We start from the raw sequence: 249,774 nt of genomic DNA, 5'->3' as shown, positions 1-249,774 counted from the left end.
AATTTTTCCCTTCTTCTCAATGATTTTTGTATTTTTTCCATTGTAAAACTCTTTTACACTTGTTAAACAGTTAGTCAGCTGGTGTTCAAAATGGAAAAAAATATAGAAAAAATTGCTGAACAGTCTAAGGTCGACAATAGTGTGCAGCTTTGCTAGGAGAAAAAAGCTCAGCAGTAAACACAGCATAAGGCCTCCAACATAAAGATAATGAGGAAGACAATTACAGCTAGAACAATTCCAGGATTTTATTTATATATTTATTTTTTTCAGGACAGACCGGAAGCAAAATGAAAAGCATTTGCAGTGTTGTCTGGATAAATGCATGGTGCTGGTGGTGGGGGTCACATGTATGAGCCACTAAAATGGTGAAATAGAGCTGAATGGGCAGGTGAGGGACTGTCTAGGTGACCAAGATTGGTAAACTGGCAGTCATTAGTTTTTAATTTATTGTAGTCATGACTTTAAATGAAATATTTAAAGTCATAAATAGAGTCACTGCATTTTGTAGTTGTTAAAAGTCATAACTATCTTTTTTAATCTTTTTTTATTTGATTTTTTTTAGACATTTTAATTTAACGTTTTTTACCAAAACATGCATAATGTCTGTAAACATAAAGCACAGCATCTCCTGGAACACTGTTGGTTTTTACACTATGTTTCATAACTATGATTTTTATTGCTACTTATATAATAAAATTGGATCAGGATAGATTCACCGTTTATAGGATTGGCTGAAAAAGACAGAATTTTAGTTTTTGAAAACATTGTTTAATAATATTTCCATCACATTTAAATGGTTGAAGGTTTTGTCTGTTTATTCATTTCTCAATAAAACAGCCAACAGTATGGAGAACTATATTTGTTCACACAAAAAAATAAATAAACAAATACATTTTTATGTTTGTCAAAGATTTAGCATAAATCTAGTATACCTGGTACCCATTGTTCTGCTCCCATATATATTCTGTGTTCTAAAAGATGCAACTGAGACCAGCTATTGTGTTAAAAAAACAGGTTTGTTGCTTCTTCAGTGATTTGACTTATGTATATGTGGGTGAGAATGCTTGAAGACTTCTATTGTGGGTTTAAAATATTTTTATTACTTGAAGGTTTTGAACAGACTAAAAGCAGGCAGGAGTGATACAGTGTGGGAGAGTGTGACTTGAAAAAGAAGATGAAGAAAGAGTATAGCTAGGCAGTGATCGTGTAATACCATCAAGCAAACCCATCACTCACTATCTGACCAACCTCGGTTTAAAGCACCAGAGCTCCAGGGGGGGGGGGGGCCGAAATAGCACCAATGGCACATTATTCCACCTTGGAAAAATCACCCTCATGTTTTTATTCATGCCTGCAACACAAACAGCAACAGAATTTGATTTTCACAGCAAATATTAACGACCAGTGCAGAGGCCGAATAAATTATTTGTGAATATGTCCTGGTGAGGCTCGATAGAAAGACAAGTTTACAAACTCTAGGAATTTGCCACAGGAAGATAATTTCTGGTTCTTGTGTACCAAAATCGGAAAAAAATAACCATGATGTGTAAATGACTCCTAATGAGAACCCCTGATCCTACAGCATTTCTATAACCCAGACTTGCTCTAATCACTACCTATTCCTGCTGGGTCTGTGTCACATCCTGCTGAGCTCAGCCACAGTAACAAGGAGGAGGCACATGTACACTATATTGCCAAAAGTATTTGCTCACCTGCCTTGACTCACATATGAGCTTAAGTGACATCCCGTTCCTAATCCATAGGGTTCAATATGACGTCGGTCCACCCTTTGCAGCTAGAACAGCTTCAACTCTTCTGGGAAGGCTGTCCACAAGGTTTAGGAGTGTGTTTATGGGAATTTTTGACCATTCTTCCACAAGCGCATTTGTGAGGTCGCACACTGATGTTGGACGAGAAGGCCTGGCTCTCAGTCTCCGCTCTAATTCATCCCAAAGGTGTTCTATCGGGTTGAGGTCAGGACTCTGTGCAGGCCAGTCAAGTTCATCCACACCAGACTCTGTCATCCATGTCTTTATGGACCTTGCTTTGTGCACTGGTGCACAGTCATGTTGGAAGAGGAAGGGGCCAGCTCCAAACTGTTCCCACAAAGTTGGGAGCATGGAATTGTCCAAAATGTCTTGGTATGCTGAAGCATTCAGAGTTCCTTTCACTGGAACTAAGGGGCCAAGCCCAGCTCCTGAAAAACAACCTCACACCATAATCCCCCCTCCACCAAACTTTACACTTGGCACAATGCAGTCAGACAAGTACCGTTCTCCTGGCAACCGCCAAACCCAGACCCGTCCATCAGATTGCCAGATGGAGAAGCGCGATTCGTCACTCCAGAGAACGCGTCTCCACTGCTCTAGAGTCCAGTGGCGGCGTGCTTTACACCACCGCATCCGACGCTTTGCATTGCACTTGGTGATGTATGGCTTGGATGCAGCTGCTCGACCATGGAAACCCATTCCATGAAGCTCTCTGCGCACTGTTCTTGAGCTAATCTGAAGGCCACATGAAGTTTGGAGGTCTGTAGTGATTGACTCTGCAGAAAGTTGGCGACCTCTTCGCACTATGCGCGTCAGCATCCGCTGACCCCGCTCCGTCAGTTTACGTGGCCTACCACTTCGTGGCTGAGTTGCTGTCGTTCCCAAACACTTCCATTTTCTTATAATACAGCTGACAGTTGACTGTGGAATATTTAGGAGCGAGGAAATTTCACGACTGGATTTGTTGCACAGGTGGCATCCTATCACAGTTCCACGCTGGAATTCACTGAGCTCCTGAGAGCGACCCATTCTTTCACAAATGTTTGTAAAAACAGTCTGCATGCCTAGGTGCTTGAATTTATACACCTGTGGCCATGGAAGTGATTGGAACACCTGATTCCAATAATTTGGATGGGTGAGCAAATACTTTTGGCAATATAGTGTATCTCCCACCGGTTACATGGTTAAGGTCTCCCTAGTCTCAGAGGCCCTCACAGTGACAGTGACCTGATAGGGACATATTATGGTTAGACAGGCCTCTAAAGATTAGCAGCTGACAACTCTGGAAACAAAAAAAACAATAAAAAATAAATAAATAAATAAATAAGTAAACAGAAAATGTTAGGCTAGGGATTTATCAACAGAAAACAAGTTAAACAAAAACATCTAATAATATATTGACAAAACAGTCTATACCAGCTTCACAATTTATCCTTAAAATATATTGGCTAAAAGATTGCTTATCTAAAGCTGCCACACAAAAAATAGTTGAAACTGAATGCATTTATTCATCACTTAGCCATTAGTAAGTTAAGCTCTAATAGCTGTTACTGATTTTTCAATTCAGTTTATTTATATAGCGCCATTTAACAACATGTAATTTCAAGGCACTTTATAGAGACAATTCAACCTGATTATACAGTCAGATTAATTCAGATTAGTTTTCGATCTAAGGAAAAGCAGTTGAAAGCATCGACTAATTGACTCAAAAGCAATCCCTCACAACAAGCATGCTTATAGCGACAGTGGAGAGGAAAAACTCCCTTTAACAAGAAGAAACCTCCAGCAGAACCAGGCTCAGTGTGAGCTGCCATCTGCCGAGGCTGACTGGGGTTCAAGGAGACACATAAATGATAGATCCCCCCCCGAAGTTGTATGAAAGCAGTTTTAATCCAAAATGTCCTGGTGTTGACTAGAAAGCTGAAGATACTGTAAAGAGAGTTTGTAAGCTAGATTGGATAAAGATTATCAGGTGTTTTGGTAACAAACTCCAATCCACGAAGAATAAAAGCAGAAATTATATCAAAACAAAATGTAACAATCTACAAGTAATATAAAGCAATGCTATTTCAAAAACGTAGGTTTCCGCAAACTGGTAAATAGTTGTTTTTTTCTCACAAAAACTGCACACCAGTGGAGAGGTTTAGAATTGAAATACTTACAGTACAAATAATCAATAATTCTCATATTCAGCAAAAGACTGAACAAATGAAAGAAAATTCTTTTGAGATTTCAGTCATTCAGTTATGCTTTTTTGTACAGTCTTCAGACTTCAATTAATAACACACACAAAAGGGCAAAACCCCTTTGCAATCAGGTGCCCCTTACATGGAACCAGCTCTAAGGTCTTATCAGATTTTAAAGGTAACCTTGAGATTTGTGCCCTACAGGCCAAAGTGTTTAAATATTGCATTTAGAATAACTGAATACCTGTATTGAGAGTTATATTTACCACAGTTGTGATTCCTATAGCGTTTGAAACCTATAATCAGAATGTAAGCTGAATCCCTGAGAGTGTGGGCTGCTTTCAAGAAATCATTTTCCACATAACCGAAAAGGCGATTGCCTTTTTCTATCAGTCTACTATGGTTATTTGTTGCCTTTAGGTTGACAGAAGGGATGAAAAGGTCTACTCATACTATAACACAATGCAAAGAATGCAGGAAGAAACAGAATATTGAAGTTTGATTCAAAAAAGATCTGGCATACAACTCAAAGGCTTTTTAGGGACCTTACTTCATCCTTGAAGTAAACATATCTGTAAAGCTGCTGCATTCAAATAAGCACATTTTAACTAAAGGCTGTCATTTTCGTCCTGACGTTCTTGCAAAATGACTCAACCAGAATGAGTATTTCATCTATGTCTCAAAGGGAAAAAAGCGAAGTAAACTTATGCAATACTTATCGGCTTTATGATACTGCAAAAGAAAATATTGAATTCATAAACACAAGTTAAAGAAAACCTGTTCCAGCCAACGTTATGCTTAGCTCCGAGCATCTCCGCTTTAAAAAAAAGTAAGGTTGAGTGTAAAAAAAAAAAATGGGAAAGTCACTGTGAAAAAAAAAGTATTCCCAGCATGTTTCAGAATACCAATATCCTTAAGCAGGCGGAGTTTTTGATGTATAGACTCCTGCCAGTGTATTGTACAGATGAGACACTTAAGGCAAGACAATAGTGTTATAGATTGTGGCAAGAGTTAAATCAATAGACCTTCTGAGGAGTAACAAGACACCCAGTAGCAAGTGCTACTGCTACACAAAGAGGAGGGGCTGGGAAACAAATAAGGACTAGCAGACAGGGGCTAAGGCCTGCGTGTCACTGACTGGCCATTAGGTGTGCATGCAGTTTGGGTTTATGTTTGTGTATGAGTGTGTATCTCTGTGTGCTTCTCCAGCCTTCCTTGAACATGTGTTATGGATGCATAGAGGCATATGTGTGAATGTGTTTGTAAGGAATAAGCAAGAGCAGATACCTGTGTTTTGGTTGTACTTTTATCTCTGCTTCTTGGCCGTGTAATCTCCCACCGGGCATCAAAGCAGAGCCCCATCACTAGCTCTACCACACCCCTATATCCCCCAGATCCTTGTATATCAGTCCGTGTGTGTGTGTGTGTTTGAAGGAGAGAAAGAGAGAGAATTGAGGGAAAAAAAAGGGAGTCCATAAGAGAAGGAGATGAAAGCACTGGGAGATAGGATAATAGAATTAAAAACAGGAGATGCGAAACCAAAAGTTTTGTGTGTGTCAGTGAGTGAATAAAAATGAGGATGGCTTTGCATGGAGCTTTGGACCGTCAAACAGCCATGGTTGTCACCCAAGCACAGCCTGTCAGCAACTCTCCAGGGCAGCTTCCGCTAACCCCCTCCCCCTCGGGTCTTACTCCTTCTTACTTCCCCTCTGCTGTATCTTCCACCTCTGATCCTGGATCAGTTGCACCAAATTCCTTGATAGGTGTCAAGGTCCATTAACCTGGAGCAGGTCTTATCATATTCATCAGGAAGATCAGAGATCAGATTTATCTCTGTTTTTATCAGATTTGAGGCTTCAGAAGGATGCCTGAAATGTCGCGGCTCTATGATAATGTGATAGATCCTTGTGACAGACAGCACAAAGTTGCAAGCCCTCTGCCGCAGGTACAGACCTAAATCCATACACAGCATGCGAGTTAGAGTCGATGTTAAAAAAAACACACACAAACCACACACCCACAAAAACGGACCACGGTCTAATTTTTTTAGAAGCTGTCAGCAGTCACTTGGACCTTTTTGATGGGGCTGTCAGCTTTGATTAGCTTATAAAATTGCAGTATCTTAGCCACTGACCTTTTGTGGCTTTCTATCTAAAACTAAATCTAATCTAATCTAAAAACAGTTGTAGCCCATGGGCCAACTTTATGAAGCACGATAAGCTTCCATGAAGACAAGAAAAACGTAGAAGTTAAGACAGTGCCATGTGTGAGAGCTGTTCCTTTGCTTTTTTGTACAAAATATCTGCATGTAGAGCCAATACTGATACTTTATAAATCAAGTGTGCAAATTAAACTATTTTTAAAATTAGAAATCAATATTCAAATTTTCTAAAATTATAATTTGATGAAAATGTTTTTAAGACCTCAAAAAGTTTGGATGATATTTCTAATTTAATAGTCTTTACTTTTATTACTACCTATCAGAACTCATTAGAGCTGTTGGAATAACATTACAGAGGACTATCCCATGAAGCTCATCAAGCAGGTGCCAGAAATCCATAGCAGTGATCAAACTTATTTATTTTTAAAAGATCATAAAATATAAAGGACATTTTGAGTAATTTCACCTTTTTTCCTGCATAACTCTGAATACTGTTGTTTCATAGTTTTTATACCTTTACTTTTTATTTACAATATAAAAAGAAAACTAACCCATCCCTATTTCTAAGTCACTCACATCAATGTTGTTGATATTTTGGAAATGTATAATTTATTTATATATTTGTAGATATGTGGTTTCCTTTCTTCCAAATGCTTTGATTGCAAACAATTGCAGGCTAGACACTCATATTAATTCTGTGTAAAATCTTCCACCTGACCTTTTGCCCTAACTCTGATCCCTACACCTTCTCCACACCCCAACTAGCCCCCCCATCCCAACTCTAGGCCAGCTAATGAATTATTGCTCACTCATCATGATCACTGTTGAGTAATCAGCTTGACAGGTTGGGCTCATGACACATAAAGCCTAGGTATTAAAATGTGCATTTAACCCCCCTACACTATCCTGTACAAGTAGGACATATATGTTCATCCAAATTTGAAAAAATAAATAAATAAATAAATAAATAAATAAAAGAACACAACTATGACTTTGTGATTTTTTGTTAAGCAGAATAAGCAGAATAAGCAGAATTTGTGGTGGTCACCTTACCTGCTTTTTTGAACATATCAGTAAGATATAAAGGAAGCTAATTAAACAGGGAGTTGCTTCCACACTGGAACAAACAAGGACAACAATTATTTACAATGAATAAATGCACCAAACATGAGACTTATCAAGTGGCACTGAGAAAAACACTATCTGGCATGAAAGATAAAAATTATTAACTGAGGTTTTTTTTTGGCTATAACTGAGTTGAGAGAAAAGTTTTGAATGTGAAGGAAACATCTGTAAAGAAAATTTTATGTTGTCCACAAAGCTGTTAGTGATTTCTTTAGCCTACCACTTGAACAAAGGCAGACATCTGCAAATAGCAGAAAGCTAAATGTGTCAAAGAGAAGTGAAATATTTTACTCTAGAGTCCAACTTTTTTCAGAGTAGTTGGCTTTCTGTTGGAAATGTTACAGTTCTGGTAAAGGTTTGCTAACTCAACAGAAATTACACAACAAGACTGCTGGCCATCAAGTGGCTCAGTGTAATCTTCTAAAGAAAGTCTTAAAGGTATAGTGGAGGATTTTCGTGAAATTTTGAAAAGACCTGCCCTCTCCACTTAAAAAAATAGAAGAAAAAAATGCACAACCCTGTACCTGCTCCAGGGAAGACCTATTAAACCTGTGCAAGAGCATGCATGCATTTCTCATTATGCATGCTCTGTTTAAAAGTTTCTCTTTGCATCACTCATACAAGCTTACTTTCCAAAAGATTTGCAGTTTTACCACTATATCAGACTCACCACCAGTAAGTGAAAATGGGGATTAGCATGTAGGATGGTCTTATGTAAATATTTCACCAGAGTGATTGACAATTAGGAGGACCACTTATTTTGATGATCCACCCGGAAAAAGAACATCCTCCACTATACATTAAAGGTAAAGCCAGTGGTGGACGAAGTACTCAGTAGTACTTGAGTAAAAGTTACTCAGTCAAACATCTACTTAGGTTTAAGTATTGAAGTACTCACTTTTGAAAATACACAAGTATTCAAAAGTAAAATTTCAATTTTATATCAGTACATTTCTGTATAAAAATTATAACATGAAAAAACCTGGTAACTTTCAGAAAACACCTAATGTATCGATGAGTAGAACCACCTGCTACAGATTCTGCACCACCTATAAAAAACTTCAGCATAAAAAGGCCAAGGAAAGATATTTTGATTAATATTTGTCCTTTTAAAACAAACCAAAAATACAAAGGGGATGTGTTGATTCTCCTCACACTTTCATTACAGAATGAGGTTTAAGGTTGGATATATTACAACAAAGACATTACAACTGTGCTTTGAACAACTTGGCCATATGGTAAAAACTGAGGCCTTAATACAATTTATAAACTACAAATATAATCTGTCCCGAGTTTGTCACATTTGTGGAACGCCACTCTAAAACAGTGCTGCCCAAAATCTGTCCTAAGGGCTGCTATCTTGCATATTTAAATTACATTTTAGGAAAGAAAAACAACAACAGTGGATTACAAAGATAAGCAGAGCCAAAGGTAACAAGTAACTAGCAGCTTCCTGGAAATTTAGTGGAGTAGAAAGTACAGTATTAGACTTTGAAATGTAATGGAATGAAAGTACCCCCCAAAATATTATTCAAGTATAGTAAAGAAATTCCAAAAATTACTTAAGTACGGTAATCAAGTAGATGTACTCTGTCATTTTCCATCATTGGGTAAACCTTACTGATCACTTCTTTTCAGGCACAATTATGGGATAGTCAAAATATCATTAAATCTGTCAGGGCATTGACTAACTTCAGGCTTATAATCCTTAAAAATAAATTAGAATCAGCTAAAAAGCAGTTTTGCTGGTAAGACCTTTATGTTAGTTTTGATCAGAAATTGGCAACAAAAGCTCTGATTGAACTGGGGCCACACGTCTAGAACAAATAAGCTGAAACCCAGATATAAGAAGCTCAATTAAACAAGCCGAAACATGAGATATGATTTTAAAAATAAAAAAAAAAATCAGCAAGCATCTCTGTGTGCTATACCTTTACATCTTTTTATATCAACCTATCCATGTTGTTTATACAGATGGTAAAGTCATCGGTTAGTTTTAGTTTTTTTTGGTTATTCCCTTAATAGAAATGCCTAAAGGGTTAAATGAACCAAGATGTAAAATTAATGTTACATTTTTTGTGAGCACTGGGGACCATTTTCTGTCTGTATATGTTACAAAAAACAGCACATATGACAGATTTTTTTGGTTAGCAAAGAGATTATGAAGTTAAAGAGATTGCAGATTTACAAATACGATTTGAAGATGAAAAGACCAGGATTTTTTTTTTCCTATATTTATGAAGAGACAAAACAGATCTGAATCCCAGAGACACACTCACACACACACTCACAAACACACACACATAAACATCTCTTGCTATTCGGCCCTCATCAACATCCTTCTTGGAAAATCACTGCGGCTCGGAAAAGTCATTTCAGCCACAGTAGCAGCAGGCCCTTAAAGATTCATATTCCTATTTACTGTCTGCCTCTGCTCTTGTGTATGCACACACACACCCATATCCACGCCACGCCAGCAGGGTTAGGTTCATGAATAAAGGAGGGAATTAGAGCAGACCTGGAGAAGTCAGATAGACAGATAGAGAGAACAGGAGGAGAAAGAGGAAAAGCAGAAAGCCATTAAACTGTATGGAAAACATCATAAGCTAAGGAAAAATCTACAAAGGGGAAGGCATAATCAGAAAAGATCAACAGAGGAGCAGGATTCTAGAATAGGGGTAGACCGAAAGATAATACAGGAGTGACAAAGGAAGAAAAGAGAGGTGGAACAGATCACAGGAATACAAATAGAAAGAAGACAAGATATTTAGATGGAAGGAAGAGCACAGCTGATTTGGTCCTAATTGAAATTGCTTGTGTCAGTCCAGTGCTGCATCCAAAAATAACATTAAATGACTATTTTTCAGTGTGTATGTGAGGTTTTAAAAGAGCTATACCACTGAGATAGTGAACCGGTTTAATCCATAGATAAAGCAACAACAGAGATTCACCCAAACAATGACTTTGTTACAAAGGAAATAACATGTTTTAAACAAAAAAGCCATAAGTGAATAATGCTCACTGATATGAGGCGGATGGCCATATCCCTGACTGCAATTGGAAATATCATTGCACCATAAAATGACATTATGGCTGAGAGAAAAGGGAAACAGAGGAACAGAGGGGAGCTTGATGTTAATTTTCAGTAAATGAAAGAAGAGTGAAATCATGGCCAAAACAGTGATATTATGAAAACAGAAAAACCATCAACAACAAGGATGGTAAACATCCCTTGATCGCAAGAAAAGCTACAATCATCACAGTATGCCAGACTAGATTTTCTAATATGTGTGCAGGCAATGTGTGTGTGTGTGTCTGTATGAGAGTGTGTACGTGTGATTTTCTGGGGGGAGACACAGGCGAGAGGCCGTTACCCTGCACCCAGATAATAACCTGGTTTTATAATGTTGCATATCTATATTCAGGCCAATTCCCCCTGGGGGGAGACGGAATAATAACGCTGGCCATTTTACCCCTCCTGGCGGGCGGCCATTTTCTGCCCTGATTCTCAGCATGGACCTCTTCTCATTCCCAAGGTAGCACGTAATGGATGCCGCAATGAGATGGAGTGACATTGTGGCGTCTGAAATGTGAAAAGCCTATTTGCCAACCTGCCTCCCTCAATGGCGTGGCTGCTGGAGATAGGGGAGATGTTTACACCTAATCCTCTTTGCAGTTTCATATGTTGCCATTTCTGATGATTGTCAGTACTTATGATAAATTGGCGAATTTAGAAAATAGGTGCAATAATGGTGGCAAAAATTTCTGATCTTTTTGTCCAAAGCAAACATCGTTCCATAGATGTATTTTTGTACATATGGCCATAATGTGTTATATTTCAGAGTTCAGTGGGAACTCCATATGCCGTTATTAACACAGAAAAATAAGTGTTTTCTTAAAGTAAAGACCGAATAACTCTTTTAGCTGCATAGATTTGATAGTTAGAGAAACACCTATCAAAAGAGAGAATTCCTATGAGCCATAAAAAGTAAACAAAGAAGCTGGAGGAGTTTGGCATGTAACCTGGGACCAGTATTTCACAGATTACAAGGTTTCATCATCCATAAACCACACAAACACAGTTTTTGAGTTGAAGAGGTCTTGTATCAGAAGTGACTTTGTTCCCTCCATCATCTCCTTGTGACATACTGTCCCCCTGACCAGTCAATTTCAATAAAACCACAGAAAAAGAAAGGTTAGTCTATATAGATTTACCATCGTAGTCATCCACAGAACCTGCAGTGAGAGCTTGGACGTCTTTCTCGGCTCTGAACTGTAAATGCTACTCACACTCTCCATCGTATCCCTTACCTCTTCAATAATTCACAGACAGTAGCTTTCTCTGGCCTTTCAAACCTTTGAAATGTAACCTACATCCCACAAACGCACCGTTCTTGTTATCCCAATGATGACATGTGTTTATTGCTGCCTTTTGCTTGTTGAGCAGTGGGAGAAAAGGAAACAGAAAAGCTGCGTTCTTTAGATGTTATTGATTGTTATAGATATGCTGGTCGCAGTTAAAACAGCCTTTTCTACTCTGATATGTCCAAACATGTCACCTATGTTTGGTTTCCTTTTCATCTGGGTTGTGACAAGAAAACCAGGAGAAAAGGGAGTCAAATCTCCCAAAAATAAACAATAACAAATGATATTACAATAGGGGTATACATTGAAAGAAATTATGTCATTAAAAATATTGAGCATTTGAGACAAGAACTCTTTATTTGAACCTGACTTAAGAAAACTTAGAAATATTTCTTTAAAGGAAAAAGCAATAATATTGAGCCATCTTTACAAAGAATTGCTCAAAACTCAGGTACATTTAAAAAACTTAACGGGTACCAGAAACCAAGTCTAGTCTGTTGCAGTTTTGTTGAGTGCAATAAATCAGTCCAACAGGGCTAGTGAAATGGAGGACAGTTGGAGAAAGCAGTAAAGGCAGTCAGAGAGAACAGCTCTGTCCAAGACAATCATATGATGTATCATTCATACTGTCAGTATGGTGTCTCTCCTCCTCCCTCCCTCTCCTCCTCAGTCTCTATGTCTCTGTCTGTCTCCCACACTCTGGACTCATCTAGTCTCCTGTGGAGGCTATGATGAAGCTGGGCTCTCTCCATCACACAAGGCTTCCCAGCTGCCCGGGGATTACACATTTCAATCATACATCCACACACGGTGCCATTCAAATATCTCCCTTGTGCTTTACATCCTTAAGTACCACAAATGGATACTATTGAAAAAGTGCGACTGAACTCAGCTGCTAATTAAAAATAAAAGGTAGTTTTCTGTTTTAAAGTTCTAAATAGACTTAAGAGACATAAAAAGGCATAATAGAACTCTTGTCCTTGTCATTTTTAGGACTAGATGTCTTGGGGTACGGTAGGTCCATTTATTTGTAGTCTCATTTTATTCATCTTGGACTGTGCAAGGTGGTTTCAAAAGACTGAGTGCTGCCGCTGAATCGTTTGACCTCTGTGATTTGCTAATGAATGCCGGGAGCAATCAGGGTTTCACAGAAAATGGACAAAAATGATCCCTCATCTGTGAAGCTAATCACTTACCGTCATTACGGTGTGTATGTGGGAGTGTGTCAGTGTGTGACAGTCTGATTACCATCCCTGAATGAAAGAGTTGTTTGGAATGATCCTTTTGGTGGGAGGGTGGGGTGATCTTCAAGGTGAAGGAGCAGAGATATTTGCCAGCTGAGCTGGGAAACACAGAGAGGGAAGCAGCAGAAAGTAGGGATAAGGGAGACAACACAACAATTATTTCAAACCAGAATCTTTAAAACATGTTTAAACACGCTGGATTAATTAATGCTTGTGGGAACTTAATGTGGAATATAGAAACAGACCCTACAATGGGATCATTGTTCAGTTACCACCTTTGGCCTTAATACAGAGCCTTTATTCGGACACTGAACAAGTTTGCTTGCAAATTAAGAGCCTAAATCTGAAGGTAAAATTGCTTGAAAATGTCTAGTGCCTATTGAAGAGTTTTAATAACAAGTACCAAAAGTAGCAACAGATCATACAGGCTTTTAGAGCTTTTTATTTTTGCTAGATTGGTGCAATACTTGAGCAGTGCAACTTGTATGATGTTGTTAGGCCTAATCAAAAAATCTCTATATGAAAGCAAATCGTGTAAACTGAAGGTGTGATTTCTCCTACTTTAACTGTTCCCTGGACTGGTCCTGCTGTATAAATACACCCTCAAACAGAAACATAAAGGAAAAAGAACAAACAGTAGAAATAAGTGGATTTATTTTAAACTGTGCTAAAGTTTTCATACCCCTGTCCGTTCCACGCTTCAACATAATAAAGATCCAAACTTAAACACATTTCTTCAAGATCTTAGGTGCTGGTGCAACAAAATAAATGTGCATAAAAGTGAAAAAGGAGAGGGAACTGATAATAATCAGTCATGCATTCAACAAACCTCTACTTTGAAGATAAAAAAAGGTTGAATAAGAGTCATAAGACCTTCTGTATGCAGTTTTCCACAAATGCGTGGGATAATTTATCATATGATAGAAGATTAAAATAGTAATTTACAGTTTGCATGCTAAATTCTGTGTGATGTGTATCTAATACTCCACACTACTGTGAAACATAGTGATGCAAACATTATGATATAAGGAAAGAAGGGAAATGAATGCTTGTTAAATATATATTTAGTTGAATAAAGGGCAAAACTGAAAAACAAACTTGTTAGAGAATAAAAATTACTTGAGAAGAGAGCTTGTTTACCTTCCAGTAGGACAATAACATCTACCTAAAGGTATTGTGGAGGATTTTCTCTAACTTTTGTAAAAGACCTCTTCACTTAGAAAAAACATTGCGTGTGGGAGAAGCTCTGTTTTAAAAGTTGCTGTTCTCATAGCTCATACAAGCTTACTGTGTCTGAAACCCTAAATCCCTCTTCCACTATATACTGTAGGGCGGGGACTTCATAGTGAACTCACTCAACTTACCATTCGGATAGATGATCACTTCCCCATTGGCCACTGCAAAATGCCTGCGCCATCTTTGTTATTAGTCACCTCTGTCGGGTAGTGGCAGGTGACAGCGGGCCGCTGTGACAGCAAATCCCATAATGCTTTGCGGGGAGAACTCTGCACGCAAATCATTCCGGGATATATCTGCCTCTTCTGAGGGCTTTCTTTTCTTCTCATACACTTCGTAGACACTTTCTCTCTTACAACCCTCGGCCATTTTCAAAGAACCGCGGTGAGAAAGGTGAGCTCCAATGTCTGTCTGAAACCGCAGCTCATCACACGTATATGTCTGAAAATGCGCATGCACAGAAAAACATAGTTGAGAGGGACGAGCGTGTAGGACAAACTGATGTAAACATATCACCAGAATGATTGACAATTAGGAGGAGCACTTATTTAGATGATCCACCTGGAAATAAAAGATCATCCTCTATACCAGTGGTCTCCAACCCTGGTCCTCAAGATCTACTGTCCTACAGATTTTAGATGCATCCCCGCTTCAACAGAGCTTAATTAAATGAATGGCTTGAAAAGGTAATCAATCATTTGATGCAGCTGTGTTGAAGCAGGGATGCATCTAAAATCTGTAGGACAGTAGATCTTGAGGACCAGGGTTGGAGACCACTGCTCTACTGTATACCTTTAACCATAGGGATGATTTTGTGGTTTAAACAAAACAGTGTTGATGTTAGCCTAACCAGTCAAAGCTCTCTCTTTTTTTTTTTTAAATGATTTATATATATATAATTCCATAACAGGAGCTTGTGCATGCTGTTTTGCTCTGTCCTAACACTGGCACTCCCCCCTTAAAGACTGAGCCAAGGCCCAAATCCTCAAAACCAAACAGCCATTTTACACCATTGCCTGTTTTATCAAAGTCCCTGCCTTCTCTGCAGCTTTTGTTCTTCTGTTCCCATATTGATTCCTGTCTTAATAAAATGTGTTGAGTTTTTGTGTCAAATATGCTTCAAAAGCAATGCGACCTGCTGGTGTATGCCTCTGAGTCCGCACTGAAACAAAGAAGGGGTCATGTTCAACATTGCAAGATGAGCTGAGTTCCTTGAAATCTCATTTTAAAAACCCAAATCTGATCAGTGCCTCAGACGTGAACAGTGAACTGGAATAATATCATAAAAAAGAAGAAAGAAAAAGAGTGAACTGCTTTCACATGTATGAGAATAAAAAACAGCAACAAAGGCAGAGGAGAATTCACTCATTCTTTGTTTATACTGTTTTATTTGCTGTTCTCTTCCTCATTTGCTTTTCACTGACAGTGCAAATAAAGAATCCGGGTTTAGAGCAGCTCATAACTCAAAGTTCTCAGTAATAGTCAAGTTATTTTACCTTTTGATGGATCTCTTTGGCATTCATGGTATGTTATTAACTTGCCTTTTCTAGAAGTCTGAGCCTATAGCATAAATACAGAAAATAAAAAAAACTAGAAGACCCTATTGAAGGTGTGATTCTACCTAGTGACAATGCTGTTAGTGCTGTCGCCGTGACAGTGAGGAGTAAGTTTTGGCAGAGCATTTTATTTCTTTCTTTCACTCTCAACATCAGCACTATATAATCCCTGTTTGTGGATCATACACACCTGTATGTCTGTGTATGTGAGAGCCTTTGTGACTAAGAGGATGAGATGATTGCCTGCTTACTCTGGATTCTTTCCTCCTATGTGTCATGCCTTTGTGAGTACAGGTTAATATGCATTTGTGCAGGTGTGTGGACCTCTGCCAATGCATGATGATAGCCTGTTTTTTTTAAGTGTCTTCCTGTGAGGGGTTGTCTGTGTGAGGGTGTGTTTGTGTGCGTGTATGTCCAGACAAGGTCACCTTGTATCTATCGCTTACCGTTTAGAGACCCCCTATAAGGATAAAAAAATCATCCTCTGAACTTAATCCAGGCTTATATCCTCTTCATCTCCCTACTCGAGAAAAAAAAAGCTCACAGAAAACTCAACTGGACCAACACACACAGATGTCTCTCACAGGCCAAAGCTGAGAGAAAAACTACATGTTACTATTCGATCAGCTGACTTTTTTTTAATTAACTTTTTCTAAAAACTAAAATTATTTGCAATTCTATCATACCAAAAGTGTATATAATAAACCTATTAAGACTGTTAATCCTTAGCTGCATTCAGCTCCTACCCCTATAGTTAGTTGTTTTCAAGTTGTTTGGAGGGTCTTTGTGATAAAAAAACACAAATAAACACATTATTTTAAGACCCTTTCTATCCATGCAGAAAACCCTTAATTCTCTTTAGAAATTAGCTTTTTAAAGTACTATGGCATCCACAAAAAGCTTGGTTTGGTTTTGTCCAACCAAAGGACTTTTTACATTATTTGTCCATTTAGGTGATTTGTGAAAAACTATTCCCTGTCTTCTTTTTAAATAGTAGCTGACTGTATTTTTTTGGAAATCCAAAAACCAAGGTCAATTTATACTTCTGAAGCATAGCTTCTGCAAACGTAAAATCTGTCGCTGTCCACGACCACGCCCCCGCTCAGAGGTTCTGCAACAGTTGTTGCGCAACTCAAAAAAAATCCTGACTACGTGTCAGATGGTCACAAACCCGCGCAGACCTCAAGGGGAAATGCGCAGACAATAAGCAGCTGTGATTGGTCCTTGGTATGCCTTTCTGGCTGTCTGTGTGGTCATCCTTCTCGATTCGGTGCCGGGGCGCGCCAATTTTAAAAACCAAGGAACAACTAATATGGACAACTATGACGAAAGGTTAATCGGTCTTTTTGCCAACTCCATTAACAGAACCTGTTCCTCTTCAATGTGTAGCAACTTAAGATCCATATCTGTGAGATTGATATCTTGTAGACTCGCCATTGTTGTTTTGGAAGATAAACACTCCTGCCGGAACTGCAGAAGTTCTCGTGACCATCCGCCGAAGTTCTCGCGAGTTCTCAAATAGGCTTCCCCTTGCGCTTTGGCGGGAAACTGCTGTACATCCCTAGAAATTCCAGATCGACTGTGCAGAAGCATACCAGCAAAACTGGTTCGCAACCAGATGCAAGAGACATTTAATGTGTGCCATTGCAGAAGTATAATCTGCCCTTTAGTCTCGAACATGCACGTTCATTAATATATTCTTTTAAAAAATCCCTAAAGCCTTTAAATTGTATTCATGAACCAACAATTTATTTAAATGAATCTTATCTTGTTAGCTTATTTTTTTTTTACTTTCTTTTTCACTACTTTATCCTCTTTACTTATATTTGATAATATTCCTTATTATTTGACATTTCTAAGATGTTTTACATTTCAGAGGTACACTTAAACAGAGTAACTGTTAAAAAAGTAGACTGATTCAGAAATTACACCCAGGTGGTCTCTTAATTCTGACTTTGATTGCAAAAAGGTTGTATACATATAATTATTATAAAATATTTGTAAACTGTTTATCACCTAACCTAATTTAACAATGAAGTCCTACATTGTGAAGACCTGTTACATAATATTGAAGTGAAATGTATTGATAATTATGGCTGCAACTTAATATCATGTGAAAAGCTTCCAGTGGTAGTGCTTCATTCTTTTGGATAATGTGAGCAATACCAAAATAAAGTAAAATAAAAGCCAAGCACTTTTCTTCTGCAAACTTTTGTATGGACTTTTTCAGTCACTGCAAGTGTTGCGGTGTAGGTTGCGCTATGTCTGACTTTGAGCCAGATGACCTGATTCAACCCACCTCCAGCCACTCCTCCACCATCGTAGCTAAAGCTTCATCAGACATTCTTCCTGGACTCTTACTGTGTTCCCTATCCAACTGGTCTAGCAGAAAACTGCCATGTTGAGCCTGGTTCTGCCAGAGGTTTCTTCCCAATGGGGAGTTTTTCCTCTCTACTGTCGCTGCATGCTTGCTCATCATAGACAGGTTCTCGCAACCTGTGTTATCCAAGCTGGACATCTATCTTCTAGGTCCCTGAGTGAAGCACTAGCATCAGCTAGTGGATCAGCTAGCATCAGTCCATTGGATCTCTTCATACAGCTCAGGCATACCATCACGCCAACCAGCAATCTATGGACTGACCTTCATCTACTATATCTCCACTCCACCAAGAGTTTCAGGCCTGGGGGGAAACATCCCTGTTCTTTACTCCTGTTCATGCATATCAAACAAAATTCAGCGCTAAAGTTTCCTGCCGAGGCCTGAGCACCAAAGACTAACGTAATTGTATCAATAAAATGTTTCTAATTGTCTTTTTCTTTCCGTGTGAGATTTTCAGATTGATATGTTTTCCCAGCTGCAGGAACTCAGAACTTACAGACCACTTTGGGGTCTCTTTCACCTTTTCAAAACTACACTCTAACTTTGTAGAAATATAGAAATTCTGAATACAGAAATTTTTGAACAGTAATAAAACTGCAGAATATGAAACGGATAATGCTTAGAAAAAGAGAATGGAGACATGATGAGGGTACAATGTAAATTTTAAAGTACATTTACAATAAATAGTATATTAAAAGTTGCTTTCGACATTTCGATTTACTAAAAATACATTGAAACAGACTAAATCAAGTTACAGTATCAGTCATATGATTTCTAGGTCACAGATAATAATGTCAACTTTTAACCTTTTTTATAATGGAGTCTGAAAAGATGTGTCTTAATTGCATTAAAAACCAATGAAATGGGTAACAGGAACCGATTTTAAAGTCATCTTTCTGTTTATCTGAATCTAAAATTGGTATTTGCAGTATTTTCAAAATCACCCTAATGGGAGTTTCCTCTCCTCAGACAGCAACTTGTTTAAATAATAGTTTGCCTCAAGCAAAATTCACTGTATTTCAGATTAACAATGGGAAGACAAATGAATGGGGTATCCGGTGGAATTCAGGAAAGTTGAGGTTTTAATATTTGCTGCAGATATTTTAAATTTCGCGATTATGTTTAGATTCTCACTGTCAAGGTATCAGTAGTGTAAGTGGTGCATTACGTCATTATACTATATACAGGAAGTAACGCGAGAGTTCGCGAGACAGACGAGAGCTATAACATGTAAGTTCATGGTTATGTGTGTGTGAATAAAACCCTGACGACGAGTCGAGTTCAGTAAGCTGTGTCGGCCAACAGTTTATTTGACATGGTGTCAGAAGTGCTCTAGGAGAGAACACAAGCAATGGCAAAGTTCAAGCCTCCGCATAATTTCAACTTTGAGAAACCAGGAGAGTGGCCGTCGTGGAGACAGAGGTTCACGCGATTCAGGTCGGCTTCCAAGCTAAGCCTGGAGGATGCGGACGTCCAGGTTAGCACGCTAATATATGCAATGGGCAATGAAGCCGAAAATATTTTCAAGACGTTTACTTTTACGGATGAAGAGGATGAAAATGATTATGAAACGGTGTTGGACAAGTTTGACGAGTATTTTATTCCAAAACGGAAGACAATACACGAAAGGGCATGCTTTTACCAAAGGCAACAGAAACCAGGGGAAATGGCGGAGACGTTTATCCGAGCCCTGCATGAACTGAGTGAGAACTGCGAGTTTGGCGATAAGAAAAACGAACACATAAGAGACAAACTGGTCGTGGGAATACGGGATAAAGACTTGTCCAGAAAATTGCAGTTAACTCCGGATTTAACCCTCGAAAAGGCAGTGCTTATGGTGAGGCAAGCTGAAGAGGTGGCACAACAGATAACGCAGCAAGAGCAGCAGGCTCCACTAGCGGTGCAAGCAGTGAAACAAAGGAGGTTCGTGAAGAAAGGAGGGAAACCGCAGGGAGAGAGGAGAGAAGGACAGCAGCACGGCTACCAAGGGGAGAGCAAGTGCAGTCGGTGCGGTAAAGAAAAACACAAAAATGCAGCCAAATGCCCAGCGTCGGATTCTGAATGCAAGAAGTGCGGGAAGAAGGGGCATTGGGAAAGAAAATGCTTCACAAAGACTGTGAGGGAAGTAAACCAAGGGAACGAAGAGGATGAAAGTTTCTACTTAGGTGCAGTGAGTAAACAAAAACAAAGCAGTGCAGAGCAATGGACAGAGCAGATCCACATAGGGTACACGCCAGTGCGATTTAGAATAGATACAGGCGCTGACGTCACTGTAATGAACATGGAAACATTCAAGGCACTTAAACCAGAAAGAAAGCTGGAGCCACACCATGGCCCATTAGAGAGTCCAGGAGGAACATTGGACATTATGGGACAATTTACAGCTAGCACATTACACAAACAGAGAAAACATATTTTCAATATTTATGTAGCTAGAGGGCCTACAGTTAATAACTTACTGGGCAGGGACACAGCAGTAGAGATGGGGCTGGTGAAGCGAGTACAGCAGGTGAAGGCAGCAGCCGTCCACATGGGCACGATGAAGACGGAGCCAGTGAAGATTCACCTTCGTGATGACGCTGTGCCACACGCTGTACACACAGCCAGGAGAGTCCCACTGCCACTCCTACCCAAAGTCCAAGCTGAGCTACAACGCATGGAGGAACACGGCGTGATCGTCAAAGTGACACAACCCACAGAATGGTGCGCACCAATGGTGCCAGTCCTGAAGCCGTCAGGTGCCGTCCGAATCTGCGTAGGGCTCCAGAAGCTGAATGAAAATCTGAAGAGAGAAACTTACCAGCTACCTACCACAGATGAGACTCTGGCCAAGCTGGCGGGCTCAACCGTGTTCACATCCCTCGACGCTGCCTCAGGCTTTTGGCAGATACCGCTGCATGAAGAAAGCAGAATCCTAACCACATTCATCACACCTTTTGGGAGGTACTGCTTTACCCGCCTTCCGTTTGGGATAAACATAGCCCCGGAGATATTCCAGCGCAAGATGCACGAGCTGCTCGAGGGCCTGGAAGGAGTCGCCGGGTACATGGATGACGTGATTGTGCATGGAAAAGACAAGGCCACACATGACAGACACTTGCAAAGCACACTTGAAAGGATGAAGCAAGTAGGCCTTAAGCTGAATGAAGAAAAGTGTGTCTACGCACAACCACAGTTACGCTTCCTGGGCCACATCGTGGACGCCAACGGGGTTCAGGCAGACCCAGAGAAGGTGAGCGCCATCAGGGAGTTAGATGCGCCCACCAATGTACATGAACTGAAACGTGCATTAGGCATGATTAATTACATGAGCAAAACATTCCAGACATGGCAACCGTCGCAGGTCCACTGTACGATCTCCTAAAGGGGAAGATGGCCTGGACATGGGATCAGCCACAGCAGCGAGCGTTTCAGCACTTGAAAGAAGCCCTCGTCACATCGCCTGTACTGGCCCACTACGACCCACAGAGACCGACCACAGTGTCAGCGGATGCGAGTAGCTACGGGATGGGAGGAGTCCTGCTCCAGCTGCACGGAGAGAGCTGGAAACCGATAGCGTACTGCTCCAGGAGACTATCAGACGCGGAAACCAGGTACGCGCAAATAGAAAAGGAGTGTTTGGCGGGAGTATGGGCCTGTGAAAGGTTCCAGAAGTACTTGGTAGGCATGGAAAAATTCAGACTCATAACAGATCACAAGCCACTGGTGCCGCTAATAAACAGCAAAGACTTAGACACGGTGCCTGTTAGGTGTCAAAGACTCTTAATGCGGCTTATGCGCTTTAATGCAAAGGCAGAGTATGCACCGGGCAAAACGTTGGTCATAGCCGACGCACTGTCACGCAGCCCGCTGAAAGAGAGACACAGCCCCACAGAAGCGGTCATTGCGTGTCCCGTGAATGCAGTGACCCACAGCTGGCCTGTCTCGCAAAGCAAGCTGGACAGGATCAGGACAGCCACGCAGGAAGACCCACAGCTCCAGCGTGTGAGAAAGCTGATCAGGGATGGATGGCCGAAACGAGTGAGTAGCACTTCACACAGTGTTAGAGACTTCTATGAGATGAGAGACTCACTATCTGAGTGTGAGGGCCTGATCACGCTGGGCTGTCGCATTGTAATTCCTCAGGCCTTGAGAAAGGAGATGATAGACCGTATACACGAGGGACATCAGAGCCTGTCTAAGTGTAGAGAACGTGCTCAAGAGACTGTGTGGTGGCCAAAGATGTCAGGGGACATTAAAAGAAAAATTGACACATGCCACTTTTGTCAGACAAACAGACGCACTCAGCGCAGGGAACAGTTACTGTCAACACCCCTGCCTGAGAGACCTTGGCAAAAGATAGCCACAGACATTTGTGAATACAAAGGAAAACAATACTTGGTGATATCAGACTATTACTCATGGTATCTGGAGATACTACACTTACCTACCACAACTACAGAACAGGTAATGAGGTCAATGAAGGCTACGTTCGCCAGGTTTGGCATCCCTGAGCTGATAGTTAGCGATAACGGACCCCAGTACACCAGTGATGCCTGGAAAGAGTTTTGCAGGCTGTACGACATTGAACATTCCACATCCAGCCCGCACAACCCTCAAGGTAACGGGCATGCAGAGCGCGCTGTGCAAACTGCAAAGCGCATACTCAAGCAGGACGACCCCCTACTGGCTTTGATGAGCTACCGCGCCACCCCAACCACATCCACGGGAGTGAGCCCGGCAGAAATGCTCATGGGGCGTAAGATTCGCACCACACTGCCGTCCCTAAAGAAAAACCTCATTCCAAAGCAGCCGAACCGAGACCTCATCCGTCGCCGAGATGAAGAAGCCAAACAACAACAAGCATTCTACTACAACCGGAGACAAGGCGCGAGGGCCTTACCACCCTTGCACACAGGTGACCACGTCCTGTCCAAGCTGGATGGGGAGAAGGTGTGGAAAGGTCGAGCATCGGTGCAGCAGGAGTGTGGCACGCCACGCTCATACCAGGTGAAGTCACCAGGAGGAGGAGAGGTTAGGAGAAACAGGCGACATCTTCAGAGAGTGCCGCCGCTGATGGAAGAAGAGAAAGCAGACTCTGGGCAGCCAGCCACAGAGCCAGAGAAAGAAACACCACAACATGGCTCTGACCAGGGACTGTGTGAGAGTAAGGTTGATAGTCCTAAAGTAACACCACAAGGACTGACAGTGACCAGGTTTGGTAGAGTTAGTAGACCTGTGAAAAGGATGGACATTTAGTTAAGTAACTCAGAGAACAGAGAATCTAAGTTTATTAAGAATTTAAGTTAAGTTTGAGTTATGATTTACATTCTGGAGTAGTCTGAGAAATACAGCGTTTGAAAGTTAAATATGTAAAAGGCAGGAAAGGAAAGAAGTAATTCTTTAAGTTGTTTAGACCAACAGGAAATATGGTTTAATAACAATAAGTTTAATGTTGTGACCCCATGTTATAGAAGTATAATAATTTGAGGGGGAGATGTCAAGGTATCAGTAGTGTAAGTGGTGCATTACGTCATTATACTATATACAGGAAGTAACGCGAGAGTTCGCGAGACAGACGAGAGCTATAACATGTAAGTTCATGGTTATGTGTGTGTGAATAAAACCCTGACGACGAGTCGAGTTCAGTAAGCTGTGTCGGCCAACAGTTTATTTGACACTCACTAACAGAAACTTTAACAGAGATGTTTGCTGACAAAGGTGTTACTATGTTTTGCAGCTGTACAAGCTCTCATACTGCATACAAGGTAGGTAAAAATAGCTTAAAGCCTGTGTGGAGGTAAAATATGTGGGTTTGGAAACTATTGTTCTTCAGCACTTGCTAAGAACCCCTGTGTCTGAGTATTCTTTTTTATGGTGACTTCTTTGATAGGAGCTGGGGGTAAGGCGCTCCTTAATATTTTCACCAGTGTGTTTCTACCCCAAGAGATTTCTGCTGGCTATAGTGGGTAGCTGGCCTAAAGGAGCACTTGACTCCCAGCAGCCCCAGTGACACTCGATCACCAACAGAACAGGCCTGTGGTTGTACAGGGCAGCTCCCTTGTGAAAATATGTGGTGACTGGGAGGCACAGCATAGAAAAACGTCCCAGTTCAGTAATCCCAACCTGTGTTCAGTGCTATTTCAAGAATGAAATAACTATTAGGAGAAATACTTTTACAGTTTTAGATCTAGTAAAACAGAGAGAAATGATGTTCCACCTTCATCGAATATGAAAAAGAAATTAATCTGGTTGCTGTAAGAAAGAAAATTGTAATCAGACAATGAGCTGGATGCCAGACAAAACATCGATTTCAAAGCATCTCTCTAAGCAGCCTCAGAGGCGCAAAGCATATCCACCTTTTGATATTGACCCTGCCTCTAACAAATATGGCTATATTTATATCGTTGTTTTTACCGAGACAATGTACAGCTTTTCTTTGGATGGATATTGGATCATACACACATGCTTACCTCCAAACTCAATACTCATTCTCCTGCAACTAGTGCTTTATCTTCGAAGTAAATATTTATGTGCTGTTTGGGACCAAGTAAATAAAAAAAGGGAGAAAAAAAATCACTCAAAACTAAATCGCCTTGCATCAAAAATCAATGATAAAATGGGGGCACTGGCGCTGTTTTCTAGGTCAAATTTGAATATATATTTTTTGAGATATTGATTGGTGTAATGTGACTCATTCTTTGTAATTAAAGGAAACAAATATTGGGAACGAGGAGTAGGGGCTATCTGTATCATGATGCAATTTCAGTCTTTGTAGCTGTGTGTATTTATTAGGACCTCTACTGCAAATAAATAAGAAGTTGTGTTAAAGAGGAGGAGGTGGACCTAAACCTTAAGTGAGATTTATACTATTTAATATTGGGTGTTTGTTTGGTAGCCATTGGATTAGAACTAGTATTTATTTGTTTAGGGTGAGGCAAAAAAAAAATTCGAAGGATAAATTTAACTCAGAGCCTGCCGAGCTGTTCCATCCAAACTGTAAGCCATCAGCTCAGATATACTCTTTAATCTCTTTCAAGTGATTTACAATTAAAGCAGAAAAATGTATCTCAACAGCTTTGTTTATTTGGTTTCTAATACCAGACTTTGTTATCAAATTTATCTGGGTACAGGGACTGGATTGTACACTGTAAAATCCAATTAGTTATTGTTACTTTGAAAAAAATTTGCAAACCAGTTGCATAAAAGAATAGGTTCAGAGAACTAGGTAGTTTAAGTTGTGCAACCCAGTTCTTTCTTTGTATAATAAACTTATTTATTAAAGCAGTTAAAATAATCAGATACTCTGTAAAGTTTAAATAGTTTTCAACACCTGAAAAAAAGGAATTGCAATTAAAATAAAAACAGAGACCCGGGCATTTCCAGTTGTGCAAACTAGAGCTTTATTTATTGAATATATTTATACATAAGTTTAAGCAAACAAGATAATGAAATAGTATTTACTTACAGTAATTGCTTACTTTAGATGTACATAATAAATGAAGGTAACAACACAGTTTGATTAAGTTATATTTCTTTGATTCATTACCTTTAAATATCATATTTTATGAAATCAAGTAACAGCATACACTTACATCAATGATACAGTAAACAGATTAAAACTATTTTGCTCTCATCAATATTTCTTAATTTAAGCAATAAAGAAGTATGTATCAAAAAAAAATATGCAGAAATCTGTTTTCCAGGACTTCACAAAAGTACAAATGAAATGTCAAGCATATTACAGTCCAAACAAGAGACAGGTTATGGGAATCATTCAGCACTATACATCGCTCAACAATGAGGCCAGGAGACACAACATGGACAACAGACAGAGAGTTGTGCTAATAACTCATCAGTGTTAACAACCCTGTGCGGAAATCGCATAAAAACATGGACATGTTTTAAACTAACAATTCAAAATTGTCCCTTGTCCCTTTTATCTTCCCATGAGTCACTTTTTTTTCATCTCACCGAGAAAGTGGTAAATAAAGATCAAATGTTCCCAGGTGGTCTTCTGAGCATTCTCGCAGCAGATTATCAGTCACTGGAGTAGACCAGGTCGTCCAGATAGTATGTTGTGCATATCCCCATCTCATTTGGTTTCTAGAAGTAGAAAATTAAGAAATTAAACTACATTCAAATGTTGAATCTACACTATATTGCCAAAAGTATTTGCTCACCCATCCAAATTATTGGAATCAGGTGTTCCAATCACTTCCATGGCCACAGGTGTATAAATTCAAGCACCTAGGCATGCAGACTGTTTTTACAAACATTTGTGAAAGAATGGGTCGCTCTCAGGAGCTCAGTGAATTCCAGCGTGGAACTGTGATAGGATGCCACCTGTGCAACAAATCCAGTCGTGAAATTTCCTCGCTCCTAAATATTCCACAGTCAACTGTCAGCTGTATTATAAGAAAATGGAAGTGTTTGGGAACGACAGCAACTCAGCCACGAAGTGGTAGGCCACGTAAACTGACGGAGCGGGGTCAGCGGATGCTGACGCGCATAGTGCGAAGAGGTCGCCAACTTTCTGCAGAGTCAATCACTACAGACCTCCAAACTTCATGTGGCCTTCAGATTAGCTCAAGAACAGTGCGCAGAGAGCTTCATGGAATGGGTTTCCATGGTCGAGCAGCTGCATCCAAGCCATACATCACCAAGTGCAATGCAAAGCGTCGGATGCGGTGGTGTAAAGCACGCCGCCACTGGACTCTAGAGCAGTGGAGACGCGTTCTCTGGAGTGACGAATCGCGCTTCTCCATCTGGCAATCGGATGGACGGGTCTGGGTTTGGCGGTTGCCAGGAGAACGGTACTTGTCTGACTGCATTGTGCCAAGTGTAAAGTTTGGTGGAGGGGGGATTATGGTGTGAGGTTGTTTTTCAGGAGCTGGGCTTGGCCCCTTAGTTCCAGTGAAAGGAACTCTGAATGCTTCAGCATACCAAGACATTTTGGACAATTCCATGCTCCCAACTTTGTGGGAACAGTTTGGAGCTGGCCCCTTCCTCTTCCAACATGACTGTGCACCAGTGCACAAAGCAAGGTCCATAAAGACATGGATGACAGAGTCTGGTGTGGATGAACTTGACTGGCCTGCACAGAGTCCTGACCTCAACCCGATAGAACACCTTTGGGATGAATTAGAGCGGAGACTGAGAGCCAGGCCTTCTCGTCCAACATCAGTGTGCGACCTCACAAATGCGCTTCTGGAAGAATGGTCAAAAATTCCCATAAACACACTCCTAAACCTTGTGGACAGCCTTCCCAGAAGAGTTGAAGCTGTTCTAGCTGCAAAGGGTGGACCGACGTCATATTGAACCCTATGGATTAGGAACGGGATGTCACTTAAGCTCATATGTGAGTCAAGGCAGGTGAGCAAATACTTTTGGCAATATAGTGTATATCTAAATGTTATGTCTGAATGTACATGTAAAATTCATTACTTAATCCTAGATCTATTTATAAAATGTTATTTTTCTATGTGAATCTATATTTCATATCTGTGAAATAAAGGGGAGTGGGTGATAAACATATCTTTATAAGATTTAGATCTGAGATTTAAGATTTAGGATATTTAGATGTAAGATTTAGAAAGTAGACATGAATTGAGCTCTAGATATAAGATATAAACTAATATAAAAATATATGATATATAGGATATTTGAGGTATGAATATAGCTTTTGAAATATATTTCACTAAATCTACTTACAAGAAGCACTAAATGTAAATGAAATGTATTCTAATATGACATTAATAATTATTTATAGTTACTTTTCGTATTTCAAAAGATTGAAAACTTTAAAAAAGAAAAAAAAACTTTAAGGAAAGTATGATGTGACATGTCTGATTTATTTTCATCTTAAAGTGCCTTTATTTAGATTTTTTTTCCAACCCACTTTTTTTTTTTTTTTCATATTCTAATGTGTATTTTTTTAATCCTCATCAATTGAGATATAGTATGTCTCGTACACATTTGACATTCTTTTTTAAATTTTACTCATTTGTTGAATAAATTAGGGAAATTTAAAACAAAGGCAGTTCCTGCGCCTGTGTTAAAAAAACATGTTTTCATGCTTAATTACCAAAATAGTTTATATTTTACTGTAAATGTTATTACAAAAGGTTTTGTTGTTGCAGATACAAAAATATTTTTTAGCATTAGCAATGCAAAAGCAAGAATGGTCCCTATCCATGTCTGCCTTACCATGTAGGGTGCAAGTCCCAATCGTTACAATTTAGCATACTTTGTAAACTGTGCATCCAAAACCCTTCATTGCACCTACTGTACTCCAGGCGCACACTTCATTGCAGTGAATAGGATTTAGCGCTAGTATTGAGACAAGGCCGCTAAGCTGCGCATAAACAGTTGCCTACTTCCTCTTCCTCTAATGGTCAGAGGGAGTGACTTGTTCATTGGATTTATTGACCGTTGACAAACAACTTTTATTTGTGCATTACTGCCACTTCTGAACTGCAGTGTGTTTGGAGTGACTTATTGTTGCTTTAATTTTAGTGTGTGAATAAGATCCTCTCATCAATTTCTTGTGCAGCTGAGGTGCCAATAAAACTACATTTTTGCTTTTCATCTAGTAAGACTGAACACTGAATTTTTTTGACATTTTATCACATTACAACCATTATTGATGGTGTAATATTTTTCGGAATATATCAAAATCAAGTAGCAAAAAATTGTGAGCTGTAATACAATAAAAAAAAGAGTAGAACAGAAATACTTTCATTGCCTCCCAGTGAGAAAATTCTGGTGTGACAGGGACAAAAACTAGTAGAGAGAAGAAAGCTTACAGGTACACACAAGACTAAATAGTTTAAAGAAAGTAATTTTAAAAGTTAAGCTTTTGAAGTTAAGCAGTTGAAAAATAACAGGAAGAAAAAAATAGTGAGTGGTAATAAGAAAGGCATATTCTGGTAAAAATTAGATATGTTCAAGTTAAAAAGAAAAGAAAAAGAAATTTGGGAAGAGCGATAAAGCATGGGTTTAGTAAAACCTTGCATGAAATATGACTGTTGAAACAAAACCTCCCACCTAGGCATTCATGTACAAAAAAATCATACTGAATAGATTAGGAACTGCAATATGGAAAGCATCAATTAAATGTTTTTCCTGACCAGTTTGAAAACCTATACACACTTGTGAGTGATGTTATTAGTTGACTACAAACCAGTTCAAGTGCTAGGTAGAAGCAATTACTGCATAGATATGCCATTAACTCCCTCAGCTGAATCAAGACAAAACTGAAGTGACAAATTTTGGTCCAAAAACAGAGTGTTCCAAACTGAGCATACAGCCTCAATTAATGGAGCTAGAAAACAGCAATCAGTTTCAACTTTTAGATATGCCTTTGGTTCAACACACCTGAATCAAGTAATCAGATAATTGGGAGGACTCTGCAGGAACCGACTGCATACTGAGGAGGTAACTCAGCCATTTGATTCAGGTGTGTTGGACCAAGGATGGATCTAAAAGTTGCAGGATACCGGCCCCCAGGAACTGGAATTGCCCACCCCTGATCTAGAGGCACATAATGACAGTAACAAAGTTCTCTTACTATCACCTAAAGTCCATCTACAGGATTAAAGGACTAATGTCTCAGCACCACACTCAAAAACTAATTCTGCTCTCATCTTCAGTAGAATCAATTACTGCTACTGTGTCTGCACAGGTCTGCCTAAAAACTTGCAGCTTATCCTGAATGATGCTACCCGGCCATCCTCTGTTTTTTTCTGCATCTATCCTGTAACTTTCTCATTGAAGGAGCTCTGCATTGCTTCCATAAATAGATTGTTAGACATACTTTTTTTTTAACTGCCCTTTGTCTTTTACCCCTTGCCCTGGGTCCAAGTGACATAAAGGGGTGGACTGCCCTTTTTAGTTATGTTATCCAGCGGCTTCCCCCCAGCTACAGATAAGCTGCTGCCTAAACTGCCACACCATAAAAGATGGCTAATGCGACCACATAATCAGAAAGGTTGTGTATGAGCATCCCCTGCAATCCAAAATTTCCCAGTCAGATAAGGTGTGATCTGACCCTTTCCACAAAGAGGGTTATTACTCCAGTCCAGTTTATAGTTAAGGTGTACACCAAGATACTTAAAACTCACCTATCTCAACAATAGCTCCCTAGATGTCCACCAGTATCAGTGCGGTGGCTCTGCGCCAGCTTATTAAATAAATACTTTTAAGTCACATGGTCCATCAGTTTCCCCGTCTGCTTCTTTACGTGCAATCTGTGAACTACATTACTGCCCAGTTAAGTTCTCGATATTATTCCACAGTGTTGATACTGTGAAATGAAGTTCATCTTGTGTTTATGCGACCTCACTTACTGTTGGTGTCGGGTCTTTCTGTCCTTTAGCCCTTGTGTCATCTTCCTCCCCTGTCTCAGAGCCATCCCAGCCTGTTTGAAGTGGCTATTAGCCAGAAATCAAAGCCTCCCATCAAGCCCATCTCAGCCCTGTGCCCTTTTAGAATATTCACCAACGGTCTCCTGGCCTTTTGTGAGCCCCGTGGAATAAAAATAATCAAAATCAGAATGGACCTTCATGTGCAATAATACTCTGTCTACTCTTATGGCCTCCACTGTCAACGCCATTTATTATTCATGCACCCATACTGATGGGTCCAGGGCACGTTCAAGAGGTCTGCTTCTCACTGTTCCAGCACTGTTCATCAATAGCTGCCAGCCAGGTAGGGGACTTTATTATTGAACAGTGGCCATGCTAGTTTGATGCAGACACTGTTCTATGATTATTAGAACTTCAAAAACTTTTCACTCTCTCCATCCCTTCCTCCATTTGAAAAGGCCTCCCTCTTCCTCTTTTCTCTGTTGTTAATTTAAACACTGTCTGTTTCATCCTTCCCAATAGGTGTCTGTTTTACAATAAAAGGTCATCCTCATTTGTCCGCTGACACAAAAGAGACCACCGTTGGAGCTGAGGTCAAACAATCCGACAGAAAAATAGACAGAGAGGTGGACAGCGTGGTAGCTGGTGCTTCATGCAGGTGCTCCAAATTCAGGGAAGAGGAGAAGGGAAAGGGAGAGAAGAAGTTAAGATAGATGTTGTGACTGCATAAGAGAGATACAAGAAGTGAGAGCTTTGAAAGGTGGAGGGAGTGGTGGTCACTGGGAATAGGGAGGGTGGGCAAAAGAGGACAGATAACTAATCATGCCATCACCTTCCGCTCTTCTTCCTCCTCCTCTCTACTCCTTCTTCACCTTCTCTCTGTTCCTCTGTAGGGATGATTGACGAGGGCACGGTGGACTGAGGTTGTCCTAGTGCCCAGATTAGAAAGCCCTCAAACAAATGAAGCCTGGAAATGATGCCCTAGGGAGCTGGGAGCAATGGGGGAGACACATAGGAAACACGGCCTAGCCCAAAGAGACATAAAGAGAAGGGATCCAAAACAAGTAAGGAATATGAAAGTAGAGGATAGATATGGTATGTTTCTCTAGGTTTGCAGGTGTTGCTATAGGAGGTGAAACAGGAGCTGGAAAGAAACCCACAAGATAAGTGTGATATCATTACAAAAAAAAAAATGACAGGTGGAAAACTAGAGCGTAGAGACAATTAAATGTGTAAGGTGATTCAGAAGAAGGAATGAAGTTACTTTAATTACAAAACCCAAAGGGAGAAATAAAGGCTCAATCAAGAAGGACAGGGAGTGATGGAAAAAAGGGAAGGTGAAAGGACAGTGACAGAAAAAGGGGACTGTCAACCACATCTCTGTGCAGCTGTTCTTGTCTTTCTAAGAGTGCACCGTAACAGATCGTTTCCCTATGCTCCTCTGCAGATTGATACGGAACATTAATCAAAAACTAAATATTACCCAGCTCTCTTATGGAAAAGCACAAATGGACAACCTGCAGCACCCCCCACCCCCTCCCTATCCATTTCACCTCTTGGAAAAACTGTCATTCTCACCCAATACCTATTTTTTTAGGATTTGAATATTAGTTGAAGAAAGATGAAAAAAAAAACATTAAAAAACACGAGGAAGAGGTGATATATGGCCAGATATTAGGGAAAAGTTTGATTTTATAGGTGTCACATGACCCTAGCATGAGTGACCTCCATTTTCCCCAAATGGCGCAGGTCCAGCGTTTTAATGGAGTCTCCTTCAGCCATATATCAGCACAGCTTGTCTCGTAAAATTCTGCTGGGGCCGACCTCACAAACCAACTCCACCTTTATCGTGACACATACAGAGCTTTTCATGAGCAGAAAATATATATATTAACAGGGAATGGTTTTAATATAGTCAGTGGGTGGAAACAGAAAGGACGAGGAAGGTGCTCGAGATTTCACCTGTTTCTGTTTGTTTTACAATGTATCCATTGTGCCAGAAGGGCGACAGTGGCGTTGGATGTAGGAGTTTGCCCTGTAATCGGAGGGTTGACGGTTCAAGCCCCGACTCCGACTTTCATTGTCGTTGTGTCCTTGGGCAAGACACTTCACCTGCATTGTCTACTGATGGTGGTCAGAGGGCCCGGTGGCGCCAGTGTACGGCAGCCTCGCTTCTGTCAGTGTGCCCCAGGGCAGCTGTGGCTACAATGTAGCTTGCCACCATCAGTGTGTGAGTGTGTGTGTGAATGGGTGAATGAATGTAGTGTAAAGCGCTTTGGTCAAGTCTCCTAACTTGAATAAGGGCGCTATATAAGTACATGCCATTTACCATTTGTGTTTCCTTTGTCAACAGTTGTCTCTCCCAACCTTCTTGTTTCATTTCTCTTTTTCGGTCTCAATCTCCGCTTATTCCCTCTCCTCCGTCCTCTCAAATCTTCTGCGTATGTCTGTTGAGTGTCACAGTGTTACAGCCAGCCGACATGACACTTTTTAAAGTTTTGTGAGGAGGCTGACAAAGCACAGATAAGATTAACCTAGCAGGCTGCCATAGCACCTGTCCCTCTAGTCTTTCTTTGCTTTAAAAATAAGGCCACAGAAAATATAAAGTATGATGGTCGTACAAATAACAGGGATATTGAAGCATTTTAACCTTGCTTATTGAGCAGAAATAATAAGGAAAAACACAAATATGCAGATAATCACACAGAACATCAGAGCATTGTATACATTTTTTTTGAGAAAGCTTCTTAAAAAATGTAAGTTATGAATAAGAGGAGCCTTTATCTTTTAAATGATCTTTCTTCAAACATCTCAAGGTTTTTTCAATCATATATATACAATGCTTTCTGTTTAAGAAAAACATTACAGGAATTTCCTTTACTTTTTATCAACTTACATTTGAGGATAAATAAGCCTTAAAAAATTATCTGTGTTCATCATGTATTTTCTGTAGAATCAAAAATATTTAATAGGATGCTTCTGCACTCCTTAATATTAGTCTTCGACTGAAATTACACTTTTCCTATTGAAAATAGACTTAACTAAATACACCAAAATAAAAAATAAAAATTGTGAAATGGAAAATTTGCTGCATATTTAATTCAGTTTTCAATTAGGTTTATTTATATAGCACCACACATGCAATCTAAAGGCACCTTAACCCTTTAAAGCCCGATCCAAGAAAAAAACAATAGATAGACAATAGTAAATTACTTTTTTTCGGTTTGAATTCCTTATTTGCCCTTCTAACGAAATTTGTAAAAATAAATTATGCAAAAGGTGTCAGATGCAAAACATTTCAGAAACGATACATTTGGCATTATAGGGTTAAAGAGACAATTCAACCACATTATACAGTCAAACTTATTCAAAGTTTTCTGTCTAAGGAAATCAGTTGGTTACATCAATCCATTGACTCGAAGGCAATCCAAGCATGCATGTAGCAACAGTGGAGAGTAAAAACTCCCTATTAACAGGGAGAAACCTCCAGCAGAACCACTGTCAGTGTGAGCGGCCATCTGCCATGGTCAACTGGGGTTGACCATGGCAGATGTTTTTTTTTTTTTTTTTTATTACGAAAACCAACAAAAACATGTTTCAGATTTAGACAAGAGAACCAACCTTTTCTCCCCATGGATCAACAACTGAAAAAAAAATCTCTTAGAGCTGCATCTTAGAGTATGACATACTTATGAAATCATTGCTTCAATGTACTACAAAACATCCACATTGTAGTACTGTATGTATACAGGCCCTTTGGCGGTGCTATGCACTACACATGAGAACGGTGGCAAAAAAAATCAGGCATGCCCAGACAACGTATGTGAATTAGACATTGAAACAAAATGATAGAGGCGCATGTAGGTTAGAGAGAAAGACAGACATTAGACACCATCCTTCAAAAATTGACCTGGCTCACATACATATGGAAAGCACTGCTTTTAAATTTCTTCATTTTGTCACCCTATTTCAAATACTTCTTTTTGCAGTCTCCCAAAATGCTACATCCGTGTGGGTGCAGTGCAACACTAAAATACCTTTTTCAAAGATAAAATATTACACATTTGATCATATCTGTCTGTTTTCCTCTGTAGCTGAGAACCAACCTTGGCATCCACTTTGCCGTAGTATGAACTATCATAGGTGAAAGAGAGGGATTTCCAACAGAAAATAACCACCTAGGTGACATACAGAGCACTGAATAGTTAAACAGAATTTGAGAATGAAAAGTACACTAAGACTGATAATTTAGACTCAGATTTATTGTCATTTTGTATACACAGAGTGTATACAAAACGTAATTTTGTGTGGTACAGCTCTCATGATATTTCTATTTCTTTAAGTGCAGCAGTGATAAAATGTAAAGTTATTTAGTTATATTATAATTGATGTATTCAAATCATTTTAGGAATCTGTTACACCTAGTGTTGGTAAGATAAGCCAAACTTATCTTTTTTTATAATATATAGATGTACAAATGGTACAATGGTTAACTGCTTTGAAAAATGACTATTTAAAACTTCGGTACATCCTGATAAGAATGATAAACCTATAAACAAATGTCGTGTAAGGTCTTGTTTCACGCAGATGCCTGTTTCTTTTATTTTAATTTTATTACCTAATAAGACTGTTAATGTCCTTATCCATTTTCATATTCTACAAATGACAGTACATTTTCATAATGTCTGTATATTCTCATCATAGCCATGGAGTGGTGTAGAATTGCCAAGCTGAAAGAACATTGCATATGATAGATGTAATTGTATTGTTTTGAAGAATCACATAATTAGACAATAGAGTTCTCCTGGGTAAAATTAATAACGGTATACAGCAAATCCAGTTGTTCTGTGAAGAACTAAAATATGTGTTTGAGAATATTGATAAAAAAACAACATGATGAAAAACAAGAATAGAAACAGACATGTCAGGTAGAAAGTTGTGGAGAAGGTGAAAGCAAGAATAGGCTATAAAACAATACCTCCATCTTTGGGAACTATCATCCATCTGGAGGTTTTAAAGAATATGGAACAGTTGCAAATCTGTAAAGAGAGAAAACCGAAAATGAATTAGGGAAACATATTACGAGGGATCCATGGTAGCTAAGTGACCTGCAGATATTTGTAGTTTAGGTGAGATTATTTATAAAAATAATAAGTTTTTCACTCCACAAATGTGGCTTTCTTGGAAAGGGAAAACATAGTTGTATTACTAAATAAAAAAATAAATTTTGCTACAAAACACAGAAAATCTCTGAAGAGATGAGACCAAAATTAACCTACACATACGATGCTATTTGTTGCAGAAAATATGCTAAAGTTATGTTGCCAATAAGGAATCGTACTGGTGGCAGCATAATGCTAAGGTTAGGCAGAGAGGGGAGTTGATAAGAAGCTACTGTAGATACTCAATAATCAGAAACCTATTGGATGCAGAAAGTACAATTTAAAGTTTTGTACTTTCTTCTGCCCAAGACAACTATCACAGTGACACAGACACAGGGAGGAAAGCAATCCTAGCAATGATAGCTTTGTGACGGAGCGGTTGTATGAGGATTTCTCTCAGCTCTCTTCACCAGAGACAGAGAGAGTGAGGGAAGGAGAGGAAGGTTCTATGGAGGAGACTGGCAGCCCTGAGATATACCAATTTGAGCTGCTGACTCAGAGATTCTGTTTGGCTCCTACCTTCTACCACGTATGCTGGTTATCATGGGAAATGTCAATAAATATCCAAAACAAACTCTCTTGATAAACAGAAATCAATGACTTTCATGTCTTATGACCCACTCTCACAAAATTAATGCAAAATCATTATTTTAGACTAGAAAGATGAGGCACAATCCATTTTGTCCAGTTCTAATGCAGTTTAGATATTTTAATAATTTTTCTCTTCAACATGTATGTTGTTAAAGTAAATTTTAGGTTATGTGACATACTGATAAAAAAAACTAATATCAAATCATTATACTAGACTGGACAGACAAAAGAGACATGTTTTTAATAAAAAAAATGATGCATTTACTATTTTTATTAACTTTTATGACAGAAATCCTAATTTATATTAATTTTCAATTGTAAGAAATCATTTTATTGTAGTTCTCCAAGTAAACCACATGTAGGAGAAGAGAGTCAGCAAAGACAAGCTGCCCAGGCTAGAGCAACTGAAGTCAGTTTTTCCAAGTAACATCACATCTCTGAGAAAAAAATGGCTAAGCCAACAGAAAAAAAATCCAATATGGTAGCCCCTTTTAAAGGAAAAGTCCTGTCATATTCAGAAGTCAAACTTCTGAAAGTACTTTAAATATAGATTATTACATACTGTTCAATAAGTGTTAAGTGTTTTTAATTAAGAGTAATTTCATTTGAATGTACTTTAATGAAGACATCCATGTTTGTCAAAGAGCACTACTGCCACATACTAGTTTGTGACGTCACGGTGCGGTATCGGTTGTTGTTCAAGTTCCAGCGCTGTATCTGGTGTTTGTCACAATGCGCTATCATCCAAGCCATCTTGAAAACATTCTTCTTCGATATGTTTTTTTCTCTGGCCAGAAGTTCAACGGAAAGTTCTTCCTCTTCAAGTTGGCAATCCAACAACGACCCCGTCCGTGGAGGATCATGAATCGGCAAGGTGAAATAAAATGTTTTTTTTTCACTTTGACCTGATGTATTTATTACAACATCAAACTGTCATGCACGTGGGCATTGTCAGTTTAATTATAGCTCTCATGAAGTTCAATGGTGAAGTCCTCTCGAAATCTTAAATAATTGTTGTTTATTGCAGGGGTGTCTAGTAGTTCCTATTGAGTTTGTTTTTAAAGCGGGGAGAATGACGCTAGGCTTACCACATCGTGACGTCACTGCCGGAAGATGTCAGGAGTGAAGCATTACCATAGTTGGGCAAAAATGGCTGCTCCCAGACTATGTGATCGCAATTTTTTATTTTTTTTTACTGATTAATACTCAGTTCATGAAATCACTGTGAACATATTAGTTTAAGGTATAGATAATGATCCATTGATCATCTCTTGCTGACAGAACTTTTCCTTTAAACCTGAGGGGGGTGCCAAACAGATGGCATGTACACCGTTTATCAACAAAAAATTGTTGATCATTGGTTAATAATCTTTTATAAGTGCGGCCAAAGTTCACCTTCAAGCATAACAATTACCCTAAAAATTCAGGCAGGGGTACCATTTAAAGGAATAGTACACCCAAAACATGATTAGCCTTCATTTTCTACTCACCTCCATGCTGAACAACACTCTGGAGTACTTTTTTGATATCTCAAATGCATCTGGAGATCTGGGAGGCTTCTTGCTGTCTGCTGACATTCAAATAATGGAGGTCCATGGCGCCCGAGACAGAAAGGTCCATAAAAGTCCACAAAAACGTGTCAATATTCCTCCATACTGCTCGTCCAATGTAATCCAAGTGTCCTGAGTGGGTAGCATCCAGAATTTACTCGAAACGAAGTCATTTAGAATGTTTTTAGAGCATAAACAGTAGTGTATAGGATTTCCTAATAGCGCCCCCATGCGCGCTCACGATTCTACGGAAGCCGGCAGACCAAACCGGAAGGAAGTGCGCATTCAGCGTCTGGTCTGCCGATAATGCAAGCGTAGAAGAAGAAATGTGCTGTTTACCTGTGCAAAGAAAGAAACAACGAAAGAAAAATGTCTGAGGACTTCAGTGTTGAGGAAGAGCATGAGTTCTTTGCCGAGCTGAATGCGCTGGTTTGGTCTGCCGGCTTCCGTAGAATCGTGAGCGCGCATGGGGGCGCTATTAGGAAATCCTATACACTACTGTTTAGGCTCTAAAACGTTCTAAATGACTTCGTTTCGAGTAAATTCTGGATGCTACCCACTCAGGACACTTGGATTACATTGGACGAGCAGTATGGAGGAATATTGACAAGTTTTTGTGGACTTTTGTGGACCTTTCTGTCTCGGGCGCCATAGACCTCCATTATTTGAATGTCAGCAGACAGCAAGAAGTCTCCCAGATCTCCAGATGCATTTGAGATATCAAAAAAGTACTCCAGAGTGTTGTTCAGCATGGAGGTGAGTAGAAAATGAAGGCTAATCATGTTTTGGGTGTACTATTCCTTTAATGATTATTTTCAGAGCCGCCTAGTCAAATGTCAGCAGAAACTTGACAGTCTTTGGAAAGCCTTTAAAACTGACGTTCACAGACTCTCTTTAGATGATCTGACTGCTCTTTCTTTTGTGAAAAAAGAAATGGCAAAGTTTCAGTTTTAAGCTGCAATTGCAGTGGAGACCGGTTCTACAATACGTTGGCTTAGGGGGGTTGAATGCAAAATGCAAATCTCACTTTTCAGTTATATACTTTTGAAGGTTTTTATTTTTTTTTATTTAGTTTTTCAACAGCTTTGCAATTATACACTACTTGATTTTGGGTCTACCCCCTAAAATCCCAATAATGCTCTAAATGTTGTGATTCTTTTTTACAGATATGAAAAGTTTTACAGAAACCTTTGAAGGGCGTTGTATTAATACGTGTTGCCTATATTGAAAATCAAAGAAATAGGACATTCAACATAATTGTATTTGCAATGCAAAAAAACTATCCTTATCAAAGGGAAATGATGGATAAGGGAACACTGAAATACCTGCAAATCAAGAAAAGTTTAGAGGTCCAATACTGCCAAGCAGGAGCTGCAGCAGCAGCAGATTGTATCTGAAGTAAATACAGAATGACTAGTGAGGCAGTGTTTAAAACACACATCGCCCCCAGTCAGAGCCTGCTCTTCATCAGTCAAAGAGGTAGAAATGAGAAAATGCATCTGAGCGACGCTTTTAAAGGCAAAGTTCAGTAATTGGGAATGACAGACACACACAAAGCATCCATCACTCATGACCTTTCTTATTTCTCCTGCTCTTTCGGTCTTTTCTGTCGCAAGTCACTCTGTTCAGCACCAAGGACAATGAAGTCAAAGAATAATAGAACAACATCTTTTCATAGAAAGTATTTAATAAGTCTGTCAAAGATGCATTGTGATGCTATTAACCTGCCATCAACTTGAAGTCAAGTGTTTTGTGCTTATGATATGGAAACTATAACATACTGCATCGTCATCTCCTATCTAGTTTGGTGTGAAAGTGAAGTTTTTACAATATAATAAACAAAAACCTCTGCATGAGTTTGAATTTTTGGCATAATCTTTCTAAGCAGTTTAGTACATTTGCAGCAAAATTTTCTGTTGATCACCACATTCTTTATTACCCTTTTTCGCATTTTCTGGTTTATTCTATTCCTTTACACACACATTTCTCACAAACTGTGATAAAATGAAAAGGTTATAGACAAAAGGGAAGCTTTGCCCTCTGTCTTAGACATAGACACAGCTGCACGCTTACAGACACACACTGTTCACATCTGGACTTGTGTTTAATTTTATGTCAAAGTCCGGACAGGAAGCACCTGTCTAGATGAAATCCTGCAAGCAAGTGAAACAGAGCCAGAGAGCAAAAGGGGGGCTGGAAAAAAAAAAAATTAGGAGAAAAGTACACAGAGAAAAGAAAAACATAAATCCATCTGTTGTGGAAATGCATGTCACAGTATGTGTCACATTAAAAACAACATCAACGAATAGAGCACAACCCAAATTGGTATGGAAAGGGCAAGTCATGTGAAATTAACAGAGATTTCATCCCTTTAAGTGAGTGTGTCTGCATGTGGGGCTGAATGCAGGTCATTCTTCTTCCCCAAAATGTTTTTTTTTTTTTTTTTAGTGGGGGGAGTTCTGTTAAGCACAGATCTGCAATTATTGAGTAGTAGAACTTCCAGATGTGAGATTATGCTTCCTCTCACATTAGGAGATTAAAAGATCACTGTCTGGACATAGTCACACACCCATCACAAAGGAGGCTCAGTGACATTCCTAATTTACCTGTCAGTTATAGGCAGGATGTATTCAGTTTTAACCAGGTGTAATAGCTTCATTATCAGCTTAAGCAAAAATATATAAAAGTAAAAATACAATTAGCCTGTTTGCATTTTATATTTGACTCCCTAATAGTAATGCAACAGCAAATACAACAACATACATTAATCAGGATGTGAGAAAGAGACCAATATGCTGCCAATGGTGCCACTTTAAAGGGATAGTTCGGTATTTTTGACATGAATCTGTATGGCATCCCCATCACCAGTGTCATGCAATCACACTGACTTACCCCTGGCAGCATCCTGTGAGCAGAGTTCTCGTCCAGTTTTGGTCAAGCCGAAAGTAGTCCGGCAGGTTTGCTAGACCCAGCGAAATAAAACGTTTCTCTTCCCAAAACATTATGTGTTCAAAAGAGCGATATTTTTGCATCCCAAAAACGTTGTAGTGGAAAAAGTCACACGTCGTTATCACTTGGTCCTATTTTCTCTCTGTTCGTATCAGTGTGCGCCGTCATTCAGACAGCTAGGGCCTACTAACCTGACAACAGCCAGATGCATGTCTCCCTCCGCCCAGCTAGGAGCTAGGCGGAGGGAGACATGCATCTGGCTGTTGTTGAGCTCGCTGTCTGAATGACGGCGCGCACTGATACGAACAGAGAGAAAATAGGACCAAGTGATAACGACATGTGACTTTTTCCACTACAATGTTTTTGGGATGCAAAAATATCACTCTTTTGAACACATAATGTTTTGGGAAGAGAAACGTTTTATTTCGCTGGGTCTAGCAAACCTGCCGGACTACTTTCGGCTTGACCAAAACTGGACGAGAACTCTGCTCACAGGACGCTGCCAGGGGTAAGTCAGTGTGATTGCATGACACTAGTGATGGGGATGCCATACAGATTCATGTCAAAAATACCGAACTATCCCTTTAATGTATAGAACATATATATATATATATATATATATATATATATATATATATATATATATATATATATATATATATATATATATATATATATATATATATATATATATATATATATATATATATATATATGCAATCTTCCTGATTCCCTTATGCTAAAAGGTTTTTTTCAACCAAGTAATAAGCTAAACTTGGCTGCATTTTTTGGTAAACTAATCGATTAGAATGTATGTACAGTACATGACTTAGACTCTACCTGTTTGATTCATTTGAGAGGAATTTGTGTAGTAGTGTAGTGTAGAGAATTACTGCTATACAAATAAAAACAACTGATTTGAAATTAATTCAGTCGGAGCTGGTTGATGAATAAAACAGAACAAACCAGTTCAGCAAAGTAATAAACATGTAAACACACAAAAAGTTCTCTTTACATACTGTATGTCTCTTACTTTATTTTTCCAGAACAACCAAATGATTTTGAAAGAATGTCAGAGCATGTCTATTAATTTTCTTTTTCAGGGACCATGTCAGTGCTTCAGGTGATGTTTTATCACAAGTGAAGTTGCCAGTTGTGGCCCATATATAAACAACCTTTCTTCTTCAATGTGCACTCCTCCAATTTGAACTGTGGTGTGCCAAAGTGTGTTTAGATCAACACGTCCTCTCCAGGTAACATCAGGCAGCTGCTTCCTTAGTTTTGAAAGGATGACATGATTGACAGTCCTTTCAATCATCAGTGTGAAATATTTTAGTATTTTTTTTATATAAGAGGACGTTTTCCTTGTTTAACCATGGATAAACAAACAAAAGAATGTGAGAATGTATATTTACTGCTTTATATACAATCTTTCTTGAATGGCTCATCTAAAGTATTAATGGCGTGGACATTAACCATTAAACCCATAACCACCTATAACAAAAATTGCTCACATCTCTCTTCAGCAAATGTAATAAACACCTAGTTGTAAAAAGCTGACATCCCTATTTTTTTTTACATTTATTTAACCATGAAAGTTCCATTGGGATTAGCAAACTCTTTTCAAGGAGCCCTTGCCAAGACACAGCAACAAGTAAAATACGTTACATAATAAAACACAAAGTTACATTGTTAAAAGAACAACAAACACCAAAAAAAAAATCATGCTCAAGAACGTTTAGTTTGGAAGTAAAGGCACTTAGTAAGATAAACTCAGGTAATCTAAAGGTTTTCTGATGGAATTGGGAAGTTCTCTTGATCCCAAATGGTATGATGAAATAAATAAATGAGGTGTTGAAGGTGCAATGGTCACCCCTTTGGAAAGGACCTGACAAAGCTAACTCAAGTGCCTTCATTAGCCTTGTGTCCACCCAACTGACATGCAAATTTTCAACCAACTTAAGCAATTGTGAATTTATGATCTTTCCGCTTGGTTTAAAGAGAATTAACCAAGCACCACAAATTGTAATGTTTTCATTTGTTGTCGTCCACATTATCTCGTCACACATGGCTGTAATAAATAAGAAGTAGAAGATGCAATCTAGTACTGACTACAGAAAAGTGATGATGGGAAGCTATAATGAATGTGTTCCTATGTTGACGTCATGCAGTAATGGCAATGCTTTCTCCAGCCATGTCTACGAGCATTAAAGAAACATCCAGGAAGATGAACGCAGAAATAGCTAATCAGTTATGTTAGGTAAAAGTTTGCTATGTCAGAACTGATTTGATAGAAGTGTTTCCAGCTTGCATCTTGCAGATTATTTGCCATGATCTGGCCTGTTTGCTCTCCCTAAATTGGTAATTTCTTTCACCTGTCGTTTTTACCTCCCTTCCTCAATTATCATTTATTCCTCTCACCTGTTTCCTTTGGTTTATATTCTGTTCAGCCTGTGAATTTGGGGCCAGATCATTGTTTGTTTTTCTGCTAGTCTGTCGGTTCTCTTTATTTCATGGTTAGTGTTTTGGATCCTGGCGGCCAGTGGAAGAAGGTTTTTGTGTCTGTCTCGTCTCCTAATCGTCCACTGTTCCTCCGCTGCTGAGTCCTCAGGGTTTTTGGCTCTATACACTGGGAGGTTCAGTTTTTATCCCAGTAAGCCTGGCTACAAGGAGGAGACCAGTTTAAAGGTCCTGCATCAAGTTCTGGTTCCAAGTCCTGTCTCTGCTACCCTCTGCCACTGAGCCTGCTCCTCTGCACCTGATCCTGTCTGCTCCTGTGCGTGACCACCTGGTCACGCTTCCGGACCCTTTCAGACTCTGAACCTGCCTGGAAGCTCTAGATGGATCCTGGATCCTGCCTGTTCTGTCTGTTCCTGTCTGTTCTGAATCCCTGATCAGGGTCGGCTTCCTGGAAGACCTCTGGAACTGCAGCACTGGGGACATTCTTGGACTGGACTGTTAAACCAGGTAAGTGACCAATTTAGATAATCATCTTCTGTCAGATAATCGTGGTCACTTACCTGTGTTTCTCCCACTAACAGAGTGTCAGTGATTGGGTGGTGCCCCGCCCCCAAACAGATCCTAGCAGCTCTCCTTTAGTTTTGTTCTTCATTTAATCAACATTTTGAACTTGCCTACTGACTGTCTCTCCTTGAATACTGGGTCCATCTGTCCTCATTTCATGACATTAATGATACTTGGCAAAACCCAAAAACACCTAAAGTGAACGTAAAAGCTGTTTTGCAACCTTGAGGGAGTTTTTTTATTTTTATTTTGCCATTGCTATCAAGCTTTTTTGATGCAATATTTCAAAATGGAAACACACCAAAGCTGGATTTCCCAGCTTTACAAGCAGGGGAACTGGCGCAAGTGAAATTAGACACTGCCATCGGACAACATGCAGTAATTTATAAATGTTTTCAATCAGGTGGGTCCGGATTAGCCAGCAGGTGGGTCCGGATCCGGAAACGGTACACTAATCCTTGACCTCTGGTCTATGTAAACAATTGGTTCTCTTAGCTAGATATTTTTCTGGATATACTTGGCTACATGTTTAGTTGGTGAATATGTAATTTTAAATATATAATAAAATTGTCTACATCTCCATTCAAATCTACAAATGTGATTACTCTTATCATTTGGCAGATATTCAGCCCAGCTAAGTTGATGACTGCCAGATCACAGCTCATCCTTGAGCTTTACCGAGGGTTTTCCTCTTGTTAAAAGCTATTCTTCTCAACTGTCACCAAATGCTTTACATGTATAGAGTACTAGATCCAATTACAGACTGCTGTTTTGTTTTGCAGGTTTTCGAAGATGTGTTGTGGGTGAAAAACACACTGAATGGAACTCTAAGTTTTATGACTGTCAATGAAAAGGACTGGATTGTGTATGACTTGATTTCAATTGAATCTAATTGTTTCTGTGTTAAATTTTCAAAAGAAAGACAGTGGTTGAACTTGTTATTATATTAAAAGCTGAAATGAATAAGGTAACTACAAATAGAAATTGAATTGCAACCCTTACCGTTATTGTATAGGTGTTTATTTTTGGCATTACGGAGTCCTTTTTTAATTTAATTTTAAGTAAAGTTAAGTGATCAAATACATAATGAGTTCTTGTGGGTAGAATATAGAAGTGACATATCGTTGTCTTATAAGCAACATATGTAGAATAAGCAGTTTTTAGTTAATTCATATATACCGGTAGGTCCACAGTAAACAGATGGGCTTTAACCACTCTTCTTATGTCCCTCTTTTTAGATTTCCTTCAATTTTTCTTCTTTCCCTTCAACGGCTTCAAGGTCAATCGTCAGAAGGAAGCAGCATGTCACCGCTGCTTTGTCTATTCAGATAAAATTGCAGCATTCATTGTACGTCAGATAAACCTCAAAAATAGGAGGAGAGCAGAAAGAGAGGGAGCAGCGTTTCAGTGAACGACTGATGGATGAGAGAAAAAGAGGGAGAGGAAAAAAAACAACACCCCTATCGTAGCATCCTCCTGCCTGGTCTGTTTTTATCTGTCCATGACAAATTCAAGCGTTCAGTGTCTCCTTTTCTCTTTTCTTCACATTTTCTCCTTTTCACCTTATCTACTGTCTCAGCACTGCATCACTTGCCATTTTAGAATAATGTCCTCCCATGTCTATAATGACATTGCCTTTGTGCCTCAGATTACCTTGGGGTTTTCACCCCCACCACCCCCCCAAAACCCAACACACATTGATGAAGGAATAAAGATGCAATTGCATGCAGACCCACAAACATGCAAGTGTCAAAAACGATTCATCCATAAACCTTGAAAAAGATTAGGTGAATCAAAGTGCATTAATAGCCGCAACATTCTAAAGGGAGTAAAACAGCAGTATATAAAAAGGTTTTTTTTTTTTTTTTTAAACTACACTGCATCAAGGTAGAATTTAGTTTCGTCTGTTTCAGAAATACGGCATGGTGTCTGCTTACAACTGCTTTAATTGGTAGTGTCTTGATTTAGACTTATGAACCATTTATCTGGATCAAACTGACTAGCTATGAGTCTGAGCTTATCCAGTCTATTTTTACAACAAAAAAAGTTTTTCAATAACTGCATTTAATATTTCCCAGTCAGTGTACTTCCTGGCCATTTTCTCCTATAAAGAAATAAATCTCTTTCAGGTATCATTAGACATGAAGCAAGTTTCCAGTTTGTATTTTTTCTGAGCTCTGATGAGCTCCTTAAACTGTGACAGGTCCTTCTCTCCCCCGCCTGGCCATGCCTCTTAATGAGATGGTAATCAGCCAGTCATCAGCAGAAGGGCCATGCAGGAAACATAATGAGAACATTAGGCTGCATACTGAAAGGACCCCCTGCCAGGTGGAGGATCAATGGTCTTGCCTGATGAAAGGTGGACGGTGCAGCTGATGGTTAGAGAGGAAAAAGGAAGGACAGAGAGACACAATGTTGTCATGTTGACTGAACAATAATCTCCAGTATCCAGTTCTCTGAAATTCAGAAGTTTTACAAAATAAAAAAAAAAGTGAGTAAGTGATCCTTTATAATCCTTCCTTTAGCTTTTTAATGTAGGTTGTTATTTTAAAGTAATTCATGCCAACTCTTTTCAAATGATTACAACTATATAATTTTGGTGCTTAAGATCTTAACATCACATTGATCCCTTCTGTGGCTGCTGGACCACCTTTGTTTGAATTAAAGCTCTGACAATACAATCAGCTTAAAGACAAAAATGTACCAATTTTTGTGGAAAAACTAAGAATCTCAACTTTTAACTTTTATTAATAAAGTAAGGATCTTTTAATAACAAATGTTACGGTAAATAATCTTAGTTTACTATTTGAATGGCTGCATGATTCTAAGGGGATCTAGATGCCAAAACGTTAAAACGCTGACTTTTGTGCTTTTAGAAATCAACTGAAGTAACAGGTTTAGTGAAACTTTATTAAGCTTAGTTGATTGGTCAAAGTATTTTAAAGTAGAGATAAAGTAGAGATTACCAGTTCAGAGTTATTTAAAATTAGTGTAACATTAAGCTTTAAAGCAGATTCACACTTTCAACACTGTTAATTGATTGCTTAACCAAATAGGAAGCAATCTTTCTTAGTTGACTGCCGTCCAATTAGCAGCAATAAAGAATTGCCAAATATTTATATGAGCTATCCCAATGAAAATTAAGATATAATTATAAATGAAAGTAAGAAGTACAAGGAATGCAAAAATTAAAAAAAGAAATTGAAAATGACAGGAAACATTCATACTTAAGTAGTTAAGATTATGTTTCAAATTTCTTCAGTTAAAATGATTTTGTAAAAGGTTAAAAGAATCAAAGCTCACTTGATATTAGTCAATACAGCTAGAACTCAGCCAAAAGCTATTTTGTAGTTCTACCTTCCAGAGCTTATAGTTGCATTCAAAGCATCAGGACTGAATGTCATGTTTTTATGCAAATTGCCAAGGAGTACTGTATATTGTCTTTCCAACATTAGATTAGGTGGCTTAGCCAGACAATTTTCATTGGGATGGCCTGGCAGGGACCGATGATTGGGTGGCCAAAAGTTTAAGGCACCAGAGCTGGTTCAGGATCAGCTTCAACTTATCACATAGTACCAGCAGGTAAGTAAATGAGTACATCATCAGTATTTTGAAAAGAAAATTACACAATAGTGGCTAGGTTTTTCTAAAACCCTTACAATAAACATGCACATATTTACACAGATGTGTTGTCTTATTTAAAGGTATAGAGAATGATCTTCTTTGGGCTTCAAGTTACAGGGGATCATCTTATTCATTGGTTCTCACGCATGCTAGTATTACTGCTGCGAACCTCTAGTTTACATTGGAACAGCTTTTCCTGGAGGTGGTGATTCACGCCAACATGGGAACCCACTGATAGGGGTTACCATATATATGGATAGGGGTTACCTACTATATATATATATATATATATATATATATATATATATATATATATATATATATATATATATATATATATATATATATATATATATATATATATATATATATATATATACATATATAGTAGATTAGGTGACGAGAAACATTGCTTTAGTTTATGTTATTTTTAACACAGAAAGGATGTTGCTGCTTCAAATAATAGCATTGACTTTTCCATGAATCTTTTTACAGTCAGCAAACATATACAGCATGTCAGCTTAATGATTAATACTAACAAGACTGTAACTACAAGGTTAAGTGTGCTTGTCTTACTTTCAGTTTGCCATTTTAACATTTTCAATGCACACAGCCACTCCAGATCCTCTGAATAGACTCTGTCAAACAGCGATCCTTCATAAAATAACAACTTTGAAATGTGAATCGAGGTATATGAGCAGATTTAAAGGCGATAGAGACGCTAGTCATGAAAAGCATACATAACATCTTTGGAAGTTTTGTGTAACCAAGTTTAAAGAGAAATTTAGTAAGTTTTACTTGAAAATATCTGTACAACAGCTTTTTTATTTGACCCTTTATGACCAAGACATCGTTTGAGGAGACTGACATCTCACTAGTTCAGTGCCTGTGCATATGTGACGTCAAGTGAATTCATGTTAAATGGGTCCAGCCTAGCCAACAATTGATGAGTTATATTCAAGATGGATTTTCTGTATAATCAGAAGCGACCGGCAGTCAGCTCAACTCAGACACAATGGCAACACTAGGTAAGGCAAACAAAGTACAAAAAAATAAATAAAAAAACTTATCAAGTACCAGTGCACGCTTGGAAAACAAGCAGAAGAGCGCTGCAGTTCGATGTTTTGGTCGCAGATGGCAGTATCATTAGAAATCTCTGTTTTGCCTCTTTAAGCAAAACATTATTATTTGCTTTTGGTATGCATATTGTTAAACTGAAAATTAGACAGACACGTTATTGCTAAATGTCTTTAGTAATAGATAAATTTTAATATTTAAGCTATCAAAACACAAAAAAACTAATTTCCGTTTTTTTTTTCCACATTACTTTGAGGTTAATTTGGATGAAATGTTACTCACACTCAGAGACGTTCCTTCCATTTTTACCCTTTTGTTGCTTACTTATATTGGTAGTAATGTATGAAAAAGATTATTAAGAAACCACCAGATTTATTCATACTTATATCTATTAGAAACATTCTACTGAAAAGGGATAAATTAAAACGTAGTATTTTTGTGTATAGGTAAAGAGGCTTATACAGTACAGACAACAATCCAAATTATAGTCTTTGAATGATTACATTTTTAACAATTATCCCTTTGTGCATTGCATTTCAAAATGCATTTTCTTGAAATGGAAATGTATTTTACAGAGGAAAAAATAAGATTATTATCAATCATTTGATTCCTTTTCGGATGACAGACTCCAGACACATGTAAAGCACCACAATATACAAACCCCCACAGCTGTCCTACAACTGCTGTGGCAATTCAGATGTGGAAGATGAACTCTTCCACCCAAACTTCCCTTCTCCATATAAACCATTCGGTGAACCTTTATGGATTTCACATATGTATATTCTTATTTATGCTCGCTCTGTCTTCTATCATCACTATGAAAGGCAGACCCCGTATGAATCCGGCCATAAAACAGACTGAAGTCACATTAATTGTCAGACACAGACACGGTTCTGATCATAAATGCTGTGCTACGTACTGCTGCTTTAAATCACAGATAAATCTGCCCCACGCCCCCCGCTCTCTGGTGCCTTCCACAGTGATTTGGCCTCAATTTGTAATAAAAAGACCAATAAGGAAAGCATTGCCAGAGCTTTACTTTTGAGTTTGCCCTTTTTTTTCTCCACCTTTTGTCTCGCTGCACTGACTGACTTTTAATCCAATAAATGTTGCATAAGGCCACAGACCAGAACAAAGGGAGGAGAAAACCTTCTCACTGGAAATCTATTATATCACTGTAGTTAAAATAAGAAGAGGAGGAAGGGAGTGAGGTTAATATATAGAGTTTCATGCAGAGATCGTAAAATTACTGAAGAATAAAAGCCATTCATTTCACATGACATCATCAAAGGATGTGGGCTTTCGCCAGCTTCGAGTACAGTAACAAAATGCTTCCTTAACCAACTTTAATTGCTGTCGTTTTTAAAAACAGTCTGATTAGCCAGTGATTATTACAAAAATCTTTGCAAACATGCATTAAATGTGAAATACATGTAAAATTCCGACTCGCCTTGGTTTATAAAAAGTGTAAAAAGCAAGCATATCCTATTTCAACTCTACTTTATTGTCAGGATGTCAGACATATAGAACATTTTCTTTATCAGGTATGATAATGAGGTAAATACAGCTTGAGATAAAAAAGTACATCAAACACGTTAGGCTCTCACTGGTTATAGGCTCAAATCAGCTTTATGTTTTTCCTTATAAATCTTTCACATCACTGTTGGGGACACCAGGATGCTCTTATTAGAATGCTGTAGTTTGTTTCGATTTACATTTATTAGTATGCATAAAAAAAATAAAATGTATTTCAGTTTTCCTTTACAAACATTGTTTTGTTATTTTATCTATTTAGGATTATTTTCATTTTAAATTATTTAATATATCCAAGCATCTGTCATCATACTGCCTTGTGTTTACATGTTACCTGGAGGATTTAATGAACACACTGACTGCAAGATCATCAAGTAATTGCTTCCTCAAAAAAAAAAAAAAAACTCAAATCACTAGAACTGTGGTCCTGTATAGCTGACTTGGAAGGAGTATGTGTTGATAACATTTGCATGGTTATTACCAAACACTTTCAAATTAAGGATAGGGATAATGCATATGCCTGATTTGATACAGGAGAAGAAATCTAGAACAAGTAGTTCTGGGCAATAATTTTTTTCTAAGCCATTTATGATTTTAACAAACTTGATTTAGGGAGGTGGTTCTTCTTGCAGGATGCTTCTATCTACAAACTAACACTGCTATTCTTATCATTTATGCTGCATCAAGTAAATGTGAATCTCTGTAATTCTCTTACTAGAATCTTACCAATGTTTCTGCTTTGATAACCACCAAAGAATAAATGTTTAAGTTTAATTACTGATGTAGTTTTAACTGTTTATTGAATGATCTGTTTGTGGTGTATTTGTCTTTTCGCCTGTACTGGCGGATAAAACCTGTATACTCAAAATAAGGTTTTTTTGTTTACTCAGGACTCTCGTTGTCTTATAAAATAGCCAATACCTCTTGAACCTTTTCATGACTAAATGGTTTATGAAACCATCTCTTGCTGCCCTTACAGTTGCAAGGATTTAGGTTTATGTCTCCACTAGTCTTGCTTATTTACAGACTGGGATATTTTTGTCAAATCCTCTTTCCAAAATACCTCAAACATACTTATGGAGAGCAACTTTTAATATTAAGTTTAAAGTTTGATCACATACTCTTAATAGAATTTTGGGCGTTTCCTTGATTAGACTTTTCATTCATAAAAGCAAGAATCGTGTTCCACGTGACAAATAGCATTCCTGTCATTTAATCCCGCCTTAGCTGTGGCTCTCTAAAAGTCTTTCAAAGTAAACTTGCATCTCGGCTCCTTCTTTGATTAATGTCCAACCATTTAGTTCAGTTGGACCTTGTTAATGTTTTTAAGTTGTCCCATATGCTTCCATTAGACAGAAAAGTAAACTATGACATGTTCAGCCTTAAAATATGAGTTTATACCTTAATCCTGCTTTAAACTTCTTCACAACTTTTTCCTTAATCTGTTTGTTGTTTCCAAGACTCCCCAAAGCCACTTGTACAACAGTTGTACTTATTGTAAATTGCACGTCTTTGGGCTAAAATGTATTTTTTGGAGCATCAGAACAAAGGAGACTGATGTAGGCTATTGTCTTTAAAACCCCGGCCACCTAACAGGTATGTACTACTTTATGATAATCTATTTTAATAAGATTCAACATTTTTATTTGAACTGTGAAACAGAAATATGAATATTTCTAAGCCTATGTACAGGTTTAACATTACAAAGACTTAACTTTCACCCTTTGACACCTACATTTATACACAGCCACACGGACAAATACACCCGTTTTCAGAGAGGTACTAGTCCGCACCTCTTCTAGTTTGATGCACTTTAGAGTCCAAATGTGCTTTCATACCAACCCAAACAGGAACAAAGTTGCACGCATAAAAAAACAAAACAAACAAAAACCCTAATTTAAGTTGTAACCTAAGTTTGTCTAATAGTGTTATTGTTAGTTTTTAAGTATATTAAGAGAGTGGCCAGTGTTACTTTAATTCCTCTAAAATTCTGGAAGTTGGTCTGAATTAACCTTTTTAGGTCTGTGTTATTTAAATTCCCATTGAACACTATGGCTAAATATTCTATATTATAAATGTATTATTAGACATTACCTTGCTGCGTTACTTTGCAGAATAACAGTTTTAGACATGCAATCACACTTAAATACTGTATGAAGCTTCTGCAATTGATTGAGATTTGAAAAATTTGTTGTTTGAAAGCCCTAATAATATATATATATATATATATATATATATATATATATATATATATATATATATATATATATATATATATATATATATATATATATATATATATATATATATATATGTAAGTAACCATTAACAGCCCAGTTGGAGAAAGTCACTCTATCATCCTGATGAGGAGGAGGAGTTAAGGATTTGACAAGGATTTTCCTAGGGGGAGAAGTAAAATATACAGGTAGAGTTTGCAATACCATGTTTTTTTAAATAATTTTTATTTTTAAAAGGAATCCAGCTTTTTTTTTACTTTTACAACTACCAACACTTAAAAACACTCAATTTTAAAGTCTACTATTAGTAGCATTTAAATGTCCAAGAATTAGAAGTGTGTTATGGTTTCAAGACAGTGAACAGCAGGCCTACATGGATGTTAGACATGGATATTCCAGTCTGTATATATGGACATTTCAGTAAGCTTCCCCTTCTGGATGAAAGGGACACCAGCCAGGCAGGTGTACAAATGGCCATACCCAGTACTGGTTATTTTGTAGATAGATAATCACAGTAGATCTTTGGCAGGGAGGAAAAGCTTTATACCCTTCATCAAAACCAATTTAAAAAGATCATGGCTATGCGTGTAGCCATATTATCTGCTTGTTTTTGTAAGCTACAGTACCTGCCGCATTTCGGTGCTAGCCTACCTGATGCTAAATTAAACCATTTGCACAAATAAGACACAGAAGTATATAATTTTTTAATCCAATGTAAATTAGATTCCTCCTCATCCTTGCTTTTTATTTTCGTTTTTGGCTCCCCGCTGGATAATTTTGTCATGTTTTTTCGTGCATTGTTAAGGACCGTTCCCCGTTAAGAACTGCCCCTTCCCGCTCTGCCAGAACAGAAGAGAACAGGTATTCTGATGGTGTCTGTCCTTAACCCTACACCACTGGCTGATTAGATAGTTGCAAATGGAGGGGGGGGCCCTTGAGGAATATCCGGATGACACAACGATGTCACTGTACTGTTCTGCATCTACAATCATTGAATTAAAGTGGCCGTTCACACTGTTTGTCGTTAGATTCAGTTCATAACCAGGCCAGCCAATGTCTCGGGGCCCTAGGCTAGCTCGGGCCCAAGACAATTGCTTGGTTTTTTTGCCTTGTTGCAACGAGCCTGTGAAAAACAACAGATTATTAACCTATTAACTGCTATAATAGTGGCTTCCATGTTGAATAATAGCATTTAAAACATTCACCTCATTCCTTCTATTAATGTAGCTCAATAGTTTTCCTGAGGTACATCAAAGGGATCACGACCATTATAATTACATGACTCAATTTGAGTCTGAGTCATATGACCTGTATGCTTGACAAAACTGATACCGCAAAAGGAGCCTGTTTAAGCGGGTTCCAACTAGTTTAATCAAGTACTTCATAGCCTCCATACTACATGAAACACATAAATTCCAACTTGGACCACTAAAAACTCACGGCATACTCCAAGAAAAATGTGCCAATGTCCAGAACATTGGCTCACAGAGATGGACAGAGTGTGCCTGTGATGTATAATGTATGGTGCATGTCTAATCAACAACAGTTTTCCTCATGTGGGAGAGGAGAGAGATGTGTCTTTACTTCCTGTTACATATAAATCATTTGTGTACTAGCCAATGTATGCACCAGATTAACCGAAAGCAATTATTCCTTCCAGCATGTATCTTACTGTCATTTAAGGTGCTTTAAAGGACAGAAATCCATCAATAATAAGCAAAGCTATTGAGAGGCCCTCCCTTTTACATTAAAATATTTACATAAAACAAACAAGGTTATGTATTCAAAATAATGGAAGACATTGTTAACCAAGTAAAAAAGAATAATTTCATTTTTCTCCTTTTGTCTGAGAAGTGTGACACATCATCTAAAGCTGTATTGCGTTGCCCGGGGTGAAGGCCCTGCACAGTAGATGGACTGCTGTAATTTCTCATCTATCAAATTATGGTTTATTGTTCAGCACAGTAACCCCAGGCTACACACAACCCTGTGCACTGACAGTTATGAAACATTATATTTCCACTGTCAGTGTCCAGACCCAAGACAAAGCTTAAGAAGCAAACAGAAAGAAAGGAGAAAGAAATAAAAACTCCAAAGTTATAGTAATACACATCTTGTCAGCATCCATCTTAAACTTAACTTTGATCATAGTCTTTCAAGTCACTGTTGTTTTGGGGTCTTTCTAACCACATTAGGTTAGTCAAATTGCCATTAGCCACTACTATAGAAGCTTGTTTATTATTGCCATGGTAATGATTTTTCTGCCAAATGAAATTTGTCGACAGGAAATTGTGTTTAATGCTGGTCTAATGAGTCTGCTGTAAATTAGCTTGCATACCGGCGAGGATGACTAAAAGGCCTTTGAGTAACCTTTGGTCTCTGCTGAGGGTAATTCGATAGTGCCACAGATGATTCACTTAGCAAAGCTAAAAGCTATAGGCTTGCATCTGAAGTAGGACATGTGAAACTACTATTGCTCTTGAACTAAAACAGAATGTGAAATTAATCAAATTGTCTTGCCACTGGATGACTTTTAAGAAACAAACTTGAACTCCTCATAGAAGTCAAACCTATTTTACAGTGTTGTCACCAAGACAAGATTTAATCAATAATGAGCCTGGACATTTGAAAGACGTAATCTGCTGCAGATAGTAACCAATTTACTTGTTTGTTCCTCCTTTGTTCTGAACATTAATTTGTATTCGTCTGTCAATGTGATGATGTGGATAATTAAAAGAGACAATTTAAGGTTACAGTTAACACTAAACTGTATTGCATGTAAATTTGATGCTTGGATTTCAAAGTGCTGCCTAACAAAGAGCATCAAGCTAAAGGAGTTATCCATCTCTTTATGTCCTTTATGTCATATCAGTTTGGATACTAAGAAGAAAAAAAGGCACGGCTACAGCACGAGCAGGAAAAGACTGTAGCTCACTAACCATCTTTAAGCAATAATAAAAATTATGATTTGTAAAATGGATTATTCAAATTCGGTAGAGAATATTCTATACTGATTACAGTTTAATCAATCACATTTCTTTGTATGACCTCTGCCATATTTGTGAAAATAACAAAATGGAGATTTTTGTTCCCAAAATATTCCTAAAATATAATTCCTGCCTTGCCTGTGTAATTTCCCTGATCGTGCGTTGTGAGTCGTGTAGTGTACAGGGGGTTACGAGGGGCGATCAGCCTCTCACGATCACCTCCCGATCAGGAATCGTGAGGGAGAAAATCAAACATGCTTGATTTTCTCCCGACCGTCGTGGCCAAATGGCTCAGTGCGCATGCGCAAAAAAAGATTCTTGTGTAAACACAGCAGCATGGCAGGGATGCGATGAGTGAAATGCAGTTCTGTCTGTAAAATTCACAGACCGTAGTAGCCCTGTTTGCTCAGCCAAGTCTTTTTTCCAAATACGTCGTTGCCTTTTATTTTTAGTGCTTTCAGCACAAAAGTGCAGAAATTGCTAAGGCAACACGTTTCACTCTAGTGAGCTTCATGTTCCTCTTCTATTTGTTTGGCTTTTGGATAGACGAGTCAGGCAGCTCCATCTCACTGCGGAGCTGAGTCCTCATGGTGTTTAGTCGTACAGTGTGAGCAGCTAGATCGCATGAGAGCATCGGACCAAACATAAATCGTGAGATGTGACTTTAGTCGGCTTTAGTCGTACAGTGTGAGCAGTACCTGAGTGCAAAAATTGAAAAAATCGCACAGTGTACGCCCGGCTTAAGAAAAATAGATAACAATTAATGATTCAAAGTTAGAAAAAACACGTTAAATAAGTAGATATGCCCAAAAAGAACAGAAAAACACTTGATGAAAGTCAAATTACAAAATGTAGCTTTATACTTGTAATAGGATAGTGGCTCCATTTTAAGACTTGTTCTCAGTGGTTGTTGGCCTGCACTTTTGCGATATGTCTCTGCTTCAGCACAGCTAAATCAGACCATTAGGTCGCTGGTAGGTAGCTTTAAAACTGGATTCTTACCATACAAGGATAAACGTGTCTTGAAACTTATGAGATAGAACATTAACACTTGTATAATTTGCAGGAACTTGCTTTCAAGAAGCAGGAGTAATGAGAACTGTTACTCCTATAAGTTTTTAATACAGTAAAGTTATGTACACACACAAGGTTAGGCTGACATATACAGTACATTTTTCAGTTATCGTCATTAGATATTTTTGTTTTACAGTTGAAAAGTATGTGATACAATGACAAGCACATATACAGTTGTTTGACATTTATACACATTTCAAATAACCAGTTTTTGACAATATTGAATCAAAATTATATGCATGTCAAAACACTAACAATGAAAGAGAAATAAAAAATAACACATTCGGGCATTGATCAGTTTTAAGTTTTCTAACCAATAAATGTTAGTATTAAAATCTGATTCTTCTTCTTTGAAGTGACAAACCTTTTTATTTTCAGCCACAGCATGTACATATTTCTTGCACATAGACCATGCCTGCAGTTACGATTGTTTGTACTAAAACATATGCAAACATGGCTGCAGACATAGAGATGGAGCCACTTTAGTTCAAGTGATACAAAAGTTACATGGCAGGCAAACCACTCTGGCATATTATTCTTGTATCTGTTAAGAGATTAATATTTCTATCATATTAAAGGTATAAAATTCGTCTTTAATGCAGGTGCCCCTGAATCTGCAAACCCTTTATCTTAGACCATGTTTAGTACCCATTCCCTGGTGCGTCCCCATCTAACCTCTCCCTGCACTTCCCACAGCACATCGCCCACCCATGTTGCTCCTCCTTCTCTAGCAACACGTGCCCCCTCTTAGTGCCAACATGCCGTCATCCTTCTCCCTTTTCTCCCTCCCTTCCTCTGTTTTTCCCACGCCTGCCTCTTTCTGTCATCACACAGTAGGAGTGGTATCAGCACACGTGCCCCTTTTTAGTGCCAACAAGCTCCCCTGTGGCCCAATCCCCCCACCTCACAATGTCTTCTTGTCATCTAGAGCCCCTGTTGTGTTCTACCTACCTCCTTCATAACTCCCACAACACTCCCCCCCCCCACACACTTTCTCACACTGTGCGTCTCATCGCTATGTAAGTGGGGATACCAGACTGTTTTGCATAACACTGTTTAGTCCTTTGTGGCAGGCGGGGCGGCATGCAAATATGCAAAACGGTTATAGGGAAGCATTCTGTAGTGTGATGAGGAAAGGGAGAAGGCGGCTTTGCGGAAGATGCCGCCACATTTGCAGATGCTTGTTTCCCAACATGTTCTTTGGCTCATCAGGGTGATGGTTGGTGCAGAAGTGGGTACCATAAAGGCAAAAACCAAGCTGAAGCAACGTGCCAATGGAATACTCCTCCAAGAAGCCATTGATCTTTGCGGGATGGATATTCTCATCTTTTATGGCCTTTGTTTCTTTTAAGGAGCACTGCAAGAAAAGGTTGAGCTTTTTCCAACTTGCTTCATATCTGCTATTCTTCGTATCACCACTGTAAATCAACAACGTGCTGAATCGGGAATATTAATGGGAAATGTAGAAGAAAGCAATGGGAAGTTCTTTTCGCCTACCCCTCCTCTTCAGCCATTTTCCCTTTTCTCCTGCTTATCTTTGCGAGAGAGAGCGAATCGTTCTTTATAATTGCCCGTTGTCATCATGCAGATGACACACACTCAGCGCTCTGAATATCATTAGCGGCTTTTGCATACCTCCGCTCCTTCTCTTTTCTGTCCTTTCTTCTTGTTCCTTCGTTCAACTCATTTAGCGATTCGGTATTCCAAAAGGTAATTATTATCCGCAGAGCATCCCATCAATATGCACAGATGGTTGTAACAGCGAATCAAGGTGCATGTCTGATTGTCGTTTTCTTGTTCACCGTTTGTTGTTGTGATCTCCCAGAGTATGAGCAAAAGTATAAATCTGTGATTTTATTCATTATCCATTGTAGGGAACTCCAATGCAAATCTCAGTAGGTGAAAAGTCTTCTTTCCTCTCTTCTTCTTCTGTCTCATTTTCATATACCAGCCGCTCCTTTGGTAGAATAATAGCTCTTAATTCGTCTGTGCAGCTCTTGGCTTCTGATCCATGACAAAGAGAAAAGAGGCAGACGGCTAATTTGCATACTCCCCATAAATGATGAGGTGTGTGTAGCAGACTCCCTAATTACCATGTCCTCCTGCCACTATATCTCCTCCTGCAGCTTTTGCTTTTAACCCTTATTTGCCCACTCTCCATCTCCTCATCTCCACTGAAAGCCATCATTGTACTCGTCTGTAGTGGAAATAAAAACAATGTAAAAAACAAGTAAACGAATGACACATATTGCAATGACGAGCTGTTCGTTCATTTATGCTCCTCGGTTTGTTTCGCTATATTTATCGGCTAATTTGCGGTTCCTCTTGCCTCTTACAGACTCTCGTTAAGCTACCCTCTTTGTCTTTGCCTCTGAAATTTACAAAATCGTACAAAAAATCAATACTCAATTGATTATTCAGTTCCCTCAAGCCTCAAACAACTGCAAAGTGCATGTGTAAATTAAATCCAGCGTATAAGTGTAAGGAAGTCCCTGCTAGATCCCATTGTATTCCCAGTTCCTCCGAGGCAGCGGACAGACGAGATGGCAGGGAGCTCTGCTAGGAGAAAACTCTGCAGCGTCCATGTGCATTTCTGTTTGTATATGTGTGTGAGACAGTATGGGTTAAAGAAACATACCAGGGTCCTGTGTTTTAACCCACAAGCCAAGGAAGTTCCAAGGTAGGAAGAGGGTTTACGTCTTAGCCTTTGATCTCATAGCTATCCAGGGGAAAGAGAGAGATGGAACAACAACAACAACATCTAGCCTGTGGATGCAGGAAGTACAGGAAGCTCCCCGCAGGATATGAGATGTGCATCTTCATTTTAAAGGCTTTTTTGTTGCATTTGGCGATTTTCTTTGTCTCTTGTCCTGATTCCAAAAGAAAATTGGGCAACATGCCACCTGGACCCTTTCCGGAACTCTGTGGCAAAGTAGGCGCGGAATCTGGGGCTTGATGAGAGGGGTGTGAGAAGTAGGAGGAGAGAGAGGGGTAAAGGGTGCCGGGTGCCTGTCTGTGATATGCCATGTAAATGGCAGCCACCCAATAATGGCAAATGTGGAGCAGATTAGCCTTGAGGAGAAGAAGAAAGATAGAAAAAATAGGGGTGGGTGTGGGGAGGGAAAGATTGAAAGACTGGCCTAGTGCCAACGATACTATGACAATGCAGAGAAACATCCTGCTTTATTCCGGTCTGGCACTTGTTGATGTCCACTTATGTGCTTGTATGAGATCTGAGGACTCTTGCTCAATTAAATCAAAATACGTTTTTTTGCTGTTTTAGGTGTATTAGCTCAGTAAGCCAACGAACTGCTGTTTTACTTGCAAGATAATGATTTTAGATTGTCTCTATGTGTCTTATTTGAAATACCTTTGTGTCGATGACAGCCTACATGAAAAGTAGGCTGGAAGATAAAATTTCTTTCAACAACGATTTATGTAAGATGTCCAAGGCATTTAATATCTTTATATGTAATAACCCATCTCAAAATTGTTTCCCAAAACTTCAGTTAAATTTGAGTAATTTTCTTCATGTTGGCCCTAACTGAAACACTCTGACTAAGGATACTTCATGACAGTGAAATGAATGGCTGCAAGATAAAAAAAGACAATGTTGTTGTTGAAATATGCTGAGCAACCACCTTCTCCCACCAGCAGAGCTAATCACTGAATATAAGTTAGGAAATGAATCTCCCAAAACACACTTTGGATTGTACACTTTTTATTCTATGTCAATGTACATATATGTATTCCCTCTAACAATCTAATAGATGTCTAAGACAAAAACCCAAGCATGCATCACATGAAGTCAGCTGTGGTAATGAAAAGAAGCTTGGGAAAAAGGTTTGGAATTGTACAGAGGTTGCAGGTGCTTTAAAAACTGACACAAAATTCTATGTATAATTCATTTTCATTTTTAGAATTATTTTTTATTTGAAAAGGAAGAGCTGACACCATGAGTATACTGCAAATCTCTGACATCATCAGATAAGATTTTTTTTTTTTCTGTTTTCCTACTTGTATGTATTTGGGTTTGACTGGACTGAGAGTGGATATCTGTGCTTGTCTACCAGATCAAACAAAATGAATAAGAACAATCCCAGCCTTCAAATGGAGCAGAGAGCCAGAGAGGGAAAAAAATGGCAAGGCGATTTGACTTGCGAATCAGGCGATGCATATCTGCATGCTAATTACATTGCAAGAAGGGGGAAAAGAGAGGAAAGCACACCCCAAGCGCCAGACAGAGAGAGGGCGAGAGAGGAACGACACAGCAGACGCAAGAGAGAAACAAGGGAAAACGAGCGAGCGACAAACGGACAAACAAACGAAGGAATCAAATGGACAATTAATTCCCCTATTGGTTTCATTTGGAAACATATCACCAGACGGAGAAAGAAGCAAAAAGGAGCATAAGCGTAGGACTATTATAGAAACCGCTGTAGGTTTAGGTGGCATCCGAAAATTAAAATTATTGATTGTTCTTAGGATGCTGGGGGCTGCGAAGGAGAATGCGTTTTGAGGATGTAATTAAAGCGGACTGGGACCAAGGCTGGAATGATAAAAGATGACATTGGAATTCACAATGGAAATCTACCATTAATCTCCATTTACGTCAAGCGAAGTATTAAAAATTCTAATTGATGGGATGAAAATTATAAGGATGGTGTGCAGATGCAGGGTAATATGATGATTTTCTACATGTTTCGTTATCGTCAAGTTGTGGGAAGTGCATCCGCAGGTATAGTATTTGTACTTGAAATGGCTGATTACCATTATAAACTCTTGACTATGCTGATTGTTATTTGTCATGGACTGCCTGAAGTAACTGTAAAGAGGAACTTGTTTACTGTAGTATATGAAGCTGTATTGGTTTTGCCCTGTTTTTTTTTTTTGTTTTTTTTTTCAAACATAAACCAGATCATAAAGCTCTTCATGTTTTGACTTTGATCATTTTTCATCAATGTTTAATAATTTCATAATTTTTGATGAATGTTTAACTCAGGAAACATTTAAGAACATAATATTTAGATGATGTCATCAAAGTGTATTTTCTGTTTTTGAAATAAAAAAGAAATACTCCTTCAACAGTCTTATGTGTCTATTTTTTGTTCAAATGTAACACACAATAGAGCTACTCATGACACTTCAACACCCCACAGCCAGCTAAAGTTTCATGAAGTCATCAGTATGGGCCTTGGACCTGCTGTTTGCTCCAAGTTATATAGGTCAAATTTAAGAAAAGGCAGAGTACCAAATATTTTGGACCTGCAACATCTAGCATGGCTCTGCTGTGATATTGTTAATATGTTTGGAAATTTCCCTGTGTCAGCTATTCAATATTACAAATTGCTTGTGTACAGACAGTCTGAGTGCATCTGTTCCTGCTGGTGTGTGTCACTATGACGTAAATATTCAAAAGGTTAATGCATATGTTCCTGTAATGCCTGGGTATATACACTCTGCATGATTAGGGCCTGTCCTTGAATTAATAAGATGAAATTGGAACCCACCCCAGTCCACCCCCCCTTACTTGTAGTAACTCACATTTATATCACCAAAAAAAACCCACACATACATAAACAGACTCAAATCACTGATAGAAATCTGAACAATATATATTATATTTCAATATTATAAAAGAAGAAATTAAAAACGCTGAGGTGGTATGCTTCTGTGTTTTTTGATGTCCACAGGACACATTTACCTTAATGGAATTATCTTTTTATCAAAGCTAGTCATTAAGTAAGGATATTATGGGATGAGGTTGTCATATGCAGGTTAAGGTGAGTTAATTGGGTTACTAGAAGTCATTCTCCATAAATACATGTAAAATATGAGAAACAAACAAAAACTACAAAGTCAGATAAATATTTATGTAATGTGTATTTTTTTGTGTGATGCTTATAAACTAACCAAAGGTACAGCTTTGCACAAAATGAAAGGCATTCTTTATTCATAAATAGTGATAATCAGTACTAGTGACCCTAGGCCTAATATTTATGAGCTGTACTTGACATGCAAATTATTGCGATTATCATTGTTATTATTTTGCATTTTAGAAAGACAAAATAACTTTAGAATTGACAGGAGCAGGGAGTGTTACTGGTTCAATTATAAGATTGGTGTGATTTATGAGATGAATGACCTGCCTAAGGTAACGCCCCGGGTGGTGCTGCATTATAAAATTTGTTTCAGTCGACTAATTAATCAAGAGCAGTCATATGTGTAAATAACTCATATGTAAATAAGTACACAGTGCACAGGCAAATTTGAGTTTGTTGTGTTATTTCTAATCAGTGCAGATTTACTGGTGTCTGGTTGTAGGCAATACAGAGGGTGTTATTTACACCCAAAAAAACAAAACAAAATATGATTTCTGATGAGCCTTGTTTGTCAGATCGAGGGTATCTTAAAGCTACAGTGTGTAATAATTACAGGGATATACAGTCAGAAATGTAATATATTATACATAACTATGTTATTTATCATCATCCACGAGCTCAGCCTCTTAACCTTAATATTTGCGTTGCCTTAAAATTCGTTATTTATAATTACATAGGAGCGGGTCTCGCAGCCATGGAGGCAGACATCTTTGCGTTACGGCAGCGCAGAGCCAACAAATTAGCGATTGCGAGATCGCCCATTACGGGTATATTTATTATCTTAAGTCTACATGAAATCTATATCCTACACAGACTAATGAAATACTATCTGTAAAATTATCTATGTAAACAAACCTCATCACTTGAGAAGGTAGGTGATGTGGACGTCGTGGAAGACATTTTGTCCCGTAACGCTCGCCGTACTGTTGGGGGGGAGAAGCGGTGGGGGGGAGATGTTCATGTTGCTGCGGTCTGCAGTCTGGACGTGAGATGTCGCTGAAAATTACACACTGTAGCTTTAAGTAAGTAGTACGCATACAGTACATTACCCACTTTTCTGATCTAATATTCTAATTCCATGTTTTGTGATTTCTAACTTATGTTGAAAAGTAATTACAATTAACCACATTCAAGGTTAAAGCAAACATAAGTAGAATATTGGAGCAACATGAAATACTGTGAAATAACAAGAACATCTTGTATCATATAGATTGTTTGAAATATTCCCCCTTTGTTGTTACTACACAGGTATTTCCTTGGCAAAGTTAATGAGAAAGTCAGTACACTGAAATGGTTTTTGACAGCCTTTAGTTCATGCAGGGACTGATTAAAAAAGGAAAAGCTAATTAATATATAGCATTCTTTTATTATATATATATATATATATTTTTTTTTTTTTTCTCACTGTAAAAAAGGTTCTATACCAAGGAATGAGGAAGACGAGCTATTATAGAAATCCATCCTCTGTTTAACCCATTAGGATGGTTTGTTGTCAAATATACCCCCCTTAGTTCCATTGGCTACAGCACTGTTCCAGTTAAAGTCTGCGTCACGTTCAATAATTATTTCAGTGATGGTAGAAGGGAAAAATTCCAATAGCAAATTTCAAAATCCTTTGATCATAAAACTCTAAATATGAAAGATGCTGTGTCTCCTTTAGCCCATGACTGACAGATAAAGTGCAATTCTAACTTAAACTTACTGGCCACTTTATTAGGTACAACTGTCCAACTGCTCGTTAACGCATATTTCTAATCAGCCAGTCACATGGCTGAAACCAAATGCATTTAAGCATGTAGACAGGATCAAGACGATCCGTTTAAATTGAAAATAGCATCAGAATAGGAAAGAAAGCTGATTTTAGTGACATGGTTGTTGGTACACAACAATCTACAGGTTTTACAGAGAATGGTCAGACAAGGTGAAAATATCAAGTGAGGGCAGTTGTGAGGGTGCAAATGCCTTGTTGTTGCCAGAGTTTAGAAGGGCCATGATGATAGAAAGATAACAGTAAATAAAATAATCACTCACCCAGAGGTATGCAGAAGAGCAGCTCTGAATACACATGCAAACCTTGAGGTGGGTGGGTTACAGCAGCAGTACCGTTTGCTTTGAGTATTGTTGACCATGTCGATCCCTTTATGACCCCATTGCCCAACTTCTGATGGCTGCTTCCAGCAGGATAAGACACCTTATCATAAAAGGTGAATGATCTCAGAAAAAAAGAAAGAAGAAAAAGAGGATTTTGCCTCACATCCGTTGTTGATTGGTTCTAAATTGTTTCCGCTGACTCCTTTAGTCATGCCCTGGTCTTGCTCCTATATACTGTATGTCATTTTGCGGTGTATATGGCGAAAGGGAGTCTGGTTGGCAAGGCTACCCAAAAACTACCTATTAAATTACATATTAGACATCTCACCGATTGTGACAGAGCAAAGATAAATCTAATCAAACTGAGAAATTTTTTTAGGAAAAGTAATGAAAATGATTTAGAAACAAAAGTAAAATCACTGGTGTTAACTAAGGGTTACCAAAAAAGCGCTTAACAAAAAAGAAAAAAAATCAGCTCCTTCAAACAATTTTGGAATATTTGTTTTATTACCTGCAATGGACTGGCGACCTGTCCAGGGTGTACCCTGCCTCTCACACGTAGACAGCTGGAGATAGGCACCAGCAAATCCTCGCAACCCCGCTTGGGATAAGCATGTAAAAAAAATGGATGGATGGATGGATGTTTTATTACTACAAAATAAAGATACTTAAAAAAAAATGTATGTGGTTTGGAATTTTGACTTTGAATTCATATTTAGCAGGCCTTAAAATGCATTAAAATATTCTTCAACTTCAAACAGAATAACATTTATGGTAATAGAAAAGAATATGTTGTATAAGAACGTGCCAATTTAGCATATCCTTACAGTGAAATAACAGATTATTCAGATGAAATACATTTTGTACCAAAAACTTTACATAAAGAGGCCCCTCTCAACCTAACAAGACAAATATAAAATAAAAGATGAAGTGTTCCATGAAAATAAAGCTCTTGACTTGTTACTAAAATAGTTTTCACTTAATTTCATAATTTAAAAGTAATAACTGCAGTTCCCTGGTGAAGCTGCTTCCCAAACTGTCTTTTTTCACAGGAGCAAAACCACCATGGTTCAGAGTAAGCATATGATGGCAACCACACTATAGCACTACAAAGAAACAGGTCCTGCAAGGTCCAAAATATCAGTAAAAATCTAAAATAACCTAATTTTTATACAAAAGAAATATTATTGGAAAAAAATACACATAGAGGCTCTAACATGGTTTTAGTTTCTTGCATTATTACAATTCATACATCTTTAGTTTGGACACTTAAATAAAACCAAAATAGGTCCAAGATGAGCAAATGGTGATTCAATGTTTTATTAAGGCAACAAGCACTTCTTTGAGTTTGGCTAACGATTCTGGGTTTCTTATTGTCACATACTCGTCAGGAGGCAGAGCAGACCCAAACCGGTTGAAAGGAACAGGTTCAGAGGAGTTTTTTTCAGAGGACACTTCTTTAATTCTTTCTGCTGCAGCACATAAACCAAACCACCGCAACAGCAGAACAATGGCAAACATGTTTCTTAAATATAGGTGGAACTAAACTGGAAGAAGCCAGTATAAAAATACAGCTGCAAAATAAAAAGAATGATGTGTTTCCCTTTGAGGAAGATTTAAGCAAAGAAAAAATATATATTCTAAAGTGAAATCAATTCAACTATTCTACAAAAAAACACAAAACAAGATGGGGCCTACCAAAGAAACCACACCCCAAACAAATCCACTGCACCCAAAGCTACCAAAACAAACCATAAAAACAGATGCTGTGTTTTACTGTTATCTTCCTCCAATATACTTGTAATAACGGCTTATTGTTACACTTATCTAGAAAATTATAGCCAATTTTTTTAACATCACAGCATCAGAAATACATGTTTTTTTTACAAGTCTACACTATTCCTTTGAAAAGTCAACATCTTCAAAACCAAAACCCACCATGTGGTAGAACACTGATTTGGGGACGAAATGGAGTATAACTGAAGCAGATACATAGGCCTCTAACTGGCCATGGCTAGATTGAACTAGAAGTAGATTATAAATTCTGAAAGCAACACTGGACTCTGAGACAGAGATTATTATAAATTTGGTCACTGGCAATGAGGACACTACAGGGGGAGGGAAAACAAATATTAGCCCCCCCTTCAAGCCTGTGTCAGTGTGAACTGTTTTTCATTTTAATGCATTATGTGTGTATAGGAGAAAAGGGGGAGATGAGGCTTTTTTCCTTCTCTGCGTGTACATTTGTGTGTATGTGAGCAAGATTCCACAAACTTAGATTTACATTTCCCTTCACTGCCGGTGAAATGTTTTCAGACTGGTCAGCGTGACTAAAATAATACATCAGGCTCCTTTTCTCCCTGACTCTCTTTGTCTTGTACATACTTACATTTGAGTTCACTGTGGGTAAAGACAGCTTGAAGGGATGAGGCCAGAGGGGAGTAGCTGTAATTACTGCCCATGAGAGGGAAATGAAAATTCACATTTAGCCTGATTCTTTAGTTAGCTTTCAAGCCACTCCTTCATTTGAGGAGATATTGATATATTGATCAAAAGTGAAGGTCCTCTGATGTCATTCTAACACATAATTTAGAAATTCTTGGATTCCAAAAGGTTATTATTAGATCAGCAAAATATGAGAAAAACCACGAGGAAAAATGTGTTCAGTGTGAATAATTTGAAATTGAGGAAGGAGTCTCAAGATAGTTAAGATCTTTTGTAGATACTGATAGCATTGCAATTTATTCTCATTAATACTGATAATTAAGTGTTATCAAGGTTACTTGATAAGTGCAAGTATACAATCAAACGCTTGCACACTGAACCTGTTAGTTTTATATTTTGTAAGTATCACAGTGACAATTGCATCACCTATGTAATAGTTAGCTTTTCTAAAATAAATGTGCTCTGATCATTTATTAAAAGTAAAACTATACAATGTGCTTTGCCTGTTGTGTTTTCATCAGAGCACTTACACTGGCCTTTTCTGTTTGGCTGTAATATTTTTAAAGAGGATAACATAATTAAAATTTGAACTGTAACATCAGCAGGAAGAGAAAGATTGATCACATCATTGGGATTTTATTGCATCTCACATGCATTGAGATGCCCTTTGTCTAAAGGCAATGAATTATTTAAAAGTAGTTTTTGTAATCACCTCACTGTTTCAATTTCTACCTTATCAGATAATTCACCGGTGGAAATGTCAATACCCATGGGCTTCAGGTTTCCCCTTCTCTAACCATCTGCATAACTGAAATCACAACATAAACGATCTAAACATCAATCTATACACTGAAAGCTAACCCCGAGGCAATGTGCCTGCATGGGCACCTTCTAAGCACTTTGTCATTTAAAGTGTAACACAGTTATTGATTCTATAGGTTTGATTCTAAATGCAATGATGTCTTCCTCAGAGAGTTGCTTAAATCCTTTAGGTATTGATGCACAAGGTCTGCAAGTGCATAAAAGGTGATTTAAGAAAGTATTCATACACTTTGAATTTGGTCACATCTTTATATCTTACCGTAGCAACCTAATGTGTAACTAGGCTCTAATTTGGTAGACCAATAGAGAGTGCATAAAGGGAATAGAAATTAACTTCATACAACTTTTGTTTTTTATAAATAAAAACCTTAAAGCTCAATTGCCAAGATATTCAGCCCCTTTACTCAGATACCCCAAATTAAATTAAGGGCAGAAAACTGCTGTTAGAAGTTACACGGTTGGAGAAGACTTACTAGGTATTTTAGTTCTGCTAAGGTCTTGAAATGACAGAAACAAGGAACATGCAAGAAAAATCAATGATAAATTGTTGGACAAATTTTAAAGAGTTTGTGTGACAGACAATATTTCAGACCATGGACATCTTATAGAACACTGTTCATTTTATAATTTTGAAAAATGGAGAGGAGCAGCTGCACAACTTCCAAGTATTTCTGAACTGTTTTGAGGATGAAGCCTTTTTCGAAAAAATAGTATTATAACCAGAAACATCCAAAGAGGAGGTGAAGCTGCAACTTCATTTAATGACCATCAAGCTTCTCCAAAGGGCCAGAAAAAAACCCTTATTTAAATGGGGTGGTCTAAACCGGTTTTTCATCTCAAGATAGATGGATAGATAGATATATTCATTTACGGCATAGAAAACATACCAACACAAAAATGTTATCTATTGTACAGACAGCCATAAAGCAGCTTATTTTGGCATGCCTTTGAATAGCGCAGCCCGCACAGATTATTGGTAAGTGCAAAGTCACTAAAAACAAATCTGTCAAAAACTATGCCATTCATAGGTCATCTTGACCAGCCTATATAGCTAAAGGAATTGGTTTGTTGCACAAGGAAATGTAAATATACTTCCTAGGTGTGATGTTATTCACTTCTGGTGCACTTCTGAGGCGGCTAAAATAATGCCGTACTTTTACACCCGCTGTTTTCAGGACCTGCTCAAAGTGTCTACTAACGACTTTCTTTGCTTGATTTGGGCTTTATTATCCCACCACACAAAATGTGCAAGATCGTAAACTTTGATTTTAATTAATCCCACACCCACAAAGAACCTAGCATCTCAGCTGTGAGCGCATTACGCAAAAATTTTTATGAAAAATAATATGCCGGTTTCAGCATTGTTTGGGTTGAAATGCTGTACTAACTTTGATTACTACATGCATGTTTGCACATTTTATTATGGCTTAATACAGATAAGAAGATACAAACTGACCTGGTATAGTGGCAAATCTGGTCATCTGAGCTGGCAAAGTGCTCGACACAAAAACCCGTCCTGAGATGCAGCCGCTTGCAGCCGATTTTCTTTTTGTAACTTCTTGGCCATCACCCCAGTTGTCGCTGAAACATAATAATTGTGGTCTGGTTTGACATGCATCAAGGTATCATAAAAAAATTCCTGCAGCGATCTAAAGCAGCAGGAGCAGTGCATCCTTGATAAATCTGAGCAGCTGAAGCAGCACCTCATGGGTTTCCTAGCATCTGAGGTGCGTGACGTGCTTCACAAGAAGCAAATGCTGGAGTTGGAAAAATGTAATTTTTGCTGTCTGACGCTGCATCAACAAATCGGAGAAGCTGAGCTGGGAGCTGGCAGGGAGACAGACACAGCGCTACTGACGCAAATTACTATGATCACTATTCTGAAACAGTTTAATAATGCATAAATTAACAAAAAAATTTAAAAACTGCCATAAAAATATGTTTCACTTTTTTTATTCTGGTGCTTGCAGTTAGTACCACATACCTGGAAAATGCTAACATCTACTTCCATCCACCAGGAGCAGTAGGGGGAAAAAAAACCATGAGGTAGCTGCTTCTGCGAATTCCTAGTGATAGTGCACTGAGCGGCTCAAACAGAAAATAATATTTTAAGGCAGGATCATAATCTTGATGTACTGACTGCACAGATTATGTTTTCAGGTGGACTTTCTCACATAAAAATATATATAAAAATAGAGAAAAAAAATATAGAAGCATCAAAGATGAGGTGTGTCAGACCTAATGTGGACAAAGATAAAAAATGAAGCAGCAGAAGCTATTTTGCTGATGACATCGCATTAGATGTGAACGTAGAATAAGACACATGAATTGTACCGCAAACACGTACATTTAGTACATAACAGTGTAGTGATGAACCTCAAACCCATTGATAGGCTAATCATTTTTTTTGGACACCAAACAGACTCGCCGCTCGCAAGCTTTCTCTAACAACATTCAACGTTTATGAGCAGGACCGAGAAGCAACAGGAAATCCCAGGCACTGTGACCGGAAGTTAGTGGCTGCCATTTTGTGCACCTAGCCAATAGAGTTACTGCAATGTAAAGGTGTACCCAATGCAGTGGCCGATGAGTTAAAGCAGCCTCCCTACATTTTCTAAAATAATTTACTATGCTTCTTAGCAGGAAACCTAGACAAGAACTAATCCAAATCTGAAGATAATGTGTTGTGCATGCATATTTGTGCATAGTGCTTAATTTCGTTAGTTTATTCCTACAAAGTGCTTTTACATACTGTACTCTAGTTGTTTGTTTTGGCTTTTGATTAATTTAGCTATGGAAATAAATGTAAGTTGTGCACATAAACCTGGCCTATAAAATGACCCTAATGACTAAACTTTCCACAAAATCTCACATTTCTTGTCTTTTTTATAGGTGTGTCCTAGCCAAAAACATTTTTTTTGAAAGATGCTTATGTCAAAGACTTGGAAGTATTACCCCAATTCCAAAATGTTACAACCTCCACCCTGGCTCGCAACTCACTCCATTTATTGGTCTCAACAGTGTTGTTTCAACATCATATAAATGATGCGTACCTGAACTAAACTTTTGGTCTGATTTTTGTAGTCAGAAGCTCCGGAGGGCTCAGATGAAGGCCTCAGTAATCACCTTGATCAACAATTATCTGTAAAGACACCACAGTTAGTGAAGCAGAATTTGTGTGTCTTACCAGCTAATCAGTAGCACCACAGGTTACTGTACTCCAATCTTTTCTTATTACAGTGTAAACAATGGATGACCCGTACAAAAAAGATTCCTATTTACTGCAAAAAAATTCTGATGACTAATGTTTTTGGAGGTATTAGAGGTGGACAAGAAACTGGGTGTATAAAGCTGGTGGACCAATTTGTGGAATGTGGAATAAATTTCATCTAAAATATAAATAAAGCTAGGGAGATTTATATATCAGGAGAAACAGAAAGAAGTAATTTGGAGGTCAATACTCAGGTGTTCACCTTGATAGCAAACTGGTGTGGAGATACAACTGTGAAGCTGTCTATAAGAAGGGACAGAGCAGACTGTATACTGTGAGGAAGCTTTGGTGTACTTTCAGCAAGATGCTGGATGTCTTCTATGAGTCTGTTGTGCAGAAGGTGATCTCTTGGGCCATCATTTGATTGGGTAACAATATCAGACTAATTGACTGACTTCTTGATAATTCAAGAAGCACAACAAGCAAATAAAGAAGGCTGGATAAGATCTAATGATTGCCCTTGAACATCAGGAGATGATTTTAAAAAAGGAGAACCCTTTATAGAATGAAAAATATTTTGGACAATCTTCAGCATCCTCTTCATTAGACTATTGTGGAACAACAGTGTCTTCCTTTGGAGGCTTTTCTAGACCCATTGTAAAACAGACCCTGACAGGAGATCCTTTCTACACCATTTAGCACCTTCAACAGCTTAATCTTCATCTTCAGCCAGTCGAAGAAACCCCTAAAGGCTGATTTATACTCAGAAACCAGGTTGTTTGCGTGTGCGTCGCAGTGAACGGAAATGTGCCCCCGCCCATTCCATAGACACTCTGTTGCACCTCTCCGAAATTGTAGATGACCGCAGACAGTGCTGCAGACAGGAGGCTTCTGCTTGGTCAAATCTGCATCCGCTCTACACTATGCATATTTCCTGTTTGGTACCTTACCTGTTAGTTTTGTTTCTATGAGTGCCATTGTGGAATACGACTCATGAAGTTGGACGACCTACAAGAGCGGGTTGCGCAAGAACCCTGGGACCCTTTTTCCACCTCGATCCCCGCTTTTTTTATCGCCCTCATGTCCCTCCGTTGTCCCACTAACTTGCCCCCACTTCCTCACCGCCTCGGCCAGATCTAGACCAACAGCTAGTTTGTGATTGTCCCTCTTGCGGTGTGGCGTGAAATAATATAATGCAGATCATCCTTATAATCCTTATAAAAATATCTGTGACAGGCTCACTTCGACACACTGCTGCGGGAGTATATCCAGCCCTTTAGAGTCAAAATGCTTATTTTCCCTTTATAAGTGATTAAAAAATTTATAGAAATTATAGAAAGGTTTCATCTTCCATCAGATCTGTAGCTTAGAACTTCAGATAAAACACTTGTAAGACAGTCATACTATAACTTAAACCAGCTTTATTTAGTCTGATAATACTGACTGATAGGTGCCAATACATAACATATTTTCCTTCTGTAAACATAGAATATAAATACATTGCAACACAAAGGACAGTTTGTCTGTGAACGTATTAAAATAGAAAGCAGATATACAAATTACAAGCAAAACATATCAGGTGAAAAGAAAAAAAAACATATGACACAAAAAGATGTCTAAATAAAAACAGACATGATTAAGATAACAGAATTTTGTTAAAACATGGCTGAATAAGGGAACATGTTTATTTCAACATTATGGGCTTAAAAGCTTTCAAATTAAAGGAAAATTCTGGTTTTTAACACTTTTAGCCCCTTTTCTGTAGTGTCCAGGATGAAATCGAATGATCGACACCAAAATTTTGACGATTGGTCCTGTCTCGGCTATTTGGCTCATGTAGAATCCCCCCTGGCTGCTTCAGAATGGCTTGCATAGTGCATGTCAGATAATGTCCTTAAAACAACCTTAAACGTTCTTTTTTTAAAATATGCTACTCACCGGGTCGTCAGCGCTGTTCAATGATGTCCAAAAAAAGTTTCGTGAAGAAAAACCGTTCCTGTCTTGTTTTATTTAGCATTTTGTAAATCCCAGAACTATTTTTTCCGATACATCACAACCGCTTATAAACTTCCGCTTCCCGTTCGAAACTGAAGCGTTGCACACTCCAGACCACTAGTTGGCGACAATGTCTCTATACTTTGGGAATGTATATGAATATGTCCTCCTCAAGAATCCACCTTTCGTATTCCATTTTCAGAGTTTTTTAAAGTGTTTAACAGAGACGTTAGCACCTCGACGTCGGAGTACACAGAGTGAAGCAGAAACACTTGGGCCTTGCGAAAAGACTACAACTAAGCGTAAACAGGCCCCCTTTCCGTTTCCGGTGGCGGAGGGATATTAACTATTCCAACAGAACTCAATGGGATTTACAAAATGCTAAATAAAACACTACAGGAACGTTTTTTCTTTACGAAACTTGTTTTTGAACGTCATTGAACAGCGTTGACGACTCTGTGAGTAGCATATTTAAAAAAAAGAACGTTTAAGGTTGTTTTAAGGACATTATCTGACATGCACTATGGAAGCCATTCTGAAGCAGCCAGGGGGGGATTCTGCATGAGCCAAATAGCCGAGACAGGACCAATCATCAAAATTTTGGTGTCGATCATTCGATTTCATCCTGGACACTACAGAAAAGGGGCTAAAAGTGTTAAAAACCGGAATTTTCCTTTAAGAGCTCTATATTTCATGTGTATAATTTCATACAGGCTGTTGCAAATCTATGAACAAGTCTACTAAGGGTCTTTTGGAGTTATTTTCAGATCCCAAATGAGTGGAGTCTAAGCTTTCCAATTATGTCAAATCTGTTTAAATAGAAAAGGAATTGAATAAAATGTAACCCTTTGAATGCTGGGATTCTGCTAAATATATTGTGGAGAAAATTAGGGTTAAAGATTCTTTATAACCCAGGAAGCCAGCCACGCAGTAACAAGAGCTGTTAACTTGTATACTTATGCATACCTTGCTCCAATACCTCCCCCAGCAGGGCTTGTCTAAAGAGCACTGCATTATAGTGCATTATAAAAATGTGACATTTACGTAAATGGTAAATATTTACTTTATAGGTATTTTTTACATTAATTTACTTAATTTACTAAATTTTACAAATGTATTTTAAAAGTAGTTTTTAATGTGTGCATGTTTCTGGAATCTTCAAGTTGCATTATGACTGCAACTGACATGTTGGTTAAATTATTAACTGTTTCTCAGCTCAGTATAAGAAGTAAATGCTGAAAGACAGTTTGGGATTTTTTGATCAATGTGTGTAACTGATCAAAATGCAGGTATTAATAGAAATATGGAGAAATCATGTTTACACCTTTTTATAGGTGTTTACTTACGAGAGACTGGTGATGCAGCCACCTTATCCATACCTATCAACTGTTACGTTTGGAAGGATTTTATACAAACGGCTTTATTCTGACAGCACTTACGATTCCTGCCTTTGTATTACACTCAACAATGTTGCATTTTATTCATTATACTTTACTTGTCTTCTAATTTTGTCTTTGTTCATTTCCCTCCATGATAGGTTAAACCCAGTTATCTTGTGCAGTTATATACACCATTATTACTTCATTCATATTAGTATTATCATTTTAATTAAATTCTGTTTATTTATATAGCGCCAATTCACAGCAAATGTCATCTCAAGGTACTTTACAGAATTAAATTCAACCAGATCATACAGTCAGATTGGTTCAAAGTCGTTTTGTTTTTTTGTCAAACCCATCAGTTTCTTTTAATGTAACTTTCTATCAACAAATAGGCTACGTGCTGTAAACTGTAGAGAGGTTGGTCAGGCAGGTGGGTATGTGGCTAGAAGTCTTGGTATGTGCTGAACGGTACAAAAAGTGCTGGTATGCCGAGAGGTAAATTATATGTTTATTTGACCAGTATAATATGATCCACTAAAGCAACAAATACGTGCAGACACTGGTGCACTAAAACAAGGAAGATGTGCAATCATTGCTTGTCTGCTAGTATTTTGCACATCCTAAGACAGCTGCAGTTTGCCAAAGTATTGCACACATGACACATATGATCCCTATATTGAGAAGATGCAGGCAAAAAAGAAAAAGAAGTTTATACATTTTGTCATCATTATCCACAGCAGTTTGTAATCCGAACCTCTGTCCTGTCCAGAGATTATTGAGATTAGTATTTAAGTGGAAACACAAAATTGACTGTTTTAAACTCCTGAAACTCCTATTTAGAGCACTGAGTGTAGACTTCTATCCTCAACCTTTTACAATAAAGGAAAATCACTCTTTTCTCTTTCCCCCATTTAGGCCATGCTGACTTGTTCCTACATTGCTCATGGCTTGTCTTTATTTTTTATTGCATCCAATAAGTGGGCATATTGCAGGTGATCTTCAAAGATTGCTCACTCAAATAATAAGATGTGCAAATTTTGTGTGTTATTCAGCTGACACAAAAAAAGGAAGAAAAAGAATGCAAGAGGAGAAAATGAGAAAAAGCAAATGAAAACAACAATTTCATTCACACTTTACAGAATACCAGAATAAATGTAAGAATTTGTAAACAATAGGATGAACTAAAATGTACCAAGAGGATTTAAAAGAGAATTAGAAGGGAAAAAAAGAAAATTAAACACAAAACTGACTGCTGAAAATAATCAGTTTCCTATATCAAGGTTTTAGAAAGAATATTTGTTTTATATTAGAGATAAGGTTATATTATATACACAATATTGCCAGAAGTAGTTACCAATCCAAATTACTGGAATCAGGTGTCCTGTTGTCTGTTGTGACTGTTGTACAAACATTTGTGAAAAACATATAATGGATAAATCTGGGTTTTGTGGTTGCCAGGAGTGATTGTCTGACTGCATTTTGCCAAAATTTTTTGGTAAAGGAGGGATTATGGTGTGGGGTTGATTTTCAGGAGCTGATTTTGGAAGAAACTATGATTGCTTCAGCATACAAAGACCTTATGGATAATTCCATTGTCCCAACTTTGTGCCCCCTTCCTGTTCCAACATGGCTGTGAACTAGTGCACAAAACCAGTTCCATAAAGACATGGATGGGAGTCTCGTGTAGAATAACTTAACAGTCCTGCACATCGTCCTGACCTCAAAAGACAGAAAACCTTTGGGATGAATTAAGGAGGACACTGAGGACCATGCATTCTCATCGAAAATCAGGGTGCCATCTTACGTATACACTTCTGGAAGAATAGTAAAAAATTCCCTCTAACACACTCTAAACACTGTCTACAGCCTAGCCAGAAGAGTTGAATACTTTTGGGAATATAGTGTATTTTGGGGTAAGAAAATTGTGCAACTACAGTGACAGTAATTATATAATGTTGTCATACCACCACTAAAACAAATCTCGTGATGCTTTGCGAGGAGAGCTCTTGCAATGCCTTCTGGGATATATTGACATGTGTAGTGACCATCCATGTACACTACTTTTCAAGGTCCATTGTGGAAGAATTTGAGTCGACTACTTTTTCCATCTAGACATTTGAACTCTCACATAAAATGGAGTAACCCCATCCAATATGGTATACAAGGGCTAGGATTCACATTCGGACACAGCCAATGTTTCTATGCTTCAGCACAGCTGATTCTGATGACTGCAAAATCCTGTTAATCAGCTATCAATGGAAATCACCTGTGGTGATTCAGGAAAACCTCTAAAACTCCAGGACAGCAGCCCTCAAGCTGACTTTAGACTTGGCTGCTTTATAGTTACATAAAAGAATTTGTGCAATATCATTTCATTTTTTTCTGTTCTTAAACAGTTTAGATATGTTACATAAGTCACATAATAGGTAAAAGCTTTGAAACCCTTTGAGACCACTACTTGCTCCAAGAAATGTAATAAGACTTTTTTGGAATAAAAACCTATGTTTTTCACCTTAGCAAAAAGAATTGTGAAACCACTTACATGGAAAATTAATATTTCACCTTTCATTTTCCGGGAACATTGCATTCAAGAATGTGAAAATGTTAAAACAGCACTAAACTTGAAAAACAATAAATAAAGAGAACCCTTACTACAAGAACTACACAAGTAACACATTTTGTAAAGAACATATTAACAATTAAGTCAACAACATATATAAATAATAACGTTCAATGCCAACATTGTTTTGACTCTTTATCATTACATATAGAATGCTACTTCAAATGTTTCATTTTTAACAAAAAAAGAAAGTAAATCATTATTTAAATTACTTAGTAAAATATGAAAAGGAAATCTGTTTCCATACCCCTTCACAAAACAAACTGATTGCTTAGATGCATTACAGTGATAAAGGTAATCGCTGAATCACAGTGTACTCTAATAGGGTATATTTTACAGGTCAATAGATTTTTGTAAGAGAAAACATTGTGTGATAGTAAAGCAACATGGGATTTTAATTTTGTTACAAACAAATATGTTGCCAGAGAAAGCAGATGAAAATAAGATGCTCTGGATGTCAAGAAGATATGAAGCCAGTTATACAAACAAAACATGCGCACACACCTTGCCCAGGTCCCAAAAGCTAATTAAAGGGAGGGTAGGCGAGCAGAGATGTGATAACTCTGTGAATCATGTAGAATAGTTGTAATGGGTGACCTTTTTTCTCTTCCCTTAAAGCAAGCAGAAATCTCATTTGAGAGTGAGCCATTCCAATTTGCTGAGGCGAGGCAGGTGTCAAAGTCTCAAGCAGGCAGAAAAACATCCCTTGGTGCCTTCTCTTTTGTTTGAGATCATGTGATGCCCTGTGTGAAAATGCAAAGAGCTGTAAAGTCTACTGAAATACAGGTTTGGATTTCTTATAAAAGTGATTCTCTCATTCTTTGTTTCCTCTTGTGTACTTTGACTTAATCTGCAGAAACAAAGAGTGTTTTCTATCCCCTTGTTTTGTGTATAGAAAGGATTATGTTAGTGATCAGAGCAAACATAAGAATTATAAACACAGTCGATCTTCATTAGGCTGTGGGCCAGATATTAGTGGGCTCGACAGACTGGAATGTTTGGTCGTTCATTTAGCCAAGGGCAGAAGCAGAAAGGCTGCTGTATGGGGCTCCAACTCCCTTTGATCCTTTTGGAAAAGTGTGTGTGTGTGCGTGCACGTGTGTGAGTGCAATGCAATTTCACAACCCAAGTACACCAGCTGGTCCACGTTAAAGTTCCAAGGTAACCATGGCGCCCTGCGGGTGGTGGGGTGTGGGTGGATGTGAGTTTGTGTGTGTGTGCGTGATAACATGTGGTATACGTTTGGATGCGCTCCTCCAACCCCCCTACCCCTTTGGCTTTGACTTTTAAGGAGTTTCGACACTGAGCTTTTGCCTCTATCAGGTAAACAGGATATGGGTCACTGATAAAACAGTATATACACTTATGGAGCACAGCAATACGGGAGAATATATGTGTATCCTCCTAACCTCCAAGGACCTGATGTTGGGTTCCCTAAAATAGTTTTCTAGGTATTATTTTCCTTTTGATTTTCACTATCACATGGTGTAAACACTTTAAAAGAAGTTCTGCCAAGACAAATCTCGGTCTAAAATGTTAATACACAAGATAAAATAAATGTTAACTAATGTTTATTATTCAGATAATCTTCCGTAAATATTGGATAACTGAAAACATTTCATGTGTCAGTCAGTATGACTCAAACAAAGCAATTTATAGTTGCATACAGGGCTGGCCCAAGCCTCATTGAGTTCATATGCAACATTTTATTTCAAGGCCCTTTTTTTTTTTGCCAATAATATAGGTAGCGGAAATCAACATTTCAATGAGGAGATAATTTATACTACTAAAAAGTCATGCAGCTTTGGCAGTGCTGTTTAAGGTCTCTTGTTGGTATGTGTCATAGAGATTTACTACAATAAACTATTACTAGTACTGTATGTACTCATAGTTAAACGGTAATATAGCTTATAGTTATAGCTATATAGTTTTTAAACTGAAGTTAAATAATTACCTTTTACAACTATATGTACATACCTTTATGCCAAAAGTTGTATTTGAAAATCTAAACTACATAAAATACAGTCATATATTTGTGACTTAAAACTCAAAACTCACTTAAAATCTTTGTTTTTAGTTATAATTACTGCAAGTTCTTATTGAGACTGTTAGGTGAGTTAATGAGGTCATCTTTGATTTAGGATGTCTAAATGGTTCTCTATCTATAAAACCATTGCATTTTGGAAGAGTATAAATGTTGAAACTGGTTTCTAGAGTGGAAAAATGTAGCTATATCTACCTTTGTAACAAGCATGCACCTCTTCAACGCTTCTTTGCAAGGTTTACCTCGCATGAGCTGTCTGCGCATGTGTGGTGTATTTGTGATTAAATAGCAATGTCACATTTCTACCAAACAGGCTGCACACTACTACAGCGTATTCATTGGCATTGTGTACATTTGAGTGGATGCAACTTTCTCAAAGCTCCTTATGAAATGATATTGTCTTTGTCTTTGTATAGACTAGAGCAGACGGGAGAAGTTTAATCTAAAGAACATCATTCGGGTCCTTACTCATTTGTATGTCAAATTGCCAGAACACGTCGAAAGGCTGTCCAGAATTCCTTGTTTTTCAGCCATTTTTGTTGAAATTTGCATTTTCCCATTCTCTAAAATTTTCTCGGCCTCAAGCCTCTTTTATGAACATACGGCTTTGCGATCAACCGTTAGCAATTCCGCTCAAATATATCACAATATAATATGTCCGAGAAAATTATTTTTATAATTTTTTTTTTTTTTAAAGAAAGCTTTTTAAATGCCACCATAATCACATTTAATGAATTTTAATGCCAATTAAGGCTTAAATAAAAAAAAATATATATATAATTTAATGACTTTTAATGATTTTTAATGACCCGTGGTCAATGGTGGTGGAATGCCTCACACCTACATTACCAACATAAATAATGGTTGGTTTCACATGTAAATAACCTCCCTATGCAAATGTGACAACAGTTTAAAGGTTACACAAGACAGTAATATTATGTTACTATAAGTATCCACTCATCTGCCCTCACATGCATAGAAATTAATAGAGGTAGTAATAACTACCTCTGAAGCAATGCATTGCACCTGGTGATTTAAGGCTTATAAGAAGTTACTCTCAAGTGGAAGCCCATTTAACAAAGCAGTCTGAATATTGTTTTTGAGCTATTCTAATGTTGCATGAAAGCAGGTCTGTAGCTATTGACTGCAACCTCTGCACACAACTCTTCACAGATCTCGCTTCCTTATTTTATGGACCTTACCACTTTGAGGATGAGTTGCTGTCATTTAGCTTCACTTTTGCTTTGTTTTATACAACTCTGGATCATTTGGTGCAAATGGAAGAAAAAAATATTCAGGCACTATAGTGTAAATGGTGCAAGTAAGACAACTCTTTATAACATCTCAAAAATACCTCCTTTTTTAAAATTTATGTCCTATCTTTATGATAAAATAACTAAAAAGTTTTTTTTTTTTTTTGGTTCAATATGGTTATTCTGATGAGTGAAAGCTCCAGTCATATTTAAGAAATGTGCCTTTTTCGAGCATACATTTCTTGTGCATGTCAACCAACACCATACCACTGGTTTAAACCTCAAAGAAGTTATTCTGTCTAATTACCTTTGAAAATACAGTGCATTTCAATTTTCACAAAATTGCTCAACTTTTCGTTTTCAGGTTATTTCCTAAGGTGTATCACCTCAGCTTACAAAATGGTGTTTGCCGCGTACCCAAAGGATACTATTTTCAAAGCTTAGTGTGCACCAAAAGGGAAATACCCATCAATACTCTGCATTTGTTGTAAGTTCCTGCTTCTTTCAGTAAACAGCCAAAAGCCTTTATGTCTTCAGTGAGTTTTTTTTTTTTTTTGTATGATGAAATAGTTTATTGAATGTATCCTTGTTTATTTTAATTAGACAGTTCTCAGTTTTTGAATTGTTTTAATAATACTGTTGAGAAGTTGCACAACCCTGTTAATCAGAGGTTGTGCATCATTAGAAATGAACATAAAAAAATACCCATCAACAGCTGAAACACATACCGGTAATTATAAAGAAAAAAAAAACATTTTATCAAACTGGCATGCATGAAGATCTTTCATCTTATCCTGGAGAAAAAAATCCTGTTATCAAGCTGTCGACTGTAGACAAAAAAAGCTAATGAAAATATAGTGCTACATATTGATAATGATATTCTGTATCTTTCTTTCTATTCTCACCTAATCAGAGGTAGAATACAGTGCAGAGTCTCCTCTCTCCCCTGCCATGACAGCCACAATTCATCACAACTTTAATTTAGTCTGTTACTGGGGTGTCGATAGGACGAACACTGCCAAGCAACCCTCGCAGACGCACACAATAAAAGAGTCCATACACACATACACAAATGCATGCAAAGAGATGCTAGTTTGGATACATTCATGCAAGATGATGCACTCTTATGATCCTTATTGACAGGTTTTTCTTTCGTCCATCTCATCTTTGTTAAAAGCACCAATGGGGAAAAAGTATCATACATATTCACATATATACTGTATTAGAGCTCCTCCCATCTACTGGGAGTGCTATCTATTGTGTGTTTGGCTGTGGCCCCTACCTCAAGGCCTTTCTCCCTAAATGTATCATCAGTCATTTAAAGCAATTAAGCACTTCTCAATGAGAATAGCTCGTTCTTCCTTGAGCAAGACGAAGAGGAGCAATTCACAAAGCCATTTTCTACCAAATCCTATTAAAGGTGTGGAAGGGAGGGAGAAAAAAAACGAGGTTGAAGACTTAAAATGGAGGGCTTTCATTTAAGGACTAGGAGGTATTACAGGCCAGATTACTCTTGGCTTATGTTCCTAGTCTGGGAAATTACATTCCCACTTTTTTGGGGAGTGCCAAGGCTTTGGAGTGGAAGATGAGAATCACCTTAAATCTCTCTTGTTTTTCACTTCTCCACTTCAATGGGTTGTACTTGTATTTGTTGTCGTGTTTTGCTAGAAAGATTTCTGTATCCCACTTTTATTGGCACCTTTTGAGCTTTTGGATATCTCCTGGGCTATGTTTTTAGGGAAAGGGTTTATTTCAATTTTATCCGGTTCTTTTAAGGGAAATTACTTTTTCCTCTCTCAGATCCGGTCTTAATTATTAATGGCAAGAAACAGACATAAGTAAGAAATTTGTGGGGAAATTGTTTGGATTCACTGTAATGGATTTAAAATCCCTCTCTATATAAAATATTCTATTTGATTTGATTCTTTATAGTTTGTAATAGTTTTTATTCTTTAGGGAAGTTTTGTTCTTTTGTGCTTGCATGTTGACAGTTATATTCAAACATCATTATTTGTATTTAAGTACCTACAGTAAGTTAAGTGTTTAAGCTTAAACTTAAATTAACCACAAAGGATTCAAATATGCACTAGACTTATTTGAACAGACTCATTTAAGTCAAACACTGCTTATTTGAAATGTATATGATATGTAAATTACCATCATGCATTGGACGTTTTTAAAAACCTGGAATCTGTAGGAATGTCTGAAATAACATGGATTGTAAATAACCTGCAATGATTTTGGGTAAATCTGGTAAATGAAGTGCAAATATTGACCATTTTTAGATTTAGAAAAAGGATAAAAGGATTTATTTAAGGAAATATTATAGATTTGAATAGACTTTAACTAATGTTTTCTTCAGATTATCAATAGATTATCTCACCGTAAATTTCAGACAGACCATCATCTTTTTTGCCTGGGTTTTTTTTTTCTTTTTTCATTTAATATTTGAGAAAGTTCTAACACTAGCTAGTCTTAGTGTTACACAAAATAATTAGGATATAAAAAAAAAAATACTACTAAACTTTTCCAAGATGATTCAACTCTAAATGGCATTATGAGTTTTTTTGCCCCACACATTTTTTCCCCACCTTTAGCACCAGTTGCATGTTGGACCCTAATGTACCCTTGCAATGTTGCACACTTTATTAATTCCCTATCATTTGACATAATATACCTGGTTTTAGTCACGCATTAGATGACTGTTCAAACTGGAATATACAGAAATTCATGTTGTAAGTAGAAAAATGGATTTGATCTTTTTTATCAGTGAATGCATCTTGTTAAGTACTCCTAGGTCAAGCACTCTCCTGTACATACTGCTACTGTCGAGAAAAGATTCAACATTCACTATTTTTGTTATCGGTAAAGTTTTTAAACTAAACTAAGAGGCTGTGATAGATCGAACAAGCTATTTAAAAGGTTACTGTACTTTAAATGAAACATTGAAACATGTCTCTAGTTCATACAGGTTATGAGGGATTGAAAAAAAGCCAGACTTAAGCAGAAAAAATGAAAGGCTTAACAAAGGACAAAGCATAGGCGATATGCTGGGCCATATTTGCAACCTCTGAAAATCTTTCAGATAAAGCAAAGTTTCACCTTGTTAAGGGAAATAAAACTATATATATTATATATATATATATATATATATATATATATATGCTTTTACCCTTTTATATACAATGCTAAATATATACTGAAATTCACTTTCTTCAATTTCAGCTCTCTTCAACAGAAACTACTCTTTATTTTCAGAACTATTTGATGTATTTTTCAGCACTTTGAGAAATTGGAATGTTTTCTAAAAACTAAGAGCTAAGTATACCAAATCAAGTCATTACTTTCTGCTGATCAGAATTATATAAAAGGTACTTAACTCTTTGCTCCTTTAACTATAGCCAGAATATTTTGCTTGTAGCCAAGACGGCCTGTCTACACCTTGACAAAAGCGAAGAAAATCTTCAAAACAGGGAAAAAGTATGCATGAAGGAATGCAAGTCACAGTATGTATGAAACCACTGATGTGTATGAATACAGGCATATGTATGTGCAAACTCTATGTACTGTATATGGGTCCTTCCCCTGCCAAACTGTAAAACAGGTTCAGGGTCTATTTTGGTTGTGTGAAGGCAAGGCCCAAGACTGCTGAAACAGACATCTGCAAAGAATAGACCTGCTCATTTGGCGTTAATCAAAACAGCCTGACTTTCTTCATGTAGCTGCAGAGATGTGCAAGCCTCTGGCAAGAGCAGAGCAAAAGAAAACACAGATGTGTGCGTGTTTCACAGAGACACATACACATACAGACATTTGTATAAAAGGTCAAATAGCTTTATCAATAACTGTGGAAAATGTGTTTTGTGAGGAGAAGGAGCAACTGATCTGACAGTGGCCACCGCCCTGATGAATAACCACCAGGAGAATCAATAGGAAAGAGGAGTTGAGGTGGAGTGCGGGAACATTTTGTCATCCAACGGCACACTCCAATATCTCAGCTCATCCATCAAAGGCTGCAATGGCACTTCATCCTCCGCTTTAATTGAAAGCACACTGAAACAAGTTATTTACATGACGGGACGGATTTGAATGGGTTCACGTCAACTGGCAGGTTTGTTGTTGTATGATTGCTAAATGTTTGTTCAATGAGCTGACATGTCACTGTCTGTGAGTATGGTTGGCTGTCACCTGATAATGTAAATGCCAAAAAATTGTCTGAAACAAAGACAAGTTTTGTTTTTGTTATTTTGCTTTGTTTGTTTTCACAAGTGATTTCTTCTGTGTCTGCAAACATCTAGTAACTTCCTTAATAAGGAAATAATTTTTTCCTTAAAGAAACCCCACACATTTACAATGTTCTTCACATAGTTCAAAAACAAAAAAGTTTAGTAGTTCAGAGCAACTAGATTGTTTCATCTTTTTTTTTATCATCTTTTTACTTTTTTTTTTATCCCATTCAAGTATTGATTTGCTTTTACCATGTTTTTTATTTCATTTGCTGTAGGATTTCACTTTAAGTTATGCTTTATGGTCTAAAGGTCAAAATATGTATGTTGTTACTTTTTAAGGAGACTTTTGCTGCATTTAACTTTAGATGTATAAACTTCTATTACTATGTTGTGGGAATGTGACAACATAACAGAATCCTCTTTCTAATAACTACTTATAAGATCTTGTTTTTGCACTATTAATTTTATGGTTTCCCCTCTGATACAAAAAAAAAAAGCTGTAAAAAATAGTAAAGATCTGAAATACTTTCTCCAGACAGTTTCCTCAGAGTAGTTGTACAATCAATAACACACAGATGATTTCCTCTCCTTTGGGTCTATTCTATAAAGTGAGTACCAGATATTTTTGTTGGTAGCCTCAAGTGAAAAATAAAAACCTCACCTTACAATTACTGTTAACACATCTCAGTCTTAACAGCTCCAACTTCCTTTTATCTGCACCAAATGCCAACTAGATTGAATGACCAAAATATGGCTGCTCTTGCATTTAGTTTCACCCTTGGCTTTGCTTGACTAACCCACTTTTTGATTTATATTTAAAGCAAAATGCAGCAGTCCTTATAAGCAAGGCCGGATAATGAAAGTTCCTAAAAGTTGAATTTGAATTAATTCAGATATGCAGAGCATATTTTCAGATGACAGCCTAAGATAATAACCGTTCTTTTAGGACAACACATTTAAAAAATAACTTATGCAATTCAGCCACTGCTTTAACTTATCCATCCTTATATTATTGCAAGACATAATACTATGTCACAGCTTGGGTAAAGAAAAAGAAAAAAAAAAAAAAAACAGAATTGAAATATTTCACACTGGAACAAACCAGATGTGATACTCAAGTACAACAATGAACTTATGTTACCATCAATTTTTTAAACTAGTGTAGTTTGTCAAAATAATTTAGGGTGTTAAGGTCCTGTGTCACAAAAGTTAATGTATGTTCAAACTTTGTTTTACATTTTCTTAGATAGTTACGTTTAAGAAAATACCAGACGTATTCAGGAGAATTACTTTGTATTTGCATTTTTAATTACATTGCACCTCATAAAAATAAAATCTCAACAAAAACATGACACTTCCAACACTGTGTTGCAAAAGGGAAATTCTTTTTAGGATGACATACAGCTTATTATTGTTAATATTTTTTTTCTCAGCACAAAATGCATTTGCATATTTCTTTTAACGTTTAGTTTTGGGTTCATTTGACCAAAACATCTAATATTCCTGTAAGGTCAGATTCTTATAACATGCAATTGTCCTTTCAACATATTATTTAACCTAATTTGTGGATCTATGACACTCCTACAGTGTTACACTTTATAATTATCATTGTAAAAAAAAAAAAAATAAGAAAATAAGAATAATTTGGGAGGCATTCAAAAAAGAAGACTTTTTCTTTAGACTGCAAGTTTTTCTTTGGACTGCATTCATTTAGAAAGTGACCTCTAAAGAGGACCAATTCTTATGCATTTAGTGAGTGAAAACATCACAAACCTGCGTCCAGTGGCTACTCCTCTCATATATGAATAACCTTGTTAAATGAAAAAAATGTTATGCTTGCAAAGTTATTGTTGGTAGCTTTAGGGTTGTATGGTAATATTTATCCTAGTGTTTCTTTAGGTCTAGGATAAGGGATGGGTTAGTGTTACTTTTTTACTTTGCCGTTCATGGAAAATTTCCTAAAACAACCTGTCATGCACCCAGCACATCAAAAAATGATGAGAGGGATTCCCCATCACATCAGGCTGACCAAGTGTCAACATTTGATGAGTTGGGAGTAAGACTGCATCGGTATGATATGGAATCCCAGTAAAATACTTTGGAGTTTGTAGTTGTAACATCACAAAATCTTCATGGCCGCAGGAAGTGTGGGTGCTGGGGTTGCTGCATTAACCCCGTAGTGGCGAGAAGGAGATAAAAAAATGTTTTTATAAATAATTGTTTTGCACAATTTATAAATTTCTTATGAATATTTTAGGAAATGATTTGGAATTTTTTTACTTTACTATTACATGTATTTGGATTTGATTTTAATAATTTTGAGGCCTAATTAATACAAGTTTGCAGCAGCAGACTAATAAATTTACATACATCTAATGATGTATGTAAATGAGGAGGAAATATGGCAGAGAAACGCATTTTGGATTCATCCACTCAGGAGAGACTTTACCTCCATGACATCCAAGCGCTCTTTAACATTTGGACACCTGTAACCATGTAGAGCACCCTCCCTGCAGCTCAAAGTAAGAGCATGGTTCATATCTGTGCAGTTTCATGTAACCATAGTATTTTAGAGTGTTATTTTGATCTTGTGTTGTTTGTGTAATGGAGAACTGTTCAATAATTTTTAAATAGTATAATAATATAGTTATTTCCTTGTGTTTTCTGTAAAAACATTTTGGAGCTAATGGAGTTATGCGTGACATAAACACATTGACTCGGATTCCTGCCAGGTGACCAAATCTACGTTGTTATAGTGTTATTATGAAGTTTAATTAATAGCGCATACATTCACCTGAGAACTGATTATGTCTGTGTGTTACACACCCTGGTTGTGTGCAGTGAAGTTTATATGAAAATAAAGTAGTGAATCTCAATCTATTTACAAGTAGAATTATACAAGTAGCAACACTTACCAATTACCTTCAGGCGAGTCCTTGACTGTTTAAATCTCCACCTTTGGTGGAATAGAGACAGGTGTGGTGAAAACAAGGTTGGCTAATATTAGCACTCTTCCAGGTATGACATCAATATTGGAGGAGCAACAGAATTGAACTTGTGGAGAGCACATTCTTGTGGGCTTTACTGCTTTGATATCTCAAACTTTGCTGGGGTTATTAAAGTCCTAAACATATTGTGTATAAATATATATATATATATATATATATATATATATATATATATATATATATATATATATATATATATATATATATATATATATATATATATATATCTATATATATATATATATATATATATATATCTACACATGTTGTCATAAGCACCCTTTTTCAAATTGTTGGAGGTCTTTAAATCAGTGAGCGATGTAGTATTCAGTATCATGTTTGCCCTAGATGACCCAGTGTGAACTCCAGAAGCTACTGTGTGTCACTATGTCACAATCAGAGCCAACAAGACCAGGGGGAGGAGAGCCTGTCTGCCTGGAAGCCAGCAAACATCTGTCGAGCATATTCACATGTGTAGCAGACATACCGAGAGAGTCCTTCGACCACACTGACTCTACACTACAGAGGATCCAGCGGCATAGAGACCCAACATCTTGGAAACAAAACAAAGACTGTTTTTAGAGTTTTTGCAGACACGGTCGAGGCCAGTCAGTTGTTGGCCTGGGCTCTTTTACTCCCTGAGAAAGACCCTCCCATCAAACCTCATACACTACATCTTAGTCAAAACCATTATATAAGAATGTTTCTTATAGATATGGTTTTTCACTTATTTCCTAAATTATTTTCCTTTGATTGTGTCTTCAATTTTGTGTCTTCTTAATAAAATTAGCAAAAATGTGCCATTTAAAGTGGCTCTTCCCAGATAAAGATAAATAATTGTTTGGAATAATTTGACTGTTTAAAACCTTACAGTTATGGATAAAGAAAATGTTAGTGGTGTAATTTACACCAACAGAGAGGTGATTAGGAATATGTCTGGAAACATACGTAACATTTGGACCAGCCAAGTTTAACTCTGAGGCAATAAGGTAAGGCAAATACTTAGTCCTGCTTTTATGCAAGAATTCAGCAAGATTTTAATAAGTGGGAGAGTTAAGTCTATATGATGTATATCATTTCTAGTCCCTTTGTTTTCCCCACAAACTACGAAAGGTTGAATTTTTCCACCCTGTTTAAACTTTGAATAGCTTATCAGCAAAGTTTGGCTGTTGGCCACTGTCTTCCTACAGCTGCTACTCTCTGAGGCCTTTGGAGACTACATGAGGAAACCCTGGCCAACCATTCTAAATATACCTTTGCTAAACTGTCCAGATTTATTTTCTCTACAGTTGGAACTCAAAAAACGCATTGGCTTTCTGTACCTCTGTACATGTGTTAATGCTAAAAAGGCTTAGTTATTTCAGCAGCACATTTGATATTATGTTGACATATGTCCTATACTGGCTCTGCTCTACATCATGTCAGCCAGTTTGCATTGTTCTGGTTTTAGATGCCCCAAGGGCTCTTGGTATTTTTGAACAATGTGTTCAACCAACAACTAAAAGCATGACAACCGTTGCCGACATTCAGCCGTATTTAAAGCAAAAGTTAGGAAATGGATCAGATGTTATAATACTTGAGATAAGGATTGTTATTGTAAATGAAATAAAAAGGAACAAAACTGAACTAGTGAACTTGAGGTAAGATAGGAATTCAGTGTTGAAAAATCCAAACTGATGCTTTGAAGGTTATCTGCCCATATTATTGAGTTTGTGGGGTAAATGAGCCATAGCAATTATTTTCATAAAAGCAATAAAGACCTGTAATTATAAAAATGCCAATATGAATTCATCTCTCAAAAATCTATAATGCTATTAAGTTTGTAATTAAAAGGATCTGCAGCTAAGTCTAAGAAAATTGCATTTTCCTGTTCAAGCAGCTATGAAATCGTATCTTGTGTTTGTTTTGCAAATTCCTCAAGAAAAACATTAACTTTGAAATATTAATCCTATCTGTGTATTGATAGAAATATCCTATTAAAAGGCAAGGACCTCTACTTCAAACACATATGGTTCATTAGCTTCACATTGGCTGCAGATCCAAAGGGTCATTAAGCCTCCATCTTGATAATTACATACACAAACACAGATGCATCTACCCATATGTAATATAGAACTGCTATATGCATAGTGTCAGGTCCTAAAACTATGCTTTAAGATAATAAGAAAAAATACTTAAAAACTGGGTTTTTTTTGCCAGCTTGAGACACAAAATACAGACATACAAACCCATTAAAATCCTATACAGCAGATGCATTGCAACTAATAGCTTTTATATCTTTTAAATTACTGGTTTCAGGTTTCATTAAATATTGCAGTGTTATTTTGTTCTAAAGTTTAGTATTGGTCATATTTAAACAGTTCCTTTAAAACCCACATGCCTTCCCCTTAACTGTTAAAGATTTTTTTCCAATGACAGACCACAAATTGTTTATTGGAATTTTATATGACAGACTAACAAAACATAGTACCATAAAGTGGAAAGAAAAGGACACCTGGTTTTCAGAATCATTTAAAAATAAAAAGTTAAGCATCCATACGTCCATTTCCATCAAAACCTTACTTTAAATCAATCCTGTTCAGTTAAAGCAAGATGCACTTAACCAGTTTCGCACAGCTAGAGAAATGTTGGCCCAGGCATGTTTGAATGGCCAGTTCCAACTTTTGCCAAAACATCTGATTTAGATTTAATCTTGTACTCTGACTGGGGTATTCTATATACTTATTCCTTTTGCTTTGATTGAAAAATTACATTGTGACTTTGCATGTAGTCTAAGCCTTGTTATACTAAATGTTCAACTGCCACCCTGGAAAATGAGAAATGCTAACACAAAATCTAGCCTTAATAAGTTGGACTAACAAAAACAAACACCAAAACAGATGTAAAGAAATGCTTCATCACAGACATACAGACAATAGTGATTGTACGTACTTGCAGGGTGTTTATACCCCTCATCCACTGTAATTTTTCAATGTGATCAGATCTGACCAGTTCTCCCATCCCTGCCATAGAAAAATTCCATTCATGAAAATCTCGGACATGTTTACAAAGTTTGTACGCACGTTCTTGTAGAAAAAAACCCAAAACGAACTGCTTAAAATTTGTAATCAGATGGAATGAAAAATTCAAACAGTCTGTAAATGACTGGTGATATGAATATCATATCTGAAATAGTGACCTCTTTGCATGTGAATCTAGGGAATACATTTAAAGAGTATTTCATGATTAATTGGTTTTACTGGACTTAGAAGAAATCCTACAAGGCAGGCTCTAAATTATAAATGCTTCTCTCTTGATTCCCCAAGATTTTGAAAAATATATTTGACTCATCTTAGACTGCTTCCCGGCGTCTTGTTTTCAGAATTGTGTGTTTTGTGTATACACATCTTCCTCCCATCCTAATGTTTTTTTATCTTCTGTGTGTTCACAGTGGACATTAGGCAATCTCTCAAAGCAGTAATGGGCTTTAATTCCCTTAGGTTGCAGAGAGATGGCCACTTCTTACATTAGCCAGTCAGGTATGACAGCCCCACGACTTGCCTTCCCCTCGGCCAGTCTGGATAAATAATAAATGAAAGTGGTATTTCAGTCCTCCAAATCATCCGCAGGGTCAAGACTCCCTTCTCACAGTGAACTTTGTAAGATGTGCCGAAGCGCAGCGAGTTGCTAAAGGTTAGCGTCTTGGACAAGACAATCGTGCATTCGGCCTGCAAGCACAAGTAGTTTATAAACATCAACCACAATATCCACCCCACACATCCCTTTAGTTGTTTGTGAACAGCTTTTTTTATCGAAGTCCCCTCCTACTATCTCTGTGGGAGAATGGGGAGACAGAGAAAGGAAAAGTTAGCATTCTTGCAGAGCATACATCTGCAGCTAAGATGGCATTTTGTATTGATTTTTCGTGAGGCCTGTAATTTTGAAATCTTGTAACAGAAGATGAAGTAAATATCGTTTTATTTGCTCAAATGGTTTCAGATTGGATTGAGATGAAAATAGTGGAGACAGACAAATCTAGATGAGAAAGCAGCAATTTCACATAATTGTCTTCAGAAATGGTGCCAGAATATATTAGTACCATGCTAAAACTGACAGCCCAAAGACCTAGAAATGGACTAGAGTATGTGGAGGCACTTATTCATCACATCACTGACATGTTTTGCGCACTGCTGACAGCTTTTAAAGTAACATGTTTGCATTTAACCTTTTGTTTAAAGCTCACCTACTGAGGTTTAAAGTACCAGTTTCTATAACTGAAACCTTTTTATTCTAAGAGACTATGTCAACCTGCATTCATAATATAAATTGCGCTCATCTACAATATAGTCTCAACCCATTTCAACATCATTTTCTGGTATAAGAGCATTGATTTTCCTGTTGGATTAAAGCAACAGGTCCTTATTTTTGTTTTACTGTTTTTATCATCTCATTCTTTTGAAAGAAAACTGATATCTAAGCAGCTTGCAAAGAGGATTCCTCTTTGGGCCAGCAAGTTATGTGGCTGAGCTAATGATAAATGTTTATACCCCATCTTGAACAGCCATTTTTGTTGATTTTTTTTTTTTTTTCCCTGCAGGATCATTTTTACCTTCAACTTGCTGTTATACAAAATGAAAATAGCAGAGATTAATGTATTACTTATAGTGAAGTGACTGCACTTGAAGTACGTGATTAAGCCAAATTATTTGGACTTTGTGATAATTACTGTTGAGACAACCAGAGGTTATGAATTTATCAGTTTCTGAGTGTTTGGCATCAATACAGTATATAGAAAGGGTTAGTAATGCATTTTGTAAACTAATCAGTCTAGTATTAGGCTTGTAGATGCACAAAACATTTTTTTTTCTAAACAGACAAAAGAAAATGAACTTACAAAGTTCAGGGACATATGTTTTTTTTATATAAATATGGATAATATAGTAAATTCCTATTGCTATCATGCTTTTAAAACATTTATATAAAAATAAATAAATAACAAAAGCTATTATACTATTTTTTCCAAATTTGGTGGCCAAATGTCAAAATAAAAACTGAACATTTGTAATGGCCAGTTATACCCTGATAGGTGTTTCCTTAGTAAACACATTTGCCCAATAAGACAAGTGGATGATTGTTTTTATTCCACCAGTGGGTATATTTTCTAACAGTGGCACTCACATGTTCAAGAGTTTTTATTTTCTGACCATTCTCCTCTATCCATCCTTGCGTTCATCAATCCATCAATCAAGTAGACCACTCAAGCCAGAAACTCATCAGAACAAAGCAATCAGCTTTGTGCATCAGTCCTGTTTTCATTAGAGGCACATAAAAAACCACAGTGCTCAATGGGTATGTGTGTGTGAGTGTCGAGGACTCATTAGCTGGGGTCAGCTAATTATTTGTACCAGACTAATGAAGGTCACAGTGCTTGTCTTGTCTCTGAGCTGACAGTTTGTACTTGATTGAGATTAATACTCCTCTTCAACCTCATTGTCATTTTGATTATGGAGCATTCTGAGATTTACTGTTTGATTTAGGTGTGATAGATTTAGATGTACATGTTATTTTACATTTGTTCTATTGCATTCTTCACTAGAAAAGTCGTAAAATAAGACTAGATGTGCTAGGCAGACACATGGAGAAGAAGAGTTTTAACATTTGTGTTATATTAATCGGAGAGTTCTTCCCATTATTTAAACACTCATGCATGAATCAAATTCTTTTGGGGGTTTTCAGTGTTGTATACTGGTAGGCACATTTTCTTGTCACTCATGAAATGAAGTACATTGTCATCATCATTCAGTGGACAGATCTAAATTGCGTAGACAGTAATTATCTATAATGAAAAGGAACTCTGATGCCAAAGGTATTGCCCATATATGCATGACTATATCACAGTTGAAAATGTATTCAAAGAATGGTGCAATTATCATGATGGATGGGCCAAACTAAATTAGGCAGAATTAATAATTACTATTAAAGAGCATATCCACTTACCTGGATGCTTAATGAAGCAAAAGCAACATTGTCTATTGTACTCCGCATGATTAGCAAAGTGTTTGAATACGTCAGTGCTGTCTTAACTGTCGCTCACTCTAAAAGAGAACACTTGATTACTGAATGTGTCAGACTTCTAAGGTCACTATAACCGAAACAGAAGATCTTGAATATTTTTCTTTAGACAAAGTTTGATACAGTAAATGAAACTTGCATTAATACTGTATATTCTTTTTCTGGAATTGTATTTGATAAAGAATGTGTTTGTATGTATGTAAATTTAGTATTTGTAATAAAAGTCCAGAGGATGACTTTCACCAACCCCACGCATGTTACGATCTTAACTCCCAGGGGTAAAAAATGATTAGGGAAGGACAGAGCACATACCTGAGAAGTGAGGAAAATTATAATAGGAATCCTTCATAAAGAACCTCTGTTTTGCATATTTGTGCAATTATTACAGCTGTAAAATGCGTGTTAGTTTAAATAGTATATGACTCAGTTTAGATTTCTAGATATTTTATTTCTAATTTTGGAACAGTGTCAAGGAATGTGTCATGCAAGCCAAAATATATTAACAGCATGCTGGCAACAGTTTTGCTAAGCAGAGGACAGCAGAACAGATATTTTTAATTATACGTTCCCTACTGTCATGATCTTGGCATTGATGACTGGTCTGATTACTTATTTCATTCACCTGTTTAGCTCCGCCCAGTTTCTCATTACTACTCATCTGATCCACCTGTTTCAGCCTCTATTTAACCTGCTTTAGTCGGAAAATGTAGTTTCTCTTATTTCATATATTGATTTATCCTATTTACTCACTGTAAATTGTTTCACTCAGTGCAAGGCCACACAATTCCCCTGTGTGAGGTGTCTTCAGAGAGGAAAAACCTTCTTCCCAAACAAGCCAGAGGTTTCTTGAGGTTTATTCATAACATGTTAGTGTTCAACCAAAGTGTCTGTAATTTGTTTTGACTTTAACAACTTTCCATTATTGTAAGTAAGGGGGAATGAATGCTGCCCAGGACAGGGCTGATTACCAAGCAATAAGGGCTGTATGATGAACTGTTCTCTCTTTGCAAATATGAAAATAAAGTACCAACTGAGTGCAATCCATCGATCTCCGTTTATTTAACTGGGGTGAAAAGTTGAATACTTTTTTCCCTCCACACCTGCCTTCAACCAGTCATCAGTGCCAGATTATTTGAGCCCTTGGTGAGAGTGTTCCGGCGCTACCTTTTTGTTTCCTGATTACCTGATCCTGACCGGTTCTGCCTCCTAACTACTGAGCCTGCCTGTCCCTGTTCTGAGTTGTTTGTCTGATCTGTCGTCGGACTTCCACTGGATTCTGCCTGTTTACTGAGCCTGGATCTGTTTCCTGACACCGACCTGGATTTCCCTCTGGTACCTCTTTGTATCTCTGATCTACGCACTCCTGAGCATGTCCTCGACACCAGTTTTGGCTATGCCCTCTGGATTATCCTTCCTTCCTTCCTGTGCTTGGTTCTGATCTCCTGCATGTTCTCCAGCATCGGGACTTCAAAGTCTGGGACTCTCTGGTCAGTGTCCGCCATGTCTTGACGGCAGCCAACCGACTGGTAACACCCTCGTCCTCTAGGCATGGAATGAACTTTAAAACCAGGTTAATGACTCACACATTAATTATCATCCTTCGACAGATAGACGAGGCTACTAACCATGTTCCCTCCCTGTTCACTGTAGTTCCGTTTAAATAATGAAAGTTTTAGGAAAATCTTTCTGTCTGCTTCAAAAACTGGATCATCGGATCTGAGCCCTGACCCCTACGATGGCACCTTGCTAAATCAAGAGAAGTTTTCTTTCTGTACTTGGTTCAGAAAAGGGTAGTTTGTATTCAGATCACATGCAAACTACACTAGAGTATAAAAAAGTTATTTTTGGCTTGATTGTTACACCCAAATAAGGGTTGTCTTCAGTCTATTTACACTTGCACAAAAGCTGCAGACCAGGTGAGGAAACAAACAAGTCTGTTTAAAGCACACCAAATTTGGCAGGTGTGAATACTGTCATAATATGGGGAAAGATGGACCTAGTATTCAAGGTGAGACAGTCAGTGGGAAAGTTCAAAATGTTTATTAATATAAAAACATAAACAAACTGAAACTAAATTGGAGCTGCTAGGATCTGCGACTCTTGGATGCTGCAGGAGGGTAACGGGGCACTGCCTAATCTCAGACACTCTGGTGGGAGAAACACAGGTAAGTGACCACGATCATCTGACAGAAGATGATGATCTCACTGAGTCACTTACCTGGTTCAACAGTCCAGTCCATCTCCCTGGAAAAGTAGCGCAATCTAGCCGCCAAATAAAAAATATAAACATACAACATTTAAGACGAACAATTTGCCTCATACAATATCTTTATGCTTTAAAATGATTTTATTTAATTTTAATCATTATTAATATTTATTTTGTTGGTGTATCTAAATGTTTATAACATTTATAGCAAATGTGGTATTTAGATTATTTTAGCCTTTTTATCATTGTTGATCTACATTTTAACAATCTTAACAGGATTCAAATTTTTACTTCCGTTTTCTATTTATCATTAAAATACTGGGAATTCACCAGTCCTTAAAACTGTTAACACATCTGTTACTGTGCATTTATTTCCAAAATCTAACTCTGTTTGGCAAAATTGGTTGTAACGAGTGAATTTAGGAAATTGGAAAAAACCAAACAAAGCTCTATTACAGATAAGTGCATATATGCATTTGAAAAAATAGAAACATTTTTATTTATGAAGCTACAGTATTATATTACTGTATTAGTGATAAAAAAGAATATTTTCTTGTGTATAACATAAATGCAAGCAGTAAGTGAACATTTCTAATTTATTGCAGCAATTTGACAATGATTGAATAAAACTATAACAGAAAATTTGCTGCCCCAGGAAAAGGGAAAAAAAAATCTCCTCTTCATCTGTCCTGGTCCTTCTCTGGCTACCTCTGCAAGCCCCAGTTTCTAGACCCCAGCATCTCTAACAAGCAGCGGATACAGCGCTGGATTACTGTAGGCGTTAAATCAATAGCTGCTGGTCTCCCAGGCACAGCTATAGATTATGAATCAGTGTTGGTGAGCAGAACACCGTGGTGGCAAAAGGAAGTAAGGAGACAGAGAGGTATGGAGTTGAATAACACATAGGTGAGGAAGAAATTATATTTACAGAATTCTTATTTTGAATTGCTTATCAATTTATTGACATATTTTAGAGAGTTTAAGATACATAATGGTAGATAAATAAATAAAAAAAAAAGGTTTCCAATGCATTTTGTTTCATATATTTCTATAGGACTTGGAAATTATAATTAGTCAGATAAAATTTTTTGAAAAGTCAATTTAATATATAAGCATTCTCAAACACTCAAATAGCAACAAAGATTTGTAAGATGTGAGTCTTTACACACAGCCTTTTCACTATCTATGTAACTGATCTATAGCAACAGAGCCCATTAACCTGGATGAACCTCTGGTAATCTCTGCAGTGAGCTCCAATGTTTTCAGCTTTCGGTTTAATTCCAGGCCCTCTGAGTCCTGTTTACAGATGGTATCTAAGTGGCTTGATTCAACTGCCAATGAATATTGGCATGTGTCTGCACCCCATAGACCCTGCTATTAGGGGTGGAGACCATTGGTTTAGCCAAACACAAACTGAACATGACATCTCCCCCGCCCCTGTATGTCCAACACACACAGAAACACACGTGCATGTTGGGATTTGAACACAAAAAGGAAATTATAGTAAAGATTGGAAGATAAATTCAAGAAGAAAGTTAGAAAACCAACACAAAAATAAAAGCAAAAATGCCTTGTACACATGTAAAAGCATAAACTAAGTAAACATCCAAGATTCAACCTTGCTATGAGGAAGGTTGTTGGACCCATACTGCCCCCTGGCTTACCTCAAATCTCTCTGTGTTTGTCGAGAAGCAAAGACGCCTGAGGAATAACACGTTTCCCACCACAGATTAAGGGTCAGATAACCCAGGACCATTTCCCCAACGTTAACCATAAAATGGAAAGGAAAATATCTGTGCGAAGATCAGTGGCTCGAGGGATGAGATGATACTGAAGAGCTATTAGAAGTAACTAAGTTCTGGGTCAGACTCCCTGTAGCCAAGGGGTGATATAATGTGAACCAGGACTCCTGTAGGGCAAAACCTACAGCAGAGCTCTTTTACTAGTTGCCTTTGTACCAACTGTGAAGTCCGGGGTTTTAGACTTAAATGAGAAATCCTTGCTATAATACTTAAAAGATGAATTTTTTAACATGTTGTTAGGTTATAACCAGAATATGCATTAAAGCGACAGACGATGCAGCATTATTTAATAGAAGAGTAAGCATATAAAGTCCCGTCCTCAGTTTCAAAAAACACATCACAGCTTAGACAACACCATTCTAATGGTACAAAATAAGGCTGGCAGCCCTATGCTGGGGATTGAGCTGTTTATAGAAAAATGATTAAAAATGTAAGGCTCAATTTTTAGAGAGCTGGTGAAGACAAATACCACAACATTTACAGCAATGGTTGTTCTATTCGTTTCAATTCAGTTTATTTATATAGCGGCAATTCACAACACATGTCATCTCAAGGCACTTTACAATTTAACCAGATCATACAGTCAGATTGATTCAAAGTTTTCTATCTAAAGAAAACCAGATGATTGCATTGACTCATCGACTCAAAGGCAAACCCTCACACCAAGCATGCTTGTAGCGACAGTGGAGAGGAAAAACTCCCTGAAATAATTAATCTCTTTAGGCCTGAACACAAATGCACACTTCACAATTTGTAAAGATTTTATGCAAACATATACTTTCAATCCTCTTTTTACTGTTCTTTTGAAAAAGAGGCTTAAGTTTAAGCTTGAAAAAGAACCAATATGTTACAAATTTTAGGGATTATAAATAACTTTGGATAGTTTTGAGTCCAGTTTTGAACAGGACTCATAAAAAGACAGCATTTTTAATTAAATTAATCTGATTTCCTAGTTTTCAGCCTGCTTTTTAACTATTTAATTAAAGAGGAAGCAAAAGCAATGCATTATAATAGTGTATAGTAAAATCCTATAGCACAGACTGGTTGTTAAGTAGTCTCTCCATTGTTATCTCTATAGTGGACATTGTGTTAACTGTCAGCTGCAGATTCTGGTAGCCACAAGCTACCATCTGTGCCTGAATGACTGAGTTTTAAAGGTGGCTGCAGGATCTGTCAAGGTCAGAAGAGACACACAGAACTATACTAGCTCCCAGATATCTAGAAACATGTGAACACACATGCATACACCAAACACTGGAATGATTAATCTGTCAATCACTGCTCTGATTTCCTACAGTGAGCCGTCCTCTTTTCCCTGTGAGAATTGTGTGAAAAGAACTGAAGGTTTGTAGGATTTGTGTTTTTCTGTGTCCCTTTTTTTCCTCTGTATTTGATTTGGGCAATCAGAGCCTATTCAAAACATTTTTCAAATCACCCCACTGAAATGCAGAACATCGCTCTGAGATATCCCCTGTTCATATACATTTCAGCCTTTAACAGCAGCACCAGACTACTTCCTTTTATGTCCCTTTAACTATATATTGACTGGTGTTAGCATGACCGAACTGTGCATCAACAGGGCTTCTACCTTGTGACACCTTTAAGCAGAACTTTAATCAAAAAACAGTTGGGATGTTGTATATGAGTAGTAAATAGCCTGTAGCTTGGGCTATTCAAATGTTTAATTGCAAATCTGCTTTTTTAGTTGTGATGTTAGATAAACTGGCAGTTATCAGAGATTATCTTCCAAAAAATATATACATATATACATTCAACAACGTTCAATGTTTGAGGACAAAAAAAATAATGGAAGTTTGTTTTTACTGTATTTACTTATTTGAAAAATGGGTCAAAACATTTCTCATATGATCATTTTTATCCTTTAATACAGAAAGTAAAAAAAAATGAAAATAAGGTAGTGGATCCACTTTTTTATAACCTTTAACTGAGCTTTGTTAATATTCTTAAAGCATCCTCGTGTTTACCACAGAAATATAATTTCATGAATATACACACGAAAAAAATTAACAAGCAAGCCTCCCTTTGATTTGATTTACCTTATGTTATTAACTGAGAATATTAATATTCTAAAGTAAAATAACTGATATCTCCATTCCAATTTTAGAACCCTAATAAAAGCATGTGCATCAAATTAACTTGTGTATTTAGATGTTTTTCTTTCCTTTCTGTGTCATTAACTGTGCTATGCAAAAAATAATTGCACTTGATGAGAGTCATTTCATACTAGTAATGAGTGTTGCTGTTCCTTTAATTAGTGGTCTTCAAATTATTGCTACTGCACATATATTCAGATTTGTCCTTAGTAAACCAGAAGCATACCCAACTGTGCTACTTATGTAGTAATTATAAAAATTACTTTTAGAGTGCATTCAGTTTTCAGTCTTATATTTCCTCAGCATTGATTGGCCAGTAATTTTACTAACCCTGTGCTTTAAAAAGATTTTGCCTAAATAGGTTTTATAGCGCTAACTAAAAGAAGTGTAACAAGCTCCAACAATAAAGATATGACACAATATTTCTCTTCAAAGGAAAATGCAGCTCTAGGTTATCAGTCCTAGTGATAGTTCAGTTTAATTATAGCTCAGCTTAATTATAAAGCACAGATTTATAAACAGATTTATTCAAAAACTGATAACTCTCAAGGTAATTTTTAAGAAAAAATCAATGTACAGCAATGCAGTCAAGTTGATCTGATCATAGAGATTAAAATGATTCATTTTTACATATTTTCCTCTTTTAATAGAGTACAATCAAATTCAACTTTTAATGCCAACGTTATCTATCCAAGGAAGTCCTGCTGATTGTATTAATTCAAACATTGCTTAAACATTTTAAAAGCTTTACATCTTTTATGAAAACACAAAAGGAAGCATATGAGGTTGTGCAAATATGAACTAAATTATTTTATGTAGAATACAAATCCGATATTCAGTTTATGATTGAAAGAGACCTTTATTATAATTGTGAAAATATAAAAAAGGATAGCAGTTTTCAAAGAAATGGTGCCACAATCTTTTGTCTATTTTTTGTGCACCCAATATCACGCATCATCAAGTCTTCCAAGCCGGATGAACTGTCACCCCTTTTAGCTAAATTAACATCTGCTATTTCTCTTTCATTGTTCCAAATTACTTTTTCCCACAATCACTACAATCTTCATCACTTCATTCTCCCAACTCCCCACACCCTTTCTTGGGTAAATTGTAGATGACCAGTGTAGCTGAGAAGTAAAAAAAAAAAAAGGAAAATGGGAAACAAAGCTTTTAGTAATTTGTCTGGTGTGCTAAAACATTTGGTTTCATTCTATAGGCTCCAAACCAAGTCAGTCACATTGGGAAAATTGGATTCCCGAATAAGGAAATCCCATGAGGGAGGTTAGGCTGTCTGTCTGGATCAACTGAAGACATTTCTTCTCCCTTTCCTTTACGCTGTCTTTCATTCGCTGCACCGAGGCATTGTGCGTGGAGAGATTCTGTTCACACTTTAGTGAACCAATAGGGCCATAATACGTATTGATTAAGCTATTAGCCAACATTACCCTGGCACTGGCAGAGACTGTGTTTAGAATCAGCACCTCCGGAGTCTGTCACAATGCGTCACATACACACGTATTCAAGGACGTACACTTAGACACACACAGAGTTTGCGAAAAGCTGATTGGGTATCCTGTGAAGTCGGTTAGTTACTGAGGTGACTAAAATACTATTCTCTTATCTATTCCCCTCTGTCCCTGTGCACATCTTCTACCACTCTATCTCTGTAACTGAACTCCAATCAAGTAAGGCCACAGACCCAAATATCCACTGTTTCAATGAGATGGGTTAGGGTACAAAATACAAGCACACACACACTCCGACAAACCTGATTAATCAGATAAAGAAAGCTTGATTACAAAGGACAAGGTTATAGTGAGGAGTGACAGAGGTTGGGCCAGGCTTTCCAAGTCAAACAGCACCCACAAACACACCAACTTGAACACACTTACCTACTCTAACTGATATATATTTACCTTTATACACACTGAACACATACACAATGAAAAGCTGGTTTAAGATTATTTGAATCAAGACAACCAAATTTCTGTCAAAATGCAAATAGGTATATGTTTGTGTGATGTAAAGAGAACCTGGTCAAAAAAAAAGTTTGTGTACTAATTTCACTGTCTTACAGTTCGATAACTGAGTGAAAAAGAAGTACACCTGGAAAGACATTATCTTGCCAAAACATACGATTTTTGCTGTTTTACAAGAAGCAGATAAGAAGCACTATTTAATATTTCTTGTTTTAATGGGTTCCCAAAATAACCTTATCTGTCCAAAAAATGATTCCGCTTGGTCAGCTGCAGCTTTTTTTAAGTTATATAAAATATATTTTCAAAACAATCAGGTTATTTGACCAGAACTTTTTTTTACGGGTGTCCCAAAACAATTTGTAACAGACACACTGCAGCCAATCAAAATTGAATAACCACTTTGAACACGATGTGAGAGTCTTCGGCAGTAGACCATTATCCAGTCAAAATACTACAAGGCATATTTTTGTGTGATGGACAGAGTCCCCTATTAAATACACTTATTTTTGTTTTAATGGTTGCACTGCTTACAGTTGACTCTATAATAGAAAATAAAACAAACAGAGAGTAAGACAAGCATTAAAATTTGCTGCCACCAAAACTCAACAGCACCATGTTTTGAATATATTTTGCCAGAATTTTCTGACCGAGTGATTTCCAATACATTGTCAAGACAAATTACCTCTACTTAATAAGATCCCATGGTGAAAGTAGAGGATGGTCATTCAGAGAGGAGGGGAGAGGAAGCGACAAGTATTAATTTGGGATTTTTCACAAACTGACACTCTAGTCTCCATCCTCAGGCCCTGGGGCTGTGTCACTTCTCACCCATCCTCACACAAGCCTCTCAGTCTCTCGTTGTTGCTCGTCATCCCCCGGTTTCTCCCTCCTCCTTTGCCCTGATCATGGAAGAAATTCAGTGGCGTAGCAATTACCTAAGTCTTTTATCAGTCATTTCAAAGGAGGAAAATTAGAGCAATTGTGTCAGGATGGTCATATGGGCAGAAATTGCACACTTATTGGGTGCACTTACGCCTGTGACTCTACTCGCTCACTGATGGGGCCCATTGTTAGGCCTTTGGAGCAGTTGATTGGGCCCGAGAGCAGATGCATGCCCCCCAACCCATACCCTCTACACCCATCTTACCCCAAGAAAATTCTTCCCCTTGCTTTATAATCCCCCCAACATACATACACACTCCCAAATCCCTGCCAGGGCACCAAACCATTGTCATTCAGACTCCACTCCATTTCCTATTTGCCTCTACCTAGCTAAATATAAATTAAAGCAATACTTTAAACTATGAAGATATTTATCTTTGACAGACCAGTACCACTGTCTTATTTGACATATGTTTGGGCCCCTAACCAGTCATAGAATGTATCTTTCACTCAGACCAGGTCTGAATCCCAGCAAAGTCTATAATCCCATCAATAATCAGGCATTCTTTTCTGTATGGATTCGATGGGAGGCCTAATTAAGATAAGATGCTAAAACACCTCAGGATAACTGAAAGTGAAATGAGATGACCTGACCTTTGGGAATGCAATTCCATAGCAAATTGTTATATGAATGTTGGTCCTCAACAGCATATGATGGTTAAAAAAAACAAAAGCACAAAAGACACCGCTGAAACCATGAACAGTTTTTATAATGAAACCTTTGTCTTTTAGGGGAACCCAGAGATAATAGGTCATTCAGCTAAGGAGTAAAGCCCAAATATAATAGAAACACTGTCTGCTCAAAGGGATCTTTCCCTAAATGCTAACTAGATTCAGACAGTGAATCCTAGCAGTAAATGCTAAGTCTATGGCTTAATCGTCGACTCTAGCTCCTTCACACTGCAGGGAGCTGCCAGGTCTCTCTATTCCCACTCCACTGGCCACACATCTCCACTCAATCTGTCTTAGCATATTGATTTCCCAGCTGTCTCATTGGTTCCTAACATAATTATAGCTGGCTAGGCTAGGGGCAGAGGCGCAGGCTAATACATTTACACCAGGCCCCATCAGCACGGGGCTTACATTCATGTCACTGGGAGAAGCCAAAGATTGGATGCCTCTAAGAGGAAGATCTACTAAGAGAATTTGGGGGGCTTTGCTCTAATGAAAAAGGGAATTAGCTGGATCGACCTCCATCACATTTTGAGATCAATAGTGACGTCCATGAAAACATCTAGGGGAAATAAAAGCAAGGCAAAAAAGACATTTTAATACATAGTATTTCATTAATCTGAGCTTATAATATATGAATTGTTGAGCTCAACCAAATATTGATGCTTGTCATAAACTTCAGTTGAAATATTAAGGAGGGCATAACAATAATGTAATTCTTTGAGAAATTTCCATCCTAAACAAACAGTTTTTAATTATACTGTATGACTATAAAACATTTCTTCTGACCTGAAACGTTCTTGAATCCTCTGTGTCTCACTGTGTCTCTCTATTCATAAGTTCTGTATTATATTAGATTTTAACTCCTCTACATATAATAATGTATTGAAAAAAAAAAGAAGAGGGGGGGTTGGGATGTGCAGTGGAGGGGTGGGGGAGAAAGGGGAGGGGGTCATAGACTATCTATTTTGCTCTGCCTAATTGTTGTCAGAAGCTGACCTAAAACGCAGAGACAGTATTTTTCAAAGTCAAGGATGAGGAAGAGGAGGGGTGAGCAATTCATCATGATATCTCCCTTCCCCCTACACCTGCTGTCCAGAACCAGCGAAGGTCTGCTAGTTATTTAATTCCACAGATCAGGCCCTTAATGGCAAACTCCAACCCCATAAATTAGACATGCTCTCGATTAGGATGTCTGCAGTAAGAGGCAGTCTAAGGTATGACACTGATGTGTAAGGTCATGGGGGCTTTCTCACATCAATTGCGATTAATGATCATTAAAGAAAAGTCAGAGTGAATATAGTTTAAATCTGTTAGCACTTCGCTGGTTGCAGTAACTGGAACATAGATAGATGCAAGGAGGCATGCTTTTGTTTGAGATATTTCAGGGTTAACCATAAAATGAAAAATGCAATTTTTTAAACTGCACTAGAGAATCAAATTTTAACACTCATCAATCAAAATCATGGTTTGATAATAAGTGCTTGAGTTATTATTTAAAACTACACAGAGGAATATTTAGGAATAAAGAGGCATCTTCAATATTAATGCAACTTGGTTTGACAATCAAACCAGCCGCAATTATACTCTATGTGCTTCATGCAGGAAAAAAGACATGATGGAAAGTGTGCTTACAAAAACCATACGGTGTTGTCATCTTAGGCAAAATTAAATATCAGGCATCACATTGTGATAAGATTATAGTAGTCTAAAAAAAAACCGGATAAATAATTTTGTAGAAGTATATTGGTCATGTAGAGACTTTTTTGGTTTATTTCAAATGAAAAATTAACACTGCAATTATAGGTTTATACATTCAGAGAGACTTAGTGTCCCTCTGAAAGATCAGAGTGATACTCAGAAACAGCAAAGTCTGCTTTCACTAAATGAGAGGCACCAATACTGAAGATGAAATATCCCACATCAGAACTTCCATTTTATACGCAGAGTTCAACAATCCCAATTCTTTTGTTTATTTTATGCACAAGCTCTACATAACTGCATGACTAGAGCTGTTAAGTCTATAGAAATGTATTGTCCTTCAGTAGATTTTTGCAGAAAATATCACAAATGTACTATAAGACTAGGGTTTACATTTTTTTTTGCTACTTTATGTATTTATTTGTCTTTCTTTCTTTGTCTCAGTGGCATTTTGGACAGTCACAAGCAGTTGCTGACACTTATTTTGGCTCCTGGCAGGGCAGACATTGACTGTCAACAGGACGTCTCCTTTCTTTTACTCATTTCTTCTTTCCAGAAGATGCTGGTGTATGCAAGTCAGCCTTTTCCCCCTGTAGGGTGGGTGGTAGGGTGAGCCGTGGAGAGGACATCAGTGGAGGTGTGTACTTGCTAAGACTGGAGAGATGGTGAGAAAGAGCTGCAGGGATGGCGGGATGATAAGGCATGTCAGGAAGGTGTGGCGTGTCGGTCTCATTCTCTCACTGCTGTGTGTGAGCTGAAAAAAAAAATGTGTGTTGATTGTTGAGGGTTATTCAGAAGGACACACTCCTGACCATCAGATCAGCTTCCATTCTGACATTCCTGGACTGCTTCAGTCTCAGAAGACAAACACAGACTTGATGAATGCCTTTGTGTAGTCATCTGTTTTGTTTAGTTGTTTTTTTTTTAAACAAGGCAAAAATGGTGATAATACTCTATACCTTTAAAAAAAAAAGAAAACATCAGGTAGTATGAGTGCATACAAAACGTGTCAGGGATTGAAACAAAATTGTAAGTGCCTATGTAGCTGTAGGTGTGTATTTGTGTTCTATGACCTGTAGAAGTGTATATCCTCATCTGTGTGGGCATAATTGGGATGATGCGTGTCAGGGGAACACCAGCAGTGTTTTTTGTTCTCTGAGTAAGCCAAGCCAGTCAGAGACCATAATGGGTGTTTTTGCTTGATGAAAGCCTCAAAGCAGAGGTCCAGTGTCTGTTTTGATAAAGGGAATGAACATGCCAGTGAGTGAACCCAGCATTGATGCTCGGATAAAACACATGATCAATAAAATAAACAGTACATCACCTCTATTAGTGACACAACACCAGGATCAAGGTATGTGGAAATGGAAACCAGGGTTGGGAGCACTGCAGAGGTTTTTAGATTTTTAGGCAGAATGTGATGCTGTGGTGTGTATTGAAATGGTATGATTACTGAACACAAAGTAATGGGGAGTCAGGGACTGCTAGAAATGTACACCAGCAAATAACAAGGTTGCCATGCAGCTGCTGCTGTTAATGTTTCTGAAAACAGATTTATTACCCACATATTGTTATTATTTTGTTTTAGCTTCTATTTAGATAGACAATATGGAAAGAGTATGCCATACTGATAGGAAGCATAAATAAACTGACTGACAACTACAAGGTCAAATACAAAAAAGGAAAAATGTAACCTCAACAATTTGTGCTTAATACAGACACTAAAAGCCCTGAGAGCGGAATTCTTCATTCATCCAAATTGATTTCTGTTTGCTCCCTTTTTGTTTACTAGGTGTCCAGATTAATTTGCAACATGCCCAAACATATCCACTGCCTAAACTCCTTCCCCCTCTAAATTACAACAGCTTTTTCTAAGAGAAGCAAGGATGAAATAATGACACGATTAGATTACTATTCTTAAGAATCCATTAGTCAAAAATGACACCCAGGAAATCACACAGTGCATTCTGCCCTAATGCAATAAGGTGCCAATTATAACACTCATGTGGAATAAGTGGGCTCCACTAAGTTGGCGGAGGAGAACACAAATCATCATTACTGTGTATTTCTTAATGCTATCTGCACTGAGAGGCATTAAGAACAGACTAATAAGTTTAGCTCTTGCAAACAGAGTGCAGCCTGCATGCTCCATTTTCTCACTTATTGTCCTTCCTCTCCTCATCAGCTTTTTAAACCTGCCTGCCTGTCAGGTTGCTGTATCAGTGTTATAAATTCCAGCCTGTCTTTCTCTCTAATTGTCCTTCCATATGTTGTGCTCTAGTATCACACTTCTCAAGACTTGAATAGCTGTCACTAGATATCAAGAGCTTCCATCTTCAGAGCCAGGCCTTGCAGCATCTGTCTGTCAAAAACTTTACTTTGGATGCAGGCCAAAATCTACCATTCAACTTTTTTATATTAGAAACTGTCCCTTAATGCAAGACATAATATGTTGGGTTAATTAGTTCATTTATCTTAAGAAAGCTTTTGAAAAAATACTGGATGCACAAACAAAACAAGCAATATTGTCAAGCTTTTGGCAGCTTTAAGTCTACTCTAATTTCAAGCCATAAGCTATGACTTCCAAAGAGCTGCAAAGCTAATAACATTGTCCGACTTTGCCACTGGTTGCCTGGTGGTGGGCTGTTAGAAGCCTGCCAGCTGGGAAGGGCATTAACCGCTGAAAAGGATCCTGTTGGGCAGGAGCAACTTTTCCAAACTTCATCTCATTTGATAAAAAGACAAAAAGAAAGCAAGACAGTTTGATGGCAGGAAGGGAAAGCCATGGGGAATCTTAGACAATGATGAAAGCAAACTCTCGAAGAGCCACAAAGCACCGCACACACCCCTCACTTACATCAAGGGGCTAGCAAAAAAAATTATAATAACACTGCCTTTTCTTTTTTAATTAATGAAGACTGTTATTTGGCAGGAGGCAGGGCAAAGCTGTAAGGGATCTTGAATGACTGGCAAACATCAAACGGAAATAGTGTGTATGCCTGTGTGTGAGTGAGTATCTCAGCCAATGTGTGCACATGAAAAGAGGATGTGGCTGTATGAAAGTGATTTAGGTTTGGTGTGTGTGTTTGGTTTCTACTAGACCAGCTCGTTGCCTTTAGTAAATAACACATGCCCATCAGTGGCAAGTGGATTTTGGCATTTGTCTTTTTGTGTGAGTGAAGTCCATGCTTTTCTGCATTAACGATTGAAAAGGGGGGAATGAGGAGAAGAAAACATTATTCATACAACACATTATACAAGTTATGGAGACTTTGAGAACTTCCCCCGATTCCACTGAAGGTGGTTTTAATAAGGTTCCATGGGAGTTGGTGCTTCAGGGTGTTGACTAACGGTGTGTGCTTTTGTGTGTGTGTTGGTGAGCATGTGTGCATATGGAAACATGTGTGTATGTCTCTTGTCTGAATGAACGTGTTCGGTGGTGGGACGGCACGTGGTATGTATTACACATCAAAGAAAGGTCAGACTCAAACACAGAGATGGGCTAAAGGTTAGGGCACAGCTCTATATAGAACAGAGAGAGGAATGAGGCTTATCAAAGCTATCACTTGGAGAGAGACTGCTAGAGGTCACAAAACCCTTGACATGACGTTCAGTTCTAATGTCTTAGCCAAGGATCAATAAGACTACACAAAGACAAGCCAGATAGGCTTAACATCAGTGTTGCCCCACAAACCACTGAAACCCAATTCTCCTTCACTCTAGAAAAAACAAAAACGGAAAAAGGAAATAAAATTTAATTGCAAAAGAAGCAAAATAATCAATTAAACAAAAGCTGAGGAATGAATAAAAGAAATGGTTCATTTGATGAAAACAAGCACTGGGGAAAAATGTTTCTTCACAAGTATGAAAATTTTATAGCAATTTCTCTTTTCAGAATGCAGAATAAATATATATTCAGAGTATCAGACAGAATATTCTATTGAGTAATGCAAATCAGAGGTTCTGCCCTGGATTACTAAACTCATATAGGTAGATTTATGGACAGGTTTACAGATTCCGATTTCATTGATCGACCTGAACTTAGACACAACACTTTAAATTGCACATATTCCACTGGAATTGTTTCAGGACTCCACTAAAAAAATGAATTACCCAAGCTGACAGTTGAAATGGGTAGAAGCAGAAAAAAAGAAGAGGTGGAATCATTCTTTTTCCTTGCAACTTCCATTCGGCTCCACGTTCCCGAAAGTGACAGGACGCACTGTGTTTTTGCTTACGCATCAATATTTCAGAGCACTACACATGGAATGCTCCAGTGACTTTGAATATAGGGTCCTTGCTTACACCTCTTCTCTCCTCCTCTGTGATATGACATCAAGTAATGTGCAATGAAGGTTGTGCATCAACAGACCCCCCCGCCACCCCCCCACCCCTCCACCATATGAAATAAGCAAAAGAATTGCTGAAAAGATGCTGGACACTTTATGAAATCAAAAGGAAGAAACAGAGCCCACATGTGAGATACTGGATCTGTGGAGAGGATTTGTATAGAATGTAATATTACTGCAGAGAATTAAGCTGTTTCAAGCTTCTTGCCATTGAAATAGGTAGACCTACTTGAGAAACTATTGCAAACAAGCCCTTTCAAACACAACAGAGATCATATTAAAATTGCATATATGATTAAAAAGATGCATGTTTGTGTATCATTAAGCTTTTGCGTCTGTGAGCTACTTTGTCATTTTGAAGTAGAGAGTCCGTTTATCAAGGCCAAAAAGACCACAAAGTGTCAGAGACTAATGGATGTCACCCTATCCCTCCCATTGTGATCATCCTAAGAAATTAATTAGAAATAACGAACTGATTTTTTTTTTACACCACTATCATTTATTACAATGATAATTGCTTTTCCCTGATTGTAGGTTAAGTCTTTAAACACTGTCTTACATCCAGACACACTCATCCCCAACATCTATAATTCATGATATACTTTGCACCAAGCAAAGCTGTTAAATATTTAGTGAATCATTGCCCTAAACTTAATCACCCTTTGATAAATGCATGTTTTTCTCCCCTTTGCTCGACCCCCCTTGCGTTGTGCTCCCCAGTCAAAAGGAAACACATTCAAACTTGTTTTATAATCAATTTTTAATTTTTCTGCAGAAAAAATTTACATAACACAACTTAGCATAATGTATTAATTACAGTACATTGTTAAGTGCTACATTTTGTTTCTGTGAAACAAGCTATTATCATTGTACTTCATGAAGTATTAAATCTAATCAATTTTTAAAGAATGCTTAAACATTAATTTGTTAGACTAGCTGCTAATGTATTTCCTCATGAAAATTAATTCCCCCACCTTAGTTAACCAGCTCTAACTTTTTACATTGTCTTGTCTACCCTGACTTTTTTTTCTCTAACTCTTCCCAAAGATTTGTTTTACTTTAATAAGTCAATTATAAAAGGTCTTAATACAAAAAAAAAACAACAATTTCATAGCAAGTGTAATATGTAATATGTAACATACACAAAAAGGGAACATTTCGGGGCAGGGCAGGGTACGATGTAGCAGTTGAGTCGATCCCTTCCCACTATCATTGCAACCCCTGTACAGGAGAGCTGAAGACCTCGACTATTCAGCCAGGCCAAAAATTCCCTTTAATGACACCCCTTTCAGAGATTTAGATGGGTATGGGGCATTGCAGGCTAACAAAAGAAGACAAACGACCCAAATCCAAAGGGTTGGACCCATTTTTCCATTTTCAATTAGCATGTTCTCAAAACAAAAACAAGGTTTTGATGGGCTATGGTATAAAACCCCGAACTCAACGCTATTCCTGATGTTTTCAATTGAAAAAGCTTCCTAGATGGGAAGTGAAATGTCTTTAAACTGAAACAAAGTCCAGTGGATTGTTGTTGTTCTTTTTACTTTTTTTGGTAGGGCAGGGTGTCTAAAACTGAACTTTTAAAATGCAACCTATTACTAGAACTGCAAGAACTGTCAAACCATGTTGATATCGGCTGAAGTCTCTTTTTGAGGAGCCCAATAGATTCTATTATGGAACATGATGGAACATTTATACGGTATCAGTAACTCAATTTAATCCGTAAAACATTTATAATAATTAGAAAAAAATCTGTGTTTTTTATATCCATTGAATGAGATTTTTTTTTCCACTTAAAGCTACAGTGTGTAATAATTACAAGGATATACAGTCAGAAATTTAATATATTATACATAACTATGTTATTTATCATAATCTACGAGCTCAGCCTCTTAACCTTAATATATGCGTTGCCTTAGAATTCGTTATTTATAATTACATAGGAGCGGGTCTCGCAGCCATGGAGGCAGACATCTTTGTGCTACAGCTGCGCAGAGCCAACAAACTAGCTATTGCGAGATCGCCTATTACGCTCTAAAGTAACTACAGCAAGTTGAGAGAGATGAACTGAGACGGTACTGAACACACAAACTAATGAAATACTATCTGTAAAATTATCTATGTAAACAAACCTCATCACTTGAGAAGGTAGGTGATGCGGACGTCATGGAAGACATTTTGTCCCGTAACGCTCGCCGTACTGTTGGGGGGGAGAAGCGGTGGGGGGGAGATGTTCATGTTGCTGCGGTCTGCAGTCTGGACGTTAGATGTCGCTGAAAATTACACACTGTAGCTTTAAAGCCAATTAAAAACACGTAATATCTAAGAAGAATAGAATGTAAGCTAAGATCATTACAAAAATTACTTGATAAAGACGTGTGAGCTTACTGAAAGTATGGTAAAAGTATGCTTAACGGTTGATAAACAAACCTCACAAGAATGCACATCCCAATTGACTGAATCTGACTTTTTGGGAATACATTCAGTCTTTGTGCCATAAAATTCCTGTCAACTGCAGAGCTGTGCAACCCTTTCGCTCTCACATATACCTGTACTGTGACCTTGTATATGTTAAATGAATGTTGAGCCACAACAGAAATACTTCTGAATGCCTCTACATATAACTACCATAAATAGATTTTCTTTTTCTTCTGAAATATCAAGTTCGATGCCACTTGTATTTTTAAAATGATATTAAGATTAAAGGTTATTGAGCTATAGATAGATTGTTTTTGTTCCTGTAATTCTTTCTTATAATCACTGTTGAATGCTCCATTTTATTTACACAGTTGATTAAAATATGTACTTATCTGTGTAATTTCTGGCCAATCTATCCATTGTGAGTAACTTCAACTAGTAAAAACAAGCTTGTTTGTAACAAATATACACCAGTAAGAAAAACACTTTATTATTTTTTAGTACTCAAGGCTTATTGGTTAAATGTTATGTTCCATCTTCTGAGTATGCCTTGTCATTTGGAGGTAGGCTACAGTGATAATACAGTAAACAGTATACTTTCATTTAACCCTGTAATGCCAAATGTATCGTATTTGATACATATGGTTTCTGAAATGTTTTGCGTCTGACACCTTTTGCATAATTTAATGGTAGAAACTTTGCTCAAAATCCTAGTGTACACAATCAGATATACCTGATAACAGAGGGCAGAAGATTACACAAAAAATAAACTTGACTTATCGCATAGTAATAAATTATTAATATCAAAAATGTATTTCTGTTTTTTCTTTTTACATATTTTGTTAAAAGGCCAAATAAGGACTTCAAACCAAAAAAAAGTAATTTTCTGTTTTGTTTTATTCTCGGATCGGGCTTTAAAGTGTTAACCGATATTCTAGATAAACTAGAATTAACATATATTCAAGATACTGCTACTACTAATTTTGTTAGTTATATAATTCAGAAAGATATCAAGTCTGTTTTTGTGATCATGTGAAGTACTGCAAGTAGATCAGTTACTCAGGACATACCAGATTTGTGGGTACTATATCCACCTCTGCTTATTACATTTTTAAATGACCCCCTAAACATCCTTTGTTCTTAAAATGACCAAAGACATAGCTTTCTTCTAAATATCTAGTGAGCAAATAAGGTCAACTTTCCAATTTACTTTTGTATGATCTGTTGTATTTTCTCTATCAGCTCTCAAGGAATCGGAATTGAATTTCTGAGCATCTTCACTGGACAGTTTTAGGGATCTGTGTAGTTGCATTTTACACTTCCTGCTGCGGCTTCCTGATTTACATCCTGACTGTCTGTCATTGGTGGCAGGAATAATATCCGAGTAGTACAAACAGTCTCTCACATTATCATAAAATCACAGATGTAAATACTGACACATTCTTTCAACTCCACCTCCTTTCTCTCACAAGACAAGAGTACATCTTTAGATTCTAAACATCCCATTTGAATGCATCTACCTCTCTTCTTGTCTCTTCACTCTCTCTGTTAGCTTCTCCTTCTCTGAGGCACTCCATTCTCCTGATGTTTAATTCATTATGCTTTTCCATCATCCTTCCACCTCTCTCTACAGCTCTGTCAGGTAACAAACAATGAGTTTTTGATGTGAATAATTTAATGCGTGTTCTGCAAATGCCGGCACTCGGCATTACCCATGCAGCACACTCGACTGTCATTAAGACACCTGATTTCCCCCAAGATTCCTCCTCCAGCCTTGCAGATGAAAAGGTAACATGCATGTCGAAAATTCTCCCTCCTTTACATCTGGGGAGGAAGACTATATTTTTAGATGGGCTAAATGAGACAGACAGAAGTAAGCAGTGAAAAAGAGAGAGCAAGGAAGGAATCTAAAGGGGAGAGGGAAATGAAGAGGAACGTTGGAGAGTGAATGACTTTTACCTCACACATATCTTTTTCTTTTCTTTAACACTCATGCAATGTGCAGCATCAAACCAGAGCAGTAATTTGAAGAGTCAGCAAAAGCATTGATTCAGTGTGTTCTAACCCATGTTGCTGTGATCCTAAAACATCTTTCTGGTTGCGTCTAGACACACGCACTTGGACAAATGACAATGGCGAGATCACAAGCGAGCATGTTGTGTATAATAATTGGAAAGCCTGCACTACCTTTCCCTCCAATTTCTGCTTTATTCCCAACATTCCACTTCCCTCCACATATCTGGAAAGATTCAATGAATCTGAGGCGGGTAATTCAAATACTGAACAATTAATGGCTCAGATTACCCTAAATTTGGTAATAGAGCTTTAATCATTGTGACAATCATATCTCTGAGCTTAATCCTTCTTCATTAAGAAAAAAGGTAGCCACTGAGAGCTATGATAGAATTGGTATAGAAAAGCAGCGTTATGTGAATTACAGCAGCATGCCCAATGCAGGCTCATCTATCCTATTCATCCCTCTCCTGAGCCATTCTGCAGACAGACAATCAGTGCACACTGGGACTGTCGAATGAGGATCACCTCCAACAGCAGCAGGGTCCGTCGTTTCATTAAAAAGGATTAAAAAAAAAGGTGGAGAGATTGGGGGTGGGAAGGTTCAGAGAAAGGGAGTAAAGTGAAGGTGAACAGAAGAAAGGGAGTGGGGGTGACAATGACGAAGATCTGGGCAGATATAAAAGCAAAGGGTTTTAAGAAATATGCAGGACAAGGATGAAGACCAGGATGGATTCCAGTGGAAGTGAGGGGAACGAGAAAGCAATGAGGGAGATCTGGTCCGATATGGAGAGATAAAAGCACAGGGTAATATTAATATAACACTGTGTGGCTCTGACATGTAAAAAGCTGAGAAAGAAAGGAAATAAAGAGGGGGAAATGCAGTGAAGGTGGGTATATTAATAAGCCATTGTGGGAATAATTGAGGAATGGGGGGGGACTTTGAAAGCCTGTTTAAATCCAACTCTCCCCTCCATCTTTGATTCACTTTCATCACCTCCAGTGTGGCCATGTTGATTGTGTGAAATCCACAGGAGGGCCTTCAATTATTGTCTCTCGTCTGTGAGCTCCATGCACAAGACACACACAGAGAAACTACCACACACAAAGGGAAAAATGCAAAAAAAAAAAAAAAAAACCCAAAAACAAAACACATGGATTGCTGGGCATTCACATTTGAAAAAAATGCATACACTTCTTTTCATCACATAGGGACCCACACGCATACATTCAGGAGATGCCTTAATTTTGTCCAAATAAATTGGGAAAAGGTCAGAGGAGAGTGTAGCTGCACAAAAGACTAAAGGAAGGAAGCAGCCGAGATGACGAAAAGTGTTGATTATTCTCTTTGTCTATTTTAACATTGGCAGATGGCACCCTAATGTACTTAGTAAATAATGGTAGTTAGTTATTGGATAGAAAATAAAGGAAAACCTTAAACATAATGACACTGGACAGGCTGTACAATTTATACGTATGCGTGTAATAAACTCTATGCGTGCTCTGTGGGAAAATTGTGTTAATGTACTGAGAGAAAAACAAGATCAATCTTTATTTTGTTTTTTAAATGTGACTGACCACTATGTTGATTACATTTTTTAAATAGATGCATTAGTAATAAAGACCTAAATAATTTGCTTGTATACAGCACCTTGCAAAACTGTTTATAACCTTTTAACTTTTTAGAATGTTGTCAAGTTAAAACTATAATCTTCAATGTATGTAATTTAGCTTTTATATCAAATTCACATAGCTTCACTCTTGGCGCAATATAGTGATTCTACACAGTTTTTTTGTAAATACATTATACCCTTTTCACTAATTTACCTCTACATAAAATTCTATCATCTGTTTAGACTTCATGAGTCATGTGTTTGGAAACATTGTTTTCTTGTGGGTATATTAATCTTAATGAACAATCTATCTATTTTAAAAATACCAGAAGTGCAAAAGTATTGTCATGATCCTCCCCTTTGTGGGCTTTTTGGTTGTTTGAGTTTCTCTTTGAGTTTTCATTTGCATTTTTATTTATGTCATTCTGTGTTTTCTTGGTAATTATTTCTTTTCCATTTTGTGTAATTGTAGTTGTTTTCTAGTTGCATTTAAGCAATGTTATGGTTTTTTGTGTTGCTCTCTGTTACCCTCTTGTATAAATCTCCTTTCCTCTAGCTTAGTTTGCTTCCATCCACACCTGCTCCCTATCAGCTAATTACCCCAGTCTTTGTTCTGTCTCCCATATATATTCTTCCTGTGCAGTTCCTCAGTGCTGGTTTGTCTTCATTGCTTTGCTCCCTGTGTGTGTTTCTTTATTTGTCCCTGGATTTGTGCTTCTTTTCCCATTAGAATTTATATTTAATCTGTAAGAACCCATCTCTGCATTTGGGTCCTCAACTAACATCCACCAAATCTAACAAGTATTGTGTCAAGAAATTATTGCTCATATACAGTAAGCTAAAAGACTGGACAAGGAGAACATTGATCAGACAAGCAGTCAAGACTCTCAACCTTTGAGGAAATACAGATATCTAAAACTCAGATGAAAGTATATTCTCATAATATAGTTAGTAGTTGTAGACTATGGAAATGTGGAGGCAGGCCTAACAGAGTCAGCGGAAACAGTTTAGAATCAGTTGCATACCTACAGATTTGACATATAAATGTCTTTTGAAAAAAAGAAAAACTCATTTAGCAGCAAGGTGTTAAAATGTGAAAAGTATAAACAGTTATTTTCAGACATACTAAAGGACACTTTTAAAGCATTGTTCTTTTGCAGTTATAATCTTGACTTCTATGGTTACAAAAACACTTTGATTGATCCGATCTGTTTTAGATTGGAGATAATATAGCCCTACCAGACTGACTTAAGCCATATGTAAGTCAGTCTTGTTGGCTAGGCTTTGGGAAATGTTGATTTTATTGAAAACTTAAAACAATTAAGCAAAGGTTACAAAAAAGCTATAATAAACAGAGGGGGATTAATTAACCAAAAATAATAAATTAATAATAAAGAGTAGTCATCCAAACAATTGCTCATGTACTGTCGAGTAAAAAGGTATTTGGTAAAGCAGCTCAAGTACAGCACTGACTCACTGATCAAAACATTGGATTTTAGTTTAAACAAAATAATGGAATCAGACAGAGAAAAAAATATGTTATTTTAAATTCTGGTGTTTTAAAGTCTAAATATTTTAATAGGATAAAATACTTTCAAAGACAATATCTATTGCAAACTAAATAACATGGACTGAAATCTGACTTTTATATAACCTTTTTATCTGAGTCAAATGTACTGGTTGAAGCAATCCTCTTTATTCACTCAATTTACTGGTGACGGGTAGAGTACCAAGAGATTTTACTAAAATGGGAGTAGTGAGACTGTAAAAGGCCCATTGCAAAAACCTGGTCCAGCTATTATAAAAGTATGGGTTATCATGTCCAGGCCATATTGTGAAGACGGGTGTCAGTTTAACAACCTTGCATAGCTTAAATAAAACTTTTGGAAAACCTTGCTTATGTAAATTAGAAAACTCCATCCATAATTACATCAAGAATTTTATAATCTTTTGATTAAAATATAGCTCCAGATTACCAAGGTTTGAAAGATGATTGTGGGAGACAATTGTTTTCACACAATGCCACAAAGTGAGCAACCCTGTATCTATACTCTGCCTCTTAAGCATCACTGAAACACCCAACAGTTGCAGTTATCTCTGTTTATGAGAGAACTCTGACTTTTACTGTAAGAAAAGTAATGGTGAAAGTACGTACAGTCGACTGTGATGTTCCCGGTCTGTTTACTACCTTGTAATACACATTATTCTATTTCACATAGCTGTTCACCAGCTAGTCCTTAATCCAGGCCTCTCCTTAACTTTAATTCCTTGGCAATTGGTAAACTTATGATGTGGAATGCCAGGACAAATTATATATTATGAGCTTATTTTGGAGCCAAAAATGACAGGATGTCTTCAGTAGCACTAAAAACCTTTCCTTGAGTTAAGCAAAGTTGAAGAGGTGTTGCACAATCTCGTGGAGCTGCCCAAAATAGGCTTTCAAGACTCTGAAGCTGGCAACATCTGAACCTGCAGCCTTGTTCCGGCTTATACTCCTTTCCCACTGGCCGAAAAACCATTGTAAACCCGGGAACAATCGGCTTTTAGTGGTAATGTGAACAGCTCACTGAAGCGTTTCAACTTGGGTCAAACGAGTCAGCAAGAGGCCCACGTTAATATTGCCTTGGCTCTGATCAGCATGCTATGGGAACACCTGACCCGGGTTGACACACTAAATTACGTGATACGATTGAGTGCAACATATGGACGTCAATACACAGCATCAGTTGCTTCTGATCTAATAAGTTGAAACAACTCTGTTTACATTCGATAAACATGGCGCTGTGCTGGTGAGAGTGATTCAGGGGGGGAGGGGAAAGGAGCAAAAAAATAAAGAACACTTATTCCCTGGCTTCGTTCCATGTTGCTCTTCACTATTTATTTTCCTGATTTCTGTTGCACTGGTGACATCATCAAAGCTCACCCAGCGTGATGATGTCACCAGACACCTAGCTGTGGAGACACAGTCTCAAACAGCTGATGTGCAAACAGGCAGAAACATGCGCTAAAGAACTTGCAGTTTTAGCTAATGTGAATAATGCTTTGGGCTGGCTACATTGGTATTCCACTATGTTCAAATAATTTTTAAAACATTGAACCAATTACACACTACATTATATTGTTATATTCAATAAAACATTAATGAAATACACTGAAGTTTATCTGCAATATAAGAATATGTGAAAAGGTTAAAGTGGTTTCAATATTTCTGCAAGGCCCTCTAATATATTACACAGCCCCTCTCAGCTTGTACTAAATAAAGACTTAGTCTAGGTGTTGAGCAGTTTTAAATCTCTTTAAACTCACATTTTATTTCCCTTGTTGCTTACTGAGAGTGGAACAGCTATGTTGCCATTAGTGTGAGTTTCAATTTGTGGGTATGACTGTCTGTTTATACGACACAACGTGAGTGTGCAGCTAGATGTTTGTATGTGCTTGCATGAGGGCTGTGTGCAATTTGGTTGTCTTAATTAAAAGCAAAGTTTCGCTCAGTTCCAGTCCCATAGTAGCCGTTGGGAATATTTTTAATTATTTCCTACCTTTCAATCCTTTTCACTCTTATATATGTGATTACTGACAGAAACCAGAGATTAACTAGCAGAAGGGTATGTTTGCACATGATGCTCTTTGTCCAAGTTAACAGAAGAGAAAATGTGCCTTAAAAAAAGAAGTGTGATGGATAATATCGCTCTCCTTCTGTACATCAAAAATATTAGTTAATGCTATTTTATCATAATCTTATCATAATAACACACCCTAATTTTCCTAAAAAAATTTTGATAATTAGAGTTTTTATTGTAATACATTTAATACTTATGCAGTCAAATGAAGGATACCATTTATGTGGTAAACACACCACATAAAAGGTATGCGCATACACCTCCAGCTGACCTGTTGGCACAGAGAGGGGCAAGGTTACTATACAAATCACCTGATATATTTTTAAAATACACCTGAGGAATGCAATGAACAAACAGTCTGTTGTCCTGCCATGCTTGATTTAGTGAGTAGCATATTAAAAACTGAGCTATTCATTAATATGTAAACTAGTATGCTGTCATTATATGGGCGTGGGATTGAGGGACCAAGATAGTGAGGGCAAAAGGTGGAGGTGAGGAAGTCAAGGATACCAAGTTCAGGTTTGATTAAGCTTAGCATTGGCACTTTATATGCATATGAGACCTCCCATTATGTCATAGATGACAGTGTGTGTGCTGTTGGTAAGAATTTTTTTTTTTTTTTAAGAATCTGTGTATGTGTGTAAGCAGATTTGCATTCATCAATGTGCATATTCCTTCATGAGGTCTCTAGGTCCCTGGAGTGATTAAAGAGAATAAATATGCTTAATTACAAATGTCGTACCTCCACTACAAGCCTCCTAATGTATGCAGTTTAATTGAGCTTTACCATTAAAGTGAGAGTTATGCAATCAACAGACAGACCAATAACTCAGACAGTAAGGGCGAAAGGAAAGAAAAAGAGAGAGGTAGCAAATGAGACACAATAATATCCTTCATTTGCAAATGTGACACAATCTCTTACAACTAAATTAAACTGTAAATTAAATGTTGCTAGAGGAGTCATTCACATAAACATCAGGATAAATAAATTTATAAGCAAGACTTTGAAGAATAATAAGAATATTCACAAAATATGTTTTCTTATTATAAGTGATTGGAGAAAGAGATGCAATGTGTTGTGTGTAAGTGATGTCCTCTCTGACCACTTTCTAATAACCTTCAGGATTACTTTAAAGAGTTCTCCTCCCCCAGAATAAGGTTTTACTTTAGCATTATCAGATTGTGCAATTATAAATCTTAGAGAATCATATTCACTTTCTCTTTCCTGTGTGTTGCTGAGCATTGCGGTAGAGGGCAAATGTTTAGCTTATTCCCCTTCACAGGTTGATGATGTTGTTGATGATCTTTGGGTTGCTACTTCTATGCGTACTGCCTTAGACAATGCAGCCCCTTTAAAACAGAAAAACTTTAAAAATAGAAAACTGGCTCCCTGGTTTGATGTAGAGCTGCGCACTCCAAAGCAAAATGCTGGGAATCTGGACAGAATATTGCGCACTACATGCCTATGGGAATCCTTCCTAGTCTGGATGAATAGTTTACTAATGTATAAGAGGACCCATTGTCAAGCTAGAGCAGCATATTTCTCCTCATTAATAGAGGAGAATAAGAATAATCTAAGATGTCTTTTTAATACAGTTGCCAAACTCACCCAGAGCCATAGCTTAGTTGAACCGTCCATTCCTCCTGCTCTTAGCAGTAATGATTTTATGGGATCATTTATAAATAAGATTGATTTTATTGAAAATAAGATAATTAGCACTCCTCAAACTATGATTGGTAATGTCTGGAAGGTGAGACAGCAAGCATCTGAGAGCATAAAGAAACAAACTAACTGAAGATTCTTTAAAATCACCCTGAAACCCAGCTTGGTGCTAGCAAATGCAATATACCTTTGTATACCCTACCTTCCCAAACAATACTTGTCAACAGATACTTCATGTATACAAACTGCAGGATTTTGCTATGATGTCAAAAAAGTCTTACATGAAAATAGCTGATTTAAAGAGGGCATGGAACTATAGTGCAGAATTCTTTCTTTAGGACAGAATAAAACAGAAATAGCATTCACTATGTTGAAATACTGAATGCACTGTGCTGACTACTCTAGCAGAAACATACATGTTCCAAATAAGAAGTTGTGGGCAGAATATTCACACAGAAAACCCTACTGTGAGCTAAAAATATAAAGTCAATGCAAATGTTAAAATCTAAGAGAGGTCAGTGTTTAGCCTTAACTTGTTTGTTAAGTGAGGCAGATGAGTTCACAGCAATAGATTAGAACAGATCAGAAATATGCATAAATCCCAGTGGTTTAACAGGAAATAATATGGACTTCACTAACATTCAGCAGTTACAATCAACCAACAGATACATTATTAAGGCAACAAGGAAGTCATTATCTTTGTAACCAAGCAGTCTCTGTGCGGCATGTATTCAATAGCTCCCTACACACTGAGGCTAAAGCTTTACTATCCCCCTACTTTGGGGGTCTTAGCTGTTTAAAGAAGTGTCTGACTAAAATAAATTACATGGTGCAAAAACGCACTGATTTGGAAGTTCAGAAGGTTCAGCAGGGGGCTCAGGACTCAGCCCTGAGGGGAGCCTGTGCTTAAGGTGATGACATCAGAGGTGTGTGTCCGACCCGGACTGACTGAGGTCTGTTGGTGAGGAAGTCTAGCAGCCAATTGCAGAGGAGTGTATTGAAGCCTAGCTGTTCCAGTTTGCCTTTCAGATGCTGTGGAATGATGGTGTTGAAAGCTGAACTGCAGTCCTGGAACAGCATCTGCATGTGAGTGTTCTTCTCCTCCAGGTGTGCTAGTCTCAGGTGAGGAGCAAAGGAGATGGTGTCCTCAGTGGAGCGGTTCCATTGGTAGGCAAACTGGAACGGATTGAATGTTGGGGGGAGACCGGAGATTACATGTTCTTTCACCAGCCTTTTGAAGCCCTTCATCATGATGGGAGTCAGTGTGCAAGGCTGGTGATCATTAAATTAGGTGACCTGAAGCATGCTAGAACTATGGATTGGTCCAGCGAGGTGTTAAAAATGTCTCTGAGGACACCAGCAAGCTGACCTGCACACTCCTTGAACACCGGCCCAGTTATGTTATCGGTTCCTGGGGCCTTCCTGGGGTTGGCTCTCCTCAGAGTATTTCGCACACAAGATGTGACAAGGAAGACTGCCTCCTCTCCCTGGTGTGGAACACCTTTCACTGCTGGAGGGCTGTTTAGTGCCTCAAACTTTCCAAAGAAGTTGATAGTCCATTTAGGAAGTCAGCATCAGCTCCACCCACCGGGGGAGGTTGTATTGTAGTCTGTGATCTCCTGTATTCCTTACCGCATTGTCCTGGTGTTGCTGTGTTGTGGAAGAGATCCTGGATCTTCCGGCTGGCTGTGGTTATGAGGAAACATATCTTAACTTAAATATTTTCTTAACTTTAGCTTAAATTAAATGAGGAACCTTAAATCTTTAGGGATTTATGATGTAGAATGCTATTGACCTTGAACAAGACTGTAAGCATGAATCCTTCATGGAAAGACTAAATGCCAATAAAAAATTGCTAAGATTTTTTGACAGGTTGACTTAAGCAGGCCCCTCAAAAATGGGGTGCTGCTGGAGGGTTGAACTAGTGATGCATTGCTTGGCAAGAAGTTCTTGTAGCTGTGGCCCCATTACCACAAATGTCCGTTTAAATGATCAGAATTTTGGTCTTGTTCAGAAAGAATCTCCGTAGGGTTTCCCCTATGGGCAATCTAACTTCTAGATGTTAGGAGTAAGACATCCGCATAAAGGCTGGTCAGCAGGTCCAGGTGAAAGCAACAAGTTGTGAGACATTTAAATATGTCCCCTCCAACATTTCCCAGTGCACCATCCAGACTTCATAGCATATGCTCGGAAGCAGTCCCCTACTGTTTAGTAAAATGGTCATTTGAGAAGTAGCAGACGTTCAGGAGGTAAGTCTATCATTAGTGGTACAACTGGCTTCACCCTCCACATAAAGATCCTTTGATGATGCTTGATGGGCCATCTGCCATTAAGAATCCAGTTCTGGCACCTAAGCTTGGCAAAGACCTCATTGGATTCAAGAGGGAGTATGCATTACTCAACATCCTTGATAATATGCTTAGTGACTCCATAGAAGGGTACATGACTATAGGGTGGATGCGGCATAAAAGTGAACTTCAAAGCAATGAGAGCTTTCACCAATACCCATCTCTCGGCTGACTGGTTTGTCTACCATGAGGCACTTAATATTGTCTTGGGAACAGTTAGCTTAGCTGTCCTTCAGCAAGAAGAATTCCATGTCACAAAGGTGTTGACAAAGGAGAGAGTCAGTCCCCCCCTTGAATTGTTTTTTGAAAACTCAAATGTCAACTAGTTTAAGACTGTGGTACAGTCAGTACAGAGGAAGGTCAGGGTGATTTGTAGGGCAATCTCATCATTCCAGTTCCTTTTCTTACCAAGCCATAGCTCCATGCTCTCTGATTTGGCAGTGGAAGGAAGGTAAGAACAGATGGGATTTTGCTCACCAACTGCAAGATTTCAAATTCTCCTGAAGCTAGACACTGCTGCTTTTTATCTACAATAAGTATGTCAGATTCTGGTGTCAAGAGACTTTGGAGACAATTGTCAACATAGACTGCCAGACTGGACACAAACATCTTCATTTCCCTCTGAGTTGCACAGCAGTGGCTGCAGGTTGAGACAAATGGCAAGGCCTGCCATTGGTAGACGTCTGAAGGCTCCCCCGTTTACTAGCCGTTCCCTCACAGGATTGGGCACAGGGTTGTGCATGTGCATTTTTCTTCTAAAGTGAGAAGGCGGGTCTTTTCAAAGATTCCTCCACTATAGCTTTAATAACTGTAGCCACAAATAGATATACTTTCTTTAAACTTAATCCATCAGTTATTTCAGGCAAAATTCATGTAATGAATTTTGGAAATCAATCAGAGTAATGAACATTTTTTTATACTAAAAAATAGATTTTTTAGTAATAGATAGAAGAAGACCTATACCTTTTGGCTCAGCTCTAGCTCGGCACGGAGACCAGTGGAATGTCCACATTATGAAAGCAGCTGCATCACTCAGTGTATTGATCTACTCTTCCATTCAATCCTTACTCATGAAAAGGACACCAAGACACCTACACCTCTCCAATGTAGGCAGTTTCTTTCGCCCTGAACCTGACCCGAAGAGGGCAAGCCATCTTTTACTAATCAAGAACCATGGAGTCAGACTTAGAGGAATTTATCTTTATTCAAGCTGCTTTTTTCTAGACTGCAAACCACTCCAGTGCACACTGTAGATCTTGGCAGAAGGAAGCCAGCAGAACAACATAATCTACAACACACAGGGATGAAATGCTCTGGTTCCCAAACAAGACCCCCTCCAAAAATTGGCTCCATTCTCTCTAAGAAAGAGAAACCCTGCTGGAGTCTAACATGCACTGGGAATAGGTCTAACTTAATGCTGGTAATGTTGCCCACAATTCTGCTGCACTTGTATATCTACTGATAGCCCCTAAAAAAAGAGCTCCGGACTTTACACTCCAGGAGCACCCCCCACAAGGCAACATGAACGACACACTTGAGTGCCTACTCCATGTTCACAAAACACACTTAGCACAGTTGGGCAAACTCCCAAGAACCCACAAGCATCCTGCAGAGGTTGTACAACTGGTCTGCTGCTCTACGGCCAGTACAAAAACCACATGGTTCATCCTGAAGCTGAGGTTTGACTTTAATTCAATTCAATTCAATTAGGCCGTCCCAATCTGCCAGTCGAGGGGGAAAGTCCCTGACCGTGACCAGTGTTGGGCACGTTACTTTGAAAAAGTAATTAGTTATAGTTACTAGTTACTTCTCCCAAAAAGTTACTAACTGAGTTCCTCCACAATAAAAGTAACTAGTTACTAGTAAAAGTAACTATTGCGTTACTTTTGCGTTTCTCGCCCAGTAACCCTCACCACCCTGCCCCCACCTTCTCGCGGTGTGTTTCCAAAGCCAGCTGAATAGAGCGGACGACAAAGACAAGAACCTGCAGAGAGTTTTGCATTTATTGCAACTCAATGTAAATGACATCAGGGGGGAACGCGATGTGAAGTTTTTTAACAGGGCATTCGGATCTGGTGAAATTAATGACTGGGGATGTCTCATTCTGAAATCCTCTGTGTTTGGGTTGTTATAGATACTGCAACATCTATCTATCTATCCATCTATCTATCTAGATGTATACTCTGTGTGTGACATAAAATATGGATCTCCATCCCTGCCACAAAGGCCATCAAATAATGTTTAAAATAAAAAATACAGTAGGTTGAGAAGGCAGAGCCTCCATCCATCCATCCATCCATCCATCCATCCATCCATCCATCCATCCATCCATCCATCCATCCATCCATCCATCCATCCATCCATCCATCCATCCATCCATCCATCCATCCATCCATCCATCCATCCATCCATCCATCCAGATTTCTCCCTTTCTCCATATAGGCTATCATTTCTGGCTGTTGTCAGGTTAATCATTTGATCGTTCCCGCTCTCCATAGTTCTCCTGTGGCGCGAGCACAGGGCGACTGTTGCGCGCTTTTAGCGAGCATGCGCGTTTCCTGTCGCTTGCGCGGTGACTCGTGCCGCCTGCGCTGTGCGGAGATGCAGAGGAAACCGTATCTGATGGGGAAACGCAGCTCGACATAACACCGGTATTTCCATCAGGAAAACGCTGTTTTGCTGCTGGAGTCATCCTCACTCTCCATCTCTCTGTGTGTGCTGTACGTTAACACCCGCCAGCAGAAACACCCACCTACACAACTGACAGACGGAATCTCACTATACAACAGCCATTGTCATCCTCCCCTCTCTCATGACAAGCCGCGCACCTCTGGATGACCTAAAAGAAATAATCTTTAATATCTCTTAAACAAAAGTAGCACAAACAATATTTTTTTCTACACAAATCTGCCCTAACGTTGCACTAACCATTCAGTCTATTTGCAGAGTTTTTTGACGTGGGTGGGGTGTCAGCTTCACGCAGCTGCGCACGAGTCCTATCATGAAAAAAGGTTAATTGTGCGACCTGAGTAACGCGCAGTAACGGGGTGTGTGCAATGGTAACTGCGTTATAGTTACAGTCAAAGTAATTAGTTAGATTACTCGTTACTAAAACAAGGTAACAGCGTTAGTAACGCCGTTACTTTCAACGCCGTTAGTCCCATCACTGACCGTGACTCAATGTTAAAAGTGAATATCTACCACAACAACCCATCAACATTCAGAGACCTATGAGGTACTCGGGGGGGCAAGGGCATCTTTTTTGACTGCTGCTCAGTCCTATTTGTAATGTTTAATCACTTCTTCAGACTTGGCCCAGCCAGGTCTCACATGAAGGAACCCATCTACCAGTTACTAGCCTACAAACCCGAACAAAAGTCCTGGCTCCAACTTGCGATTACTTATCTCAGTTTTTTAGTCATCATAAGGGTTTTTTTGAACAGCTATTTGTCTGACCTGTCACACAGGGCGTGTTTTCTTTGGGAGACCCTACCAGGGGCAATTAAGGCCCCAACAACATAGCTAACATATCTAATGAAGACACTTTAGAATTATGTCTCATTTACATGTTTTTTTTCTGAGGAGTCAAATAAAAAACAAAGATTATTTTCATAATTTTATTTTCTTTAATCGCTGTGATAGTGTCTTCAAAGTAAAATGATATTTCAGTGTTACTTAAAATCCCTAACACGATTTATAATCAATGTACAATATATGTACATGGAATAAATGTTGATACTTTTCTTTATCTCCCTCACCTATAAATCACAGTTTTGTGCACCCAAACACACTCACACAGGGCCTTGGCCCTTAGCTGGGTTTGGTCTAATTGGCTTATTGTCTTGAGAAGCCAATGACAGTACTGTGGGTAGAAGGCAGACTTTCATCGGAGGTTATTGAGAGAGATAGCTAATTTCCACATGTTTCCCTGACCGGGCCTCAGTAAAGCACACACACACAGCAAGCTCTCTCTGGAGGGATCATTAAGAGTCTGGTATTCGCTCTCTTTCTCATTCCTGCTCTCTGTTACACACAAGTACCAGCACAACACACAAATCCTGTCTTGCTGGTCAACATACAAACACTCAGAGCTAACCTTTAGATAAAAGTAAGACAAGGTTGAGAAAGCCAACACAAACATGACTATTTTAAGAAATGTTTTTAGTTTAACAACTTAATGTGATTCACAAATGCATGCAAAAAACAAACATACCGTATGTACATAAACACTTACCAGCAACCATGCCGATGAACAAAAAAAAAATGCTATAGAAAATAATTTCCATACTAAAACAACTTAATACAGTATAACCTTACTAAAACATATCCAGCTTCCTCCTACTTCTCAACATACTGGGGATTCAGAATGACTATGGATATTGGAAAGCACAAGGATTTTCTGTCTTCCTTAGAAGCATGATGCACTGGAAACCATCTGAAACTTCAGCCCCTTTCAAATTTTAACAGCAGAGATGTGCTCCATCACCTCACAAATCTGAACAAGATATATTGCCGTGATGGGTTGTGGACTTCACACCTAAGTCTTTGTAGTGCTGAGCCTGATTCAATTCTCAACTCCATAACTTTTTATGGTGATGAAAAACAGCTTATCATGCAGAAATGCAATACAAAAGTCACTGCATTGCATATAGATAACTTCTGTAGACAGAACAAGTACCTTTACTAAACAAACAAACTTGGTATACGTAGCTGTAGTCTAGGTCTCCTTCTAAAGCAGCCTCACCAGTGAAACACACAAGTACCTATTTATGCACAATAACCTTGTAAAAGTGTTCTAATTGAAGCTGTATTATACCCATAAATCCTAATATATTCTACACTAAATTCATCCCTCTTCCCTCATACTGTAGAAGAGAATTACCCTATTAAACAAAATGTCCATGCATTTTGGTAAATTTTGAAATCCTTTCTACCACCAACTAAGCAAATGAAAGGTGTGTCTGCTAGTATAATTTCTGAAATATTTACTGAATTGTGCAACAGTTCTGCACATACAGCAACCAAGGTAAAAAATGTTGACTACAAAGTAAAACATGCCGCCACAGAGATTTGCTTGCTGGTACAGGTAGTTAACCATATAAGTTAAGTCTTATGGTTAATAGTTTAAATCCTTTAAGACTTAAGCCAAGAAAGAATGGTGCATAGAGTATAATATGGACTAAAATTGTAAGTTTGTTAAACAAATGCATGGTTTTTACTAAATATTGTGAAACTGTCCCACATTACAATAGAAATGATGTGCTGCTTTCATACGTGACTGCAATATCATCCATTACATCTGTCAAAACTCGATTTGACTACAACTTGTCAGAAGCTCCTGAAGTAGATCTAGACATTGCTTTAAAGGGCAGTAATACTGATAACTTTACATGAATATCAGTTTTAATAATAAATCATGCAGTCACACTGTTTTTAGATATTTATCCTATGTGAACGGTACAGTAAAATGCTGTTTTACAAATAAGCTGTATCAGGTAAAAAAAAAGGAAGTTGTAATTTTCTGCCAAAACACATGGACATTTGTTTTTTTTCTTTTCACATAATTCTAAGAAGAAACTTTGAGATTTTTTTAAAGCTCAAAAGTCATATATGTTGTTTTTTTACCTTTGTGAATACCACCAGTAGCCTATGTTGCATACAACATATACAAGGGCAATCTTTTACCTATTATCATTTTTGTCTATTACCATATACGGTCCTAGATATAACAGGCAATCCATGGTTACAACAAAGGAGCTTTAAATCAACAACTTTCCAGCAGTTTAAGTTTTCCAAATCATAGCTCTTTCCATTGCTTCTCCAATTTTAAAATGCTGCTTGGTAGCCAAACAATTACCTACTCATAACGCACTGATGTAGAATTCAAGATGTAAAATTTGCTTATTGTTATTTCACTTTAAGACCAAAAATGTCTACCTAAGAGAAGAGAGACACATTCTGCCACTTTGATTAGTGCAGTACCAATCATGGCAAGTGTCTGGCAGGCCAATTAAACAAGTAACTAATTATAGTTAATAGCTACATCACCCAAAAAGTAACTGAGTTAGGGGCTTGATAACTTATCTATAGGTCTGTGGCAAGGCAAGTTTATTTATAAAGCGTAGATTAGAAGCACAAAAATTCAGTATGTTGTAGATGAAAAACATAAAAGGTAAAGACACAGGGAAAAGAAAATGACAGTGGCATAGAGTTAATTAAGTAATTAATGAAATGTTTGACAACAAACTTAAATCTTACCTGATATTCATTTTTTCAGGGAAAAAGTTAGATTTTTTTTCTTTGTCCTTGTAGAGCAGATCCTACAGTCACATGGGGGGTTGTTAACTTGATAACCAAGGTAAATAAGGCATAATGAATGAAAACAAAAAACTGAAATATACCTCAGAAGATAATGGCAAATGCACAAATGGAAGAAAATGTGAATGTCCTTGACTAGTAGCTAAACATGCTAAAGGGGAGATGACAAATATCTGTGAACATCTGACCAAGCTTGCGGATCTAATTAATAAAGTGAAACTGTTGTGACACGTGTACAAAACCATTAGTGAACTAGAGAACAGGATTGTCAGTTTGTAACAGTACACAACAAAGGAAGATTTGATTATCACAGGTTTCTATGTAAAACCCGGCTCATATGCCAGAGCTATGGTGGATGGCAAGAAGGACTTGAAAATGAAAGATCTGCTGACTCTGGAGAGGTAAGTTTGGAACTTCATCTCTAGAAAATACAATCATCTGGAGGAAAGTAACATTGTAGAATGCCATGCTTTGTACATCCAGTGACAGGTGCCTTTGTCTGCTGTGGCACTAAAAGTTCTCAAGTTGTGAGATGGGGTACTTGACTGACCATGTCTCATTCCTGGTGGCTGTAGGGCCCATCCTGAGCCTCCTGGCCCTGTGGGGTCTCCACTGGGGTGGGTGCGCCTCTGGACCTCTGACGCAGGGTTTTTCATCCAGATCCACCTTCTGCATGACCATTCGCGGGCAGACCACATGGGCTTGCAGTCCCTTGGGACCTCAGCACTATGGCTTCCAGGGTCAGGCCCCTCAGGGACGGGGCCCCCTTTGGGTTTAGCCCCTCTTGGATGAAGCTCCAGGTGCTTTCATCTACCTTTCTCTGGTGGCTGCCATCCCATTGATCTGGGGTGCCTCTGGATATCTGGGTCTCATGTTGCCTCTTTTTCAGTCCTGAGGCACTGTAGGTTGACACTGGGGCCACCCTCACCTACTATTAAGAATATTTATTTTCTGAAGAATCTTTGTGTAAATCCTTTATATACTATACCTGTATGTGTACGTAGGTGGGTGTGTGTGCATGCTCCTGTCCAGTTATTAGAGTGAGGACCATTTTCCCAATCAAATTGAGAACGAGTTGCTGTAAAGTGAGGACATATTTCTGGTCTTATTGGCTCATTTTCTCAACGGTTGGGTGTTAATTGGATTTACTTAAGGGTTGTGGAGGTTTGCACTGGTAATTGTTAGGTTTAGGGTTCTTATTAGGGTTAAGGCATAAAAAGGGTTTAAAATGACTACAAGTCAATAATGTATGCATGTGCGTTGGATGTAAAAGTGAGATTTTTATGAAGACCTTAATAAATAGATGGTTGTTAATGAACATGTTACATTTGTGGCATATATTGAGTGGAAAATAAGGCAATGAAATAAATTATATTGTTAAAAATAACATATATTACATAATATACATATTTAAATTTATTCTTAATGATTTAAAGAAACCACATTTATTTCAAAAAATATTTTGGAATTTTTTGGAACACCTATAAATTCCACATATCTACTTACTCCAAAAAATACCATCGGAGTAGCCAATAAAGTAAAGTATACTGCATCATAAAGCCCTTTTTTTATCAAGCAAAAAATCAGTCAATTTTATTGATCTTGGAAAATGGAACTCAGCCATGATGTGCCAGGCATATAATCATATGGTTATTTTAATAGCCATTGGTAGGATTTGGTCATATCAGTCACTGCAGCCGTCTGTCTGTGGTACTGATGAGGTGGCCAATGGTCTCCTTAGGGATCTCTTCCCAGACATGGACTAAAGCATCTACCAACTCCTGACAGTCTGTGGTGCAACGTGACATTGGTGGATGGATCGCAACATGATGTCCCAGATGTGCTCAATTGGATTCAGGTATGTCTCTCAGTCTAGCTATCTAGCTATATATGTATAGTGAGAGGTTATGATTAGATGTGCCAGGTATAGATGAATAGTTCTGTGTTTAATAGTGAATAAGTTGAATTCTTGCCACATGCATTGTTTTAAGTCGCAATCCACAATATTTTGTGTTAAATGTTTGATGTCAAAAGCTTGCTTTTGGTCTGTTTCTAGTTGGTTTTTTCTATTCATATTCAGTTTTAAAGCCTGTTTGGTCTCCAATTCCTGCTGGAAGACTGATTTCAGTGAAACAATAAACACATTTTCATGAAAGCATTGAAAAGCAACCTGTGGAAGAAATCTATGCCTGAAGCAATACTTAAAGTATGCTGGAAAAAAAAGAAAAAACATTGTGGTAAAGGTACAAGTTGTTATGGGACGATTGACCAAATATTATTACATTTTTATAAAAAGTGAATGAATTTTGTATTTGTTTTAAATAAATTTCAGATATGTTTAATTGTCAAGGCATTACACAATCAAAGTTCTATGGTTTGTTAAAATGGTATGAAGACTTAAAAGCATACTGCTGAGGATCCAAGGCTTGAACTCTATCTTAAGAGCAAGTAAGTGTTTTTCTTTTTTTTCTTTTTTCTTCAAGCTGCAAAATAACAAAAAAATAATAATAATAATAATAATTATAAAAAAAAAACATTTGGGTGATAAATAATTAATAGAAGCAGCTATTATTTAAGATTAGAGGTATGAGGAGGTATTGCATATTCATGGTTTGTTTCCTATTGTAGCCACACAAGAGCTGGCATGATGCGGTAAAGATTATGCCTGAGGCAGTGCTACTGTACGTGTCCCTTGAGTGCAGAGCAAGAAAAGCTCAGAGGTAGATGTCGAGTACTGGAAAATAAACAGTCCACCACTTGTCTGGGTCCAGCATCAATACTGATAGCATTGTATATTTGTCCATTCTTCTGTGTCTATCTTCATACATATGTGGTAAAATGTGTATTGATTCTCTCAATACTTTAAAAAGTAAATATGGAATATATATATATGTGGCCACCGTAATTTAATATGTCCTTTCCAAGCAGCCACAGTGATCACACAGACCAAGAATGAAATATTGAATCACAGATTTTCCACCACAATGGTACAGTTCAAACAGGTCTGATGCTAGTCAGAGAATTGATCTTGTGTTTTTTTTCTGAAATCCAGCCACATACTGTCACATTCCACAGAATTACCGAAAACCTTTTAACGACAGAAATTCTAATAGCGCTCAATATGAGGAGAAGACTGGTATTTTTAGGCATTTGATCCATCCCTAGGTTCATGGATTTAAAAGCTTTTGTGTTATGGCTGTGAAATGATACATTTGCAGGCCTGCTTAAAACTCAATTTAACTGTAGCTGCAGCATTGCCATAATGGCAACCCTGTATTTCCAGAGCTCTCCCAATCAATAACAAATTGCTGAAAGCACAAATGATTCCATTTTCTGCTAGGGGGAAACGAGAATGATGAGAAAATAGGTGAAATTGATATGTGAGGGAATATTATCAATGCTCTAAATGTCAGCAGGATAAGGTACTATGACCTTTTGGGATGTGGATGAAAAACCACAAATAAACCCCAAAATGCAGAACAGCATTCATTATATTGCAACACAGAAAGCACATTATATTTCACGTTTTTTATTTTATGATCTGTAATGCCTGACAATGAAACCTGACAGATAAAGAGAACTACAAGCACGATTTTTGCTTTTCCAATGTGATTGTTTGTATCTATGCCTATCTAAACCAACAACATACAGCTGTTTTGTAAAGCAGTCAAGGTTAGTGGTGAGGATCTTCCCAAAATATAGCCCAGGACTAATAATTTGCTACACACTAAAGGTCAAATCATTGAATAGCTGTTTAAATGTTTTACTACTTTTTGTAGTTTACATTTTATTGTGATATGCTCATATCTGGTATTCTCTTCCTAACATACTTTGGGGACTTCCCAGAGGTAGTAATAAAAATAAAGATAAATTATTGAACCAGACGGTGTTTGCATTCCCTTGACTGGAAGACCTTGATCTTTCATTGTAACCCGGGTTGTATGTTTAGGGTCATTGACCTCAGTCTCATGTCTTTTTTTTTTTTTTTTTTTTTCTTTTGCGAGATTGCCTTGTGTTTAGCCCATTCCAGTTTTTTTTATTAATGTTCTTCCAGTTTCCATATTGCTGCCAAAGAAAAGCACCCTTATAACATAATGTTGCCACCTCTAACTGTTTAGCGGTAGAGGTCGTTCTTGTCACTACCCGATCCATACCATCAGCTCATTTGTGCATGCGGAAACAGATATTCATTTGGGACACCCTCAATTTTAATTTGCTAAAAATTACATAAATTAATTTTTTTTCCCTCCTTAAAAATAGTTAGGGTACTAAACTATAATGTGTTAAATTCTCAGATTGTTTAGCTTTTGAAGTTGGGTATACTGTATAAGATTTTATTTTTAAACATGGTTTGAATCCACCCAGTAACTGTTTGCTTTAGTAGATATTTTTATTTGTGTATATGTAGACTTCAGTGTATGTCCATTCTTTATCTCTTTGTTGGGCTTTTATTTTGATTTATGGAAATTGTGAAATTTGAAAAGAAGGCTCATGTTTATAGCTAATGAGATTTGATGTTGATATTTGTAAGGACAAGCTCATAGGACATAATCGACTAAATAATGAGCATATTTTTTTGGAGTTGTACTGTACAGGCTTGTCGGACCACACAAAGAACAAGACATGAATGAAGTATGAGGAAGTAAACATATAGAAGTAGTGGCTCATTGTTTATTAGTTGCTAAAAGTTATAATGTGACTGAATTACACTGCTAGATATGTGCATGACATATATATATATATATATATATATATATATATATATATATATATATATATATATATATATATATATATAGTCAGGAGACTTGATCAAAGCACTTTACACTACAATCGGTCATTCACCCATTCACTCACATACTGATGGTTGCATGCAAACACTGTAGCCACAGCTGCCCTGGGGGTTACTGTCCAAAGGCTGTCATTCACAGGCTCTCCGAGGCACTCTGACCACCATCAGTAGGACATGCACGTGAAGTGTCTCACCCAACAACACAACAACATTGAAAGCTGGAGTTTGAAACGAAGACCCTTCGGTTGCAGGGCAAACTCTAAACGCCCCTGACAGACCTTTACCCCACAATGATGATACCCACATAAACTGTGTACAATCATCCCTAATTTGTCATCACTTCTCAAATTCAAAACAATCTTCAATATTTATGCTCCAAATATTTAGTTTTTTTCTTGTCTAAAAGCTTTATATCATTCTTAAACCCTTAACAGTCTCTCTATAGCAGAAAGATCAGCTAAAGATTCCTCTTATATGCCCAGTCTGCCCTTATATATTATTTAGAATCACAACAAAGGATAAACAAGCACATTTGTACATTAATATTGCATGGCTTTACCTATATTATGAAGCTAAAGTATAACTTTTATACAACATATTTTGTACTACAGCAGGTCTACTGTTGATATGCCATGGTTAAGGTGCTGGAAACCAAAAAGAGTCCAAAGGCAAACAAAAGATTTTTGCACACTTGTGTCTAGGTAAAATTTCCCTTTGGGTAATGTATAACAAAAAAAAAAAAACAGGAAAAAAAAGAGAGACAGAAAGCATCAAACGCAGCAGTTCAAACAGAGAAGTCAGTTTATAGTCTTAAAATATTTCATTTGTCACCCAGTCATTTGCATTAGACTTTGCTGAATCCCAAGTTATTTTGGTGATTTCAGTCACAGTTTTGCATTCTAAGTTTGTTCTGACATTCAGATGGAGTATAGAAGGAATACAACTTGATAGAGGAATATATGATAAGGAAAGACAAAATGTTTGGTGTGTGAATGCTATTGAAATAACTAATTAAACACAGCAAATTCTCCAATACAAAGTAAAAAGTTATCAAATCCCTAGTAGTGAGAGCCAGTGATCTTATCCACAGATGTATAAGAATTGCTGTATGTCAGATTATAGTGTGAATGTGGCCGCTAATGCAAGATTTTACAACTTATTTCTATGAGTGGGATAATTTCTTAGAGTGAAAAAAAATCTAAAATATAAAAAGAGGCCTCTAAGCCACTCAGATTTGGCTCCAGATCTTAAGCCAAGCCTGAAAACATGAGAACGGCAGAACACTGGACAATTAAAGCAAAGAAAGATCAATCAAAAATTGAATCTGCATCATAATATTTGACTTTATTAATATCCTTGTCAGTATCATCAACCACTATTCCAAAAGGGTCAGTTTAATTATTTCTGTCTGTACACAACTGCTTAACTGCAAAGAACAAGGTTGTGGTGCACTAATTTCCTGTAAACTGCAAACAGAGCAGAGTGTGTTGTCCTCGTTGTAGTAAATGTTCAGTGAAATCAATAATGACAGGGCACATATAACTCAAGTAGGGCCCTCTGAAACCTCGTTAGTCTAAATACCTCCAGGAGATATGTGCTAATAAATGAAAATAAAATTAACAGTGGGCTTTCTGTCTCCATTGGACTGTACTTTGACCATTGCAAGGACGTACCCTGCAGTGTTCTAAAGCCATCCTGAATAATTATATCTTATAATGTGGGGGCCAGAACAAAATTAGAAGCATGCTAAACTTAAAAAAGCTTAACCTAATTGTGTATTTGTCTTCTGTCTCCTGCTTTGGGTTAAATAATATCAATAATAATACATTCATCCAACGTTTGAACCTCTTTATAAGTTCCTTGAGGCTAATGAAGGGGTAAGAGGCGTGCAGCTGGGGTTTTGGGAGGTGTTCATATATTGCATGAATGTCCTCTCATGAGTAAGGCAAATTTATTTGATTAGATTGGAAAACAATGCCGTACAGAACAATTTTTGTCGGCTAAAATGATTTTTAAAATATTGATGTGGTTAGGGGTAGTATAGTGGGTAGCACTGCTTCCTTCAAAAAAGATGGTTCTGGGTTTGATTCCTGGCCCAGGGTCTTTCTGAATGGAGTTTGAATATTCTCCCTGTGCATGTGACGGTTCTCTCCGGGTACTGTAGCTTCCTCCCCCAGTTCAAAAACATGACTGTTAGGTCAATTGGCCTCTCTAAATTGTCCTTAGACATTCTCCTGTGTGTGTGGGCGACCTGTCCAGTTTGTTTCCCGCCTCTCTCCCATAGACTGCTGGAGATAGGCACCGGACCTACCACAACCCTGACAAGGAGTAGCAGGAGACGATTGATGGCTGGAGTGGGTCATCCTTGAGACATTGAAGTCTACAGAGAATTGAAAAAAAATGTCTTTTTACAGTACATACCAAAGGCATAATAAAAAAGATTTTGAAAGATTATAACAGAATGTTGTGAATTTGCTTCAGTCATTATGTATTTTAAACAATCTTTGTGAAAAAATACTTAAATGCCGAAGGATGTCATTTTTTGTCAAAGCCATACATATTTTTTCAATTTATATCTAGCTAATTCAACACTCCAAAAAAAACTTTGAATATTTAGCTTTTCAACTCAGAATAGCTAACTGAGGATATCTATTCATTTAACAAGACAATTATTATTTATTCATTCAAAATCTTAACTAATACCTGATGATTTTTGAAATTACAGTGCTTTATTGGTCTTTGGCTAAAAAATAAAATAAAAAAATAATAAAACCAAGTAAAGCGATGTTGAGCAGGGAATTAAACCAAACAATTTAACCAATATAGACTATACAGGTTCATTTACAATGTATGATCAAAGACATTGAGACACCCTATAACAATGATGCACTTTCATAATGATAGTCCATGAATTATTTCATTACAAATTTCTAACAAAAAAAAAAAAAAAGGACAAACAAAGTTAATAAAGAGACTAGGCTAACAAAGAAATACCTTAAAACAAACCAGTCAGCTAAAAATTTTATTTGACTTTGAATCTACAATTTTAAACATTTAGCTATCCCTAAATTACCATCAGAATCATTTTCTTCACATATCAAGAATAAAACCCCAACCACCTGCATAAACACACATCTCATGCTCTCATTCGACTCGCAGTTTTGCAGTAATTGTTAACGCTTAATATGCCTTAAAGGTATAAAGGGACAATGAGATATGAGAACAGCATCTTTTAAACAGAGCATGCGCACGGAGAAACAGGCTCATACATGCTCTTGCATGCAATTAAAAGGCGTTCTCTCTCGGGAGCAGGTACATGGATGTGCATGTGCATTTTTCTTTTAAGTGGAGATGGCGGGTCTTTTAAAAAATGTGCTAAAATCCTCCAAAATACCCTGACGATAACCTTAAACCTAATTATTATCAGTGCAGGCTTAACCCTAAACCTAACCTTAACATAAACTCAATACACGCTCAAGTCCTGAATCTAACTTTTAGGAAAAAAGAAAGGAAAGATAAGCAACATTTCTTCTCTTGGGTACATGTGGTCTTCCATTGGAAGATGAAATCTTAACAACGGTTCCTCATTCTAATGTAAAAACAGGACTACAGACATAAACGCACACACACAAACTGCAGGTGGCCAATATACCTCGGACAACTAAGAAGTAGCCTGAATAAACAAAATTAGGGCTCTTCAAAATAGCTCTTCTTATTACTTTTTTATTTCAATGTTTTTGTGGCATTGTTGATTTCTTTGACAACTCATTATGTGCACATAAAGTGTGTGTAAGAAAACAGGAAATAGTTCTGGTCTGGTATGTATGCCAATGATTGTATGTGTGTGTTGTGTTCATGGATGTTTGTATGTCTGCCTGAGGGGGAAATAATTGACCAGTCATTTCGGTGTCTTGCTGAGAGTTTAGATATTGTAAATGTGGTGCTCAAATGCCCAGATTGAAGTGGATATTTCAAGGAAAATGTACTTCCCTCTCTGCAACCAAACCATTACAGAAAACGTAAAGTCCAACAGTCCAATCAAGAATATTTCATGTTTATTCGTATTAAGGTTTCTTCCACTTCACCAGGACTGCCTATGTTTTTTTTTGTTCATATCCATTTTTCATATCCTTGTATCCCTTAGTGTTGGTGTTCCATGATTTACTACACCTGTCTCCAACTGTATCTATTTGTCTGAAGACCTGATTATTTACTTTTATATGGCCTAATTTTTTCTATAAGAAGTTATGTGGAAATCATCACTGTTTAACACTGACCAGTATGGCCTTGAAGAGATACAAATAAATATACAGAGACTACTTGATGTGTGTACAGGTGTATGTGCATGCTGCAATGTGCACTTATGTCAGCTTGGCAAGTGTGTGTTGACCACTGAGGTATACTACGGGCCATTTGCACTGGCCCAGTGCGCCTATGAAATTGCCTCTGGGTGTGGGGGTGCTCACAATGTTCTGGACCATTAGCTCAAATAAGTCACAGCCAAAACTCTTAGTATCTGTCTCAGTGGCCAAATGACAAACTGTGCATCCTTCTAAATCCTGACCGCTACCAAATTGGTAGCAGTAGTGAAAAAAAAAAAAAAAACACAAAGAAAGCGATTTTTCTAGACAAATGCTTCTCCAGAATAAGATGCTTTAATTATACTGTGGAAATGCTTCAGCAATCTGATATTTTGAAAATTTATTTTATACACATGTAAAGTTCATATGTTTAATTTGGATTTTTCTTGTCCTTCACTTAAATCCAATGTTAAAGGCAATCTATATATGCTTTGAAGATATAGACACAAGCATTGGCCTATTGTAGTCAAGAAGCTGATAGCACAGTCTATAGTTTATCATAAATTCTTTAGTTGACATTAATGACAAGATATAATAATAATGTGATGATATAGAGAACTATCTCCTGTTTAAGGGTGAAAATGTTGACACATGAAAACTTATTCCCTGAAATTATTCGCATTTATTCACATCACAGCACCAAAGTTGACAATGTTTATTAGGAATCTACCATGACAGACATGAATTTCCCCTGTGTGGAACAATTATAAAATTAGCCCTGTACTGAAAGCCCCAGGATTTCAAATTTGACAAATTTACCCCAGGAATTTGTCCAGAATTCATCAGCATTCTAATCCAATTTCCCTAAAAGGCCCAAATACATTTATCTAAATTAGATGAGAAAACTGCACTTCGCCCTCAGTCCAACTGGTGGCAGTAATTAGAACACACAACTGCTTTTACTCTTTATCTTATTATCTAGCTATCTTTATCTTTATCTTACTTGTTATCTAGTACTTTCTTTACTCTAAAGTATGCTATTTTTTGTTATTGTTCAAACTAATACATAATATTAGCTAATTTACTGAATATATAAGCAAAAAAGTTTCGATAATGATTTTACATTTACTATTTCATCAACCAGCATCTGGCCAGAGTTGCTGCTTCACACCTGCATGATTTATTTACAGTTACCAAATGCAAAACTTAACTTTTAATAAATTGTTAACAGATTTAGCTTTGTATTATTTCAAAAATAACCTGTTGTTGATATCTATAGCACAAGCAGTAACTGTTTTCTATTTAAAATGTTGTTTATTAGACTCAGTCCCCATGTACAGGAAATTATATATTGATGGTCAAATTAAAAGTAAATATCTATAGCAGTGGGGCAGCACAGTGAGCTGTGGGTAGTGCTACTGCCCTACAGCAAGAAGGTTCTGGGTTTGATTCCCAGCTCGGAGTCTTTATGCATTTGTTTTGCATGTTCTCCCTGGGCATTCATGGATTCTCTCTGGGTACTCTGGCTTCCTTCCACAGTCCAAAAACATGTCTGTTAGGTTAATTGGCTTTTTTTGAATTCTGAATGTGTGAAGGGTTGATTATCCCATTTCTCTCTGTGTCACCTAGCAATAGACTGGCAAACTTTCCAGGGTGTACCCCAGCAGGGATAAGCCTAATGGAAAATGGATGGACTGGTTGATATTTAGAACAAGTAGAACTGTGTTTTCTCCTCCTGCTGAGTGGTAAGCATAAAAATCTGATCAGATGCAAAGGATTTCTGATTGAATCATGGCAGCCTGTTGGCTACATATTTTTTTTCTTCATGGGCGACAGGGTTGCCATAGGCAGGAATACGCCCTGCAACCAAAGAGTTGCCTATTTAAGTCCGGCTTTAAACACCATTGTGTCCTTGCTCAATTAGACTCTTTACCTGCATTGCCTACTGACGGTAGCCGCCTGGTGGTGGCTGTATACGGCAGCCTCCCTTCTTTGATTGGGCCCAGGGCAGCTGTGGCTACAATATAGCTTGCCACCATCAGTGTTAGCATAATGGGTGAATTAATGAATTTAGTGTAAAGTGCTCCTTTAAGTTCAGACCATTTACCATTCTGGATTTTTTTTACCTTGCTTTTGGTCTAATTTGGTAATAAACTTTATTGTTTTGTATATTGGCCATAAGATGACCACATGTGCAGTAATATGCATGCCAACTCTGAGTAAGCAATACAGTAATGGAGCCAAGTAAGCTGGCATTTCACCATTGGAGATGTAAGAAGGAAGAGGAAAAGTCAGAGATTAAGTGTAAAAATTTGCAAAAAATATATTAGATGCCAGGAAGAATAAGGCACAAGTAGTACTCAGAATACCATAGAAAGCCCGAACTAAGGCTGCTGAAGCTGGCAAGTTGATGGCTCAAAACATGAAAGATGAACACTTGGAATATATTAATTACTCTTTCTTCAGGTGGTTTCTGAAAGTTACAAGATTTATTAAAATTACTCAAATTATACAGAAATAGTACTGATATTTGAGAATGAAATTAGTATTTCTGAACACTTAAGTACTTTAAAATTAATGTTTTTTTCAATACTTAAGTATTTTCAAAGGTGAGTATAAAAATTGCAAAAAAAATGTTAAGATTATTGACCGAGTAATATTTGACTGTGTATCAATACTTTCACTCAAGTACTACTGTTAAGTACTTCATCCACCACTGGGTTTCAGCAATACCGGGGAAAGTTTTACAGACCTCACTCAGAGAAAGGAACAAAGTTCCACAAAAGTAGAGCCCCAGGAAAGGGAAATTACCAAGGTTAAAATGTATCAAAACATTAAATTGTTTTTGCAGGCAATGGAAAACCCACTGATTTCTATGTCTTCTAGAACAAGAAAAGAAGGGGATAGGTGTCAAATAATGCAAAAACATTGCAATGTCTTCACAGTTGTATACAAATTGAAGTACAGTACACTTGTATATATATGGTTCTTTCTAACTTATGTGGTTCTTTCTAACTTATTGCATTGGATTTTATTTCTGGTTTTGATTAAAGCAGACTCAACTAAACAATCAAATACTAGTTTATGTTGGTGTGTCATTTAGAATAAAAGATTAGCTAATATTTGTGGTTGTAATGTAAAAAACATTCAAGGAACATGTATTGCAACAAGTATTGTCGAATGTTATGTATCTCAACTGTTTTTATAAAACCTAAAGTATTTTTGTATTTCCATTATGTTTAAGTTTTTCATTGTGAAAATCCAGTCCATCATAAAACCACTGTCCGGAAAAAGGAACATTCAATGGATACAGACATCCTGCACATCATGATACATTAAGCACCAGGGCATGGTGTAGATCATAAAATAAAGAAATCCTTTATGTGTACAGATTCACAAAAAAGACACAAATCAACACACACACACTCTATCCCTCTCGTGAGAAAACTATTTGGAGCCACAGCACTTTCTCATTTTTTAGTCTGCTTTCTCCCTTTCTTCTGTTGTTCTTTAATTCATTTTTCATCTGCTCATCATAGATGTGTGTCTGGGGCAACAGGCACGCCATGTACTGCCCTATGTTAGGGTATTGTATTACTCTCATGTGCAAAGACAGCACACAACCAAACTCTCTGATGTATCATGAAATACACTAGAGTGCAGTGCACACACTCACACAAACCATCCTCTAGAGTAAATGAAGTCTTAGAATTCTTGAAGACACCCCCAGTCAGAGACGGACTTTCTTTTATTCATCCCCCTGTTCTTGGCTAGCTCCTCACCTCCTTGTGTCAATTTTGTATGTGAGTACTCTTCTTTACTGCGACCCCTCACCTGACTCTCCTTGCTGATCAGAGTTGAATATGAATCCCCTCTTGGGGACATGGAAGTGTAAGGCTTATAGAGCAACAGTATTCGAGAAACCTGATGCAGATACACCTGGAGCCTGTTTCTTCCAGTTTCATCATATCCTACCCTAATATTGCTCAGTGTGGGTCCACCATGTTTGGTTATGGGTAGTGTCTGAGAGTTTGTATGTTTTGATCTGTGCAACAGAGCATTACTAAATTTACAGTAATACTATGTTTTCATAACCTAAAATAAATCAAACAATTTGTAAAAGGAAAAGCTTTTCAACAGGAAGAAACCCACATTAATCAGAAAACCTTTTTTCATTTGTTCTGATTAGCAGACTTAATGTTCTGATTATGTGATACATGTAGCAAATACCATACAATCGTTCAAGCAGCATCTACCCATCAGCTTTTGTTTTTTTTTGTAAAACCAATTGATATATAACCTTCTTTGTCTTTTCTATACCATAAGTTTTTGCTTTTTTTTCATTTGTTTTTGTTTGGGTTTTTTTCTTAGATTAGAAATTATGAAAGTGCTGTTAGAATCTCTGGGAGCTACTGGAAACAGTCTTTGAAAAAAGTTAGAGAGACCTGAGTAAATAAGTAGATTAACCACTAAGAACTAAGCGATAATGGTAAGAAACTTTATAAAAATTTCTGAATTCATCTGTTACTTAATTTTTAACATTTTAAAATGACTAATTTCTTTGCACCTTATGCAGACAGTAAATGAAAAACGTTGGTAAAATATAGTCAAAACAATCACAGAAACAACTAAATATGAAATTACTATTGGTTATTATCTGAGGTATTATTCTATATTATAGAAATCAGAAAGTGTTTGAATCGATACTTGATGATGAAAAAAAAAAAACTATCACAACTAGTTTGATATTGAGATCAAGAGTATTAGAACAAATAAATAACAGTGCAATGCATTTTTGATTTTTTTGCCTAGGAGGCAGAATAGAAATGAAATCCATCTTTTTTTTCTCTTTATATATAACTGGAAATTAAAATCCTCCATCTTAAATAGCAAGCCTTAAATGGCCAAGGCCTTTCTTATATCAGATTTTTGATCATTTCTTATGTTCCTAACAGAGCACTTCACTCTCAATCTACAGGTTTACTAGTGGTTCCTGGAATTTCTAAGAGCAGAATGGGAGGGAGATCTTTTAGTTATCAGGCTCCTTTTCTGCTCCTCGTTTTTAATAAAGCTTATAGTTAGAGTGGCTCAGGTTATCATTAGCTATATCTATATGCTGCTATAGGCCTTGACTGGTGGAGGACATAGGGACCCCTTTTCACCTTTCTGCTTCATTCTGTCTCTATTCTCACATTTAGCAGTATTTGCTAGTTTAACCTCTAACTATATTCTGTCTCTGCTTTATCTCGTTATTGTAGCTCCATCTGTTCTGTTCACGTTTGGCTGGTTAATTCCCACCTTTATGGCATGTAGTGGTATTTTACCACCACTGGAGTTAATGTTGTCCTCTCCAATCTAATATTGGTTTACCTTGACCTTAGAAAGATTTAAGGATGTTTTGTACTGTAGTCACTTTTTGAAAAAAAAAAAAAGAAAAAAGGAAGTTTGTCATTTCTTTCTAGAAGAAAATCTTATTCAACATTTCCAGTGTCAGTAAATATGCATCTCATCTCTACTGAGGATCTTTTCATATAGAGTAAGCCTGAGCAGCAAGCTGACATTAGCTCAGCTCCTCTCTGTATTGATATGACTCCTTGATAAACTGGATCATAATATATTTGCTTGCGGTTCCCTTTGCTTCAAGTGTATAAGTTTCAGGGGATACTCAAGTTGAACTGACAAATTTGTTTTGCATTTCAGAATAAAGCTCAGATCTCTAACAAAATGGTAATTATATAAGATAGATATGTTTCTTTTCAGAGTGAGCTACTCAAGTTTAACTGCCAAATTTGTTTTGCATTTCAGAATAAACTTTCTGTTCCTACTTGGAAGTATAAATGGATATTTCTGTCATAAAATAGTTTCTTCCTCAAATTGAAAAGCAAAATATGTTGTATCATTAATCGTTTCAACCTTCTAACATGATTTATGACAAGCTAATATGATTTTAAGTAAAGCAGTGACTAATCTTCGTTGCAACATTGAATCTTCTGATACATCTTGCCCTATTACTAATATACCTCCAATCTTCAGCAAAGTCCTCACCTATTGTTCAAAATAAGATTAAAATGACTTAATTTGACATGTATTGTTTGCCTTATTTGACAACGGCCTAAAAAACTGTATGAATGAGCCATCAAATGGAGACTTACAAGTTAAAATTCATTTAGCATGATCCAGGCTAACTGGGAACTCAAGAGTTGAAGCACTGATATAGGAGGCAATCACATTAAGCCACAGTTTGAACAGCTAAGACCTCTAACCAGAAAACGAGCTTTGAGTTGGCAAATGTGTGTAAAATAGTCAGTCGAAACCCCAGCCTTAACACCTCATTTGTCTTCGTCTGTCTACGAGTGGAACAATGGCTTTTGTTTAACCTTGTTTGATTTCCCTCTTAGCACTGATCCCCTGACGAAGAGGGCCATTATTGGGCCTCTTAGAGAGGCATGTTTCACTAACGAGCGATCACTAATGAAGGCTTTGATGTAGGATTAATTACACTCCAAATTGAATGTCTAATTGCTTATATTCCCTGCCGATGAAATATGCTCTGACTGCCACTTCAATGCCATCTGTTGTAATTAGAAAAGGAGAGCAAGAGAGGAGAGGAAAGGAGGAGCAATGGATTGGGTGTAATAGATAAAAGCTATTTCAGACAGCAGACACTCTGGCCCTTTGTTCTGTTTACATATTATATCCTTTTGCATCTGTAACTCTTCCCTTTCTGGTCAACGCCTTTGATTCTAATCACCTGTTGTTGCTCCTCCTTCATCCTACAGAGCCTTTTCTTCCATCTCTTTAACAAATGATGTGAGGCCATCCTCTTCCTCATGCTAATTGCATCTCCTGATGAGTTTAGGCAAACACATTAGCTAATTGTATTTGTGCCTCTCAAACACTGCCTGATTGATAAAACATGTTATGCTAAATCATTGCATTGCTTGATGGTTATTCATCTTACCAGCCATGCATTTAAAGATTTTGACACACAGAAAGGAAAAGGCGAAATTGACTGTATGATTGATGGGCTGTTAAAACAGATTGTTTATGATCTTATTAAAAATTATTGATTTCTTTTGGATGTTTTTCATTCTATAATTTTTGATTAACAGTTTAGTTTGCAGTGCTTTAATCTGGATTTCTTTTGCCAGCATAATGGCTGTAGGTTAAATTACAATGAGCAAGCATAGTTTTTTCTATGAATAAATAGTACTCAAATTTTTTCACAATTTATTTATACCTCACTGAAGAAAGCTTTAAATATATATATATATATATATATATATATATATATATATATATATATATATATATATATATATATATATATATATATATATATATAGCGCTCAATGTAATTTAACCTCACAGTAAATAGAGATATTCAGTTTTCTTACCAGCCATACTGTTTATGTATGGTTTATTACAAGCCATGTAACAAGGTGTTACGGTATGTACTATATGCATGGTAAATCTAACACTGTATATTACCATCCATACAATGAAATATAGTGATGGCAGCATAATGCTCTCATTATGGGTTGCTACTCTCTTAATGGGGGAATAATGAAGGTGATGATCATGGTGCTGAATATTTGGGACAGTCCAAAAGGAAAACCTGTTAAAGGATTCAAAACACTTGAGAAAAGGATTAAGGTTCATCTCCAAACATTGACAAAACCCCTAAAAAAACAGCGGGAACTACAAAGGATTTTTATATTATAGCTTAGTTATGTTTTAGAATGACACAAAGTTTAGACTTAAGGAAAATGGAGAATTTAGGATAAGACAAAACTGTATTTAGATATGTTTTTGATTTATTTTAGTGTGATCTGTTTTAAAATAAGATGTATCATTTTCTTTTGCTGTATAAATACTCGCTGTCACATTAATTCCCTATAAAAATGTGGGGTTGTGACTCGCCAAAATGTGAATAAAAGTTTAAAGACAGTCCTCTCTTTACATAGCTTACCACTTATGTATGAGTTCAAAAATAACTTTTTAAATATCCGATGCAAGTTATCTCAGAAATGTTTTAATAGCCTTATTTGGAAGATGGTGTATACTAGTGTTACAACAGTGTGACCTTCTTCAAAACATATAAAAGTGAATAATAAAGATATATGCATCCATTATAACAGTCCTGTCATACAAGAAGAGGGCCAAAAGGTGGGACATATGCTTATTATCCTCTATAATGTCATTATGTTTTTGTGTTTGCATTAGCATCTCAGTGAAAGGACGTGTGGCAGGTGTGCTTTGTAGCAGCATACTGTCTCTGTCTGATAAGACAATGACACAATATGACGAGATACAACGCCAGTTGTCAGCAATTGTCCACACAGAAAAGATGACACAGTTGTCAATACCCTTGCTTTGTGTGTGTGTACATGTCGGTGTGTTTCTGTATGTGTGTGTTAGCAGGACTCCCCTAGGAGCAAATGGCTTTAAGCAACACAAGCGCCTGATCAATACATCAATATTCAGCTTAGGAGGTCTGACGACAAAAACATTTTATGCTCCCACTCACAGAAACACCCAACCATTTATGCATTTGGGCACACAGAGGCACAAAAACACACGCGCTTCAGGCTCCACTATATGTGACCCCTAGCTAATCAATTTTTCGCCACATGATAGGGACGCCACGCGCCGCCATCATTACCGCTGCATCATTAGGCAGTGACACACTCATTCAAACACAAACAGAGATACACACGCTCTATTGATGCCGTTCTGAAAGATAAGGGTGTACAAAGACAAAGATAAATGTGATTATCATCATGTCCATTCTTTGCTTGAGACAAATACATGCACACACACACACACGCACACCAACAAGCACACCCACACTCTGTTGCATCTCTGGACTTTACCCCTGCAGCTAAAGCATATTGGATGGATGTCAGCTTATGGCAGCATATGTATTGTAGGTATTGTTATTATAATGGAGGACTGAAACAACAGTATGGAAACCAGAAGCGAAGTTGGCTGTGTTTTCAGATAATCCAACTGTCCACGGTCTACACAGAGTGATTGGTCACACTTAGGGCCTGTTAAGTCAGATAATTTGCACAGTGTTGTACAATCTGTGTGGCTTTTGGCAGTGAAAAACACCACAGTTGTTTCAGTGTGCATGTGTGTTTTGCTGTATATTTCATTCCTATTCTTGGAGTACACATACTCCATTATTGATGTTATGTTTGTGATTTGTTTGGGGTTTTTTTTTTTTATTTCTACCAAATGTGTTTGGCCAAATGTTTTGTTGGCCTAACTGTGTCTTTGTCACAGTTGCTTGAAGCAGATGGCATCCCTTCCCGAGTTTGGTTGTGCTGAAGGTCACTTCCTTTTAAAAATGAGTTGTGTTCACAGTTGTCTCTATTGAGGGAAAATACAAGATACATCTATTCTTTTCTGTTCTATTCTATTCTATTTTACTACATATGCTACCTTTTAAAAGTGGGTTTCAGAGTAATCTGTTCCTTTCTCTACTTAACATTAAAGTAATACACATTTTAATTCTTCCAGATTCTCAGTTCTAACTTTCTGTATATTGATACATTTTTCAATTTTAATTTTATTCAGGGTTCTAAGACATTAATTTCATGTGAATGTGAGAATTTACCTTAGCCATGAGTAAGAAGTGTTTCTTACGTTCCTCTTCTGGCTCTTTAAGGAAGTGACAGCTTTTGTACAATGGAATATGTTTTTTTCTAATCTTGTTATTGACATGCAGTTGGGAAAACTATGTACACTCTTGGTCCTATAATAGAATTAAGAGAATCTGGAATTGCCTTACTTACAATTAAATGCACTTGAATAGGAAGTGTAAGTTTCTTTACAAAAGCAGGAGTTTGGGCAATAGGATGTTCTGGAAGCAACAATACAAATGCCAAGGTGGGAAACACTCAAACAATGACTTTATAAAAGCAATTGTTGCTGCACACATACATTTTTCACAAGCATAAACCACACTACATTAAGTTTTTAAACTGAATAAAATGCAGTGATAAAACCTTAACTGAATAGTGCATGACTGAATCTCAGAAATGCTCCAAAATAAAGCACTATTGAGAATTGCTCACTTACCAGTAAATCATTTTTTGGAAATGGCTTGCTTGTTTTATTTTAATGAACTAAGTTAAATAAAAGTTATGAGTTGAAAAAAACACAAAATGGACCCTTTTTGATTGAAAATCTATATGATTGCCTCTCAGGTTTACTCTGAGTTTTTCATTGACTGGTTTTGTTGCATTGTGACGTTGCTCTGAGTTGATCAGAAGAACAAAACATACTTATTTCACTTTTTCTGTTATATCCATGTTCAATCAATCCACTTTATTTATATAGCACATTTAACAACAGAAAAAGTTTTCAATGTGCTGTACCTAACAAATAATAAACAACAACACAACAATACATAAACACAATACAACAATAAATAAACTAAAAAGGACACAGAGGACCACACAAACTACACTTTGTTAAAAGCCAAAGAGTAAAAGTGGGTCTTAAGACGAGACTTAAAACACTCCACCGTAGAGGCAGTCCGTATATGGATGGGCAAAGTATTCCAAAGTCTGGGGCCAACTACAGAAAAGGTTCTGTCCCCTCTGGTTTTAAGCCTCGTCTTAGGCACTATTAACTGAAGATGGCCCTCAGACCTCAGAGCATGTGCCGGAGAATAAATCTGGAAGAGGTCAGTGATGTATTGAGGAGCCATTCCATTCAGGGCTCTAAACACAAACAATAAAATCTTAAAATCAATTCTAAAACGAACAGGGAGCCAGTGCAAAGACACAAGAACTTGTGTAATGTGTTGATGTTTTCCGGTCCCTGTTAAAAGACAAGCCGCTGCATTTTGGACCAACTGCAGACGGGAGAGAGCTCGGCGGCTAATGCCTGAATAAAGTGCCTTGAAGTAGTCCAGATGGCTAGAAATAAAAAGAGTGTAAAACCTGCTCAAAGAGGTTAAAAGATAAAAATGGTTATGTTATATATGCATTGGGATGTACCATGCACTATGCAAATGAGTGGTTAAAATTGTGCTTTATACTATGTGAGAGTCAGATAAAAATGAAAGGTATTATGAGTGGTTCAAACTAATCCTTGAAAAGTTGGTCTCACAGATGGGTAATGAATTTGGTTTATAAACAGCTTTTCCTCCCAGTCTGTCAACGTTTTTTGTCTACTTTAAGAGACTTATCTATTAAGCTAATCTATTTTGTTTTACATTATTTGCTGTTTTATTAAAAGGATCCAAAACTTCTCTTTGAAACGATTTTTTTCCTCTCCCTTCACCCCTCCCTCTTCATTTTGTGGTATTCCCTCAAACATACACATGAAGCTCATCTCACACTAAGTACACTCTGCTCACAACCCCATCCAGTGAAGTAAACATAATTTAATTGCATATCTGGCTAACATGATTCAATTACACAGAGGCATTTAAACCAATCACTCCCATGGTCGTCATTCATATCAGTGACATCATTCTGACCATTTGTGGCACCACTTAGACAATAATGAGCCAAATGAAAACGGATGTGGTACTAGAAGATCGCAACCGGCTACAGAGGGTTAACGAGTTAAAAGGGGATTCTCTTGTTATTGTTTGAATTAATTGACTACTGAATCCCCAGCAATAAAAGAGCTATTTTATTAAACTATTTCAAAATACAAGCAAACATATTTCTTTCAATACATTTCTAGCATTATAGAAAGTAAATAATGTCAGTACTTACTCCAGCATTAAAAGGGGTACAAAATTGCATGTAAAATGGTTTGATAGTAAAGATGGATGAAGATTCATTAGCTATACCTCTACACAGCATTGTGCATACTACATTTTTTGTGCCATATTTTCCTTTTTTTTAATAAAATAGAAATTAACTTATTTTCATTACTCGGTCACAAGTACAAAGAAACGAAATTAACTCTGAATTTAATCCATGCCTTTGGGGATGGATGGGTGGGCTGCCATTGTGCGGTGCCCGAGGAGCAGAGGGAGGTTGAGGGTCTTGCTCAGTGATAAACTGATCTATGGGAGTGGGGCTCGAACTCAGAACCTTTGGGACCCAAGCGCAATGGGCTAACAACTAGGCTGCCACTCCACCACTTACTTACTTTATTATTTATTCTTCATTCAAATGCTTACTCAGATTTCATACCAAAATTCTATATTCTGACAAGTAGGGTAAATACAACACATTTTTACGTTACAGCTCATTTGTTCTCAAACTATGTTACAACGCCAAAAACCCTTATAATAACTTTATGCCAAACTATACAAATTCTGCATAAGAAAACAAACATTACTGTTGAATACTACGAAAACATGATATTCAAACTTGTGTCATATCTACAGAGTTACACATGGTTTATTATCAAACACCCCCTGCTCCAGCAGTCTGTTAATACCCCAAAATTTAACCCAATTAGAATCACAGGTGCAGTGTATTATTCCCTTTATGAAATTCCATTTGGCCAAACTACTTTTTTTTGTCTTTGAGATACTACCAAATGGAATCTTGTCACGATATTCATCAGAAGTTTAAAAGAATATAATAGTTTTAAGCTATAACTAAAGAAATTATTTGATAACCGGAGTGGTCAACATTAACCTCCACTTATACCACATTCTACTGTCTTGTCTTATGTTCATGTGTACTGTTTTTTTTTTTTTTTTTTTTGGTTAGTTTGTTTTGGCAGTAGGGCTCTTTATCATTTGTCTAAGACTACAGGTTAAAAAGTAGTTTTCTGGCTAATCCTTGCAAATAGACTGAAATATTATTGATATGCATTGTACCTCTTATAGATAAGAAGAAATGCAGCCTGTAAAAAAGGAAGACCACTAAAGAAAAAGCTTTGAACACTCCTGCTGAGTACCATGAATCGCATTTGACAGATAAAGGTGCATCAAATGTTTTTTTTTCTGAGATTTATACTTGCAAGCTAATTCATATCTGTTAAAAATTTCAGATCAGAAATTATTTACCTTAAATGATGGGCTTGTGGTACAGTTTTTAAGATTCTGTGTAGAATAGAAGAAGAGGATTCTAGCAACATTTTCTTTTATACTGTAGTTTCAGTGAAGAAAGGTGCCCTGAAGGTTGGGCTCTTAATGGATCAGCTGATCTACTGTATATTTGAAAAACGTTATGGTTTCAACTTATATTTTACAGTAAGGAATATCTCTGTTCAATCTTTTACTAACAACTTTGACACATAAGTTAAGGTATTGGGGATTTCCATAAGTCAATGTTATGTCAACCTAATGGCATTACACACTCATAATATTTTTTTTTTATTAAAAAACAACTTAAAAACTATTCTGTAATTTTTTTCTGATATTTAAATACAAAATATATGTCACTATCACATCAACTTTGTTTTGTTTGTTTTTTGTTTCAGTATTTCACTTTCCAGTCACATGCTTTTAAACTCTTTTCATTTAAATCAAATTATTGCTTTGACAAGTCTTGATGCATGGGGGTCAACATGTTTTCAGTGTTGTTAAACTTAAAATGGCAAGCTTATAATTTCTTAAAGCAGATTCTTCACAGATTACACTGCTGCTTTAACCGTTTACTTTCAACTGGGCCAGACATTTATTTCAGCCAAAGCGGTTCTTGGATTAGCCTGGGGCCAGAGCCTAATTGGAGTGGGTTATTTCTTTTTCTGTAATAGGGTTAGTTTAGTTGGGGCAGAGTAAAAAATAGCTTTTGTTAAAAAAAAAAATAAAGGTATTCCAAATGGAAAAGTCTTTCTTTTAGATTTATCTTGCAGCACTTATTTGATCACTTAATCATAAATCTTACTTAAATCCACAGTTAGATAATAATTGATAAATTACTCTTTTGTGTTTTACTGCTTTGGTATACTACAAAAGTGGCTAAAACTGTAGTCAGTCCATTGTATGCATCGTAACTTAAGACTATGCATAAAACAGCTCTATAAAATTCACAAATCAGCGAAGACAAGACGCTAAATCAATTCTTGCCTTTCACTGATATCAGTCATCACCTTCACAATATCAAAAATCTCATCAATCTTTCAGAACTTTCATGAGATTATCACAGAGAATGTGGCCAGTGGAAAATATGGATTGCGATGTCCATAATGTTCCCCCTTATGTGTATTAATCAACTGTATTGACTTCACTTTCCCTCTGCTCAGGACTCAGTTTGTTTGTTTACTATTAGGGAAGAGTGTGTAGCTTTCTCAATAGCCCACCTCCATCTGCATTTAAACAATGAAACTATCAGCTAGGTAACAAGAGTGGGGACAGCAGCTCAATACTGCTATGAGAGGTCTTCAATAATCAGCTAGGTTGGAGGCAGGCGGGACACAGGCAAATACAAGCATGTCGTATTGACAAGCTCTGGTTGCTTTCAATCAGGTTATATGTACTGACAGGGAAATCAGCCACAGTCTGTGTAGAAGTTGAATAATCACTAATGAAGACATCAGTTGGAGAAATAGACTGAGGAATGATTTTTTTTTCCTTAGGCTTTTTTAGGGGAACTATAAGAATGATTGCTTTTTTTTTTTCCGTTTGGATTTGATATTCATAAACCTTTATTGTTAGATATAATGTGAAAACATAACATTATACCAAGCCACAGAAAGGTGACTATTTGAAGTCTCTTTATGAGTATCAACAAACAAATTCAAAGGACCTGACAACGCATGAAAAATATTTTTACTGGAAGCAAGTCATTGAGAGGATCATACTGGGTTGATTTCCAAGGAAAAAATAATTTTTTTAACCTCAGTTAAATAAGGTCACAGTAACAGCTGAAATCACAGATTTCACCCAAAACTGGATGGTTTAAATCTTAGAAAAATCAGGCTAAAAATAACAACTTGGTGGAAATGAATATAGCCTAAATGTTAGGAATACAAAAATAAGCCGGTGGAAAGAAATCTTTGTAATGCAGGTAAACAGTCATGCATAGGCCATGGGGAAATTAAGCTCAACTTTAGTTTTTTTGGTTTTCTCTTTTATCTGCCTGTCCTTACAATAAAAAGAAGTCTGTGTAATAACCAGCAATAGGAAAGAGAGTTCTAGTTGCATTGAGCCACATCAGTATTTTTGATACATCATCAAAAAATAAGTAATTGAATACCCTGTTATCTAAAGATAATTGGACAGCTGGAAAAACAATAATATAGCTGATGCCATAAAAAAAAAAATACAACAAAAAAAAACTTGTAATATGTGCACAAAAATGCGTGTGTTGTAATTGCGCAATGCAGAGTTCATGTGAGGCAACAACTGACGTGATAAATATTTAAGGTTACAGTAAGGCCCATATTTACTTCTATACAAACAGTCATATTGATTTTGACTGCTGGGGATGGCAATCCTTTATCAAATGGAATTATTAGGGATATTCATCATTTCTACATATATACATCTGCACAAACCTTCCCGATGTGTCCATGGAATTCATCTGAAAGTCAATTTATTCCCACAGGATTTCTTCTGTTTTCTCTAGCATTTTGTCATGTGCTGTTTTAAGAGTTTCTCTCTCTTTTGTAACATTGCAGTGAGGATGTCAACAATGTTTTGCTTTTGCAGAGGATTTCATGAAAACAGGAAGAGCTAAAAAAAATAGAGTAAGTGTATCTACTAGTCATTTTGTTAGGCACACCTGTCTTATTACCTGTGAGCAATAAATCAAATTCACAAATCATATTACAAAAAAACATGACAGCATGTAGACTTGTGGACACAACTGTCTGAAGCTCAAGCTGTCTTTAGCTAATTTACTTGGATTTTCTTGCACAAACATGAATGACAATGGACCATCCTCTGGTCTTATTGTGTATTGATATCAGCTACATAATTCAGATCTTAGGTTTATAATTTATATAAACTATATTAAAGAGTGGATCAGTCCTGCCTTGTTAAAGTGATAGTGATTAAATCATTTGGGATAATTTATTTGTGGGAAACTTTGATTTATAGTGACTTAACACAGTTTCTTGAGTTTCTCGCATAGATGAAGCATAGGAACTGCTGCTGCCCTCAATCCTTTACCCCTTCTTGAATATAGAAAGTTCTCCTCAGCCAGTGCTTCTCTTTTCTGTTTTTGTTTTTTGTTGTTGTATACCTTCTCCTAAACCACCTCTTGGGCATGCAAGACACTGCTGCTAACACTCCACCCTGTTAAAGGTGAGTTCAACTTTACACTGTTTACAGGCATGTTTACTGTGAGGAAATTGAAAACAAAATTAAAAACCCAATGCAATCAACCGTCCAGCCACATGTTTATTCCCAAGAACAATTTATAGGCTTGGTTTGTCTGAGATATAAACCCTTTTATCTACATGAGTAATGAACTTAGCTTATCTGATTTTTGTCAAAGATTTTAATAAATACAGTAAACCAGTGATTTGCAATGCCAGCAGATCTCAAACAAACAGATCACCAATAAGAGGTGCTGAAAGGGGAGATTATCATCATGAATATACAGACAATAAATATGCAGCAACTATCCAATGTAATTGCACCACTATAGTCCCAAACCTCTGAGGGAAGTTAACAACACATGTTTGAGTCGACTGAAGCGGTCCTGAAAACGAAAAAAAGGTCAAACATGATACTAGTAAGCTGTACTTAGTAGAGTGTAAAGAAAGTTAACATTAAAATAGCCAAATCTTGTTTACTTCTTTTTTTTTTCTTACTATTCTAAAGTTACATCAAAACACTAAAATAAAAAAATACTATGTTAAAAAAAAGATAGCTTAAGAAGTCATTTATTAATTATTTGGATGCATTTCCTTTTTAACAGCCCACTGGAATAGTAGAAAACAATAAAGTTAAATATTACCAGTCTAGTAGGATAATATGTCATTCTGACAAACGCCCTGTGCAGTATAGGAAAATATTAAAAAACACATGATTATTTCATGGGACTGATTAGATAAAAATGCTAAAAATGTAAAAATTCTCCCCTTAAGCATTCACATTATAGTAATGGATGTGTATTCAGGGCTGGACCTTAATTGTTTGTGTTGAGCGAACAAGAGGCTTTTACTGGATAGAATTTTATTATTAGAGAAAATAAGACATGCATCAATTATGAATTCCTGAAGCTGTTATTAAATTCATACGTGTGGGCTCTTCTTTGTATACAACAGACAAATAATTATCACTTTAACAATTAGCTCATACTTGAAACCATTTGGGTCTCAGTTGTATGCACAACAACCAGCCTCTAAGTGTCTAAAATAAAATAAAACAAAATAAAATTGTTTCTTTTCTATTTGTCCTTGCGAAATCAGAGATATTAAATCAATTTAAACACGCTCTAAAATACAGGCTTTCAGGCACGCAAACACACCCACAAATCCACACAAGCAGGCACACTTCAAACCCCAGTGGCATCGAAACTGTCAGCACATAATTTACATAATATGTTCTTGTTAGATGGGGAGCTTCCTTGTTTTTGTAAAATGCGCTTAACCTTCTCTCACACAAAAACCCAAACACACCCCCACACACAACCCCACGCGCACACACGTAGGCAAAAATTAAGCCATGACGCAGTGTGCTTGGGTCACTCTTAGGTCAGAAGTAAATTGGCTGAGGGCAGAAGGCCTCACAGCTCGAAGTTTATAGAAGCAAATTAATTAGAGGGCCATGCAGCACAGTGAAGGCAACACATTATGAGTGCAGTTCATACTTGAGGCAGAAAGGGTGTCTCAATATTACAAATACTGTGTACAATCATCTCTTTTTTAACGGCTCAGGGCTATGGCAGAAATAAACAATTTTAATCTTAAAGTTTCAGGTGAATCAAAAAATCTCTCATAATATTTAAACATGTTTCTTTTTTTAAACTTCACATTAATTCAATAGGTGATACTTAAATTATTTTTATCAAACAAATTTTGCTTCATTTACAAATGAATGACATCACACTTTGGATAATGATTTGCATCGCAGTCCTGAAAACACATATTTCACGAGAAGCCAACAATATATATTATTTTTGCGACATAAGATGGAGACTTGGTGAGGCAGTCATCAAAATGCAAATACAGTTCAACTACCCTCCTCTCCTCTATTCACTGCTCTTTTGACTGCTGAATCATCAACAGGAGAGAAACTCCCATCCAAGCTGCTGTCAGCCAGTGACAGGGGGAACAGTTGGCAGCTTGGGGGCCTCAGGCCAACCCAGACCATATGGCAGATGTTGTAGTACCACTGTGTCATACTCTGGCAAGTTTTAACGACCAATTAGGCTCATTAGGCCTTGATTAGAGACAGTGAAGCCTGGGGGAGTAACAGAGGGAGAGAAGGGGCGGATGACAGCGAGGACTTATCACGGAGAGAAGATTGTGGAGAGAATGAATCAGTAATGATGTGCTCACATTGCATGGAAAATTAGGAACAGGTGTTACTGACTTTAAGTAGATTGACGGGGTAAATTCGGGGAAAAAGCCTTGATCTTGTATTGATTTTACTTATTAAATCCCTTCAGACAGAAGGTCCAGATGAAGGAGATAAGACAAGTCATTGACTGTGCTTTGAGCGTGATCATCTTACCAAGAATGTGTTGTACAAATTACATTTAGATAAAACCAAATTATAACACCAAATTGGTTTTGGGATGGGCCCAGTCCAATCCAGTAAATGTTTCTGACCTTTTACTTACGCTATTGTTTGATTGGATGTCCGGCTGAGGCTTGAAGTCAAGATGCACCTCTGCAAGTCTACTTTGAATGACTTCAATTAAAGCAAACACTTAGATAATTTGACTAACATAATCATCTCATAAATTGTATAGAAGCATATGATCTAAATGACTTTGCAGGGGTTTTTTTCTTTCTATTATTATTGTCTGGGAAGGATGGTTTAGGAGACCTCCCATCAATGGATTGTTTAGAAACTCAAAAGTTAGAACTGATTAAGTGTTGAAAAGTGGAGAAAGCGAGATAGGTGTTGGTTATGTGTTTTCCAGCAGTAAAGGAAATGAATTACTATTACAGAATGATATAATTGAAGCTATACAAAGAAGCAACAACTTCAGTGAACAAAACTGGAAAATAGAACTCTGCATTGTTTTCATCTTTAGTGCTTTAAAACTGTCCTCACAGACGTTTTGGAAATGCTGATGGAAGTCTTAATATTTTCAATGTAGAAAATATTTGCATTGTAGAAAACACAGTCATATTCAATGAATAAAAATGTAACTGAAAAGTGCCTTTATTTAAAAAAACTCAAATCAGTAAGAGAAGCACATTTATTGATTAAAGTGGATACATAAAAATTATACCCCTCCCAGCCAGTAAGTCGCGCCCTCACAATCAGAGAATCTTGTTCCATACTGTTTTCCAGTCCGTTGCAAGTCCACTAATGCAAATACCAAACTTTGGTTGGCATTAGCAAGCATTTAACTCACCTGTTAAAGGAGCAATACCGGTAATTCAAATTATGTTAGCTAAGATAAAAAGCACTAAAACGAGTGTTGCGGAGGACTAAATGTAGAACTAAATGGGCTATTTTTAGATTGACTATGGTATGACATCACACCCCATCGTGCTGCATTGTTCTTCAGTTTTATTTATTTATTTTTTTTAGAGAAAATGCTCTTATTGATTTTATTCTGTTATTAAAGAAAAGCTACAACATTCGCTTGGCCTCTAAGCCCCTTTGCTTCCTTGATTTGGAATAAACGCTTGGAAATATTTGTCTGATCCTTAGACTCCTATTTCTTTTTTTTCTTTTGTTCTTTTTTTGGCTTGAATTTGAGCAATAAGAAAAACCCATTTGTTAGAGTGCTACAAGGATCTGGCAATACCTTAGCTGTGTCTCACGTGACTTTAATGTGCTTTTCCTATTGGCGCAGAATCCTGTCGTTTCAACGCTGCCATCGTAACCAGCAAATATTTATATATTTTGAATGTTAAGAGTTCATAAAACCTGTATGATTAACACTTTTATGCTGCACCACACTAGAAGTTTTGTGGATTTAATATTTTAGAAAAATGACTTATATAGACGAAAAAGTTGTAGCCATGAATTTTAATTAAACATAATTTTTATTTCCATCACTTTTTTAAATCATATTGATTTTCCTCTTGCAGCTCATGATAAAATTAGATAAAGGACTAGAATATTGTTATTAAGCTGATAAAAAATAGCATTTGTCATATCGTAATCTAGACGAATGACATGTATGCTTAATACTTGATACTAATTAAAGTTTGTCACATATAAAATACTTCTTTAGTCTATCAAATAAACCTAATTGAGGTGCATATTTTTTCAATAGATATGATTTAATATGAAAAGCATATCCTTGTATTCTTTTGGGAACTGCTCTTAAACCTGGAAGAAACATTATCTCTGTTGTGCCAATAAACTGTTGAAATCTGTTGTCCACAAACAAAAAAGTACATACTTTAATATACTGAACGAATAGTGATAAAAATTGAGAGGATTGCACTAACAATATTTTATTTCCAGCTATAAACATAGGTAACTTTCACTTCTAATTTGCTATGTAAATGTACTGAATGTGTTCTGTGCTGACTCAAAAAACTGTAATTTATAAGATTAAATGATAACACCTTAAAGTTAAGTGACCATTGGAAATGTGCTGTAATGGTGTGACATTGACTGCTGATAATAAAAACAACAAAAATATGAAGCCAACTCAACCCTTCCCCCTACCCATTTCCATATTCACAAATCACATCCGCTTATTTTTTCTGTTTATCCCATTGTTTTCATTTTTCCTGCAACTATTTTGAGGCTGACCAAGCAAACCACCCATGCTCCATGCAAGAGAATTTAATTTCATAGAAAACATGCAGTAGTCACAAACACCTCCACTCGTTACACTATCAGCTCTTTTTTTTAACCCTACAGAGTTTGTTTTTTGTGCCCATGTTCACAACAGCAGATTAGAGCTCTAATGATAATTCTACATATGGTGGAAGCAAAAACCTGCTTAAGCTGCAAAATCATAAATCCAATCTGAGGGTGATAATCCCTTAGCCAGATGAGGAATTAATATCACATGTTATGCAGAGGTCAGAATACGACGTGTTTGTGATGATGTGATGGTTATAAAACAAAACAAACAAAAAACAGTTGAAATATATGAAATAATTGCAACATTTTTTGATCATATTCAATATTTGTATCTCACCCCATCTGAAAGCAAATTTATCATGTTGTTTATTTTTATCTGATTGAAATTATTTTCAATAATAAGACATTGTTTATAACAATGCCTCTCTGTATTACATTTGCCCATATTGTTTGCACCCAAGAGATGCATTTTCTTTCTTCTCCTTTCTATTGTGTTTAGTCAGCCTGCACTAATCCTACACTGTTGTTATTAAGCTCAGGGCTATGGAAATGGACAAGGTGTAAGACATGCAGAGTGCTCACAAACCAGATTAGCATTTGTACCCCCACACAAACATTGTCCCCATATTCAAATTCGTATTTATATCTGCGCTCGGCTGAATTTGGGTTCTATGTTGTTGTGTGTTACTTCTGTAAATATTAAACGGTGAGTAAAGGAGCAACTGTAGAAAAGAGAAAGTGAGCAAGGGCTTTTTGAAATGGTGGTGAGGGGGTTCATGGGAAAAACAATGGGGGGATGACAGAAAGAGGTTAAACCACCATTGCAGAATCAAACGTGATCATTTCATACAGACTCCCCTCCATGTTGAAAAATAGACTAAGAGAGGGTGACAAAGTGGCATCAACATTAAGAAAAAAAGGAGGAGAAAACGATGTGTACAATGAGTGAAAGGAATTCAATGGATGGGTAGGGGAGAATTGCATTAATTCAGAGAAATCCAGAGAGAGAACTTAAGAAACACAGTTTGAATTGGGGAATGAAACAGAGAAGCTGAGAGTCATCGCAGAAAAAGCCAGAGACAGAGAGATTTGCAGACACAGAGGGAGAGAGCTCCAGATCCAGTGTTTGACATTTCACCTTGCTCAGTTGATAAGGGGTGTCACCCTCTGGTCCTCAGGGCTTTGACTGCTGTCTGCAGTCATCACCCCTCCCCAGCACAGGAAACTATTGATCAGCCAGACAGCTCTACCTTGGCTTGTGTATGTGTGATTGTAGACATGTGTGTAAGCTTTGCTGTTAGATGGGTTAAAATTTGTGTGTGTGTATGCGTGTGTGTTGTGGTTGTTTTTTTGTTTGTTTTTTTTCTGGGGGGGTGCACTGTCTTATTCTGCATTCAATGTTTGAATGAGCGTTCTTATTTACACCACACTTAAATACAAAAATCTGCATAGTAGGTGCTCAAAATCAACTCTAAGCGTCTGTTTTTACATCTCCCTCTTGCTCTCAATAACATCTTAGCTTATCTCATTATTTGTGTAGTAGGAAGTCTATTAAGGTTCTGTGGCTTTTGTTGAGTGGAGTGAGATCACGGGGCTAACAGACAGACACTTCCATTAAAAAGCCTGAGTACTTACTGCAATGTGAAGAATGGCTTTACACACTTGGTCGTACTTACATTCAACAACAGTGAAACAGTTTGCTGTAAAGATACCAGTTAATCCTTTTTTTCCACCATGATGGAATGTTAAGTGTAAACAGTAATGTGAGATTGTTGTTATTATGATCAAAAGGGAGAAAAAAATGAACAGGTAATTTTTGGTGGAAAAGTTTCGAATGAACAGTCAAGTTAGCAACATGAGCTTGGGTTTCACAGCATGGGAGAAGTCACCAGGGCAGCTGGAAGTAATTTTGAACAGGGGGTTCTGTGAATTTCTTTCTTTTATTTTTGACAAAAGACTCATGAGCCTATAGGCCTACTTCCATACATACGAAACACAAAATATGTCTTTTCCACATAATGCAGCCAGTGCCATCTAGCAAACCAAGCCGGTGCCACAGAATGTGAGAACATTTCATTACCACAGCGCTGTGCCGGAAATTTTAAAATGGATGTTGGCATGAAGGGCTTGTCTAATCCTATCATGCTAGGTTGAGATGCGGGTGCTGGGCCTGCCAGTGGAACTGCCATCAGAACTGGGTGGACAGCCTCCTCACTACGGCTGCTCTCCGCTGTCGTGGTTGCAGTACTAGTGTTCTTCTTTACTTTTGCGATCTTCCAAAAAAATCTGAATTTGTTTCAGTGCCATATTTTCTCCTCATTTCCCTCATTATGTAAATTTACTAGTCTCCTGCCACGATCGGGATACCTCCTTACTCTGCGACAATTAGCTTGCTTGACTTTGCCACGACAACACAACTTCCGTGAACTTGTGTTGATTAGGCCTCAAAATAATTTAACTAAAATCCAAATACATCTAATAGTAAAATAAAAAAAAATCTATATACCTTGCCAAAACATTTATAAGAAATCTATAAATTGTGCAAAGTATTTTTATACATTTCCTAAAAATCTCCCTCTCGCCTCTAGGGGGTGCCGCAGCATCCCCACTTCCCGCGGCCATGGAAGTCACTGACATTTCAAGAGTCTTGTTCATGCACTTAATGTTAAAAGTCAAGATAAAGAAAAATGTATAACTTTAGAAGATGTGGAATTGGTGGTATTGGTAGTAGTATTCTCAAAGAGTCAGACTGTGTACACCTTCAGAAATATAACTTCTTCTCATGAGTGCTCTTGTTCTCACGAGACAGAAATAATACAGTGTCTTTTAGAGGTCTTTTGATTACTCTGAGTAACAACATATTTATTTAAAAAAGTATTAAGAACCAAGATTTTAAACACACATTCATTTTTTGTTAGATTTGGGTTGAGATGTTGCTCTTATAGTTCAGTATAAACATAACAATTATTGCAGCGCAGGCAAAATTCTCATGCCAGTCCTGAATAACAGGCCTACCTGAGAAAAATCTTACATTTAACCAAAAGAAAACAGCAGCGTAGTCATTTCTTCAAATGTTATATTATCATGCCATTTGGTCCTCAGAAAGGTAGAGATTTAAGAGCCCTCACTCCTATGTAAACACCAGCAATGGGGGAAATAAATGATGCACCTGTATGCAGCTTTGTAAATTCCTCTTGAGTTGGATTGATGGAAGGCCCTGCTACAGTCTGCATTCATTGTGTGGCTCAGGGGAGAAGGAAAGGAACGAGTGAGTAAAATGTGGGCAAGCACAGATTTATGTTAAAAATGACACAATTAGTTCAACTCTGAAGTGCATGTTAGTCACGCACGGCTTCTCCTCTTAGACTCACATGAGGTGATCAGACAAGCAAATACTCCGAGGGCCTCGATGTATAGTCAAATGAAACAAACTCACATGTGCATGTGCACACTCACGCGAAGTGAGTGTGCACAAATCTCAGTTCAAAGACGCCGCTAAATACAGCAGCACAGGCTCTGCACAAAAATATACAATCACACTTCAGGTTTTTCTGTTTCATACAGACCTCAATGAAAAGTTATAATAGCTTCAAAGTTTGTTTGTGATACAAAATTTAGTGGGGAAACATAAATAAAGAAATACAGAGACACGTACACATAGAATGGAATAATGCAGGCACAACAGTAAATCATCTTGCAAGTGTGGAAAACACTGCTCTAATTCCAAAGCCTCTTGCACTGAAAAACTGATCTTTATTTTCAGGGCAATGCTCTTAGAAACAAAAGGGGAATAGGAACTTAATATGCAGGAAATGAAGAAATGAAAACTACAGAACATGGAGCACTTTGAGTTTGCAGTTTCAAAGCCGGGAGAAACGAGCGTTTGAATTTCCCACCCCCCCAAGAGATAGCAAGGGAAAGGCAGAGCCTGATTTTATTAATTTCATCTGTAGTTATGTTTCTCCTGAATAAAACATTAATACTCCCAGGAACAAGGGAATAACAGAAACAGGAAAAAAAAGGCTTCTTCTCTTTTAATTAGCAAGCGCAACTCACTCTCGCTATCTCCAGTCGTCCCAGCTAGCTATCTTTGTATCACCCCTTCAAGTGTTTGTCTGTCAATCAAGCCACCGTTCCCCTAACTGGAATGAAATAGAACTCTTTGTTAACTTTAAAATCCCAGTTTTTGACTTTATGATGACATCTTAAATCGGCACTCCGTAAATACTGCTAAAGACTATAATGTGCAGTGAAGAAAAGGCAAGTATGAAGATTAGTTGAAAAGTTAAAACATGAAAGTAAAAACACGACTGTTTCTGATGTAGCCTCATTTTATAAACTCAGAGAGTAATGACAGGTGTGTAGTCACTACATTCACATTAGATTAGGATAAAATTATTCTCATTGGGCAGAGCTCTAATAGATGTGCACAGAAAATCAAAAGACAATGACAACAAAGCAATTAACTCCAACGGAGATATGCAAAAAAAAAAAAAAAAAAAAAAAAAACTTCACAATTGTTCTTTTGATTCTTTGCAGAACTAAAGGAAATATGCTTGAAAATAAGGTCAGTAGTCAATTAGCACCATTTTGCAGTACATTGGAAGCAGCAGCTAATAGGCATTGTCACAAATACCAAACTACTTTCTCTGAGGCCCTAAACAATGTATGGAAATAGAAAGCTAATAGCACTGCAAGGTGAATACCCCAAATCCATAAGTTCCATCCTGGCATAAGAGGGATTTTAGAGATCATAATATTGAGCTATGGAATCAAGGGTCTTGAGAGCGTGTTTTAGGGATGGTTGTGCCAGTTTTTAACACTTTGCACAAACACACTCACTCATGCACGTACACATGTATAGTCTCCTCTGCCTTGCCCCAGGGTGCAGCCAGTATGAGATCACACTGGCAGGTTCACTTTTAAAGCTGCAGCTTTAGGCTCTCAGACGGAGAAAACTACAGACGGTTGCTGCTGCAGGTAGAAACACTGAGCTTGAACAGTTGCGCTCCAAAACAAGCTATTCCCTGTTTGAGAATGTGTGACAAAATGATTGCTAGCATGAAAGTGAAGCTTACATTTGTATCTCACTGATGTTGGTGTTCCTCAGACTTTTACCTATTAGAAAATACCTTCACACAAGTGAAAACATTTAGTAATCACCATTCTGAAGATGTTTTTTTTTTTTCCTTTGCATGTCAATGGCAAGGTATCTGATACCTATATGCAATATGCTGCAAGAGCTATTCATGCTTTTAACTATTTAACTCTGAGGGTTTTTCTTCAAGCTCTCTTTCTACAGCGTAAATTCTATCACACACCTGAACTAATGTGTAAGAAATGTGCACATCAAAAATCATTTTTAAAAGTTAGTTCTGTTTTGGGCTGTGTCTGAGACAGGGAATAGGAGAGAAGGAATACGGAGAGAATTCTGGGGTGCAACGAGGGTGAGAAACTTTTTTGCGAAGAGTGAAGGGCCTCTAATGATTGAGAGGGATTACCAGAGCAGTCAGTGGACTGGGAAAGGGAGAGAGCGTAGAATAAAGAGGTTAAGAGAGAGGGTAGCCCAATATATGAGGGGTGGAGAGATGACAAGGTGAAGGGAGCCTGTCTCTGAAAGTGGGAGCAGATTTGGAGGAAATAATTCAGAAACAGACAAAAAGAATCAGTCAGTGAATCCACAAGTAAGTCTCTTTAAAATAATCATATATTATCTAAGGTAGCTTTTTATCACAAAAAAATGTCACTGCATTAAACTATATTTATTGTGTAATTTAACTTTGCATTACTAAATACTAATTGGTAAATAAAACTGCCTTCTATTTGTTTGAAGTGGACTGATTCAAATATATATTGCTATATGATTGGATATAAAATTTACCCATTTGAAATCCAGTTTCATTGTTATATGTTTTTTGTTATGAAATAGCAATTACCTAAATTGTATTGAATATCTTATTTGTTTTATTTTGCTATTCATTTTTTTAATGTAAGCAAAAAAACAAAAAACATCTTATAGTTGACCTCTGTTGTTCTTACCAAAAATTGCGTTATTTATGTAAATCATTTAAAATATCTCCCTTTGTAGGGAGATATTTTATTCTGATACACATATGGTATTGAATTCCCATAACCTTTTCAAAAAAGAAGTTGATAGTTTTAACAATATATAAATGTATGCCTGCACAAATAAAAACGGAAGTATTCAATGCTTCACAAACTCAAGTGTTTACAAGAGCAAACCAGAAAGGAGAAAATGAGCATGAGCTTTTGCATAAATCAATCTAGACAGAGTTTTTACTCAAGGTTGTCAAATTGAACAGATCTGAGCTCTGTCTTTAAAAGAGCAACACTTGTGATACAAAAATATCTTAAGTGCAATTACTCCTGTTTTCAAAGAACACTGTTCAGAACTGAGTTGGTCAATAAAATGAATCCCACAAAAATAATTAAAACTGTTTTACTGTACAACCTTAGAAATTAGATACAACAAAAATATTTAAAAACCGGAAAATAATTTTCTACACTAATTACAGAGAAGCAAAAAAAGTTTTTTTTTTATATTTTAACATTTTTTTAAATAGAGAAAATAATTTTAAACTTCCAGGTCCACATTTTTGAGTAGAAAACACCAAAGTATAGCGTATATTTTTTAAGTGTTGTTCGATGCTTTTGACATTGAATTATATTTCAGTAAAAAACATTGCTGAAATTAATTTTTTCACTAGAAATATATACCTTAATGCTTCATTGTACTATTTATATCAATGCCAGAAGCTTTGTGAAACATTGAAAAAAGATTACTGAATGCAAAACATGGCCATCATCTCTCCCTCTCCCTCTGCGTTTGGGGTCTGAGTGATTCTGTGGTCTACCTATGCCTCCTATTGGTCTGACTGCTGCAGTCCACAACAATCTCAGTCCTTTCATAGGACGCGGAAGGAGGGACAGAGGGAGGGAGCCAAGAAACAGGGACGAGACACAAGAAAAAATAAGAGAGAAGGGAGGAATGATGGTGAGTGACAGGGTTGGAGAGGTTGAGATGGAAAAGAAAGAAAAGCGGAAGTCTGTGGGGATGGATGGGCTGGGATGGGAGGAAACAGGGTTGTTGTGGGCGGCGGGGAAAGATGGGAGGGAGGCAAGGAGGGAGATATTATGAATGTTGACCACTGTCCCTCTACATAAATCTGCACATTAACTGCTTCAAATGAGGCTCCCCATGTTTTCTCATCTTCTCCTACCTTTTTTTCCCCCTCTTTTAGTGCCATACACACAATACAGTCCAACACCACCACCCCCCCAGTCGCCATCTCACATCTGATTGGGCAATGTCATTTATAATGTCTGTCCACATCAGGGGACGTTGTAGGGACTCGGTCCTAACAACACCTCCCCCTGTCACAACCCAGTGCCTGATGGGAAGAAATAAACCAACTGCCATGCCTCAGAGAAAGCCACAGCGTCACACAGCTAATATCGACAATGAATAATGGCACTTTGCTATTACAACTTCGCTTCTTCTCATCTGCCTGATAAACATTGGGGAATTGAAAAACGCAGAGGAAAAATGCTAATCCTCTTTCAGAAACAAAATGAATGCAAGGCAAAGAGAGGTAAAGGTGAGAATTGTAAAAAAAAAAAAAGAAAAATATATATATAGAGAGAGAGAGAGTTTTTTATTCTTCCATTCTTCGATAGAATACTGATAAAAAAACATGTAAACAAAGGATAAAACAGTAAGAAAAGTTAACAATTCATGAAACTTTAATGAGCAATGTAAGAATCAAACATGTCTATAAAGGATTCAAAAATATACACATGAAAATTGATATTTTTAAACAGTTTATATCAAACTTACTCTAGGTTTAAATTTATTTTTATATTCTTACTGACATATTTCTGCTGAATAAATATAGTGTTAAAATTTATTATATTTTTTTTGCTTTTTAGAATCTGTTGAAGGAGCTAAAGATTAGTGTGATGGCAAGGAGTTCCTTAAGACTGAGCTTATCAAAGATAAATCATTTAAAATATACCTGTAACATCCAAAAAGATGCACAGCAATTATAAAATAAAATGTCTTTGAATGCTGTAGGCCTAATGTAGATAAAGATTTGTCCATAGGTTACTGAGAAGATCGATCGATCGATCGATCGATCGATCGATCTATCTATCTATCTATCTATCTATCTATCTATCTATCTATCTATCTATCTATCTATCTATCTATCTATCTATCTATCTATCTATCTGTGTGTCAGTAGGTGTTTGGATTTAATTTTATTATCAATAAATTTCTGAAAAGTTAAGAATTTGTATTTTTTACACAACAGAACTAACTATCCTGAGGTTCTCTAAAATAATAGATCTTATTAGTAACTATAAATATAACAGGTAAAAAATATCCCAATTTTAAAATGCTGCCATTTATTTGAGGATGCTCAAACTGTGTTTTATTTTGCTTTAGAAGCTTTTTTTGCCAAATAAATTTAAGAAAATATCTAATTACAGTAGCAATAAAATATATTATTTCTTCCACCATTTTGATATATGTAAGAGCAGTCACATGAGAAACCTGTATTTGCTCCTATTCTTCTCTGTAGTCTCATCACTTCGAAAGAAACAGATAAAAGATTGGGGAAAGCCTTTGAAGAAGGCGCCAGGGCCACGAACTGCATTCATGAAACCACTGTCACCTCCTCAAAGGCAGCTTAACTCTCGTATGCAATTCAGGAACATTAAACAGTCCCGAAGACATGCCCACCAACCATATATCTTAACGCGCAAAATAAAGGGGCAGCCACCAGTTTGTATTGTCATTCAGATTTTTAGTAGTGAGCAGGCAATCTCCATGGTTAATGAGTTTGTTGTTTGCCATGTCCGCCCTCTGGTCAATCACCAGCCTGAGGAGAGTCTATTTAAGGATGGAAGCCCCCTGCTTTAAAAAAAAGCTTATCTCAGCCATAAACACAGCAACTTTTTTACTAAGTCTTTCTTTCTATGTCTTTCTGGGTAATCCCACTTTTGTTGTTTGTGAAGAGAGAGAGGTGAAGAGCAGGAGGGGGTAGAAAAAAGCTGGGGCCAAAGCCAAGGAAAAAGTTCACGTCATGAAGGATCAAGATGGTCACCTCTCTTTCTCTCCACTTGTTTAATCGTTTATCATCAGCCACCTTTTGTTGCTGCTCCCAGAAACCACTGCCCAAGTATTTAATTCACATGATCACAAGTTTACCAGCTTGACCAGAAACAGTCTGGCCTATTGTTTGGTGATCTACAGGAGCTGCTTCATGCAAATGTTTGTATCGATGCCTAAAAAGCCACCGCTGCAGTCCAAAGGCACATCAAGGAAATGAGAGAGCAGGCCAAGCCTTTGTGTGTGCCGTGTACAATAAAGGGAGGATTTAGAGGCCTTGCCGGCCGACCGCAGGGGAGGAACAAAATGAATGAAGTGAAGCGGTGTAGGGGTTGGGGACTCTGCGATGGCGGATTGGGCTTGGTATGTGGGGGACTTGCTAATGCACCCCCCCACCACCACCAAACACTTCAACCCCGCCACCTCCGTGCGTTCATTGCTGGACAGCCCATATATAACACAGACACGTTTGGTCTCTCTAAAAGGTCACAAAAGGGTAAAACTTAAGAGGAAAGATGAGAGCAGTGCTGTCATAAAAATAGAAAAACCCATGTAAAGGGAGAATAAGTGGCTATTCCTCTTAAGCCCCAGATAAAATATTTCAGATTCAACGATGCAGAGTGTCAGTCAGCAGGGGTTTGGATTTACTGCTGGGGTCAAATCCTAGTGTCGATCAATAGTCAATAGCTGTTATCAAACACCAATTACATGAAAACAATGTCCTGACATCCAGCATCAATGAATGGCCTTGAATTCCTTATTTCTCAGCATAATGTAACTTAGGGCTATGATGTTGATCTTAAATATATGAAAAAGTAAAAAAAAACATGTATTTTTGATAAAATAAAGCTTAAATGAAAAACTATTTGCATTTATTTATCAAAACAATGAGAGAAACAATATTATATATATATATATATATATATATATATATATATATATATTATTTAGGTGTGTGTACAGTACAGTGTGTATGTCTGTGTGTAGTTTTTTTACTGGGGTTTTGCTGAAGCCTTGACTTGTGGTGTAATGGGAGCGCTTAATAAATATGAGAGGTTTATACATGAAAGCCCCGTCATCCCCCTTAATGCATATCCATTTGTTTATTGAAAAGACTCTTCATTAAAAACAAGTTGGAAGGGGGAAGAAAAATGAAAAACAATAATTATGTTGATGGCTTAAAAATCACATCAAAATTAAGACATTTATCAGAAGCAAGTGCTCTGTAATCCCCTAAGTGCTTAGCGAAGTCCCTTTATAATGCCATAGACATTAATGACAAAAAAACAAAGGCAACTCTCAAAAAAATCTCCTTACATGATTTCTTTTTTTTCCACTATCCGTCCATTTTCTTTCTTTTTTTTTTTTTTTTTTACTACAGCTCCATGGTTCCCTTTTTTTGCCCTTTCCCCTCTTTTTTTTCAGAGAAATGGGTCTAATTGCACCTGAAAAGAAGAAAGGAAACAATATGAGAGCACCCTTAAAAGCAAATCTCTTTGAGAATGAATTTTGAATTTCCTCTTCTTTTTTATTACTATCTCTTTTAAATTTCAAGGACATTCGGACACCACGTCTCTCAGGCAGCAGGAGTCTCTTGTTCCAGTCCCCCCCCCACTCTGTCTCTGGACGGCTTACCGCGGCCCAGATATGCATCTCTGACCTGTATGTTAAATTCATAGTTTCAGCTGTGACATCAGCAATGCCTGGACAACTGAAGGAAAAAAGGAAAAATGGTGTGTCTGTATATGTGCGCATGTATGTGTGTGTCACTTGGGGGGGTGGGGTGGGGGAGTTGGGCCATGGGGTGATTTTTTTCTGCCCCCGTAACCATGACAACCCTCATCTCGAGACCGTTAGAAGAGAGCGGATGGCGACTCACTCTCAGTGAGATACTGATGTCTGAGGTCCCCCTGATTTCTTTTGTTGTACATTTATTTTGAGTGTGTGTGTGTGTGTGTTTGTCAAATGAAAATGTGCGAAAACACACATGTATTACATTAAATTTCATATTTCATAAATAATTAAAAACACTTCCTTTTAGGAAATCTGAAATGTGTAAATGTTAAATTGTAGTTTGTTTGTTTTTTTTAAGTGAGTGTTTATGTAGTTTTTAAAAAAAGCATAATTTAGTGATTTTAATTTAAAGTAGTGACTAGATTTAATTTTCATGTGTAAAAAAGACTGCTAATCATAGGTCAGTGGTCTTTCATCCTGAAATGAATAATTAAATAAACACCATCTTTGCTTTTTATCAACAACACATTGTCACCAAGACCAACAAGCCTAAATTGCTTCTCAAGCCATAAACATTTCTCACATCAAATCCTATATGGCTATCTCTCAATTCATATTCGACGCAGTTTAACATACGTAGGCAAGAATCTAGATAGGGGAATATGAATGTCAGAGGGAACATTTTAATCATTTGGCAGGGTTGGAAGCCCAATCTCCAAACATCCACATTTTGACACACAATCTCCCTCTCTCTTGCTGCCCTCCCTTCTCTCTATCCTCTGGTTTCATCATCTCATCTCACACCCTTCGCGTCTCAGGGACCTATTAAATCCCCCCTCCTAGCCGCACCAGTGTAACCCCCCTCCACTTCCACTGCCCCTCTCCCCCTTTCAAATGTCACCTTCATTTTTCTGTTCATATTCTTGGACTGCAGCTCCCTGTAGGTAGTTTAATTTTTATTTTTTTTCGGCATCCTAGAATGGTCACCATGGTCTCTTCTTCACAAGCTCATATGGGCCTGATGTGTAGTCTAAGTGCTGATGAGGCCCGTTTTTATGACAATGCCTGTGCTTTCATGCGGAAATCTGTGTAACAAGATGTTATGTCTTATACAGTCTCTTTTGTTTTCCTAAAACCTTTTTTTATGTGGGGGCAAAATATGATCAAGAATTGTACTTCAGCATTTAATCCACTCAACTATCAACAAACTGACAAAATGACCGTGATCCTTGTTTGCCCCTGGCTAGATCAAAGTTTTCTTAACTACAATCTCATGATGTAATGGATTAACTGTTCATGAAAAAAGACCGGGCAAATGGTTTGTGTTAGGATCTGTTCGTACAGGCTCTTAGTTTTGGCTGATCAGGGTTCTTTGTCTGCCAGGCCTTGTGGAGTTCATCATAAAGTCTGTGTGGGTTTTTGTGTGTGTGTGTGGGGGGGTGTACGTGTTTGTGGTTTTCAGTATTTCACAGTTTAAATGACTAACCTAAATGCTCGGAACTTTAACTTTAACATATCTTCAAATTGAACGGTTACAGTCTTGAATCAAAATAGTTTTTACACTTTTTTCTGTAAAACTTTCACAATGAAACATGGCAAAAATTATTTTACATGTTTTTGGAATCATGTGGATATAAAATTTTACATACCTTAAAGGAAAACAAATAGAGCTGACGATTTATGGTAAATAGGACTTATAGCGTATCTGTTGCACCTTTTTTTTCCTGGCAACATTGTTGCACACGACTTTCGCGTGGTGTCGCTGAATAAAAAGGTATATAGGCTTAAGGGGGCAGTGATACACCATCCCTTTAATGCCCCTTGATAATGTCACTTCTCTACAACAGAGTATTATAGTTTACCTTTTCTCTCCCTAGCACGCACACATGCACAATCACTGCAGGCTGTGCAGACTCCAGCTGCTGCCAAACGCTGCATGAGGGCATAAATTGTCAGGTGTTGGCCAGTAATTCTAAAATGCAATCTTCTCTGCTGCTTCCCTGCTATCTCACTCTCTAAATTTTCTACCTCTCTTCAGTGTCCCTATGTTCTATCTAAAGCGCCTTCTGTCATTATTTGTCTCTTTTTGTGCCTCTTCTTTCTGCATCTATAAATGTTCGCTTTTTCTTATTTCAGTTTCATTGTTCCTGATGTCCATCCCGTCTCTTCCTGTCCATCTTGCCGTCTTTCTCTCTGCATTAATGACAGGTAAAGGTCAAATGATAAATGTGTCGCAAACAAGTCAGAGTGTATTAGATTATAGTTCTAGCCTCCTGCTGCTGAGTATTGGCACCAACGCCACAGACAGAAAACTGTTTCCAATCTTAATTATTCTGCATTGCACTTAAGCAACTGCCCAGCATATAATAATAATAATTGAACTATTGGTATCATATTTATAATATATATCAACAGACAGAATAATTATTAAGACTTAATCTTATCCATTTCATATTCACATATATAATAATATTTTAAGTAAAGGGACACTGTCTCCTATCTATTTAAAAAGCAAAAAAAAAAGTAAGAAGTATTGCAACAATCAAAGTTTCACAATGTTTTTATGAGTATACATTCCCATGCATTCATTAAGCACTGCACTTTATTGTGATCAAGATTCTGCAAAAAAAAAAAAAAAAGAAGTAAGAAAAAGAAAAAAAAAAAGGTGGGCACCACAATAAAGTTATTTTTCTTCTTTTTTCCTATTTCTATGACCAGAATTCAGTGCCTTAGAATTTGGAAGCAAATCCAGAGGATGAAAAGTTTTTCTTACTGATTAAGAAGCAGAGGCAAACTTTATGAATAGCATTGCTGTCATTGTAGGAATTCCATATGACTAAAGGCAAGCTCAGGTAGATCTCTTATCTTTTCAAAATATCTCACCTTACCAAACATGATCTCTACATGGGTGTAAGGGTTAGTCAATACCAATAGATTAAGAATCCATTGTACCATACACACTAGTAAAACAATTAAAATATTTCTTTTTATAAATATGAGATTAAATCATGCCAGTTAGCTCTGATAGAGTTAGTTAAATAGGGTATTATGTTTACAGTATACGGTAAACACAAATTGGGCATTAACATGATAATTGACACATACCACAGTAAAAAGACAAGAACAAAACATTGTTAGAGGATGAAAAGCAAAAAAACATTATTTTCTTCCTCTTTTTTTTTAAAGAGACTTCTCCAGCACCACATCTGCACACCCCTGTAGAGATGGACTCAGGGAGTGTATGAAAGAGAGAATAAGAATGAGACAGAGATAGCAGGTAGAGAGAAAGACTATTTGTCTCCTCTCTTGACACAGTGGGATGATAATGCATTTTAATGACAAGGCCTGGGACTGCTTTCACGAGGGAGTGAAACACACACACTCATACGCACACACACATACAAAATAAGGGCACAGGAGCCATCACCCCTCACACCCTCCCCTACTGGTCTTTTAGCACATTCTTTGGTTAAACCCAAGGAAGCAGCTCACCATGCTAGACATCATTCCCTGTTCAGAGAGGCAGACAGGGAGGGAAGGACTTCACAGAGAGAGATCAGCAGGAAACTTTGGAAGAAGGCAATTTAGAAGCAATCAGAGAAAAAAATTTGAGGTGGATTAGTTTGAGGGTGTGTAGAAGCGGGGAACCAACGTTGTATCCATCTGTCTATGAGAGACCTTCATCAGCAGTCATCCCCTGGCTGGCCAGATCAATCTCTCCTCCTTACGCCCTGCTTTCCTCCTTTACCTTCATGCTATCTATCCACTCTACTCCAGTTCCCTCTCGTCCACTAATCTCCCACTCCCCTCTTGAACTGCTCCCAAACATTTTACACTCAGATTCAGTCAGATGGTCTTATCAAGAGCAACCTGAAGAGACAGAACACTGAGAAGCCAGTGTGCAGCTCAAGAGCACATCAACAGCCTAATTGATGTGCCTGTTATGACATCAAACAGCAGACCTTCAGCCTGTGATGTGTATGTCGATTTCCACTGGGCCACTTAACTATAACTGCTCCCTGTCTTCCATTTCTTTCATAAGAAGAAGGACTTTTTGCGCTTTAGTGCCTGTGTCAGCGTTTCTATGTACATGCATGACCATATGGGCTATATGTGTGCAAATGATAATGTGAGAGTTAGTATAAAGTCTGCAGCAAAGCACAGAATGTACCAAAAAAAAAAAAAAAAAAAAAAACTGTATGACCAAAGAATTTCTCTATACTTCAAAATGAACTGATTTGGTCTCCAGACACTATTCGCCCAATTTCCTACATTATCTTCTCTCTATCATTTGCCATACATCAGTTATCATTGAGACTCATTTATGAGAACCCATTTCATCTTTAGAGAATTCTCAGATGATAGAAAACTGATCTGCTCTGCTCTGGTATTGCTTTTCACTGTCGCCCAATTTGAAAGCGGGCAGAGTTGAAATTGCTTTAATGTTCTCTCAGTTTTAACGTGTTTCTGGCATAATACTTTGTATTTCAGCAGCATGGTCTTGGGCCTGGCTAACAAGAAAAGAAACCGATATAAGTTTAAATGTTTAAACTTATGGAGCAGGCCTTGTAACCTCTTGCAAAAAAAGTGCTCTCAGGGAAAGTGTTAAGGTCCAGCAGACGGCTGCAAAGGCTGCTCTGGAGCAAATGACAAAACTCTTTGAACTTTCAAAATACAAAGGGTGAGAGTGTGTTTTTTTAACTGCTCTGTGCAGCCTGTCCCAAAGCATTTTTCTTTCTTCTTTTTATATGAAACGCCCTTTTTGTTTCAATACAATGACATCCACATGTTGAAAAGCTAACAGACATGAGTGAACATGTAGACTTGAAAAGAATTGTACTGCTCAGAACTCAAATGTTATTGGTCATCTGTAATTATATCTCATAAAATAAAGACACCATGGAAACACAGCAGCTTCCTAAAGAGTAAAGAGGAAGAAAATGGATCTGCTATTAACCAGAACATGTCTATTCATTACTAATGGACCAAACAAAATAAAGCAATGCGAGACAACTAATTATATGTTAAACATGCTTTTTGAGAGCTGAATAAAATAGTAGTTATTTTTCTAAAGAGAGTTCTGATGTAAATCTAAAGTTATCAAGTATATTCATGGAGTTTAAAGGGCGAAAGTATTTTAAAGGTCTTGTTGTGAACTCTGTTACCTTTCTCAAATCCAACAGCAAAAGGGGGGACGGGGACGAAAGAAGCATCCAAGGATATGAGTATTTACAAAGGAATCCACACAGGAAAGTTAGGAAGTGACACATTGGGTCCAACATTTGCTGCGGATTCCTTGTTAGTGGAACTGACCATGTCCCAATAGATATTCACCCCTATTATGCCTGTCTCTTTGACTGGAAAATATTACTATAAGAAACCAGAATGTTTTTTTTATTTCTTCTAAAATACCTATTTAGGTGGGTTGGAGGGTCATATTCACTGAGTGGTCACTCCTTTGACCACAGCTGTCTAAACTAAGCTCCCACTCAGTGGCATAGAGTGGGAGAGAGAAGCTTCCACTAGGAATCAAAAGCTTTGATTTTGCCAATCTTTTGGTAAAATGTGGATTTGGCTTTATATATAAATAAACTGAATGAGTTGATTTTCTATAATTGAACAATAACCAACAAGTTACAGTGATTAGAGCTTTTAAAGTATGAAGACTTAAAATTTCACGGAGAGGTGTTTCATTAACAGATTCAAATTTATTTAAACTTCTGTGTTCAATCACAATCAAAATATAGTGTTTTAGCCACACACTAAGGATTCCTATATAAATACAAAGTTTTTTTTTATATTGCAATCTCTTGTTTAACTATATTTGTGAGATTACAGAAAAGAGAATTAGGGCATTGTAATCTGTAGGTCATATAGACATCTGTTTTGATGTTTTAATATTTCTTAGAAAACTTTTTTTTTTTGGATGAATTCATAGGTTAATTTAACTAAACATTATTGGTAACAAGAGCTAACTAGCTTAAGTTGTCAGATAAGCACAAACTTTCACAAAATAATGGCTGGTTACTCAACAGGCATATCTGTGAGCACCTAAATACATCAAATATTTAAATTTGACCCTTTGATATTAATAATACCCTCTGACAAAATACTATGTAATTCTCATTGACAATAAAGTAAGTAGAAATAAACACATTTCACAGTAGTACGGCATTAATATCAATGTTTATCTGTTTCTACGTGATGATTTCTGCTTAATGCTGGTGTCATTAGCATATGTTGACTCATAGCTGGGAGGCACATGTAATGCCTAATGGTTAGCATTAAACTGCTAACGAAGTGCACGTGAAGCCATGCATACATGACATTTATTACATTAAACAACAACACCAGGGTGCTGCTTAGAGCTAGACACTGATCCCTTGTTGGATAGTGTGCAATTATCACTGATGCAACTCTGGAGCAGAGACAAAGAGGGAAGCCAGACACATGGAAAACCCAGCCTTTAATATCTGTAAATTATAATGCAGCGACTGATATAGACAATTGAGTAGGTCTTCATTTGATTTGTTTCTAAATAAAACCAATTGTTCTTTCAAAGTTCTGATAAGTTGTGTGACATCAATGTAATCTAAATGTTTGAATAGTAGAAGTGGGAAGCAGAAAATGAAAATATGAAGGGTGTATTTTTAGTTATATTGCATAAAAGATCAGATATTTTAGATTAAGCTGCTACTTAGACTATTTCATGGTAGATTTGTATCAGATCAATTTAAAACATTGAAAGGGATACAGTAAATATGAAACTGGACTGTCATTTATCTGCTTAATAAAACCAGTACAGACTTAAACACAGACTTTCATCATTATTTTATTTCATAGGTGTTGTGTATGCATGTTGCTGAGCGGTAACCACTACTCTCTTATCAGAAAAGATCCAAAGGTAGCAGTCATGCAAAGACTTAAGGAGATCTTTATTTCTCAGTATGCCTTCAGGCCAGAGCGATAGTGATCTCCTGCTGAGATGGAATTAGCTTTAAACTCATTTTCAATGCCTTGACCCGGATTATAGAAAAGGTGGGTCATGGAAGATATGATATTCAATTCAATTCAGTTTATTTATATAGCGCCAAATTCACAACACATGTCATCTCAAGGCACTTTACAGTTCAACCAGATCATACAGTCAAATTGATACAAAGTTTTCTATCTAAGGAAAACCAGTTGATTGCATTGACTCATTGACTCAAATACAATCCCCCACACTAAGCATGCTTGTAGCGACAGTGGAGAGGAAAAACTCCCTTTTAACAGGAAGAAACCTCCAGCAGAACCAGGCTCAGTGTGAGCGGCCATCTGCCGAGGCCGACTGGGGTTCAAGGAGACAGAAGCAGAGATACAAAAAGCAGCTGTAAAAGGCGGCCCCGTCCAGGAAACACACAGCCAGGCAGACGAGCTCCAAGGCAGCTCCCATGCCAGAGGACGAAGAGAGCACATCCACTCAGTCACGGTCAGAGAAACAGGACCACACTGGAAAACAGGCCGATCTCCAACATCTATTAACAAGGGTGTTGATAGAAGCAGCACAGCTGATGTTTTTTTCCAGGATGACGTCACAGCCAAACAGGAACAGACGAGGCAAAGCTACTCTGAGGAAAAGCAGAGAGAGCAGAAGGTTAGAGATTGAACTAACAGATTCTGCAGAATAGGAGAACAGAGAGAGAATGAAGCAGAATGATGAAATGGGGGTCCCTATGTCCTCCAAAAGTCTAAGCCTATAGCAGCATAACTATAGAGATAGCTCAGGATAACCTGAGCCACCCTAACTATAAGCTTTATCAAAAATGAAAGTTTTAAGCCTAGCCTTAAAAGTAGACAGGGTGTCTGCCTCACGGACTAAAACTGGTAGTTGGTTCCACAGGAGAGGAGCCTGATAACTAAAAGATCTGCCTCCCATTCTACTTTTAGAAATTCTAGGAACCACTAGTAAACCTGCAGATTGAGAGCGAAGTGCTCTGTTAGGAACATAAGGAACAATCAGATCTCTGATATAAGATGGAGCTTGGCCATTTAAGGCTTTATATGTGAGAAGGAGGATTTTAAATTCTATTCTTGATTTAACAGGAAGCCAATGAAGAGAAGCCAGGATAGGCGAGATATGATCTCTCTTTTTAATTTTCATTAGAACTCTGGCTGCAGCATTTTGGATCAGCTGAAGGCTTTTAACTACAGTTTGTGGACTTCCTGATAGTAAAGAATTACAATAGTCCAGCCTTGAAGTAACAAATGCATGGACTAGTTTCTCAGCATCACCCCTGGACAGGATATTTCTAATTTTTGCAATGTTCCTCAGATGAAAGAAGGAAATTCTAGAAACCTCTTTGATATGGGATTTAAATGACAGGTCCTGATCAAAAATAACACCAAGATTTTTTACTTTATTATCTGAAATCAGTTTAATCCCATCCAAATGAAGTGACTGGCTAATCAGTTTCTTTTTCAGAGACTCTGGTCCAAAGACTATAACTTCTGTTTTGTCTGCATTCAGAAGCAGAAAATTAAGAGTCATCCAGGTTTTTATGTCTTCAAGACATGCCTGTAATCTATGTAATGGGTTAGCTTCATCTGGATTTATAGACAGATATAGCTGGGTATCATCAGCATAACAGTGGAAATTAATCCCATGCTGTCTAATAATTCTACCAATTGGGAGCATGTATAAAGTAAAGAGAATTGGTCCTAGCACTGATCCCTGTGGTACTCCACAGGTAACCTTTGAGCGTGTTGAAGATCTATCATTAACATGAACAAACTGAATTCGATCAGATAGATAAGATTTAAACCAGTCTAGTGCTGTTCCTTTAATTCCAACAAAATATTCAAGTCTTTCTAAAAGAATATTATGGTCAACTGTATCAAATGCAGCACTAAGATCCAACAGGACGAGCACAGATACAAGTCCATTATCTGAGGCCATGAGAATATCATTAGTGACTTTCACCAGAGCTGTTTCAGTGCTATGATGAGCTCTAAAGCCAGACTGAAACTCTTCAAAAAGTTCATTATGGTGGAAGTGATCGCAAACTTGTTTGGCAACTACTTTCTCAAGAATTTTGGATAAGAAAGGAAGATTGGATATAGGTCTATAATTGACCAAGTCATCTGGGTCAAGAGACGGTTTCTTAAGCAGAGGTTTAATTACAGCAATCTTAAAAGCTTTAGGTACATATCCCTGTAACAGAGATAGATTAATCACATCTAAAATGGAGGAGGAGATCAAAGGGAATACCTCCTTAAATAACCTGGTTGGAACTGGATCTAACATACAAGTTGAAGGCTTAGATGAAGACAATAATTTTGCTAATTCAGAGAGTTCAACTGGATCAAAGCAGTCTAAACCCGGTTCAGATTCCATGACTACCTCAGGTACAATCGCGGATAGAGGAGTGCTTATGATCTTATTTTTAATAAGATCAATCTTATTTATAAAGAATCCCATAAAATCATTGCTGCTAAGAGCAGGTGGAATGGACGGTTCAACAGAGCTATGGCTCTGGGTGAGTTTGGCAACTGTATTAAAAAGAAATCTAGGATTATTCTTATTCTCCTCTATTAATGAGGAGAAGTATGCTGCTCTTGCTTTACAAAGGGTCCTCTTATACAACAGTAAACCATTTTTCCAGACTAGGAAGGACTCTCGCAGGCCTGTGGAGCGATATTTTCTCTCCAGTTTCCTAGCATTTTGCTTCAAAGTACGCAGCTCTGCATTAAACCAAGGAGCAAGCTTTCTATTTTTAACGGTTTTCATTTTCAAAGGAGCTGCGTTGTCTAAGGCAATACGCAGAGAACTAGCAACCCCCTCAACAAAATCATCAACCTGTGAAGGGGAATAAGCTAAGCTTTTGCACTCTGCAGCACTGCTCAGTGACACAGAGCAGAGAGAAAGTGAAGCAGATTCTTTAAAATTTATAACTGCACTATCTGATAAAGATCTACTAAAATTGAACCTTCTTTTGGGGGAGGAGAACTCTGTTAAAGTAATCCTGAAGGTTATTAGAAAGTGGTCAGAGAGGACAGGGTTGTGAGGAAATACTGTTATTTCTTCACATTCTATGCCGTATGTCAGCACAAGATCCAAAGTATGAAGATGAGAATGCGTGGGACTATTCACATTTTGAACAAAGCCAATAGTGTCTAAGATAGCATTAAAGGCTGCTCTTAAGCTATCGCCTTCAATGTCAGCATGGATGTTAAAATCTCCCACTATGATGACCCTGTCAGTATTTAATACCAAATCAGAAAGGAACTCTGAAAACTCATCTAAAAATTCAGAGTAAGGACCTGGTGGACGATACAAAGTTACAAAAAGAAGAGGTTTTCTTGCCTTGAAATTTGGATCAGGGAAATTAAGGGTTAAATGTTCAAAAGAGTTGTAGGAATTAATTGTTTTGGGAGTAATCAGTAAGTCAGACTCGAAGATTGTTGCTACTCCTCCTCCTCGCCCAGAACTTCTGGGGATGTGAAAATTTAAATAGCTTGAAGGAGTTGCCTCATTTATGCTCACATAATCCTCTTGCTGCAGCCAGGTTTCTGTAAGGCAAAACAAGTCAATGTGATTATCACAAATCAAGTCATTAACTAGTAGACTTTTAGAGGAAAGCGATCTTATGTTAAACAGACCGCATTTAATTGTTTTAACTTTTTCCCCAATTGGAGTTATTTTGATTTTAATTAGATTATCATGATTTACTCCTTTGGGAATCTTTGCTAATTTATTAGATTTTGGTCGTGGGCAAGACACTGTCTGGATGGAGTAAAGAGTGGGTAACAGTAGAGAAGCTGCAGAGATGTGTGTTAAACTACAACTCTGCTTCCTGGTCTGCACCCTGGGTGGTCAGGGTTTTGGAGGACTAATAAATGTGGCCAGATTCCTAGAAAGAAGAGCTGCACCATCCAAAGTGGGATGGATGCCGTCTCTCCGAATCAGACCAGGCTTTCCCCAAAAGGATTGCCAATTATTAATGTAGCCCACGTTGTTTTCAGGGCACCACCTAGACAACCAGCGATTGAATGACGACATGCGGCTAAACATGTCATCACTGGTCAGATCAGGGAGGGGACCAGAGAAAATTACGGAGTCCGACATTTTTTTGGCAAACTTACACACCGAAGCAACACTAATTTTAGTGACCTCCGATCGGCGTAACCGGGTGTCATTACCACCAGCGTGAATAACAATCTTACTGTATTTAACCTTATCCTTAGCCAGTAGTTTCAGGTAGGATTTGATGTCGCCCGTTCTGGCCCCCGGCAAACATTTGACTATGGTCCCTGGTGTCTCTAATGCCACGTTTCTGACTATGGAGCTGCCAATCACCAGAGTGGGCTTCTCAGTGGGTCTGTCACTGAGTGGGGAAAACCGGTTAGAAACGTGAACGGGTTGGTGGTGACCAGTGGGCAGAGATCCACGACTACGCTTTCTGCGTACAGTTACCCAATCGCCTGGCTGCTCAGGCACTTTTGGAGGACAGCTACGTGGGGGGCCTACTTCAACAGCCTGAAGCCTGGATTCTAACTCTGACACCCTCGCCTCCAAAGCTACAAAAATACTACACTTATTACACATCCCATTATCACTAAAGGAGGCAGAGGAATAACTGAACATCTGACACAGAGAGCAGGAGAGAGGAGAGGAAGAAGGAAGAGTTGGAAAAGAGTCAAGGGAGGGAGAGAGAGAAGCCATAGCAATGCTAAGCTAGCGCTAGCCTAGGCTAGCTACTTCTTGCTATCAGAAATAAAACCGTGTGAAACTGACAAGTGCTCAGTAGAAAAGTGCAGCAGAAGGTGCTATGTTTTAAAGTAGTCAGTTAGAGTTACTTAGATACAGAGATATCACAGAGAAAATAACTTAACTTCAGATGGAGATCCTCTGAACAGCTGCACACTCAGTTGCACACTCAGTTAATCCAAACAGGAAGTGAACAGGTCCAAACAGCTTTGATTTTGCCAATATTTGCCAATATTGTCCTTATTAATATTCAATAAAACAATGGAGGGTTAGACGCTTGAAAGTCAAGGGCTCAGCAGGTGAGTTCTTTACAGCATAAGACAAAGGATTACTCTTGATTATCACAATGTTTAACTCAAAAGCTGCACAAAAATAAAACATTTTCTTTGTTCTTACATGTTATTTGTGAATCATAAAACTTTATATGAAGTGTTTGTTTCCCTTTCCCCTTTTTTTAAAAAGTCATTGCAAGTTTTTCTTACGCTTCGAAAAATTATTTTCTAAAATATATTATTATGTCTTATATTCAACCCACAATGTCTAAACAATGATTTAAAAATGATAGTAACATGTGCCACCTCTTCAATGAGACAACTCAAAGGACTGAAGCCAACTGCTTCCAATCAAATCCTGCCCACAATACATTTGCGATACTGCGTTTTCATTATTAAGGAATCTCCGGATGTTTATGCAATACAAAAGATGAGAAATAAAGAGAGAGGTAGGGAAACAGAGGAAAAGAGTGTGCATAGCATGTGGAGGCCATTATTTTTGGCGTGCTCCAAGGCTGGGAGAATTAGAAAATATCATTCTGTCAGGGTGATTTGATAGTGCGATGAAAAATGTCAGAAGTGGAGATGACAAATCATGGTGCTGAGGAGAGAGGACTGGGAGACAGGGGATGTCATTTGTCATGAGTGCCATTTGACTGCACCCCCACCTCCCCCCCTCCCTCCCATCTGCCTTCTCTTCCACATCTTACACCCCCCCCCCCCCCCCCCCTTCACTCCTCAACTTCCTACTCTTCTACCTCCTTCGTTGTCTGCCTGTCTCTCCCTCCCTTTCTCTTTTCATTGTAATGATCTATTTGAACACATTCTACTGCTTCTCATCCTTCTTCATCCTCCTGCTCGTGCACCCTTACTCTGCCTGTGTCTCCCCAATATTACTTTACTTCCCTAGCTCCTTACATTAACCGCACTGCAGTCTTCTAGCTTTGTTTTTACCTATTTCCGACCCAGCGCACATTTACAAGAATCTCTGATTTATTTACGATTAGTTTTCACATAATTATTATTTTTTTTTTTTTTTGCTCCTCCCACTTTCTTCCACTGCCTTCTTACTCTTCTTCCTCCTCCAAGGAATCTCTGGTCTTTTTGAATGGAAAGGATTAGACTGGCATTCAGGGTGGAATGCTCATGAGCACACAAACGCACAGACACAGACAGAAGTGCACACCTACACACTTTATAGAAATTCATAGATACATACACACATGCATGGTCAAAATGTCAAGCCTGGTGACATTTAAGCATTTTATCTTGTATGGCGTCTCCTTCAGATCTTGAAAAAAAGGTTAGCAATATAAGCACCACAATAAACACTGAGATCAAACAGTGGTTGACTTTTTTTTATTGTCGGAAGAAAATTTTAAAAATGAAACAAGGAATAAAATGTATGGCAGCATAGGCCAAAATATATTCCAAAAAAAAGGAAAACACATTAAATTCAAAATATGCAATGCTGTGCCAGCTTTGGTAAACACTCTGTATTTTTGTTTTAGAAATCACCCATTCAACATGTCTGTACTTGTTTTTAATATTATCTTAGAGCCAGTCTTTGACCTCAAATTATCCTTGGCCCTTCTGAAGCCTCAAAAAAGCTATAGCCTGAGGACGCACTGTGTCTGTGTGTGTGTTTCCTTTTCTGTAAGAGATACAGTATAAAGAGAAAATGAAGAAAACATAAATTTACTCATTTGCAGAGATTTCCTTTTAAAAGAGTCTATACTGTATGTGCATCTGTCTATGTATATCCAAACTTCTTTGGATCTGATGTAAGGAGGCAGAGGGTGTGGAAAAGGGGGGAGGGTTGGGGGGTTAGTGCTTTGTTGCGTCTGGCCATCCTCAGTGTGGTCTGTAGTGCTGTCCGGGATCTTAATGCTGGGGTAATTAAGGAACAGCTTCAAGGTTGCATGGACACAAGACAATCCAGGCCTAATGAAGTATCGATCGACCGCATTGGGGCCCATGCTTGGACTAAGGCAAGCTGACATTCATTTAGAGCAGGGCCATTGCAGGACGGCAAACACGCACACATACACAGCACACATCACAAAAGCAGACTGATGACAATATAAGAGACTCAGCGGCACTCAGTTTTAATCACATGGGAAACAATGAAGAGCCTCGTTTAGAGCTACTGGGTATATTTATGGGTGTGTGTGCGCCCACATGTGCGTGTGTGTGTGTGTCACTTCATGTCCGTATCAGTCTCCCAACAACCCAATAGAAGGATCAAAGCAATCTCCCACTGAAAACAGTACTGATTATACCAATGCTGATTATAGTGATAATCATTGCCCTGCCATTAGCATGGTCATCGCTGATGGTTGCATATAAGGAAGTGTGTCACACCTTGCCATCACTGTCATCACCCTTTCCCCAACAGTAGAGGAATAACTCAGTTCACAACATTTTAACTTAATATTTTTCAATGTTCTCTTTTCTAACTAGTACTTCAGTTTAAGTCCCTTATCGAAAATGCACATGGATTAGGCCAGTACAGTAGGCTAACATAAATAGATTTGATGTTGTATTGGTTTCTGCTATGGCTAAATTGTAAAGTATAAAGGCATGTCCTGTAAAATAAAATAAAGAAAACTGAAATGTGAATTAAAAGCAGAATCAACAGAAATGTTGAGAGCACAGACAATAAAGCAATGTCATTGGTACAGTGTCTATGACAACTAATTGTTGTTGCACTAAAATGTTTACTGCATCAAACTGATTTAGGCAGTTAGCCTGTACATTTGTTACTCTATTTGCAGTCTGTGCTTTAAAGCAGAGGCAACTGCCATTCGACAGCAGAAATATACATCCATACATCCATTTTCTGTCACGCTTATCTCTGTGGGGTCTAGGGGTGCTGGCTGTCAATGGGCGAGAGGCGGGGTGCACCCTGGACAGGTCACCAGTCTATCGCAGGGCAATACAGAGACAGACAGGACAAACAACTATTCACGCACACACTCACAGGGAGAATTTAGAGAAGCCAATTAACCTAACAGTCATGATTTCAAGAGTATGCAGAAAAAAATATGTAAGATTTTAATAATTTGACTACCCTCAGCATCAACAGGAATGATGCTTATTTTCTATTTAGACGTAGAAAATGGATAATTGACATTAAATAAGGTGTCTAAACTAATTTTACTTGTTACTAGTTATGTTAGCAAACTGTCATGATTTATACAACTTCACCTGCTACATTAAATGTTCATTAAGCTCACAACATTTTTTTATATTGTATACATAGGACCAATATTTATCGCTCTAATATGTTTCGATTTTTTATTGTACTTACGTATGAACGACTCCTGTGGAGAGAGTCGGATGCATGATTTTGCCTGGCAATCGAAAGGTTGACTGTTCAAACCCTGGCTCCCACTTTCAGTGTTGTGTTCTTGGGCAAGACAATTCACCTGCATTGCCTACTGATGGTGGTCAGAGGGCCCGGTGGCACCAGTGTACATTAGCCTCACTTCTGTCAGTGAGCCCCGGGGCAGCTGTGGCTACACTATAGCTTGCTATCATCAGTATGTGAGTGTGAATGCATGAATGTAGTGTAAAGCGCTTCGGTGAAGACTCCTGACTTGAAAAGGCGCTGTATAAGTACAGGCAATTTACCATTTACTGCGCATCCTAAAACATTAATCTAATTCTAAGGGTTGAGCTTCGTACTTGGCCTTCGTATTGAGATGCCTGGTCTTAGTCATGGAGAATATTGTCTTGGCATGGGCCTGGTCACAGAAGAACCAGCCATTATTACATGTCTGACAGGTTTATCAAAAAGCTTGCATTTCACAGCACCATGTTGACAACTACTTTTGTTTAAATAAAAGAGGAAGGGTTGGAACGGGGTCAACCAGGCATTTTGGGGAAAGGTTAAAGAACATTTTAAGCCTATATGCAGAAATAAGCTTCTTTAATGAACCATATCAAATGTAAATGGACTGTATTTATATGTCAGTTTTCTAGTCATATTGACCACTCAAAGTGTTGTACACTATAGCCACATTCACCCTATCTCTCTCTAATGTTCATGCACATATATACAGGTCTGAAGGCAACTCAGGGTAAACTGCCTTGCCCAGGGTCACATCAACATGTGAAAGGAGGAAGCTAGAATCACACTTTTGGACTGCAAATAAACTACTAGTTCCACAGAGCCAAAGTTTTTCTATCTAGAGACAAACATATTCAGGAATTATAATGATACATCATCATCCCTCTATAGCTATGATGGTGGTGAAACCTCCAACCATCAACGATGGGTTCAGCACGCATTTCATGAAAAGAGCAGCAGCCCCAACATACATTATGCAATGCTTCATTTTCATTGTTTACCTTTGATTTCATTGCTTTATGCTTCACTCAGTGCTAAATTGTGAGTCTTGTCACACTCAGTTTTGGAAAATCTGGTGTTCTTGACATCATATTTTTTTAGTAATGAAGCAATCTAACGAATTATGTTTATTTTTTATGCTTTTACATTACTTAAAATGCTTCTATAACTCAATCAATTACAACAACTTTTCAGAGATGTTAGCTATTTGTATCTAGATCAGGTAGAGAGCAGGGGTCCAGAGATAGAGGTATGCAGCATGGCAATTTACCGAGAAGGGGGATGTGGGTGTGTGTTCACCACACTGACTAAGATTGATAACAAGAGAGGAACAAGGCAATGGAAGCCCAGCATATCCAATGACAGCTTTCCTAAACTGGAAGCAGAGCTACTAGTTTACTCCTGTTGAATTCAAAGGCAAAATGTATCTACATTTTGTGTTTATGCCTGGAAACATCAGTAACATGAAACTAATGAAGTACTTTGCATCAACAACTCAGCTCAACAACTAGTTACCTTAGTTTTGCAATGTATTGTTTTTTTTTATTCTTAGTGGCTTGCTTATTTTATAGGCAGTTGTAGTCGGTTAATGTGCATAAAGTTCAAGTTCTAAAACGCTCAACTTGTTTTATTCATATTTGTGTATAAAACTTCATTAGAAGTGAATTTGGGGAAAAAAGAAAAACATACAGCGTTAATATGAAGATGGAAAGGGTGGTGAGAAAGGGAGAGGGGATAATAGGGGAAACAGAGAGAAAGAAAGGGAGGGAGAGAGAGACAGAAAGTAAGAGAAAAGAACAATTTACAAACAGTGAGAACACTGAGTAACTGCTATAAGTCTTCTTCCATATTTGCAAGAAATGAAAATGAAAGAAAACACACAACATAACATACAACCATGACAAAAGAGAGTCTAATCAAAACTTATGAAGATTACACAATGTTATTCAGAGTTACACATGGTTTAGTCAGTTTTAAGCATAACTGTGTACCAGTGAACACCAGGAGCCAAATGTCTGTGGTGTACACACATGACTTTGCATGTGTATAAAAGGTATAAAAGGCTATTTTGACAGGGAGATCGGTTCCATAGCAGGTGTGAGGGGTCCCAGATCTTCTCAAAAGAGCCCAGGGCGGAGACCAGGGCTGACAATGACAGGCACTCCAGAGTAAAGAGGCATAGGGAGGTCAGTCATAGGGAGGACAGACACAGGGGTGGCGCCACCCACCAAAAAAGGGCAGACAAGAGCATTGCGGCTTCATCCCAGAGATTATGATGCTGAAGCCCCAAAGAGCTGCAGGGACAAGCCCATGTTCTCCACCGGCAGTCGGTCACGCCCTTGAGAGGTGCAGTTGTGGGCTCAGAAATCCAAGGCCCAGGGAGGCACACAGGCAGGGCCAGGGGGCTTCCTGGAACTAGATGAAACCGACTGAAGCAGCCAGTGGTGTAGAGAGAGAACCACCAACACATCAGTGGACAGCTGTACCAGTTACCCAAACAGAGCATAAGGAGGAGACAGGCCTCATTAATGTCTTGGGCCTAGAATGGTCCAGTAGATTGGGGCAGTGAAACACTCAACCAGATAAGAAGACAAAAGCATAGTCACATCCACACAATCCTGTCCTTATACCCTTACACAGACATGTACAAACACTTAACAAAATGAATAAAAAAAAGCAGACACTGAACACATTCTTGCACTGCTCATACATACACTATCCTCCCAGGTCTTGGCAACAACCCCTGGAAGGGAAATACCCCCTAGACGTACAAGGAGATCCACATCCCCTCGGGGTGGAGAGGTGTAGGAAACCAAAGCTATTAATTCAAAAACTTACCAGGTTCTATCCAAGGGATAGAGCACAAATGCAGCCCTGGTTGAACACCCCCCAAATGTCTGTCGGCCACATGCCTAGACAGAATAAAAAAACCCTTGCAGTTCCAGCCGTTTGATAATTAAACTCATTGTTGTATATGAACCTACCATTTCAGATCAAGAAGTAACTGCATAGCTATTTTGCCTTGTAATTGTTTACTTTGAAAATGCAGTAATGGAGATACTAACAGAGTTATTTCTTGAAATAAGTAACTAAACCAGAAACATTTTTAAAGTGACTCTCCCACAATGGTCATATATTTAGACATGCAATTGGTTAAATGCTTTAAAGGGTGTTTTATTATTTTGGTTTGATTTATTAAAAAAGAGTTTTGTGACGTTCATACTTTTATTAAAAAAAAGAAGAAATTGCATTAACACTACAGGCCCCTCTGGCCTGTAGTGTTAATGTAACCAAAGTGATCTCAAGAGACACAACCTTGCTTGCTTTTTTACATCTGCAGAATTATTTATATTTAGGTTTACAAATTGGGCTTTTGATGTCCTCATACATACAGTAGGGTCTGGCTTTTCATTTCCCACCTTGTCCACAAGCTTTGTGATTATATTTCTGATTGACATATGCTGAGATTCACATCTACTGGCCTACTTGGGCACTGATTGAGGACTTGACTTCTCATCTCCAGACAACTTTATCAAGAAAGTAATAGTCAGACAATCAAAGTGCCAGAAACAAAAGAACAGAAAGCAGTGAGAGTGGGAGACACACAGATAACGGATATGAATGATCTTGATTGTAATGGGTATAACTGCTGTTTTTCTTGAAAACATGATGCAAGGACCCTGAATCCCCCTCGCTGTCCGCTGCTCTGTTTCACACTTTCTCTCTCTCCAACAAACACACACAAAAATAAAGCCACACATGCTGTAAACTCAAACCAAGAAAAACATCTGAGAAAAACTTTAACCATTAAAACATTCATAATTGCACAAAACTGCACCGCTAGCGCTCTTAACTCCCACGACAATAGAGCTACATGTTCAGTGCCTATTATTTCATGTCCTTGTATTCAAATGTATTTAAATGGGAGATGTTTAGATCCACTTTATGCTGGCAAAACAGACTATTGCTGAGAACTATGCAAAGATGGAGCACAGCTGTCTAGCTTGTATCTACAGTATAAGTGTAATTTTGAGGATGTAACCCCACTCTAACCCTCACAGTCCGGCAACTTTTAAACCTGTAGTTAAAGCGCTGACTTCACATTACTATGCCCCCCACACCCTCTTTCCCTTGATCTAGCAGCGTACTGTGAATTTTTGAACAGCGCCAAAATGCTCTCATTTTAACTGATCGCTCCAATCATATGCAAATGTGGCAGGCAGGTGGGGGGATATCTTTCAGCGGTAATTGGCGGTTCTCTAATGGAGACTTTCGGTGTCAGTTGGAAATATGTTTTAAGCCTTAATGAGTTTTGACGGGTCAGATCAGAAAGTGCCTGGTGTGCAACTGTGTGCATATGGATGTGCACATTTGCGTACGTGTCTATGCTGCCATGCTGCACCTGATGCATTTTTAAACAACGCCAATTACACCACATAGCGAGTTTTACTGAAACATTTTTATTGTGCAATATCCATCATATATAGAGACATCAACATTGATTAGATTCACAGTCCCCTCCAGGTGATGTTCAAAGTAATCTAGAACAAAACATAAGAGGGTCTCAAAACGGATGCTAAATGCAACTGACTCTGGAGGGTCAAATTTAACCTTTCATATGATAATCTTATACACTTACAGTAACAGCGTGGAATTCATGTCAGCTTTTTCAAAAATACAAAATGAATAGAAAAAAGGAAAAGTGTTTTAAAAGAGGCTCTAAGTTCTATGTGGGCCATATAAAAAATCCTGAACAAAACCATTCATGCTCTTTAAATTTTTTCCAAATTATTATTTATTTAGCTAGCAGGGCTTTATTTTAAAGCTACAAAGGTTTAATAATTTTATCAAGACACTGGATGACAGAACAACACAAAAAAAATGTTCAGGGAAGGGAAATAATATATGGATTTCAAAATGTTTATGAATAAAAACTTGAAGTGTTATATGCATTTGTTTTTAGTACCATTTATACAAACACCCCTAAACAAAATCCAATACAGGAAATACCCTTCCTTGTCATTTGATAATTAGATATCACAAGGGTAAACCCAATTTGTGTGACTTAAAATTGTGTAAGATTCAAGCTACAAATAAAATGACTTTTGACTTTCATTACTATAAGATTTTAGACTTGGTTGGACTTTTGCACCAGTGGTTCATGACTTTCCTTATACTTGAAGCCCATGACTTAAAAAGAAATAGACATGAAATGGGGGCAGTGTGCAATCCCACCTGCTGTGAATCCCTGTCACTTTCTTATTTTTCCTCCTCTTATTACTACAACAAGGATGCTGCATCTTTGCTGATGTTTACCTGCTCCTCTTCTGCATCCTATGTCAGAAAAAATGTTAATATTGTGTAGAGAGAGCCTGTCATCTATTAGGCCCAGTTAGGGGAGGACTGTGCAGAGACTTTTTCTCTTTGTATGCTGATAAACCCTTAAAGTTGAAGTCAAAGTCAGTGTTTGTGCATGAAATCTTAGCCAAGAAAGCTACATGAATAAAAATGCAATTCTTAGTTAGTTTTTAGCAGTAAGCTTGACTAATGAAGGATGGATACATATATTTCCCAACTTGTATCATTATAACAAGAAATGCTATTTGACAGAAAATGTTAATGTCCATGTTACCTATCTGTAGTATCTGGATATTGAAAGATCAATTATGAAACACCCAGTTGTATGTACACTGGATGTTGTTATAAAAGTAATCTTAGGTGTAAAATATATATATATTTGCACTGATCTGTCTTGGAAATTTCCAATAACATGCAATGACAGTTTTGGTTTAAAAGTGATAAATGTGGGAAAGTTCACTACTCTAAATACTTTTTCAAGGAATTGTATATGAATCTAATATATAGTTGTAGTGTCGTAAATAAAATTTCCATAGCATAACCAAGATAAAACTTTTTTCACCAAACATTCTGCGATTATTCATTTTGACAAAACGCAGTGGTATCCAAAATTCACCATTAATATGCATGTGTTGCTATCCCTGCAATTTACAAAGCAACTTGTCATTTTGCCCAGCAGTAAAACTGCAATAAAGGCAACAGATTGCTTTGACACTGCAAGTGGTTTTAGATTTATTGTGCATAATAAACACATGAGCGGCTTTTGAATGAAATCATCCAATGCATCTACATCTAGTTTTACTTTATCTGTACAAATGCATGTATAAACAAATAGCTGAGCAGAAGGTGGTACTTCAACACTCAAATAGATCATAAATCATGGAAACTATAAATCATGGTTTGTTTGGACTTGCAGCAGGAGGCCGAGGAGTGAAACTGCTGTCCAGTTCATAGCCCTGTACATTAATAAATAGAGCCTACCTGGGTGGTCATAAATAACAAAGTACGAGGTGGCAGCTGATGATCTGGGTTTGGTTTATCCGATGATGACTGACCCACTAGATCTAAAAGCTGGTTCTCCAAAATGTGCACTCCAAAACAAATGAGTGCAGGTTGAGTTTGTTTTTGCGTATAACTATTAACTATATAGTTATAAAAAGTATAGTTAGGTCTTTTTTTTCTTTGAAAATCTCACACAATGGCCAATGACTCATGTCCTAACTTTAACTGTCTACCACTTTCTTTAGGGTTATTTTGAAATTGTAGTACCACAGAATACTGCATCTTGCAATCAAGGCCTGTTTGCAGCCAAAGAGTTAAAAAGAATGTATTTAGCAGTACTTTACTAAACAAACCTCCATGTCAATTTATGCCATGTGAAAAAGTAGGACAGCTTAATCCTTTAGCACAAACCCAATCTGGGAAATCTGAAGAGTACGTGATTAATTCTTCGGTATTAATCATGTAATTCTTTCATATAAAACAAAGCTTAAGCCTTATTTGCTAAGATATTTGACCTTGGCAGAGAGTTAAGACATTACAGCTTGGATTTAAAATGCATCTAAAGATTAAAAATGATGGTTGACTATTACTAAGGATTATAAAGCCAAGGAAAATTGCTTTTTCATTTTGAAAAACAAAACTGATTTTAGAAGGGAGATGGGGTCAGGTGGTATATGAGGTGACAACTTGAGCTCAGATTGAGCATGTTTGTTGATGGATAGGAATGTTGGGTAGAAGAGATGGTAAATTCTCTTTTTTTATCATTTGCCTCCCAAATTTTACCTTTTATAAAAGCATAGAAATTAAAGTAATATCCTTGTAAGAGAAACAAGATTTGTTCTAAATTTATGCTTCAGTGCTTAAGGCTACGCGGCACCTCAGACACACACAGTTTATTTGATCTCTGCTCGTTGAGGGGAAAAAATCCTTTATGACTATCAAATGTGTCTCACTCTTTCCCCGTGAATCTTGTTTACCGATGCTGCCGTGTGTTTATCTGTGAATGAAAATGACTCTGGAGACACCATGCACTCCTTTGCCCCAACAACAACACATATTTCTTTCATTTCATGGTCTTTATAGAGAGTGGGAAAAAAAGTAAAGTGAAAGTACAAGGTCGCTTTCAAAGACATCGTTTTTATAATTCATGCTGAAGTCAGATTCGGGTCTTTGACTTGAACCAGGAGCCTTTCCAAATGTTTTATTTAATTTCAGTGGTCAAACATGTCATATCTTGAGACACCTTCAGTAGGAACTCTTGTTTTCTGTACATATAAATACAATCATTAACAAATCAAATAAATCAGTACATTTCTTGTGCCTAAGAAGCACAGATTATACAGGTTATTTAAAAGTCAATTTTATTTTGTAGGGACACACCCACACAGTCCTCACCTGTTCACCATCAGGTCAAGCTCGTATAATCCAGACCCTCAATGTATTTTATTCAAATTATATTTTCGCTAAAACTTTCAAAATAATAATGGCTGGAAGCACCGTCCTTTTAGAAGATGTTCTCAATTATTGTTTAACTTTTTTTTTAAAATCTTTATAAACTTTCTACTTAATTAAGTCCTAACCATTATTCCCCAGTTTTGAAATGTTCTTAGTTCTAACAAACAATAATGTAAGAGTGCACTTTATTACTTGTAGATACCAAAACAGAAAATATCCAAGGTTTGGTTAAGACTGTTTACAAGCATAGCTAGGTTTTATGAATTTCAAAATAAATTGAGGGTTATTGGAAGATACAAGATGGATTGTATAAAAAGCATGTTTATTTGGGTTTTGGGCAGCATTACAATTCACGTAGAGAGGTAATAAAAAAGAAAATGTGCCTCTGATGCATTTGGCTTCATTAGTTTTTATTTATCCATTATTTCTGGTTTGTGTAATAAATATATTGCTAATATTATGAGTATCCTATGAAAAAAAAACTGTTTGCATTTTCATATGTTTCATATTCTAAGAGTCCAGTCAGCTCCCATCAATTCCAGTGTTTTTGTCTCAAAGCTGAAACAAACTGACTTTGAATTAGTTTTGAAGTAAGAACACTTACCCATTCAAGGAGCTTAAGTTGCATTTCTAGATCACATTTAGATTATAGAAATCATATAATTCCAAAATGATCCCTACCATGGCTTCTTTACATTTAAAAGCAGTTATTTTTAACAAGGTATTTAAACACATAATGAGATGAAACAATCTATTTGCTCGACTCTCATTATTCTATTTATGTTAAATTAAAGAAAACAAAATGCCCTGTTCAATTTTGTATGCCCTTCTCAATAATTGGCAGTATTTAGTAACTCTTGTATTTACTGATCAACATGTTGAATATCCCCTTTGATTCTTTCACAACTTGTGCTTTTGATTAGCTTCAGGTCTTTCACTTTAGAAGGTCTCTTTCCCGTCGCCCTTAGCTCCCTCCATAAACTGTCAATCAGATTCAATAGCGGCTCTTGCTGACCACTTTAAACCATTAATATTACTTAGTTGGAAGAAACATGTTGGTAAAAATCAAAGGACCACATTAAAACTAATGTGCCATTAATATGATGATTAATATCTCAACTACAAAGAGAGAAATCTGTGTTACAGCCCGATACAAAAACCAGTTAATTGAAATCAGCTAATTATGATGGATGGAAATTGTTGGAGAGAGAATTGGAACATTCAGTGAATAGTGAGATTTTAAAACTGCTCGCCAGACTTTATGTAATATTAATACAACTGTTTTTTTTTTTTTACCTGTAGAACAACTAGCTATGTTATTTTCTTCCAATTGGTTTTGCTTTTTAGTAGTAAATTGTATCATTAGATCACAGAAAATATTTTGATCACAGAAAACTAAACACCTTTTGTGATTTTTCTTTTATCAACAACAGAGAAGGAAAAGGTTTATTGCAGTGACCCAGGTAGAGTAGAATAATCAGATCAAAAAAATCCTCAGCAATTATTTCAAAACAAGTTATTATAAATACCATATAAGGTCTATCCAATATCTACTGTTCAAAAGATTTTTTAATTGTGATGTTTTAAGCTGAACTTTACTCTCTACATTCACAGAAAATGTTCATTGGACAAAACACTTGTAATATACAAAATATAAGCAGTTTGTGCTGCCATGGATGCTGCTCCAATTGCCATTGTTACAGTTAGTCCATTTGGTCTGCAAAATAAAGAAGCTGTTTCAATAAACTGAAGTGTTTGCACCACTGTACAGTGCAGTGCAGTGCAGTGCAGAGCCACTGTACTGGCAAATCATTAAAAAATATGACATTTAGTCATTCAATTCCCAGATAAGCATAAGAAAAGTTCTTTGAAACATCATATAGGTTCAAAGCATGTATTGTTGAACCTCTTATGAGTCAAAAGAAACAAGAAGGCTTCAGAATCTATGATGAAATTTGTTAATGGTTTCTCATTTACCACAACTACCATCAGCTGCTTATTGACCAAGATGACGACACCATGTGTCAATCAATCCAGGAGTCTTGTTATCACTGAAAAACCGAATAACTGAATAACCATCACAATGATGTACCCTAACATGAAACCTTTTCTTCCTGTACCTCTAGGAGCTGCCGCCTCTTCATCCTGACAACAACGTCAGGATTCTTTATTAAAACCGCATTGCAGCCAAAGGTATTTCATGTAAATCGTCAACAAAATGGTTAAAGGTTGTAAATGAGAAACAAGATGAGCATTTAGAGGGTGTACTACAATTTATTCGATCCCAAAAACCTTAAAAAGAAGTATTTACAAATGTAAAAGGTGGAGGATCAACCTCATGAGAAACTGAACACAACATACCGGTACCAATGGGTCCACATGTTTGTCTGTTCAAAGGTTAGTGCCTGAAAATATATTTTTTTTCATAATTACATTGCATGTTGAGTTGTTAAATCAATGGCTATTTCTCAAAGCTAGCAGGGCTTAATTTTATTTATTTTTTAGAGAATATATGCTGAAACTTCTGGTTAGTCTTGTTTGCTATAATGAGTCCACACAAAGTGTTTTATGGGTTGAGTAATGCAATGCATCCACTGCAACTTATCAGTTACAATGTGCCTTTGTGCCCCTCACCATTTATAGGTTTGGAAGTGTTAAAATTACTTTAGTGACCCTTATGTAATGTCGTGAGTTTCCTTGTGTGCCTATAATGACAGCATCATGTTGTGAGAGGGGAGTTCTTCAGGGGTTACATATCTGCAGGGGTGGGGCAATCTTATGTTGTCATGTCAAGTCGTGCTCCTCTTCTGACAATAAATTAAAAAAGTCAAAGCAAACCAGGCTTTTGTTTTTTTTTTTCTTCATCATCTTTCAAGGATTATTTTGTGAACCTAAATTTCAAGTTGGTACGTCGTTGTAAAAGAACATAAAAATAATTTACATTTTAATGAAGTCATGTGAAAAGATGAAAGAAGCTCAGCATTGAATGCCAGCATTATATTATTTTAGGAAAGGCTCAAATTGGTTTTCTTAAAAAGATATAAGGTGAATAAATAAAAATGTATATTATATATAATTATTCATACATTAGTTTGCATGTTAGATGGTAACTCTCTCTTTTACAGTACAACAATAACTATGTAATAACATAGCAAGTTACCCTATATTACTTGGTAACAAGAAAAACCTAATGGAGAATTTTGGTAGGTCATGTGCTTTAAATCTTAGGAAGGCAAGGTGAGGTCAGATTTCTTCGATTATAAACTGTTATTACCAAGTAACTCATATTCCTTTCACAGACAGCAATAAATGAATGTGTTATTATCTAGTAAAATGCAGTTTATTATTTGGCATATGACAGAAGAACAAAACCTAGAAGACAGCAAGCCAATCTTCTTAACTAAACTATTATTTATATGTAACTTGAGTTCAGTTTTATAATGCTTTATTCACCTGATCATAAGTTACAATTTACTTTGTAAGCCGAAGGTAGGTTGTGGCCAATAATAAAAACTGTATGCGGCCATATGCTGAGGCCGGCTTGGGTTCAAGGAGAGAGAAACAAACATAGAAAAAGAGGCAGAGATACAAAAGGCAACTGTCAACAAGCTCCACAGGCGGCCCCATCAAGGAAACACACAGCCAGGCTGACAAGCTCCAAGCCAGCTCCCATGTCAGAGGATGAAGAGAGCACATCCAGTTAGTCACAGTCAGAGAAACAGGACTACACTGAAAAACAGGCTAAGCTCCAACATCTATAAACAAAGGTGTTGATGGCAGCAACAAAGCTGATATTTTTCTCCAAGATGGAGTCACAGCCAACAGGAACAAACCAGATGAAGCTACTATGAGAAAAACCAGAGTGAGCAGAACTTTAGAGATTGAACTAATAGATTCTGCAGAGTGGGAAAATCGAGATGGAATTAAGTAGAAAGATGAAAAAGTCTCAATTGCTACGTTGAGATATACAATTTTTATAATTTTATAATTTATATCTGAAATTATATATCTTAATTTTGGGGTACTTACCAAATAAAGTGATTCTTGTTAAAAAGTAATATAGTGTGACTTGCCAGGTCATTACCATGTTATTACATGGTTATTGATATATTGTAAAATAAAGCATTACCTGTTAGTTTATATTTTTACTGGATTTTCTGATATGAAATTATTCATTCATTCACCTCCAGTATTTAGAATACAGACTTTATTACCAAGCAGGGTTTTTCATTGCGTCTGTGTATTTGTTGTTAAAATAAATCAACAACAAATGGAGAGTAGCTTTAAGAGATCCAACTGTAATAACGTTTACCAATCAATTAGATTTACGACTGGAAAATTAAGCCTTAAATAATACGTAGGAAATTTAAATGTAAGAATTCTTTAAAATTTTGATGATTCTTTTTGTTTAATTGGTATTGGGTGGGTATACAAAATCAGGGTGCAGGACTCTAACGCATCTGGGCCTTTTGGATGGGGCAGCCAACATGACAAGCACGAATAACTACTGCTGACCTTGGCGCTTTTGGGCAAAAGGCCTTCAAGGTGTAAGCAAAAGCTGCTCAGACATCTCAGAAGGAGGTGTCTGCTTTTGAAGTAAAGTGTTTAAGTCTGTAAGTTTGTTTGTGTGTGTGTGTGTGTGTGTGTGTGTGTGTGTGTGTGTGTGTGTGTGTGTGTGTGTGTGTGTGTGTGTGTGTGTGTGTGTGTGTGTGTGTGTGTGTGTGTGTGTGTGTGTGTGTGTGTACATGTGTGTGTGAGAGAGAGTGTGTGCATTTTTCAAAAGCAACCAAGGATACCCATAGGCCTGAATTCTATCAAGCTCTTTGATATGGGTGTCTCAGAGTGTTTATAATTACAAACAAACCCGATCATGATTAAAACATTGCTACAAAGCACAGAGGTGGCCAGGGAGAACTGATCTGACCCAATGTGTGTATATTTGTGTATTTGTGAGCCCATGTACTCAATTCATCCTTGTTTATGAGCCTACGCTTTGCCAAAAAAAAAAAAAAAAAAAGCAACATGGGGCCCTCAAACCTCATGTTGACATCAATGGCCGCTGATATGAAGGCAAACCGTAATGACAACTGATCATCATGGCACTCCTGGAGGGCAAACAACCAACCGTGCTAGTGTTTCTCAGCATGTATATTATATATGTGTGTGTAACTTTGTGAGCTTGTGTCCATTTGCGTTTCCATCATGGTCCTTTTTCAAACAGAGCATCTTTCAAAGGGAATACTAATCCTCAGAAATGAGGCGTGAGATCAATATCCCCATGTTTAATTGGATACCAACTGATTTGGCTGAGAAATTGTCAGCAAGACGTCCCTGTGTCACGGCAATCTAGGCCCAAAAGTCAGCCAATATGACTGTTGAGGAAAGCATGTAAGAAAAAAGGTTGCAGACGGACTGGTAGGAGGACAGACAGATGAAGAAAGTGAAAAGAGTGGAATTGAGACTTGACTTCAAAGCGTTAGGACGTTATGATTGCTCCAGCCATTTATGGGGTGTTTGGGGAGAGAGGAAAACCTCAGGGGGTAGTCCCATCATCATATGCCCCACTTGCCGCTGTGATTTGGTGATTTTTGTCTGGAAGCCATGTTTTGAGAAGAGCAGGGGGGGCTATTGAAAAGGGGAAAGGTGGTGGTGGTGGTGGTGGGGGGGGGTTAAAAAGAAAGACAAGGACAGGGGGATAGAAGGAGTCAAGAAAAGAAGATGGGTAAGTGAAGAGGAGTGTCCGGGACCACTGTCAAATGGTTGAGGTGTTACCATGGCGACAGTAATGAAGGGTCTCAGGACACCCTGGAGGCATAGACAAGAAGGGGTATGGCAGGGGTAGGGAGGAAGAAGGGAGAATGATGGTGAGGTGTATCAACGGGGACCAGAAATTGAAAACTGAGGGAAAGAAAATGTAAGAGGCCTGAAGGCTTTTTTTCTCTCTCCAGACAAACGGACGATGTTGACACACATTATGCCACACTGCTGTCATGGAAATATACTGGTTAACATAGGACATCAAATAATTCTGCCTAAACTGCAAGGAAAATCTTGTATATGCTTGCAGGGTTGTGTACAAAATTTGTCATAACAAACTGAGTAAAATTTGTCTTTTTGGTTTAAAAGAAGTAATTCGTTTGTATGGAAATTGTCGCCACACTTGCCATTCAAAATTCTAAGCTTATCTCTTTCTGTCACAGACGGCCTTAAGGCGGTTTAACTAAAAGACAGTCTTGTTGAGATTTAAAGCCTTGTCACAGATTGATACTCAAAATTCAAAATCAAGCAAACCATGCTCTTTTTTTAAATGATCACAAAAAGGTCAGTTGGGTTTAAAATATAAGCTCTTTAGGTTTTTGCAATTGCAAAATCTAATTACTATGTAAAGGGTAAAGGTCTTTTTCTTGCATTTTTAGGAAAGTTATATTGCTAAGTGTTTTTACTTGGATAGAGATCTTTAACATGAAGAAAATAAGAAATAAATGTTCATTTCTTTAATTTAATAAATCTTTAAAACTAAATAACTTATGTGATTAAATAACAATGTATTTTTCTAAGTTGACGATATAATTTGTTGAGTCCAAAAGTAAAACAATGTGCAACTGTGCACTCCCACATTTTTCAAAGCTTTAATTTCTTTAGTTTACCAAGAAAAAAACCAACCAGGTCACACAGGTTGTTCAGCCTGCTAATTATGCATAGAAACTGTCCATTACTTTCATGAACTCTGGCTGAGAAAACTAAATGGGTCGCTGGTGCATTTCCACATGTCAAGAGTAGTAATATGTTATAATGAGGCTTCTTTTCAAGGTGGGAAGTTAAACTTATCTATTTGGAGCGGGGAGAAAAAAGTTGAAGAACTTCTGGAATAAAAAAAGATATGACCAAAATTTCACTTACAAGGGCAGTGTAATTCAGAAGGGAAGCACTCGGTGGAATTGAGACCAAATGAAAGAGAAACTCAATAATCTTACCAAATAAGGTTCTTATTAGATCTACTTGCAAATTAAAAATACATCAAAAGGCTACAAAAAGAGATTTCCTCTTTGCGTTCTTACTTTGTTGTTAGACATTTTATTTTACCTTTATTTTACCAGGAAGTCCCTTGAGATAAAATCTCTTTTTTGAGGGAGACCTGGACATGAGCTGTTATAACACAACATTTTATTAGTATCTCTATTTTCTTGAAAATTTTGTTTCAGCATCTTTACCACAGCCCCAGACATTACTGTATGACTTCCTTCACTTTGTGTAAAAGGTTGTTGAATATTGCTGGCTTTGTAAAGTATCTGTGCAGTATAAAACAAATAGATCAAGAACTTTTAACAGTTTAGCATGCAAAAATAGACTTTGTGATAAAAAAAAAATGTATGTTATGTATAACCCTTCCAGTGCGTTTTTTTAAGTATAATGACGGGGTGTAGTCAACTTATGTAGTTGTTTCCCCAAATTTCTATACAGTACTTTAATAAAGGCAAAGTCAATGACCAATACAATAAGTGCAATGTATTATAGTCTAAAGAATATTTCACTTTATAAGTGATCAAGACACTTTTAGAGTTTTCACTTATGTGTCTAATCTGTGGTTTCCAGCATTAGTTATGCCTAAGCACTTAAATTCTGACAGACTGTACCACTACACTATCAATATTTATTACTTGGCCAAATACTTTATGATTTCTGATTAGTGATAATTTACTTTTATCTAAATGAAGCGATATTCTGTTATTGTTCATCCATATTTTTAACAAAACTATTTTATTGTTGATATTATAAAATTAAATCAATGAGAGTAACACTAGAAATAGGCAATTCATAAACAGAAAAATCCATGTAACTCCAATCTATAATTTATACTTTGAACTTTAAAAGTTTTAATCAACATGTCTCTATATTAAACCCGCTAATCTGCAAATTCTACATGGATTAAAAATATTGAAAAGTGTCTATTTCCAGAGTATAGATCTATCACATGTTGTCAAAGAAAACAAAAAATTTGCACAAGCATGTCAAGGAAAATATTTCCTCATTTTCGGCATTGGGGGCCAACACGTACAACAATATCCATTTTATCTGGAAAATTAAAATCAGTTGTGCATTTTATCGAGTATGTAAAACTCTGTAAGACCCAATAGTTTAGCCCTGGAGGGGCTCTGAAACTCAACTTGAGCTGATCTCACTGTGTGGTCTAGCTGAAAGTCTTAACGGATCTACAAAACTCTCAGCAGCCTGAGATCCTTCATCGCTCATCAATACAGTGATCAATACGTGGACATGGAGGTATTGACTGGGGTAATGATGACGACTGCACAACCACACTGCCTCACACACACAAACCCATATGTAAATACAGTATTTGCACACACATACACTATATTGCCAAAAGTATTTGCTCACCCATCCAAATTATTGGAATCAGGTGTTCCAATCACTTCCATGGCCACAGGTGTATAAATTCAAGCACCTAGGCATGCAGACTGTTTTTACAAACATTTGTGAAAGAATGGGTCGCTCTCAGGAGCTCAGTGAATTCCAGCGTGGAACTGTGATAGGATGCCACCTGTGCAACAAATCCAGTCGTGAAATTTCCTCGCTCCTAAATATTCCACAGTCAACTGTCAGCTGTATTATAAGAAAATGGAAGTGTTTGGGAACGACAGCAACTCAGCCACGAAGTGGTAGGCCACGTAAACTGACGGAGCGGGGTCAGCGGATGCTGACGCGCATAGTGCGAAGAGGTCGCCAACTTTCTGCAGAGTCAATCACTACAGACCTCCAAACTTCATGTGGCCTTCAGATTAGCTCAAGAACAGTGCGCAGAGAGCTTCATGGAATGGGTTTCCATGGTCGAGCAGCTGCATCCAAGCCATACATCACCAAGTGCAATGCAAAGCGTCGGATGCGGTGGTGTAAAGCACGCCGCCACTGGACTCTAGAGCAGTGGAGACGCGTTCTCTGGAGTGACGAATCGCGCTTCTCCATCTGGCAATCTGATGGACGGGTCTGGGTTTGGCGGTTGCCAGGAGAACGGTACTTGTCTGACTGCATTGTGCCAAGTGTAAAGTTTGGTGGAGGGGGGATTATGGTGTGAGGTTGTTTTTCAGGAGCTGGGCTTGGCCCCTTAGTTCCAGTGAAAGGAACTCTGAATGCTTCAGCATACCAAGACATTTTGGACAATTCCATGCTCCCAACTTTGTGGGAACAGTTTGGAGCTGGCCCCTTCCTCTTCCAACATGACTGTGCACCAGTGCACAAAGCAAGGTCCATAAAGACATGGATGACAGAGTCTGGTGTGGATGAACTTGACTGGCCTGCACAGAGTCCTGACCTCAACCCGATAGAACACCTTTGGGATGAATTAGAGCGGAGACTGAGAGCCAGGCCTTCTCGTCCAACATCAGTGTGCGACCTCACAAATGCGCTTCTGGAAGAATGGTCAAAAATTCCCATAAACACACTCCTAAACCTTGTGGACAGCCTTCCCAGAAGAGTTGAAGCTGTTCTAGCTGCAAAGGGTGGACCGACGTCATATTGAACCCTATGGATTAGGAACGGGATGTCACTTAAGCTCATATGTGAGTCAAGGCAGGTGAGCAAATACTTTTGGCAATATAGTGTATATCAAGCTGCCTAACAAAAATACACACACAAACAGCATGTTGTCTTACCAAACTGCTCTCAAAAGGCTGCTTGGATATAGAAATAGATTTAGGCTGAATGACAGCGCTTTAGTGTGAGCATGTGCATGTTTTTTGTGAGTGTAGATGTGAAGAGTATGGATAGGTATACTATACCTGCCCCTCCATGTAAGTCATAACAAATAAACTGCACTCTTCTTGTCAATAGTTATTATAGACTTTCAGAGACAGCGTTTTATTTGCGGTATCTCATGACCCTGACATGGCAGTGAGTGGCATTCATCGACTTGCTGACCCAAATGATTCAGACCAGACAGTTGGACTGTGTCACTTTGTTGTTTACTACTTTGATCTTCTTGAAATTAAAGGAGTGAAAATATTTTTTTTTCAAACAGACAAATAAACTCCTGTATTTTATGATTCTAGCTGAAATAGTTAACTTTACCATGAGTCCAGACCAAAAATTAGGTCATTATGTCTGTATCTGGCAGGTCATTAATGGAAAAGAACCAATATATTTTAATGAGGCCCAGACCCATGATAAAAGATTAAATTACTTATTTCACTTCTTGAAAAGGATCTTTGAAGGGCTAAAGAAAGATTTTGATTGACTTTTATTTCGTTTCTGTTTGGCACATTGAGCTAAAAAAAAAAAAAAAAAAAACTTTTTGGCCCTATCAAGTAAGAAAGGATCCAAATAACTTTTCTATTAAGGTGAAGATAATTCATGAAAAAATCTTACCAAAGAATATAACTGGAAACATGTTTTACATGCAAAATAGAGATTGTTAAAAGAATCATCGTAAGATACAAAACATGTCAAAGAACACCATTTAGAGAATAACACTGAGATAGAGGAAATGTTAATTCATTAAAATAATCTCAGTTTGCCTTCTCGTTGGGTCGAGCCGTGACACACTTCAAGGCATTGTTCAGGGAGGCCCAATAAAAGCAACACTGTCTTAACAGGCAATTGTGTCTGTCTTGCTGCGAGCGCACTCTTAGTCACGGACAGTGAGTTTATTGGGTGGATCAGTGTCAGGAGCACATGTGCACACACTCATACACACACAGGCTTTAATAAGCCCACACTTTAATTTAGGCCCCGTCACTACAATGAGGCTTCCAACATCAGACAGCAAATTGTTCTTGTTCAATGAAAAAAAAAAAAAACAGACACTCTTTCCCTCTCTCTCATGCACAAACACACACTCGCCCACATACACATATCCTGTCTTCATTTATGGACAGAAAGACAAGTCCACAAAACAAAGGAAGGTGATAAGAGGAAGGAAAAAGAAAATATAGGTTCAGCTGAGTAATTCTAGGTGTTTATGTGAGTAAGAAAGGATTAGATTGTGTCTTTTTAGTGCATTTGCATCTACACTGCCCACATTGCACACCTGTTTCTAAGCATATGCTTCCATCCATGTTACGCCATTAGGCTGTGTGATAATGTGCATGCAAGTGTGTGTGGGTGGTATCTCTAGCCTCTTAAATATGTTCAGTTAAATAAGCTGATTGTTCTTTAAAAGCTTAATCAAACCCTAATTAGCATAGCTGTAATTGCATTTGCCTCGTGGCTGTGGCCCATTGACATGGATTCCCATGTTAATTATTGTAATTGCCTCACTAATGCTATGAATACTTCAAAGTTATGCAAATGATGATGATGATGAGTAATTCTGAAAGTGTTTGAAATGGCTGTCAGAGACACACACAATCTGATTGTGAATTCTGTTTCTTTCTTATGACAACACACGCAGTGCAGCACACAGGTGAAGATTTAACGCACACATTTACATATTCATGCACAATAATTGAACACAAGTGTACGAACACATATGCAGAACTTGATACAAAGGCGGAATACACACTGCCATTAACTAACTTGCTCCCGCCCACACACAATCAAACTCTCAGATCAAAGTGTTAAATCATAAAGATGATAAGCTCTCTAAGAGTGCAACACTTCAAGCAGGGTGGTGGTTGTATTAGTACAAAGAATTAATGAGGGCACACAAATACACTCAGCGTTGCTGCTCAAGTCCCCCCCAACACACACACACACACACACACACAAACAGTTGTCTTCATAGCAGAGTAGCAGAATGTCAGACTATTCTATGTACTAATTACCCTTGCTTCATCTTTCTCATCTCTTATCCTCAGTCACTCTTTTAACACACACACACATAGACACATTAATGAAGGCCTGTTGACTGCTGTAATCCCATGCTAATACTCCAGGGAGTCAAATCAATGTGACCCCGCAGTCTTTGTGCATAATGCACCTCCATAATGAGGTTGGTGTTGGTACATCTGCATACACACCCACAGACACAAACATTTTCAGTGAAGATTAATCAGTTGATAAATTTTGGGTCGATCTCAAAGTGAACTCAGGTAGACAAAATGTGCAAGGGTTTTAGTAATAACTCACAAATGTCAAGTTTCATTGAGGATCTGACAGCCACAGGTATGTTTCAACACTTGCTCTGACAACAGCTGGGACACTTTCCATGACTTGCAAAAGTATTCATACCACTTAGAGTCTCTCTCCTTCTTTTTATTGTAAACCACAAACTTCAGTGGTTTTATTTGGATATTTATGTGCTAGAACGACACACAATAGCAAACATTTAGCTATAGAAGATTTAGAACAGGCAAGTGCAAAGTCTCTCCTCATGGGCCACTGTCCTACAGGTCATCAATCTTTCTCAGCTTCAGCACAGCTGATTCTGATGATAGCAATTCAGCAAAAGCCTTTTAATCAGCTATAAATGTAAATCAGCTGTGTTAAGGCAGGAAAACCTCTAAAATCTGTAGGACAGCTGTCCTTGAGGACATACTTTGGAAATGGCTGGTTTAGAAAATATTTTATTAATAAAAAACTATGGGATAAGAAATGTGTATTTCAATAACTGCCTTGTCACATACAATAAATAGCCAACAGAGTTCTAGTGTGTAATTTAATAGTATGAATAGAGCTGTTTTTGAAGACTTCAATAGTTTGTTACAGAACATTGGTGAACAGTCAGCATCATGAAGACAAAAGAAAGAACACATAAGACATGGAGGAAAAAATGCAGGAGTTTGATGTAAGTTTGCAGTTTAAAAATCTCACTGTTCAATCCGTTGTCAAAAGCAAAATCTAAAGCATTAAGCATTGAAGTTACCCTGGACAACCTTCCTCCGGGTTCTAATTTTGGGGGAATTATATTATTTAATGGCTGCCTTACATGCCACTCTTTGCGCCCAACTAACACCAATGTTTGTGCTCTTGTATTACATGCACTGTTTTTTATGTTTACAGGGAATTTAAGTTTCACGACATTCGTCGTAGATCCACTGCTGTCATCGTATACTTAGAAAATCGTTGAGAATCACAAGAAGCAAATGGTCTTAAAAGTCAATGAGAAAAGAGGAATGTTTTAGAAGAAGAAAATTAGACTGGACTGTATTTAAAAGATTCTTAAATGCAATAGTGGAAAAATAGGTAGGATGGTCTCAAGTATCCCCAAGTTTTCAATTTCCACAAAAGTAATTCTCTATACTTTTAATCAAAAAGTCAGCAAACAAACTCAATACTTTATATCAACACAAAATGAGCATAAGAAAACATTGATTGAAAGACATCTAGTGTCTCTTCTAAGGTGCAGGAGAGATTAACCACAACTTCTCATCTAATGGTTTCTACAGTAGAACTCATGTGAAGGATGAAGAAAACATGTATAAGAAATTGCTGGAAACATAAAACTAACACTAAACTTTTTGTCAATCTCTGCAAAAGAACAACCATAAAGGAGGCTACACTTGTGAGTATAGATAACTAAAACATGTTTTTCACTGTGTTTTCTGCAATGACGACACGTCTTTTAAGTTTGCCTTTAAAGGATGATGTGGGGTTTACTTTTATGGGATATTTGTCATTTAGAACAGCTGTGGTAAGTAATTATTAAGACTGCATCCATCTAAAATCTCCCATTAATTTTGGACACCATTTTCCATATTTTTTAGTGATGAAATTAATGTATTATCCTGCCGCCATACTTTACTTCTAGTGTATTTTATAATTCCTTATTTTAATATTTTTCTGTAAACAAACAAATTTCCCACAGATTGGAAATTGGACATTTTTAAATTGGACTTGGTCTTGAAATCAACACATACTATAATGTAGATTGCCTGAGCTGAATGTAAAAAAAAATGAATTGCACACTTTTGTGCAATTCAAAATCAGTGAAGCTGATCTTGAATTTAAGAAGTTTTTATTCTGATCTGCCCTCACATTTAAGAAATTCAACATAAAAATCCACAGAAATGAATTAAGTTTCAACTTAAAATATTCTAGATAGATTACGTATGTATCTCACTAGCAGTAGTAACAGTCTTTTGATTTTTTGAATATGAAATAGGTATGTGGTTAAGGGTTTCCAAGTATCAACAACCAGCATATTCTAGTGATATGCTGGTGAAGATGCTCAGTCATCCAGGTCATAGTCATTCCAAAGAAGTTTAAAAAAATCACTGAAATATTCCAAAAAAGTTTTAACTTTTGTAGAATATTCCAGTGATTCAAACTAAACGAAGAGTTCCTTCAACTTAGTGCAATGAGTCAGTTTTTAATCAATATTAGAGGATAATTAGGCTGTGTAAGGTTGTTAACAAACAAGTTCATCCGTCATCATCCATCCATCCATCCATCCATCCATCCATCGCCGCTCATCCATCAGGGTCAAGGAGAGCTGGTGCCATATATGGGTGAAAAGTTAAACAAGTCGCCAGTCCATCACAGGGCTGCAAATGAGCTAAGAATCTAAATTATTTGATGTTGCCAAGGAAGCCTGTCCTAGGATGCCCCCTGGCTACAGTGTAGGTGGTGGGAGACTCTATAACTAGAGAACTGGAGAGCTCCTTCAGTAAAAGACTACCAGAATCTAGATCCACAAAACAACTCTATAGCAGATCTTTTCTTTCAGCTCTTCTTATATTTGATTATTTATCTGCTCCCAATAGTCCAAATAGGAGATTACAACCATGTTGTTAATTTCAGTTTTATTATGTGTCCAGTATGTCCTTTTTTTGTACATCTATTTTATTTTCACAGAATTGCCTGCTTTTTTTCACAGTTTTTCCCCTGTTCCATAGGTTTTTGTCACATCTATTTTGCAATTAGCAGTTTTTTTTGTTGTTTATTTTCTGGAAATATTATCTAACAAATCCACAATGTTTTCTATTGTAAGATGCTATTCTCTATCTTGCACATTCTGTTTTTACGGTTTTAACTTTTTTCCAGATTCTTTTATTCTTGTGAATATGCTTTCATTGCCTTTTTGCTTTGACACACCTAACACACCTACATTTTCTCACTGGTGAATTTCTCTTTGCTATTCTAGACACATATAAGGCAGTTAAATTAGCTCTATTTTAATTTGATTTCTTATTAATAAAGGAATGGTTCACGAATTCAAATTGTTGTTTAAATCCATCTCCTCTTTTTGTTTATATCAAATAAAACAACAGAATTTTAAATCGCATTCATATTTGGTTGTCAGCAAGTAGAAAAATGTAATGCACTTTTTTGTTTTATTATTTTTTTGTTTATTTGCTTTTCCGAAAACCTTATACTGCACACTGAGACTGCATTTTACTTCAAGCAGTCTGGTTTGCTAAGGTGTAAAATGTGTAAACGTGTTTCAGGAGGGACGGTCACTGTGTTGTTCACAGGGGACAGAGAAGGAAGAGGGCACACATTCATATCCACAACACACCCAAACACTTACATAGTCACATAGACACAGGGCTCACCCACAAACACAGTGACACAGTCCACATGGACAGCTCCCTCGAGAGTGCCACTACAACTTCCACCACTTTATTATTGGTCAATTTGGAGGCTTCTTTCACAGGGGTGACATGGCTTAGGAGATGTCACAGCCCAACCAATCAATACCACTCTGAAAGCTCAGGATACAGAGTCTGTGCATGTGGGTGTGCAAACGTGTGCATGCACTTGTGTGTACATGCGTGTGACTCGCTGAAAGCTGCAGCAGCTGTGGCTGGACTCTACCCTTCTGACCTGTTTACTGGACAGTAATTACATGGGAAGAGACGTCCATCCAGCTCCTGCTGACCAGCTTCACTAATGAAGTAAAACACAGATAGATAAGCAAAGACAAGGGCCCCGAGGAAGGCAAAACAGACATAGACAAATTCAGACAAACACTGCATCTTTGTGATAACTCAGTATATCTATTTTTCCATTACCAATAAGAGTATTTGCATATGTACCTATACATTAAATGTGACTGAGCGTCTATGTCCATCAGCAATGTAGCAATGTTTTTGATGCCTGTGGCAGGATAGGCCCGAGCGATAGATGAACAAGCTGCACAGCGTGTAAGCAATCCCAGGCGTGAGTTTCCCTGACAAATCTATTGATTCTATGGATTTCCACCCAAAGTTGCGATAATGATACATCATGAGAGGATTTGGTAGGACAGACTGCTGGGGGAAGAGGTGGCAAAGCAATTTGCAGCTGTAAAGAGCAGGAGAGGTGGGTGGTGGTGGCGGTGATTCGGGGCGGGGGGGCTCTTCTGATTACTAATGCCCCCAACAAAACAAAAAAGAGAAGAAGAATATATTCCTTCACTTCTCTGTCCATCACCCCATCCCTCTCTCCTCGGGTATCTTATTTCCTGGTGTGTCGATATGGATGTATGAATTTGTTACAGAAGGATCCAGCACAATGGATTGGCTTTGCTGCTTTGTTAAGGATAAGGGGAGTGCAGAAATCATAGACTTTGCTGTGTTTAGTGTGTGAGCTGCAAGAATGGAGCTCATAGATAAACCGATTGTACTTATGTGTGCTGTTTTCTGCTCGTGGCTCACAGGTTCTTATCTTAGAAGCTGGATTCTTAGATGTTTTTCTAATATTAAAACTATCTTTCACATTCTAGCAGAAAGCTGCTTTAAATGAATGCACACATTTATTTCGAAGCATGATGTTATTCAGTATTATATATCAAAAGTGAGATTCAACATCACATGATCTTAGGTAAAGATTTCTGAATTACACAATATGATTAGATGAGCACAGGAAGGTTTGGATATGTTACACAAAGTGGGGCGCAGGTTACAGGTTGACGTCATTTATTTTTCTATCTCTGTTAGCTGGCATGTATGAACCACAAGCATTTGTCCTGAAGCCTGTGCAGGTTATTTCAAGTTTCCAATATAATTCTGGGAAAAAAAAACTTACAGTACGGAACATAATCCCCACAAGTGAAAGTATAACGGAACGATTTTTAATTCAGAGTTCCTGAGTAAAAATAACTATCTTTTAAGCCTCTTAAAAATGCTGAAAAATTAGATTTGTGATGCAGCGGTGCATAAACACAAGTTTGCATGAAAGGCAATAGTTTATGGCCCATATTTCACTCTGATTAAAAACCTAAGCAGCGATTATAGTGACTACTCAGCAATCTTCTCTGACATCAAGGCATGTTTTTTTCCTCTCATTCTAATCCACTACATTATAATTATTCAGTCATTTCAACTTTCATAGGGGAAAATAATAATCTTTTGGTTATGCATATGATTGGGCTGCTGAAAAGGCCTTCCTTGGCAGATGGCTGGTATTTAAAACAGGGAATGTGGTCATTTGGGTATTTCTGTCAGAAGAAAGATCTTTGGTTTAATGAAATAGAGGCTTAGGGTTGTTCTGAAAAAATATACAATAGAATTACTTCATAACCGCCATCACTGATAAAGTAATGCTGCCCATTTATTTATATGCATGCATGTGTGTGTATGCACACAAATGGTGCTCTTAAATCATGTAAATAAGGAAAATGTATTCTGTTTAACACTTGATGTTCAAGATGAATATGTTTAATTATGTATAGTTCAAAAGCTGATTGAAGTTACATGTTAAATTCTAAGCGATTTTAACAATAACCACCTCAATGTAATGCTCAACCGATTACTTTGAGATTTTATATCACTGTCTGACATTTTTAATGTTATCCTCTGCTCTGTTAATATATCCTTTTGAATAACGAAACAAATAGACATGTAATGAATTGCATTAGAGTTTTATGGAGGAAATGGGGAACATTTTTTTATGATTTGTCTTGCTGGTTTTCCACTGTTATTCATCCTCCAGTCATAAAAGAACACACTGTCTCTGGCCCCTTTGTCTTTAAAAGAGAGTGTCTAGCTGCCAGTCGGGTATCCAATCCCCAGCCGTTATGGGCAAATCAGGATAATAACACCTCCCTTTAAACCAAATGACCGCAGCGTGGGACTGCCAGCTAAAATTAATTCCACCTCTGACCAGAGGCGAGAATACCCCACTGCTTAACCCCCCCCCCCCCCCCCCCCCCCCCTCCCCCCAACACTACACACCCACACCCCCATAAACACACACTTAAGCTCTTACATACTCAAGCACATGCACACACAACTGAAGTGCTTACATGCACATCCAGCCTCATACACGCATGCACACAAACTGAATATGGAGTAGTGCTTATTTGTTCTCACTGCTCACTATTCAGTCTTCATCACAAGGCTGTCAGCAAACACCAAGCTGCAGCGTTGGGCCGGGCCGTTACGCATTTCAGCAGAGCATTTTGTTTTACTTATCTAAAGCTTCAGATTTATATAGAAAATGATACAAAACTGTTTCCAGCAAAAGTTTCAATTGAAAGAAGCAATAAAGTTCTATTTTGTGAAAAAGGGCCACATCTGCTAAGCACATATAATGTTAAAACGGTTAAAGTTTTCAATGAAACTCTCGATACCACCTGGATTATTGATTTAGAACATCAATATATTCTTGCTCCCTCTTAATACATTTTTACTCTTAAAACAGCAATATGTCACAGCTTTTGACTGTCCCTCTTGGAAATCCACAGTTTTTCTGAAACTGTTTATGTTTATTAAAAACCCCAAGATTCGATTTGTGTTTGGCTTGTTGTTAAGTGACCTTTTGTTAACTCCTACTTAAATGACATTCATTTTCCTATATTAAGGCACACTATATCTTTGTTATCCAGGCTCATGGGTGCTCAACTTTCCATGTTCTTCATGCTTCACAGAATCATCAAACCAAAGGAGGCTCTGGCTTTTTTACCCTTTTTAAAATGTTTATGGGCAGACAGGTGTAACAAATGATTAAGATGTATTGCTGTTCGTTTTGTCTCAGAAAAAAAACAGAGAAGGGAAGTCCATCTGCTACCAAATTTCTGTCAGGGTTTACTGCTTTTCTGATGAAGACAGAGAAGCTCCAGGAGGTGTGAGGAGGTTTGGGATTCTAACTTGCTTTATAAGTATTGTGCCTTGCACTTCAGTGAGTCAATAATAGAATGATTCTTTTGGCATCATAGCACTCATGCTGCATATGCTGAAGTGTGTTATAACATTGACTTGTATGTTTTGTTTCTAGGGCAAGTCCAAAACTCTGTCATGTTGATTAGTTGTAGGTGTTAACACCCTGGATGCTGCCTTATCTCATTCTCCTCTTGACTGATCAACGTCACTCTCCTTCTTGCGCAGTTTTCCTCTTCACTGTGCCCTTTACTCTCCCTTTAATTCTAAAGTCTGTATTTCAAGGATGTACTGCTGTTTATTCATTTATTAATATCATAGAACTGGGACTTGTCAGATGAAAAGTGTACATTTGTTTTTTTTCTATATTTGCGGACTATATGTTTGAGCTTGTTGCTAACCGTTCCTTTTCCTCCCAGTGGAATTTAACATTGTGAGCATCAACAGATTGGAGCTTCTCAGCTGCCAACCTCCTGCCAACTGCCTTTGTGCCTCTGCCACTTGACATCTCCATTTGCTGTGTGTGATGATGTAAATAATTACAGTCAATTAGCACTTAATTAACTATGCTGAAACAAAAGGACATGTGCCTGGGCTCAGTTTGTCTCCTCTCTCCTTGTCTCTCTGTATGCTTTGCTCCTTACACCCCCCCCACCCCCTGATCCCCCCACCCTTGCCATACACACACACGCACACATCAGAGAAAACAAAACATGTCAGCTTTTGACAATGTGCCATCTGTCCTGGAGCCAACAGATAGGCTTAGACACAGAGAAATACAGCCCCTCAGTGCCCATAAGACATGCAGAAACACTAATCGAGTCCTTAGGCGAACATAATTACAGCTTGCCATGTTAATCACCTAACAATTAGCAGCAATCTCCTCCAAGAGGCAATCATGAATTAGCTTGAGATTCCCATGTTGACTTATCAACTCTTTCTTTTCGGTTCTCTTTACTTAATTTATTCCGGCTAAGCTTGCCTTAAGAACAGAGACTTTAGCTCTCTCTCTTAAAAGAAAAAAAAAAAAAAAAAAACACTTTCTAAAGCACATTTAGTACCCTGAAAAAATATACATATCGAATGAACATTTCTTCAATTTGTTCCTTTAAAGCTCCAAGATTCAGTGTGTTTTTATTTGATGTCATGTACAAGACCACAAGTAGCACATATTTTTTATATGAAAGAAATAAATAGATTTTTTATAAATATATATCTGGAAGCTTTAGCAAGTACTTGTATTCAGCCCTCTGCAATTATGACTGTAGACCTAACTTTTACTGCAATTATTGCTGCAATTTCGGGGGCCTCTACCAGCTTTGCACATCTGGAGACTGATATTTCAGCCCTTCCTCCTTTGCAAAATTGCTTTAGCTCAGTCACGTTGGATAGAGAGTGCCTGTAAATATACATTCTGAAGTTATACAAATTCTGTTGATTTAGTTCTGGACTTTGATCAGGCCATGCTAAGACGTAGACATGCTTTGAATAAAAGGAGATAGAAATATCTGCATAGTTGTATACTAAGAGATGCTGTACTGCCAGAACTTTAGTCTGCATCATATCAGGGATGTTAAACTCATTTCAATATCAGGCCACATTGTCATCATTATGCCTTTACAAGGACTTAATACAGTTGTTTAAATTAAGCTTATAGTTTCATTTTTTCATTACGCAAAATGCACTGCTTCATTGATCTAGATTTGCTCTAATCTGTCATGTTAAAAAAACAACCATCAAATATAGATCAAAGATCAGTCTTTTTAAGTCAAAGAATCTTGACAAATATGAAAGTTACATTTATAAGCTTTTTGTCACAATTAAAAAAGACAAAACTACAGTGCAACAAAATGTTTGTCAGCTGCTAAGAACATGAAAAAAATTTTACACTCACCCACTAAGTTTGGATGTATGAAAAAAACATCTGTAAACACACTAAAACGGATCGATTCTTAATGGAGAAAAAGTATTTTATCAATAAATGCCTTTAAGCCCTGTGGAGCAGCAATCCTTAAAACTAACTAATATCTGTAAGGCATGACCGGTGCTTGAACTTGAGTTAATTATTGAAAACATGTGTTTGCACAGGTAAGTGATCCCAAACATGGACAGGATACAGGTGGCATAATCTTAGAGGTGTGACATCAAAGCAGGAGGCAGCCGGAGATAAAAGTCTCAGCTTTCTTATATAATTATTCCCTTATAGATTTTAAGAGCTGAAAAAATAATATTGACAGACCAGAACCAACCAGTGGGCCTTGAGTTGGACACACAGATGTCTCAGATGGTCTGCAGCCTCTAGGTTTTCTTCCAAAACCAAGCTATTGCTCCATTCATGTTTTTAAAAACTTCTCTATCCCTACAACAGAAGAACACTCCTGCAGCATGATGCTGCTACCACCATGCATTATGGTCAAATGTGTTTATGCAGTAGGAATTCACAATTATATGTCGCTATTTCTTTGTCTAAAATATAAAATACAAACAACAAAATGCTAACATTTGTACCTGCAATTTAAAAAAATTGACACTTTTCAAAGACTTTAAATGGCCCAATAAATTGTTAATTGTCTTTGTCTTTGTCAAGACAATTAACTATTTTCAATCTATCCCAACTTAACAGTAAAACAAAGTTGCCTTTAGAAAAAAAAAGTTAAATCTTTTTTTCTTCCTCTCTAAATGCATCTAATGTCTTAAGGCAACTGCAAGAATTGCAAACTAATCTAACCTTAAAATGAGTGAAAAATAATCACACCAGAGGAAAATGAACAAATTGGGCATCTTGTATCGCTCTTTCTCTTTGTAATTCTTGCATGTTATGAAATGAATAATGGGAAAATTTTGCCACTGTGATCTGAAATATGAATCTTAATGCCAATTCTGATTGGAAACAAATTGGTGAAGCAGGTGCAGTCCTAAGACTAATGATCAATAAAAAAAACTCATATTTCATCATTCTTAGAGGACCCAAAAACCTATCATTATGAAAAATGTGCACCTTTTGCCAGAGAAATCATCCATCACTGCTACTATTGAATTTCCCATATTAAAACTCCAATATGGAAGTCATATAGGCTTATAACATAATCATATTGAAAATGGAGAAAACTTCACCTCCTGCCTATAAATGTATATCACGGATTAGTCCCATGGAAAAGGGCTGGGTTGGGGTGAAATAATCTGTTGACCTTTTCAAAGATGAACAAACCTTGTGTTTTCTCTTGTTACATTTAAGGCTAATCAAGCAGAGAAGAGAAACACTAAAAAGACACAAAAAATCATCATAAAGCTCACATAGACATGAACAAAAACACAGCCCATTTATAGAATCTTCTATTATTTGATGTACTTTAGGTAACCGAATTGCACCTTTTTCCTCACAGCCTTATAGACATTTCTTTTTATGTCATTACTCTTTTTATTGCAGTGGTTATTACTAGAGATATTAGATTGGTACAGATTGGCCTCTAGCTTCTTTTATTACTGAATTTTTGAGACTGGCCACATGTGTGGGTAATTCATTCGTTCTGATTGCCTTGTGTTATATTTACACATTACTGTTATATGCTTCAGCTTGCCTGCTGTGCCAGCAGCTGATGACATATCATATCTAATGAAATCAGAATAAGACTGGCACATGCTTACTCATATACATCATGCTTAGTGAGGTAAAAACTTCATTAGACAGGAGTCCAATTTGGACACACATTCTTTTTCTCTATCTTTCCTCATCACCATTACAGACCACAACGGCCATGCTAGGCCTAGCCACAGACAGATCTCTAATAGGCTTGGCTGTCTCCTTCTTAATTTGCTGAAATTGCAAAATCAATAGGTGTAGTCGTAGTGGTCCGCTCCCTGTTTTAGTGGGAAAAGATAAAGTCTATGGGAAGGCAATCTTCACTTTCAATTTGCTCCCTGTTCAGTATTGAGGCCGAAGTGCTTATCACTCTACTTAAATAGACCGTATGCCTGTCTCGTGGTGGGTAAAGCTTGTGGACAGGCAAGGAGTTTATTCTGGACAATTTGAAATAAAGTAACCACAAAGTCTGTACACCACATTATAAACTGTCTTTTATGATAAAGTATGTTATTAACTAAATATGGTGAAGATACTCAGAGGAAGTTTTGGCTCTTTGCTTTTCTGAACTTTTGGCCTTTATCTTTTCTATTTCTCCAGAGCTCACTGCTCATTTAACAACTTGGAAAACTCTGACACATGCCAAGTTACTCCTTTATTAGAGATTCCCATGAATTCAAAAAGGATTTGGAAAAAAAAATAAGAAAAAAAACAAGGAGGCTTGCAACAAAACATGATGATAGAACACATCCAATTAAATTCACAACACCTAAAATAAGCCAAAAATCTAACAAAACACAATAAAAATGTGACTTCAATTCATTTTATTCATATTTTGCCAATTCATACCACATACTCTGAAGGCACTTTACAGAGATTATTCAATCAGATCACACAGTGGGATTGGTTAAAAGTTTGCTATCAAAGGAAAACCAGCCTACTGCATTACACCTGTAAAAGATTGTTTCTTTTAGCAAGAAAGTGAGATTTTCAACCAGTAAGAGTGCCAAGTTTTGCAGAGCATAAGAACCTTAGTTGTCCCCTTGTTCAACTGATGAAAACTGTTACGCAGCCAGGATTTTATACCTTTCAAAAAGTACTGTAACTTTCTAGTCACCGATGGGTAACGTGACTATCATCGACGTAAATAAAAGTAATTGGAGACCATTAAAACATTTAAAATGTCAATATAGCACAAATGCAATGGGACTATGAACAGAGCCCTGTGGAACTACATGGTTTAAAGTATGTAAAGAGGGTTTAAAGCTCTTACTTATGGCAGCCATACTCTTAACTGATAAATATAGTGAGAAGCATATAATCCATAATTATACTAGATATAGCTGTAGTTTGTTTCGAGGTGTCAAACAACAAATATGAATTTAAATGTATGGTGAATAAGAATGCTGTATTTTCTTGCAGTTTGTTTTACCTCTGCAGACAAAAATTTAAAATACAAAAAATGTATGTAGTATTTTGCTACACTGTGAATTGTGTAACTTTCAAGCTGTTAATTTTAAGACATTGTTTCCTGGATGCACATATCTCAACCTTCCGAGTATGTTTTATGTTCAAGCAAATGTTTTGCACTGTTTGTGAAACTGTGCAGCTCTTGTCAGTAGGATCTTTTGTCTCAGCGAGCCTCTCCTAATCTTCCCTTGATGCTGCCTTTACCCATAATCCTTTCTTTCATTAACTGCCCTCCTATACAACGCCACCTTTATTGCAGTCTTTCACTTTCTAATTGCAAAGAGACAAGAGCAGGGGGAGGTGAGCATGTGTGGGATGGCAAAAGCCAGGGTGGGTGGTGGTTGCATCCAGAGTATCTGCATATGAAGTTATGTTTGGGGTGGCCAGGCCACAGATGAGGAGAATGGGTGTGGGTGGGGTTGGCCTTGTGGCTGATTGCAGAAATAATTTAACATGTTGTAGAAAAGAGATTAAAGAAAAAATTTTAATCTGGATATTAAGAACATTATATGTTCAAGTTAAGGGGGTCAGCGCCATGGCTGCTCTTGGCAGGAAATCCACAGAAATTAGAAATAGGATTTTGATGATGAAGATGAAACAGGCAGAGAGAGGGAGGGCAAGAGATGTGCATGTTTCACCGCAGTTATACTTACACCCACTCCAATTTATGGAATTTTCTAATTGCTTTTGTGACTTCAAAACATTTTAAATCATAGAACAGCTTAATACAATAAGCAGATTTAGTAGAGGAGAAGAAATGAGACAGAATGAGAAAGAGCAGCAACCCAAGAGATAGGAAAATGTTTACAAAACATCAACTAATGGGTCGCATTTTTTAAGACCGGGCTCTTTTACTGTTAGCACAAAACAAGTAAGTTTGGGGGGTGAAGAGGAGGGAAAGAAAAGAGGAAGGGACTCGAATATGAAAACACTTGTACTGATGCATATTTATGACTGTGTGTCATAAATGCATTTTATGATAAGGCAAATAATTCACGCTGCACATCTCAGACATTGCTTTAACATATTCTATAACCAGAGTTAAAGACTGCCTTGTTTGCTGTTTCCCATTTCACAATACCCCCTCCAACAATAAGCCCACTTCTCTCCTCCCCACAAGCTCCCCCAAGCCAGGCTTTCTTCTCCACCAGTGAATGCTGGTCTCACTAAGGCCTTATACTTGGTTACACACTGGCCCCTATTGGCAGTAATTGCCACTTGGATGAACCTGGGTAATACATATTACAGCCAACAAAAGCATTTTTACAAATTTTAGATTTTTTTTCTCAAATTTACATTTAGATAATTTAAAATCTTACTATTTAAAATTGAGCATGATGACTTTTTTTTTAGATTACAGTAATAGGGCAGATATAATAAATATACCTTGAGCAAAACACATTACACTTACTAAACTGTTATTAAATGTGCTTATAATAGTAAAATTGTAGGTATTTTTAAATCATCCAAAAATAATGAATAGTTTTATATTGATTATTATTTTTTTATTATTTATTCTTTTTACACCCAGACATAAATATTTGTTCAGGTTTGAGGGAATGAATATCACCGTTGGAAACATGGAAATTGATCTGAACAGTAATATCCCTCAATTAACGGGATTTTCTCTTTTTCCAGGGAGGAACAGTGTGTCAGTACATTTCTGTAGCTAAATACATGATTATACTTAAGCCCCCGTAGTTAGGTGTGCCCAATTTCCACACACCAGCTCACAGAGAACACAAGGTCACACACACAGAGAGAGAGTAAGAGTGAAATGGGCAAAAACCAAGGACAGAGTGAAGGACAGAAAAATGAAGGTGTAAGGAAGGTACAGAACGACCAATTTTCATTTTATATGTTTTTCTTTTTTTTCATCAAATATTCTGAAAGCCAGATCAAATTTGTAACGAACAAAATTCTTCGTTAGCTCTATGGACTTAGTTTTAACCTTAATGTTGTCCAATATGTTCATTAAACTAAAAAAAAAAAAATCCCCTAGATCTATTCTTAATAGATAAAAATGATTAAGAAGAAAACTATAAGAATTATAAAGCATATTCGATATATTAGGGACTCTGAATAAACTGTGATATTATTATTTAAATAGCTTAATGATCAATGATAAAGAGCTATTTTATATACATACTTTAGAATACATTTGGGCAAAATGAAGACAAATAAATAAAAAATAAAAACATCTATAAAACTGAACTTTCACACACGTTAATAACTGAGTATTGGACTTGACAGAGCAAAAAACACAACATTTTTAAAATTATTATTTCTACCAGTAATCTGCAATTTTATTGCCATCCAAACAATAATAATTGAGAATACAAAAATGGAAACAAAAGTGCCAAATATTATTAGCTAAAAATAATTGAAGATACATATATATTATCATATATTTGAGTTAATATAATAAAACATCATAAAAAAATGTAATGTTCAATAAAAACAGAGCTGCCAAAGGGAATATTGCACAATTGTTAGTTTTTCTTGCATTTCTACATTTTTTTCCATTTATAAATACAGTTTTTTAATAACATTTTGCAACCACAGACTACCGTTTTAGAAAAATTAAACATGTTATCTTTTCAATTTGTTATTGAGGAATTAAAATGCTCAGAAAAAAAAAACGTTTCTGAAAAATAAGTATGCAATTTAAAACTTTTCCCTTGTGATTAAAAAAATATTGTTGTACATGTAAAATTCTGATATATATTTTTTATTGCTTTATTTACCGGTAATTATTTTTTGCTTAATTTTAATCCTCACATCAAAAAGACACACTTTTAAAAAGCTCAAAGGAAGAAAAAAATATAAGGTCACACCTGATTGAATAAAGAATTATTACACTGTAATACATGATTTGACTGTAGAAAACAGGTGTTAAAGTATAGCAAAATTTTTGCAAAAGTTGTCAAAGAAGGCCTTTTGCTTTGTACAGCAGATCTGCACTTTTCAGCACACAGGGAAATCCACAAACACACACACATTCTCAGCTGGTAGGACTGAACAACAAAAAAGAATGCGTACATCAATACAGCTTTATATTTTGTTTGCTCTGACAGCTTTTAACACTTACTCTTCCATATGTAAATAAGCCAAGTCTCTCCCACTCCCAATTGTGAAGAAGTGATATGAAATGCTGAATATAAATGATTGAGAATGATTGATAGACCTTCCCACTCACTACCCACCACAAAGATAGAAATCCAGACAGACATATGCATCTCTCACTGCTTCCATGCATTTATTTTCTGTCTGTAGGTCTCTCAATCACTTGTTACTCCCCTCAATCACGCAGTCAAGCACACAAAAAAATGCCAATAATCATTGGCATCATTATATTTTTTACAGTAACTAGATCTGTATTTTGATACAACGTGTGCAGTGTCGATATCACTATGGTTCTAAAGCATAATGGGCCTCAAATGGCTGAAAATATCTACAATATTTGTCTCCTTGTTACTCATGTTTAAATGCGGTCAAATTTTTTTTTTTTGAAGTGTAGCTGTTCCTTCAGTACATGAATTCTGCAGACTACAGTACAGCAAGCCAGTATGATAAAACTCTGAGTTTTAATAAGCAAATGAAACCATTTTAAATACCTGTCAAAGTTGTTTTATACTGAGCCTCATCATGCAACAAGTAATTAATGAAACCTCCAAATCCACTCTGCAGAAAGCCTAAATAAATGCTTAATTATCCCTACAATTGTGCAATGCATCAAATTTATTTGCATCTCAACTAGGCTCTGAATTTAGACCCTTATCCAAGATGGCCGTCTTCACGCTGTGGCCTCTTTAGACACATGAATACAGACAGTGCACAGGTCCAATATTACAGGAACACAGACTTAATGGTGAACATATAAACAATTATGGACAATGCCTGAAATAAACAAGCAGCAGGAAGAAACCTCTTACAGTATAAAGGCATGCTGGTGGATCCGAACGCCAAATATCAACAAAAGAAGGTATTTACCCGACTGTTTCCATCCGTTCCCTTTCCCCAATGCCAGACTGGCCAGGTGTGTGTATGTCAGTGTGTGAGCTACTGTTGAAGGGACTGTGTGTGATTTCTTTCAGACAGGAGACTGGGAATGGGGTAGAAGCCATTACGCTGGGAGAATCACCCAGAGCACCCCGAAATGAGGGGCAGGGGCCTGTCAACGAGCACAGGGTGGGAGCGTGTGCTTCTGTGTATGTTTGTGTGTGCAGGCAGGGTCCAGCCGGTGACCTTCTTTCAATGAGCCCCCCCATGATTTATTTACTGTGCCCTTATCCAACCTCTCTCTCTGCACACATACGGACAGATGATTTCTAGTATTTCGGTGATAAGGTAGAATCTGCAAATGTGGCTTTCCACCCCCCCTTCCCCCCCGCAGCCCCTCACTTGGGACAGGACAGGCAGGAGAAAATGGTGTTTGGTACGAGGAGAACAGATCTGTCACCCTATCTCACACTGCAGTAGCATCTTATTTTCCTCTCCATTTCTCTGCTCCTTCTGTCCTGTTCTCATTTTAGCTCCTTCGACAGAGCCAATGTCTGCCTCTCACCCTTTCCTCTCCCATCCTCACCCTCCCTCTGCCTCTGCCTCCCCCCCTCACATTTTGTACTGCCTAGACTGGCAAGTCTAGATCCCATCTACCGCTTTGGCTCTCTCTCTGTTTCACTCTTTCCTTCAGTCACACACTCAAACACACTTCTTTCTCTTCTTCTCTCATTCATTTGTTTCTTGTCTCCCTCACTTCCCTTCACTCTCCATCTCAGTATAAGAGGGGGGTGGGGTCTAGCTGTCGTGGAGCGAGATGAATTTCTGATTGCTGTTGGGCACCACAGAGCAATCTCATTGGTCAGAATAAGGCAGAAAGGAGAGGCAAAGGCTGCAGGAAAAAAGAAAGGACGATTTTTTTCATTGGCTGCGTATGAACATAATTGCCCCCCTCGTTTCCTTCGCCGCCCCTACTTTTTTTTCCAGCAAAGCAGCAGCATGTTATAATTTGAACCACCGGAGCCAATTATGCAGATTAGCTTGCCCCAGGTTGACCAATGACCTTCTCTCCCCCCGTTTACATTTGTTTACAATATGTAAATTACCCCTGGGTTCAAAAACGCTGTGGAGGGTGTCAAAACACCTTTAGACTAATATTGCAATGGCACAAAAATAGCCCCCTCCACCCTCCCACACTCACTGACTACCTACACAAGCCTCACATCATGTGAGTGCAAATGAAAGAGAAAACCTAACACAGCATTTTATTAGAGGTGTTCAATAAAAAGCAGTTTTTTTAAGTAATCAATACTTCTAATTTTTATAAACATCTAAGGCAGGCATCCCCAAACTCGGTTCTTGAGGGCTGCTGTCCTGCAGGTTTTAGAGGTTTCCTTGCTCTAGCACAGCTGATTTTAATTCAAAGCTGATTAACAGACTTTTACTCTACTACAATCGTTATAATCAGCTGTGCTAAAGCAGGGAAACCTCTAAAACCTGCAGGGCAACGGGCCTCGAGGACCGAGTTTGGGGATGCCTGTTCTAAGGTTAAAAGAACGTAATTAGATGCATAATGAACTTAAATATTTTCAAGTGTTTTTTATTATCTTTCTGCTCTTTCCATTTCTCACTTTTCGAGTTCATCCGCCAAAGTCTCCCGCTTTTCAGAAACACTCCTCCTTTCCAAGACCCATTCCCACCGCCTATCTACCTCCCCCTTGGTACAGAGATGGAAGCTTGTCTGTCTAATTAGCTGTATGGTTTACCTTGGCTCAGTGGGGCCTGGCTGCCTTAGCTGGGTTTAAACAGGGAGATGGACGGACTGAAACGCTGAAACTCTAGACTGTAATTAGAGACAGGCTCACTGAGGGCACACCGCTGCTGACACAGAGCCTCTGTTCCACCATGTGTGCTCACACACACATACACTGAGTAAAGCTTGGACGAAAGACACACACACACATCGGCCTGTCTATTAAATATACACAAAACACCTGTAAATTAGAGGTCTGGGCATTGGGGGACCCACCCATCTGTAGATGGCCGCCGTCATATAAAACATGTGAAGCGTAAGCATGCTCACATGAAAAAACGACCCTGCACTTAAGAGTTCATAACATACATGATTGTTAAAAGTTAACCTTTTAGTTCTTCTTATCTCAAATCTTGTTTTAAGCCTACTAAACTGTATAGGAGCAAGATTTCCAAAATGCATTTATGTCTTTTGCTGTGCACTCATTCTTCTTTTAATGAGACTGTCCAGCTTTTTCAACCATCCCATTGCAAGATTTATGACTTCTTTCTTTTGATTTTTTTCCCTCCCCTCCTCCATCTCTCTATACTATTTGTTTTAAAGCCTATTTCTATTTTCTGCAGCTGGTCATGCCGCCACCAAAACCCAGCCAAAGACAACACACATAGCCAATGCCACACACATGAGTGTGTAGCAGGTCTGCTACTGGTGTAACTGTGCTGCAAGTGTGGTGTTTATTCTCCACAAAGTTAACTTAATCACAACAAGGAACAAAGAGACAGAGCCAATCAATGAAGTTCATTAATGAAAACTGAAATGCATTTTATTCTTTTCTAATTACACGCATTGTGGCTCATAATTGAGCTGGTGTATCAGGCCAGAGATTAATTCACATTTGTGCATCTCTCTCGTTTTTTTGTGTGTATGTGTGCATGGCGGATGTGTGTGTTTGTGATTAAGCAAAAGTGAGCATAGAAACCAGAAAGCAACGAGTAAAGAGCTGGATGTTGAAAAAAAGGGAGAAAGAAGCTGACAGCAGGCAGAGAGAACTGTGAAAGGGTGAAAAACGAGAGATGAAAAAAGAAGCAACACTATGTATTACCTCTGTTTTGCTGATGTTACACTGCCCCCTTTTGTTCATGGTCACAACCTGCATCTTAAACTGAACTGTGGCAAAACAATGTGCATAGCTTTGATTTGATTTCATAGTTAGACAGAATAAATAAGATTTGCTTGGATTCAATAACCTCTTAAAGGAAAGATCTTGACAGTGAACTCATCAGTGAAGTCATAGTCATCAACAGGATACAAATGTGAAATTAGACTAAACATTTTTGATTTTCTTTTTTCCTTTAAGCTTCCGTTCCTTTTATCTGTCTAAAAATCTAGTGTCTTGTCATAAAGCCGCGTCAGAACACCAGCCCCTCTGTTACATTTCATTGCTAAGTTGTCACTGTAGTTGTGGAGATTAAAGTGGACAGTTCTGAAGAGAGCTCACACTTGTAGGTGTCACCATGTTTTAATGTGCTATGACAGCAACACAGCTCTGTCATCAGTGCTGTTCATAAAGAAAGTAGAAACAAGTAATACTCTTTTAGGCGCAGCATGCTCCCAATCAGACAAATGTTGATTAGAGAAAAGGTAGATACTGTTTATACTCGTCTCTGTTTGTATGTGTACAGTTTGGCATCCAGCCCTAACTGCCCTACAATAACAAATGTTCCAGCCTCCTGATTGGGCAATTAAAGGCAGCAGGGGCACTGTGTTCATGGGTTAAAGTGTGACATCCATCATCTGAAACAATCGGGCCCAACCAAAGAGAAGTGTGTGCATGTGTGTGTGGGTTTGTTTTGAGTATACTCACTGCCTTAAACTACCACAAGCCCCCCTGTGTCTCCAGAACAACTGCATGAAATCAAACATACAACACCTTATTCCCTGGTGAGGAATCAGAACCCCTCCTCCACAGAAACACCACAACCAATTGATTAAACTAGGCAAGGATTAGTTTCCTGTGCCAAGGTGTGTTAGCGCTTCAAAAGTAAAAGTTTCAAAACTACTTTACCCAATATACCACTGCTACTGTATAGCTTTAATGCAAGTCCTTTTAATAAGAAACAAGGAAAAGTGCCAGCTGTAAGGAATATGGTGTAAGCACTCTTAAACCAAGTTGTTGCTTTGTGTGGTTGGTCAGCTCGCTGAAAAGGAGAAAAACAACTCCACATTACCATAACTCACTGAGAAGAAATAGTTTTGTAGTCTGGAAATACTTGCAGTTGTAGAATATGCAGACCATCCATTCATCCATCCATCTTCTGCTGCTTATCTGTCCGAGCAGTCTGGTGTTGCATCCTTGACAGGTTGCCATTCCATCACAGGACAACACATAGACATACAACCACAAATACTCAAACATAAGAGCAGTTGGTAGACAAAAAATAACTTAGTTGATTCTTTTTGGGAGTACCAGGAAAGTACCAACACACATACAGGGAAAGCATGCACATTCAGCACAAAAAAAATCCTAGGCCAGGAATCTAATGCAATATTTTTATTTTTCTGGACTGCCTTGCACCAAATTGCACCACAGTCCAACCGCATGTCCACAGTGTGGATGCGGAAACCAACAGATGGCTACTCATGATTTTAGGATAAAATACTACAGTTGCAAACCTTACTGCAGGCTAGCTAATAGAGAAAAAAGCCAGACTTACTAATAATCTCATACCTACTTACTATACTGGTATCGCTAGGTAGAGGACAAACCAAGAAAATAATGTAACAGTCTGGTCCAGAAGTCTGTCTACTGCTGCTTAGTTTGTCCTGCAACCCCAGGGTTGTGAGTTCAACCCCCGGCTCTGGCTTTCAGTGTCATTGTGTTCTTGGGTAAGACACTTCACCTGCATTGCCTTCTCATGGTAGTCGGAGGGACTGGTGGTGCCAGTGTATGGCAGACTCACTTCTTTCAGTGAGCACCAGGCCAGTTGTGGCTAAAATGTAATGTGTTTGTGTGTGTGTGTGTGTGTGAATTACTGAATGTAATGTGAAGGACTTTGGCCAAATCTTCCGACTTGAAAAAGTGATATATAAGTGCAGGCCATTTATATTCATAAATCTAAATAGTATTATAACTGCAACAATTAATGCTGCATAATTTGAGGATTTTTTTTAGTTTTAACATATGGTGCCTGACAAAAGTTATGTGAAAATATAATGAATGTTTATCTTACTGCAAGGATCTTATAACAGCCAATGCATGTTGAAGTTTGGTACCTGAACTTATTAAGTGCTATACAATTTAGAGAAACTAAAAGCCTAAATCAAAATTCTATTAACCCTTAACTCAAGCCTGAGAAAAATTTGAAGAACTTAACTTCTCCAAATTAAAAAATCCAGATGTGACATATCATTATCCATTTTAGAGGATATAAACATTCTTGGTTTGATATACCAGTAACAGGGTATGTGAAAATGTGCAGCTGCATCTCACTTATTTGCAATTGGAAAAAGTGAAGATTCCCAATTTCACATCTGCTGGACTTACACTCAGTATCAATTTCAGGCTTTTGTGTATTTTCATGCTGTATTTAATGTTTAAAATGTTATTTTAACAGATCACAACTGCACCTGTAAAAACATGCAGTCATTTCAGAATAAGGTGGACAGTATTTTAAGCTTTTAAAATTAATTCCAGGGTTTTCTTTTTTTCCAAGAATTAATAGTAGTGAGTCGACATCTCACAGATTCCTGTGTAGGAGCAGAGCCAGAAAGTGTAAGAGCTGATCAGAAAACCCCAAAACCAAAATCGAAGATATAAGGAGGTTCTAACCAAAATATTGTGTTTGTGTTATAGGTAATATGTCTGATAAGCAGTTTTTTTTTTTTTTTTTTTTTAACCAGCATTTCTTTATGCAGTAAAGCAGGGGTCTTCAACATTTTCAAGACCAAGGACCCCCAAACTGATGGTGAGATGAAGCGAGGACCCCCTAATTATATATATAGGATGAAATTGTGTTATATCAAAATGGTCCTATAGTCACTCTATAACAGATGGAGCGATGTAATGAAAGTAATTTCACCCTGGGATTATCAAAGTATTTCGGATTCGGATTCCTGGTTGATGGGACAGGTGTTGTGAATGAAACGGTGCCGAGCTTGAAAGAGCTGCTGTGTGTCGCTGAATGTGTGCATTGATGACTCAAAAGTATCTCCTCCCAAATTCTCATTAGGTGTGAATGGTTGTTTGTCCTGTTTGTCTTTCTGTCTTGCCCTGCAAAGGACTGGCGACTTGTCCAGGGTTTACCCCGCCTCTCGCCTGATGAAGATAGGCACCAGCATCCCTCGCGACCCAGCTTGGGATAAAGCGTGTCAGAAAATGGATGGAAAAAATTGCAGGGGGGAGAATAAAAAAAAGTCTAATCAATCAAAACTTTCGCGACCCCCATGCAGTACCGGCGTGGACCGCCTAGGGGTCACGGACCCCCTGTTGAAGACCTCCGCAGTAAAGTATCAAAGAAACAATTGAAACTTAGAAACAGGCAGGACACTAAAACAAAACTATATACGGTTTTGCATGGAAGCTTAAATACCAACCATTAAAGACAGCCCCATTTTGAGGCAATCGCTGAATTTAGTTTTCTGTAATATTCAATCAGACTTCTGCACCTGCTTATAGGCATATCAATTCACTGCACACAAGTAAGCCACTTTAATTTGTCTAGGACAGTTTGTTTTAAAATATTTTTTTAACAATACAGATATTTCACAAAAATATCAATCAGCTGTTTTTATGGACATTTTTTGGTTTATTTGAATTCTAATGTAAATTTACCCTTTCTTTGAATGGGAGGTTATTTGAACTTTCAAGCACTTTAAGGTATATATATGCTCTTTTTTCCTGTTTTGTGGCATTGTGAGTTTTTTTGTTTGTTTTTGGCAGGAAGGAGGATGAAGAGAGAAGAATAAGACATGCTCTAAATGGCCCTCGGCTGGGAATCAAATCAAGGGAAGTTGCATTGAGGAATGCACCCTCAGCATGTGGCACCCTAAAACATAAGGTTTTCAAGTATGATACCTCTCTGACATTGGATGACAGTTAAAACACTCTTTTTAGGTCCATCTGTGTCAAGAATTGGCTGAAAACAAAGAAATCCATGGGCTTGATGTGTACTCAAGTGTCTTAATCTTAGCTGTGTGTGTTAAAAAGTTCTTCCAAGAAAAAAAAAAAAAAAGAAAGTAGTCACATAAGCCATTATACTAATTTGACAAGTTGTCTTTTTGGTATGCAAAAGATGTACTATATTTAAAAACAGTCATGTTTCTGGCTTAGCATATTTCCAAGGAGTACTTATACTTTAGCATGTAGAAATGAAGCTCAATATCAAAGCATAGTCTTAGTCTTAGCTTTTGATTGTCTAAGAGCATAATTAATATAGCAGCTAATCCAGCATGCCATCTAGTCAACCCAGAAATGTCCAATCGAATTTACTGTTTCAGTTCCAGTTTGAAGCTTCTCAAAGCCTCAGTCCGCAGCTGCAGCTTTGAGACCACTCAGTGAGGCACTAATCATGACACCATTACCTAAGAAAACACTGAGAATTAGTCAGATGTGGAAAACTTGTGCTTTTCCATAGAGGTTTTGTTTAGTTAATTCCCAGTTGACAACCAAGTGCTCTGCTTGCCTGGAGAAAAACTTACTTGAGAGCGAGAGATTACTTTTTATCTCTAATTAATGCAGCTTATTTACATAGCTCACCAAGTCATAATATATGCTAATATGCATTTACATTTGAGAACGCTGTCTTGGCAGTTAATGTGGCCTAAATATGTCTGTTAAATTATTTTTACATTATTTTAAGAATTATTTTCGTGTTTCATACTTTCCATTTCTTCTAAGAATCAATCTTTGTCCTGTGATTTTTCTATGAACTGCAGATGGAATGCATTATACCGATAACATATAATCAGAAGCATATCTTAGTTTAGAGTTAGATAAGGTTGATTCAAATAAAAACAATAAAAAAAATGCTGAAGTGGATTAAACTAATGTACGGACCACAAAACAATGTCTAAGTAGTTTATTTATCACCTAGTGTGAGGACACACGAGTATGCATTTAGATTCTTACTGCACAGTTAAGTGAAGCCGTTTAACAGAACAAGAATGTATGTATTTTTTGTGCATCCTTAAAAGCAATGAACTGCTAAAAAGCACAACAACCTCTCTTGGTTTAGTAAATATCCTCAATGTTCTGGTCTTTGGAAAAACAAACAAAAAAAAGTCTAATTTTTTTAATTGTTGAGCTACTTCTAACAGAAGTTTTATTGTTAACACCCTCATTAAGTGCATTGAAAAATAAGTCAGTCAGGGAAATCAGGGAAATGCAGCAGCATAATGTTCTGGTTGGAAGCCATTCTTGCCTCAGCTCTTTAACTTTATTCTTAACTGATAGACAAGCATAAAATATGCTGTAAAATAAAGGGGAAATTATTAATGCTTTTCAATTTCATATAAGCAACTCACATTGTCAAAAGCATTGGTATCAGGACAGCATATTTTTGCCCCTTTATAAATAATTTTGTAAACAATGTATTTGTCTGTAAAAGTTATTTGATAGTAAACAAAGTATACCTGTCTGTGACTTAATCTCAGAATAAATAAGAGTTTTCTGAAGGTTTCAGAAGTGTGTTACAGTAGGGCTTCCATCCCATGGCCCCTTAAATAACATCAGCTGCTGACAGGGACCCCATCTGCAAATCCACAGACAGTACTACAAAATATCCATACATCCATTTTCCGTCACTCTTATCCCAGCCTGGGTCGCAAGGGTTGCCAGTCTATCGCAGGGCAACACAGAGACAAACATGACAAACAACTATTCACGCACACACTCACACCTAACGACGACCTAGAGAATATTTTTTAGGAAATATGAATATTAAATTACTATACATACATTCCTGTTCTATTAAACACACCATGATGGACAAACGGACTGGACTGCAGACGGGGCCTACAGAAAACCGAATATATTCATAATGTTCCGGTAAACTCTAACAAAACAGGGTGTGCAGGTGGCGCAGTGGTTGGCGCGCACGAGCTATGTACTCTCATACCCCCTTTCCTGTCAGCCTACTGTAGAAAAAATGGTCAATGGAGGGCACTAATGTGCCACCCCACTCACCAAATGATCTTAATTAAGACATAAAAAATCAAATAGATTAAATTATAAAATAGAAAATATTTTGAAATATATTTATATATTTTTTTGATGTTCTAAATTAATATTTAATCTTCAATGAGGGGTACAGGTTTTTCATTTGTCGTCGGCTTGGTTACATATTTCCGGCCAAGGGTGCAAAAAATCTTTGGCGATACACTCTTGTTAAAAGTCATACTTGTGAAGTAGTTCCTCTGCAATGCAAAAGGATAGGAGAGCTCAGGGCACATGAGAGGTGTGCCCCGAAGTGGCAGGAACTGTCTTCACAGTTATAGTGTGGCTGATTGACAGGTTAAGTTGCGGAAGGGAAATCCCTTAAAGGATATACTTCTATTTTAAGTTATAGCCCCCCCGGAGAAAACGCCACCAACCACCACTGTTCAATTTGCTAGGGTGCCAATAGATTGGACTATGGAGCAGTGGATGAGGGGCATATGGTCAGATGAGTCCAGATTTACCCTCATCTGGAGGGAGGGTGCATAAGAGTAGGAAGAGAGGCATGTAATGTCTAGAGCCCAGTGTACAAACCTGTGGGGACAGTGCTACAATTTGTGGTAGCAACAGTTGGTCAGGTCAAGGTTCAGCAACAGTATATGTTCAAAGAATAAGGTCAGAGGACTAGCTGAATATATTGAATGACCCAGTAGTTTTATCAATAATTTTTTTAATTGTGAAAAAGTGTTTAAGGGAGTATGAAACATCATTTTTGCACATGGATTGGCCACCACAGAGTCCAGGCATGAACCCTATTGAGAATCTTTGGGATGTTCTAAAGAAAGCTTTACGCAGCAGTTACACTCTACCATCTTCAATGCAAGACCTTGCCTGAATGCAACAATGGTTGGAAATAAATCTTGTGACATTTCAGAGGCTTTCCAAAACAAGGCTGAAACAAATGTTACCATAGCTAAAGGGGCTATGATGAAATACTGTAGTGTACGGCCTTTTTCTTTGTTGGCAACTTTTTTTTTTTTTTTGGCATGGCAGTGTAGGTTCAACAGCCCTGTTCAATCTGCTATCTAAAAATGTCAGGAATACAGCACAACTCCAAAACCCAAAGTTGTCCAAATAGATGACAGGCCGTAAAATAAAGGATTAATCAGAAGGAGCCAATGCGGCTCACGGAAACTTTAGAGAAGGTGCAGAGATCCAACATCTCTTTTGGAATATTCCCCCCCCCCCCCCCCCCCCCCAAAACACAACACATATTTTACTTCCCAAAGGTGATCTTTATGAAGAGGCAAGAAGAAAAGCATTATTGAAGCCTTAAATCAATTCTTAAATTAGCCAAACACTGTGTAGGCAAGCAAAGCATGCAGTAGAAGGTATGTCTGTCAGATGTAAAAGAAAAATTACTTTCCATCTACATGCCAAATCCCACATGTGGCACACAGCTGCCCTAATGTTTTTTTCTTTATCAAAAAAGATCTACTTCAGTCAAGTTATTTTAGATGATGTAATCCTGAGTGTGAGACAGTCATTTCAACACACCATTTAGCCATTCTTTTTGAAGAGAAAAGTTACATTATAGCAGAGTTCAAACTGTAAGATGTCATTAATAATAGCATGGTTAACATTAGTAATTGTACATAGGATTATCTGCAAGTATACCTTAGAAAATAGACCCCTACCTTTGGTTTTGAGATGTCAAAAAAGGCTGTCAATGTATTAGAATCCAGTATGTTTAATAGCAGATTAGAAAAACTAAATGGGAGAAATAGCAAGGAGACATCTACGACCCCTCACACCCCCACCATGGACTTGTCTCCTTGCTGCCCTCTGGGAAGAGGCTTCACAGCATTCGTTGCAGGTCCAGCAGGTTCTGCTTCTTCCCCACTGCCATCAGAATCTTGAACTGTTTTGAAACTCTAAATCAAGACTCTGCATCACACTTGAAAACATCATATTTGCACTACCAAAGTGGCTGATTTTTTTTTCATAAACCCCTTTAAACAGAACACAACTCAATGTTCTACTGCATTTTGCACCAAATTATTTATTTTGCACTGTATTGAACCTTTCCATATCAAAGCCTTTTGCACCATTGCTTTTAAATAGTTTTTTTTCCCCCCTGCACTGTTTACATTCTTAGGACGTAGAATTAGGGCCTAGGTTAGAGATTTTTTTTTAAATGTTAATTTTGAGAATAAAATCGTAACTTTACGAGAAAAAAGTTGCAACATTACGAGAAGTCGTAACAAGTTGTAAGATTACAAGAATGAAGACATCATACAATAATCCATTTCAGAAAGAAAGCTTCAAGCTCTTACCACCATATGACGGCCAACCAGCATCTCCAAACACTAACCAGAGTCCACTTTGACATCCTGCGTGCAGCTTTGTCGTCATGCCCTCAAAACCCTGCCTGCCTTGCATCCAAAATTTCAAAACACATCTTAGCGTTGTGATTGGCCCGCCAGTTCTAGGGCCTGGGGCATTGATCGAGGCTAGACCAAATTCGCAGGCAGAAATGATTTTGGCCACTGGTGGATGGGGCTTGTTTACTAGGCTGGCTGATTGTAAGAGTTTTCATGAAATACAACTTGTTTCTCATAATTATAATACTTTATTCTCTTAATTTTCTGACTATTCTCGTTGTGACTTTTTTCTCATAATATTACGACTTTATTCTTGTAAATTTACGACTTTATTCTCATTAATTTTATGACTATTCTTGCTACGACATTATTGTAGTAATTTTACAATTTACACTCGTAATTTTACGACTTTATTCTCGCAATGTTATGACTTTACTCTCGAAATAGAAGGAAAAAAAATCTCTAGCCTGACCCTAATACTCCTCTGTACATTCTTGATCAGTGCTGCGCTTTATAAATTGTAATGTTCATTTCACTGTTGTAAGCTGCTCATTCACTGTTGAAAGCTGTAAGCATTGATTCATTCTGTATACACTCTGTGTATACAAGATGACAATAAAGTTAGTCAAAGTTTAAGTCTCAGTCTTATTGCACTATGTTCTGACTTTCTTTATGCAGAACTGGAAAGAATTTCAGAAGCCTCTATAAAACATATAGTTCACTTTTAAATAGCTTTTTACACTTTCTGTGCTTCATCTGATTTAATTTTCAAATATGGGATTTTTAATTATCAAACCTGAAAATAAATTACCTTAAGTCTACATCCAGTAAACCCCTTTACACACTGAATAGGACCTGTTAGTGCCTAGATGGAAAGTCAACAGCTGACATAAATGTACATCTAACATATAATTATGTTTCTGTTCAGGTTTTAGAACCAGCAATGTAAGATTTGGTGAAAACTTTTTTTTCTTGGTGAGTTGTTTTCTGTTTTTTCATTAATAACAGAACCAAAAAAAAAAAAACTAGGCTTTATTAGATTATCTCAGATTCAAAAATGGTATACCTGAGCCATCCAAACATTTAATAAAAAGGATGAAAATATTAATATAGAAGCTCAATTGGCTTTGCTAAAAAAAAAAATAGATATTTAAATAAATATATATAGTGATATTCAAAAATGAGATCCCTGATGGTAACCTCTTAAAATACCTTTTTAAGGATTCCCAAGTTTTATTTTATCCCACCCCCTGAACAGAAAGTGTTACAAAAAAGACATTTATGTAGCTCAGAATAATCCCACAATAAGTGGTTCAAAAAGTATTTTTTATATCTTCAAACTTAGCTCCTGTAGATCTAATTAGGACAAATTTCCAATGATTGAAAATATCCAATCAACTCCTACAATGTTGGTTTGGTGTTAGCAAAGAGGTGCATGTTTTTTGTACATATCGAACTAAAAGTTTACAGATGAGAAAAACTGTGAATAGCAACAGGGACTACAATGCAATGTACATTATGCAGCCAAAGTTGCAATTTGAATCATAAGCTAAATTGCACAACAAAAGTATTTTAAAAAGCATAAAATAGACACATGCGAAAGACAGACACGTTTAAACTGCACATTATTGCTAAATGTACTCTGTTTTTTATCATGGTTTTTGCTTATATCAAATCAATACAGCTTCTATGATCTTCTACTTTTTTTTTTTTTGCTTCACTCATCTTTCGCTGAGTGATTTCATTTGGCATCAAGTGGTTTTTGTGAGAAGAATAACACCAGATGAGACTGACTTAAAAGCAAGATGCCTCATTATTTCCTTTCACTCATAGAACTATTAAGTGCATTAATACTGAACGGGTAAGGCTCTTTAAAGGTATATCAAATAGTAACGTGCTGTAGCTTTGTATTTTGGGTTTACAAAAAAACATGAGATGCTACTAATCCTCAGCATGAAAACAAAAGACACTTTGCTTTCCATCTATGATAGTGGTTCTCTAGTAATGGAGTTTGCCTAAAAGAGGGGAAGATTGATGCAAGGAGCAAAGATGATGAGGAAAGATGGACAGGCCTTTATTTTACAGGTGATGGGGACAGCTGCAAAGGAACAACAGCCTACACATTTTTGTTGAAGTGCTCTCTTGTTTGATTACCCCTCCCTGCCCTCCGACACTTTTCTTTCTGCCTACAAGCAATGATTTGTGTGCATTCCTGTAGCTTTTTGGTTTTAACACCAGGGGGTCCGAGCCCCAGAGGCCAATGCGCAAGCATCAGTGTCTCTACAACCGAGAGCATATGCATTCACTCATACCTAATGCTTGTGCATGCTCACACCGAAGCGTGACCATGTGTCCATAAACTTTTCCGTTTTTATTCATGTGGCCAAGATAGAGACCATATTCCATCTCCAAAACACACGGTGCCACCATCAAATGAGTCACCCCTTTCATCTGCTTCCACTGCCCTCAGTTGCTCCAGCTTCCACGCCTTGCCTAATGGATTTTCAAATGCAGGTACATGATTTCTTTCAAGACTTGACAAGCATTTTCCTTTGTGTTTAGGGAAGAGGATCAAGCCCTGAGTGGTACGTCTCTGTTTGTGTTGTTGAAAGATTCTGCATACAGATCAGAGGCATTTTTGCTGAACCTGTTTTAAAAGGCCAACTGTGAGACGTCTATATGTATATTTCTACATGTTCCTAGGCAAAATATCTAAATAACAATCTCACATGCAGTTTTTTTCTTTTCTGTACAATCTATATTTTCTTCCATTAAAAAGTGAAGTAGATGTACTCCAACTTGACTATGCCTATTTAGACGTTTATTTGGCAGAACCGAAATAGAAAGAAATGTAAAATATCTTTTTGTTTAGGATTACCTACTAAATATATTGTAACTCAAGCTTACTAGTTTTAATACTAATATAGGTCATCCTAATGAAAGATTTAAGAAGTTTTTATTCCAACTTTTGGAGCTAATCCCCCATAAGCCCAGTGTAGGAGTGGTGTTTCATTGTTTCTAGTACCCAAACAGTATACTGTCCCCACAAGAGTCAGTCCCGAAAAATGTTACCCTTGAGCACATAATGGATTAGGAAGTAAGAATTTCTGGCCTTCAGTTGACAAAATCAAACATTTAAAAGTATAGTGAAGGATTTTTGCAAATTTTTGAAATGACCAGCCCTCTCCACTTAAAAAAAAAATGCAAATGCACAACCCTGTACCTGCTCCTGAGAGGGAAACGCAAGCAAGAGCATGCACAAGCCCATTTTTCCTGGTGCACACTGTTTAAAAGTTGCTGTTTGCATCGCTCATACAAGCTTACTTTGCGTAAGAAGATTTGCAATTTTTCCTCTATCATCACCAGTAAGTGAAAATGGGGACGAGTACGTAGGACGACCTTACGTAAACATATAACCAGAATGATTGAGATTTAGAAGGACCACTTATTTTGATGATCCCCCTTGAAAAAAGAACATCCTCCAGTATACCTTAAAATGTGTGCTTGTCAATGAAAGTGTCATGATCTTCCCTGATAGCTGACCTTAATAACTCACTTCATTTACCTGCCATTCCCCTCCCATTCTCTAATTATCATTCATTTTATTCATCTTGTCCCCCTGCTATATATACGGGTCAGCCCAGCTATCGGGGCCAGATCATTGTTCTTTGATTCCTGTTTGTTGTTTTCTGTTTCGTTAGTTTTTAGTTAAGCCCCTGGTTCATGTTCCCATCCCCGGAGGCCAGTGGATTGAGAGGGTTTGGTGTTTGTCTCCTGTCTTCTAATCATGTCCTGGCTCTTCTCCGCAGAGCCCTCAGGGTTTTGGCTTGGGGAGGACAGTTTTAAGTCCCATAAGCCTGGCTCCAAGGTGGACACCAGTTTAAAGTTTCTGCAATTATCCTGGTACCATGTCTTGTCTCTGAGCCCACCTGTCAGCATCTGTGCATTTCTGTCTGAGCTTGTTGCTCAACGCATGAAACTCTGAACCTGCCTTCATGCTCTGTGGATTCCTGAAACCCTGGATCTGTCTGTTCCTGTGCGGATCAGAACCCCTGACTGAGCTGCGGACTCCTGGAATCCAACACTGTTCCTTTCTGGTCTGTTTCTTTGACCTGGATCTGATTCCTGCCTGCTCACTGATGTTACTGCATTGGGGACACTCTGGGTGGCTCTGCGCCAGCGCTCATTTGGAAGTTCATTGGCTGGATACTGCCCTCCTTGTAGAGGATGGACTGAACTGTTAAACCAGGTAAGTGACTCACACGGATAATCATCATCTCCAGTTCCACGCTTCAGTTTATGTCTGTTTTTTTAATAAATGTTTCAAACTTTATTACAGCCTGTCTCACCACTGGGTCCATCAGTCCAGTTTATGACTGCAAGCAAGGACACCCTTCCCATTAATTGATAAACTCAAAACTGAGGAGTACAAAACTAATAAAGCTGTGTAATTTGTTTCTTACAGTTGTTTTAAAATCAATGAGTGAAACTTTATCCTTTCGTATTTTATTGAAAAGGCTTTTCAACATATGTAGTTGCGTGATGGTCTTTTACAGTCCACAATGTTAAAATCTGGTCAAAATAGTAGTGAGATGCTATGGCTGCAAAATAAAAAAAAGAACAGAGTAGTGAGAATCACAGGTTATTAATTTTTATTAACTGAATAATCAACAGAAATATTGAAATTTCATGTTGTACTAATCATGTGCAGTCCTACTTTGACTGTGTCAAGTGTCCTAAATTGATCAGTGATCATTTTCTTAATTGTTAACTTAGTTTTTTTGTTTTCTTTGTTTTTCACCTGGAAAATCTGTAGAAATACCAGTGGATGTATAGTACGTTGCACTTATGGTCAGCATCAGATAAGAAATGACAAGTTGTCTTTAGGTGGCAAAGTCATGTTCTACACCTGAATATAATTGAGTGAGATTTACAACTGCACTCACTAAGCCAAAACAGCCATGTCTTCTAATTAAGTACAGAGCACTGACAGGCTGGTAACACCTACATTTGGTCCCTAGTTGACAAGTGGCATGTCCTAAGGGTTTCTGTTCGACCTGGTACTCTGTGTATGGTATGACATGTCCCTTCATGTCTTCATTCATCTCTCTCCCTTACCCCAACCCTACAACCCCCCGCCTGTCTCTCCTTGACAACTATTTACTTCTAATCATGCTCAGGATGAAAACGAGAGCTTGTGTAAAGAAAAAAGCAGACTGCCTCTACTGTACATTTTTGTCAGATAGAGATGGAGGGCATGAAAGAGTGACCGAGTAAGCCAGTAGGAGGCAGGAGAAAGACGTGTTCTTAGGTCATCTTTGATGCGACTCTGTATGCAATGCTGTATTATCTACACTAGGAAAATTTTGTAGAAATAGAAGGTCCAGATGTGGGTTTGAAGAAGAGTATAGATCAGACAAAAAATATAGACAATAAAGCTGCACTTTGATTTATTCCAACACTTCTCTCAGGCTATCATATATGTACTGTAAGTTTAGCCAACACATTGACAAATACATTTTTTCTATACACATCAAATTCCTCCTTCCTATGTTTAAACCAAACAGTTTTATTAATAACACAAAATAAAGAGCTGATGTTCTTACTTACAATAATAAAATTTAAAAACTGACTTGACAAAATGTATTTATTTTATTTTCAATTTTTGGTAAGTAATTCAATATTCTGAAGACAAAGCATGAATGTATTCTCTTTCAACTTGGGTAAATTAATTCTTGTAAGGAACTTTCATAAATTCTGCATAGGAAATTACTGAGGAATATTCTGTCCAAATAATAGAGCTGTAAAAAACAAATCTAAATCAAATGTACTGCGTCTGCAGAACACTGTCTTTTATAAAGCAAAGTCTTAACTGCCTCTGTAAGGAAGGTCTTCATTGTTTATGCTGACAAACATTTAAAATTTTGATTTGTATTAAATGTTTGCGATTAAAGAATTACACTTAAACGGATTAAAGCTTTTTATACTTTTATGTACTGTTTTGTTCTTTGAAACCCTTTTCTCATCTTGTACTAATGAAGGTGTGTCCTATGAAAAAAGTAGATAAAGTACCAGTTTAACTTTGACCCTTCTTTGAAAAGACAGTATAAGATCATACTGAGAGGCATCTTAAACATCACATGACCTGATGAAAAAGGGTTTAGACTTTAGACTCAACTTTATTTATCCCTTCGGATTACTCCTTAGGGCAAATTCTGTTCCAGTAGCTTATATAAAGTACAAATAGTTAAAGTAAGATCTTATTAAAGATAAAAATACAATAGACAATACAAAAAGAGTGTATATAGTACAAAAAAGCATTAAAAAAGTTGTAATGTCTTGGAATATGTTTCCTTTATATATAAAAGTATCTGCACAGTAGAGAGCTAAGGGAATACACGGTAGTTAACTTGGATAATTGCACTTGCACTGCAGAATTGTACTGACCATATTAATAAGAAAAATATATACAGACTACACTGTAGTTGACTTGGATTCTTGACCTTATAAATAAGTTTAAAAAATACAGAGGTGACACAGTAGAAGAATATTGCATATGAGTGAAAATAGGTAATGTTTTGCACAAGATGTCCAAGGAGGAGGATGCTGACCCTTGTCCCTCTTCCTTTTACCTCCCTTCCCCAAGTACAGCTTGATGGCTTGAGTAACAAGGGAGTTCAGCAGTCTATTGGTCCTGAATTTGGGGAGGGACGATCTCCTACTGATCAGGCTCCTCTGAGAGGTTAAGGCAGTGTGCAGAGGGTGGCTTGCATTGTGCGTAATGTCCAGCAGTTTAAGTGTCCTTGTCTCTGCCACCGTCCCCAGAGAATCCAGCTTCTTGCCAATCACAGAGCTGGTGAGGCGAGCCAGTGTCCTCTTCTACACTATGGTGTAGAAGAGGACACTGACAACCACAGACTGGTCGAACATGTTACTCCCTATTTGTAAACTGTACAGTGTTGGTAAATAAACAACAGTTTGGTCTGCATAGTATCTCTGCCTTTGGCCTGCTGCTTAAGCACTTGCTAAGGGTCATTCTGATAAATCATTCTAATAAAGAAAATTATTTGTAATGTTCTAACCATATTTTGATCCAAAATTTATTTCACTAATGAAAATATACAAGGAAAACTATGAAGAGGAACATTTTGAGTCAAAGAACGTGCAAGAAAATAAAATGTAAACATTTTTCAACTTTTCCAACAACTTTGCTTACTAAAAGCTGTTATGGTTCTTCCCTTTGGACTTCATTTTGAGTTTCTTTTTTAGACTTTCGTTTTTGTTTTGTTTTTTCGCTTTTTTTTTTGGTCATTGGTTTCTTTTCTACTTTGTGGCGTTGTAGTTGTTTTCTAGTTATATTTAAGCTGTGTTGAGGCTGTTTTTTTTTTTTTGTATTGCTCTATGTTGCCCCCTTGTGCCAGTCTCCTTTCCACTACTGTAGCTCCCTTCTAGATGTTTCTATCCACACCTGCTCCCTGTTAGCTAATTAGCCCAGTCTTATATACACCACCTGTGCAGTTTCTCAGTGCTGGTTTCACGTTGTTACTTTGCTCCTAATGTGTGTTTTCCCTGACGTCTCCTGAGTTTTGATTATCTGTATTGTGTTTTTGGATTTTACTTTCTGTTGCCTTTGCAGCTTCATTAAATCAGCAAAAAAAAACTAACCTCTGCCTCCTTCTACACCGCTTTTGGATCCACAACCACATCCACCACCCTTTGACAAAAGCTGTGTACATTTTTATATTTGTTGAATGTTATTGTACTTTATCCACACTTTTATCCTGTCTCCATAATATATCTACACTTTAAATAAAATAACAGAGCTTTTGAGGGCAATGAAACACATTTTAAGTTTAGACATTTTGTTCACAATTCTAAATGGTTTTTTTTCTTTTTTAAAAAGATAAACCACCTACAATTTTAAGATAAATTCTGATACTCAGCCAACTGCCACTGCAACTTAAATTTACAAGATAGACTTTTGTCCTTTTCTGACAACTAAAGCTTGAAGTCCCTTCAATTACCCCCACTAAAACTGGATTTATGAACAGACATTTGTCACAAAACTGCAAACAGATCCCACTAGAGCGGAAATATTAGGAGTGCTTTACTAAATCGCTATGCCACACCACAGGATCTGTCTAACAGTTTGAAGTGCATCACAATCAGCCTAATTGGGCAGGTGTTAGCAAGCCATTATGACACCAAATCGTTGTGTCAGTAGAAGAGACTCAAAACAGCACGGCATCAACCTACTGAAGGATTAGTAAAGAGTTACGATGGAAATGAAGGTTTTTTAAATGCCAGAGTTGAGGAAAAATTAAGATAGTGGGGAAGAGAAACAGAGAGAAAGAGAGAAGGGAGATTAAAGAGGAGTAGCACTCACAGTGTGAGGTAAGCTACAGTCATCACTTGTCAGCCCCCCCTGGTAGGAGTACTTCTCAGAGCGTCAAAGAGACAAGATATTAACACTCAACGCCACCTTAAATTACTAATTTATGCAAAGAATGAAAAGCATGGAGTAAACAGCAATAAACAAATGTTTGAATGTTATAACCAACTTAGGAATGATAAAAAAAGGGGTTTTGATTAAAAGACTGAATAAATCAGATGCAGATTCTGACAGTGGAGCTTCTGATTGTTTTTTTTTGTTTCCCACCCACTAATGAATGATCAACCCCTACATGTAAGATACAGTGGCAATCAAGTAAAACAATTTGTTCCATTCTTTTGTGTATGTCCCTTAACCACTGTCACACTCTCTGCTATATTATTGTACTGCATTTGTGAAGCAGCTTATGAAAAGCTAAAAAAAATCACCACAGATGCAAACTTCAGGTTGCAGCTGTCTGAACAACAGCTACATGTATAGCAGAAGTAGTCAAAAACATAAAGAAAAAAATATTTTCTTCCAGAGCACAACACTAAACACTGCAGACACATAAACCAGGACTATGGGGTGTTGCTTTCTTGGCATCAATATCATTTTATTAAAAGGGTCATTGGCTTGTACTATACAGAGAGAAAATTTACAATACAACCCATTCCTCCAGAGTTAACTCACTTAAGTCTTGCTTATTATTGGCTGTTCAAAAATTCTTTTGGCTAAGCTGGGTTTCTAAATTAAAAAGAAAAAGCTACACAATAGATGTTAAAGCTACAGTGTGTAATAATTACAGGGATATACAGTCAGAAATGTGATATATTATACATAACTATGTTATTTATCATCAACTACGAGTTCAGCCTCTTAACCTTAATATTTGCGTTGCCTTAGAATTCGTTATTTATAATTACATAGGAGCAGGTCTCGCAGCCATGGAGGCAGACATCTTTGCGCTACGGCAGCGCAGAGCCAACAAACTAGCGATTGCGAGATCGCCAAAACGTCACGATGTAGAAAAAATAACGGGTATATTTATTATCTTAAGTCTACATGAAATCTATACCCTACACAGACTAATGAAATACTATCTGTAAAATTATCTATGTAAACAAACCTCATCACTCGAGAAGGTAGGTGATGCGGACGTCGTGGAAGACATTTTGTCCCGTAACGCTCGCCGTACTGTTGGGGGGGAGAAGCGGTGGGGGGGAGATGTTCATGTTGCTGCAGTCTGCAGTCTGACCGCTAGATGTCGCTAAAAGTTACACACTGTAGCTTTAAGGCCAATATTTTGAGTATGAAAATTTTGGTGGGCAAAAGTATCAAACAATCTTTATAAGCAATCGCATAGATTGACTATGAGGATTGTGATTTCATGCATGACTTGATTTTATAAAGTAAGTTTTATAGCTTGTTGATACATAAATTGCATATAACCTAATGACTAAAGATAAGCATGATGTTCTTATTTTACTGAAATAATCAATAGTTATGCAATTTTGTGACAGCTGAAATAGTAATTAAGCAGTAAAATGTCAATCTATACTGCTCAAGTCCATTATTTTGCATAATAATGGTATCAGAAACACACATACTACAGGCACAAAATGCTGTTTTTGTCCCATTCTTGACAGAGACAGACTCGGTTAAGGTACTTAGTAGATGGATTCTTATTGATTTCACCCAAACCATATGAACTGGAGGACCAATTCAGCCTCTTCGCCATTCACCTGTACTACAGCACCCGACAAAGCAACTGACCCCCACCGTAGACAGCATAACGCACACACTTTAATCTTTAGAGTATAACATCCACTTACACTGCTCTACACTCCAACCTCCCCTTAATGACCTCGTGAAGTACAGAGAGGTCCTTTACCCATCCAGCGATAATGGTTGAAATAGAGCAAAATATCAACCCATTGATCCACTGACAACACCCAAAGGTCAACAAGGCAGAGAACTGCTCAGGGTGAATGGCCTGGATCAGACCCCATTGGCCAAACAATGGACCCGTTCAGCGCTGTGAGTTAAAAAAAAAAAAAACAAAAAAAAACAGGGAAATAAGTTCATACCTTCATAAGCAATTATTTGTAGTCTTAGGTCTCAGGTTTACCTTGATCTTAGCTTTTTTCATATTTTAGAACAAAGCTATTGGCCATTTTGTTCTGTTTTTACTGAATAGGTCATCTACTAACATGTTGGAATTATTGGTCTATTCTTGATTCTTCTTATCTTAATAAGTGTATATTAGGTCTATATTTTTTTTCCTGCTGTCCAAACCTTCAGTGCTCTCATTACAGAAAAACGGAGAGATTTGATGGCAACCGAAAAGTACCTTAACATTTAAATACCCATTTGAGACAATGCTAGTCACCCTTGAAGATGGTACAGATTGTTAAAAATAGAACGTAGTTTATTGTCAACCCTTTATTTTATAATGCTATTAAATTTTTCCTAAATGATAATAAAGTATTTTTATATTACATTTTTTTTTAAATCGAAGTATTAAATTCCAGCTTTACATTTACTCCCTCTTGCACACAAAATAAATGTCATGACCTCTCACATGAAAAAAAGGCCAAACAAAATGTTTTGAATGCAGCTCTCATCTTCTTGTATGAATAGTCCAAAACAGAAAGTAGTTTAGGCAGGTCAAGGTTTTACATGGAGAATATAATTGGAATAAGATCATGACTAGGCCACAATATTCTGATCAGATGGGGTGCTGATTAAGAGCTTAATGTATGAGATGGAAATGAAAAAAGCTACAAACTGTTTTTGAAAATAAAATCATTTGAGTTGCCAGCATAAACACTACGTTTTTAATGAATCCACTGATATCTATTTTTTTGTTTGTTTGTTGGTGAAAAAAACAAAAGCAACTATATTTGGTAAGGCAGACATAACTCAAAATTTATTATCAGCCCGTGTTTACATGTAATTACAGACAGAAGTCTGTGTAAATATGACAATGTAATTCTATGGAATAATAAAAAATATATGGTTACATGACATAAAAGCTACACCTTTAGATCATGGATAAAGATGTGAAGTATAATTCAAAAAGGTATCACTAATATATTATGTATGTATACAATCTAATCTTATATATGCCAGGACATACACACTAGGACATCAGTGTATTGTGCATATATGTATTTGCATGCATGTGTGTCATTAGGGTAATTAGAATCAGGAGGTGAGGTGAGATCAAAGGAGACCCTCTGCACCTTACTTTTCAGTACTGATATATTAGTGGGTGTCTGCATGCATGCATGCAGTTCTGTCTCTATATGAGTGTATGCATGTGCCTGCGCTTTAGTGTGATCTCTACCCAGCTTTGATGCTGTAAGCTCTGCCGGTTAATGTACTACGGATAAAAATACTACACCATGTAATCTGGCATTTATCCCTTGAGAGAGCAGAAGCCCAAAATGTGACACATGTCAGGAGGGGGAAAGAGAAAAAGAAATGCAGGAGGAGAGAAGAGACAGCATGGGTGGTATGAGACAGACTCCAATTTGATTTCAAACTTATCAATAATTCTGCATATATGCAAATCATTTGAATTTCAATGACTATATTTAAAGATACAGAAATGGGCTTGTAGAATGTGTACTGATGGACATAATAATATATGAAAGCAGCAAAACTTTTTTTTCACTTTAGCAATTTATACATTTGTTATCAAAAAATAAAGGTCTTAAAAAAGTTACAAATATCCCAACAGTTAGCTTGTCAACTCAATATTATATTATATATATATATATATATATATATATATATATATATATATATATATATATATATATATATATAGTAAGTAAGTAAACCTAGAATAAAATTTCTAAATTAATTTATTAATTGAAATAGCTAAAAAGCAAAACGGTACGCCAGATACAAAAGCTATGTCACACTATGCTATAGCCTCTGTTGATATGGTAGAGAGAAAAACATTGAGCTCTTTGCCAGTTGCCAGGTGCTCTTTAAAGGGCAATAAAAAAGGAGTTTGTTTGTTTTTTCCTATAAAAATGGACCAACAAAGTCAAAACCTTATTTGCATGAGAGATTTATAATATAAATACAGACAGAAAATTTATTCTTAAAGGGATAGTTCGGGATTTTTGACATGAATCTGTATGGCATCCCCATCACCAGTGTCATGCAATCACACTGACTTACCCCTGGCAGCATCTTCGTATCAGTGCGCGCCGTCATTCTGACAGCGAGCTCAACAACAGCCAGATGCATGTCTCGCTCCGCCTAGCTAGGAGCTAGGCGGAGCAAGACATGCATCTGGCTGTTGTCAGGTTAGTAGGCCCTAGCTGTCAGGTCATGGTGTCGCGCGCACTGATACGAACAGAGAGAAAATAGGACCAAGTGATAACGACGTGTGACTTTTTCCACTACAATGTTTTTGGGATGCAAAAATATCGCTCTTTTGAACACATAATGTTTTGGGAAGAGAAACGTTTTATTTCGCTGGGTCTAGCAAACCTGCCGGACTACTTTCGGCTTGACCAAAGCTGGACGAGAACTCTGCTCACAGGATGCTGCCAGGGGTAAGTCAGTGTGATTGCATGACACTGGTGATGGGGATGCCATACAGATTCATGTCAAAAATCCCGAACTATCCCTTTAAGAGGTAAGATTGTTACATACGTATATAATCCAGGCTACAGTTATCTTGGACCTTCTGAAACATCTTTTATTAGACTAACAAGATGAGTCCGGAAATATTCTACTCTATTGCAAAATTGTTATTTTTTCCGATATTTGTATAATTTTAATAGGTAGATAAATCAACAACAGAAATCCAAAATTAGTAATGTCACAGTTCTGGTTCTGTTATGTTTTCTTTTGAGTATTGAGTTTTACTTTGCTCCATGTTTTCTAGTTTTAGAAGTTTAATTCTATTTTGTTGTGTTTTCTGGTTATTTCAGTTTTCAGGTTTTTGTTGCACTCTGCTGCCCTCTTGTGTTCTCCTTTTTCCCTAGCTCCTTTCCTGTTCCGCTCTGTTCACAGCTGCTTCCAATCTGCTTGTTAGTCCTCTCTTTGTTTTAGTCTCCCATAAATACTCTCTCTGTGCAGTTCTTCAGTGCTGGTTCCTCGTCTAACTTCCTCCAACTCCGTCTCTCTGAGTCTTTCTCCTCGTGACAGTTTCCCCCCTGATGTCTCAATGGTTTATGTTTTGTTTGGACTTTTTTCATGTTTGATTTTTGGATTACTGCCTCAGTTGTTTGTTTACCTATCATTAAATCATCAAGAATCTCACCTCTGCCTCTGCATTTGGGTCAACCGAATCTTGACAATTATATATATTTACATATTTGAGGTAAAAATAATTTTAGCAATGTAGAAATACCACACAAATGACTTTCAAGACCTATTTATTTTAAACAGTCACATCAATGTATTGTTTGATTAAAGCTTACAAGCCATACATTATTTTAAAATCCAATTTACAATAGATGAACTCTGCCATCCATAAAATAACATAAAATCTATGCTTCCAACAAACAAATTTTCATATTTTTTGAGTATAAGTCATGGCATAAGTCAGCTGGTCAGTCTGTTTCTAAGTGTATAATTGTCTTTTCTCTGGGATTTTAATTAAATTTACCCTGAACTGAGGTTTATATCTTTGTATTGCAGCTACAGCAAAACCTCTGAGCCAAACAAGGTTTTGAACACTTGATGGATTTAACGATAATTCGGCGACAATCATAAAAGCAACAGGTCACAAAAACAGGTCAGATGGAAATAAACAAATTTCATTAGCATTTATTTCTGAACGATTTATTTTATTAAACCATATGGCCTGGAAACATGGTTTTAATTTCTAATGATATTTCTTTGAAGGTGGAAAACAGCTTTATCCTTAATTAAAAACTGCCCACATGGAAAGTCCAAATTAAAAGCTAATTAAATACAGCTCTACTACTGCTAAGAATAATTCCCCCCAATAAAAACTTAGAATCTTCCAATCCTACCAATTCATCCAACGATGACTACATTTCATATGCCATCAGCATCATTCCTGTGCCAAAAGAGTTTCAGACGAATGATGCACTTATAGTTTTCTTTAGGTTCACCTTCTAGAGTGTTATCATATGCGGATTATAAGCTGAGACAGTCAAATTCTGGCTCCTCCAGGTTGGGTTGAATCAATTTCAGTGTTTGGAGGTTGTTTAGTATTCAAATGGTCATGCATTGGCAGATACAAGATGGGGTTCAAAATATTGGATTTAGAAATTGGAAACTTGCAGAAAGCCACAATTAACATTAACTTTGGAAACCAGCGGATGTGCAACAGGAGAATCCAGTCATAAGAAAAAGAACCAAGGGGCTTAGATTATGTAGGGCTGGACTGACATTAGTAAACATTATGTCGCCAGAACAATCATTCAAGATCTGAGAAAAATAACTGTTGATATTAACAAAGTAGGAAAATAAACAGTATTTCAAATTGTCATTAAGACTGAAGAATTGGAGAAAGAAGTATCAAACAATTCAAAGGGACACACTTCACAGAACAAGCCTGGTAGAAAGCAGATTATTTTCAGGATCCTGGAAATGAAGCTATAGTGAGAGATGCCTAAAGGTGGAAAAAAAAGTTACTTCAAATATGTTATTAAATGACTCAGCCAAGTTAGAAACTGTATCCTCATGCAAGGCAATCATATGGAGCTCTTCACAGGACGGGGATGCATGATTGCAAACCAAGAAGACTCCACTTTGCAGAAGAGACCCTTCTGCAAACTAGTATACTAAGGGGTGTCTGTAAAAGGGTTGTGCTCCCTGGAAACAAGTCCTTTAGTCAGATTACACAAAACTATAGCTATTTGGCCACAGAGGAAATGATCATGCTGGGAGCAACAGGGAAGAGCCCTATAACAGAGAACATCTTCCTCAATGAAAGACAAAGAATCTTATTATTAAGGTGGAGGCAATCCTACAGGATTGGTGAAGACTTAGGAAAAACAGATCTAAAACAGTCAGTAGTGATATAGAATTGATTGGTGATGTAGTTCAATTTAGTTTTTCTTATTTTTTAAGGTTTTTATGGTACTAGGGGCTCCTTTTTTTAGCACAGTGGGCTGACAGGGGGGTATTATAGACGGGGGGAGACATTTGAACCTGGGTCGGGCATGTCGAGGGCTAAGGCCTCTGTACATGGGTCAGGCTCGCTAACTATTGTACCACCGAAGCATGCCTTGATTTTCTTTATTTAATAAAGGATGAGCAGGTATGGGCAATGCCTGGATAATAAAGTGTACGAGTTGTCCTTGAAAGCACCTTAATAGTTCAGTTTTGGGGATATGTACTCTCTTTAAAAACAAGCCCGCCAACATGTCTGCTGCTGTGAAACCTTTTATACTGGTTGATTGCTATTGCAGGCAAAGGGGGTAAGGACTTTCTTTCTCCAATGCTAGTGGTGTTTATATGTATCTTTGAGATGCTTCCACCAAGTAATTGAGAATTAAAAATGCTGAAGAAAGTGTGGTTTGATCTAAAGTTTAATGTTGCTGGAAAGGTGGACTTGAGAAATAGCTCCAGCAGGCATTAACGTACCTAAAAACCTCTAAAATATGTCACACTGATCTGTGTTGATTGTGAAACTTGATGATGCTTTTTAATACCACTGATATTTTTTTTTATGTTGTTGCAATGAGGGGTTGTCTGTTGTTTCTGTACAGCAAAAACTGTCAAAGTAAAAGGGATACGGATCTAAGAATGCAGATTTTTTTTTCCTGTCTGAAATTGCAGAAATTTGCAGTTACTCATTTTACCTGTCAGCAGTTATATAGCTTTGGTTGGTTTTTAATTATTTTTCAATAAAGCTGTTTTAATCAGCAGAGTGAAGTGTACAAGACCATGTTCTAAATTTCAGACATGCAAGGAAATTACTTCTGAAGTCTATTTAACTCAGAAGGAAAGGAGCGGGGCTAATGAAAGTAGAAATAAGCGAACAAATGCATGAGTAATTGAGACAGCTGTTAGAGGCAGTACAGTAGCTGGAGGCCTGAACAAACAAGTGATAGAAACTGAGACTTACAAAGCAACATACCAGGAAGAGAGTATAGTAAGACTCAGAGTTAGAACCATACGTCAATCGGTGCAAATCGACTATCTTCACCACATGCAACTTACAAGTCGCCCCCAGGTCCACTGGAAAAACATCATGGCTCACAGTTGGGTTATTAGAATTAGAAAGACCAATTAACTTAAGATTCATATACTTTGACTTTAGGGGGACTGTGTAGTACCCTAAAAAACGTACTAATACTTGCGGAGAAGATGTAAACTTTATGCAGAAACACAAAAGGTTTGAATCCATGACTTCCCAGAAGTTACCTAAACAGTAAATAGAGTCACCTTTTGAGTCATAATGCATTTGGCTGTTTAGAGGCCAGTTAGAGAGCATTGGTGAACAGTCAGACTTATGCAAACCAAGAAGAACAGCAGATGGGTAAAGTTGTGGGGACCACAAATATGAATCTACCAAGGCATTGTAGTCCACTTAAGTTTAAGAGCTGAGGCAGGGAAATGCAAAATAAAGAGAAATAGCTAAGAACCTTACATTAGTTCTAGAGGAGATTGAGAAATCCTCAGGTAAAGTTGGAGAAGCTGTAGAACAACAATTAGGTATGAATTCCACAAATTATGTATTTATGAAAGATTGTGATCAAAGAAAACAACCAAGGTTCTTAATGCAAACCATGTTGGGGACATAGCAAACATGGGCAAAAGGTTTGTTTTTCATTATTTAAGTACAAAAAAAATGTTTTTTTCTTTAACAAAATGCCATGTGTACAAGACAAAACTTATCACCCTGGAAAAAACAATTCAATTTCAATTCAGTTTATTTATATCGCACCAATTTACAACACATGTCATCTGTGGGCACTGTGGACACAATTCAAACAGATCATACAGTCAGATTGATTCAAAGTTTTTTAAGTAAAACCAGTTGATTGCATCGACTCATTGAGGCGAAGGCAATCCCTCACACCAAGCATGCTTGTAGTGTCAGTGGCGAAGGTAACTCCCTTTAAACATTTAGAAACCTACAGCAGAACCACACTCAGTGTCAGTGACCATTTGCCAAGG

At 37.4% G+C, this 249,774-nt stretch overlaps 2 long non-coding RNA genes across 4 annotated transcripts; both read right to left on the bottom strand.

Annotated features, from left to right (window-relative positions):
• Positions 1-25,409: 25,409 nt before the first annotated feature.
• LOC119784635 lies at positions 25,410-221,236 on the bottom strand. Of its 3 annotated transcripts, XR_005280954.1 has the most exons (5): positions 220,973-221,236; positions 68,874-68,998; positions 35,348-35,408; positions 30,352-31,394; positions 25,410-26,107 (listed from the first exon to the last, which is right to left on the bottom strand). It is a non-coding gene; the product is annotated as an uncharacterized LOC119784635 (long non-coding RNA). The 3 variants fall into 3 exon arrangements; XR_005280952.1 differs by lacking the exons at positions 35,348-35,408; positions 68,874-68,998; positions 220,973-221,236 and adding an exon at positions 30,127-30,267 and having other exon boundaries at positions 30,352-32,351; XR_005280953.1 differs by lacking the exons at positions 35,348-35,408; positions 68,874-68,998; positions 220,973-221,236 and adding an exon at positions 30,127-30,259 and having other exon boundaries at positions 30,352-32,351.
• LOC119784636 lies at positions 95,294-97,245 on the bottom strand. Its single transcript, XR_005280955.1, has 3 exons — positions 97,081-97,245; positions 95,429-95,472; positions 95,294-95,357 (listed from the first exon to the last, which is right to left on the bottom strand). It is a non-coding gene; the product is annotated as an uncharacterized LOC119784636 (long non-coding RNA).
• Positions 221,237-249,774: the final 28,538 nt, after the last annotated feature.

This window comes from Cyprinodon tularosa, unplaced genomic scaffold, assembly GCF_016077235.1.
Source record: "Cyprinodon tularosa strain WSP-4 unplaced genomic scaffold, ASM1607723v1 ctg23, whole genome shotgun sequence".
In the NCBI taxonomy this organism is placed as follows: domain Eukaryota; kingdom Metazoa; phylum Chordata; class Actinopteri; order Cyprinodontiformes; family Cyprinodontidae; genus Cyprinodon; species Cyprinodon tularosa.
The sequence above is the reverse complement of the archived record's forward strand: the minus strand, read 5'-3'. Positions and strand labels throughout refer to the sequence as shown.